The sequence below is a fragment of the Nyctereutes procyonoides genome, unplaced genomic scaffold, assembly GCF_905146905.1.
Source record: "Nyctereutes procyonoides isolate TBG_1078 unplaced genomic scaffold, NYPRO_anot_genome, whole genome shotgun sequence".
Classification (NCBI taxonomy): domain Eukaryota; kingdom Metazoa; phylum Chordata; class Mammalia; order Carnivora; family Canidae; genus Nyctereutes; species Nyctereutes procyonoides.
The window spans coordinates 21,769,437-22,057,794 of record NW_026575126.1 but is presented as its reverse complement, the minus strand read 5'-3'; the positions used below and the strand labels follow the sequence as shown (position 1 = coordinate 22,057,794).

The following is a 288,358-nucleotide window of genomic DNA, read 5'->3' as shown; positions in this document are numbered from 1 at the left end:
TTAAAAATCTATATTTTCTAATTATAAAAAATGGAAAATAAAACTATACCCATCTACTTTAACTGATGACGCAGTATAACCAATTCTAAAATGTACAAAATCAAAAGACCAATAATGCTTGAGAATCTCAAGGGTAAGGTCAAATTTTACATAATTCACTTACTAGATAATCCTCTCTAATATAAGAACAATTAATGCTATCTAATAAACGGATGTCTGAGATATTTTCTCTTGGGTGGTGTGTTTACAGACTAAGCAAACACTTGTCCTGAATGTTGCGGGAGATTCCTGAGCTAGCTAAGTGTTCAACCAGTTGAACTCTATAAAGTCTCTTTCAGTTCTAAGATTCCCAATCTCTGAGTAAAAGGTGAAAAATGACCGAAGAAACCATTTTGCCCTTCAATTAACCAATCTACCTTCAGTCGCACCCCAACTGCTCCCGTCGAGGGAAAAAAAGTTCTTTCTACCCTTTCGCTGCAGCGGTTTCACAAAACCCTCGTTAACAAAAGGCACGGAAAATGTGCACAGGTGGGCTAAAAAGGGGAGTGGTTGAAGCCAGGCAGCTCTCGGGACAGCGCCCCCACGCCCCGGGTCCCTCGCCTGCACCTGAGAAATCACTGCCCTCCACACCTCCACCCTGGCGAGGCTGCGTCGCGAGCGAATTCCCCGACCCCTTACAGTCCAACCGCACCTTGGCCACTTGGCCAGACGCTGGGCATTGTCTGAAGCCTTCAGCGCCCGAGCAAGGCAAGAAGGAAAGAAAGCAAAGCGGGGAGAACGGTGAGGATAAAGAACAGCGGAAGGGGAAGTAAAGCAATTGGGAAGCCCCACGCTCTTTTTCTTTATTTATTTTTTATTTTTTTAGCAAAACTGGCTTCCCATCGATCCATCAATTTAAGGCAGATTCCGAAAGGCAACCGCGTCCCCGGCGCCCCAGCCCAAGGCGGCAGCGGGGGCTGGCCCACCCGGAGTCCCCACAGCCGCGCGCGGGTTCCGAGCACACGCACTGGGAGAGGGAAGCGGGTTTGTGGGCTGGGCCTGGCTGGCCGGAGGCCGGGCTCCGAACAAAGCCGCCGGGCTCCCCCTACCTGGGGCGACGGCGGTGGGCGGCGCCTCGAGGCTCCCCGCGCCGTCCCGGCCCGGCGACGCCCTGGCCCCGGGGACCCCCGCCCGGGCCGCAGGCCGCGGCCGGCCCCCTCCCTGCCGGCGAACGGCGCCCCTTCGGGACAATGGACCCCCTCCCCCGCCTCCGGGCGGGGAGATACAAAGGAAGAGGAGCGCGGCCCGGCACGGAGCCAGGCGTCCGGAAAGTGAAGGCGGAGGAGAGAGCGCGAACAGGGGGGATGGCGGCGGACGCAGGGGCCGCGGGCCGCTCCTCGGGCCGCTCCTCGGGCCGTCCCGGGCGCTGCCCTCAGCCCTCCGCGGCGCAGAGGCCGGGCGCGCGCCCGCAGCCCCTCCATCCCGGCCGACAGGGGCGGGGGGCTGCACACAAAGGAGCGCGGAGCCCCCGCCCTCCGCCGGCGCCAGGGGCGGGGGTGGGGCCCGAGGCGCTCGGGCCGCCGACGGTCGGCGGGGCGCCCCGCACCCGGACTCACCCACAGCTCCGTGCCCCAGCTCATGGCGGAACTTGAGGCGACTCGGGCCGTCCGGCTGCTCCGCTGTCCGTCCGTCTGTCGAACCCGCCCTTAGTCCCGGCCGACCTCCAACCGGCTGGCCGACGGGCTCGCAGCTCCGCCGCGCTGCCTCCGAAGGCGCCGCCACCGCCGGGCTCCTCAGTGAGTGAGAAAGACGCGACTGGAGAAGCCGCCGCCGACGCCGCGTCCCCGCCTCCCGGAGCCGGCAGGGAGGGGGCCCGGGCCGAGGGGAGGCGGGACGCGGCGAGGGGAGGGGGCGGGGCGCGGTGCACCCTGGGATCGCGGCGGACCCGCGCTCCCCGGCCGCCGCGGGCAGCGTCCCCCCGGGGGAGGGTCTCCCACTCCGCGGGTTCGCGCGCCGGGTCGCTTCCCGCCAGACCCGCGGTGCTCGGACGGCCCCGCCGCCGCGCCGCCGCCACTCGCATCTCCGCCTCCGAGGTGGAAGGGGAGAGAAGGGAAGGGCGCCCCCCACCCTTCTCTTCCCTGAGACCCCTCAGATAAGGTAACTCCAGTCCTCCCCCCTTCCTGCCTCTGGCGTCCTGCACCTGGGAGAAATCCTGACAGAGCTGCCTCTTGCGAATCCTCGGGTTTACGTCGTCGGAGATTTGTGTGTGTGCTTGCGTGTTTTATTAAAAGTCTTGGTTGGTAAGGTGATCTTGGGAGTCCCCAAAATGTCAAATGTGAATGCAACGCGCCCCGATCCTATTTTTAATAGGATTTTGATTTTATAAGTTGTCAGGAAACCATTAAAAGAGGCAGATCCTTCAGCATTCCTTTTGAGGTGTTGCCGTAACAAGAGAGGAAGGAAACGGACCGGTGTGAGCCGAGCTGTCACCTGCAGGAAACCCGGACCGAGCTCGCCCCCGCCGAGGAAGGGGCATCTCCTCCGTGGGGGGGGGGGGGGGGGGGCGGGAACCGCATTCCTCCCCGGGAGCGCGAGGAGCCGACGGCAACTTCGGACACCGCTCGCCCGGAATGCGGGAATCCTGGAGGCAGGTCCACCATTTCCTTTCTTTGTGGAGTTGCTTCCCAGCCCTTCTGAGCAATCATTAACTGCGATCAGCCAGCTTGGCGGGTACTAATAGATTCCAGATACACTTAGCAACTCCTAACGTCTGCTTTAGCATTAATGGCTTGTCTTCTAGACACACACACACACACACACACACACACATTCAGTCCAGTCACGAGCAAGGTACTCCTCAGCGTTATGACAGCTGTCTTAAGAAGTTCTCCAAACCCGAGTGTCAGCTTTTGAAACTCCTCCCTTTATATGGCCTGCTCAGGTGCCCCAATCTCTTCCGCTTCAATCCTGCTGCTCCCTGCCTGGCTGTGACCCCTCTGGGGGTTAAGGCAAGTAACCCTTGCCTTCCTGACAGGCCACCATTCTTGCCGAATTCTTTGCTTCCTTTCTCTAAGTCCAGCTTTAAGTACACAGATACTCTTTTCCAATGGCCAGTTTTTAAATGCTTAAGTATGCCAGGCAGTGAAAAGCCTGTAACGCACTGACTGAACACTTTCTCTTTCCATTATTTTTCTATACTGCCTCTATTTCAAATAGAATTCCTTCAATATTACTTGTATCACCTACCCCAGCTACCCATTCCTCTTCTCCCTTCCTCTTACTCTCTAGACATCCTGAAAGCAGTTAGCAAGTACAAGTAAGATTTGTAATGGAAAATATATTTATTAAACGGATGTCTCATTATTCAAAACCATTCCAATACTAAGCCTTACTGTATCTAAGTATTGTCATAAAAGCTAAAACCTATGGAGTATAATTTAAGCCAAAATTGCATTTTCCCTTTAAAAAGTAAAATAACCTACCATTCACACTGAAGATTATCCTTAACCATACTGTTAACACAACTCTCCCAGTGAACATGAAATCTTATCTCCTAGATGAACATTTTTCTTCTCTCGAAGTTTCTGAACAGAACTCCACACTTATAACAATTCATTTCTCTTCAAAAAGTTAGATTTTTGGCCAACAAATTCAGAGAAAATTTAAGTTTCCAACATTACTATAAAATTTAAGTATAATTCTTATAACCAACTTGAATTGATAATCTCTTAAATAATTATTTGTAACTTGCAAAATTTTTGTATTAAAATTCACTATTGGGCGCCCGGGTGGCTCAGTGGTTTAGCGCCACCTTCAGCCCTGGGCGTGATCCTGGAGATCCAGGATCGAGTCCCACTTCAGGCTCCCTGCATGGAGCCTGCTTCTCCCTCTGCCTGTGTCTCTGCCCCTCTCTCTCTCTCTCTCTCTCTCTCTCGAATAAATAAATAAAATATTTTTAAAAATTCACTATTTCAACAAAGTCTTTAAGAAAAAATGACTATCACAAAAGAATAAATACGTTTTGTGTTATATTTTGTTATAAAGATTAATCAGCTTCCAAAGTATTCCTTTCTATAACCAATCTCTAAAATATTATAGGCACATTTTAGCTAACATCCAGAGGTGTTTTACACACTCACATATATAGTCACACACAAATATGTACTATTAGCATGGCAGTTTATAAGAATGTTGACTTTTTTTGAGAGAGAAGGTGCAGAGGGAAAGAAAGGGAAAGAATCTTAAGCAGGCTCCATGCTCAGCACAGAGCCCAACATCTGGATCTCAGGACCCTGAGATCGTGACCTGAGCCAAAATCAAGAGTTGGATACTTAACCACTGAACCACCTACACACCCCCAAGAATGTTGATTTTTGACAGAATCCACTGGGTTTTAAATTATTCGTATATATAAGATTTATTCTTTATGGACTCATGATGAGGCACTTTGTGAGCTGTTAAAACATCATTTTTATCTCTAAAAAATATAAAACATAATTTTGAATCTTGAAAGCACAATCTCTCTTTTATTAAGATTTTATTTATTTATTCATGAGAGACACAGAGAGAGGCAGAGACACAGGCAGAGAGAGAAGCAGGCTCCCCATGGGGAGCCTGATATGGAATTCAGTCCCAGGACCCCGGGACACAACCTGAGCCAAAGGCAGGTACTCAACCACTGAGCCACCTAGAAGCCCCCCCCCCCCAATCTCTTTTCAGGTGCTACCCCCAAATCATATTTTGCATCATTAAGGGATACCAAATTCTGTTAAACCATTATCTTATACCTTTTTGCTATTTGACCTATTTTGGTAATCCATTACCACAAAGTTTCCATTTCTTTTACATATTTTATAAGGAATCAAAACTGAGAAGGAATTTAGAAAATAATATTTTAGCTTTCTCCACATATTTTTACAATGCAGCGACTCTAGTGAGTAACCTTGAAACAGCTCAAATTATGTAGACTCATTAGCAATTATAAAAATTATTACACTGTATCTTTATTAATTATGGAAAATAATTTTTATTGAATCCATTTTCTCTTCAGGCATATTTTTGAAGTCTGCTCTATGATAAGCCACTGAAGTGTTACATTTTCTTTTGTATATTTTTATCTTGTATTAAATCAAATGTAAGTTCCTTTTACAGTTTCTTGGTTATAAGCATTTAGCAGATGCCCTTTCCAGTTTCAAATTTTCCCCTGCATGAATTCCCTTATTAAGTCAGATTGTAAAAGATAATTGCTCACTGCTGCATTCTGGAATATAGAATAATTTACTGGTCCGAATACATCAACCTCCAAATATAAATCAATCTCGTCTTAAAATTAGATTTTTGCAAAAGTTTATTCCATACGAAAGTAAAGTGGGTTTTTTTTTTAAGTTTCTTTCTTTTTTTTTTTTTTTGTAGATTTTATTTATGTATTCATGAGAGACACTGAGAAAGAGGCAGAGACACACAGGCAGAGGGAGAAGCAGGCTCCATGCAGGGAGCCCAAAGTGGGACTCGATCCCGGGTCTCCAGGAGCACACCCTGGACCGAAGGCAGCGTTAAACCGCTGAGCCACCCGGGCTGCCCAGTAAAGTGTTTTTAAAGAAAAATAAAATTAAAAAATAAAACTTATAGCAACACCTCACATATAGAAAGCTTTTCTTAACATACGTATGTATCAATGTTCTGCCATTATATGGTTACCAATCATGTAGAATTTCCACAAATGGAAGGAAATCTCTAGGGTGAACAATAGCAACTCCTTTCTTTCCACCTAAAGATCTTAAGACTGTGTCTTAAAATTATTGCGACAGTGTCCACAAATAGAATAATTATCAACATAGGTAGGCCAGAACAATCAAGCTAAAACTATTTTAGGAAGAATATCAAGACGATATACTTGGCACCTCCATTTTAATGCTTCAAATGGAGCAATGCAGCAGAAACAGGATCATGCCAGAACACAGATCCATGCCAGCCAGATGAAGAATGGCACTGATGAGTTAATAGTCATTGCTGCTTTCTGCACTGCCAGTTTTCCTAACCAAGAGTTGGAAGAAATTCAAAGCTTCAAGAGAATAGTTTAAAAGTGGCTCACTGAAGAAAAAGAAAGAAAACCACCTACTATTTTGTCTTTAGGGATTCTGCCCTCCATTACTGAATCTAATTGAAGCATTTTATATAATTGCTCTAATAAAATTTGGCAAAAAGAAAAAGGTAAAAAAAAAACACGAAAGAAAATTTTATGTAAATCAAATGGAATAGCTTTGCTTAAAGAGGTAACTCATCTCTACTTTTCTATGATGATTGATTCTTTCCCACTGGTTATTATGGAACCATGTGACTTTAAAACCATTTAGGTATTTATTTAGAGTAAATTCTCATTAAAGTCGGGAGACCTGGAGAACAAGTTACAGATTTCTTCAGGTGATTATTGCACCTTCCCAAACCTATTCAAAATTTCTAAAGTCTTAAAGCACTCATTTGTTTTGTTTTGTTTTGTTTTGTGGGGATTTTTGCCTCTATTGACAAATTTTAAAAATACATCAATTAACAAAAATACCTCATTCTCTATTTTCTTTTTTATGAAATCCAATCGGGTATATCATATGCACTTATAGAAATAAAACCAGCTTTTACAGGCTCACAAGAGCCGATTGTTAAGTTTTCAGGAGCTTAAGTTTTCAGGAGCTTTACAAACAGATTGTTAAAAATGTTAACTTGATATCAGTCATAGAGAAAGTATTTACACCATAGATTTGACAAATGCTACGAATCAGGGCTGTCTTTTCCCTTGAAGAAGAAATCGTTAAACATCAGCACACCACTGTGAAATCCTATGGAGGTTAGCATTGAAGGAAATGAAAATTTACCTTTAGCTACCAACTGAGAATAATTCTAAAATGGAATGATAAAATTTAATTTTATTGACTCCATTCAGATGTATTTGGGATACTAGATTCTAACATAATTTTTCTTCATTTCCTGTGTAACAGAATCATACCTATCATGGTAATCCTTGTTTCTATTATTTTCCTATTTGGATTTCAATGTTTGGAAGTCTGCCATTTGATATTTACTATAACATGTTAATAATTTACTTAATTAATTTACATAAATTATAATTTTGCATCCTCTGTGTCAGGATATTATGCTGCGTATGAGTCAACACTTAATATTATTTTTGTTGGTAATAAAGATGATTTAAATAATCAATAATGAAAACTTGCCTCTAGGCTGATTCTCTTCATCCTTGTCCAAACCCAATTAATGAAAATTTTAGTGTTCATTTTAAGGACTAAAATAGCCCAGATTTTAGATATCTTAAGTTCTTTGAGGGATCCCTGGGTGGCGCAGCGGTTTGGCGCCTGCCTTTGGCCCAGGGCGCGATCCTGGAGACCCGGGATCGAATCCCACGTCGGGCTCCCAGTGTATGGAGCCTGCTTCTCCCTCTGCCTGTGTCTCTGCCTCTCTCTCTCACTGTGTGCCTATCATATATAAATAAAAAAACAAAAAAAAAAAAGTTCTTTGAAAGTAAGATAAACTACTATATGTAAAGTCAATGTAGTTTTTATTTAAATGACCATTGCATTGTAACAATAGTTTTATCCCTTAAAAAAAAAACAGCAAGTTAAAGCCACTTATTTTGAAATAAGTCAACAGATAACCAATTTCTGGTTAAACTATTAGAATTTGAATTTATCTTGAAGAGCCTGATCATAGAATCATCATCTAGGTCACCTCTAATACAGGGCATTCTAAATAAAATTAGTTGGAATAGCTTCCTATAAGTCAATTTTCTGTAGGGTTGCCAGATTTAGCAAATAAAAATACAGAATTCCCAGTTAAATTTTAATTTCTAATATTGCCAATATTAAGTGGGACATACTTATACTAAAAAATGATTTGTGGTTTATCTGAAATTTGAAATTTGAACTTAACTGAACATCCTATATTTTATCTGGCAACACTAAGTATTCAGGATAATTAAACACCTGAAGTAAGGAACTCTTAGCCATGAATTTCAGTCATGGGTCTCAGGGAGTTGGCAAACACCTAAAATTGGCTATAAAAGATTTTTAATAGATGTGTAGTAGTATTTCCTGAGAACAGAGGATATCGCTTTTATCTGTGGCTCTTTACGAAGAATTTGTTTCTTAGAGAGTTTGGAAAAATTTGTGCCACCGGGTTCAGAACAGCAGGTAGAGGATGCTATCATTTTTGTTTGATAGAGAGAGGACCTTTTTGCAGTGTGTTTATACACACAGAATACCTCTAAAAGGACACACAAGAACTTGGAAGAAGGGGGTTGCCTCTGGAGGGCAAATCGGGAGACTAGAGTGAAAAGTCTCACTTTTCACTACTATTCTTTTGCACCATTTCCACCTAATTTTTTACATTGCCCATGTTTTACCTATTTAAAAAAAAGTTTAGGGGGCACCTGGGTGTCTCTCGGTTGATTGGGTGTCTGCCTTCAGCTCAGGTTATGATCTCAAGGTCCTGGGATAGAGCCCTGCATTGGGCTCTAAGCTCAGTAAGGAGTCAGCTTCTCCCTCCTGCTTGTGTGCATTCTCAATCTCTCTCTCTCTCTCTCTCAAATAAATAAATAAATAAATAAATAAATAAATAAATAAATAAATAAAATCTTTAAAAAACAATAATAAAAAGAGTTTAGAATTAAAAAATTACAATGGCTGGACCTTACCTGAGACCTATTAAGTCAGAATTTCAGAATTTCCAGTAGTTGGGCCATGATATTTATATATAGTTATGTTTGCTATTTTTAAACTCCACAATGTATTTTAATTATTCTTTTTTTAAAATATTTTATTTATTTATTTGATAAAGAGCATACTTGAGAGAGCACGAGCAGAGGGAGAGGAAGAAGCAGACTCCCCCCTGAGCAGGGAGCCCAGTGTGAGGCTCAATCCCAGGGCCCCGGGATCCTGACCTAAGCTGAAGGCAGATAATTAACCAACTGTGCCACCCAGGTCCCTTTGATTATTCATCAAAATCACACACATACTGTTCTATGGCATTTCACACACACAAAAAAACAACCAACAGAAATATACACACTCCACACTCCCACAAATGCCATCCTTTATATATCCCAGGAAAGACCCAGAAAATGAATGACTCACTTCAAGCGATGCTGGAAGGATTCTGTTTAGAATTGATAGTGAGGGATCCCTGGGTGGCGCAGCGGTTTGGCGCCTGCCTTTGGCCCAGGGCGCGATCCTGGAGACCCGGGATCGAATCCCACGTCGGGCTCCCGGTGTATGGAGCCTGCTTCTCCCTCTGCCTGTGTCTCTGCCTCTCTCTCTCTCTCTCTCTCTGTGTGACTATCACAAATAAATAAAAAAAAAAAAAAAAAAGAATTGATAGTGAACCAAACCAGTCCACACTCAGGGGTGGGGAGACAGGAAACTGCCCACTGTTCATGTTGAAGTTGAAAGCTCAGAAAAATGGACTCCTAATTAATGTCTTTGACCCCTAGAGTACACAATGGAGGTAATTGAGCAGTTGCTTATACCTCTATATTGTAACTTGCCTTTTCTGCGCTTCTAGTGGGTAAGGCCAGGAGTAGCAAGGACCTGCCATTCCTGGAAAATCTTCCTGGCATCAAAGGAATTCGTTCAGCCTGGTTCCAAGAGACAGTTCCACTTGTTTGCAATTTACCTCATGCTACCCACTACCCAGCAAATATCCTTCAGTGTTCATGGACTGACTGTAATTTCCTAAGGATTCAATGTATTGCCTCAGCTGAGTGTGCTAGAGCATTGCCTGAGCTGTTCACCTGAAGTCAACCTGAAGAAATGGTATCTCTTCTCCACTTCTCTCCATTTCAGCAAAATTAGCAGCAGAGAATTTTTTCATGGGCACATATATAATCTGAGGGGGAAAAATGTACTTCTTTTTTTTACCGTTCTATTTCTGGTTCATTGTGTTCAGAGGAAAGGAATGCCATAAATTATGTGACTGCACCACAATTTATGCAATGCACTTGGTTTCATTCACAAAAACAACTCTAGTTCATTATTATGAACCCGTATAGTAGAAAATAGTGTGTGGTGTTCTTTTGTTGATAGTAGTCCTGGGGCTTCTTGGAGATTCTTCTTCAGCCTCCAAATTGGGTAATTTGTGAGGTCATTATGGCTATTTCACTTATTCTTTGGGAAAGGGTGATACAAAATTTTCCTTGATGATACTACATATTTTGTTGGTTACAGGGATCCAGCTGATCATCCTAAAATCATTTTTAATAAAAAGAAACATTACAGAACTGTGAATTTTGTCAACATTCAAGAACCTTCACGATATGGCCTCAGACAATCTCACTTTGTGTTTCCTCTCACTCTGCCATCACTCCTAAACTCCAGCCATATCCAAATGTGCTTAGTTCCACTACTGCCTGGGTACCCTACTATGGCTCTGTACATGTGTTCCTCTCCATCTGGTTAACTCTTACACATTCTCAAAGACTTATCTCACATGTAATGGGTCTGAGAAGCCTTTTGTGAATCCTCCTTTCCCTCTTCTTTCCTCTCCTGACATTGTACTTGGTGATCCTCGGTATGTTCTTGTTCTTGATAACTACATCTACACAGATAATTCAAGTCTTTTTACTTGTCTGTCTCCTTTGAACTCAGGACTATTCCTGGCACAGAATAGATACTCATTTAGTATTTAATAAATGAAAATGAAAGGTTCTCAAATAATAAAACAAAATTCACTTTATACATAGCTTTAAAATTGACAGTAGATGTAAGTAAATCATATTTCTTAGAGTTGATTTTCAGATTGTTAAAAAGATTTTATTTATTTATTCATGAGAGACACAGAGAGAGAGAGGCAGAGACATAGGCAGAGGGAGGAGAAGCAGGCTTCATGCAGGGAACCAAATGTGGAACTCTCCAGGATTGTGCCCTGAACCACTGAGCCACCCATGTGGCCCGATTTTCAGATTCTTTTACATCAAATGCCTATATCCCATTCTTACTTGCTTCCAAACTAGAATTAAAATGTGATTCAAAAGAAATCTTACTATGAAAATTTTGTAAAATGACATTCTTATTTGTACTCTTTTTTGCACAGGAAAAAATTGGCAGGAGCTAATTATTTCAGATTTGTAAAATGCACAGAAATTTTTGTACATCTTTAAAATTGAATAAATTCCCTCAAACTTGAAAGTTGTTTTGAAATTGCACATAAAAATGGCATCAGTTAAAAAAAATAAAAAATAAAACAAATGGCATCAGTTACTTTTTTTTTTTTTAAGATTTTATGTATTCATTCACAAGAAACACAGAAAGAGGCAGAGACATAGGCAGAGGGAGAAGCAGGCTTCCCGCAAGTAGCCTGATGCTGGGCTCTATCCTGGACACCAGGATCACACCCTGAGCTGAAGGCAGACGCTCAACCACTGAGCCACCCAGGCGTCCCAGTTAGTTACCATTTTAAAACTTGTTCAGAAATACAGGTTAAAAGAAACTCTTTAAAAATTAATTAAAGGGCAGCCCAGATGGCTCAGCAGTTTGGCGCAGCCTTAACACAGGGTGTGATCCTGGGGGCCCAGGATCGAGTCCCACATCGGGCTCCCTGCATGGAGCCTGCTTCTCCCTCTGCCTGTTTCTCTGCCTCTCTCTCTCTCTCTCTCTGTCTCTCATGAATAAATAAAATCTTTTAAAAAAATTAATTAAAAGAATTCACAAAACCCAAGACAACCATGATAGACACTTTCCTGACAAAAGATCAGCAGAGGTACATTAAGGCCTTATTAAAGAGCAAATAGGGAAACCCTGGGTGGCGCAGCGGTTTAGCGCTTGCCTTTGGCCCCGGGCGTGATCCTGGAGACTCGGGATCGAATCCCACGTCGGGCTCCCGGTGCACGAAGTCTGCTTCTCTCTCTGCCTTTCCCTCTCTGTGTGACTATCATAAATAAATAAAAATTTAAAAAAAAAGAGTGAATAATCCACAAAAAGGAAATGAGCTTAAGACTGCAGAAATGAGCTTAAGACTGCAATTTCTGAAGTATGCAGAAAGTTAATTCAGTTATGACCCCCAAACTTCTAATCCAAACATTTTCTTTTTTTCTATCTGTTGTTTTCCAAAAGGATTATACCTACAGGTATATAATATAATCAAACAACACATTTTATTGTATTTAAGTACAAGAGATAATTTGGCAAGACTTAAATAGAAAGAGCCAGGTAGGGATCCCTGGGTGGTGCAGCGGTTTGGCGCCTGCCTTTGGCCCAGGGCGCGATCCTGGAGACCCGGGATCGAATCCCACGTCGGGCTCCTGGTGCATGGAGCCTGCTTCTCCCTCTGCTTCTCCCTCTGCTTCTCCCTCTGCCTGTGTCTCTGCCTCTCTCTCTCTCTCTCTCTCTCTCTCTGACTATCATAAATAAATAAAAATTAAAAAAAAAAAAAGAAAGAGCCAGGTAAGGCCATCTGTGAAAATATATAATCATAAATTTCAAGAAACAGTAAACAAATTAATCTATATTCAAGCATAAAAGTTATAAAGTACAGAATTAATTTTAGAATACAATACCTCTTGTTTAAAACCACACAATCAGATTTTTTAAATTACAAATCTTATATTTTAGATTTCTGGGAACAGGATTCATCTTTTGTTTGGGTTTTTTTTTTTTTTTTAATCTTTTACCAAGTTTACTATGAAGGGAGAAAAGAGGAAACACTTGATTTTATATTACTGTGTTTGTTTTCTAATGCTGAATGTGTTCATATTTCCCCAACTTGATGGTAAATAACATCTTCTCAGGTTTGCCATCAGATCAGTCACAGGCAGATTAATACTAGCTTTGAGATTGATTAATTGATTTTAAAGTGTCACCAGGATCATCTCTAAGCCTATATAATCTGCTTCACTTCAAGCAAATTGTTTATCTTTTATTTTAAATTCCCTCAAGAAAGGAGAGTTTTAAACTTCCAGAAAATGCAATATCTTTTGGATAATAATGAAATTATCCCCAATTAAAATCAAATGTGTTGGAAATCCCTGGGTGACTCAGTGGTTTAGCACCTGCCTTTGGCCCAGGGTGTGATCCTAGAGCCTGGGGATCGAATCCCACGTTGGGCTCCCTGCATGGAGCCTGCTTTTTCCTCTGCCTGTGTCTCTGCCTCTCTCTCTCCTCTGTGTCTTTCATGAATAAATAAATAAAATCTTTTAAATAAATAAATAAATAAGTTTAGGTTTTGTCAAAATCATGCAATTGTTTACATATTAAAGGATTTTACTGGGATTTTTTAATGACTTTTTTAAAAAGAGATTTTATTTATTCATGAGAGACACAGAGAAAGAGAGAGGCAAGACACAGGCAGACGGAGATGCAGGCTCCATGCAGGGAGCCTGACATGGGACTCGATCCTAGGTCTCCAGGATCAGGCCCTGGGCTGAAGGTGGTGCTAAACTGCTAAGCCACCTGGGCTGCCCTAATGACTTTCTTTCTTTCTTTCTTTCTTCTTCTTCTTCTTCTTCTTCTTCTTCTTCTTCTTCTTCTTCTTCTTCTTCTTCTTCTTCTTTTTTGTTGGTAGAAAAACTCTACCAAACGATGAGTTTTGCTACATATGGATATGTTCTACTTTAAACAAACCCAATGTTGCTTTTAAAAATCTGAACATAAGATACCTATGTTGGCACTGGAGAGTAGGAAAGCTATAGCTTCTTTATCAAATGGTGTAAAATCCAATGGATACCCACATGGAAAAAATAATCTTGACCTCTACCTCATGCAATACATAAAATTCAAACCCAGGTAGTTTTTTAAATTTTTGTTTATTTTTATTATTTTTTAAAGAATTTATTTATTTGTTCATGAGAGACACAGAGAGAGAGGCAGAGACATAGGCAGAGGGAGAAGCAGGCTCTCTGCAGGGATCCCGATATGGGGCTCGATCGCTAGACCCCAGGATCACACCCTGAGCTGAAGGCAAACACTCAACCACTGAGCCACCCAGGCATTCCAAATCCAGGTAGTTTGTGAAAATTAATATAGCGAAGCTTCTAAACATATCATAAGAGATTATCTTTAGGATGTAATATAGGCTGAAATATGTTAAACAGGATACAGAAAAGTACTAACCATAAAGGAAAAAATTGGCAAATCAGCATTCATTAAAATGTATCAAAAAGTGCTTTTGAGAGAATGGAAAAACAAACCCAGAATGGGAGAATATACTAGAAATGAATATATCCAACACAGGATTCATTGAGAACATGAAAAGAACTACAAAACAATAAGATAAACCACATGATAGAAGCTTCCAAAATATATGAAAGGAAATAATAAATAAAAGGAAATATTCAGAGGTGCCTGGCTGGCTCAGTTGGTAGAGCATCTGACTCTTGATCTTGGGGTCATGAGTTTGAGCCTCATGTTGGGTGTAGAGATTACTAAAAAAAAAAAAAAAAAGAAAAAGAAAAAGAAAAAGAAAATATTCAAATAGTCTACAAATGTATTAAAAACTGTTTAGTCTTATTAGATATCAGAAAAATGCACATTAAGATCCCCATGAAGTATTACTACATGTCTATCGGAATGGCTAAAATTTAAAAGATTGATAATACCAAGTGTTGGTGAAAACATGGAACAATGGAAATTCTCACATACTGGTGGAAATGTGAATCGCTACAACTTTGAGGAACTATAGCAATATGACATACTATATGACACAAAAATTCTACTCCTAGATGTATACTCAAAATGAATACATTCATATGTACACCAAAGGGCATGTTTAAAGATATTCATAGCAGCAATTATTCAGCTAAACATTGGAAACAGTCCAAATTTCCTTCAGTAGCAGAATGGATAAATAGAGTTATATTCGTATAATAAAATACATTACCAAAAAAAAAAGAATGAAATATACCTACAAGCAAAAGTAACAAAAATATTAAGTAAAAGAATCCAGACACAAAGAATCTATAATACATAATTATACTCATAAAATTTCTCAAAACAGGAAAATCTAAATTATAAGGTCAGAAGTCAGGATAATGTTTATCTCTGGGGAGAAGAAAGAGGATGATGATTAGGAGGAAGCACAAGAGGGTCTTCTAAAGTTGGTAATATTCTTTCACTTTAGATAGGGGTTGTTTATACACATGTTTTCACTTTGTGATGATCTTCAAACTGGAGATACCTAGATATGTTACATTTCAATTTTTAGAAAGTTAATTTTTAAAAGAAAAAAGCAGATCTCTTTAAGGGGATACTTATTTACTTTGTAAAATAATTCTGCTTTCCAAAAGGAATGTTGGGTCATTTACAATGTCTTGAAATTTTCAAGGAACTTTTCAGAAACTTGTCCACTGAATAATGTTAAGTTACACATATGCAAATCATTATGAAACACAAGGTTGGAGAGTTTATTACATTAGTTTTGACTGCCATCTAATGGTGAGAGTGCTGCATTGTATAGTAGCAAACAAACCGTCCCTGCAGTGAGCAAAAGATCATTGACTTTGGCTACAGTTTGCAGGCCTGCTTTTCTGTGTAACTTACTACCTGCAAATATTAGGCAAATATTTGGACATTATGTAAATATTAGGTAATATTAGTACTTGTGGATATTAGTACATGATGTTAATATTATGACATTCATTTAAAATTGTTAAATCTTGGGGAAAATTAACAAGGCAGGAAACAACAAATGTTGGAGAGGATGCGGAGAAAAGGGAACACTCTTACACTGTTGGTGGGAATGTGAACTGGTGCAGCCACTCTGGAAAACTGTGTGGAGGTTCCTCAAAGAATTAAAAATAGACCTGCCCTACGACCCAGCAATTGCACTGTTAGGGATTTACCCCAAAGATTCAGATGCAATGAAACGCCGGGACACCTGCACCCCGATGTTTCTAGCAGCCATGTCCACAATAGCCAAACTGTGGAAGGAGCCTCGGTGCCCATCGAAAGATGAATGGATAAAGAAGATGTGGTCTATGTATACAATGGAATATTACTCAGCCATTAGAAACGACAAATACCCACCATTTGCTTCAACGTGGATGGAACTGGAGGGTATTATGCTGAGTGAAGTAAGTCAATCGGAGAAGGACAAACAGTGTATGTTCTCATTCATTTGGGGAATATGAATAATAGTGAAAGGGAATATAAGGGAAGGGAGAAGAAATGGGTGGGAAATATCAGAAAGGGAGACAGAACATAAAGACTTCTAACTCTGGGAAATGAACTAGGGGTGGTGGAAGGGGAGGAGGGCGGGGGGTGGGGGTGAATGGGTGACGGGCATTAAGGGGGACACTTGACGGAATGAGCACTGGGTGTTATTCTGTATGTTGGTAAATTGAACACCAATAAAAATTAATTTATAAAAAAATTGTTAAATCTGCAATAAAACTGAATTTTCCATTTCTTTGTGTAAGAACTTCATGACCCTATTACAATTTTTTTCCTATTAAAATTTTTATTCTGTCTCTTGACTAGACCTTATAGTCCTTACAGCCTCCTTAGTATAGTGAGTATCAGGCAGTAACACAATATATATTTCTGTTACCATGAAGATCCAAAAGGAGAAATAGACTAAATGTTAGTAATTCCATTCTTTGTTTTTTTTTAATTTTTATTTATTTACTTATTTATGATAGTCACAGAGAGAGAGAGAGGCAGAGACACAGGCAGAGGGAGAAGCAGGCTCCATGCACCGGGAGCCCGACGTGGGATTCGATCCCGGGTCTCCAGGATCGCACCCTGGGCCAAAGGCAAGCGCCAAACCGCTGCGCCACCCAGGGATCCCTAATTCCATTCTTTGAATATAAGCAATGCTCAGTACAAAACATAGAATTAATATATAGCTTAAAGCATTCTACTTGGACTCTAACTTTTCGGTTGGATTTTGAAATCAGAGGCCTATGTAACATGTTGCTATAATCTGACCTATGTGGCATGTTGCTATTCATCTGACACGTACTGTGATAAAATCTATGACCAAAAGAAAAAGGTAGAGAATGCTTGGGTAAGAATTCTAGGTTAGAATAAGCACTTTTGAACCTCAAATATTAACTAGATATTTTTGAAAGCAAAAAAATTCCCTAGGTGAGTCTTCTGCAGGAAGCTTTCAGATAACTATTACCCTTTTGGTGGATTTCAACAACTTCCATGGAAAACTGAAAAAGAGAGAGAAATTGGAAAAAGAGGAAGTTTTGTTTATATTTCTTCTGCACCCTGATCAAATCCATTTTGATCACTAAGAAACCAAGATGAACACAGCTTCACCACCAACAAAATGCCCCAACCCCATATGCTATGTTTAATCCAAAAAGAAGTAATACATTGTTTTTTGTCTGCTTATATTAGCAGTTTTATTGAGGTACAATGGAAAATTATAAACTGCACATTTTTAAGGGGAGATATATAATCATCACAACATTCAAGATAATAAATATATTCATCACCCCCAAAAGTTCCCTCATGACTCTTTGTAATCCAAACCCTTCTCCCTCTATTCTACTGTCCTTAGGCATCCACTCATTTGCTTCTGATCATTTAAATACATTTGTGTTTTCTAGAATTTTTCATAAATGAAATCATGATGTATGTACTCTTTACTGTCATACTCCTTTTACTCTGCAATTACTTTGAATTCATCTATATTGTTGCTGTATCAATTGTTAATTCATTTTATTGTTGAGTAGTGTTCCATTGTGTGGGTTTACTACAATTTGTTTATCCATGTTGATTACGCTTAGACTTTTTGTTTTACAAATGAACTGCTTATAAATATTACTAATAAAGCTGTTACAAACATTTGTATAAAAGCATGTGTGTGAATATATGCTTTCATTTTTTTCTTTCCATTGATAACCTGGGAGGGTGTGGCAGGCTGAATAAAGACTTGCCAAAGACGTCCATGTCTTAATCCCTAGAACCTGTGAATATGTTACCTCATATGGCATAAATTACTTTGAAGGTGTGATTAAGTTAAGGAATTTAAAATAAGGAGATTATCCTCATTATCCAAGTAAGCCCAATGTAATCACAAACATCTTTACCAGAGGGAGGCAGTAGTTTGTCAGAAGATGAAGTGATGGTGATGTGTGTCAGTGGTTGAGCGGTTGAGGGCCTGCCTTTGGCCCAGGGGTCTCAGGATCGAGTTCCCCATTGGGCTCTCCACAGGGAGCCTGCTTCTCCCTCTGCCTGTGTCTCTGCCTCTCTCTCTCTGTGCCTCTCATAAATAAATAAATAAATAAATAAATAAATAAATAAATAAATAAATAAATCTTAAAAAAAAAAAAAAAGGATGAAGTGATGGTGGAGCCCAGGACAGAGAGAGAAATTGGAAGAGTCTATGATGTTGGCTTTGAGGATGGAGGATGGGGTCTTGAGCCAATGCAGGCAGCCTCAAGAAGCTAGAAGGCAAAGAAACGAATTCTCCCTTGAAACCTTCAGAAGGAACCAGCCCTGCCAACACCTTGAAAGTGACTTTGGACTTTTGATCTCCAAGATCGTAAGATAATAAATGTATATAGTTTTAGGTCACTGACTTGGAGATAAATTGTTACAGCAGCAATAGAAATAATGAATAGAATGTAACTGCTAGGTAATATAGTAGGTCTATGATATACTTTTTGAGAAATTCTCAATTGTTTTCAAAAGAGATTGTACCATTTTAAGTTCCCACTAGCAGTGTATGAGAGTTCCAGGTGCTTCAGGTGTTCATGAGAGGCACAGACAGAGAGAGAGGCAAAGACACAGGCAGAGGGAGAAGCAGGCTCCATGCAGGGAGCCCGATGCGGGACCCAATCCCGGAATTCTGGGATCATACCCTGAGCCAAAGGCAGATGCTCAACTGGTGAGCCACCCAGGTGCCCCTAATTTTAACATTCTAATGGGTATACGGTGGTATCACATTGCATTTTAAGTTTGCATTTCCCTGATGAACAATGATGTTGAGCTTTATGTCATGTACTTACTTGCCATCCATATACTTCTTTGGTGAAGTAACTATTTAAATCTCTCTTGCCTATTTTATTTTATTTATTTTATTTTATTTTTAAGATTTTATTTATTTATTCATGAGAGACACACACACACACAGAGAGGCAAGACACAGGCAGAGGGAGAAGCAGGCTCCATGCCGGGAGCCTGACATGGGACTCGATCCCGTGTCTCCAGGATCACGCCCTGGGCAGAAAGTGGTGCTAAACTGCTGAGCCACCAGGGCTGCCCTCTCTTGCCTATTTTAAAAGATTGGTTTATCTTCTTATTGAGTTGTATGAATTTTATATATTTTAGACACCAATCCTTTATTGGATATATATTTTGCAAATTTTTCCCAGTCTGTGTCGCTTGTAGTGCAAAAGTTCTTAATTTTTATGAAATCCAATTTGTTGTTTGTGGTAGTCAGTTTCTAAAATGGCTTGTGATGATCTCCAGGTTCTGGCATTTGTGCCTTTGTGTAATTCCCTCCCCTTGAGTGTGAGCTGGACCTAGCGATTTATCTCTAATGAAAAGCTTGTGGGGAAAGTGATGGAATGTCACTTCCAAAATTCTACTGCAAAAATCCATGACTTCCTTCTTGCATGTACCCTCTCTTTGGCTTTTCTTTCATTCTTCCTCTGATGAAACAGGCTGCTCTAATGTGAGGTGCCCTGTTGAGAAGTCCATGTGGCCTGAGGTTGACATCTGGCCAATAATCTGCAAGGAACTAAGACTTTTTCAACTACCCTTAAGAAACTGAATCCTGCCAACAACCATATGAGCTTGAAAGTGAATCCTTACCCAGATGAGCCTTCAGGTGAGACCACAGCCAGATGGACAGCTTGACTGTAGTTTTATGAGAGATTCTGAAGCAGAACACTCAGCTAAGACATACCTGGATTCCTGACCCACAGAAGTCATAATTTGTATTGTTTTAATTCCTTAAGATTGGAAGTAATTCTTATGTAATGGTAAATAATTAATATAATATGTTTTTTCTTTATGCTTTTTGTGCCTTATTTAAGAAATCTTTGCCAAACCCAAAGTCATGAAGATTTTCCTCTACTTTTAGAAATTTTAAAGTGTTATTTATTTATTTATTTATTTATTTGAGAGAGAGAGAGAGAGAGAGAGAGAGAGAGAGAGAGAATGCATGAACAGGGTAAAAGGGTAAAACAAAAGGGAGAGTCCCAAGCAGACTCAATGCTGAGCAGAGCCTGATGGGGGGCTTGATCTCATGACCCTGAGATCATGACCTGAGCTGAAACCAAGAGTCAATGCTTAACTGACTGCACCATCCAGGCACTCCTGAAGTGTTAGCTCTTATGTGTAAGTCTATGATTCATTTAATTTTTGTATATAGTATATATATAATGTGAAATAATGATGTATAACGTGTATAGTGTGAGCTCATTTTGTCACATAGGGCTATCTAATCGTTTCAGCATCATTTATTTGAAAGATTTCCCTTTCCCCAGTGGATTGCATTAATCCTTTGTGAAAATCAATTGACCATATTATGTTTGGCTCTAATTACAAACTCTACTCTGTTCTATTGTCTATTTTTACACCAATACCATAGCAACTTGATTACTGTAGCTTTATATGTTTGAAAATCAAATAGTGTAAATCCTCCCTAAGTTTGTTGTTTTTCAAAGTTGTTTTGACTATTTAAAATTCTTTTTATTATCAAATACATTTTAGAATCAGCATATCAATTTCTACAAAAAAAATCTGTTGGCCTTTTTTATTGGAATTGTATTGAAATTATTAGGGGAGAATTGACAACAATATTGAGTCTTCTGATCCATGAGTAGGCTATATCTTCCCAGAAATGTTTATCCTCATTAGCTTTCAACATCTTTCATCAAACTTATTCTAAATATATTTTTTTTAATTTTTTTTATGATAGTCACATAGAGAGAGAGAGAGAGAGAGAGGCAGAGACACAGGCAGAGGGAGAAGCAGGCTCCATGCACCGGGAGCCCGACGTGGGATTCGATCCCGGATCTCCAGGATCGCGCCCTGGGCCAAAGGCAGGCGCCAAACGGCTGTGCCACCCAGGGATCCCTATTTTTAAGGCTATTAAGACTGGCAGAGATTTTTAAATTTTGATTCTTTACTGTGGCTAGTATTTTTATATTTTTTTCTATACTGACCTTGTATGCTTCGATGATAACTTCCTTCCTAGGTATAGTAGCTTTTTAAAAATAGTTCCTTAGGATTTTTTTTTTAAATTGTTTTAAAAAATGTTAATGTAATCATTATGCACAATGTGGAGCTTGAATTTACAATCCGAAGATCAAGAGTCACATGCTCTACCAAATGAGCCAGCCAGGAACCATTGAACCAACTGAGCCATTCTAAGTTCCTTAGAATTTTCTCAAAGATGATTATGCTGTGTACAAACACAGTTTACTTTCTTCCACAATTTATATTTTTTTTGTTTCTTTTTTGTGGCCTTAATACAAAGTTGAATTTAAAAATTGAGCATGGACAATTTTTGCCATGTTTGGAATCTTAGAGGGAAAATACTTAGATGAGTCTAGCTGTCAGGGTTTTTTTTTTTTTATGAACTTTGTCAGGTTGAGGAAGTTCTCTTTTATTCCTACTTTGCTGGAAGTTTTCATGGGGAATGAATGTAAGGTTTGTCAAATGATTTCTAACTATTAAGATTAATCTGTGAGTGTGTGAGTGATTTTAAAATGTTACACCAGTCTTACTTTCTGGGATAAACTACTTTAATCATAATGTATTATCTTTTGTATCCATTATTGGATTTATTTTGCCAAAATTGTCTAAAGACATTTTGCCTTTATATTTATGAGGAATATTAAGAGAATGCATTTTTTTCTTCTATTGTTTTTGTCTGGTTTTGGTACCAAGTTAATGCTGGTCTCATACAATTAAGAAATATTCCCTCCTCTTCAATTATCTGGAAGAATTTTTATACAGTTTTCATTATTTCGCTTTTACATTTTGATAGACTTCAACTGTGAAGCGACCTGGGCCTTGAAATTTCTTTATAGGAAAGTTTTTAACTAAAAAGTTAATAGCTATGACATTTTTCATATTATCTTTTTGAGTAAGCTTTGGTAGTTTATATATTTCATCTAAGTTGTTGAAATTATTGGTATAATGCTATTATTAATACTTATGTTTTCAGTGTTTATAGACATTACTATAGTGATGTTCCTCTCCTTCTTAATATTGATGATTTTGTGTCTTCTTTACCTTTACTATGTAAATATTAAAGTATACATATAATAAATAGAAATGTAATGTATAAAGTAAATATGTAGTCAAGACATTCCCGCTCCTGAAGCTTTTGAAGTAGATATTTCTATAGGATTTTTATGGGATAACTGTAAAGGAAACAAGGAGAATAATTAAAACATTTATATTGTTCCCCAGTTGAGGTTTGTCTTCTGTACTCAAATTTTAAGCAATATGTGAAAATATTCTCTGGGCTTGGAGTTCCTTTATGGAAGATTTTTTCCCCAAATTATTTTTGTTGTGGTAAAATAAACATAACATAAAATTTAGCATCTTAACCATTTTAAGCGTACATTTCAGTTGTATTAAATATGTCTCTAATGTTGTGCAACCATTGCCACCATCCATTTATATAACTCTTCATCCTGTGAAACTCAAACTCTATATCTGTTCCCAGGGACTCACTAACAAGCTCCAAGCAAGCCCCTATTACCCAGTTTTCAACTGACTTGATCCAGTTTAGATGCTGTGCTAACCCTCCAAGATGACCTTAGGATCATCATCATCTAATTTAATAATAAAAAACATATCTACTAGCACCATAATAGATCTGACTGCACCAGTGTAAGGGAAGAAAAGAGATGACACTCTGATTCTGAGAAGCCTCTTCCATCTCCTCCAAAAAATCCTGATGTCGACTTGCTTACCAGCCCCTTAATTACCCTAACCCCTTAAAACACATGGTCAGTGTGACCTAATCTGGAAGAAAGTACCTTTAGAACACGAGTTCCAAATACAGTTAGGTTATTTGGCAAACTGTATTGAATAGGAAAAGAAATGGCCACTTTGGGAATATACCCACTGAACAAAAACTCCCAGGCTCCCAGGCTCCCCCTGGGAACCACCATTCTGCTTTCTGTTTTTATGATTTTGATTACTCCAAGTACCTCTTATAAATGGAATCTTATAGTGTTTGTCTTTTTTGTGACTAGTTTATTTCACTTAGCTTAATGTCATTGGGTCCACCCATGTTATAGCATGTGCCAGAATTTCCTTCCTTTTTAAGGCTAAATAATATTCCATTTTTTGTAGATAACATATTTCACTTTTCCATTTATCTGTAGATGGGGACCTGAGTTGTGTTCACATTTTAACTATTATGAATAAGGCTATGAACATGGGTATACACGTCTCTGCTTTCAATTCTTTTGGTTATAGGATAGAAGTGAAACTGCTGGATCATGTAGTAATTCTATGCTTAATTTTTTGAGGAATCACTCTACTGCTTTCGACAGCAGTTGTATCATTTTACATCCTATCAACAGTGCACAATGGTTCCAATTTCTCCTCATTCTCTCCAACACTTGTTATTTTCTGATTTTTTTGATGATAGACATCCTAAAAAGTATAAAGTGGTCTCTCATTATACTTTTGATTAGCATTTTCCTAATGATTAGTGATGTTGAACATCTTTTCATTTGTTTATTGGCCTTTTGTAGATCTTCTTTGGAGAAATGTCTATTCAAGTCCCTTGTGCATTTTTTAATAAAGTAGTTTTTTTTGTTGAGTTTTAGGAGTTCTCTATATATTCTGGATGTTAATCCCTTACCGTACATTTGTTTTGCAAATATTTTCTCCCATTCTGTGGGTTGCTTTTTTATTCTGTTGATAATGTTTTTCAATGTGCAAAATGTTGTAATTTTCATGAAATGTAATTTATTTTTTCTTTTGTTGCCTCTGACTTTGGTGTCATAGCCAATGACAAATCCGTACCAAATCCAATACTGTGAAGTTTTAACCCTATATTTTCTCCTTAAAGTTTTATGGTTTTAGGTCTTACATTTATATCTTTCCTCCATTTTAAAAAAAGATATACCTATTTAAGAGAGAGAGAGAGAGAGAGAGAATGCAAGAAGTGGGAAGAGAGGGTAGAGGTTCCCTCTAGAGACAGAATTCCAAGCAGACTCCATGTGAGGAGTCCGATAGACGGCTCAAATCCACAACCCTGAGATCATGATCTGAGCCAAAACCAAGAGTCGGATGCTTCAGTGACTGAGCCACCCAGGCACCCTTGTCTTTCCTCCATTTTGACTTAATTTTTGTATATGGTGTTAGGTAAGTGTCCACTTTCATTCTTTTACATTCTTTTACATATCCAGTATTCCCAGCACCGTTTTTGAAAAGACCGTCCTTCCCCCATTGAAGAGTTTTGGCACCCTTGTCAAAAATAATTTGTCCGAATATACTAGGGCTTATTACTTGGCTCTCTATTCTATTACACTGGTCTAGATGTCTGTTTTACACTATTACCACACTGTCTTGATTGCTGTTGCTTTGTACTAAGTTTTGAAATTAGGAAGTGTAAGTCATCCAGCTTTGTTCTTTTTCAGGATTGCTTTGGTTTTTTAGAGTCCATTGAGAATCCATATGAATTTTAAAATAGGTTTTTTCTATATTTTTTAAAGATTTTTAAAAAGATTTTATTTACTTGAGAGAAAGAATGCATGCACAAGTGTGGTGGAGAAGCAGAGGAGAGGGAGAAGTAGACTCCCCAGTGAATGGGGAGCCAGATGTGGGTTTGATTCCAGGACCCCAAGATCATGACCTGAGCTGAAGTCAGCTGCTTAACTGACTGAGCCACCCTAGCACCCCAGGTTTTTCTACTTCCAAAAAAAGTAATTGAAATTTTGCTAGGGATTGCATTGAATCTGTAAATAACTTTGGGTAGTATTGATGGCTTAACAATATTAAGTCTTCCAATCCATCAACATAGAGTATCTTTGGCTTATTTATGTTTTTCTTAAATTCTTTCAGCAATGATTTATAATTTTCATTATATAAATCTTTTACCTCCTTGGCTGATTCCTAAGTATTTTTTTATGTCATTGTAAAATGAATTGCTTTCTTAATTTCCATTTCAGATTGTTGTTAGGTATAGAAATGCAACTGATTTTTCTGTGTTGACTTTGTATCTTGCTACTTTGCTAAATTTGTTTAATAGTTCTGATAGGTTTTTAAAAATATTTATTTATCTGACAGAGAGTGAGCAAGAGAGCACAAGCAGGGGGAGTGGCAGAGAGGGAGGGAGAAGCAGGTTCTCCACTGAGCAGGGAGCCCAGCTCAGGGCTTGATCCCAGGGCCCTGGGATCATGATCTGAGCCTAAGGCAGACATTTAACCAACTGAGCGACTCAGGTGCCCCATAGTTCTGACAGTTTTTTGTGGAATCTTTAAGAGTTTCCACATGTAAGATCATACCATCTTTATAAGAGATAAATTTATTTCTTCCTTTTTAATTTGAATGCCTGTTATTTCTTTTTCTTGGATAGACTCTCCAGGACTATTTTGAGTAGAGGTGGTGGATGGGGCATGCTTACCTTGTTCTTGATCTTCAAGGAAAAACTTCCCGTCTTTCACTACTGAGTATATTTGGTGTGGGTTTTCATATATGGCTTTCATTATGTTGAGGTAATTTCCTTCTATTCTTAGTTTTATTGTGAAACGGTGATGATGAATATTTTTTTCTGCATCAGTTGAGATGATCACATGCTTTTTTTCCCCTTTGTTTTGTCAGTATGGTATATTACGATGATGGGTTTTCATATTTTGAAGGATCTTTACATTCTGGGAATATATCCCACTTTATAATGGCATATACTCCTGTTAATATGCTGCTGAATGAGAAGGTACTTACATTTGAAAATTTTATTTAACAAACACATTATTGGGTAATCACTATTCCAGACATTTTACAAATATTATTTTAATCTGCATAACAACTCTAAGAAGTAGGTGTTATTTTTGTCCCCATTTTATAAATGAGGAAAGTGAGTCACAGAGAAGTCAAATACGTTTCAAAAAGTCACTTGGCCAGCAAAGAACAGGCTAGGATTTTGATGTGGGTAGGCTCGGTTTCAGAATCCAAGTGCTTGACTACTGCTTTGTGCTGCCTTCCGGCAAGCCTTTTGGTCAAATGCTATTTTGACCTATAGTTTCTTCCTGAATCAAAGCTTTTAGGTTTACAATTTTTATTACCACTTAAGTGTCCATTTGCAGACTGCTGTTCTGTTAAATAATAGATACACCTCTAATAATCTTTCCTACACACACTGGAGTGAGAGCCAGGCTGTTATTTCTATCATACATGACACATTCCCCCCTTTTCTCTAGTTGGCTACAGATCTTTATCTTATTCTGGAGAACATTTGGTCAGATGATTTCAGCTTGCAAATTCACAAATTACATGTAATACCAAGACCATTATGATCAATGTCTGAGTTGCAGATAGAGTCTGAGATCATATGTGTGAGAGTAATTGGTAAGCTGGGTAGTACTATGTAAGTGTCAGCTATGATTAACTATAAGGCATTATATATTACTCAAGATTTTTCACTAAGCCCAGCTTTCTTTTTAGGGTAAAAATTTTCAAATTTCTAACATTTTATAAAATTTAAAACTTTCCCAGGTTTTAAGGAAGTTTATATTTATGTGCTTAGATATTTAAAAACACCATAGAGACTATCTTATGGAAGTTTATATTCATGTGCTTAGATATTTAAAGATACCATAGAGACTATCTTATCTAAATCTCTCCTTTTTTAATAAGGAAAGTAGGATCTAGAAAAGATAAGTGATTTCCTCTAGGTCATATTGCTAAATAGGGGCAGACCCAGTATTAGCAAACCTTGCACTTCTTACCCCTAGTCTGGCATTCTTTCCATTATTGTACCAGCTCAACAAACAGAGACTGGGTGTTTACTATATTCCAGACACATAATATCTAGTTTATTTTTAATGTAAAAACACATTTTTTTCATAATTTACACAAAAAAATAAACATGCCTCTAATGTATAACTTTGTAATGTTAAATTTGACAATTTAGGGCAGTCCTGGTGGCACAGCGGTTTGGTGCCGCCTGCAACCTTTGGGGTGTGATCCTGGGGACCCAGGATCGAGTCCCACATCAGGCTCCCTGCATGGAGGCTGCTTCTCCCTCTGCCTGTGTCTCTGCCTCTTTCTCTCTGTGTCTATGAATAAATAAATAAAATCATTAAAAAATGTTTTAAATTTGACAATGTAATGTATGAGAGGAAGGAAAAGAATCTCATTTGTTCAATATCATGGTAGAATTATAAATTTTACTTAATTTATTCATTTTAAGTACAAAATAATCTTAATATTGCCATTTTAAGTATTATTTAAAATTTTCTCGGGATGCCTGGGTGGCTCAGCAGTTGAGCGCCTGCCTTCAGCCCAGGGTGTGATCCGGGAGTCCCAGAATCGAGTCCCACGTCAGGCCCCCTGCATGGAGCCTGCTTCTCCCTCTGCCTGTGTTTCTGCCTCTCTCTCTCTCTCATGAATAAAAAAAATTAAAAAAAAATAGTTACACATTTTCTCATATGTTTCAATAATTATTTTGCTGTATTTTCTTTTTTCTCATTTTTCCATTTTTATTTTTTTAAAGATTTTATTTATTCATGAGAGACAGAGAGAGAGAGAGAAAGGCAGAGACACAGGTAGAGGGAGAAGCAGGCTCCATGCAGGGAGCCCGACGTGGGACTCAATCCTGGATCTCCAGGATCACACCCTGGGCTGAAGGCAGCGCTAAACCACTGAGCCACCCAGCTGCCCTCCTTTTTCCATTTTTAAAAAAAATTGAGCATAGTTGACATACAGTGTTTTTTTTTTTTTTTAAATTTTTTTTATTTATTTACGATAGTCACACAGAGACAGAGCTAGAGAGAGAGGCAGAGACACAGGCAGAGGGAGAAGCAGGCTCCATGCACCGGGAGCCCGACGTGGGATTCGATCCCGGGTCTCCAGGATCGCGCCCTGGGCCAAAGGCAGGCGCCAAACCGCTGCGCCACCCAGGGATCCCGACATACAGTGTTATATTAGTTCCAGGTGTATAACTTAGTGATTCAACAAGTTTATATATTATGCCATGTTTACCACAAGTGTAGCTACCATCTGTCCTGATACATCACTATTACAGTATCATTGAGTATATTCCTTATGCTGTTCCTCTTATTCCCATGACTTATTCATTTCATAACTAGAAGCCTATATCCCCCAGTCCCCTTTACCCATTTTCCCTATTCCGCTTCTCTCTCCCACCCTGGCAACCATCCGTTTGTTCTCTATATTTATGATATCTAGCTATTTCAATAGGTATAGTCGAACTACTTACCACTGAAATGGCATACAGTTGCAATTAGTGACACCTGCATACAACTATGGTGTTAACCTGCAGAAAACTATTACATAGGTCTATAATGCCTTCAATTTGAAGGTTATAACTATAGATATTTATGATTTTTATTAACACTTTATTAGGAAAAACTCCCTATATACAAAAAAATGAAAAAAAATTCAACCCATATACCTTCCATTTGCGTCTACCTGTAACTGATTTAATATGTGTCAACATTTTGTCATACTCTCTTTGCATGGGTGTAGTTTATTTTTTTCTGAACCATTTAAAAATAGGTTGCAGAAATCATGACACTTTACTCCTAAATAGTTCAGCAAGAATGTTCTAATAGTAAAAATGTTTTTTTTAGGTTTGTTTATTTATTTTTAAGTAATCTCTACACCCAATGTGGGGCTTGAACTCACAACCTCGAGACCAAGATTCACATGCTGAGCCAGCCAGCCACCTTTTTCATTGCTTGTCTTCCATATTTCTTTGCAACAAAAATAAGCTTGTAAACTTTCATTATAAAAAGCATTTGTTTCCTCTGATCATAAGGCTCTAAATGTTGAAGAAAAATTATGTATATATTTATCATTCCAATCATTATTAGTATAAAACTTATAAAAACAATGAAAGTATATTACACATTTTGATAAGTAATTATTAAACATATAAGTCCACATTTTTTGGAAATGCATTTCTTAATGAGTTGAATAGGCCATTTTAATTTTTTACATGGATGAATATAACTTACTATTATAGTGAAAGAGGATTCAGCATCAGTTCTATTCCCAGCTTTCTGTTTTAATAGTGGTAAGCACTGAGAAATCTGTTTACATAAGTAAGTAGTTGGGAATGGCAGGAGTTTTGTCAGAGTAATGCCACTCGATTTTTTGAACTTCTAAATTACAGGGGGAAAAAATCACATAATAATCCTTCGTCAAAAATAATTTTTAGAAAAAAAAAAAAGGGGATCCCTAGGTGGCGCAGTGGTTTGGTGCCTGCCTTTGGCCCAGGGTGCGATCCTGGAGACCGGGGATCAAATCCCACATCAGGCTCCCGGTGCATGGAGCCTGTTTCTCCCTCTGCCTATGTCTCTGCCTCTCTCTCTCCCTCTGTGTGACTATCATAGATAAATAAAATTAAAATTAAAATAATAATAATAATAATAATAATAATAATAATTTTTAGGGGTACCTGGATGGCTCAGTCAGTTAAGCTTTCGGCTCTTGATTTCACATCAGATCATGATTGGGCTCCGTGCTTGCAGAGTCTGCTTAAGATTCTCTCTCCCTCTGCTTCTGCCCCTCCTTCTGCTCACACTCTCTCAAAATAAATAAAATCTTCAATAATAATAATAATAATTCTTGCTGATTTCTCTACTGACAATTCAATTAAGTTCTTTAAATTTCTGGAAAGACACAATGTCCTTTGACAGATGAATGGGAAAAGAAGATATGGTATCTATATATACAATGGGATATTATTCAGCCATCAGAAAGGATGAATACTACCATTTACATCGACATGGATGGAACTGGAAGGTATTAGCTGAGTGAAATAAGTCATCCAGAGAAATACAATTATCATATGGTCTCATTTATTAGTGGAATATAAGAAATAGTGAAAGGGACCATAAGGGAAAGGGGGAAACTGAATGGAGAAAAATTAAAGAGGAAGACAAACCATAAGAGACTCCTAACTCTGGGAAAGAAACAAAGGGTTGCAGAAGGGGTAGAAGGTGGGAGGATAGGGTAATTAGGTGATGGGCACTAAGAGCAGATGATGAGATGAGCACTAGGTGTTATACTGTATGTGGGCAAATTGAATTCAAACAAAATTTTAAAAAATTAAAAATAAATGAAAATAAATAAATTTCTGGAAAGAAAAAAATTTGAAACTGCCTGACTTTTAAAGGATTTATGGGCAGCCCCAGTGGCTCAGCAGTTTAGCGCTGCCTTCAGCCCAGGGCCTGCCTGATCCTGGAGTCCCAGGATTGAGTCCCACATCAGGCTCCCTGCTTGGAGCCTGCTTCTCCCTCTGCCTGTGTCTCTGCCTGTCTCTCTGTGTGTGTGTGTCTCGAATAAATAAATAAAATTAAAAAAAAAAAAAGGATTTGCTACCCATTCACTCTCTCTACATTAACAACCGTATTCAAATTTTCCCTTCCTATGATGTGAAAGCTTTGCTTTTTTCTTTTTCTTTTTTTTTTTTTTTTTTTAGATTTTATTTATTTATTCATGAGAGGCACAGACAGAGAGAGAGGCAGAGACACAGACAGAGGGAGAAGCAGGCTCCATGCAGGGAGCCCCATGTGGGACTTGTTCCCACATCTCCAGGATCAGGCCCTGGGCTGAAGGCGGGCACTAAACTGCTGAGCCACCCAGGGATCCCCAAGTTTTGCTTTTTTTTTTTTTTTTTTTTTTTAAGATTTATTCCTTTAATTTAAAGAGAGACCATGAAGGGAAAGGCAGGAGAGGAACAGTCTTTTTTTTTTTTTTTTTTTTTTTTTAAGATTTTATTTATTTTGAGAGAGAGAACAAGCAGGGGGAAGGGCAGAGGGAGAGAGAGAAGCATCTTCCCTGCTAAGAGGGGAGCCAACCAGGGGCTTGACCCTGGGATCATGACCTGTGCCGAAGCCAACAGTCAGAGGCTTAACCGACTGTGCCACTCAGGCGCCTGTATGGCATGGAAAATTTTAATACCTAGGGAGATGCATCTAGAAGAATTTGGGATGTAAGGAAGGTTTATTTTTATAGATTGGGGAAAAAAATGAAAGGGGATGTGAGAAAGGAGAATCTACACTTCCATCACAAGCTCATACTCAGGCAGATCAATCTTTAAAGAGTGTATATTTAAAAAGATGTAGAATACATGTCCTTAACATTTATCCTTCCTGTGTACCTTGGGAAAGTCTTAGGTATCTCACAGGGTAAGCATCGTGTCTTTGGGACTACTGAGAGGTAGGCTATAGGTCTATTTACTGTGAAAACAGGTAGCATGAATGACAAATAAATCTTTATAATTCTGAACCAGGGAACTCAGAGTTGTTACTGCAGCAAAATCTACATCACAGATAGAAGGTAGAAATTGTTACCTAAAGTGAGGTGCTACCACAGGAAGAACCTAAAATATTTAAGAGACAGATGGCAGGTAGCAAGAAAAAAATTTTCAGAGAATGGAAAGATAGCAATCCATGTTATGCAGTGATAAAACAGTTCACAAAACTGTTCCTTACAGTTCATTTGGGAAACAGATCATGTAATAAATTTGTAGCTTAAACAGCAGCTTGAGAAATAAAGGAATATTTTGTGTTCATTCCTGTTGGCTCGCATTTGACAAGATAGAACAAAAAAGATATGAGGTGAAAAAAGACCAGTTTGCAAGAAAGAATGGGGAGAAGAGAATCACCAATTTGAGAACTCATGGGATTGAAATAGGCAACTATTTCTCAACCTCAAATAGTTAAAGATAAAACTGAGAAATGCTTGCAATGACAAAGGATAATTAAAACTCAGCCTGGAGGCACTGAATCAAATTAAGAGAATGGCTGTTTCGGCCATTTTTTAAAACTCTGAATGGATTAATAGTCCCAGATCAAGTCCAACCAACTAAGGTTATATAGACACAATGGCTCAGAGAAAAGAGACTAAGGGGAAGGGACTCTCACATCAAGCCTGATAAACCTCTGTAAGCACTAGGAGACAGAGGGAGAGAGGGGGAGAGATGGGGTGGGCGAGGGGGGGTGTAGATGAGGGGGGGAGGAAGAGAGAATATGTACAGGGGCTAGAAAACAAAGAATTATATCAAATGAGAGTTATGCCTTGAAAAGAAGTATGGAAGTGACTATTGACCTGTGAAGTGGGTGAAAATGACTAGTTTGAGTTTCTTTCCTTTTTCATTAAGTTTCTGAGAGAGCTGCAGTTTCAAAACAATTACTACAATGGACTAAATAAAAGAGATCGTGACTATTCACCCTTAGAAATCCTGTATCTCTGGGAAGACAGGAGGAGGGCATATTCCCCTGAACACCCATTCCAGATGTGGCCAAGGTTAATAATAGAAAAAGTCATCCCCAGAAAGAATCAGGAGCAATGGAGAAAAATGAACAAGAGAGTCACTGCCAGGGGGCAGAGTCAGGGCTTAATGAAGAAATATTCCTCATTCCCCAAAGTGATCCTCAACTAGCTGCCAAACAGGATTTCAGAACTGCCACAGATCTTTGTCTGCCTCTGCTACATGTTTCCTTCCTAAAGGGAATCTTTACAGTATTTATCTTTTCCATGGGAGAGATAATTTGATTTTTTAGGCATGGGTTTTATGTCAAAAGGAACCACATCTGTACCTAATGTAGAGGTAACTGTACATCACTCAGATATTTGTTTTTAAAATATTTTTATTTATTTATTTATTCATGAGAGACAGAGAGCGAGGCAGAGACACCCGCAGAGGGAGAAGCAGCTCCATGCAGGGAGCCTGACATGGGACTCGATCCCGGATCTCCAGGATCAGGCCCTACACTGAATGCGGTGCTAAACTACTGAACCACCCAGGCTGCCCTTCAGAGATTTTTTTTTTAAAGATTTCATTTATTCATTCATGACAGAGAGATAGAGAGAGGCAGAGATACAGGTAGAGGGAGAAGCAGGCTCCCGGCAAGGAGCCCGATGTGGGACTTGACCCCGGATCCTGGGATCACGTCCTGATCCAAAGGCAGACGCTCAACCACTGAGCCACCCAGGCATCCCGAGATTCTGAGTTTTGATCTGGATACCCTGACTAGATAGAACTTCTACAATGTCTACCTTGGGAAGAGGGTGAGTTTATTTTGCATGCATGAGAGAGAATTAAACGAATATTTGGTGACCAGAAGAATATATTGCTACTCCCCAATAGTTATGATTTTTTTCCTTCAAGGCACATAGTGGGACTATAATTCCCTGCCCCCTGGGAAGTCATGAGTGTCACTCCCAGGAGGAAAACTTTAAGACAGGTTATACAATTAGCCCTTCTCCTTCTCCTTGCCATGGTTCCTAGTGATGTTTCAGATAGTGAAGCCTCTGTGAACCTGCATCTTTTAGTGAGAACAACATGGAGCAGAGCTCCTACTGACCTAAGATGGACATATAGCATGAATAAGAAATACATTCTTGTCATTTTAAGCCACGAAGATTTCAAGGATGTCACAATCTAGCAAAATCTAGCCTAACACAGAAACAAACAAAAAATGATAAACAGAAAACAGCTTGCCTTAATTGGAAAAAAGAAAAAAAGAAAAAAAGAAAGAAAAGCATATTATCTTAAAATAACAAAATCTAAAAATGACAGTCCTTAAAATAAATTTCTTTTCAAAATTTGGCTGGAAACACAATCAATGCCTAGCAGAAAATTAGGAAACCTTCTGTTCATTTTAGCCCTTAGAGTTTGCAATGTATGTTTAAAGAAACTTCATAATCTTGGTACTTACTTACAGCCTGGCTAGAATTACACTGTACTGCAGAACACATTAAAAATAACTATGATCCCCAGTTAGCAAAGAGCCAAGGTGGAGTGGAATTTTTGAGAACAGATGAAGTGACTCCTTGGTAGCCAAGGTGATAACATTGAGGTTCCCACTGAGAACAGGGATTGCATCCTTTATATAATCTCACTACAGAACTTAACAATGCCTGACATGGAAGAGGCACATGGTAAGTATTTGAAGCATTGGCTACAGCTGAACCCAGTTGCTCACTTGAAAATCTAGTCTAGTTGGTTAAGCTGTCCAACTCTTGATTTTGGCTCAAGTCATGATCTCAGGGTTGTGGGGCCGGGCTCTGCACTCAGTGTAGTCTGCTTGAGATTCTCTCTCTCTCTGTCTCTCTCTCTCTCTCTCCTTCTGCCCTTCCCCCCTCACTCTTTCCCTTTCTCCCTAAAATAAATAGTAAATAATAAAATAAAAATAAATAAATAATAAATAGTAAAATAAAATCCTTTTTTTTTTTTTTTAAAGAAAATCTAGTCTCCAAAATCAGCCTATGGAGCTGGGCTGCACCTAATCAGGACTGCCAGTGGGGATCCCTGGGTGGCGCAGTGGTTTGGCTCCTGCCTTTGGCCCAGGGCACGATCCTGGAGACCCGGGATCGAATCCCACGTCGGGCTCCTGGCGCACGGAGCCTGCTTCTCCCTCTGCCCGTTTCTCTGCCTCTCTCTCTCTGTGTGTGACTAACATAAATAAAGAAAGAAAATATTTAAAAAAAAAAAAAAAAAAAAGGACTGCCAGTGAGGTTAGTGTAGAGGTACTAGGGGAAGTGATTCTGGTATCATGGTAAGAGGCAAGCTAGGCTGTTAATCCCCAGACCTTTGTTCCAAGAATAACACATAAAAAAATCCTGATCCTCCCTGTTCATTGCTAACTACTCCTCTGTCCTCATGATTTAGTTTCAGGAGACAAGAGATTCTTCATTTGGCCTAAGGTAGTTATGTCAGAGTTTTGTCACCTACAAAAAAATGCCATCTACCATAATCCTTTCTCAAGGAATTAACATAATAGATATGAACAAATAATTATAAAACAGGGCCAAGAGGTATTGTGGAGCATGTAAAAAGACCAAACCTAAAAGTCTAATGAAGTTATTGGGTACAGGGGATAGCCCTGATGTGGGCAAACAAACTTTGAGGCTCAGTGACTTGTTGACTCCGGGAAAAGTGCTTGAATATTCTATCGTTAGATCTATGCGCATGAGTGTCAGAAGTCCAGGAAGGCAAGAAGAGTCTAAATCCAAGAGTGTCAAAGAAGGCGGGGAGCACCAAAGGCTTCTGCTGTTGGGCTGGTATTAGGTTTCCTTTTGTGTGTAAGCAGGCAGATTTCTGTTTGCAGCCGAGAAAAGGGAATGCCTCACAATTACAGAGGGTGGGGGACTCCTAACATACCAGCCTGTTGAGGCCACAGCAGCTTGGGCTGCTGGACCATCTGTAAAATGTATCTGGTCTGGTTCACTGACTGATTGGCTCCATCCCAAAAAAGCAATTAAAAGGTAGCTCCCAGACCCCAGCCAGCTTGTACTACTGTGAAAACATTTTAGGCCAAACCTATGACTAGAAATAATAGTTTAAGGTAAACCATTTTAAAAATAATAACATTATTTTTGACAGATGTTCTCTAAATGAAAGGATTTATATCCAATTACTGCAAGCCGTCCGACATATTCTCATTACTTAAATTAAAAATTTAAGTACATTACATTACATTGTAATGTACTTTGTACATTGTAAAAGTACAATGTAATGTACTTTGTACATAAGTATTACATTAAAAATACTTTTATTGCAAAAAATTCTCCTATACACAGAAGTAGAGGTTAGCATAATTAACTTTCACATACTTATGACCAATTTAAATAATCATCAGGTTTTATCTTTTTTGTTTCATCAGTCTCTTTCATGGTTAAATGGTTAAAACTAATTTATTTTTAAAATATTTTATTTTTAAGTAATCTCTAAGCCCAATGTGGGGCTCGAACTCACAACCCTGAGATCAAGAGTCACATGCTCCACTAACTGAGCCAGCCAGGCATTCTTCACCTGTTCCTTTTATTTATTTATTTTTTTATTATTAAAGTATTTTAAGGGGGCATCTGGGTGGAGCAATCAATTCAGGGTCTGACTTCAGCTTGGGTCATGACCTCAGGGTCCTGGTATGGAGCCCTGCTGAGTGGGGAGTTGGCTTCTCCTTCTCCCTCTGCCCCTCCCCGCTCACGCCCGCTCTCTCAGATAAATAAGTGAAATCTTAAAAAATATATATTTGAAGTATTTTAAGGCAAATTTAGACATCATCCTCACATATTTCAGTATACATTTTTTTTTAAGAAAGGACATGTTTTTACACTACTGCCATGCTTTTGTCACACTGTAGCAAATAGTAGTGGTGCTTTTTCCCACGGCACTTTAGCTCTTACCTGTTCAGTGTATGTTCTTTGCCAGAGGGCTTTCTCTGGCTTGAAGAGCCCATTCTGCCTCCTTCTCTTGTGGGCGCAGCTGAACCAATGCCTGATGGGAGCTGGTATATCAGTAAACCAAGGCCCTTGGCCTGGGGGTGGGGATTAGCTCTGAAGTATATTCCACACTATTTCCCCAAGTACAGCAGTGAGATTAAGTTCCACTTGCCCAGAGGGGTTAAACTGCTTAATAGTGCAGCTTTTATTGGCTTCTATTGCTTCCTTAACTCACTTCCTCTCCCTCTTGCAGTGTTTCCTGGGATCCTTTCTCAAATAAATATACTTCTTGCATTTGAATCTTTATCTCTGGGTCTGGGACCCCAAACTGAGAAACTCACCTAACCAGACTTGCAATAATTCTTTGTTATCATCTAATACCCAGATCATTTGAGATTTTCCTAATTATATCAAAATTATCTTTTTATAATTGTTGAAATCAGATTTTTAAACTAACTGCATTTGGCTGTTTCTTAAGCCTCTTTTAATCTAGAGCAGTCTCTTCTTCCTCACCTCTTTTTGATGCCATTGACTTGGTTGCAGGGACCAGTTCAGTTATCTCGTTAAATTTACCACATTCTGGATGTCTATTTGCTTTCTTTTTGTTCCTTTATTTCCTCTATATCCTGCAATGGAAGTTAGCTTTTAAAAACTTGCAGATTCCCGCAGCCCGGGTGTCTCAGTGGTTTGGCGCTGCCTTTGGCCCAGGGCGTGATCCTGGAGACCCTGGATGGAGTCCTACATCGGGCTCCCTGCGTGGAGCCTGCTTCTCCCTCTGCCTAAGTCTCTCTCTCTCTCTATCTGTGTCTATCATGAATAAATAAATAAGCCTTTAAAAAAAAAAAAACTTGCAGATTCACGGGCACCTGGGTGGCTCCGTCAGTTGAGCACCTGACTCTTGTTTTCAGCTCAGGTCATAATCTCAGGATCCACATTCAGCAGGGAGTCTGCTTGAGATTCTTTCTCTCCCCTTGCTCCTCCCTCCCACACTCTCTTTCTTTCAAGTAAATAAATAAATCTTAAAAAAAAAAAAAAGAAACTTGCAGATTCAACTCTTTTGGGTAGTATTGTCAACCTCATACCATTTTAAAAAAAGATTTTATTTATTTATTTGAGAGAGAGAGAACACAAGCCGAGGGGGCAGAGGGAGAAGGAGGAGTAGGCTCCCTGCTGAGAAGGGAGCCCAACATGGGGCTCAATCCCAGGATTCCAGGATCATGACCTGAGCCAAAAGCAGACACTTAACCCACTGAGCCATCCAGGTGCCCTTAGCCTCATATCAATCCCTTTAGGAGACACATATTGCCTGGTTGTCCCAGTTTAAGAGATACTTAAATTGATAACTGGGTTCAGCTAATTCATCTCAGAGGGTTTAGCAGGAAGCTGTGATGCATAAAAGCCACATCCCATGTGGCATTACTAACACTGTTCTATAACTTCAGAGAGCAGCTACTAAGTTCATAGTGAATGTTTTGTAGAGTAAAATATTTTTTTGTTTGTTTTTGAGTAAAATATTTTTTTAATTTTTTATTTATTTATGATAGTCACACACACACACACACAGAGAGAGAGAGAGAGAGAGAGGCAGAGACACAGGCAGAGGGAGAAGCAGGCTCCATGCACTGGGAGCCTGACATGGGATTCGATCCCGGGTCTCCAGGATCGCGCCCTGGGCCAAAGGCAGGCGCCAAACTGCTGCGCCACCCAGGGATCCCCTGAGTAAAATAATTTTAAACAGGTTTTAAACTGTTAGCTGTTTCATGTCTTGGAACATACTCCAAGCTATTTTGTAAGGAAAACTAGTTCCACTCACAGCTTGAATCATAACTTAATGCATCGTTAAAATGGGAACCAGATCCATACCCCATGAAGTTTCATTAAACGTCGTACTCAACAAATAGTGATGACTGCAATGTGCAGACAATGGAATAGGTACCAAGGATACAAGGGTAAGCTAATCAGTCATCGTGCTCAAAGAACTTAGTCTTGTAGGGATCTTACTAGCGATACAATTGTACATACATTGGTAGTGGTACCTAATTTGCAGGGAGGATGTCATTAGGAAATTCTTCTTAAAGGAAGTGATATCTAAATTGAAACCTACATGGTTCTTTTTTTTTTTTAAGATTTTATTTATTTATTCATGAGAGGCACAAAGAGAGAAGCAGAGACACAGGCAGTTGGAGAAGTAGGTTTTCTGTGAGGAGCCTGGTGGGGGACTCAATCCCAGGACCCTGGGATCATGACCTGAGGCAAGGGCTCAACCACTGAGCCACCCAGGTGCCCCTACATGGTTGTTTCTTAAAGCAAAGCTTTCCTTTTCTTGAAACTATTATGTTTTTTTGTTAAAGAAAATATGAATCACGTAATTGTTGAATCTTTCTGATTTGACCCCTAATAATTTCAATTTTGCAACTTAACTCTAATTATGTAGGACCTGATAGTTTGCACATCTTTATTCCACATGTCTACTGGTCTTTTTATTCTTTTCCTGATTTTTAAGTGTCTATATGTTATTTTTCTGTTCCAAATTATACATGTTTTTGAAGCTACCTCAGATCACAGTCTCTTACATATATTTAAAAATAGGAACAGAAAAAAAATCTCATATTGAGTTGGACCAGAGATGACTCAAACTTCATCAGAAATGGTCTTAAAGAGCTTTTCCACACTACCCAATGCATTATTCTACATTCCCATAATTTATTTTTTAAATATTTTATTTATTTATTAATGAGAGACACACAGAGAGAGGCAGAGACATAGGCAAAGGGAGAAGCAGGCTCCCCATTGGGAAGCCTGATGTGGGACTCCATCCCAGGACCCAGGATCACACCCCGAGCCAAAGGCAGACACCACTGAGCCACTCAGGTGTCCCTCTCATCATACCTTAAAGGGAAACTTTCAAAATGTCCAGAGCTCTTGATGTCCTACAAACAAAGGAGGAGGATGGTCTCAAATTCCTTGCAGCAGGAACTCATTAGGTGGCACCAACCTTGACTTCCAAATGGGACAGTACATCTACAAAAGGAAAAGTGATAGCACTTACATCATAAATCTGAAGAGAACCTGGAAAGAAGCTTCTGCTGGCAGCAAACACCATTGTTGGCATTAAAAACCTGGCTCAAGTCATTGTCTTATTATAAGGAATCCTTATTATACAGGAATTGAGCTGTGCTGAAGTTTGTGCTGCTACTGCTGGCACTCCTACTGCTGGTCACTTCACTACTAGAACCTTCACTAAACAGATCCAAGCAGCCTTCCGGGAACCCAGATTTTTGGTGGTTACTGATCTCATGGCTGACCACCAGCCTCTCCCAGAGGCATCTTCATCAAACTGCCTGTCATAGCTCTGTGTGACAGACTCTCCTCTGCACTATGTGGACCTCGCTATCCCTTGCAACAACAAGGGAGCTCACTCAGTAGGTCTGATGTGGTGGATGCTGGCCCGGGAAGTCCTGTGCATGCGTGGCACCATTTCCCGCGAGACCCATGGGAAGTCATGCCTGATGTCTACTTCTACAGAGATCCTGAAGAGATTGAAAAGGAAGAGCAGGCCACTGCTGAAAACTCTGTGACCAAGGAGGACTTTTGGGGTGAATGGACAGTTCCAGTTCCTGAGTTCACTGCTATTCAGCCCCAAGTCGCAGATTGGTCTGAAGGTGTGCAGGTGCCCTCTTGGCCTACTCAGCGGTTCCCTATTGGAGACTGCAGTGCTCAGCCTACCAGGGAAGACTGGTCTGCAGCCCCCACCGCTCAGGCCACTGAATAGGTAGGAACAACCATGAGTGATCTTCTCTTTCACAAAATGGAAATAAGGTTGATGGAAAATATAGTTTAAAAAAAAATTGGTCTTAAGGAGGGTATAACTTACATCTCTGCTACCACCCATTAGTCCCTGAGGGGGACTAATGGTCCCCTGAGGGACAGTGATATAGGGGAGAGTGAAGCAGAGTCAGAGATATGCTTAAATCCCAGATCTGACAACATTAGTGTGAAATCCTATGGCATTTTCAGTGACTCCAAGATATTTTCCTGAATTATTAGCAATACCTTTTTATCATAGGCTTAGTTTGAACTTAAAAATAATTATATTGATTAAGAGATCTTTGGGTCCAAGATGACTTATAGTTTGTATTATTTCCTGAGACTGCCGTAACAAATTTTCACAAACTGAATGGCTTAAAACAACAAATACTAATTTTCTCATGGTTCTGGAGGTCAAAAGCCCAAAATCAAGGTGTCACAAGTGTCATTCTCCCTTTAAAGGCTCTAGAAGAGAATCCTTCCTTACCTCTTTGAGCTTCTGGTGGCTCCAGGTGTTCCTTGGGTTGTCACTGCATAATTCCAGCCTGTCTCCATGTTCACATTGCCTTCTCCAGGGTTCCATTTTCTCCTCTTCTCTGTGCATCGCTCGTGTGTGAGTGTGTGTGTGTGTGTGTGTGTGTGTGTGTTTTAAGATTTATTTATTTATTTATTGGGGCACCTGGGTTGCTCAGTTGGCCAAGCATCTGATTTTGGCTCAGGTCATGATCTTGGGGTTCTGTGATTAAGCCTCACATCAGACTCCCTGCTCAGTGGCAAGTCTGCTTCTCCCTCTCTTTGCCCTTCCCTCTACCAGTGTGCCTGCTCTCAAAGATATAAAATCTTAAAAAAAAAAAGATTTATTTATTTACTTTGGAGAGAGAGAGCATGTGAGCATGAGAGAAGCAGACCCACTTGAGCATGGAGCTGGATGCAGGGCTTGATTCCACAAACCTGAGATCACAATCCTTAATTTAATTATATCTACAAAAACCTTTTCTCCAAATAAGGTTACATTCATAGGTTCTAGAGGATAGGACATAGACAAACCTTTTCGGGGTCACCATTCAACCACCCAGTGGATTAAACAATAAGGCCATTTCAATTATCTTACGTAAAAGGAGATCTGTATGTGATAGGCAATTTAGGATTGGTGAGGCTCAATGATCTTATCAAAGACCCAGACTCCTTGTCTCTCCCCCTCCACAATTCTCAGCATGTTATTTTTTGTTCTCAAGCCTGCTGCCTCACGATTACAGGACAGTTACACCAATTGTACAGAACAGTACATATAGCAGGAAGGGAGATAAGAAGAGAAAGTAATGAGACCTCTCCCTGATGCCTCTGCAGCTTCCCTCTATGCCCTATTATACTCAGCTGAAATGTATTATAGGGGAATGGGGATGCCATGATTGTCTTGGATCTGTTAAGATACATCCCTTGGGGTACACTGCTACATTGAAACTTGAATTTTAATAATAATAAGAGGAGATCGCTATTAGAGTATGCAACATTTGCTACAATTTCTAAATATGTTCCCTGAAGATTCTAATAAAGAAAAAACCTCACCAGGCCTTTTATCTACTAATTTATATAAATTCCCTCAACCTTATAACATCTACTATATATTGGGTACACTGCGATAGAAGCAGGAGTCTCAAGATCATCAAGGAGCTCTTGGTTGAGTTGAATAAGAGGTAAAAACACCAGTAATTCCAGGATGCCATGACCAATGCTATATTAGAGATATGTACATGGTACAGTGGGGGAACAGAATAGATTGGAGCATCCAGAACCCTTGAGTTTTTGAGAAGCAATTAAACAGAAAAGATGGCGGTGGCTAATGAATGGCATTCTAGAGAGAGAAAAGAGCATGTAGAGAGAAAGATGATTGGAGCACACTGCTACACCTTTGTGGAACTACAGATTTTTTAATATAGCTGGAGTGGAGAACTGTGTAACAGGAAGGCAATTCAAGCTAGTAAGATGGGTGGGAGCTAGATGAAGATGATGTTAAAATAAGAAGATACACTTGACCCCAAAATCTATGGGGAGTTATTGAAGGATTTCAATCATAGGAATGATGAAATTAGACTTTTAGGATTACTCTGACAATAGATGGATGCATCTGATTACATTACAAGATAGATGGTGGTGGCCTTCCTAAAAAAGGCAAGTACAAGTGGAGGAATGACAATTGGGGAAAAGATAGTTGAGGTGTGTGTTTTGAAGTTTAAAATACCTGGCCCAGATGGATCCTTCTCTCTTTCTCTCACTCTAGATCTTGCTCTCTTTTTCTTGCCTTCTAATTTACATGCAATCTCTCATGCATTGTGGACTTATAGACCTCTATTTTTGGTTTTAATTTCTTTGTTTTAAAAAAGATGCTATTGGATTAAAAAGGAATACATCAACATGTTTCAGTGGCTGTCTTTGAGGTGAGATTGTGACTTTAAGAAAATATCAGTATTTCCCAAAGTGAGCATTTTACACACATTTAAAACCCAAAAAACTTTTAATCCTAACTGCCTGAGATGTTTTCATTCAGAGGCAGTATTTTTGCTCTGAGACATGGTATCTTCTTGAGTAATTTTAGGTAAATGACAAGTTTCTTATTGTCAACTAAGTTTTAAAATTTGCCATTCGAGCATTTTGGTCATACTTCCAATTTCTTATCAACACACTTAGCACAATCTTGCAATCATTTGCTTATCAGTCTTTTCCCATGGATTATGAATACCTCCTAGGAATAAAATCTGGCCTTGTTCATCTTGGTAGATCAAGACCTAAATATCCAGTGGATAGATATTTAATAAGTATTTGCTGAATTGGAACATAAAATATGCATCTTTGTGTTCCTAATGCCAAGGGCAGTGGCAAAGCCCAATAAATGTTAGGGTGGAGCTATATTTCAACTTTTGGGCAGTACTCTACCAAAGTCATACTGTCATTAGGTGGCAAAAATAAAATCCCATTTTCTCAAACAGTATCTTCTTGTTACATAATATTACTATGTGTGTATTAATACATTGCTATGTACATATTTATGTGTATACATACATCATTTTTTCCCTGTCTAAAAGGTTTAAAGATCCTTCTAACTCTGTACCTTTGAAAGACTACCAAATTAGGAGGCTTTCTAATTTGCCAGTAAGAAAATTAAGGCTGAAAGTTACCTGAGATCACTAGTACTCCAGTTTTAGATGCTGGTACAAAAAAAAGCTCTTATTTATTGTACCAATTATTTGAAAGTGTTAAGACAGAAACTCTTCTATCCTAAAATTCTAGTCTGGGCACAACTATAGCAAGAGCTATAATTACTATATTCTTTTTTGTAAGCTATGTTTATAATGCCACATTCCAGATATTGTGATGTGTTCAGCATCATCCCCACAATTTTATTGTATTGCAACTTAGAAATTTCCTTGGACTCCCTAGCCAGCAGGACTCTTATTCAACATTCAGTCAACAGTGGGCATGTGCAAGAGATTGGAAAGCTAAAGGAAGAGAGAAACAATCTTCTAGCTTAGACAGTGGTGACACTAGCCAAGTTGCATCCTCTTGCCATAGCAGTCGGCTCCTGCGGCCTCTGGGTAGCAGGTAAACATGGGCTCCTAGTAGTTTGTATCAGCAGCATGGGAGCAGAGGAGCACAATTGCTTTAATTCATAGGGTCTTGCATGAGTTGAATTCTGCAAACAACTGTAGGCTCCAGGGGAAGAAGCAGCTTCTTATAGTTCTTCATCACTGAGCAACAGGACCATCTTTAGCTTCTCCAGCCTTTCCAACAATTTTGCTATCTAATTTCCTGTATTAAATCCCTCCTCGCTTAAAATACCTCAAGTAGCTCCCATTTTCCTTTTTTTTTTCTAAAGTTTTTATTTAAATTCAATTTAGTTCACATATAGTGTATTATTAGTTTCAGAGGTAGAATTTAGTGGTTCATCGGTTGCATACAACACCTTGTGCTCATTACATCCAGTGCCCTCCTTGATGCCAATCACTCAATTGTCCCATCTCCACCCACCTCCCCTCCAGCAACCCTCAGTTTCTTTGCTAAAATTAAGAGTCTTTCATGGTTTGCGCCCCCTCTGTTTTTATCCTGTGTTTTTCCTTCCCTTCCCCTATGTTTATCTGTTTTAAGTTCCACAGATAAGTTAAATCATATGGTATTTATATTCTTATTTAGCTTAGCATAATGGCCTCTAGTTCCATCCATGTCATTACAAGTGGCAAAGTAGCCACTTTGATGGCTACGTAATATTCTATTGTATATAAATACCACATCTTCCTTAGCCATTCATCCATTGATGGACATCTGGGCTTTTTCCACAGTTTGGCTGTTGTGGATATTGCTGCTATAAACTTTGGAGTGCATGTGCCCCTTTGAATCACTATGTTTGTATCCTTTGGTTAAATACCTGGTAGTGTAATTGCTACATGGTAGGGTAGTTCTATTTTTAACTTTTTTTTTTAAAGATTTTATTTATTTATTCATGAGAGACACAAAAAGAGAGGGGCAGAGACATAGGCAGAGAGAGAAGCAGGCTCCGTGCAGGGAAGCCTGAGGTGGGACTTAATCCCGAGACTCCAGGATCACACCCTGAGCCAAAGGCAGACGCTCAACCACTAAGCCACCCAGGTGTCCCATTTTTAACTTTTTGAGGAACCTCCATACTGTTTTCCAGACTGGCTGCACCAGTTTGCATTGCTACCAACAGTGTGAGAGGGTTCCCCTTTCTTCATATCCTTGTCAACATCTGTTGTTTTGTGAGTTGTTCATTTTAGCCATTCTGACTAGTGTGAAGTGGTATTTCATTGTGGTTTTGATTTGTATTTCCCTGATACCAAGTGATGTTGAGCATTTTCTCATGTCTGTTGGCCATGTGTATGTCTTCTTTGGAGAAATGTCTGTTCATGTCTTCTGTCCATTTCTTGACTGGATTTTTTTTTTGGGGGGGTATTGAGTTTGATACATTCTTTATAATTTTGGATACTAGCCCTTAATCTGATATGTCATTTGCAAATATCTACTATTTTGTAGGTTGCCTTTTAGTTTTGTTGATTGTTACCTTTGCTGTGCAAAAGCTTTTTATCCAGATAAAGTCCCAATGGTTCATTTTCACTTTTGTTTCCCTTGCTTCTGGAGACATGTCTAGCAAGAAGTTGCTGTCGCTGAGGTCAAAGAGGTTGCTGCCTGTGTTCTCTTCTAGGATTTTGATGGATTTTCTCCTATTTTCTGATGAATTATGTGGTAATAATATTTAACCTGGTGTTCCTAGAACCAGAGAATGTGCTATTCTGGGGAAATTATTTTTCTATATAAGTTTTAAATTTTTAGGGTGAAAGTACCAATGCTCCTGAAAATTTTTATTAAATGATTCATACATGATCCTTTCTTCCTACACAGAATACCTTAAAGGCAATTTTTTTACTTTTCCATTACTACCATCATTGAATATTCATTATCTCCCTCATTTTAGGCCCCACACGGAAGCACCAAGAACAGATGGTATAGAACACCTGAATTAATACTGACCACAGACAGATACATATGTAAATTCAATTGCAAAAACCTTTACTGTGAGAGTTACTAGAGATATGGAGATGATACTGACATGATTACTGTCTCCTAGACACTCTCACAGAAAAATATGTAAGCAAACAAATTATAATAAGGAATGATAGATATAAAAACAGAAATATGAACCACAGGCACACACTATATGGAGGGAGGGGTTACTGACCGTGCATTGAGGGTATCAGGGAAGGCTCTAGATGTGGGCTTAAATGTAAGCTGGGTCTTGCAGTGTGAATGTTTCTCAGGAAAAGAAAAAAAGGCATTTCAGAGCAAAGAAGTATGTGCAAAGACAAGTATGGAAGCTAGTCTCTAAATATAGCTCCCAACAATTCATCCTCTTCATATATACTTACACAGGTCTCCCTGTTATCCAAGTGTAGAGCATTCCCAGGAAAACTTTTGTAAACTGAAATGGCATGAGACAAAGAAGCAATTACTATCAATGTATATGAAGAAAATTTTTGAGCATTTCCAGACTGAAAAAATAGGTTTTTCTGACACCTTGGGACACATCTTGCTAACAGATGCACAAAATAAATCATAATAAAGCAGAGATGCTCACAGACTCAGTTCAAAGCTATGGCAGCTTGATGCTGAGAGGCTAAGTGTATTTCCCTGGGAAGGAGTTAGTGATGCTACTCTGCTGCTCAGCATGCACACTGCCTCTATAGGGCTCTCTGCCACACAAACACTGAATGCTATTTTCCCTTTTCACATAAAAGCAAAAAAGCCTCTTCAGATTTCTCTTGGTTAGTAAAAATAGGTACTAATGTAGGTCTTTCTTAAAAGTGAGTGGTGTAACTTGAACTTTTGTAAAGTGACAGATACCTGTATCTTCTCCTTTTGAATCAAGGTTGGCCTTGAAGTTGCTCTGACCACTACAATGTGGTGGAAGTAATACTCTGGGATTCTGAGCCCAGGGCCTAAGAGGACTGGCAGTTTCCATATTTTTCTCTTGAGAACACTCTTGAGACATTCCTTTGAATCCCACCACGTTCTAAGTTCAAGCCACATGGAGAATCAGGAGTTGCAACTGACCACTCCAGCTGAGATCCTACCTGACAGTGCCAACTACCAGCATGTGAGTGAGTTATCTTGGACACTTCATTCCAGTTGAGCCCCAAACAGTACGTGAAGCAGCACTCAGCTGAGTCCAGCCAATTCACAGAACTGTGATAAATAATATGATTGTTGTTTTAAGCTGCTGAACTTTAAGGGCTCCTGCATGAGTGAAAGTCAGCAGATGAGTGGAGGCGCGGAGTTCTCATAGTTCGTCATCACTGGGCAATATGGTCTGCCTTTCCTTTTTGCTTTTCTAGTTCATCCAAGATTTTATTATCTAATTCCTTGTATTAATTACTCCTTGCTTGAAATACCTTGAGTGCCTTCCATTTTTCTGTTAATTATGTGGTATAACATTTTGTTATCTTGTATCCATAGGACCAGAGAATGTACTATACCTGGGGCGGGTGTTGGGAGTTTTTCGATACTTTCAACCTTTTTGGTACTGAAACAGCATTTCCTGACAGGTTTTTGGTTTTTTTTTTCTGCTTTGAGAGAGAGGGAGAGAGCAGGGAGACTGGGAGAGGGAGAGAATTTCAAGCAGACTCCCCAAGGAGCACGGAGCCTGATGTGGGGCTCCATTTCACAACCCTGAGATCATGAATGAGCCAAAATCAGGAGTCTGACACTTAACCAACTGAGCCACCTAGGTGCCCCTTCCTGACAGTTTTCTTAAATGAAATATTTACTGAGTACCTGGATATTGTATAACAGCTCTAGGAGCAAATGGTATGGAGTATCAGGTGAAACAAGGGCTGACTACAAGCAATATTTATAAATTTAACTGCAAAAAACTTTACTACATCAGTTGCTAAGGAAAGCAAAATAATGATGATATGGTCCCTGTTCTCTAGCAGCTCCCACTGTAATACAAATAATTTGTTTTATTGTTATTTTATTTTTTTAATACAAATCATTTATAAACAAATTATAGTATGGTATCATAGATTTGAAAATAGAAATATGTATCACAGGTGTAGAAGGGTAGAGAAAAAGTAACTATGCATTGAGGCATTAGGAAAAACTTTACATAGGAACTAAAATTTAAGCTGGATCTTGTTGTGTAGTTAGACATTTGCCAGGTAAGAAAAGGTCAGACTAGGGAAAAAGCATATGCAAAAGGTAGTAAAGTGTAAAAGAGATGGCATTATTCAGACCATATTTCAGTGCAATTGAGAAAAGTGTAGAAAAGTTGAATCATGTTATGAAACATACCTTATGTAATGCATAGGAGTTCGGACATAATACTATGATCGCTGAGGAGCAGAGGAATCTCATATTTGTATTTTAGAAAAATAACAATGTTAGCAATGTGAAGGAGGGATCCAAACAAGGAGGGACTGGCAGCAAGTCCAGTTAGGAGGCTACAGCAAGATTCAGGTGAGAACATCAATAGGCTGTGAAGTGAGAATTTATAGCTGCCCAACCTCCAAAACAGCATGACTGGAATACTGTGAAATAATTCCTATGTAAGGTAGAGGCAGCACTTTCTCCAAGGCTTATCCTCATATGGTAATAGCTGTTGATTTATCAGTGCCATTAAGAACACAATCCTAGGGATCCCTGGGTGGCGCAGCGGTTTAGCACCTGCCTTTGGCCTAGGGCGCGATCCTGGAGACCCGGGATCGAATCCCACATCAGGCTCCCGGTGCATGGAGCCTGCTTCTCCCTCTGCCTATGTCTCTGCCTCTCTCTCTCTCTCTCTCTGTGTGACTATCATAAAAAAAAAAAAAAAAAACAACCACAATCCTTAATTTCAAAATTCTAAATAATGGGCCACGGTTACCAGATCTCATTTCCTATTTGTATGATAGTAATAGCTTTTATTGGGATATAAACAAATAGGGGCCTTGCAATTAAATATTTTAGTTTGGCCTTGGTTGAGAGCTTACTTCAAAGAATTCCAGAATTCTACAACATTTGGATAAGATGAAATTCTAGAAATCTGATTCCAGGTATTTTCCTACAATCTTTGAAATACCTTGACCAGAAGAAAAGTCTTTTTTTTTTAATCAAGATTTTATTTATTTATTCATGAGAGACACACACAGAGAGAGGCAGAGACACAGGCAGAGAGGGAAGCAGGGTCCATGCAGGGAGCCCGATGTGGGACTCAATCCCAGGACTCCAGGATCATGCCCTGAGCCGAAGGGAGGCGCTCAAGTGCTGAGCCACACAGGCGTCCCCAGAAGAAAAGCCCTGCGTTTGGCTCATACTGGGCATGCAGCCTACCCAAAGGAAAAAAGCAAGCACCTGGATGGCTCAGTAGGTTAAACTTCTGACTCTTGATTTTGGCTCAGGTCAAGATCTCAGGGTCATGAGATTGAGCCCCCTGCCCTGGGTCAGGCCCCAGGCTGGATATGGAACCTACTTAAGATTTCTCTCTCTGCCCCTCTCCCTGCTCACACACACACACACACATGCACACTCTAAAAACAAAACAAACCCAAACCTATTCAATAAATCAACTTTCTGAAATAGCTTCTGTAACAATATTTCATACTCTGCATAACACAACAGTGGGCAGAAAAAGGGAGCCAAAAACATTACCAGACATTACCTCTGCTTCCTTACTGTGAGCTCTGTAATTATCTTGCAATAGCACACAATTTTGCTATCTTCAGGAAGGGTTATAATTTTTTAAATGACTTCAAATAAAGATATAAAGATTCATCCCAGTATTCCCAAAGTACTTTTGAAGGGAAAGCAGAATGATCTAGTGGAAGAAACATAGTCCTCAGAACTACGTAAATTGGGGTTCAAATTCTGATGCTTCCACTTGCTATGTATTATTGTATTAATTTCTTTTCAATTTAGTTCCCTTATTTATAAAATGTTTATAGTAAAGACAAACCAAAATTTTGCTACTTTTACATGTATGATTCAACTGCATATATAAACCTTAGGCTTATAAAACATACCCTTATCCAGTGTAATATACCAAATAAATGTTGCTGAAATAAATATCATTGTTGTCTCTTCTTAACTATATACTACCACGTCCTACTACATGGATCCTGGAAGTTTATCAATGACATAAATATGATGTTAATAGTGTCTTTTATAGGCATGATAAAGGAAACAAACTTATGAGAAGTACCTTGCATAACCAATTTTGAGCCTGCCACATTTTCCTTCAGTGCATAAGATGTTAAGCTGCCTTAACAGCAAGCATAGTTTCTTCTTCCATCCCCAGATACATCCTTTCTAATACTATCAACTTTCCCTCCACTCCCAATGCCCACTAAAAAATCTCTCAATCACACTAAAATTTTTTTCTGGAAAATCTCCTAGCTTCACTACTAATTTCATGGCAGTGACAAGTGTTATTCATAAGTATACAAAAGTAGGAAACATACTAGATAATATGAAACTGAAAGGAAATAGCTATGGACTATATTGTTTTCCACATCTACTACATTATGCGTAAGATATAAAGTTTCATAAATAAAGTAAAATTCTACATCTTATATATCTACTACTTTCGATGGTACATCTATGTTACCAGTCTGCCACCCTGGACTATCAATACCTACTTCACAGAGGTGCTAAGAAAATGAAGTAAACCAGGTAAAGTCTAGTACAAAAGTGTTCCTTTCATGTCATATATTTTTTAAGATTTTGTTTATTTATTCATGAGGGACAGAGAGAGGCAGAGACACAGGCAGAGGGAGAAGCAGGCTCCATGCAGGGAGCCTGATGTGGGACTTGATCTGGGGATCCCAGGACCATGCCCTGGGCTGAAATCAGGCACTAAACCACTGAGCCACCCAGGGATCCCCATTTATGTCATATTTATCATATATTATAAACTATATGTGTGTACTTGTACTATACTTCTTACTTCATTTCAACTTTCAACATATAGTAGATCTGTATGTTCAAAAAGACATGATTGTACACCTATGTCCCTAGCAGCATTAATTACAATAGCCAAAAGGTAGAAGCTACCCATTCATCAATAGATCAATAGACAAAATGTGGCATGACGTACAATGGAGTATTATTCAGCTGTAAAAAGGAATGAAGTTCTGATACATGTTACAACATGGATAAGCCTTGAAAGCATGATGCTAAGTGAAATAAGTCAGACACAAAAGGGCAAATATTGTATGATACCACTTATATGAGGTACCTAGAATCATTGAATTAAATAGAAATAGAAAGCAGAACAGCGGTTACCAATAGCTGCAGGGAGAGAAGAATGGGGAATTATTGTTTAATGGGTATAGTATTTCAGTGTGGAATAACGAAAATGTTCTGGAGATAGTGATGGTTGCACAACAATATCAATATACTTAATGTCACTGAACACTTAGAAATGGTAAATTTTGTATGTATATTTAACTACAATAAAAGCAATTTAAAAATACTTGTTAAAAAATAAACACTGTAAAAAGTACACACTATCTTAAGATAGATCAGATACACTGTCTGGGTATGGCTAGGACCTTGGGGTGAAAGGCAATGAGCAAGTAGATTTTTAAAGACTGGACCAGCTTTCTAGGGGTGAAGGGATCAGAAAGGGATCAGGAGATGTGAAGTCAAGACCCACCTTTAAGGGCACCTGGGTGGCTCAGTGGTTGAGTGTCTGCCTACAGCTCAGGCATGATCCTGGAGATCCGGAATCAAGTCCTGCATCGGGCTCCCTACAGGGAGCCTGCTTCTCCCTCTGCCTGTGTCTCTGCCCCTCTCTCGCTCTGTGTCTCATGAATAAATGAATAAAAATCTTAAAAAAAAAATTCTTTAAGAAAGCAAATAAACAACAAAAAAATTAAAAAAGAAAAGAAAGCAAATAAATACAATCCAAGTAAAGCCAGTGGAAGGCTATCTGGATTGGATAATTCTTCCTTGTGGTTATTTGGGTATGAAGAAGCATCTACATTTCCAAAAAAAGTTATAACAAAAACATTTTAGTTCAAATAAAAATGTAAGTCATGTATTTTCCATAACTATACATTCTATTTATAAACTCAACATAAATGGCATATTTATGATTACTGAAAGCTTGCCATTCTTCTGAGGAGCAATAATCTGAGTGCATAATACTACTCTGTCTATAATAAGAACAAATACTTTTGCTTTTATTTTCCTCCTGTAGGTTATTAAATAACAACAGACCTGCTGTAGCTAAGTATAACTCATTTGGTATAACTTAGGTATTTTGAGAAATTCATTAACATTATCAGACCTTTAGGGTACTTCATTATAATAGTACATATTAAAATTGTGCCCTTTTATAAGCCTTTGGAAAATTGACAATACATACTAAAACCAAGTATGTGCATTCCCCATGACCCAGCAATTCTACTCCTACGCATATATTCAACAGAAATGCATATTTACAGTCACCAAAACACATGTATAAGAATGTTCTCTGCAGCATTATTCATAATAGCCAAGAACTAGAAATTCCTCAAACACCCATCAATGGTAGAATGGATAAATTTTAGATATAGTAAAATTGGTTAAATTAATGAAATACTATTCAGCAGTAAGAATGAATGACTGCAAATACATACAATATGAGTCAATCTCACTCTGGCAGGCTGAATAATGGCCTCCAAAGATATGGAGGATCTAATCCCGGGAACCTGTGATCGTTAACTTATATGGCAAAAGAGGCTTTGCTGGTGTGATTACATTAAGGATCTTGAAAGAAGGAGATCATCCTGGGTTATCCAGGTGAGCTCTATATGCAGAGGCAGAAGATGATGTGACTATAGAAGAGAAGGCCATATGACTATGAAGCAGAGGCTTTAAATACCAAGTAAGGGGCCACAAAAAATACAGGCAGCCACTGGAAGCTGAAAAAAGGCAAGGAAACAGGTGCTTCACTCACAGCCTTCACATTCAGGAACCAACCCTGCTGTTAGACTAGGGCCTAATAAAAAATAGTTTTCAATTTCTAATCTCTAGGACTGTAAGAGAAGGAGTTTGTGTTATTTTAAATCACTAATTTTGGGGTAATTTGTTACAGTGGCATCAGAAAACCAATACACTCACAAATATAATGATGATTTTTTTTTTATAAATTAATTTTTATTGGTGTTCAATTTACCAACATACAGAATAACACCCAGTGCTCATCCCGTCAAGTGTCCCCCTCCATGCCCGTAAATATAATGATGATTGAATAAAAGAGTACACTTGAACGCTGAGTGAGGCGGCACTAGGGCAGCAGGCAGACTGGGCTGCAGTCCATAATGCTGGGCGCACTTCTGGGGCCCAGGAGTATGAGGCAGTGGGCCTTGGAGCCAAGTCTGTCTGCAGCACCTGTCACGTACTTCCTGGCCCAGGGTTCAGACTCCAAGTATGACAGTGAGGCACCTGGAATGCTGGCAGCCCTCTCTTAGCCTCTGTCCAACTTGATTCCTGAGCAGGCTGAGCAGCAGCAAGGTTTGTCACAGCCTCTAAGCAAACTGAGCTGGATCCAGTCTCAAACCCAGACCCAACAGTGCAGTGCTGAGGTGGGGGAGGGGCAGCAGGAGAGCTGTCTGGAATCTGATTTCCAGCAGAACTTCAGGTATTAAATGACCCTTTGCTTTTTGTAGTGCAAACCAGTTACTGCTTGCTTCTTTGCTGGAATACTTGAGCCACGTGCATGAATCCACTTCGTTCAAGAGTTGTTGAAATCTGACGACCTTTATCAAAATGGCACTGCTGTCTTCTTTCACTTGTAGTGAGTTTAGCTCATTGAGACTACATCACAACAGAACTATTGCTTTTTTTTTTTTTTTTATCTTGGGGGCACTTGGGTAGCTCAGTTGGTTGAGTATTAGACTCTTGATTTCTTTTTTATTTTTTTATTTTTTTTTAGACTCTTGATTTCTGCCCAGGTTGCGTTCTAGGGCTCACTGGATGGAGCCCCATGGTGCTGGGCTTTTGCACTCGGCAGGTAGTCTACTTCTTTCCTTCTCTCTGCCCCTCCTCGCATCTGTGTGCTCTTTCTCTCTAAAATAAATAAGTTTTTAAAAAAAATATTTTAAAGTAATCTCTATATCCAACATGGGGCTTAGAACACAAACCCCAAGATCGAGAGTTGCACACTCTACAGACTAAACCAGCCAGGCGCCCCAAGCTATAATTGTTCATCAGCTAACGAAGAGTTCCTCAGGATCCTTGTGAGGATAATTCTCATATCCAGAAGATCAGATCAAGGAAAGTAGCTTTGAAGAACAGACTTCACATTATTTAAATGAATTACAACATCTTGCCACCCTAGGAAAACGTGGATATAAGAGAGTACACAAAATAGGAAAAATTATGTGGTATTTTGCAATTAAAAAAATCCTGATTAAGGATGCAACTATACAGATTGTATGAAGGTACTCTGGTGAGTGAAGGTGTTGACAGGTCTTCAGCATCCTAATATTGTAAGGCCATCATACTTGGATAGAACATGCTCATGTAGCCCAAATGCAAGATTGAATTTCTATTTAGTTGCCATCTCTGGAAGTAAGTTCCAACCAGGAGAATGAAAGAGATCAATATGATGTTGAAAATGATTAAGGTAACAGCTCATCCATTATCCTCACCAAGTTCACCTTAGAAAAAGAAAAATCCTTAGGAGAATGTGGCATTGAAAACCAGACTAATAGACTGATGAACTGTTATCACCAATTTAGTCACAAAAGATGCCAGTGAATTTGAGTCCTTCATTTTACTCTAAGAAAATGGCTTGGCTGATTTGTCTTCCAGATTATTGAATATCAGCTACCACTTGGGCATGATTACACTTAAAATTTCACATCCACTGAGGAATCTTCTTAAGAAAGCTTAAAACTTGTTGGGGCAGACAGCACCTGATGTAGTGTCACTTGATGTTGCATATCCATATCCAGCTGTGGGAGCTCTCTCTGTGGGACTGGATAGCTGAGAGAAGCAAGCAGAAGTGTGGGGGCCAATCTGCACGTCATTAATGTTATGGCCAGCGTTGCAATAAAAATCTTTCAAAAATTGGAGGAAGGTGTATTTTATATTTATAAAATGGGAATAGTACACAGACATCTGAAGCCCAGAAATACTTTCCTCATGGCCCTGATCAGCAAGTCAAAATAGGAGACTTTGGCCTGGCCTGCGTAGACATCACACAGAACAGACTGGATCAGTACGACAAGGCAAGAGAACACCAACATATACTTCTAGAGTGGGTACTTGTCTATACCCTTAACCTAAAGAGTTAGAAGGATCCGAGTGTGACGCCAACTCAGATATGTATAGCTTGGGTGTGATCATACTAGAGCTCTTTCAGCTATTTGGAACAGAAATAGAGCAAGTACAAGTTTTAACAAGTTTAAGAACTGGTCAGATATTTGAATCCCTCAGTAAAAGGTCCCTCAGAAGCCAAGTGTATCTAGCACTTAACAAGAAAGAATGCAACTCAGAGACTGTTCTGTTCAGCTGCTATAAAAGTGACTCTTGCAAAATTCTGGAAATGTTAATCTCACCCTACAAGAAAAGGATAATGAAGAATTACAGAAACAGTTAAGCCTCCTTTCTTATGACACAAGGGTTAAAGATGACATGGAAGATGGGAATGTGCTTGTCTAGCCTTAATTAGGCTCTATAAATGTGAAAGTGGTCTTAAACTCTTTAAGCTAGTCAACTGGAATGTAAATTTTCAATCTTTATTAGGGTGTAAAGGGTATAATACTATTCTTTAGTAAGCCAGCATAAGACTTATTAAAGTGAAAAAAAAAAAGACTTATTAAAGTGAAGTTGTAAAAGTTAAAAAAGAGTACATTATCTATGATTGCATTTACATAAAATAAAAGGAAAAACTAATCTATGGTTTCAGAAAACAGAATAGTTATTACTTCTGGGGAGGAAGAAGATAGTGTTAGTTCATACTGCTGTGTCTTGGTTTAAGGGCCAGTGATAGGAGTATGTTTAATTCGTCAAAACCCTCACTTATATATTTTTCTATATGTATGGTATATGTTTTAAAAGTTGGTAATGTTTCAACATTTATCAGTGTGATAGTCTACTGAAAAACATAGATATATATCCAAGGAAATGGGGAAAATATTTACTAAACAAAAACTTTATTTAAGAATCCTAAAGATTTGTTTCTCTCCCCACAAGATTTAAAAAATCTCGACAGACAGTATAGTGACTTTTAAAGGCTAAAAAATAAGCTAAAAGTAAAACCCTGCTTAATTAGCTTTGTTATGCCTATGTCCTAGGACTGTAAATTACAAAAGTACAAGTAAAACCACATTTTTTGAAATAACAATAAACAAAGGAGAAAGTCAGGTACTATATACCAGATGATCAAAATGTGTTTTGGGCCAAAGATTCTTGAAACTAGTAAAAATGTTAATAGAAATCTCCTGCTGCTAATCTGTGTAGATTATTAAATGTAAATACAATTTATAAAACACATCAGAATTTTATTGCTTGAAGAATACAGCATATGAAATCACAAGAATGTCAAAATGAAAAGTCACTAGGCTTCAAACATATAATACATTATCAGATGCAGTAAAATATTAATTAACCTGAACTCTGCATCAGGAAAAAAAAACAGTGTGGAAAAATATCTAAGTTGTTTACTTAAGAAACAGATAAAATAGAAAGTATAAGGATGTTACAGTACAAATTAGAAAAGCCAACACTTATTATTTCTTAGACTAGACTACCTTTGGTACTTAAACTTTAAAAAAACAACCCCTTCTACCTTGTCCAAAGCACTTCATGGATATAGTATCAACTTCAACTTAAAATATCCAGCAAAATTAACCTTTTCATGGCATGGGGAAAGTGTATTTAATAAACGTATGCTAATATTTTACTTTTTCTAAAACTGCAAAATAAGATTAAGAAGTCTAATACTTATAAACTTTACTTTTTTAGTTCTTCAATTAAAATTGGAATCCTGGCAGCCACAATTTATTCTTGGGCTTGGTGAATATACAAATTTAAATGGTTTGGCAACTGACATAGGAATTTAGACTACTTTATACTATCTTTAGTGGCTTTTCCATTCTGTTTCCAAAATACAAACAATATGCCATTTCTTCAGCACATTGGATTCCTGTAAAAATCACTACCATACTTTTTTTATTGGAACCAAAGTAAAGCTTCTCCCTTTTAATGAGTAGGTTGAAACTATTTATGTTTCATATAGGGCTGATCAGTTATGACACACTTTCTTAAAATAAAACCAATCATTTTTAAAGCTATCACTCAATTATGAGGGAGACAATGATGCCGTTTCAAAAGGAAGCACTGGACACTCTAGGCCATCTAGTCAAGAAAATGTAAAAGTAATGCTAAAAACAAACAATAAGTAAACTATAACTACAAGTTAAATTACAAAAAAATCCCTCTTTTACAGTAAGCATGCTTATTAACTTTCATTTCTTTCCCCCAGCAAAGGTATGAATATTCATGAATCTCCTTTAAGCCAATGGAACCTAAGCAATTGTTTCACAAGGTCCAATAAACATGGATGGACTAAGCAAGTAATACTATTAACAATTATTGGAGTGAAATAGTAAGAATCATGACAGTCCTCAAAATTGGGTAGTCTTTGAAATGTAATAGTGTAGCTCAAGATGAATTATGCCATAATAAAACTGTAGTTTTCACCTCTACATAAAACAAAAACAAAATCAAAAACATAACCCACTGAATTTATACAACTATTGAACATACTCCTTGCTAGTTTTTGAATGTTTTGAGATTTTTTTAAACAAGTATATTTATCTGAGCATATATATTTATTGCCTATATATATATATATATATATATATACCCATTTTAAAAGACAAAAAATTCAGATACTACAAAACTGAACTCTTTGTTTTTTCACCAACCTGATCTAACATCTACTGCATCACACAACACCCTCCCCCCAATAATTTAAAATTCCCAATTTTTAGTTTAGTTAAAAGGGCAGAGGAAATGCAAATGCAGATTTAGAGTTTCTGTATAAATTTCACTGTATTTTATAAACTTGACGTTTTCTGTAACACTGTTTATTGATCAAATAAAGGACTCACTGCTATCTAAAATTTCATAAACACCATTAAAAATTCAAAATTGATATTATACTGAACCTTAAATTTTCAATAGTTCAAAGAGACAGTTTTTACATGAATAGCACACAATAGATGAAACTTAACAGCAGACAGCCCTAGAATACCAATGGCAAGTCCACCAAGATGCATACAAAATTACAGATAAGCATTTCTTTCACTGTTTTCTTGTGCAGGGAAAAACATTTATAGAGGAAATAGAAACTCAGCTGGTAAATTTCAGATATCATCATCATCTTCTTCATCCTGAGAAGATCCTGCCTGGTTAGATGCACTGGCTGTGGCAGCAGCAAGCTGTGCTTGTTGAGCAGCTTGCTGCATTTGAAGCCATTCCTGCTGGGCCAATTCTGCTTGCTGCTGTCTAGCCTAAACACCAAAAACATAAAAACAAATAGTTTGTTTTTTTTTTAATTCACAACATACACACTTTGGTTAAATATAGATTAAGCCAATTACAGACTTAGTTATCAAATTTGGATATTTTCCAACCACTATATAACTGTTACACATCTGGAGAATATGAACTCTTTAAGAAAATACAGTTAGACCATTGCCTCTCTGTCAGCTGAGGACAGTTTCCAAAACTTGGTTCTCTTACAGGCAGTACCCTTTATGACACATAATTTTATGACCTTTGGTTCAACTGAAGTTGAAAGAGCTGGCAGAAAGATTTTTGGTTCCTTTCCTGCTTCTCATTCCTTTTGTTTTGATTCTTTTGTCCTCTCAACTTAAAATTAACACGTAAACATTTTTCTTTTTATTTTCTTTTTATTTTTTTTAAGATTTTATTTATTCATGAGAGACAGAGAGAGAGAGAGGCAGAGACACAGGCAGAGGGAGAAGCAGGCTCCATGCACCGGGAGCCAGACGTGGGATTCGATCCCGGGTCTCCAGGATCACGCCCTGGGCCAAAGGCAGGCGCTAAACCGCTGCGCCACCCAGGGATCCCAACATTTTTCAATCTAAAAATTATTTCTGTGGTTTAAAAGTTGTCTAGTACAGTACCTCTAACTCTTAAGTACTAATAAACATGAATGCAATAGCTACCTTGATGTTTGAGTTTCTTTTTTTAAGATTTTACTTATTTGTTTAAGAGAGAAAGCACACACACACTCAAACAGGGGGGAAAAGCAGAGGAAGAGGGACAAGCAAATTCTGCCCCAGCACGGAGCCCAATGCAGGGCTCTAACCCACAATCCTGAAATCATGACCTGAGCCAAAATCAAGAGCTGAATGCTTAACTGACTGAGCCACCCAGGTGCTCCGATAGTTTGAGTTTCTCTTACAGTTCCCTACCCTAAATACACATTTCTCCTCTGAACCCCGCCCCATAAATACATACACGTGTGTACACACATATATACCCTTCCCATATACACACTAGAGAAAAGGCACTTATCCAGAACTGAATTTAAGTGAGATAGTTAAGATCCATTCCTCTGATATATCCTCTCCACAACCATCAGAGAATTTTAGAAACTGGGGCACCTGGCTGGGTCAGTCAGTAGAGCATGCAATTCTTGATCTCAGGGTCAAGAGTTCAAGCCTCACACTGGGCATAGAGCCTACTTTAAATAAACAAATAAATAAGGCTTTATATTTTAAAGCTTTATTCTTAATAAAATAAGGAATTTTAGAAACTAAGATACACATATAGGCATTACACACACTGTTGCAACAGCTAAAAGCTCTTTCCCAATTTAATTTTATCCATTAGCTTTAGAAAAATCACACCAACAGGAACGAATGAATCTGTTCCTGAATAGATCATATTGGATTCTACCAAAACAATGCTGTTTCTCTCTCTCTGCCTTTTTTCAGAATTGTTACTTAAGCCTGGCTCGTACCCGCCAATTCCGAGTTACCATTTAAAACAGAAATTAGTCTTTCTTGATCCTTCTAGGTCATATTGCACACTCTATTTCATATGCCATAATTCTCTATGCATTCTCATATCTACCTACTTTATTCTTTAATTATCTGAGCATGTATCTTTTTTCTCCACTAGCCTTGAGAATAGAGACTATTTTCATACTCTTTGTTGCATTCCCAACACATAGGGTCTGGTATTTTCTGAATGAATGTTTTGTGGGAAATGGTAGTACTCAGCATAATTCTAACATTAAGATTTTGCCCTGTATATTCCTGATTTTTCTTAATAATCTGTCTTGAATTTATTATCCAAACATTTCTAGAGGAGAATTCTAATCAGACCATCATTATACTCTAAAAAAATCATCTGTTACCAATTAAGTCCAATTTCTCAGCTTAGAGTTCAAGGTCCTCCAAATTACTGCCTGCCCAAATCTATCTCCCAAATCAATTTTTGTAATATGTACCTGGTACTCCAATAAAATCTAGAACATAAAATATTGCCCATATACACCATTCCCTCCCCATTTTCACTACCTTATGCTGATATTCATTCTATTTGAAATTTCCTATTTTTCACCTATCAAAATTCCACTCTTCCTTCAAATTAAACTGAAATACTACTTTTTCCATTAAGTTTTTTTTCTGATTCCTAACTGTATCATTCGGGATCTAATCAAGAGATAGAAGTCACACTCGTTAGGACAGAGAAAAGGAAATATAAAGGATTGTTAACCAAGTATAAACTTGGTAACTGCGTCACTGAAAGGCAAGAAAAGAACACTGCGACATCATGCAACTGGTAACTACCAAAAACAGTCACCATCCCTAAAACTAGGGCAACAAAGGAAGAGGGTGGAATTTTTAAAACTTAGAAGCTTAAAGGAACAATTTTTGGAACTGAAACTAAGACCTCTGAAGAAGGGGCACAGACTGTTAAAAAGCATCCCTGAGCTTGGTAGAGGCCCCCAAGGTTTGAGAACCACATCCCTGAGGTAGAGGGTGAATGTTTAGGCTGGTTCTGTAAGTATTAAAGAAACTGCAAACTGGATCCAGTTCCTGCTATAGGAAAAAAACTGATGCAGCCAGGGTGAAAAAGTACTGGTAGGTTGGTCAAAGGAGCTTGAAGCCAATAGGAAGTACAAGCGAGGAGTCCAAATGCTGCCCTCCTCCTCCAGCCTGGCAATCTTCCTCTAGGATCCCCTAATGACAGCAGAGTCTAATAAAGTCCTCATGAAAAGGAGAAATGTGGTTTGCAGAGTACTAGGCTTGGTCACAAACCAAATAATAGAAAAGTGGGTTTCAGGCTGAGAAAACTGTTTAGTAACTGGTACATGCTGTTTTTTTCTTTTTAAAACTTTTAATAAACATAACTATGCTTACAAAAATACACTCATATTGGGTAACAAAATGCAATAGAAGTTAACTTACCCTACTCAATTTGGACCAAAAACTTAGTATATAGTTTAAGCTTCAAAGAAAAAAAAAAGGTTTAAATTTTGGTTTATCTTTTACCTACTACAAGTATATATAAAAGATTCTCCATCAAATGCTACTAAAGCAAATGCAACAAGAACCTTAAGAAATTAACCTTTGGTATGTCTCAAAAAAACAACTGTGCTGTGTTTATAAAATTGGTGCCTCAAAACATTGTAATGTTTCAATGCCAGTTTACAAAGTTCAGTGTTTTATGTTGAAAAGGGTGGGGAGAGCCTATGTACACATGTGAAAATGTAAAAGCTATCCAATTTAGTTAATATTGTATGCAGATCACAAATCCACACAAACCAAGATTCAGACAATTTCTTGAGTTTGAATTAACACTATCAGCTTGGTTCATCTGCTGAGGTCAACAAGAAAACTGCACACTAAGCGGTTTTTCTGAGTTATGCAAAAAAGAAAATGAAGTTTCTTCCCCAGCTTTTCAGTCCAGACCTGATACTAAACTAGAGGCAAGGTATTCCTTCCATTGTCAACATTTATAAGGAGACATGTAATGAGGTCTGCTTGGGTTTAATTTTTTTTTTAAGACTTTATTTATTAGAAAGGGACAGAGAGAGCACAGGAGCAGGGGGAGGGAGAAGCAGGCTCCCTGCTGAGCAGGGTGCCAGATGTGGGGCTCAATCATAGGACCCTGAGATCATGACCTGAGCAGAAGAAAGAAGAACGACTCTTAACCAAATGACCCACCCAGATGCCCTTGCTTGGGTTTATATTTGTATTACCATTCACATGCAAAATAACTGGCACACTCTTACACTGCCAAAATCTAATGTGATGTCTCCGTACTTGCGATCTCTTTATATCTTCCTCATGAAAGTAATTAGCCTCATTATAGTTGTCAGTGTATCTATATCATACCTCTCCTACAAGCAAAAACTTTTTTTGTTTAGAACATCAGAAACCATGGGGATCCCTGGGTGGCTCAGCGGTTTACCGCCTGCCTTCAGCCCAGGGCGTGATCCTGGAGTCCAGGGATGGAGTTCCACATCGGGCTCCCCGCAGAGAGCCTGCTTCTCCCTCTGCCTGTGTCTCTGCCTCTCTCTCTGTGTCTTTCTTGAATAAATAAATAAATAAAATCTTTAAAAGAAAATAGAAACCAGATATTCTGATCACTACTTTCATCCATTTTTATTTAAAAAGTATGGAAAATAGGTATTCTAATATACAGGCAGATTTGCTTTTATGGCAGGAATACCCAGATTACAAAACAGACTAAGAGGGATGCCTGGTTGGCTCAGTAGCTGAGCGTCTACCTTTGGCTCAGGGCGTGATCCCAGAGTCCTGGGCCTATGTCCCTCTCCTCTGTCCCTCTGCCTATGTCCCTGACTCTCTGTGTGTGTCTCTCATAAGTAAATAAATAAAAGTTTGTTTTTTTTTAAGATTTTATTTATTCATGAGAGACACAGAGAGTGAGGCAGAGACACAGGCAGAGGGAGGAGCAGGCTCCATGCAAGGAGCCCGACGCGGGTCTCCAGGATCAGGCCCTGGGATGAAGGCGGCGCTAAACCGCTGAGCCACCCGGGCTGCCCCAAATAAAATCTTTAAAAAAAAAAAAAAAAACAGACTAAGAGTGATTCATGAAAAACATTTTAAGAGTTCATAAGAAATTACAGAGCAAACCAAATATTTTAATTTAATAAATCAAAAATATCTACTCAGGGCCTTAATCAGCTATAAATATGTACAATTTCATAACAAAAAAATTTCAAATAATTTCAAGTCTCTACACAGGTTTTATTGCAAAAGGTGCTTGATCTCGTACTTTATTCAGTGATCTGCAATGACACATACTGATTACAATTAAATTTAACTGACTTTTATACCATGGCCCCATATTAGCAACCATACTTTTCTGTCTGGACATAAAAACATTCCCGTGCCTTTACAATCTTTGTTGACTGATAAATGTTATTTATATTCATTTTCACAAATTAAAATTCTCAGTGGTATTTTTTCTAATTTCCTTATTTACTCTTGCTTCTCATCCAATGTACCCCAAGTATTTTTTTTCTAAAATGGGGAGTGTGAGAGAGAGTAGGCATATACTTCCTAATTCATTTCTTCTTTTGGAGATTTTCATTATGTTTTAAGGTTCTCACTCCCAAGTACTAAAATGACTCATTTATAATGTACAGTTAACCTTTCTTTCAACATATTAATGGTTTCCCCTTTCCAAATATTTGTTGCTAACAGCTGAAAGACAGCTTCAAATGAGGCTATTTTATTCATATTTAAAATAAAGTCTAAAAGATGAAATGAAACTGATGAAATAAATGCTATATTTACTTAACAGTTCCTTTCACATTTAGGACTAAGTACTTTGTACTCTAGGGAAGAAATACTAGATAGGTGCTATAATTTTACCCTTTTGCTGATTTTCCTCCCAAGAGCAAAGAAATACTAAGAGATTTTCACTCCATAGATGAGGGCAAGGAGAAAAGGAAATAAGGAAGAGGAAAAAACAAACAGATGACAAGGACAGAAAAATAAAGACAGATTTGGCAGACAGTCAATTATTTCTTTCATTCTTCTTTCTGCCTTCAAAAGGATAACAAGGCATGTTCCACTTAAAAGTTCCAAAATAAATTTAAGCAGACAAAATGGTGGCTAGAATATTAGCATGGTAATGTAGAAAGAGCAAGTTTTGGAGTCAGAGGATGTAAGTTTTAAACTTAAGACTCCAACACTTTCTAACTATATGAACTTACTTGATTTATTTAACTTAATCAATCCTTTCCAGTAAACTAAGCTCCAGAATAACAAGAACCATGTCTCTTCTGTATACTATTATAAGCCTACTAGCATTTAGCACTATGTCTGGTAAGTAGTGAGGACTTCAGTAAATATCTGTAGAAAAAATGCATAAATGATCTCATGCAAGTTTCTCCATCTCTTAGTCTGTTTCTTAATGTGTAAATAGGTATAATATTTATTTTATTCATATTTATAAAAGCTCTGCAAAGTATGTAAAGTATCTAGCAGAGCATCTTTTTTCCTTTCAACAAATATCTAATTTGGGGGGTACCTGGGGAGCTTAGTCAGTTAAGCATCTGACTCCTGATTTTGGCTCAGGTCATGATCTTAGGATTGTGAGATAGAGCTCCACACTCTCATGGAGCCTGTAGAAGATTTTCTCTCTCCTCTCCCTCTGTCCCTCCCCATCCTTTCTCCCTCTCTTAAAAAAAAAAAAAAAAAAATCTAATTTGAAACTCTCTAGGTGATCTGCAATAGCAGAGCATCAATAAATAATAGCATTAGTTTTTGATCTTTTTTTGTTACCTCATATTCATATGGATTATAAATTGTTTGCTTGTGTTCATGCCTGCTTCAAAAGCTTTTAGTAACTCTTTAGTACTTATAGGTTATTGGGAGGATTAAGAAAATACAGGTATACAGGTAAATTACTTGGCAACATGATTAACACATGGTTAGAACTCAATAAATGTTAGTAAACTTCTATTTTTCTTATTAGTTTAAATGGTTTCTTTTTTTTTTTTAATTTTTATTTATTTACGATAGTCACAGAGAGACAGAGAGAGAGGCAGAGACACAGGCAGATGGAGAAGCAGGCTCCATGCACCGGGAGCCCGACGTGGGATCCGATCCTGGGTCTCCAGGATCGCGCCTTGGGCCAAAGGCAGGCGCCAAACCGCTGCGCCACCCAGGGATCTAGTGTCTAGTGCCTGATAACACAAAATTTGAAAGCTTTTTGATTCAAACTCAACTGATTGTTATTATTAAAAGAGATCAGATATAGCACAAATCTGGAAGAAATTACCTAAAATGATACTTCCTCATTCTAATAGTAATTAGAGTAACTAACTGGTTGGAAATCTCACCTTTTCTATTTGACCAAAACTGTTACAATTTCAAATGAGAGGCCAAAACTTAGTGGGGAAAAAAGAACTTCATCCTCTTCCTTCCTTTTTTTTTTAAATAGAGGAATATTAAAAAATAAATAAAATAGATTATTATATTAACATATATAATATTAACAGTGCTAATCCTTCACAAACTGGTAATTAGAACTATTTTTTTTTTAAGATTTTATTTTTCATTTATGAGAGACACACAGAGAGGCAGAGACATAGGCGAAGGGAGAAGCAGGCTCCATGCAGGGAGCCCAATGTGGGACTCTATCCTGGAACTCCAGGATCCCACTCTGGGCCAAAGACAGATGCTCAACTGCCGAGCCACCCAGGTGTCCCGGTAATTAGAACTTTAATAAGCCCCTCCAAAAAAGTTTTCTCCCTTTCTCTACTCTATTGGCCCTTCAAAATTTTTTATTTTTATTTTTTTTTATTTTTTACATTTTTTAAAAATTTTTATTTATTTATGATAGTCACAGAGAGAGAGAGAGGCAGAGACACAGGCAGAGGGAGAAGCAGGCTCCATGCACCGGGAGCCCGACGTGGGATTCGATCCCGGGTCTCCAGGATTGCGCCCTGGGCCAAAGGCAGGTGCTAAACCGCTGCGCCACCCAGGGATCCCCCTTCAAAATTTTTTAGAATTAGAGTATTTGTTTTAAAGGTGTGTTAAAAACCTAACTTTTTAAGATTTTATTTATTCATGAGAGACACAGAGATAAAGAGAGAGAGGCAGAGACATAGGCAGAGAGAGAAGCAGGCTCCATGCAGGGAGCCTGATGTGGGACTTGATCCCAGGTCTGCAGGATCATGCCCAGGGCCGAAGGTGGTACTAAACTGCTGAGCCACCTGGGCTACCCTTAAAAACCTAACTTAACCATAAAATAGATGTTTATAAAATTTTCCTCATATGTCACTCATTATAAAATTTGCTATATTATTTTCTCACCAGTCTATCACTATAAATTTTAAGAATGTTTAGGTATACTCTTCAGGCTTTTAAATGGTCATTTTGACTGAAAAAAAAAATTCAAAGTAAAAATCTCAGTAGTTATTTGGAGTTATTCTCCTCAGCAAACAGGCTGCTGTATTTACTTTTACATGAAGTAAATAACTGGCCAAATGGAGTCAAACTGGTTAGATCTAAACATCAGACTCTATGATCAAATAATCAGCCACAGAAAGAAAATATATGTTGATTTAGGAAATGATTTCAGAAAAGAAAAAAGAAAAAATGATCTCAGGAAACCAGTATGATTTCTGTTAGCAAACAAGGTAGAATTCAGATGAAAATAATTTAGAATGCATTACTTACTTTTGCAAATAACTCTTGTTGCTGTCTTAATAACTCTTCTTCAGGGATGCCAAGGTTTTCCAAACGAGAACTGGCCTTTCTTCTTTTTAATGCTACAGTCTTGCATTCTTGTAAGACTTCCTTTACTTCACTGATATAAGAGCCAAAGCCCAAACTTTCTAGTGCTAGGGAAATGAAAATAGGAAAACATGAAAGAGTGATAAAACTCAGTCTTTCCCCCTTCCATGGAACATTAAGATTTTGTGGGGGTTTTTTTTTTTGGGGGGGGGGGTGGTGCTGTCTTCTAATAATTTTACCTATTTTATTATATTTGCAGAACAATTATCTGAAAGGCTAAATCAAAACATTTTATCAACTTTAATATAAAATTGCAAATTAGATAAAACTTGAAAACATCGAATAGCACAGGGCTTTACTTTTCCTTTTCTTTCTGACCAATTTTTTAAAAACCAACGCATTTCCTGTGGAAAAAGAAAAGTTCAAAGAACATGTCCGTTTAGTAAGAAAATATTTTTCCTGTATCACTCATAGTAAATCAAACATCATTAACTCAGTCAATTTTTCAAAGAATACAAAAAAGCTAATATTGGAATCTATTTGTTAATAACATATTTTGTGCCATTTGGCTTAGAAAAAGTAAGCTAGTGACACACGTTCTAAGTTTTAGTAGGATAGTATGAAAGGACAGATAAGTTCTTTTGTATAATATACCAACAGGAAACTATTTTTAGCAAAGACACTCAGACTGCCAAGTCTAAGAAATACTGGTGGAAATAACTTATAAAATTCAACATTTATATTCAGCCAGCAAGTTTCCCTTGAAAATAAAACTTAACAGGAAGCACCATAAAAACACTTCAAGTGATGTGCCAGAAAACTGGGATAAAGGTAGACTCTAAGGATAGAAGCATCAACAAAAAATTCTCTATTTTTTCATAATTAGAAAGAAAATTTTACAATGATGCACTTTCTAAATGCCTTCTGTAACCAAGACAAAGCATTAAGTTTCCTTTTGGCTCACAGTAATTGAAATTATATTTTATAGTTTTCTGTTAACTAATGCCGCAAAAGGCATTTTTGTTTTTTGACTCACTGATGAAATGCAGGTTGTAAAAAAACACCTATATTCCATAGTAAATTCATAGTAAATGAATTTAACTTAGTTCATCAGTTCTTATAGTTTTTCGACAATTATGATGAACCAGACTGCCCTCAGTAAAGATGCCCTGAATTCTAACTTCAGTGATTTGCTCTTCAGGGAGAATACCAAATATATCTTTAAAGGTACACATTCCCTCCTGTGTAAGCTGTGGTTTTTAAGACATTTTGAAATGGTTTATAACTTTAATTACTACAAATATTTAGCTGTTTGAATCGACCTTCTTTAGAAATAATCTGATGCCAAAAAGCAGAGTACTATTACTTGAATTTTAATTATATTAACTTACTGCCCCTCTTCACCCACCCAAAACACTTCAGTAATGCATTAATTACTCTGAGTACTAGATATCAAATTAACGATAATTCTTGGTGGTAGGTGGAAAATTAAGCGAAGATTAGGTAGCCTGCATTTTTTCTTTGAATTGACAGACTAATTACTGTCAGTGATAGAAGCCAAAGTTGTTCTTTTATTCTTTTTTTAAAGCATGAACATATAGTATATTTTAAGTAATACTGCAGGAGACAATACCAAAAGAAACCAAGAATGGCTTATTATTTCCTCCCACATCCCAAAAAAAGTCTTATTTCCTTAGTGTACACCAAGTTTCTCCAGGATCTAGCCCCACCTATCATGCCAACTTTATTTCTGCCATTAAATCCCTGCACACTTATGCTAAATCTGACAGCTCAATGTTTCCCAGCAACATCAGTTTCCCACATTCATGCTGATGATTAATGCATTCATGGTTCAAATCAAACTCCATCTTCAAATTAAGCTTGCCTGATTCTCCTAGATAGAAGAAATTTCCCCCTTGTAAAATCAGGTAGGTATCTTAGAATTTGAAATTTGGCTGTCAATATATTCATATAAATTGGATACACTACTTCATATCTCTAAGCTTCAGTATTCTTTCTCTGAGAATAACATCTATTTCATATCTTCTTAAAACATACGCAGTATAGCGGTATATACTTAGGCAGGGCCTAAGGCTTCCAGAGACTGATCCCAGTTCTGCCTCCTATCAGCTGTGTGACCCTAGATAAGTTCCTTCATCTCTGTGCCTCTAAAACAGGAATAAAAGTACCAATATCTCATCAGATCAGGTTACTGTGAATAAATGAATTAACATAAACAAAGAGCTTAGAACAGAAGACGGCCCATAGAATGAGCAAAATAAAGTACTATATTGATTGTTTTTAGGATTGTAGGAATCAACAAGTAATCTAAGGCATTTAACAGTGTCTGGCCCCTAAAATTCGCTTAAATACTTGGACTACGTATTATTCATCTTTATTTTTTTTTCTTACATTTAAAAGAGTGCCCTACCAAAAAAAATTTTAGAATTCATAAAATAAAAGTGCTTTGATAAGTGTACAGGACCGAAATAAATGTACAGATATGCATTATCACACTAAATTCAAGTTGAACAAATATATTTGTAATAGAAGATATTAAATTTATAAAATTAACAAATCAACACAATGGAGACAACTCTTCAAAACATCATGAATTACTAGACTAGCTAGACATAAAAAAAATCCAATCCAAACTACCTTTTGCCATGGACAGCTTGAGTTAAAAATTAAAAACAAAGAACTCACTTTTAAAAACATCTAAGCTTGAGAATACTGCTTTCAAAAATTTGCAAGTGAATCCAAAGTTAATATTATTTAAAGAGTTGTCATACACAAATCAGTACTCTCAGTAAAATGGCTCAACAGGAAGAGCCATAAACTTAATTTTAAAAACTACATTGACTTTAATCCAAATTTTAAATACACTTTGGCTAACAGCCATAAGTGGTTATAGTATCTTCTAAACAAGGAGGTATTTTATATCATTTGCTACCATGTAGTAATAATCATTCCCATTTTATACAAAGGAGAATCTTAAAGGATAAGGGAAATGATTCATAGGCAGGCCATTATTTGCAGTGGTGCAGGTTATTCAGTGCACAACACCACCATATCTAAGGTGGGCCATTCCTATTGTAAACAAAGATTTGTATATTATGGCACTTTACTGGCAGATGGTAGAAAAGGTTTTAAAGGAAAAAAATGCCTTTTTCTAGTTTGTGTAAAGAGACTTAATAGACTGTATGGCCTTGATTTTAAGGATCTCAGAGTAAAAGCCAAAAAAGAAAAATAATTTTTAGAAAATCTGTGGGTAAAACACATACATCACTTGCTCCTCAGAGGTCTATATGCTACCCTCTGCCATGTATTTTAAAACTATACACAGAAAAGTACATGGTATGTTAGGGGGAAAAAAATACTTGGTACATTTTTCAATTTGAAAGACAGATGTTAACAAAAGAACCACTTTAAAAAAAAATTAAAACATCCACACAGCAAAAATAATTTTAATATAGCCTGATCTTATTTTAAGAAAGTGATATTATCTTATAGTTTTGTTATAACAAGACTTTGTGTGACTTATTTTTGTACTTCAAATGTATAATGCAGGGTTTTCATTAAAAAATTAAAATACTAAAACAGCATTCTCAATTTTTTCTAGTTTCCTTCTGTTTATATGTTAAGGGAAGGGGGAGTGAGGTAGTTCACTTAAATACATTAATAGGATGATATAGGCCAATGTGACTTCTTGGCTCATTAGCCTGGCAAAGGTTTCTGAAGACCTTAACCATGTCCTCTCTGGATCACTATTACTGGGAATCTGGGACAAAAATGAGAGACTGATGGCAGAGCAGGAAGCATATATCATGTCTTTATATTCTTAGCTGTATCTAACACAATGCCAAGTACCTAGTAGTATTCAAAAGTAATTACTGGGTGGTAGAAGGAAAATAAAAAGATGTATCAGTTTTAAGGAAAATGATAAAATCCTAACTTGAAAAGAACTTGATTATGTGATAAATGGTACAATACTATATATACCTCTGTATCCCTCTGGAAAAAATATCAGTATGCATGATTATTTAGGTAATACAATCTCATTCTTATTCTGATTATTATTACAACTTCTCTGCAACCACTCAGATTCTATGATTTAAAAACTACTTCACATCCACTTTCTAAAATAGACTGTGGTTTAGGATTTTGAACAAAGCTACTCAAACTGTGGTTCATGGACTTGTGCCAGAATTGCTTATAATGGTCTGTGATGGCTTAAGTATGGAAATCCAAGTAAGCATTTTGGAACCTTCACAGCAAAACTGTAACTATGTGGGGTGATGGATGTGTTAGCTGACCTTTTTTGTGGTATCATTTCACAGTATATACATATATCAAATCACTATGCTGTACACCTTAACCTTACACCATGTTATGTCAATTATTTCTCAATAAAGCTAGGAAAAAAGGAAACTTCACAGCAACTTGACAGTTATTTTATATCTATTGAATCTAACAACAAAAATTGAACTTTTATTTATGTCTTTTTAATTTTGTTTTTCTAGTGATTCATTTTTATTTTATTTCACAAAGTACCAGTGTGAGAAGAACTGGAATTTTAAAAAACCCTTCAACATAGATAGCTTGGAGAACACAACTGCTGAAGAAGCAAACCTTCAGAGACTTTTTCAAGCTTTCATTACTTTCAGTTACTATTATTATAAATGTAGGGATGTAAGAGGAGGTTAAAAATGCAAAAAAATAATATCACTTAAAATATCCTTATTTATACTTTGGCTTTACAGATGGCATCATGCTTTAAGATTAAACCTAACAGACATGTTTTAATCAGTACCATTACACATTTAAAAAACTGTTATTTATTACAGCATATCATGGAAGATTCTCAACCTTGATTAATTCTCAATAATTGCAAGTGATACCTGAAACAATTAGGTATTATTTATACATAAAAGAGGAAACCTTTCATAAATGTGCATAAGGCCACTTTGCAGTGTAGAACTTGTCACTCTTAAACTCTCAATATTCTTTCCATAATACAACAGAATGTTAAAACTCATTTACGAATATGTGTTCACAGAGGTGTCTGGGAGGCTCAGTCCTTAAGCATCTGACTCTCCATTTTGCTCAGGTCATGATCTCAGGGTCCTGAGATCAAGCCCTGTATCAAGGGCTTGAGATTCTCTCTCTCCCCATCTCCCTCTGCTCACTGTCCCCCCCCCCCCAACCCTGTGCTCACTCTCTCTCTAAAATAAATAAATAAACCTTAAAAAAGAAAGAATATGTGTTCAGGGAAACCAGAAATGAAATAAAAGGAACACCTTTTACAGCTTAGAATCGCTTTGTGTATCTGTGATCCTCATTACCAAGTCCACTTTCTTAAACTCAAAATAAGCATAACATTTAGAAATTTTTAAAAATTTAATTACTTCAAAGATTTATTGGCAAGAAGATTATTTTGACTTTAGTAACTGCATTTTACAGAACTGCCCAAAATGCTTACTTTGCTCTGACAAGGTAAAGCAAAGTAGCAAGGGAAAAATGACGTCTTAAAGCAAAATCTAGTTCATTAAACTTACTACTCAAAAATCTGAACTTCAACATGTGAGATTCATACAACTTTAAATGTACTAATTATTCCAATTGGATATATCCTACATACCAAAATAATTAATGCTTACGAAAAGCGTAAAAAATGTTGTAACTTCCATGTTTTAGCAAGCTTTCCAGGGTTAATCTGTAAAATACATTTTTAACACTTTTTAAAAATATATGTACATTTCTAAAAAATGTAACCACTCAAGACAAAAATTCTTTAAAATGATTATGCAATGTGAGATTAACATAAGTATAAGTAAATGTATAAACTTTATTCCCCTAACTGGAGAAGAATTTGGGGCAAAAATGGTAGGTCCTTTTCTACTTAACAGCAATGTTACCAAAAAAAAAAAGGGGGGGGGTAAATTTATAAGACTAAAACAGGCCAATGGATGATTTTTTAAGAAAATTAATCAATCATCCCCAGTACACAAAGGAAAATGAAAATGCTTTCACTGGAACTTTCTGACTCACATCTTAAACTGAATTTAGCATATTCCAAAGTTGAGCTAGTTAGCATACTGCTCACTACAGCTGCACTTTTATTCCATCATGTCAATCAGAAATCTAAATATATCCCAGAAAAGAATAAACTACCCAAGAAGACAGACCGTAATGTGTTATTAGATTTTTGGAATAATCCCCACTTCTGTGTTGTAAACAAATGTTTAAGCACATCCTTTAGAAATCTTGTGCAATTTTCATTAGAAAGGCAATGTTGATAAAAGATTTTTTCTTTTTTACGAGTTGTAAGAGGAAATTACAGCTATCTGTGTTGGATAACCTTATGAAAGACTTATGACAATAGTACACACAATGTAAAAATAAAACACGAAACAAAAAATAGAGAACTTGACTTTCATTGTACTTGCCAGAGTGTTCAGCACACCAAACAAGTAGAAAACACTGGCTTTAAAATCAAACATGGTTTTTCCTAGAGATTTTTTTTTTCTCCTCATGTACAGGAATGGAAATGGCAGAGTATACTTAAATCTATCTTCCACACATCATTAAGGACCAAAAATGAATCATTTCTTTTGTCAATACTGATAGTAAAATATTGGAGATGGTAAATACGAGCAGATGTGTTCTCTACTTCAGAATAACAGGAAAGTCACCTTTAAAAAGTTAAATTATAAATTTAAGAATAAATTATAAATTTAAAAATCATAAAAAATAAATGCCCACTAAAATGATTAAAATTAATCATTTTTTCTGACTTCAAAAGCAATCAAAAAACTTTTTAGATTTTAATTGAATTATTATAAAAGGCAAATTACCGCCTCAAATTGAATGCAACTTTCCCATAAGAGCGTATGTGCTCTCAAAACATTATGACTAGTAAATATGTCTCCCTAGCCTGAAACAAACCATCAGAATGTGGTCCCCCACGTCCTTACTATTGGACTAAATCCTTTCCAAGATAAGGGTTGAAACTTCCAAAAATGCTGTTCAATAAAAGCTTAAGTGTATACAGCTAAATGGGAAAGGCAGCAAGAAAGGACAGAGAAATGTTCCATGAAAAATATCTTTTACAACCTTTCAATCCAAGCTTTAAAAATGTATCTCCATAGAGCAAAGCAAGCTACACAAAAGAAAAAAACAACGAAAGAAAGAGTGAAAAAAGAAGGAAAGAGGAAAGAAGACTTGTTAACATGGTAGGACCACTAAACCATTTTTAAAGCAGAAAATATACTGTCTTTATTCAACATCACCAAACTTTACAACGTTGAACACATTTATGTTAAGAATTCTTTTACTCGTGTGTTCAGAAAATTCATCTTTTCTTCTACATTGCAGAAAAGACCGCATGGGGAAGGGGTGCGGTCTCCACTCATCCTTGGAAGTTCCCGTGTGAATTTTCCTTTTCCAAGGGATAACTCTCTGTGTTCCTTTCTCAGTTGTTGTGATCGAAGGTTCCACTTTAGGCAGACAATTTCTCAGTCGTCACGTCTAGGTTCCACTTTAGGCAGGCATGCAGGCAAAATTCTTGTTGCTTCGGCTTACCTGGCCGTCAACCGAGACAATTAATACTTTATCCTTGGAGGATGTTGGCTGACCTAAACGCTTGCCATCCTTACGTGTATTCGCTGGATGAAAAGCACCACCACGAGAATACTACCCAGGAGTTTCTCAAGGCATCGGCTGCTTCCATGCCCGCGTGGCTTTTTCGTCTGCCAGTACTTATGTAGGGGAGAGGAATGAAGGCTTTGACGTGAATGGGTCACGCAACTCGCAGGCTGTCCCCGACCCTCGCTTAAACAAAACCCCCACACGTACCACTTACCTTGTATGACATGCTCAGGTGAGATGGTCTTCTTTTCCGACTTGTTGCAAATCTCATTAGCTTCAGAAGATATAAGGTGAATGAATTCAGTGCAGCAGTTCACCACCAGCTCCCTGGCATCGTTGGCCACCCGGACGTTGGGGAGAGTCTCTTTGATCATCTTATTGATAGCAGCTCTAGGTATAGTGAGATCATCATCGTTGCCGGACGAGGAAGCCATCGTAGCTCCCTCGCGCGCGCGCCCCGACTTTTAAAAACTCCCCAGCTCTAGTCCACTATTCCGCGAAGAATTTTCAAAAGGCTGCCCTCAAAAGTGTGATCCCAGGAGCGCGAAGAGAATGAAGGGGGGTGGGGGTGGGGGGTAGGGAGGAGCCGGTTCGTGAGGGTGGGGAACACCCGTGTGAGAGATTTTTTAGGGCGAGACCGGGAAGGAGGTCGGGGTGCTGAGGATTGTCGGGGCAGCGCTGTCCAGGTCGGAGAGAAAGCCAAGGTGGTCCGGAAATGTGAGCACTGGGGAACCACCTTCGTGTCTCCTCCGAGGAGCGGGCGCTGTCGCCTAACCGGTCCCCAACCGCGCCTGAGGAGAGGCAAGGTCCGGGGCACTGGCCTCACCGCGGTACCGGGCAGCCACCCAGCGGGCTGGGCGCTACAGAGCCGGAGCCCCAGCTGCCGCCGCCGCCAGCAGCCGCTGCCGCCGCCTCAGCCAAACCATCCTTCAGACACCCGCGCCGCCGCCTCACAACATGTCGGCCGCAGCCGCTGCGGGAGCCGTGGCGGCCGCCTGGGAACGAATACGGACAGAGCCGGGCACGAGGGGAGCGACAGTAGCGGCCGCCGTGGCCGTTTAGCCCGAACGCAGATCGTGGAAGCCGAAGCCGCGGCAACGGTGGTCCCTCCAGAGGCCAAGGAAGAAGGTTTGCTGGAAGCCTCTCCCGACACCCTTTGCGCTACCGGAAGCCTCACCCCCCCTCCGGCCCCCCCTCTCCCTCGCCGACCGACTTCCGGGTGTGGCTGCAGCCCTTCCCCCACCCGCCCGCGGCGGGAACGGCCCGCCTCCCCGCCTGCGGCTTCCGCCTGCCGTCGTCTCGGCACGCGCCCGGGGACCCTGCCCCTTCGCGGGGAGCGGAGCGGGGCGAGCGCGCGCTGGTACCTGGGAGCCCCTCGGCACGCGCCGGCCCGCCACGCGCCGGCGCTCGGGCTGCCGCGCCCGACTTGGGAGGGGGCGAGGGTGGGTCCCCTCTGCCGCCCCTTAACCAGCTGTGGCCTCGAAGCTCTCCCCCAGCCTTGTTTGAGGAGGGAGCGCCGGATTTCATCTCCTTTCAGGAGCCCAAATTGGGGCTGAGAGAAGGAGGCCCGGGCTCGGGAACGAGATGTCGGGAAAGCAGAACGTCGTGTGCCGGTCTACATCGCCAGGAGGAAACGCTTTTGTGATGACACCTAATAGACGTTGTTCGGATCAAAGCTCTTTATGGGCCTTTACCCATTTTCTTGTTTTATGGGAAATGAAACCTTCAGAGAAGTGACTTGCTAATAACCAAGCCAGAAACTAGAAGTAAGATCCGATGTAGTAGAGCGGACAGTGAGCCACGCTAAAGAGGTTCCCGCTTAGCCCCTTTTCATGGTGTGTTGAACGTTGGCTGCGGGAGAGGGAGAGAAGGAAAGCGTGTCCGACCATCAAGCACCTCTCATCTTTGCTTCTCTCCAGGGTGACCTGTAGTATACGTCAGAGTCTTCACAAAGTTTGTCATCCGTCATTTGGAAGAAGAGGTTATATTGTAAAACAGTGGGGGTGTTGCAATTTCTATTTTTGTGTGAGTTGCAATTTTTTTTAATTTATGTTTTTTTAAGATTTTATTTATTTATTCGTGAGATTTATTTATTTATTTTATGATAGACAGAGAGAGGCAGAGACACAGGCAGAAGGAAAGCAGGCTCCCTGTAGGGAGCCCGACGCGGAACTCGATCCCAAGACTCCAGGATCACACCCTGGGCTGAAGGCGGCGCTAAACCGCTGAGCCACCCGGGATCCCTGTGTTGGAGTTTCTAAACACTAAAAGATCCCATTTAATTCGCTTTGGGCACCTTCATCAGATACATTGCTCTTGATACATTGGATAGCAACTGGTTTGTTTTAAATGTTTTCTTAAAACGTTTTATTTCCTAGGATTGAAGATCCTACATGTTGCATCTGGAGGAGATCTTAGTTATCTACCCTTTTTTTTCATTTGGCAATTTCTTCAGTACACTTGTGGTTTCTTTAATTTATGAAATATAGATGCTTGTTTTTCAGTGCAACTAAGTTTAGTCAAAACAAAATTTCTTTGATAAAGCAGTATTTTTGAATTTTTTCAAAACAGGAATGTGAAACCCTTGCCTCATGTTGGCTCTTGATGAAGTGCTTTTGTAAGCCAGTTAGTTTACTGTCCATTTAAAGAGTTATATTGTCTAAATTTATCTTGGCCTTACCAAGTTTATTAGTCTGAAAAAGCTAGCTCGCAAAAAAAAAATGTCCCCAGAGTTAACACATTGTCACTGACCCAAAAAATGTCATGATGATAATTTTGCCTTTTTATATGACATTTGTGCTATAGACTTAAAGACTAATTATACACAGATCTGCAGAGCACATGTTAAGTTGTTATTCCGGTAATAGTTTATTACTATAGGTAATGAACTATAGTTTGGAAGCATGAAATATGCTTACATAGTAAAGTAAAGAGACCTAGGTTACAGTCCCAGTTTTTGTTACTTTAGACAGGTCACTCCCTGAGCCTGATTTTTTTCAACTAGAAATGGAAATATTATATAACACAGGATTCAACGTCAAATGAGACTGTATGTAAAAGCACTTTTTACATTATGATGAATTAATATGGATGTTAGTGTTCATTATTATCATCTTTATCATTTATCAGGTCTGGGCAGTCTTCAACCAATAATAAACCAGTACATAATACAACTGGAGAGAAAATTTAAATATAAATAGTGTGAGATGTTGGGGTGCCTGGGTGGCTCAGTCAGTTGAGCATCTGACTCTTGATTTCAGCTGGTCATGATCTTGTGGTTGTGGGATTGAGCCCCTCCTCAGGCTCCACGCTCAACACAGTCTGCTTATCCCTCTCCCTCTGCTCCTGTGCTCTCTCTCTCCCCCTACCTCTCTCTCTCAAACAAATTAACAAATAAAATATTTTAAAGAAATAGCGTTAGATGTCATGAAATATACTAACCTGGATTCCATATTTAAATTGTTATTTATAGTACAATATATCCCTCGTGTAAATAGGCCCTTGAAAACAAAGATAACATCTCCATAATAAACTTAAGAATTTTAGAGAGAGTGGATATAAATGAAACATTTCTTTCATGGTATTCCAAGATTTATGATATGAAAAAAAAAAACCATAAGAGAGCTATTTCTTATAATGAGGTAGGCTAACTCGATAGTAGTTCTCTTAAAATGTGTTAATCCATAGCTGCCCAGGTTTTCAGCTAAAATTACTGACAATCTATAACATTTGTAATTTGAAACTTAATATTTAAAAAAGTAAATAACACTCTCCATTATGTTCATTTGTCATTGCTAACACACCAATTGCTAATTGGTGATAATGCAAATTGAAAAAATAAGTAACATCTAATATATACATCTTCCTTAACACTGTGCTAAGTGTTTTTACCTATATTTAACCTAAGTACTTTTATCTGTGTTATTTAATCTTCAGAGCAACTTTGTTACTGTTTTTTTTTTTAAGATTTTATTTATTTATTCATGAGAGACACACAGAGAGAGAAGCAGAGACACAGGCAGAAGGAGAAGCAGGCTCCATGCAGGGAGCCCGATGTGGGACTCGATCCCAGATCCAGGGATCACGACGTGAACCAAAGGCAGACGCTCAACCGGTGAACCACCCAGGCGTCCTGATAGATACTGTTTTAATCTCTATTTTTCAAATAAGGAAAGTGAAGCTTGGAGAAGCTAAATAACTTTCCTGAAGTCCATGTAGCAGTCACAATAGGCTAGATTACGTTGCAAGAACTAATAATTCCCAAATCTCAAAAGATTGATTTCTTGGTCTCGTTACAGGTTCATCATGGGTCAGCAAAATGATTTAACACATAGTAATCACTCAAGAATCTACTGGAGCTGTTGGGAGGAAGTAATGAAAGAGTCTCAAAGAATAGGCTTTTGACAGGTGGAGAGAAAGGGAGGAAGTATGTGTATTCAGAGCAGCAACAAAGAGACAGAAATTGTTCTGGGAACGGTGAAGGGATTGCCTTAACTGGAGTAAAGCATTTGTATTATACATTAGTGAGAGAGAGGTGAGATAGCCAAACACATAAGGCAGCAGAAGTTAGGAAGTAGTAAGAGCTAAAGAAGCAAGGAGAGGGACACATGGGTGGCTCAGCGGTTGAGTGTATGCCTTTGGCTCAGGACTTGGGAGTCCTGGGATCGAGTCCCACATCAGGCTCCCCTTGGGGAGCCTGCTTCTCCCTCTGGCTGTGTCTCTCACGAATAAATAAAATCTTAAAAAAAAAAAAAAAGAAGCAAGGAGAAAAGCTTTAGGGCCTCAAACACTCATGTCAGAGAGCCCAACAAAATAACTGGATAACCTAGGGTGTTAGTGTATTCTGCTTTCAAAATAGACAGTAGGCCTCCGTGAAAGTTTCCTGTGCTTCTTTATATTCTGTATCTCTTCATAATACTCTTCTAAAAATCCTTATCTTTTGTTCTACTCAACTTAAAAAAGTCCAACTCTTTCAAAGGCTTTGGCTTCATATCTGGGTTTGGTCCCCACTCTGCCACTGAACTAACTGTAACTTGGGCAGGGTATGTAAACTGTGTCTTGATTTTTCTGATATATAAAATAAGGATAGGAATAGCTGCTTCACAGGGTGTTTTATTTATTTTTTTATTTTTAAAGATTTTATTTATTCATAAGAGACACAGAGAGAGAGGCAGAGACACAGGCAGAGGGAGAAGCAGGCTCCACGCAGGGAGCCCGACGTGGGACTCGATCCGGAGACCCTGGGATCAGGCCCTGAACCGAAGGCAGACGCTCAACTGCTGAGCCATCCAGGTGTCCCCACAGAGTGTTTTAAAGATCAAATGACAGAATGTATACAAAGTCTTCAGCCCAGAACTGCAACGCTCATAAATGGTAGCAGTCATTAAAAAATAAATCATTATGCTGAAGGAATGGCATAATGGGATTGAAAAGAAAAGTGATTCCAAGAACTATTTCACAGAAAGAGCTGGGAGAACTTGATAGTTTGGTTCCTCGATAGTAAATGAAACAGATTAATCAAATGCAATTATAAGATTTTTAACTTCAGAAACTGAGATTAGGAATTAGGGTAGGATTTTGGAGAGGTCTCAACATTTTAAATAAGCCTTGAAGAACTGAGAGTGTCTTCATGATGAAGCAGAAACTGGTTTACTCATTGATCCATTTATAGTGCAGTACACTGTCTGAATTGGGAAAATCAAATAGACTCTGTTTAATAGGTTTTGTAAAGAGGTAGATTGTGATATTATGTAAGAAAAGGAGGTTAGACCCAAAAGAAGCAAATCAATGCCTATTATGAATTATGCACTGCTAGAAGTTTTCACATTCCCTGTTGCATCTAATTTTCAGATATCCATACAAAAGGGTGTTTTGACAGATAGGAAAACATTTATAGAGAGGTTTACTAATTTGTTCAAAGTCTCACAGATAATAAGTAATGGAGCTGGAATGTGAAAACAGGTTATTTAACTGAAGCTTAGGCCATTTTCAATATGGTAACCATTTCTAAATTTAAAACAAACAAAAAAAGTGTATTCACTCTAGCACTTAAGAAAATATAAAGCACTTCTGTTTGTATTTGGTTTTCATCAGCAGTCATTAATCTCATCTTATAGATGGGAAAATCAAAACTCAGCAAGGTTATTCAAGGTCACAGAATGAGTAAATGGCAGATTGGGAATGCAACTCATTCTGAATCTAAAGCCTAAGGTCTTTCCAACATCTTTCCAACAGGAGTCTGGAGTTTCTTCTGTAGACAGTGGAAAGAGCCAGTGAGCATTTTTGAAAAGGAGGATGACATAAATGTTTAAAAAGATTAGTTTGGGATATCATGTGGGATGGACTGGAATGAAGATAGACAGGACACTAGTTACTAGGCTATTTCAAAAACAAGCTAATAATGATATAGACCTGCACAAGAGATTCAGTTGTAATAAGACAGAGGAAACAGATTGGAGGCATTTGGAAAGAGAATTTGTAGGATTCCATCTGCAGTGATACAGAAGTAAATAATGCAGGGTCAGTGAGTGGTTTGTTCATTTTTGCATCCCCAGGGCCAGCATAGTTCCCAGCACATGTTAGGCACTTAATAAATATTTGTTAACTCTAGAAGTAGATAAAGACTTTTAAGGATGGCAGAGTAAAAAATAAGTCCAAAAACAAAAAGCAGAAAGAAGACAATATATCAGGGAATTCTTGATAGAAATCAAAAAAACATAGTGCAAAAGAAACCATGAAGGGGACGCTTGGGTGGCTCAGTCAGTTAAGCATCTGACTCTTGATTTCAACTCCAGTCAGGATCTCAGTTTTGTTAGATAGAGCCTAGCCTTGAGGTCTGCACTGGGCACGGAGCCTGCTTAAGATTCTTTCTTCTCCATCTGCCATTCCCCTCACTCTCTCTCTCTAAAAGATAAACTAATTAATAAGTTTAAAAACATTTTTTTAAAGATTTTGTTTGTTCATGAGAGACACACACAGAGAAAGGCTGAGACATAGGCAGAGGAAGAAGCAGGCTCCATGCAGAGAGCCCAACGTGGGACTTGATCCTGGGTCTCCAGGATCACACCCTGGGCTAAAGGCAGTGCTAAACTGCTGAGCCACCTGGGCTGCCCTAAAATTTTTTTTTAAAAAAAGAAACCACAAGGGAAGAGTTGCAAGCATGTGTGATGCCACAGAAAGGCATTGTTGGAAGGGGAACAAATGTAGTGTCACTGAAATAAAAGGCCAATAGGAGAAAGCAGAAGGCAACATGTAAACAGTTAAAGAGAGGAATGAGGAAGGCAGAGACACAGGCAAGGAGCATAGAACACACCTAAGTTTGTTGGTAAGGGAAAGAGGGAAATGGGATGACAGCTTGAGGGAGAAACAAGGTCAAAGAAGAATCACAAAGGCTAGAAGACATGTGAGGTTCAAGGGAAGAGAGCCAGTGGATGGGGTAGAGAGAAAATACAAGCAAAATAAGGTCTTAGGAAATGGAGGCAGATGAGCTTCCAAAAGGTAGGGTGGTTGGAATTAGATATATAGCTCCGGGCATGCTTCACAGAGAAGAGAGGTTGAAGACAAGATTATAGGTGAGTGATTATAAACAGTGATTGCAAAAGGAGATGAGCAGAAGACTAAGGAAATCTTTAGACAATGATCACAGGCAAGGGCAAAGGAATGGTCAGAAACATTGCAAGAAAGTTGTATGAATTCATGGTCACCTACACCAATATACGACTGACAGAATTTGAGAAAACTAAGAAGTAGCCAAAAGCGTGTAGTGTTGTAGAGTGAGGAATGAGGGCTGGGAATAGATGGTTGTTCATCCAGTGATATTTGTACAAGCAGTTCATGAACAGAAACCTTAGAAGTCCTTCTTTGTTCTATTCAGTTAAAGCTGATACATTTCTGTGGGTCAACTTTGCAACTATCTCTAAACTTTTTAAGGTGGATAACAAACCCCTTTGTCTATAAGTGATAAATCTAAAACATGATGCAAGTAAATTTTTCTTTCAGATGATTTGTACTTTGAATCTAATTTAATCATGATAACCCAATTTAAAAAGCATTTGAAGCAAGTGAAACTAGGAAGCCTATTCCTATAAATCCCATGTGTTCATTTATACATTGCTTTCATCCAATAAATGTTACTAGGTGTCTACCATGTACTTTGCTAAGTACTGGGAACCTGGGCAATAAACAAGAAAGACATCATCCTGGCCTTCATACGGAAATAAAAATACCAAAGAAAGAAAAAAAGCTGTAGTTTGTCCCATTGTTGATAAAACCAAAAAAGTAATCTAAAATAATAGAGAAATGATTAATTATAGGATGTTTGAAGAGCTATTATGTATACATTAAAATAATTATGCATGAATATGTACTTCTAATATATTTTTTTAAGATTTTATTTATTTATTCATGAGAGACACAGGGCGAGAGAGAGGCAGAGACACAGAGGGAGAAGCAGGCTCCATGCAGGGAGCCTGAAGTGGGACTGGATCCTGGGTCTCCAGGATCACGGCCTGGGCTGAAGGCGGCGCTAAACCACTGAGCCACCCAGGGTGCCCCTCTAATATTAAAACAAAGTACAACATTGTCATTATTAGAACTATATGAAAATACATATGCATGGGGGTAAAGGCTGAATAGAAACATGCAAAAATTAATATAGATGTATTGGAATAGAGAGGTTATTGGTAATTTTACTTTTGATTTTCCTTTAAAGTATTTTAAAAATGTTAAATTAGTTTTTAAAATGTCTTATAGCATGCAGTGAGAAATTTCATTTCTACTGATTTATAATCTATTCTTTACATTCACAGTGGGACACATAAACAGTCCTTGGATTTTAAATCTCTTGGTTAGCTAGCAAAACTCTCAAGTTGATGATCTCCAGGTGAAATTTAACTCACAGATAATGTACCAGTTATTTATTGCCACAAAAATGCTGCCTAACAAGCCACCCTAAAGGTCAGTGGATTAAATAATAACCATTTATTATTTCTTAGGAGTCAGTGCATTGTTAGCTGGGTAGCTTTTCTGAAATTAGCTGGGTTTGCTCATTTTCTGAGTCAGCTGTGGGTTTGGTAGGTGGATCTACTCATTTTGGCTGAATATTCATGTTTGGGGACCAGCTGTCTGTTCTTGGGTCTAGAAAAGCCTTGGCTCTTTTCCATCGTCTCTCACATTCTTCCAGTAGGTGAGCCTGAACATGTTCTCATGATGAAGCAGAAACTATTTACTCATATATCCATTTACTTACTGGGTCTCCTATGTGCCAGGCACTGTAACAAGGAACTAAAGAAATAAAGTCAAATGAGAACTTGCCCCTTCTATGAAGGAGCTTGCCATCGAATGGGAGAGGCAAGCAAGTAAACCAGGAACCACAGTGCAGTATGGTAAGTGCTAGGACTATGGCGTGATAGGCCCCATGGACACAGTGGAGAACTTTTCAAGTCAAAACAGGTTTAAGTATGGAGTGACGATTGAAAGTATCACAGTGGGTTGGGGTGCTGGGGTGGCTCGGTTGAGTGTCTGCCTTCGGCTCAGGACATGATCTTGGGGTCCTGGGATTGAGCCCCACATCGGCTCCCTGATCAGTGGGGAGTCTGCTTCTCCCTCTCCTTCTCCCTCTGCCTCTTCCCTCTCTTGTGAGTTTTTTTTTCTCTCTCTCTTTCAAAGAAATAGATAGAATCTTTAAAAAAAAAAAAAAAAAAAAGGAAAGGGATACCTGGGTGGCTCAGCAGTTTAGCGCCTGCCTTCCGCCCATGGCATGATCCTGGAGTCCCAGGATAGAGTCCCACATTGGGCTCCCCGTGGGGAGCCTGCTTCTCCCTCTGCCTGTGTCTCTGCCCATCTCTCTGCGTCTCTCATGAATAAATAAGTAAAAGGAAAGAAGGTGTCAAAGAGGGGGTAATCCTTGAGCAGGTTTTCCAGGGAATAGGAAAATCTCAGTGAGATAGAACATCGTGGCATTCTTGGTGAACTTTGACATTTTGGTGGAGGGTGTAGGGAAAGGAACATATGAAAGAGTAGCAGGAGAGAATGCTATTCAGGAAAGTATAGTGGTAGTTAAGTTTTTAGTGATTGCAAATAACAAATCCAGCTAGCTGACTTTACTGGAATGCTACTGGTATATCTTACAGACTTTTGGAAATTGTATAACCTACTCATTTTGGAATAGAAATCCAAAACTCCTGGTGGGCTGTAAACAACTCCCTGTCTCTTTGCATCTCAGTTCAAAATTTCAGTTTTCCAGGAGAGCAAGTCTGTTAGACCAGTTTGGGTCAGATTTCTACTCCCATCACTCAGCTGTGACAAGCCTAGAAGTTCTGTGTGTGGATGTTTGCTGCTGCTCAACCACTATGCTGGGGAGGGAGGTGTCCCCTGTGAGCTGTTGTGGCTGGCCTAAGGGGAATCTGTTGTGTTTTATTATTTATCTGCTTTTCCCCACAGGTACCATCAAAAAAATGCCTCCAGCCTATATAATCTTGCCATTCTAGTACAAAAGCCCCTGAACTCGCCCAAAGGCAAGTTCCAAGACCAAAGCTATCTCCAACTGTGGAAGGAATGTGTTAGGGTTACTGCTTTCCTAGTTCTGATCTCTGGATGTAAAATGTCCATTCTTTCAGTTCTGGCACAGTCTCACCTTGGTGTGGTTCCTCATGGTCTTGCAATACAAGGACTAAATGGTCAGTATAATTATACCAGTACACTTTGTAAATAATGGTTGGGCACAGAGATGGTAACGGTTACTACAGAAAGGAAGGAGAAGAAAACAATGATAGTTCTTCATTTAAAAGGGAAAGAATAATTTTTTAGTCTCAGACATTCCATTCATATGTGCTCAGACTACTCATTCTTGCTGTTGTTAATGAGAGTATAACTGGCCCATTCCAAGTCCTTGTTTGCAGCTAATGTCTCAGTTGACTGAGGATTTTGCCTACTAGGCTGATTTAAGCCTTCACTTCTCGAGGTTTAAGCCCTTGGTGATCATCAGAATTGATTGTGTCAAACCAAACAAAGACAATGCAGTAGATTAGAGACAACTCTGAGGTAGAAGGACAGGCAACCAATGAATATTTGTTCCACAAATAGTCTCCGTTTTACAGATGATAAAACTGAAGCACAGAGAGTTTAGATTAACTCTTAAATGACAGAGTCAGGATGTAAACTCATGCTGTCTGACTCTAGAATAGCCCTTCTACATAGTTACGTTATATTGCCTCTACATTCGGTATGGAGATTGAGTCTGGGCACTGAGCCTTTTATATCCAGGATCAAGTCATGTCTTGGCTCTTCAACTTTAGCTAAGCCTTATGACCAAGAACAAGTTGCTTAATTTTTCTAGGTTTTAGTCTTTTCATCTACAAAATGAAGATAGCCTTGTACATGGCACAATACCTATCATTTGATAAGTAGATTTGTAAAAATGGCAGCCATTACTACTACTATTATTATTTTAGAGAGGGAGAGAAGGAGGAAGGGGCAGAGGGAAGAGAGAAAGAATCCTAAACTGGCTCCATGCCCAGAGCCAAGCCCAATGCTGGGCTTGATCTAATGACTCTGAGATGATAACTGGAGCCGAAATCAAGAGTCAGATGCTTAAGGGACTGAGCCACCCAGATTCCCCAGTGGCCATTATTATTAGTTCGATAAAAATGTATTGAGCATACCGTGGTAGTCACTGCACGTGCAGTGGTGCACAAGATGGGCATAATTCCTGTGTTCCTGGATCTTTCAACAAAAAGAATCTGAACCAAGCCATTAAATGAAAATAGCAATGTGTGCTCCACAGATCTGCCTCCCTCACTTTGGATTACCAACAACAGTAGAGACATAAGGGAACAACAAAGACTGTGAGCTGAAAAGCACAGGTCAGGAAAGATTGTTTCAAGACAGGAGCGAAATCAGGAAAATTCCCAAAGGAAAGCATCATTACCTACTTTTCTTAAGCCTGGGAAGTAAATCTGGATTTTATAAGAAAAGTGGAGGGAACTGATCAAGCAATTCTTGTCATGAAACAGAAAGAGTAGGTAAAATAGAAACAATCAATGGGAGACCTGTAGAGATGAGTGGTAGATATTCTCAATACTCCATAGAAAGCAAGATTAAAGGGAAGGGAATGATAAACATTAGTTAGGGATGCCTGGTTGGCTCAGGGGTTGGGCGTCTGCCATTGGCTTAGGGTGTGATCCTGGGGTGCTGGGATCGAATCCCACATCGGGCTTCCAGCATGGAGCCTGCTTCTTCCTCTGCCTGTGTCTCTGCCTCTCTCTGTGTGTCTCTCATGAATAAATGAATAAAATCTTTTTAAAAAAGAAAAATATTAATTAAAAAAATTATCCTCAAGTCCTGATTCGGTGAACAGCCACCATTTGTAATTTGAGCCAAGAGATAAAATCAAATTTGTCTCTGGGGGAATGCAAAATAAGCCTTTTTCAGGCTAAATTCCCCTGGCACCTGGCTTGTTTGCTTTGCTGTAAATGAGCACTGGGAAAAGGATAGGCTTTAGAGATCCTGCCCGAACAATTCACAGGCCATTTTCTTGGTAATCACTAGGTAGCTCTTTTTCAGTCAGGCTCACACACAAGATTTAATCTTGGTATTTGATAGCAAGTATTATTTTTAACATTTATCAAATGCACCAAAATATCTCTAAAAGTACCTTAAAATGTATGTAAGGGAAGAAAAGTGAGTTATATATATCAATCCTTGAAGTGACTTAATATAAAATTCTGCAGATTTATCCTTATGACTGTGGTTATGTAATATGACCTAAATCACTGTCATGGTTAAGGCCAACATTTACCACAATGAGATACTACATGGATTAAATGACCAATTACAGTATTTTCAGGAGGACCTAATTGTAACTGGCTCAACTGTGGCTATATTACAGGCAAAGCTGTTGAAAAAGTCATTGTTTCCAAGTGAAGCCCAGTTTGTAGAGTTTACCATCAAACCTGTCATCTTTACCAAAACTAAAGTAGGTTTATTGTATGTATTGTAATTTGTATGTGAGTGTGTTTGCATGTGTGTGTGTGGGTTTTTTGTTGTTGTTGTTGAGACCAAATAAACATTGAAAGCACAAAAATAGATCAAACTTTTATACAGATGCTCCTCTCTATATGTTTGCAGCTTCAGTTTAAAGGATAGCAAAGTTGATCTCAATTTCCATGGTATAATTATGTTGATTATATTGGGAAAACATGAACCAATACATTTAACTTTAAGATCTATGAACATCTTATAGAAAGTTACCCATATATATGAAATTTGTTGAACACTTGAAATTCATAGATAGTATTTAGCTTCTGAATAATAAATATATACATTTATGCACTTATCACACATAATACATTAAGAATATGCTATTGGGGGATCCCTGGGTGGCGCAGCGGTTTGGCGCTTGCCTTTGGCCCAGGGCGCGATCCTAGAGACCCGGGATCGAATCCCACGTCAGGCTCCCGGTGCATGGAACCTGCTTCTCCCTCTGCCTATGTCTCTGCCTCTCTCTCTCTCACTGTGTGACTATCATAAATAAATAAAAATTAAAAAAAAAGAATATGCTATTGGCTTATTGAGTAAAATATGATCATAAAATATTTGTCATTATAGCTCAGACACATAGCAATACAAAATTTATGGTATTTAGAAAAGTTTTTAGGTAAGACATTTAGATTTTTTAAAAAGACATTTAGATGAAAATATTCAACACTATAAGTCTATTTTAACAATGATATTGCTGTAAAATATTTATAACATTCTCTGATTTAAAAAAAAGAAGCCAGAGATTCATGTAGTATCTTTCTGGCATTTGAATTGATATCTCTTCATCTAACACACAAGTGCTGATTGAGAGGGAAAATGGTTAGATCTGTCAAGAAGCTCTATATTGTTACATTAAAATTCAGAGTTATTTAGATCCAAGTAGATAGATAATAAGTGGCATTCCTTTCTTTTTTTTAAAAAAGGATTTTATTCATTTACTTGAGAAAGAAAGATCAAGAGCACAAGATAGGGGTGGAGCTGAGGAAAAGGAGGAGCAGATTCCCTACTGAGTAGGTCTCAATTCCAGGACCCTGAGATCATGACCCAAGCCAACTGAGCCACCTAGGCACTGCAATAAGTGGCATTCCTAATCAGCAAGGAAAGTATATACAATAAGTTAAGGAGCCAGTGCCCAATTGTTTGGAGAAAAAAAATATATACCTTGTGCCAAATAAATTCCTGATGGATTAAAGATTTTAATATAAAAATAAAATCATAATATTGTTAAAAGAAAATATAGAAAAATATTTATATATAATTTTAGAAATGGGAATTATATTGCATAAAATGTAAAGCAAAAGATTGAATTTAAAATACATTAAAAAATGGAGCACTTGGCTGTCTTAGTCTTTAGAGCATGCAACTCTTGATCTCCAGATTGTAAATTCAAGCCCTATGTTGGATGTAGAGATTACTTGAAAATGAAATCTTATGAAAAAAATAAATAAAACATGTAAAAAAACTAAAAACTGTTTCAGAAATCACCAACAAATAAAAAGATAAATCCCCAATAGAAGGGAAAAAATATTACCCCCAAATTAAAGAAGAAATGCCAAACTAGAAAGGGAGAATGTGGGGTGCCTGTGTGGCTGACTCAGTTGGTAGAGAATGCAACTCTTGATTTTGGGATTGTGAGTCTGAGCCCCACATTGTGTCATTACATTAAAAAGGTCGAGGAAGGACAAAGGGCTAAGAAGTCTTATAAATCAACAAGAAAAAAGATCAATAGAAAAATGGGTAAAGGATTTCTGCAGGTGAGACAGAAAAGAAAGGATAAAAAGTCACTAAAGGGGTGCCTGGGTGGCTCAAGTCAATTCTCAGGTTTGACTCGGGTCATGATCTCAGGGTTCTGGGATTGGGCCCCTCATTGGGTTCTCTGCTCCACGGGGCATCTGTTTTTCCTTCTTCCTCTGTGTGCTGTCTCTCTCAAGTAAGTAAGTAAGTAAGTAAGTAAGTAAATAAATAAATAAATAAATAAATAAAATCTTAAAAAAAATAGGTCACTAAAGATGAATATTTTTCCTTTTCATCAGTAATAAAAAAAGCACATTATAATGCCATCTTTGCTTAAGTGATAAGTATTATTTTAAAAAATAATATCCAGGGTTAGAAAGGATGCAACATTTTTCCTCAATCGCTCTTTGACAAAATGTCTGAAAAGTGCATGTCTATTAACCAATTCTGCTTCAAAATAATGCTAAGGAAATATACTTGGAAAGTAATTAATGATATGTGCCACAAGATGTTTATTGCAGTTTCCTTCCTTCCTTGCTTCTCCTCTCCCTCCCTTTTCCTCTGTCTCTATCTCCTTTTTCTTTTTTGGGTTTATGTTTGATATTGGTGAAAAATTAAAAAAATTTAAATGTCCAACAAAAGAGGTATTGGTTAAATAAAATATGGTAAATTTATTCAACAAAACATCTACACTAGTCAACCAATAAAAATGACAGTGTAGAAAATAGTTAACTTTTGAACAATGAGGGAGTTAGGGGTGCCAACCCCCATGTAGTTAAAAATCCATGTATAACTTTTGACTCCCCTCAAACTTAATCACTAATAGCGTACTGTTGACCAAAAGTGGATAACGCTAACAGTCAATTAACATATATTTTGTATGTTATATGTATTATATACTATATCCTTACAATAAAGTAAGCTAGAGAAAAGGAAATGTTATTAAAATCACAAGGAAGAGAAAAAAAACCACATATAAGTAAACTCCAAGTTCAAATCTGTCTTGTTTAAAGACATATATTTGAAAAATGTTTACACTCTATTGGGTTTTTTTTTTTGCTTTTATGATTTATAATATTATTTTATTTTAATTTCAGCATAGTTAATATACAGTGTTATATTAGTTTTGGGTGTACCATGTAGTGATCCAACAATTCCATACCACAATATATAGTTTAAAAAATTTGGGATGCAGAGCAAAATGTATTGGCTGGATTGTGGAGAGTTCGGGGAGGGGATGGGAATGTGTCTTTCTCTCTCTCTGTCCTTCTCTCTCCACCACCACCACAGATACACTTAATGAAAAGGTATTGGAAAGATATAATAAGCTATGGGGAAAGGAGATCACATTATTGTATGTTCTTTTTGCTTATCATTATCTAATTTAACTACAAAGAACCAGAATTATCTTTAAAGATTTATTTATTTATTTTAGAGAGAGCAGGAGTGAAAGGAGGGGAGCAAAGGGAGAGGGACAAGCAGACTCCCTGCTGAGCACAGAGCCTGACACAGGGGCTGGACACAAGGCCCGACATGGGGCTCAATCCCACAACCCTGAGATCATGAGATCATGACCTGAGCTGAAATCAAGAGTCAGACACGCAACAACTGAGTCACCTAGGCAACCCCAAACATATTTCTAAATTAAACATATAGGGGATCCCTGGGTGGCTCAGTGGTTTAGTGCCTGCCTTCGGCCCAGGATGTGATCCTGGAGTCCCAGGATGGAGTCCCACATCGGGCTTCCAGCGTGGAGCCTGCTTCTCCCTCTGCCTGTGTCTCTCATGAATAAATAAATAAATAAAATCTTAAAAAACAAAACAAAACATATAATGCTAGTGGTTGTCTTTACAAAATATATAAGAGTCATCAGGTAGCCAGTTGGTTAAGTATAGTTTAATTCCAACATCTTGGTAATTGGGATGCAAAATTAAGAAAAAAAAAAAAGATTTTGAATCTTAAAATGCTATAGGACCAGCAGATCACTTTTCATTTCATAAGGTATTAGTTATAATCACTATTTTTATTGTTACTATGGGAATGTTTTATATACAACAATGCTGAGGTTAGGAATTTGTGTCCTGAAAAACATCAGAATATCAAATCTAAGGTAAATAATGATTTCCTCCTTTAAATAGAACAAAGATGTGGGAAGAAGTAGTAGGCAAGAAGGCTTGGTGTTACCATGGGGATGATTAAACTATCCGTGGTGCAAACCACCCCAACTATAGCTTCAGGGTCAATGACTCACTAGCTCACAGAAAAGTCAACAAATACATACAGGTATACCTGCTATCTACACAAAGGGATTTTCATAATGCACAGAACTGCTATGAAATATTATTCAGACAAATTGACGAAAACCAATCTAAATGAGTGTTTTAAAAATTCTAATTGAGGAGGGGCACGTGGGTGGCTCAGTGGTTGACTGTCTGCCTTCAGCTTAAGGATGTGATCCAGGGTGTTGGTATCAAGTCCTGCATCGGCTCCCCACAGGGAGACTAACTCTCCCTCTGCCTCTGCCTCTCTCTCTCTGTGTCTCTCATGTATAAATAAATAAAATCTTAAAAAAAAAGAAACTATAAAATTCTAATTGAGGAGAATTTAAGATGCATGAGAAGACAAATTCTTATCCCAGGTCACACCAAATCATAGTAAAAATAGATGTGGACACTAATTAAAAATCACTAAAGCAAAATCAAAAAACACTTCTATTAGTACTTCAAATATTTTTTTCAAAAACAGGATTTATGGGGATCCCTGGGTGGCTCAGCGGTTTGGTGCCTGCCTTTGGCCCAGGGCGTGATCCTGGGGACCCTGGATCGAGTCCCACATCAGGCTTCCTGCGTGGAGCCTACTTCTCCTCCGTCTGTGTCTCTGCCTCTCTCTCTCTTTATCTCTGTGTCTCCCATGAATAAATAAATAAAATCTTAAAAAAAAACAAGATTTATTAAAATAATCCCAGGGTAGACTTGTAATTTATTAACTTTAAGGATCTATGCTAACCTCTGGGACCAATCACGGGAGCCAACAGGCTGGCTGGGGAACCAATTAATTCATTCCTTCAGTAAAATTTATTGAGAACCTACTATGTGGAAAGCAATGTGCAGAGTATTAAGCATTAAAGAATACCTAAAACATGCCTCCTACCCTCAAAAGGTCACATTGAGAAGGAGAGAGATTTGTGAATAAATCACCACTATAAGCCAATTTCAGTGACTGCCATACTGACTACTCCTTCTAGCAGAACTCTTCCCATGGCTCCTGGTGAATAAATCCTGGGTGATCATGTCCTGCACAGAGTGACCAGTCCACTTCTCTTTTTTCAGCAGCTTCCTCTGCCATAGCTAGGAAAAAGGCCTTGCCCCCCCCCCACCAATTCCACCAGGGTGGGGCAGGATAGTGATCAGATTTCTTTTTTTTTTCTTTTTTCTTTTTTTTAGTGATCAGATTTCTTTAGGAGTTCCAGCATGAGATACAGAGGGCAAGTTAGTTGGTAGGAGGAGCTGAAGTTGGAATAGAAAAGATTCTTAGAGAGAGACCATTATAAGACTTTAAAGGACCAAAGTAATGAGAAGCAGAAGCTGTGCAATACAAGAGGAGATGAAAAGGGAGTTAGAGGCAGCAGCAGATGAGGAAGGAGAAAGGAAAAATGGAGGGAATCATGGTTACTTTCATGGTGAAGGATCGGTGAACCACAATTGAAGAATGGCCAATGATATAACCCAGTTCTTAGGACTATCTTGATTCCTGAATATTTACTTAATATAAGACAATCTTCATCATATGTCATTAAGGTAGAAAAACAGGATTCAAAATTTCATAGTGATATCTGGTTCAGTCATGACAGAAGAATGCACTTACCTCTCCACAGTATATAATCATAAAACTGGATAAACTAAAGCAAGCAATTGTTTTCAGACTTTGGGCAGTAGACAGCACAGAGCTGCGATCCTTAGAGAAAGGGAGCAAAGAAAATTTTAATAACAGAGCAATTTGATGTTCACCTGAGGAACAAAGAAAATATTAAACATCTATTTAGGAATAGTTTGCATGAAAAAAAAGGAATAGTTTGCATGAGTCTCCTTAATCTTCACTTTATTTCTAGAATCATTCATATATAATCTAGAAGCTCTTGTTTGTAATTCAACAAATGTATGATGATAGAGCATCAGTGTAATGTATTACATACTTCTACAACCTTCTATAGGAGTGCAGTAGGTGGGCAGCCCCGGTGGTGCGGTGGTTTAGCATCGCCTGCAGCCTGGGGTGTGATCCTGGAGACCAGGGATCGAGTCCCATGACGGGCTTCTCCCTCTGCCTGTTCCTCTGCTTCTCTCTGTGTCTCTATGAATAAATAAACAAAATCTTTTTTTAAAAAAAAAGGAGCGCAGTAGGTGACATTGGGCCCAGTGCAACCGTAAGGGAGTTACTTTTACAAAAATTAGATTCTGGTCACCAGAGTCCATAGTAGTTTATACAACTAATTTAATTCTCTAGAAATCTGACTTGAAATCCTACAAAATATTTATAGATGATCAACTGTGAGTTCATACTTAAAAATAAACAAGGAACTCCCCAGTACAGGCTTAAAATCTGCTTAGGTCAATTATATACTCGAAATATATACTTGAAATACTCCACAGGTTGTTTATGTTTACAAATAGTAGAAACCAACCACTGTAAAGAAAGGCACACTATGCATTAATACTGAAGAAATCTTGTGAAAACGCAGGGTAAAGTGACTGGCACTAAAATCTGTTGCACTTTTGTAATAAAGGAAATTTTTCTTAAAGCAGATATAAATAATCTTTATTAAAAAAATGAGAGTGCCTGGGTGGTTCAGTGGTTGAGAGTCTGCCTTTGGCTCAGGTCATGATCCTGGGATCCTGGGACTGAGTCTCCCTGCAGGAAGCCTGCTGCTCCCTCTGCATATGTCTTTGCCTCTCTCTGTGTGTGTCTCTCATGAGTAAATAAATAAAATCTTAAAAAAAAAAGAAATACATGTAAGTGGAGGATACTGCATTTGGGCTGTTATGAATAATACAGTCATATATAACTTGCTAATTATATAAAATTAATTAGTATTCCTATATGTCTATTACTAATAAAAATGTATTAACTCCAGGGTGCTATTAAGATACAGGCTAAAATTTTTATAGCAAGAGATATTCATGTAACAGGTTGAAAGTAAGCTCTCCAGGCTACTGAGGGGATGGGCTTCTGCTCCATGAAGTCATTCAGAGTCCCAAGGTCCTTTAGTCTTTTTGCTCAGCCATCCCCTAAAGTGTTGTTCTCATTTACATGTCTTTTTTTTTAAGATTTTATTTATTTATTCATGAGAGACACACAGAGAGAGGCAGAGACATAGGTAGAGAGAGAACTCCCACTTCTCCCCCCACAGGGAGCACGTAGTGGGATCACAACCTGAGCTGAAGGCAGATGCTCAACCACTGAGCCACCCAGACATCCCTCATTTACATGTCTGAGGTGGCGTTGACTTTCAGCCTGGAAGAGGGGAGAAAAAGAAGCACTGGGCAAGCAGTTTCCTTTTAGAGCAAATGACATGGATGTTGCAAATCTCATGATCCAATGGTAAGACTTTAGTTTCAGAGCCCCACTTGGTGGCAAGGGGAGCTTGGAAATGCAGTCAGCCTGGGGAGCCATGTACTCTGCTAAAACTCAATTATTATGGGAAAAACGGAGAATGATTGGGGGCAACTAGATGCCTATTGCACTGATATGTAGGCATGCACTGCTGGCGGAAGTGTCACTAGGCTCAGGTTTTTGGAAGGAATTCTGGCAATATGCATCAAGAACCAGGATAACATACCTGCACTTTCAGATAAGAGGAATTTATCAGGGATCCCTGGGTGGCTCAGCGGTTTAGCACCTGCCTTCTGCCCAGGGCATGATCCTGAAGACCTGGGATTGAGTCCCACGTCTGCATGGAGCCTGCTTCTCCCTCTGCCTGTGTCTCTGCCTCTCTCTTTCTCTGTGTGTCTCTCATGAATAAATGAATAAAATCTTTTTTTCTAAAGAGGAATTTATCATAAGAGAATAAAAAAATATGTGCCTGAAGATGTAGTTGTGAGCATGTGTACATGCTCACCACAATGTAATGTTAATATAAGAAAAATTGAAAACCATCTAAGTATCTCATTACTTACAGTGAAGGAGCACCTTATACATGTTCCTGGATACCAAGTGATAGAATCACCATAGCAAGTGGGCCAAGAACCATCATGTTTATAGGTCACCATTCCATGTTTTATCTGTAGCCATATGACACTAAGTGCCTACTGTGTGCTTACTCTATTTTAGAATTTTTGCATACACACATATTTTGTTTAATCAACCATGCAAGGCAGGTGTTAATATATAGATAAATGGAGGTTCAGATGGTGTAAGGAACTTATAAGGTCCAATAGTGAATAAATGATGTGGTTAGATCTGAATTCAGTTCTGTCCGGTTCTTCTCATTCTGCTTCATGCATATTTTCTCATTTAACTTGCCCAGCAGGATTGACAAGGAGCTAAGGAAAGATCAGTGTGCCCACCACAGAATGCCTGGAGGAACAACTGTCTCCCCATGGGATTTGTGGGAGCAGAACACCTAACCCTCAGAACTCCTCAGAATGATTTTTGTTTGTTGTTGTTTAAGATTTTATTTTTAACTAATTTCTTTACCCAATTTGGGACTCAAACTTACAACCCTGAGATCAAGAGTCACATGCGTCACCACCACCACCACCACCTTCTGGGCTAGTTAGGCACCACATGACTCCACAGGATGTTTATGTTTACAAATAGTAGAAAACAACCTGAACTACTCTAAGTAGAAAAACAGGAAATTAGAAGAAAGTAGGGTGTCACTGAGCTAAGGAGTATAAGCAGCCAAGTGTCAGGACTGGAATTGGAACAGGAAGTTCAGCAGAACTCAGGGAACTCACTGTTTCTCACTTCATTGTTTTCCTCGGCATCTGGCTTTCGCAGTTATCTGAACCATATGGCAGCTGGCAGATGGCAGCCACAGCTCCCAAATTTACTTTTACAGATCCAGCCACATGCAGAGACTCATTCTCTCTCTTCTATCTCTGCTTCCAAATTCCCTGGAAAGGGCTCTGCTCAGCTTGAGTCAGCAGCCTAGTCCCAGGCCAGTTTCTCTGGCCAGATGCTGGGTAATGTACACAATAACTCTGCTGTGGGTGAGGAACAAGTTAAAGGTTCATTGTGAGCCACCAAGATGTTCCAAAATGTGTCCACTACACAAGGGCAGTGCTATAGATCTTGTGGATCCTGGCAGGACTGATCTCCTCCCTTGGGGAAAGCAGATGAGCTGAAGGGCAGCCAGGGGTATGATGGTCTACAGTTACACAGATGGATCTTGATGCAGGTCTTGACCTTGAAGGAAGGTCAGACTGAAAGAGGATTGAGAGAGGTATTGGTAATTTTTTTTTTTTTTGGTCTATGACAACATTCCCTAAAAATATAAACAGTAATCTTTTTCTGCAGGTGACAATGATTGAGTGTATTCAAAAACATTGATTTCACCACAATGCCAAACTGATTTGGTGGTGAACAAGTTTGAATGCTTATCAATGAGCTGACTGAAATAATCTAGTCATCAAAAACATAGAAGTATATTCTAGTATTTTTAGTACCACTTATTGAGAAGTAGTAAGAGTTGGTTTGCTTCTTGTTTCCCCCAGGAACAGCTGGCATTCTTACACTGCACAGTAGTCAGAAATAGTCCTGAAGACAGAAAGAGAATGGCAGAAGAGATTCAGGCAGTAAAAAACTTGGAATAGCATTTCTAGCATAAATATATAAATATATACAATTATATATTCATTATTATTTATTATAAATATATTTATTATATTATTTATATACACACACATATTTATTTGTTTATTTATATATTGAGAGAAAAAGTGAGAGAGCAGTGGTGGGGAGGGGCAGAAGGAGAAAGAATCCTAAGCAGGCTCCATGCCCAGCTTGGAGCCCAATACAGGGCTCAGTCTCATGACCCTGAGATCATGACCTGAGCTAAAATCAAGAATCGAATGCTTAATGACTGAACCACCCAGACATCCCTATATATAGTTATGTTTTTTTAAGTCCTCTTTATTTAAATCCAAGAAGTACTCTATTTGAAAAATATATATAAATAATTCATTTTGAAAATTATACCACCAACCTAAATGGGTATGGGCCTAAGTGATAAAACCTGAAGCTCTTAAGCCACTGTAACCTGGAAGAGTACTTAATAGTATGAAACAGGAAGTTATATGGTAGCCATTTTTTTGTCAAGTGAGAACAAAGAATTTTCAACTTAGACTCTAATTTGAAAGTTGTTCTTTTTGCATGAAAGAGAAGAGTTTGAAAGACCTTCTCCTCCTTACACCATGGGAAAAATACTTTGGAGAGAAAGACTATGGCCACACCCCAAGAATTGGCAAGGCTCAAGCAGAACTGGATCCCATTTCACAATACAAGAACTTGGTACATAAAATACAATTTAGGTTTCAGTTTAAATGTCCCTTTCTTCAGGAAGCTTTTTCTAATCCCTTTAGACTTAGTTAAAAACTTCCGTTCTGAACTTCTACAGAATTGCAGATTACATGGGATATACTTACACTAATACATTCTTACCTATCTGAAACTCAAATTTTACTGAACATCTGTATTTTATCTGACAACTCTGTATTTTATCTTTTCTAAGCACCTAGCACAATCCACTGTAACTGCTTATTTAAGGGGGAAAGCTCTGTCAGGGCAGAGGCTATTTTACCTGGGTTACTTTGCATCTCCAGGGCCAGGCATGGTCTGCTCACATAACATGCTTTTGACAAAGATTTGTTGAATGAAAGACAAAAGTTACAGTAAATGAACACGAAGTAGAAAGTGAGCATTTTTTGTAGGTGGTTATAAAGACTCAGATTCAAAAGGTACACATCCTGGGCAGTCCAGGTGGCTCAGTGGTTTAGTGGGCCTTCCGCCCAGGGAGTGATCCTGGAGACCCAGGATCGAGTCCCGCGTCAGGTTTCCGGCATGGAGCCTGCTTCTCCCTCTGCTTATGTCTCTCTGCCTCTCTCTGTGGGTGTTTCTCATGAATAAATAAACAAAATCTAAAAAAAAAACAAAAGGTACACATCTTAAGGTGGGATGTCTTAACATAAAAATAGGGGGATTACAGGGATGCCTGAGTAGCCTGAGTGGCTCAGTGGTTGAGTGTCTGCCTTTGGTTCAGGGAGTGATCCTGGGATACTGGATTGGGTCCCACGTTGGGCTCCTTGTAGGGAGTCTGCTTCTCCTTCTGCCTGTGTCTCTGCCTCTCTCTCTGTGTTTCTCATGAATAAATAAATAAAATTTTTAAAAAGAAAAAAAACAAAAAAAAATAGGAGGATTACAAAGAAGAGGATTTGAATCTGGGTTTGATTAATGCAAGAAAAGAAGACACTATATTAGACTACACTAGAGATAAGTCCCTAGCCTTACTGGCTTCTTCACTGAGGAGAAATATAAATTCCCCACTGAATGTTAATTATGGTTTGTTTGTTGATGTGTTCTGGAATTTTGCTGAAATTAACCATCTAGTGAAATGTTTAGAGTTCTCAATTCATAGTGAGGACTCAGTCTCACTAAGAAAAAGACTGAGTCCTCAGTCTTTTCCAGCTATTTCTGGTCATTGTGGTTAAATAAGGCCCTCCTGATATTGTAAAACATGAAAACAGGTGGCTCAATCAGATACTAAATGGAGTGGAGATTCATAGCTAAGCCAGAAGACGTGGGGAGACCTCCAGGAAGTCTCTTGAATTCAGTGTGGTATGCCACACTTTTCCCTTGGAGGAAGAGTGCCAGGCTGTTTCTCAACTTTCTGGGTGGACACTGGAGCCAAATGAATTTCTACTGATTCCTAGAAGATTTTTTTAAAAATATATTTTTATATCATGTGGTTCTAGGCACTCAAAGTCTGTTTATGTTATTCAATCTCCCTAAACAAAACCTATCTTTCATCTGTTGTTAAATTCAACTCTCTGACCACCAAATGCCTCCATCCTCCAGCTGAACATGTACTGTGCTTACAAGACCCACTTTATTTTTTTTAAGATTTATTTATTTATTTATTTGACAGAGAGAGAGAGAGAGCAGCAGGGGGAGAGACAGAAAGGGAGAAGAAGAATCCAAGCTGACTCCCCACTAGTACAGAGCCTGACATGGGGCTCAATCTCATGACCCTGAGATCATGACCTGAGCGGAAACCAAGAGTCAGATGCCTAACTGGCTGAGCCACACAGGTTCCTATACACCCACTTTAAATACACATCCCTTAGTGCTGCCCATAATCATGTTATGTTTTCTTAATGCATTCACTCTCCCACTGCTTCATGCTTTCTCCTCTCCTCTAACCTCCATCCTCATTCTCAGTGGATGATCTTATTTCCTGCTTTTCTGTAAAAGGAGAAGCCACCAGAAGAAAATTGGTACGAAAAGCAGAACTCACAATGTTCTTTTGAGGTCTAACTCCTGAACCTCTTCATTCATTTCCCTTCCAACCCAACTCTTACCAAATTCCTGGGCATTTTGGCCATAATCTGCTAAGCCAAAATTATTCTGATATAGGAATACAGAAGAAAAGTACTGACGAACTAATAAGGAAAAAAATGTATTTGTAGTTTATTTCAAATAGCTAATGTGGTCCCCATTTTTCTATGACATTTTTCTGTTTTGAAGGTACAGGTAGTGCTTTTCATTTAGAAGTATGGTGGAATTATCACTCTCATCCACCTCCATCCTGAACAATCTCAACACTCTGGCTGAAGAGGGCACAGAAGGTCAACCCAAAATCAATCTTAGGACTGCCAGATAGCTTCCTTTCTACCATAAGACACTGAGTGTCCATTTCAGCAGTGCCCTTCAGACTTTGTTGTTGCTGCTGCTGTTGTTGTTGTTGTTTATTTCCTACAATAAATATATTTTACTTCAACATGTAGTACATACACACATATGATTGAAACAAAAGTTTCACTAGATAGTACTTATCTTTACAATATGCAATACACTCATATCTTCTAGTCTATTTTTCAAGTGCTGGTTGTTTTTTTTTTTTTTTAAAGATTTTATTTATTTATTCATAGAGATGCAGAGAGAGAGGCAGAGACACAGGCAGAGGGAGAAAGAAGCAGGCTCCATGCAGAGAGTCTGACCCAGGGTCTCCAGATCACGCCCTGGGCTGCAGGCGGCGCTAAACCGCTGCGCCACCGGGGCTGCCCTCAAGTGCTGGTTGTAATGTAATAAATAGATTTCATTACTCATGAATGAGTCTAAGCCCATAGTTTGGAAAAATACTTCATTAAGGGCTAATTAATGATATTAATAGGCAAAATCTTTAAGATTCTGTAAACAACTAGATGACAATTAGTCTAGAACCCATTCAACTATAACAAAACCCTCCTCCAGCAAAGGAGTGGCCACATGATTAGCTGTTTAGCTAAGAATAAATGACTCATGACTATTTGTCTATGTGGTAAAAAGCAAAGCTGATGTCAGAGGGTAAGGTAAAATCCATTTGGGAAAGGGAAATAGCTCCTCCCTGTTGTTGTTTTTGGTTCTCCACCAGCATAAACAGCAGTATTAAAGTAACCTCTACATTATAGAGGGCTGAAAATAAAAGCCCTGGATTAGGATAAGGGACTAGACAGATAAAATGACTTCTAAATTACTTTCTGATCCTAAAACTTTATTGCTTCAACACGTATTTACTAATTGCCTAGTATATATGCCAGTCACTATGCCAGGAGACAGGGACCTAGCAGTGAACAAGATAAACAATGCTGATCCTGTTGAGAAGCTAATATTCAGCTGAGGAAACATAACAAACAAATAGAAAGTCATGAAGCACAAGAAAGTCTTGAAGGAAATAACAAAGGTCAATGATAGAGAATAATAGGGGAGGATCTACTATTCATCTTATCTATTGTCAATCATGCTATTACCTCTATGACTGTATAGTGGTAGGAATATAATAATTGTCATTATCAGAATAGAATGGGCAGAAAGGGCCCATCTGGGAAGGTGATATTTATTCTGAAACCTAAAGAGTGAGAAGGAGCCGGCTATGAACTGAACTAGGAAAATAGCCTTTCCAGGCAGCGGAGAAGATAGTACAAGGTCTTAATTCAGGAAAGAGCTTGTTTGGGCATAGGATGGGGCAAAGGACTGGTAGAGGAGCAGCATGGGGGTGGGGGTGAGGGGATGGAATGGTGAGTGCAGGAGGTGAGTTTAGAGAGGTAGGCCCATTAGGTCCCTGGAGGCTAGAGTATGGAGTTTGGATTCTAGTCTCTATCAAATGGGCAGCCATCAAAGGGATTTAAGCAAGGAAGTGTCAGGATCTGATTTTTAAAAAAACACTGGATATTGTGTAGAGAATGTGTTGGGGGAACAGTAGAATTAGGAGAATTGTTTTAGGAATCCAAGCAAGAGGTGATGGTGGCTTGGATTATGGTGGTAGCAAACTCAAAAATCCTATTTTGTTTCCAATTAATAGACAATAGGAAAGTAGTTCTGAACATTGACTTGAAAGTGTTGCCTATTTTGTCTCCAAAGCAAACATGCAAACATTTTTCCATCTTTGGAATAATTTAAATCCAAGAGCTCAAAACTTGTTTGTGTGTGTGTTCAGTGAAATGGTGATGGCTCTTTTTAATATCCCAGGGCTTTGTAATCACGACATGTGGGAGTTGGTTGGAGGGTGGAAGGATTGGAGTATGTTGAGACTAGTGGAAAGGAGAAGCTGGTGCCAAGAATCACTGTGTAGAACAATGAAGAGGCATATACTGTAGCTCCCTGGGAATCCATTACACTTGGAAGGTGTTGGAGATACTGTATATACAAGGCCCACCTTGGTCAAATAGGGGAGAAAGAAAGGTGTATAATTTATAAGTTCATTTGGGAAAGTTTAAGATATCAGAATAGGAGAGTATTATTTGCATGAGGGTCTCAAAGCCTTGAAGCCTCCTGGAGGAAATGATACAAGAATTTGGGATTGATGGCCAATCCCCAAAATACCATGATTCTATTTCCTAAACCAAATAAGAAGAAAAAGACCTTTTCTAACAATTTTTTTTGGGAAAAGGATGGGGCTGCTTAGGAGGGCAGGAAATTCTTCTTAAGATTCATAAGAAAACCAAGAGATATAGCTGTCTGCCTGTGAATTGCTTCTCATGACACAGATTAATGCTTCTCTGGCCTAGTCTCTGAGAAAACTTGTTTTAAGTCCTTAACAAAAAGAACAGTGAAATTGAAAAGAAGGCTGCCTTTTAGGGGCTTGAACTGCATTAGCCTGAGGGCTAGTTTACTCTTAAAGGATCTGCATTCATCAACAGAAGAAAGGGGTAGACATCCCCCCCCCCCATCAGTTTTGAGCGGAGCCCCAGCAGTAGGGTGAGACTGGAGGAGTCCTGGCCGCAGCCTTGGCAGGAGGCTGATCCTGGAGCAGCAAGGAAAAAGCTTCCAGGGCCTGAGAGACCACTTGAGGCCCAGGAAAATGAGAGGAAGTTGAGTGTCCTTAAGAACAAGAGTGGGGACTTAGAACCAAATAAATAACACCTGTTTTGTCATCAATATACTCAAAAGCCCCCAAGTACAGCCTGGGAAAACGAAGGTTATGCTTGAGGGGTTGGAGTTAAGAATTGCTACAAGCCTTGGAATCTTCTTTGGAGATTTGCAAGAACTAGTTCAACTGTTATTTATTTAGTCTGGGAATAGTTTACATCCAGCTTTGCTTGGAGGTAAAGAAATAGATGGGGGAAAGTCCCAGCCCCTGCCTGCAGTTCAATAAGAGAACAATCACAGACACGTATTCAGGGTGATTTCATGTTCTTTCTTCCTTGCACATATGGTTGACCAAATGTGGACAACTCTTAAAATAAGCTCCCTAATCAAGATTCCACATCAGGCAGAGGCTGAAAGAGGTTTGAGCAATGTCTAACTTCTTAGAGCTCTTGGCCTGTAGACACACATATGAGTAGAGGCTTGTTCCGCGAAGTCTTTGTCTGGGCTAGGTGCGAGGACCAGACAAGTTGCCTGGCCCGGCCGCTGGCTGTCTGTGTCTGTTCTGGTGCTTTAGCCACACTTGTGAACAACAAAAAGGCAACTCACAAATCAGAATGAAATAATTGAAAAAAAAAAAAAGAAATAATTGACATGCGATATCGCATGGAACACATTTGGCTTTCTGAAAGGTCTCAGAAATGAATCACACGTGTTGCTTTCCACTTTGGGAAAAGACTAGAACTAGTTCAGCATGTCCAGCAGGTTGATCTGGTTTCCAAAAGCTGTAGTGCTGTGTATAGATGTGCATTTCTCTAAGGAAGATAATGAACAGTGCTTTCATCTGTCAGAAGTAGTTCTTTGTGTAATTACTGTTTTCGTCACCTTCATAAATTCAGCTCTAGTTCACCACAACATTCTAGAGGAGTGGTATATGGGAGCCAATAAAAACAAACTAATGAAAAAGTGTCATAAAAGCTATTTTAAGAAAAGAGCATTAAAAAGTTGAGTAAGAAAATAAATTTTGCAGCCCAGATATACCTCGAATAGGACTTTTTGTTCAAATATAGAAAATGACAAACACATTATTTTAAAAAGATTTTATTTGAGAGAGAGTGAGTGGTGAGGAGGAGCAGAGAGAGAGGGACAGACTCCGAGCTGAGCATGGAGCCCGACATACAACCCCAAGATCATGAGCTGGATACTCAATTGAGCCACCAATGTGCTCCTGATACACACATGTTTAATTCTTGCAAAAGATATAGACTGCTGATGGGAAGGAGAGATAGGAACATGTTAAACCATGAATTTAATTCTTGCAAAACACCGAGACTTTATTGGTGGGAAACAGAAGTGTTGAAAGTATGGGTGCATGAAATGAATCACTTAAGGCTATAATGAAAGGCTATAAGGAGAGAAAGCATTGACCCTGTGCTTTCCTGAGTTTAGTCTTCTGTTGTCAGGACCAGATGTAGCATATCCCATAAAGACAGGAAGGAAGACAAAAACCAAAAACCAAAATAAGCAAAACAAAAACAATGGATTAAGGGAAATCAGTTCTAGGCCAGAATTGTAAAAGATGTGGGATTGGTGTTTTTGAAAGCCAGTGCTGTCTAAAAGGATAAAATATCAAATTCTTTTCTCCATAAAATTACTTTTTAAGAAATGTTCATTAGGATTGAAACAATAAAAAAAATAGAATTGAAACAATAGAACTTTCAACTACTGATTAAAAAAAAAAAATCCACTATATTTGAGGGGTACCTGGCTGGCTCAGTCGGAAAACCCTGTGACTCTTGATCATAGGGTTATGGGTTTGAGCCCCACATTGTGTGTATAGATTACTTAAAAATAAAACCGTTAAAAAATAAAAATAAAAAACACTACATTTGAACCATGAGAGAAGAGTCTAAAATGATTCATTACTCTTTTGAAATTCTTGTTTCTGTTTCTAACAGCCAAATATTTTATGTCCCATATCACAGAAGAAAGGTTTTTCCTTTCTTCCTCCACTTCTCTCAACCTACTTGCAGAATAAAGAAATAGCCAATTTAAATGAACATCCATTGTATATCTATTTTGTGGTCTCCAGTGTTCTGAGTACTGGAAAATCACCTGTGAATAAAACGGACAGTAACAGCGCCCCCTATTTATGTTTCTAGTTTATATTCTAGTGAGGGAGGACAGGCAATATATAAATCTACAAAGCAGAAATGAATAAGAACTTCAGGCACTGATAAATGTTATGAAGACACTATACCAGGATACTGAGATGCAGGGGACTGGAGAGGTGTGGTCCTACTTTGGCTACAGTGGTCAGAGAAGGCCTCTCTGAGAAAGTGACATTTGAGTCATTTCTTACCACCTAAATGATAAAAAAGGGGAAGCCACTTGAAGACCTAGAGGAGCTCTCCAAGCAGAATGAGCAACAGGTGGATTGCCTGAGCCAGGAAAAAAGCCTGTGTGTTTATGAACAAAAAGAAGATCAATAGGAACAAGGGGAAGAGTAGACACCAGAGCAGAGGCAGATGGAACAAGATTTGGGAGGCCCCACGGATCCTGAGGATAATTTTGTAGGTTTTCCTGATTGTAATGGGAAGTCTTTAGATGGTTTTAAAGAGGGAAATTGTATTATAGTTGACCCTGATCAACACGGGTTTGAACTGCGTGGGTCCACTTATATGTGGATTTTTATAGTACTGTACATTTATTTTCTTATATTTTCTAACTAGTACTTTCTTCTCTCTAGCTTACTTATTGTAAGAATACAGCATATAAAACACAGTACATATAAAATATGTGTCAATTGTGTGTTATTGGTAAGGCATACGGCCAACAATAGGCTATTAGCTGTTAAATTTTGGAGGAGTCAAAAATTATGTGTAGATTTTCAACTGCACAAGGGGTGGGTGCTCCTAACCTCCATGCCATTCAAGAATAAACTGTATTTGGTTTACACTTTATAGAGATTACTCTGGCTGCTATGTGGATGGAGGGACAATGGGGGATCAAGAGTGTAGCTGAGAGACCAGTGAGAAGTGATGATGGTGTTGAATTAGACAAGAAGAGTGGAGAAGAAGAGAAGCAGTTGGGTTAGGAATATATTTTGAAAGTTGGAGCCAATAAGACCTCTTGATGAATTTGTAGTAGATACTTACTGATGGACTGAGTGTGCTGTGGAAGGAAAAGAGAAAAGCTGAGTAGGGCTCCTAGGTATGTATCCTGAGCAACTTAGTATATATTTGTATTATTCATTAGGATGAGGAAGGCTAGAGGAAGCACACTTGGATGGGTTAAAATGTTTTTTTTTTTTAAGATTTTATTTATTTATTCATGAGACACACACACACACACACACACAGAGAGAGAGAGAGAGAGGCAGAGATACAGGCAGAGGTAGAAGCAGGCTCCATGCCGGGAGCCCTAAATGGGACTCGATCCCAGGTCTCCAGGATCAGGCCCTGGGCCAAAGGCGGTGCTAAACTGCTGAGCCATTGGGGCTGCCCGGATGGGTTGAAATGAATCGCTTTATTTTGGCCATGTTAAACTCGAGGTACTTATTAGACCTCCTTGTGGATATGTTAAATAAGGAATTTGTTATACACATCTGGACTCAGGTGAAAGTTTTGGGTCTAGAGATATAAACCTGAAAGTTATCGGTATACAAAAGTCTTTGAAGCAACAAGACTAGATGAAATCACCTAGGGACCCAGTACGTAGAGAGCTGGAGGCAGAGCTCTGGATACTCCAATATTTAGGAGTCTAGTAGAGATGGTCTCTCTTCATATCCAAGGTAAGTCTTCTATATGTTCTCTGATTTTATCCAACTCACCCATTTTGTAGCAAATAAAAAATGGCTGTAAGTTCTTTGACACTCTTAACCACCAAGAGGTGCAGTCTAGTTCTCCTCCCTTGAATCATGGCTGAGTCTCTAAGGATAGTGACTTGTTTGACCAATATAATTTATCAGAAGTGACTCTGGTACTTAAAAGGCTAGGTCATGGGGGGCCTGGGTAGCTTAGTCGGTTGAACATCCAACTCTTGGTTTTGGCTCAGGTCATGATTTCAAGGCTATGAGATTGAGCCCTGTGTTGGGCTCCACATTCAGCGAGGAGTCTACTTGAGATTGTCTCTTTGTCTCTCCTTCAGCCCCTCTCTCTACTCTCTCTCTCTCAAATAAATAAATCTTAAAATAAAAAAGGACTAGGTCAGAGGAAGTCATGAAGCTTCTGTCTAGGACATTTGGAATATTCTTTTTGGAAGCCTGAGCCATCAAATAAGAAGACCAATCACACTAAGACTACTCTGGGAAAGGCCACCTGTAGGTGCCTTGTGGTTGACATTCTCAGTTGAGTCGAATCTTCTATGCATTCCTTTCAAGGCATCAGACATGTGAATGAAGCCATCTTGGACCTTTCAGACTAACCCATCAACCAGCAGATCTGGCAAATAGTCTGATATGACATTATGCAAGGCAAAAGGACTGCCCAGTTGAGCTCTACCTGATTCCTTGATCCCCAAATCATAAGATATAATAAAATAATTGGGGTAATTTGTTTTGTAGCAATAGAAAACTGTAACATACTCACTTTCTAAGGTGACAAGAAGACCAGTTGGGATTCAATGAGTTAATAAAGAATTCCAAACAGCACATACACAATAAGGTATCCTGTTAACATAATAAATCACAATTATTATTATTAATATTACAGTAGTCTGTGATAATGAAACTAAATAATACATCTAGGAATAAGATACTGAATAAGAGGCAGATTTGTCTTCTAATTTGATATGGAAAGAAGAGAGAAAGAATTATCATTGAGTTTATTAGATACAGAATAGCATTGGAACTATGTAGAAATCTGTCCTTATTTTTTAGGAATACTGAAGCCTTAGGGATTAGCCATCATAATAGCTACAATTTACTTGAAATGCTCTAGCAAAAAATGTAGAACAAATAAATACAGTAAAATAATTGTTAAATCCCAATGACTGATAGTTGTTGGTTTGTTATACTGTCTTTTCTGCTTGTCTGATGTTTGAGGTGCTTACTCATTAAAAAGTGAAGCAAATAAAATAAATCCAAAATTTATAAATTGTTTTCTACATTCTAGGCTATGTTTTATGGGCTTGCGAACATCAGCAAATATAACAGACCAAACTCACTGCCCTCAGGGAGCTTACACTATAGCAGAGGGAGACAAACACTACATAAAATAAACAAGAACAGCATGTACATAAGACATGCTAAGCGCTATAGCCAAATAGAGCAGGGTTAGGAAAATCGGAAGTGCAAAGACAGGAAGCATTGTGGCCAAGGTCAGCCTCGTTGAGGAGACAGTAAAACAAAGACTTGAGGGATATGAGGGAATTTTTCACTTTGTATAACTGCAAAGAGCACATGAGGCAAAGGAAATGCAAGTGCTAAGACATGGGTTTATCTGGTGTGGTCACATTCTGTGAAAGGCGAGGAGGCCAATGCAATTGAAGCAGAGTAAGCCAGCATGGAAGCAGTGAAGATGCTTGGGAAAATAAAGGGTCATGTAGGATTGTGGGGGGCGCCTGTGAGGGGTTTGGGTTTTACTATGAATGAAATAGGGAGTCACCAGCTTTTTTTTTTAAATTTCTTTTTATTTACTTATTCATGAGAGACACACACACACACAGAGAGAGACAGAGAGAGAGAGAGGCAGAGACACAGGCCGAGGGAGAAGCAGGCTCCATGCAGGGAGCTGCCGTGGGACTCGATCCCGGGTCTCCAGGATCACACCCTGGGCTGCAGGCGGCGCCAAGCCGCTGCGCCACCAGGGCTGCCCGTCACCAGCTTTTGATCAGAGATATGAATGATGTTTTTAAAGGGTCGACTATGCTGCATTGGGAAGGGGCGGCAGGAAGGGCAAGGATGGTAGCCAGGAGAAGAGGTAAGACAACTGTGGTCATCCGAGTGACTGGCGGTGGCCTTTTGCATCAATATTGTAAAACTGAATATGAAAACTAAAACCGTAAATGTTCAAAGAAAGAAAATGTGGAGGAGAAACTTCACTGCCTTAGCATAGGCAAAGTTTTCTCAGACAGGACATAAAAGTAATTAACAATAAATGAAAAGTCTGAAAACTTATACTTTATCAAAATTAAAGTTTCAGTACATCAAAATATTTCACTGAGAAAACAAAACCCCAGGCTACAAACTGGAAGAAAACATTCACAGCACATATATCTGATGAAGGATTCATAGAGTCCTACAATTCAACAATAATAAGTCAAACAGAACTATAATTAGAAGCAAAAAAAGTAAACCATTATTTCATAAAGAAGATATTCAAATGGCCTTATAAACTGATGAAAGTGTGTTTGCTCAACATCATTTGTCATCAGAAAAATTAAAATTAAAACCACAATGAGATACCACTACACCCACCAGAATGAGTCATGTTTAGAAGACTGACTCCAGCATTCCTTTTTAAAGTTGTCCAGCCCTTCAGTTCAGGAGTTCACAGGGGGATCTAAGGACACTGAGGGGACACGGTTTTAAAGCAGAAGGGAGGCCTGGCCTTGCTCCATTAATATGTATTGGCAAGAATGTGGAGCAACAGAACTGCCACACAATGTTGGTGGTTTAACTGCTTTGGAAAATTGGCAGATTTTTATAAAGTTAGACATACACCTATCTCACTACCCAGCAATTAAATTCCAGATATATACTCTAAGAGAAATACATATTTCAGCAAAAAGGCAAATGTTATTAGTAGCTTTATTATCACAGCTTTATTCACAGTAGCCCTTATCAGGAGATGACCTGCTTGTCCATCAACAGAATGAGCAAACAACTGTGGTATTTTCACATAGTGGACTACTACTTGGCAATAAAAAAGAACAACATGCGGGTGAAAGAAGCACATGACAATAACACTACACACTGTATTATTCCCTTTATATGAAATTCAAGAATAGGCAAAACTAATCTTTGATTGATGATAGAAAGTAGAAAATTGTTTGCATTTGGGTGGAGTGAGTGGAAAGGGGCACCAGGGAACTTTCTGGGGTAATATATCTTGATCCGAATATTAGTTACACTGGCACATATGCTTGTCAAAATCAGATTTATGTATTTTTCTGTTTATAAATTATACCTCAATAAAGTACTCTAAGCATAAAAAGAAATGATTCCATAATTCCCTTCTAAACTTGTTCAGCATGTCAGTTAGGTGGTTTGCATGTAGCTGTTTGACCTGGCACAATGGACTTATGGGAGTTGGGGGACAGCTCTGTTCCATCTAGGGAAGAAAACTCTAGATGTATAATAGGGTGTAATATCTCTAATGCTAAGTAAAGAGAACATTTTAATGAGAAGAAAGTAAGCAACTATGAAATGCTGCTGGTATGTGAGGTTGAGGAGAATAAGGATTGACTCTTGGATTTGACAATGGAAAGGTCAGTAACTGGTGACCTGGACAAAAATGGTATCTGACGAGTAGTGGAGGTGAAAGGCCTTCCTAGAGCAGGTTTAAAAGAGAATGGGAGGAGAGGAATTAGACATGGTGAACACGGACAAGCCTGCTCAATTGGCTGGCTATTTGGTGCTATGTTTTCAGTGCCTAGCATAATTCCTGGCGTATATTTAAGAGATGTTAAAAAATAATTGATGTTGAATGGTTTGCTTGCCCTGAATGACACTGAATCTACTCTAATTAATTTAAAATCTCACTCTGACACATGTAATTTAGTCATTGATAGTAATAAGTTCCTCATGGCACACCTCCTAAGCAAGCATTTTTAATATTCACTAAAATATTTGTGTAGTCACAACTTCCAGAGCTAGTAACACCATTATCCTAGCCATTATTGTTGGACCTCAAATATTTCTCTTATTAGAACATTGCTAAGAAGATTAAGGATTGAGTGAGATAATTAATAATATAAGGAAGAGAATTCTGTAGATAAGATTACATAGGTCAATCTAGTGATCTCCTACAGGAAAAAAAAAATTGATAGCTGCTCTTAAGAATGCTTTTGGTTTCTTGATAAGTAGGAAAGATATGCCTTTCTCCAGGACAGACACAGAGTAACTTTCTTTCATCCTTGACCCAGTCTTCACAGAATGAAGAACTAAGGACTAAATCTGTAAAAGTTTCAGCAAGAGGTAAAGTCTTGTAAATGAGGATTGAGAAAGAGAACAAAACCAGTAGGACATAAGTAATAGCCCTTGTCACAAGTGAAGAGAGGTGAAGAGAGTAAGCTTTTTTTTTTTTTAAAGATTTTATTGATTCATGAGAGACACACAGAGATAGAGAGAGGCAGAGACACAGGCAGAGGGAGAAGCAGGCTCCATGCAGGGAGCCCAATGTAGGACTTGATCCTGGGTCTCCAGGATCCCACCCTGGGCTGGAGGTGGTGCTAAACCGCTGAGCTACCAGGGCTGCCCAAGAGTAAGCTTTATCAGGAGAGAAGCTATGTCTGTTTCATCCTCTAAAGTATGCTTAGTAACTATCTCAATGCCTGGCACTCAAATAAAAACACGGCAGGCACTCAAAACAAACGAATCATACGAGACTAAATGGTTAAAGAGTTTGGTCAGGTGGGAATGCTAAGGCTGAGACATCTTTTTAAAAAGATTTAAGACATTATCATTAGGAAGTTGAGATGAACCTTGGTTTATGTGATTTAATGGGCAAAGGTCAAGGCCCAGGTAAGGTAGCCTCTGTCTTTAGGCCTCAGAGCTCCAGAGTTAGCTCACAGTGTGTCTTGCTGCTCAGACTTTAGTCCTTTTATTTAAAGATGCACAGACCTGCCCCTGTGGAACTAGATGGGACTGAAATAGTTTGTATTAGCCTCAATAATTCATGTTATTCATAGAGTCGAATAGTAGAGGTAGAGAGATAAGCAGTCACTACACTGAGCATGGAGCCCAGTGTGGGACTTGATCTCAGGACCCCGAGATCATGACCCAAGCTGAAATTAAGAGCCGGATGCTTAACTGACTGAACCACCTGGGTACCCTGCTTCAATTCTTTAGATGTCACAACTGTGAAATCTAGTAAATGCCATTATTTGTGATTTAGTTGAGCTATAGAAAAAAGAATGAAAACATGATCTTCCTATGGGATAAAACAGGACATTCTAAAGAGAAATACTCTTTAAGACAACCATTCTCAGGGGGATCCCTGGGTGGCTCAGCAGTTTAGCACCTGCCTTCGGCCCCAAGCATGATCCTGGAGTCCCGCGTTGGGCTCCCTGCATGGAGCCTGCTTCTCCCCCTGCCTGTGCCTCTGCCCCCTCTCTCTCTGTGTCTCTCATGAATAAATAAATAAAATCTTAAAAAAAAAAAAAAGACAGCCATTCTCAAACCTTTTTTTGACCATTACTCACAGTAAGAAATATATTTTATACTATAACACATACACACAAAATTAAAACAAATGTTTCACAAAATTAATATTAGTCCTTAATGTGTATAATACACCCTGATATTTTCAATTCCACTTTCTGTTTTAAAAACACTGTAACAACCAACTAAACTGATTTCATAACTCACTAGTGAGTTGTGTCCTAGAGTTTAAATGACATTGCTCTAGGTGTATATCTTAGTCCATTTGGGCAGCTATAACAAAATATCATAAATGGAGTAGTTTATAAACAGTTGAAATTTATTGCTTACAGTTCTGGGGGCTGGGAAGCCCAAGATCAAGATGCTGGCACATCCAGTCAGTGAGGGCCCATTTCCCATAGATGGTCATCTTTTCACTGTAACTTTACAGAAAAGGGTCTTTCTTAGGGGAGCACTAATCCCATTCATGAGTTCTAATCACCTCCCAAAGTCCTCACATTCTAATGCCATCACCTTGAGGGTTAAGATTTCAACATATGAATTTGGGAGACATAAGCATTCAGTCCATTGTAATGTAATAGGCAAAATAAAATAGTTTAGCAGATCTGTTCCAACAAACTTAAGCTTTATACAAAAGAGAAGCATCCAAAAGACTAAACAAAATGAAAAAAAAAATTAACCCAGTTTCACTGAAAAAAAAATGCAGCTCTAAAAAGAAGTAACAAAGCAGTAAGTACCTGGAGAAACATCCACAATAGGGGAAACTAAGAAACCCCCAAATCACAGACAGGTAAGATTAGAGAGGTCATGTCTATTTTGAAAGAGATGAATGTCATATTGAAGCCCTCAAATGCTATGTATGATAACAAGGTTAAGGCACTCTGATAAATGTTGAAGGAACTAAAAATAGTAGTGAAAACTACCTTGTGTGATGCCATTAAAACTAAAGTATAGTGGAGGTGAAACAAGACATTGAATACTACTCCACCCACCCATAGCACAGGCTACCAAAGCCCTACTGGGCAAGTCCTGCGTTAGGAGTGAGGTTTTGGCTTCTGAGAGCCACATTTTGTGACTATGAGCAAGGACTTTCTTCAAAGTCCCACCACCTACTAGCCCTGTGACTTTTATAAACATCTCTAAACATCTGTTTCCTCATGTGAAAAATAGGAATAATAACAGTCACTGCATCATGACTCATTGAGGTTGTCACAATTATTATTTTTTTAATCCAAAAAAAGTAGTTTTATTGTTTATTCACTCTCCGGACTATTACACAGGAGCAAGTCGGGGGTGCTGTGTGGACAGCCAACACTGCCAGCAGGGGCTTCTGGGGTTGTCACAGGCTATGTGCCAAGCTCACGCTGGCCACAAGGCTATCTACTAGATTAGAGACATGAGGGAGTGCGAAGAAATTTGTTATTTTATCTGGAACAATCTGTAGTGAGGTCCTGCTGCCACATCTTGGACTAAGCCTTGTTTTTACCTCCAATTTGTCTAAGATGCTGTAGGTACCCACTTGGGCGGCCCCAATGGCTCTGTGCCGAAAAGAGAGCTAATAGCTCCTAGATGTCACTAACAGTGAAAGAGCTAAGGGGCAGGCTTCATTGTCTGTAGAAGCCAGTAACATGTCACCAAGGTCCAGATGAACTCCTGCGGAGGGTCAGATGCCAGAGTCCTCATCCTCAGAGGGAGGGCAGAAAGCAGTTGGATCCGCAGCTAAAAGATGCTCTTGGCACAGAACTGTCTAGGCCCAGCTCGGGACAGGGCAGTCTGTTACCTAACTTCCAGTATGTCAGCTCTCAGATTTCTTAGCAACTCTATTTGGAATCCCTTTTTCAGAACTGAAGAATCAAACATTCCCAGTGAAAGTACTTCATTCATGAGAGCCTTTCCGAACCTTTTCAGCTTCCTTCCAGACTCTGAAGATGCTGGCAGGAAATGCCTAGCCTCAACTTCCTCAGTGGGTCTTGCCCACCCCTGTTCTCATTTTACCTTTGGTAGAGGCAGGAGTGTGGCCTGCCACAGTCTGGGTTCAAGCTAGAAAGCTTCAGGCCCGTCGCTGGTATGTCCTCCATTCAGTTGGCAAAGTGGGACAAGCCCATAGGACACCACATGGTCAGTCTCAGTCTGAAAGACTCTGCTGGTAGGGGGTAAGGGGACTGATTTCTAAGTAGGGAGGCAGCAGGTACAGGGAAGGTGGGATAAGCAAGCAGGGGGCCCTCTAAGAGTTCCCATCACTGAACTGCTCTTTTAACCATTTCATATGCTGAGGAGTCACCGAAGTTTGAAAAACTCTGCCAGGGAAGAAATGTGTAGAATTTTAGGGAGAACAGCAACTTGCACCTGGCGCAATGCTCTTTAGTGACAGAGAGAAAAAGGCGGTGCTGTCTCTAGACCCTCTAGATTCACAGTAGAAAATCATGAGCAGGTTTGGAAAAAGAAATTCTCTTCTTCGGACTGAGGTTCAATAAAAGAACACATCTCTTTCTCTGGAGACTGGCTTTTTTCACTTGCAAGGTTGACACTGGCAGGTCCACCATCTGGGGAGAAATATATTTTCTTATAGTGGGCTGAACTGGGAGGCAAGTTGCAGAACAATCTCATGCTTCCGGCTATCTGGGCAGAGTTGCAATCCTCCCACACTGCAGACTCCTGAGGATGGGCTAGGTGTCGATTTTGCTGGAGGAGACTTAGGAAGGGCTCATAGTTCCCATCAGGCTGGGGCTCTGGGACCATGTGCCCACTGGAGTAGGCCTGAGAGTAACCAGGCTCTGAGGAGCTGGGGCTGGCTAGGGAGGGGTAATGCCACTACTCGTCAGACTCAACAGGGGTCTCCCCACCAGAGACGCTGGGTACTGATCCATAGTCATGAGACTGGGCCCATTCAAGCTGTAGTTGGTGACACCATATGCAAAAGTTGCTTCTGGCTCTAGCTCTGGCTCTGGCTCTGGCTCTGTCCACTGAGACAAGAAACACCACTGGTTTGGAGGCATGTCATTCCTCAGGATCACGCCTGCGCCCTGGCTCAAGGGGCTCAATCCCTTGGGGCTCCTGACACTGCTCAGAGCTCTGGAGAAGAGTTTGTCCACTAAGCTGCCGATGTCTCCTTGGAAATAGGTGAACAGGACACACTGGGGGTTCCACTCAGTCTTTAGAGGTCTCTGCAGCTGGATATTGGTCTTCTCATTTTTTCCATTGTGAGCGACATAGGTAGGTGATAGCTTAATTCATGACCATCAACTGAGACAGCCAAGATACCACAGCTGAGCAAAGGCGAATAGTACTGGTCAGAGTTGCCTGGCCCCCTTTGGAGGAGCTCAGCGCTTGCTGAAGCAAGTGCTGGGGATTTTGTATCCTTCCCTCACTGGTTGTTACAATTAAATGAGGTAACTCATTAAAAAGATCAGCAAAGTTCCGAGCATTAGGAAAAAAACAAAATAAAAAACTAGCTCTGTTATTTTTGAATCAGTCACAAAACAGACAGTGAGGGATCTGGTGTTCAGATAAAAATGTGATGGGAAAAGAAGGGCCAACATAGGAAACCAAGAGGATTCAACACTCAAGGAGTCATTGCCTAAGGGATGGCGGCTTCCATGAGAATCACAGTTTGAGGGGGCATTTTCTAGAATAGAGGTTGCTGTTCTGGAAAGACAAAACAACAAATGTCTACAAGGATGAAGAAGCAACAAACACAGTAATTGAGTCCATGTTACTGTGGGTCTAAAGCATGTGTTCTCAATTACTGTATTCTCCTATTTTAAGATTTTAAAGGACATTACAATCAATAAAATCAAACACACAATAAAGTGTATGAAGATAATTAACAAATAGATTTGTTGAAATAATTCCATAATTAAATACTGTATGTACTTATGTTTCAAAGAGTTTTCATAGTCTAACAAAACTTGCCCTTTAGTTTATAAAAACAATAAAAAGCTCATGCCCTGTTCTTTCACCTTCTCTGTTATTTTCCCTTCTAAAGAAAACTGCATCATATTCACCTTAGAACCCATAGACATACAGACACTCAATAAGTGTGTATTTAGTAAACCCAAAATGTCTTCCAGAAAACCCTATTTCTGGATATAATACCTCAAAACGCAGCCAGCACAGAAAGATGTAAAGAGATAAGCAAATAGTATAATAGAATCTAATACTACTTAGCAATTAAAAGTAAATACTACTCATGCATGTGACATAAATGAATTTCAAAAACATTACCAAAAAATCATTATGATTCTATTCTTGAAAAGACAAAATTGTAGGGTCAGAATCAGTGTTACACAGGGGATGGAAGAAAGTGATTAATTACAAAGAGACATGAAGAAACTTAGGGATGATGGAAATGTTCTATATATTTTTTTAATTTTTAAAGTTTAATTCCAGTATATTTAACATACAGTGTTATATTAGTTTCAGGTGTACAATATAGTGGTTCATCACTTCTATATATTACACAGTGCTCATCATGGTAAATGTACTCTTTAATCCCCTTCCCTTATTTCATCCACCTTCCTTCCACCTCCACTCTGATAACCATCAGCTTGTTCTCTACAGTTAAGTCTGTTTATTGATCTCCCTCCACCCTCCTCTGGAAATGGTCTATATCTTGACTGTGGTGGTGGTTATGTGACTATATACTTTTGTCAAAATTCGTAGAACTATACATGTAAAGGGGTGAATTTTTTACCTTACCTAAATTTTGCCTCAATAAATCTGACTAAAAAAGAAAAAAGAAAAAAACCCCAACCAAACAAGATTCATCTACATGCTGCATACAAGAGACTCACTTCAGATATAATGACACACAGAGACTGGAAATGAAGAGATAGAAAAAGATATTTCATATATATGGAAGCCAAAAGAAAGCTGGGGTATCTGTACTTATATCAGACAAAATAGACTTTAAAAAAAAAAACTGAATAAGAGGGAGAAAATGCATTACAGAAAGATAAAAGGATCAATCCAACAAGAGAATATAACATTTGTACATATCTATGCACCCAATATAGGAGCTCTAAATATATAGAGCAAATATTAACACACCTAAAGGGAGAAATAGATAGCAATACAATAATAGTAAGGTACTTTAATACCCTACCATTATCAATGAATAGATCACCCAGACAGAAAAATCAATAAGGAAAATATTGGCTTTAAAGGACACATCAGACCAGACGGACTTAATAGATATATACAGAACATTCCAACCAAAAGCACTAGAATACACAGTCTTCTTAAGTGCACATGGAATGTTCTCTAGGATAAATCACAAGTTAGGCCACAAAACAAGTTTTAAGAAATTTAACAACATTGAAATAATATCAAGTATATTTTCTGACCATGGTGGTATGAAACTAGAAGTCAATTACAAAGAGAAAACTGGAAAGTTCACAATTATGTGGAAATTAAACAACATGATACTGAACAATAAATGGGTCAATGAAGATAACAAAAAAGAAAGGGCACCTAGGTGGCTCACTGGCTGAGCATCTGCCTTTGGCTCAGGTCGTGGTCCTGGGGTCTTGGGATCCAGTTCTGCCTCAGGCTCCTCACAGGGAGCCTGCTTCTCCATCAGTGTCTCTGCCACTCTTTCTGTATCTCTCATGAATAAATAAGTAAAATCTTTTTTTTTTAAAAGACAAAAGAGAAATTTTATTTTTTTTAACATTCTATTTATTTATTCATGAGAGACAAGAAAGAGAGAGGCAGAGACATAGGCAGAGGGAGAAGCAGGCTCCAAGCAGGGAGTTCATTGTGGTACTCGATCCCAGTACTCCAGGATTACGCCTGAGCCAAACAAGGATGTGCTTTTTTTTTTTTTAATTTTTATTTATTTATGATAGTCACACACACACACAGAGAGAGAGAGAGAGAGAGAGAGGCAGAGACATAGGCAGAGGGAGAAGCAGGCTCCATGCACCGGGAGCCCAACGTGGGATTCGATCCCAGGTCTCCAGGATCACGTCCTGGGCCAAAGGCAGGCGCCAAACCGCTGCGCCACCCAGGGATCTCCCCAAACACAGATGGGCTTAACTACTGAACTACCCAGAGATCCCCAAAAGAGAAATTTTATTTATTTATTTATTTTTAAAATATTTTATTTATTTATTTATTCATGAGAGAGAGATAGAGAGAGAGAGAGAGACAGAGATAGGCAGAGGGAGAAGCAGGCTCCACACAGGGAGCCTGATGTGAGACTTGATCCAGGAACTCCAGGATCATGCCCTGGGCCAAAGGCAGGCGCTAAACCGCTGAGCCACCCAGACTTCCTCCAAAGAGAAATTTTAAAGATACATTGAGACAAATGAAAATGGAAATACAACATACCAAAACATATGGGATGTAACAAAAGCAGCTCTAAGAGGGAAGTTCATAGCAATAAATGCCTACCTCAAGAAATAAGAAAAATCTCAAAAAAAAAAAAAAAAAAGAAAAGAAAAAGCCTAATTTGCTCCTCAAGAAACTAGAAAAAGAACAAATGATGCCCAAGGAAGGAAGGAAAGAATAACAGAATAACAAAGATAAGAGCAGAAATAAATGAAATACTAAAAAAAAAAGAAAGAAAAAAAAAAGAAAACAAAAAACCAAAACAAAACACAATAGAACAGATCAATGAAACCAGGAGCTGGTTCCTTGGAAAGATAAACAAAACCAACAAACTTTTGGCTAAACTCACAAAAAAGGAAAGAAAAAAGAGGACTCAAAGTGAAATCATTTATGAAAGAGGAGATGTTACAATAGAAACCACATAAGTACAAAGGATCATAAGAGGACCAAAAGATCATAATAATGAACAATTTTATACCAATTAGACTACCTAAAATAAATGGATAAATTCATAGAAACATACAACTTTCCAACACTGAATCATGAAGAAATAGAAAATCTAAACAGACTGACTACTAATAGAAGATTATTATTATTTTTAAAGATTTTACCTATTTATTCATGACAAACACAGAGAGAGAGGCAGAGACACAGGCAGAGGGAGAAGCAGGCTTCATGCAGGGAGCCTGACGTGGGACTCAATCCCGGGTCTCCAGGATTACATCCTGGGCTGAAGGCAGTGCTAAACTGCTGGACCACTGGGGCTGCCCTAGACCACTGGGGCTGCCCCTAATAGAAGATTATATCAATAATCAAAAACCGCTCAAAAAATGAAAGTCAGGGTCAGACAGCTTCACAGGTGAATTCTACCAATGAAAAAGAAGAACTAATATTAATTTTTCTCAAACTCTTCCAAAAAACAGAAGATGAAGGAACACTTCCAAACTCATTTTAGGAAGTCAGCATTACCCTGATACTAAAACCAGATGAGGGCACCATAAGACAAGAAAATTACAGGCCATCAGTGAAAGACAAATACTTTATGATTTCACTCATATGTGGGATTTAAGAAACAAACAAACAAAAAAATGAGCAAAAGGAAAAGAGAGAGAGAGAGAGATAAGCCAAGAAACAGATTCATAATTACAGAGAGAAAACTGATGGTTACCAGGAAGAAGGGGGGTGGGGGAAGGGTTAAATAGGTGGTGGGGATTAAGGAGTGCACTTGTCATGAGCATCAGATGATGAATGGAACTGTTAAATCACTATATTGTACACCTGAAACTAATATAACACTGTACGTTAACTAACTGGAATTAAATTAAAAACTTTATGAAAAAGAAAATTATTGGCCAATAGTCCTGGTGAGCATAGATGTGAAATCCTCAACAAGATATTAGTAAACCAAATTCAAGAACACATTAAAGGGACCATTCGTAGGCAGCCCAGGTGGCTCAGCGGTTTAGCACTGCTTTCAGGCCAGGGCGTGATCCTGGAGACCCGGGATTGAGTCCCACGTCCAGCTCCCTGCATGGAGCCTGCTTCTCCTTCTGCCCGTGTCTCTGCCTCTCTCCTCTCTCTGTATTCTCATGAATAAATAAATAAAATCTTTAAAAGGAAAAAAGTACCATTCATCAAAAATAGATAAATAAATATATAAAAAGGATCATTCATCATAATCAAATGGGATTTATTCCAGGGTTGCAGGGTAGTTCAAATCAACAAACCAATCAAAGTGATATACCACATTAACAAAGGGAAGGATTAAAAATCATGTGATCATCTTAATAGATGCAGAAACAGCATTTGACAAAATTCAACATCCATTATGGTCTCAACAAAGTGGAAATAGAGGGACTGTACCTCAACATAATAAAGACCATATACAACAAGCCCACAGCTAACATCATACCTAATGATAAAAAGCTGAAAGTTTTTCCTCTAAGATCAGGAACAAGACAAGAATGTCCATTCTTGCCACTTGTATTCATATGGTATTGAAGTCCTAGCTAGAGCAATTAGGCAAGAAAAAGAAATGAAAAGTATTTAAATTGGAAAGGAAGAAGTACAATTGTCACTATTTGAAGATGACATGTTACTATACATAGAAAACCATAAAGAATCTACCAAAAAACTGCTAAAACTAATAAACGAATTCAGTAAATTTGCAGGATGCAAAATCAGCATACAGAAAACTGTTGCATTTTTATACATGGGTAATGAATTTCAGAAAGGGAAATTATGAAAACAATCTCATTTATAATTGATTCAAAAACATTAAAATACCTACAAATAAATTTAACCAAGGAGGTTAGACCTATACATTGAAAACTAAAAGACATTGATGATAGAAATTGAAGAAGACACAAATAAATTGAAAGATATTCTGTGCTCAAGGATGAGAATATTGTTAAAATGTCCATACTACCTAAATTAATCTACACATTCAACTCAGTCCCTATGGTTCCCAACTCAATACCCCATTCTTCAATGGTATTTTTTACGTTAATGGAACAATCCTAAAATTTTTGTGGGAAAACTGAATAGCCACATGGAACTGGACCCTATCTTACATCATGCACAAAAATAAATTCAAAATGGATTAAAGGCTTGAATGTAAGAACTGAAACAATAGAAATGCTAGAAGAAAACAAGCAGTAAGCTCCTTGACATCAGTCTTACAGATGATTTTTTGGATTTGACACCATGGCAAAGCAACAAAAACAAAAAAACAAAACCAACCAACCAAACAAACAAAAAACAGGTGAACTGACTCCACAAATTAAAAAGCTTCTGCACAGTAAAGGAAACCATCAAGAAAAAGACAACTTACAAAATGGGAGAAAATATTTTCAAACCACATATCTGATAAGGAGGTGATATTCAAAACATATAAAGAACTCCTACAACTCAATAACAGAAAAACAATCTGATTTAAAAACAGGAAGAGTGAGGATCCCTGGGTGGCTCAGCGGTTTAGCACCTGCCTTGGGCCCCAAGCATGATCCTGGAGTCCCGGGATTGAGTCCCGCATCGGGCTCCCTGCATGGAGCCTGCTTCTCCCTCTGCCTGTGTCTCTGCCTCTCTCTCCCTCTCTCTGTGTCTCTCATGAATGAATAAATAAAATCTTAAAAAAACAAACAAACAGGAAGAGGATCAAAAAAATGAGCAGAGGATCTGAATAGACATTTTTCTAGAACACATACAGGTGGATAACAGGTACATAAAAAGGTGCTCAACATCACCAATCATCAGTGAGATGTAAATCAAAACCGCCTGTTTGAATGGCTAGTATCAAAAAGAGAAGAAATAGCAAATGTTGGCAAGGATGTGGAGAAGGGAATCCATGTACACTGTCGGTAGGAATATAAATTGGTGCAGCCACTATTGAAAAGACAGTATGGAGTTTCCTCAAAAATTAAAAATAGAACTACCATATAACCCAGGAATCCACCTCTGGGTATTTATTGGAAGAAAATGAAAACATTAACTCAAAAAGATATAGGCACTCCGCATGAAATATAATAGTCAAGATACGGAAACAATTTAAGTTTCCATTGATGGATGAGTGGATAAAGAAATTGTGGTATATATATATATATAATATATATATAATATATATATATATATACATATATATAATGGAATATTATTCAGACATAAAAAAGAATAAAATTTTGCCATTTGCAATATGAATGAACTTTGAGAGCATTGTGCTAGGTGAAGTGAGTCAGAGAGAGAAAGACAAATACTATACTTATATGTGGCATCTAAAAATGACAAAACATAACAAAAAAACATGAACCCACAGATACAAAAAACAGATAGATGGTTGCCAGAAGCAGGGGACAGGGGTGAGCAAAATGAGTGAAGAGTGTCAAAACTTCCTTTTATAAAATAAGTTATGGAGTACAGCATGGTGACTATAGTTAATAATGTGTTGCATAATTGAAAGCAGCTGAGAGTACACCTTAAAAGTTCTCATTCCAGGGATACCTGAGTGGCTCAGTGGTTGAACATCTGCCTTCGGTGCAGGGTGTGATCCCGGGGTCCTGGGATGGAGTCTCACATCAGGCTCTCCCTCAGGGAAACTGCTTCTCCCTCAGCCTATGTCTCTGCCTCTCTTTCTGTGTCTTTCATGAATGAATAAATAAAATCTTTAAAAATGTATATTGCAAGTCAGTTATACCTCAATAAAAAAGTCCAAAAAAGAGACCGTAAGATCACAATATAAGACACTCTTTGATCATTTATTTCAAATACACCTATTAATTTTGACTATCAGAGTATTTCACATAAGTCTTGAATGCAATTGTCCTGTTCTTAGTGAAGTTTAAAATTATCATTTAACTATAGCATCTCAAAAATATGATAACTATTCTATTAATTTGCTATTGTTTTTACAAAGCACATGTTGTGTAAGCCTGAAAAGGAAGTGAGAAATGAGATATGAGCCTTAATTTAGAAGAACCACCTGGAGCTGAAAAGTGAAAAGGGATAAAAAGTGAGATTTCCTATATGAAATGTGTTTTAGTTTAACTATTTTTAAATGTTCAAGATCTGAGAAAAATGTAATCTTATATTTTCAAAGTATACAGAAATATCCAGCAACTGGATAGGTGCTTATCTTCATGGACCATTTCCTTGGCTGGTTTTCTCTGTCACAGTTCATATCACTGAGGGTTGTTATTATGCTGTCTTTCATGTCTTTCATGCTATTCATTCATTCATTCATCATTTATTTAATAAATGTTTATTGAATACCTCTCTACACCAGACACTGGGGGTGCAGAGCTGAGTAAAATGCATCAGAGCCATGCCCTTTGCCTTAACATTCATTGTTTTTAGTGAAATGTGAGTAAGTTTAAATACCTTCAGGTGATGATAAGTCTTCTGAAAAAATAAAACAGGGTGATGGGGTATAGAATGACTTTGGGGGTGGGTGGTGGGTAGGAGAATACTTTGGACAGGGTGGTGAGGGGATCTGAGGAGCCAACATTTGCACTGGCAGTTCTGGGAAGTGAATGATGAGACAGAGTCTGCCTGGGGGAGAGATCCGTGGAAGGAGTATTTCTAGCATAGGCAACAGTAAGAGCAAATCCTAAGGCAGAAATGTGTTTGGCATATTAAATGAGGACTGTAAAGCCAACCCATGTGCTCAGCATAGAGTGAACAGGAAGAGAGTGGTCATAGATGAGGCCAGAGAACTATGAAGGTCTCAGAGGCTTGGACAGGAGCTGTTTTACTCCAACCACAAAAGGAAATCATCAGGGGGTTCGGTAGGGCAGTCTGTGATTTTCTTTTAAAAAGTCTCTCTGGCTTCTTTGGCAGTGGGTGAGAAGATAAACATAGAGAATGTTCAGATGGCCATTGCTACCATCTAGGCAAGAGGGGAGAGTGGTTTGGACAAAGGTGGTAGCAGTTACAGTGGTGAATGGAGGCTTGATTGGGTTCTAGTTTGCCATAGGGTTGACAGGACTCTGATGGATTGGATGGGATGCCAGAAGGAAGCACTGGGTGAGGAGGGATGCTTTACCCAACCTGGAGAAGCCTGGGATAGGAAAACACTGTGTTTTTGTTTTGTTACCTTTGAGATGCACTAAAGGGATACATGTAGGGAAGGCAGTTAAATATTCAAGTGTGTCGATCTGGGGAGAGGTGGGAGCTGGACACATAATTTTGTAATTCATCAGCATATAGATTGTATTTAAAGCAACAAGATTGGGTATAACCACGTATGAAGTGACTTAATCTGTAGAAGAAAAGTGGTCCTAAGGCTAGAGACCTAGAATGCCTAAGATTTGGAGGCAGAGTAAAGGAAGAGGTGACCCAGAGAAATTCCAGTGATGTAGGAGGCAACTTGAGAGCACATGGTAATGGAAGCCAACAATGGATTGTGTTCTTAGTCGGAGGAAATGGCCATCTCTGCCAAATCCTGCAGTGTTGTCCAATTAGAGAGAATTGAAAATTGAGATTGTATTTGGCAAGGTGAAGTCGCTGTTGACAGATTTGATTTGAAGGTCATTTCAGCAAATTTCATGAACATATCACTGGAGTGGATTGAACAGAGAGAAGTGAGAAAGTAGATAGAAAGTACCGGCAATTGTTGGTAAGTTCTCCTGTGAAAGGGTGCTGAGAGTCAGGGCAGAAGCCAGGGAGGGTGTGGACTCTAGAGACTTTATTTACAGACAACACTTAAGGCATGATGCAGAAAAGTGCAAATAATGGTCAGAGTAAAACTTGACAGGCATGCAATCCAGAGCCCTAGAGAGGAGAGGGTATAGTTCTTCCTTGTGACAAGAGAGTGTACATATATTCAGAGTTAGGTGGGTTGTAGATTGGATGGTGGGAAGGTGAGGTAATTCTCGCCTGTTGACTTCTCTTCCTTCAATGAAGTGTAAAGTGAGGTCACCAGTTGAGAGGGAGGGAAGATGAAGTATTGGAGGCTTAAGGATAAAGAAGATGTGACATAAACAACATGGGGAGTCAGGAGCAATGTCATATTCATAGTTGTATCCTAGCACAGTGCCTGGGACATTGTAGGCACTTTAAAAAAATGTTTGAACTGTGAATGAACGTAAGATCCAGAAAAGAAAGAATCGTGATATGCATCAATGACTTACATCTTAATAACAAGAGTGATATATTTGGTTTACAAATGGTGTAGGATCTACTTGAATTTATTCAATAAGTTCTAGAATACTACAGGAAGGGGGCATCCTTGCAAGAGGTAATTGAGACAAGATTACTACCTGACACTTTATTTACAAGGCCGCTTTTCCCACTGTGCTAACCTTTTCAAGGATAAGTGGATTCCGTTTTTTTATCTCTGTATTCTCAGGACATACATCAAATGGTACCTGGCACAATGTAAGTGCACAACGATGCCTTTTTAAAAATAAATAGATGGGGGCAGCCCGGGTGGTTGAGCGGTTTAGCATCGCCTTCAGTCCAGGGCCTGATCCTAGAGACCTGGGATTGAGTCCCACGTAAGGCTCCCTGTATGGAGCCTGCTTCTCCCTCTGCCTGTGTCTCTGCCTCTCTCTCTCTCTCTCTCTCTCTCTGTGTGTGTGTGTGTTTCTCATGAATAAATAAATAAAATATTAAAAAAATAAATAAATAGATGGCTATAAACACCAGGAGCTTCTAATCTCAAGAGGACTTAGAGGCTGAAATAGAAAAGTCATCAAAAGAATTTAAATATTACATAGAGGAAAAGCTGTAGTGGATTGATTATAAAGACAAACAGATGTTTTATGGACATTTTGAGGAGGTCACAATATGCAACACTACATCCCCACAAAACTTCCTTTGTGGCATTATTTCAAGGACGAAAAATGATCTAAATGGATTTTGGCTCTCATTAATATGCCAACTCATTCTCAATGGAGTTTACAGACTCTTTGATCTTTTCTGCATAATAGTAACAGATTTTGTCCTGTTCAGCTAACACTGTGTTATCGTAAACTACATTCCCAGATGCTTCTGTCTGGCATCTGTCACCCGTCTGGCTGACTCTCTTCCTCTAGAAAGACTTGGAGAGATGTCTTTACCATCCAGCTGATAAAGCACCACATTCACCCATACCTCTGGGGAAGGCCAGCCCAGGGAAGTTTGGACCAAGCAGGCAGATCCTGGCTCCGTTTGGCTCCTATGTTAGGCTTTTCTTACCTAGAGTTTTGTGTAACATGGCCTCCCCATTTCTTGTAACGTCACTTTCAGAAGTCAAATATTTGGAAAAAAAAAAAAAAAGAAATAGAGGAAAAAATGCTTGGAAGTATATGAGGGAAGATAGCAAAACAGAAACAGAAAGGGAGGAAAAGAAAAATCCAACCACTTTAAAGTCAGTTAATATTAATTACAGCCATTCAATAAAAATACAGCAGAAAATACAATAAAAGATTAAGGGATATAATAAACTGGGGTGCCTGGGTGGCTTGGTCAGTTAAGTGTCTGGCTTCTGCTCAGGCCATGATCCCAGGGTCCTGGGATGGAGCTCTCGGTGGGGAGCCTGCTTCTCCCTCTCTCTCTCTCTGCCTGCCTCTCCCCCTGCTTGTGCTCTTTCTCTCTCCTTTTGCCAAATCAATCAATATTTTTTTTTAATTTTTATTCATTTATGATAGTCACAGAGAGAGAGAGAGAGAGAGAGAGAGAGAGAGGCAGAGACATAGGCAGAGGGAGAAGCAGGCTCCATGCACCGGGAGCCTGATGTGGGATTTGATCCCGGGTCTCCAGGATCGCGCCCTGGGCCAAAGTCAGGTGCCAAACCGCTGCGCCACCCAGGGATCCCCAATCAATCAATATTTTTTTTCAAAATTAGAATATTATAAACTTCATGGCCAATTTTAAAACATAGCAAGGGGGGATCCCTGGGTGGCTCAGCGGTTTAGGGCCTGCCTTCAGCCCAGGGCATGATCCTCCACACCCAGGGTGGAGTCCCACATTGGGCTTCCTGCATGGAGCCTGCTTCTCCCTCTGCCTGTGTCTTCCTCTCTCTCTCTATGTGTGTCTTTCATGAATAAATAAAATCTTAAAAAAAAAAAAAAAACATAGCAAGGGGGTAAGGAAAGAAAAGTTGAGAAAGAAATGCAACTCCAAACTGATCTTTGTGTCCTGTAAGGAAGATCACAGAAGCTATTTTTATGATAGGCAGACATATGTGTGGCCATAGTTATCTCTGGTTTTATGTGTATATATCACAACAAAGCACGAGAGAGAGAGAGAGAGAGAGAGAGAGAATATAAACTACTTACTAAGGCTTTTACTAGGCACACTTGGCTTTTCTGATGTAGAAATAGTTCAGAAGGGGGAAGGTGGTGAACCCTTACTCAGTCATTCTGTAAGTGGCTCGCGCCCTCTAGTGGATACTTAGATTCCCTGCATGTGGCTTTTAAATCGCACTTCTGAGATAAAGGTCTTTGGGGAAAAAATGATGAAATTTTTTAGAGGGGGAAAAACTACTCAAGTTTTAATGTCCTGATGTAGAGGGTTTTTTCCCCAGTGTTTTCTGGCAGCGAAGCTAATTTTTTTTTTAAGATTTTATCCATTTATTTATGAGAGACACACAGAGGCAGAGACACAGGCAGAGGGAGAAGCAGGCTCCTTGCAGGGAGCCCGACGCGGGACTCGATCCCGGGGCTCCAGGATCTCGCCCTGGGCCCAAGGCAGATGCCAAACCGCTGGGCCACCCAGGGATCCCCGAAGCTAAAATTTTTTAATTGGGGAAAATACAATATTTGTCTGTAACATAATTAATTAAAAATAAGCTGTCTTAAAAAAAAAAAAAAAGCTGACTTTGGGGCGCCTCGCTGGCTCAGTCCCTAGAGCCAAGGTTGAGTTCAAGCCACATGTTGGATGTAGAAATCATTTAAAAATAAAATCTCGCTTTTTCGCAACGGGTCTGCCGCCAGAACACAGGCGTTGTGAAAACCACCGCTAAACCTAAACCAGAATGGGAAAGGAAGGGACTCACATCAACATCGTGGTCATCAGGTTCTTCCCTTTGCGCTGGGTTCAGAAGAGGCTTGTCCCCTCTTCTGTCCCTGTGGCAGAAGGAAGGTCACGTTGGACCCCAATGAAGTCGCCAATGCAAACTCCCATCAGCAGATAGGAAAACTGATCCAGGATGAGCTGATTATCTGGAAGCCTGTGACTGCATTTCGGAGCTCGGTGCTAGTAAAACACTCTGGCCCTCCGAAGGGCAGGCCTATGGGCATTGGTAAGAGGAAAGGTGCTGCCAATGCTCCAGTGCCTGAGAAGGTAACGTGGATGAGAAGGATGAGAATTCTACACAGGCTGCTCGGAAGCTACCCTGAATCTAAGAAGATTGACGGCCAGCCACATGTATCATAGCCTGTACCTGAAAGTGAAGGGTCACGTGTTCAAGAACAAGTGGATTCTCATGGAACACATCCATGAGCTGAAGGCAGGCAAGGCTCGCAAGAAGCTTCTGGCTGGGGCAGCCTGAGTGGCTCAGCGATTTAGAGCTGCCTTAGGCCCAGGGCCTAATCCTGGAGACCCCTGCATGGAGCCTGCTTCTCCCTCTGCCTGTGTTTCTGCCTCTCTCTCTCTCTCTCTCTCTCTGTCTCATGAATAAATTTAAAAAAAAAAAAAAAGGAAGCTTCTGGATGACCAGGCTGAGGCCCGCAGATCTAAGACCACAGAGGCCTGCAAGTGCCATGAAGAGCGGCTCCAGGCCAAGAAGGAGGAAATCATCAAGACTGTCCAAGGAGGAAGAGACCAAGAAATAAAACTCCCTCTCTTGTCTGTACATAGTGGCTTCAGCATTAATCAGATCAAGTTATTCAATAAAACAAACCTTTGTCTGCCAAAAAAAAAATTGTTGTCATTGGACACATGGATTTGGGCAAGTCTACCACTACTGGCCATCTGGTCTACAAATGTGGTGGGATTGACAAAAGAACTATCGAAAAATTTGAAAAGGAGGCTGCTGAGATGGGAAAAGGCTCCTTCAAGTATGCCTGGGTCTTGGATAAACTGAAAGCTGAACGTCAACATGGTATCACCATTGATATCTCCCTGTGGAAATTCAAGACCAGCAAGTATTATGTGACCATCATTGATGCCCCAGGACACAGAGACTATCAAAAACATGATTACAGGCACATCTCAGGCTGTGCTGTCCTGATTGTTGCTGCTGGTGTTGGTGAATTTGAAGCAGGTATCTCTGAGAATAGGCAGACCTGGGAGCATGCCCTTCTGGCTTAGAGTGTAAAACAACTAGTTGTTGGTGTTAACAAAATGGAATCCACTGAACCACCCCACAGCCAGAAGAGATACGAGGAAATCATTAAGGAAGTCAGCACCTACATTAAGAAAACTGGCTATAACCCCGACACAGTCGCATTTGTGCCAATTTCAGGTTGGAATGGTGACAACATGCTGGAGCCAAGTGCTAACATGTTCTCGTTCCAGGGATGGAAAGTCACCCGTAAAGATGGGAATGCTGGTGGAACCACACTGCTTGAAGCTCTGGATTGCATTCAGCCACCAACTCATTCAACTGATAAGCCCTTGCGTCTGCCTCTCTAGGATGTCTACAAAATTGGTGGTATTGGTACTGTCCCAGTGGGTGGAGTGGAGACTGGTGTTCTTAAGCCTGGCATGGTGGTCACCTTTGCTCCAGTCAATGTTACAACTGAAGTAAAGTCTGTTGAAATGCACCATGAAGCTTTGAGCAAGGCTCTTCCTGGGGACAATGTGGGCTTCAGTGTCAAGAACGTATCTGTTAAAGATATTCATTGTGGCAATGTGTTGGTGACAGCAAAAATGACCCACCAATGGAAGTAGCTGGCTTCACCGCTCAGGTGATTATCCTGAACCATCCAGGCCAAATCAGTGCTGGATATGCACCTGTGCTGGATTGTCACACAGCTCACATTCCTTGCAAGTTTGCTGAGCTGAAGGAGAAGATAGGTCGTCGTTCCAGAAAAAAGCTGGAAGATGGTCCCAAGTTCTTGAAATCTGGGGATGCTGCCATTGTTGATATGGTTCCTGGCAAACCTATGTGTGTTGAGAGCTTCTCTGACTATCCTCCTCTGGGCCGTTTTACTGTTCGTGACATGAAACAGACAGTTGCTGTGGGTGTCATCAAAGCAGTGGACAAGAAGGCAGCTGGAGCTGGCAAAGTCACCAAGTCTGCCCAGAAAGCTCAGAAGGCTAAATGAATATTATCCCCAATACCTGCCACCCCAGTCTTTTTTAAAAAAATTTTTTTATTGCAGTTCAATTTGCCAACATATAGCATACCCAGGGGAATATTTAAAAAAACCAGAGCTGGGGGCTCTCACAATGCCAGATTTCAGGTTGTTCTACGAAGCTGTGATCATCAAGACAGTGTGGTACTGGCACAAAAACAGACACATAGATCGATGGAACAGAATAGAGAACCTAGATATGGCCCCTCAACTATATATTCAACTCTATATGTCAACTAATATTTGACAAAGCAGGAAAGACTATCTACTGGAAAAAAGACAGTCTCTTCAATAAATGGTGCTGGGAAAATTGGACAGCCACGTGCAGAGGAATGAAACTAGACCATTCTCTTACACCACAAAGATAAACTCAAATTGAATGAAAGATCTAAATGTGAGACAAGAATCCATCAAAATAAAAAAAAAAATCCATCAAAATCCTAGAGGAGAACACAGGCAACACCCTTTTTGAACTTGGCCACCCCAGTCTTAGTCAGTGGTGGAAGAACCGTCTCAGAACTGTTTGTGTCAATTGGCCATTTAAGTTTAATAGTAAAGGACTGGTTAATGATAACAATGCATCGTCAAACCTTCAGAGGGAAAGGAGAATGTTTTGTGGACCATTTGGTTTTTTTGTGCATGTGTGGCAATTTTAAGTTATTAGTTTTTAAAATCAGTAATTTTTAATGGAAACAACTTGACCAAAAATCTGTCACAGAGTTTTGAGACCTATTAAAACAAAAGTTTAGGGCAGCCCGGGTAGCTCAGCAGTTTAGTGCCGACTTCAGCCCAGGGTGTGATCCTGGAGACCCAGGATCGAGTCCCGCATCAGGCTCCCTGCATGGAGCCTGCTTCTCCCTCTGCCTGTGTCTGTGCTGCACCCCCCTCTGTGTCTCTCATGAATAAATAAATAAAATCTTAAAAAAAAAAGTTTAATGAGAAAAATAAATAAAAATAAAATCTAAAAAAAAAAATAAGGTGTCTTTGACAAAATGAAATGGCAGTGAAAGAGACAATAGGAAAGCTTCCTCTTATCCATTTGCCAATGTCTTCATCCAACTCTAAAGATTTTGCACAAGGGAATTTAACTCTGCAAATGGGTCAATATTATGCTATTAGTTGCTATTTACATATTAGTGAATGTACTTGTAAAAACTTAGTTAACTAGAATTCTTTTCCTAATAGTCTATATGTAAGATCATCCTTTCACTTATGCTAATGTAGTTCTTTACAGAGCTTGCTATAACTTTTTTTGTGTGAATTTGTAGCTTAATCCAGTGCTAAACATGATAGAAAAAAAGTCTTCACTTTGATTCGTTACTGTGTTTTCAGTGAACAGCAAAGACTGTATGATTAATACAGCTCTAACAAAAATGAGGTAACTATGTCATGTGTTGGTCCATTATTTGATAGGCAAAAGCAAGCTGTGGTATTGACAAAATTCTTTCACAGACAGATTACACTGTTGGCACCAAAGAAGATGGACCAGATCAGGGAGAGTAAGAAAGGAGTTGTTTTCTTTTCAAGTTTTTATTTAAATTCCAGTTAGTTAACATACAGTATAAATTTAGTTTCAGGTGTAGAATTTAGCAGATTCAACACTTACATATTACACCTGGTGCTCTCATCACAAGTGCCCTCCGAAATCCCTATCACCCATTTAGCCCATCACCCTGCCCTCTCTTCTGGTCACCATCAGTTTGTTCTCTATGGTTAAGAATCTGTTTCTTTGTTTTCTTCCCCCAATGTTCATTTATTTTGTTTCTTAAATTCCACATAAGAGTGAAACCATGTGGTATTTACCTTTCTCTGATTTATTTTGTTTAGCATAATACTTTCAATCCATCCACATCATTGCAAATAATAAGATTTCATTCCTTTTTATGGCTGAGGAACATTCCATTGTGTATATATTTAGATAAATATAGATAGATAGATCCCACATATTTTTTAAAAAGATTTTATTTATTCATGAGAGACACACACACAGAGACAGAGAGACAGGCAGGGACATAGGCAAAGAGAGAAGCGGTATAGGCAGAGAGAGAAGCAGCCACATCTTCTTTATTCATTCATTAATCAATGGACATTTGGGCTTTTTACATAATTTGGCCATTGTTGATAATGCTGTTATAAACATCGGGGTACATGTATCCCTTCAAATTGGTATTTTTGTATCCTTTGGGTAAATGGTATTAACGGATCATATGGTAGTTCTATTTTTAACTTTTTGAGGAACCTCCATACTGTTTTCCAGAATGGCTGCACCTGTTTGCATTCCCATCAACAATTTAAGAGGGTTTCCCTTTTCTCAACATCCTTGCCAACACCTGTTGTTTCTTGTGTTTGGGTGTTGAGTTTGATTAAGTTCTTTATAGATTTTGGATACCAACTCTTTATCAGATATGTCATTTGCAAACATCTACTATTCCATAGGTTGCCTTTTAGTTTTGTTGATTGTTTCCTCCATGGTGCAGAAGCTTTTTATTTTGATGAAGTCCCTATAGTTTTTGTTTTTGTTTCCCTTGCCTCAGGAGACATATCTAGTAAGAAGTTGCGACAGCCAATGTCAAAGAGGTTACTGTCAAAATCCTCTGGGATTTTGATGGTTTCCTCTCTTACCTTTAGGTCTTTCATCCATTTTGAGTTTGTGTATGGTGTAAGAAAGTAGTCCAGTTTCATTCTTCTGCATGTGGCTGTCCAGTTTTCCCAACAGCATTTGAAGAGACTTTTTTCCATTGAATATTCTTTCCTGCTGTGTCGAAGATTAGTTGACCATAGAGTTGTGGGTCCATTTCTGGGTTTTCTATTCTGTTCCACTGATCTATGTGCCTATATTTTTGTAAAAGATTTTATTTATTTATTCATGAGAGAGGCAGAGACACAGGCAGGGAGAGAAGCAGGCTTCCCATGCGGAGCCTGATGTGGGACTAGATCCCAGGACTCAGGGATCACGACCTGAGCCAAAGGCAGATGCTCAACCACTGAGCCACCCAGGTGCCCCAAAGATATCCAAACTTAATGAGGTAAATGAATTTGTGGCCAGACAACACAAATATTATTTAGAAATACATTTAAATCACCAAACGTTTAGCTTATTTGGTTATTAAGTTAAAATGGTAGAAGCCTGGGCCGCATAATGCAGCCAGTAAAAACGGGTACTGGCTGTGGCCAATTAAAAGTTGCTTCTTGTCAGGACTGCGTATGTGGTTGGGGATAGGCTCCACCTGCCCAAGACCAGCTGATTCACTTGTACTGAGCATGTGCTACACAGGTCAGGTTAGCTAGGGACCTGTTACAGGAAGTATCAGGAGAAGCCTGATGGTGGTGAGGCCAGGAAGCTACTGGGGATACCTGTATTAGCTTAATTCCAAGGCCTAATCTCCACAATGCACATATTCCCCCTAAAGGCAGAGCCGGAGGAAACCGCACTGCCTTGCCAAGGAGGGGCCAGGCCTAACAGTGTGGGTATTCCGCAACTGGATATGTCGGTATAATGATAAAAAGAGATTGTGCTAAGGAGAAAAGAAAAAATCTCTGAATCCCTAAAGAATCATTAGAAAACGCGTTTTAAAGCACAGTGAAATTGCACACACAGAAGAAATTGAGGCTTACATAGCAGAAATAACCTCTCAATAAATAATAAGCAGGAGTGGGGGGAACATCCGAGTTCCCTGATCTCTAGGCTCCGCCGCGGCGAGGTCCCCGCCCCAGGTGGGACGCGGCGGTGCGTGCTGCGCGTGCGCAGGCGAGAACCTGGACCCGGGGCAGCTGTGTGGAGAGGCCAGAAAACGGGAAGTGAGCAGGTGGGGTACGACGCATCTACGTAGCCTGCGCAAATGCAGCTGTCGCCCCTGGACTCCGAGCTGAGGAGACAGGGCTGCCTGGTCAGGGCGGAGTTAGCTGGGGAGACCCGAGGGAGCTCTGCCGACCGGTGAGCCTGAGGCCCCGGCAGCGACCCGGCAGAGGGGGACTCACTGGCGCCACCGGAAAGCTGCTGCCTCGGCAAGATTTTTGGGGTGGGCTCCCTCCGCCCTGGAGGCTGTGCAGGTGGTTTGGGGCGGGCCCGGGCTGCGCTGGGAGCGAGGGCTGTGCCCAGGCCGGGGCCGGCGTCCGGAGGCGCCACGCGTGGAAACGGAGATCAAGGCCCGATCTCCGCCGAGGTGCACAGTCCCCCTGAAGGCGGAGCTGAGGGAAGCCGGGGCACTGCCTCGCCGGAGTTGGGCCAGAGAAAGCCGAGTACCTTCCATAAGAGACACCCGGGAGCGGAGCCTGGGCGGCCCCGCCTGTTAAGCAGCAGACGCTGGGATTCAGCTCCGCTCTCAGCGCGGGAGGTGGAGGGGGCTCCTGTGGGTCTCTGCTCCCAGCACGGCGGGGGGGGGGGGGGGGGCTTGGCACTCCCTCGCCTCCTACACACACACACCGAGCCCTCTCTCTCTCTCAAAATAAATAAGTCTTTAAAAAAAAGAGAGACAGGGGATCCCTGGGTGGCTCAGTGGTTTGGCGCCTGCCTTTGGCCCAGGGCGCGATCCTGGAGTCACGGGATCGAGTCCCACGTCGGGCTCCCGGTGCATGGAGCCTGCTTCTCCCTCTGACTGTGTCTCTGCTTCTCTCTCTCTCTATCATAAAAAAAAAAAAAATACAAAAAATAAATAAAAAAAAAATAAAAATAAAAAAAGAGACATACCTGAGAGCTTTGACTGCTCGAGGGGACCCCATCAAGGCAGCCAGTCCAAATAAGGGCAGTCACCAGTTTGAAGCTGCCACCTCAGAAGTGTTCTCGGGGGTGGCCCGCTCTGCCTGGAGGCTGGCCTTGCAGGGGGTTGGGGGCGGGCCTGGGCTCGCGGCTCCCGAGGCCCGGGCTGCCCGCGGAGGCTGCTGGGCTGCGCACTGCGCACGCGCAAGATGAGTAGCCGGGGCTCTGGGGCAGGGCAAATGTTTGTGGAGAGGATCCGTCCTGGGATCGAGCTGTAGGGGGGACACGGCCTCTGCATAATTCCAAGGCCTAAGCAACATGAACGTGCATCTCCTCCCTGAAGGCCAAGCTTCGGGAGCACGGACTTCCTAGTGAAGATGAGCTGTGGCCATCTGCTGGGGAATGCCTTACTGAGAGACGTTTGGGAGACGTGATTACCGCTAAGCGCAGGACCCCATCGGGGAGCCGGTCAAATGGGGACTATTGCAGTTTAAAGGTGCCTCCTTAGAAGGGTTTTCAGAGGTGGGCTCTGTCCACCAAAAGGCTGTGCAGGGGGTGGAGGCCTGACCCCAGGACAAAAGGCCTGGAGAGCCCCAGCTGTCCTCGGCAGGCTGATGGGGTATATTCTGGGCATTCACAAGCCGAGTATGTCAGGGCAGCCAGCGCCCTGGAACAATGCAGTTTCTGGAAAGGCCAGCTTCAAGGGAGCAAGTTGAGGGGTGGGGTGCAGGTAGCTGGCATCTGCCTGACTCTAGGTGCTAGCATATGCCAATGCACATATACCTCCTGAGGGCAGAGCTAGAAGAATCTGGACTGCCTTGTCAGGGAGGGTCTGCTCAGGATCATCCTTGTGCTCTCCAATAAGAGACACCTGGTAGCCTTGATTTGTCCTGGAGAAGTCCAGGACACCATCAGGCAGCCAGTTAAAAATAGTTCCCAGTTTAGAATGGAGCCTCAGAAATACTTTCAGGGTGTGAGCTCTCTGCACCCTGAGGCCCCTTGAAGTGGTTGGGGTCTTTCAAGAGTTCCATGGCCCTGGAGTGCCCCCTGCAGCCTAGGCCAACTGACGATGTGGGTACTGCTCATGCACTGGCAGAGCAGGTCAGGGTAGCCAGGGTCCTGACACTGGACATAGAGGAAGTTGGCTGACAGGAGGAGGCCATTGAGGGTAGCTGGCATCTGCCTAATTCCAAGTCTTAACCTATACAAATGCACATATTCCCCCTGAAGACAGAACTGGGGAAATCTGGACTGCCTCACCAGGGTGGGTAGTGTGGGACACCTGGGATCTTGACTGCTAGAGAAGCTAGGGGTGGCATCAGGCAGCCAGTCCAAGCAGGGACTGTCTGTCACCAGTTTAAAGCTGTTAAAGAAGACTTTTGGCAAGAGTGGGCACTTTCCACCCCAGAAGCTACACAAGGCTTGGAGACTGGCCTGAGCCTAGCAGACCTGCAGGGCCCCAGCAGCCAAAGACTGGCTGACAGCTGGCATCTGCTTAATTCCAAGCCCTAACCTACACAAATGTACATATTCCCTCTAATTCTGCTTTATTTTGGGAGGTAAATAATCCTCAGACTGATTCTGTCTTTGTCTGCAATGTATTTAACACTAGTTCACTGTGCAGATTTCACAAGCAATTAGCATACAGGATAATGTCTTTTAATTTACCGATACAGAAAAAGCATACTCCAAACCAATGTTAGGTTAATCATACTACTGTTCTAGGCAAGAGGAGATGAAAGGAATGAAGCTCAAATTTAGTTGCCATTCTTCCTCTTTATAGGAGCTGGTACTTGGGTGAGACAGCTTAACTACTTGCCAGCACAAAAGTCAAAGTTCCTGTGTTGCTGGAGCATGTTGCTAGGGCAGGAGGGTGCTGGTGTTGATGGGCAAGAAGAACCCTTTCCTCAAGGGCGCACTGCCAGTAAAAGAGTTGCCTTTATTCTGGCAGGGGCTAATCGCCCCAAGGTCTTTGGAAAGCTATTTTATTTTATTTTTTTAAATATTTCTGGTATTTTAATTAATTTTTAAAGATTTTATTTATTCATTAATGATAGAGAGAGAGAGAGAGAGAGAGAGAGAGAGAGAGAGGCAGAGACACAGGCAGAGAGAGAAGCAGGCTTCATGCAGGGAGCCCGATGCGGAACTCGATCCCGGGACCCCAGAATCTGAAGGCTGGGCTGAAGGCAGGCACTGAACCGCTCAGCCCCCTAGGGATCCCCTGGAAAGCTATTTTAGATCAATGAAGAGTACGCTTGTCCAGAACGAACACCTTTGGGTAGTAATCACAAAAATCTCCATCTTTGTAGACAAAATGTCCCCTTGGATAGTTGCTTCTTCATATGTATTTCTTGATACGTCCCCAGCCAGGCCTCTCAGCTGCTGAGCTACTGAGTTCTTATGGGCGAGAACAGATGAGGTGGTGACACCCAGATATAATTTAATTTATTCTTATAACAAAACAACATTACTACCAAAAACAAAACAAACAAAAAACCCTTTTTTTTTTTTGGTCTTTGCTATAAGCAAGTGGATTTGAAAGCATATCAAACCAATACATAATAATCCGTCCTGTGATTTCAAATCACTGACACAGTAATTAATACTAAGGACCTTAATGGGGCGCCTGGGTGGTACCGTTGGTTGAGCCTCCAATTCTTGGTTTCTGCCTGGGTAGTGAGCTCAGGGTCCTGGAATGGAGCCCTGCATGGACCTTATGTCAAGCTCCTCGCTCAGCATGTAGTCTGCTTGATGTGTTCTCTCTTCCTCTCTCTCTCTCTCTGCTCCTCCTGCTTGTGCTCTATCTCTCCCTTTCTTTCTCAAATAAATATTAAAAAAATACTATGGGCCTAATGCTCTGTACAAACCTAAGTTCACAAAAATATCAATCCACATTGTGATTCTACATCACTTACAATCTTAATCACAACACTCAGTCATATTTTGCAAGTATTTTTCCTTTGATGCACATTCTTTTACACCATAGTTTAATGACCAGTTTAAGCAACCATATTTCTAATATTACCAAGATAAGCACAACAAAGAACTCTCTAACGTGGTACCACATCCAATCACTAAGTGGCCAAAAGTTAAGCTTCTATAACCACTCAGTTTAACTTCTTTGACAGTTTTGTTTCCAAGTCAAAATCTGTTTGTTTTTTTTTTTAATATTTTTTTAAAAGTGATCCCTACGCCCAATATGGGGTTTGAACTCACAACCCTGAGATCAAGAGTTGCATGCTCTCCTGACTGAGCCAGCTGTGTGGGCCTTCCAAGTAAAGATCTTTTTTATAAAGCTCCGTGGAGTATGGCTTGCATAGCGCTGTCAAGCACATGTTCATTGCCATAACATCAGAATTCACAGCTGTCATTATTTTAGGAAATTCATGTTTTTGTTCTCTTTTCAATTCCTGCAAATTACTTTATTACTCACATCTTCCAAATCTTCCTTTTCTTGTCTTAAGTTTTCAAATGCATGATTTACATTTGCTAGATTAATTTTAGGTGGTTCAATGTGAAACATTTCTCTGGTTATTTTAATAGTTCCTTCATCTTCTGTTGAGCTCAAATGCCTTTTTCCTTCTGTTGTCACATTCATTACCTGTTTTAGTTTTACACATGCCATCATGTTGCATTTCTTATTTTTCCCTTGACTCCAATAAGTTAGGGTGAGGGTGGCTTAGAGCGTGCTATCATGGTCCAATTTCCTATATTAATTGGCTAAGCAGGCATTAAGGCCATAGTCATAGGCACTTATACTATAGACACAGCCAAAATTCTAGCAGTAATAAAGGTATTTTGGTTCAATTCCATCAACATATCCTTAGGAACATGTTTTCCTCCTATCATAAGGAGGGTTCCTGTTGCCTGTAGGCTTCACTCTGAGTTGGCAACTCAATGTCGTGCTTCCTCCTGGAAATGCCAATATTCTCCCATCCAAGTACTAACCAGGCCTGACCCTGCTTAGCTTCCGGGATCAGACGAGATCGGGCGCGTTCAGGGTGGTATGGCTGTAGACGGAAATGCCAATATTCTAATTTCACAGTTGCCCACGGAATCACAGCCATTAGGATATATGGTACCTACATGGCTTCTCTGGTTGGGTTGTCTGTTATCTCAGACAACCAGTACCGTCTCGAGAGTATCGCTATTCTAAGAGTATTCCACATATCAACCAATCTTAACAGCAACAATTGACAATCTATAGGCAGAGAAACCTCTTTAATGTGTTTTTTTAGTATTTTGTTATTCTTAGCATTTCCTCCAACTTAATGTCAAATTTTCATTGCTCTATTTACATTCTTATGAAATTAATTGATGTTCTGTAATGTATTGCTAATTTTATCCATCTGTGTACCCGACCATGACAAAGCTGCCATGGTATGTATGTTACATTGTGATCGTTTGGTTTAAAATTCTTTTTTTTTTTTTAATTTTTTTTATTTATTTATGATAGTCACAGAGAGAGAGAGAGAGAGAGAGGCAGAGACACAGGCAGAGAGAGAAGCAGGCTCCATGCACCGGGAGCCCGACGTGGGATTCGATTCCGGGTCTCCAGGATCGCGCCCTGGGCCAAAGGCAGGCGCCAAACCGCTGCGCCACCCAGGGATCCCTAAAATTCTTTTTAATTTAATCAATTTGGAATGAGACAAAGCAACTGCCATTTATCCTCCAATTAAGTCTCCCAGCAGTCCAACAAGGCATTGTAAGCGTCTTCTTTCTTTAGCAAATCTGTTTTTGGCATAAGTTGTAAACGTGGCACAAATGAAGATGGATAAAACTGAGTCCAGTTTGGGTATCTATATCCGGCTTGAAAATGCTGTATTTTAAATATCAAAGTTTAGGCTACTATTTTCGGTTCTAATATAAGCATGAGAGGTTTTGTTATCAGAATCCCGTGTTCTTGGGTAGAAATCTGTGGTGAGAGGTGGAAGCCTGATGTATATCACCAAGGATAATGGTATGTGCAATATGCTAAGTTTTCCTAGTGTCCATTCTACACCTTACCAGGTGTCCCTCTTCTTTTAATGACTGGACATAGTGTCCATAGATCTATTGTTAATTTTCTAATAGGTGAATATGGATTAAACAGTATAAGCTGGAAGTGTAGTAAATAATCTTTTTTTTTTGTTATTTAAGTGGTTATTTAAGTATGCCCATTGTGCATACTTAGTGACTGCTCTTATACAATGAAATGCTAACACAGAAAGTATATCAGGAATTAAAGCATGGCTGCTTTTATAGAGTCTCAGGCTTGCCTACAATGCTGCACTCAATTCAGTAAGATGAGAGAAAAGTACAAAAGTCAGTACCCAGTCACCATATACTCTGGGTTGTGATACCAAGAGCCAGTTGGTAGTTCAGGCCAATTTTCATCCTTCAAGTCCTTCAAGTCTAATAGGGAGTGTTCTTCAGGCTCCTCATTGATTCTTATGGAGACTGAAGTGGAGGGTTTCCATTGCGTCATCACTTTCCCTAAGTATTCAGTTTCTTTTTTTTTTTTTCAAGATTCTATTCATTTGAGAGAAAGAGAGAGGGAGGGAGAGAGAGAGAGAGAGAGAGAGAGAGAGAAAGAGAGAGAGAGAGAACAAGCTGGTGGGGACAGGCAGAAGGAGAGGAAAAAACCAGCTCCCCAGCTCCTTGCTAAGCAGGGAGCCACTACATGGGGCTTGATCCCTGGATTCTGGGATCATGACCTGAGCCAAAGCCAGATGCTTAACTGGCTGAGCCACCCAAATGCTCCCCTAAGTATTCAGTTTCTCCATTGATTGAAGGTTTCCCAGTGAATATATGATGCCGATAGCAACAGATGGAGTCAGGAGGTTTAGCTTGTTGATGCTGGGAGCCCTAGGTTGTCATAAGGTGACCACAATGGTGATCCATGGAGGAATTAAAGGATACCACAGACAGTGGAGTTGTAGCTGGACCAGAAGTTGTCATTCCAATTCAGAATGGTGGCACAGCCATTGCTGGAGCTGTCTGAAGATCATCCACAGTTGCAGCAAAAGTGTAATTCAATAGTAAGCAATAGGCAAAATAGTATGGCTAGCTGGTGACACACTGCACTGACCCATTTAGTAACAGTGATAGGGTTAAAGATGCATACCACATTCATTCCTGCAAAATAAATATAGTGGCCTATAAATTTTTAATTTTTTGTTGTTCTTGCTATTCAAAGAAATCTATAGTTATTATGGCCATTATTACCAAAATTCCCTGCATCATGCTAGGATAAACATTAGGCATCTAGTGTTGACAAAATATGTTCTTCATGCCTGAAATTTTTATAGAGGCATTATGTTATTTTTAAAATTTTGATATAATGTCTTTTCCTTCAGTTACCCAATAGGTTTCATTAGTAGCAAGTGCTATAATTTTCCCAGTACTATATATATCATCATGTTTTTAAATTAACACTTTCCCTTTTAATTTAGATTCTGGGGTGTTGCTAGTGCTAATTTGATCTCTTTTGGTGCCTGAAATATTAATTCAATAGGAGTTTTTCCCTCCTTTCTATATCTATGGTTTAAAGATCTTGCCACCTCTCAGTTTGTTTTAGTCCAAGCTTTCATATATAGTTTGTTACTAAGCAACCTAATTTTTGCTTGAGCAAGCCATTATATCTTTCAGTTGAACCAGAGCTGATTGAGGTGTAGGATAGATGGAAGTTCGATATTATGCCTTGCTCCTTAGCCCCTTCTTGTATTAGCTTTCCTGTGAAGTGGGCTCCCTAATCTAACTGCATGATGATTGTGATGCCATAGGGAACAATCCAGATTTCTAATGCTCTGATGGTGGGTTTTTGATAATTTTTCCTGTAAGGATAGAGTGATCCTATTCCTGACCATATGTCTACAATGGTATGCATATAGATTATGCTCCGGTATAGGCAAGGATCCTATATCATTAATTTGTGTAATCTGGAAGGATCTATCAGGTTTGATCTTATCTGAAGTATTCATTAATGGCCTCCAAGCTTTAAACTTCCAGCAATTCTCCTACATCTTAATTTGAAATTGAAGGTATTTGGTAGGTATACATGTTTCTTTTTTCTAACCATGTTCTAGTGCTGTGTGCCAGCATGACCTGTTTGGTGATGTGCCTGTGCAATAACTTATCAATGAGCATATCTGTATTCAGATTTTATGTTCCACTGTCTTTCTTGTTTATTTATGGTTATGATTTGAACTGATTTCCTCATTAGTTGTGAATCATTTTATTTTAAAATAAATTTTAGGAATCTTTGCCTCATTAGTTTTCTTGGTAAGTTTGTCTACCTGGTTATCAAATTTGATTACTTCAGAGTGTCCTTCTGATGGGCAGAGACCCATGTGATGAATATGGATATATCAGCCAGTGATATTTTCTGCCACATGCCCTTCCTTACCCTATATGTTCTTATTTCCTGTTTTCCAGTCATTTTACTGCCATGTTCCCGATGAAACAGCTACTCCATTAGCTGCCTCCCATGAGTCTGAAAAAAGATATAACTCATTCTGATTTTTCTTAACTGATTGTTCATGGTCAATTTTATGGCCATTAGTTCAGCTCATTATGCTGCTTCTCCTGAGCCTGACTCTGTCAGGATTAGACCATCATTAGTCCTCAAGACTACAGTTGGCCAGCATGATCCATATGGTAAGAAGATCGATTAATCTGTAACCCATTTATTGTTGAGTGCTATAAACCAGGATGGTCCCTATGGCCTGACTGCTCAAGTTTGGGTAGGCTCATTCTTTGGAAAATCTGTAAAGTTCACTATTGGCATTGCTGAGATTTCTTTAGTTAATGCAGAGGGTTGACTCTCCATCTGTATGTCCTGCTTGGAAATATGCCATTTCTGGGATGCCTGGGTGGCTCAGCAGTTGAGTGCCTGCCTTTGGCCCAGAGTGTGATCCTGGAGTCCTGGAATCGAGTCCCACATTGGGCTCCCTGCATGGATCCTGCTTCTCTCTCTCTGCCTGTGTCTCTGCCTCTCTCTGTGTGTCTCTCATGAATAAATAGATAAAATATTTTAAAAAAGAAAAAAGGAAATATACTATTCCCATGTTAGGACTTTGGGGGCAGGAATAGTTCTTCTCTGCTTGTCAGAGGTCTGCTTTACATACTCCAGAATAGGCTATTGGATTTTAAGTATAATTAGTTTATTTTCTATTCATGGCTCTGTATTTTGTAGGGCCTCAGAGAGTGTACGGGTGAGCTTTTCAGTTGGTTGGTATCTGTTCTCGATCATAAGAAATTCTTCGTCCAAAATCCAACTGGGTAAAATTTGGTGTCCGGCAGTGGTTTAGTCCACAGTGACCATGCTGCAAACCCTTATGAATATAGGTACTCTAAATATAAAGTATATTTAGAGTCCTCATTAGCTGGTGCCAAGGTGCTAGAAGTTCTGACAACATTTTTCAAATAAGTAAAGGCTGCCTTTTGAGTCTCTGTCCATTTAAAGTCCCTGCTCTTCCTAGTTATTTTATAAATGTGTTTTAATATATTCCCAAATGTGATATGTCTGTTTCCAATATCCACGCAGTCAAACATTTTCTGAGCTTCTTCTTTTTTGGTAGGAGTTGGCATGAAATCTATTTGGTTTATGACTTGGTCTGGTATTTTTCAGCCATCAGAAGACCAAATTATGCCTAGAAATTCTATAGTAGTGTGGGGTCTTTGGACCTTACTTGGGTTGATTGTCCACCCTCTGAGTGTAAAGAATTTAATTAACTCTATTTTTGAAGCTAGTTTGTTCTTCCAGAAATAGGGGTATCATCAACATAGGAAATACTGGGTTTGTATGCTGAATTTTCGTGAACAACCTGGTTGTTTTGTGTTAGAATGTTGTGGGCTATCACTAGCTAGGGTATCCTTGTGGTAACCTAGTAAACTTATATTGTCTGCTTTCCCACATAAATGCAATCATGGTTTGACTCCCTTCAGCAACTGGAATAGCAAAGAACATGTCAGATAAGTCTGTCACTATGTAATAAGTTCTGGATCCAGTGGTGATATTGTTTATGATAATACCTATGTCTGGGAGTTCTCAATTTGTGGGGAGTATTTGTTTAAGTTCTATAATCTGTCTTTGTAAGGGCACATTGGGTTATTATATGGTGAAATAGTAGGCACAATTATCAGTTCTTTTAGGAGTTCCTGAATCTTTTCTTAATTTGAGAATGTCCTATGACATCCTTTCCAAGCATGTTTTCTAAATTGGGACCTATGAAATATTTAGCCTTATTTTTATAGATATTTTTGTAAAGTAGACTCCATGCCCAGAATGGAGCCAAACATGGGGCTTGAACTCAGCCTGTGATTAAGACCTGAGCTGAAATCAAGAGCTGGATGATTAACTGACTGAGCCACCCAGGCACTAGAAAAGTGATTGATTGATTGATTGATTGATTGATTTATAGAAACATTAATCCTTAATAACTGGTCCTTCATCAATCTATGTACTCCTATCCTTGGGTTGATTTTTCTCCAAGTCCTTCAATTAGTCCCTTTTTATTGTTCAGGTTTTCTAAATTACTAGGATATCCTTGTATCATTGTTATTTGGGACCCTATATCTAACAGCATAGTGGTATATGCATTTTTTAAAAAGTATTTATTTATTTATTTATTTATTTATTTATTTATTTATTTATTTATTTATTTATTCATTCATTCATTCATGAGAGACACACACAGAGAGAGGCAGAGACACAGGCAGAGGGAGAAGCAGGCTCCATGCAGGGAGCCGGATGTGGGACTCAATACCCGGTCTCCAAGATCAGGCCCTGGGCTGAAGGTGGCGCTAAACTGCTGAGCCACCCGGGTGTCCGGTATATGCATTTTTATATACAAAAGGGTCCCTATTGATATGGTTAGTGTAACATATAGAAAGTTTTTCTTTTTTAAAGATTTTATTTATTTATTTATTTGAGAGGGGGGAGAGAGAGAAAGAAAGGGAGAGAGAGAGAGAGAGAGAGAGAGAGAGAGAGAGAGGAAGGGGAGACGCTGGGGAAGAGGCACAGAAAAAATTGTTATTGGAATTATGCAAATAAATATATTGCCATGAAAATATAAGAATACTCACTGAAAGTTTCCAAATTCTGGAGGGATTGGGTAGGAAAAGATAAATTATTCATTTCTGCTTATAAAGGTGTAATTTACCAAATTGCTGTAGGTCATAGCTTAAGAGAAAATATTTTCTTATATTTGGAAAACAAAAGATTAAAACCTAGCAATTATTCAAACAAAAAGTCATACAAATTATAACCATACTCCTCAGTTTATTCAGTCTTACATAATTAATTTTTGTTGATCTTGATCTTTTTTTAGTTTTATGAAGCCATCATAAAGCCATCATCAGTTTCTCCATTGGAGTTCTATAAATTCTTACAGTTTAATGGTATGATCTTAAAGTTATCAGAGACCTGTATTCTAGAGTACTTGTCAGAGTTTTTTCCCTAACTTTCCTTGAAGATGAAGAAGTCTTGCAAAAATATCAGAGTAAAACGATAACTATTTTTTAATCAATTTATTTTCATCTTAGCCAGCTTGACCATACATTAAAATTCCTTTTTCTTTTTTTTTAAGATTTTATTTATTTATATATAGAGACACAGAGAAAGAATGAGAGGCAGAGACACAGGGAGAGGGAAAAGCAGGCTCCATGCAGAGAGCCCGACGCGGGACTCTATCCAAGGTCTCCAGGATCACGCCCCGGGCTGCAGGCGGCGCCAAACGGCTGCGCCACCGGGGCTGCCCCATACATTAAAATTCCTTTTTAAAAAATCCTTTTTCATAAACCTTTTACAACTTTCTTTCTTCTTTCCCTCCTTTTTTTTTTTCTTTTCTTTCTTCTTTCCAGAGTTTGTCCTAAGTCTTTCCTCTTTAAGTTAACAGCCTCATTTTAGGAGAAAATTACTGACTTTGTTTCCTCAACAAAAATGCATTTCAGGGATGCCTGGGTGGCTCAGCGATTTAGCACCTGCCTTCAGCCCAGGGCGTGATTCTGGAGTCCTGGGATCGAGTCTCGCTTCCGGCTTCTTGCATGGACCCGGCTTCTCCCTCTGCCTGTGTCTCTGCCTCTCTGTGTCTCTCGTGAATAAATAAAATCTTTAAAAACAAATAAAAAATACATTTCAATCCTCATATCTTCTTCTTTTTTTTAAAGATTTATTTATTTATTCATTCAGAGAGAGCGAGAGAGAGGCAGAGACACAGGCAGAGAGAGAAGCAGGCTCCACGCAGGAAGCCCGATGTGGGACTCGATCCAGGGTCTCCAGGATCACACCTCGGGCTGCAGGTGGCGCTAAACCGCTGTGCCACCGGGGTTGCCCTCCTCATATCTTTTACCAAAAGCACTCCCCTTTTCTTGCATATGGAATTTACTTTTTGAAGCCTATTTTTTGTTCATCTCTTTTTTTCTCTTGGGAGCTTTATGGTTTCAGGTCTTACAGTTAAGTCTTTAATCCATTTTGAGTTTTTGTTTTATTTTAATTCTGGAATAGATAACATATAGTGTTATATTAGTTTCAGGCATACAATAGTGATTTAACTATTCTATACATCACTCAGTGCTCCTCAAGATAAGTGTACTCTTAATCCTCTTCACCTGTTTTACACCCCACCCCCCCATAACCATAAGCCTGTTTTCTGTAATTAAGAGTTGGTTTTTTCTTTCTTTCTTTTTTTTTTTTTAAGAGTTGGTTTTTTCGAAGAAGGGGTGGTGGAAAGGGAGGTGGGCGGGGGGTGGGGGTGACTGGGTGACGGGCACTGAGGGGGGCACTTGATGGGATGAGCACTGGGTGTTATGCTATATGTTGGCAAATTGAACTCCAATTAAAAAAAAGAGTTGGTTTTTTGATCTTTTTTCTTCTTTGTTCATTTATTTTGTTTCTTCAAATCCACATATGAATGAAGTCATATGGTAGTTGTCTTTCTCTGATTGACTTATTTCACTTAGCATTATACCGTTAGATCCACCCACGTTGTTGCAAAAGGCAAGATCTCATTATTTTTATGGCTGAATAATATTCCATTGTGTGTGTGTGTATGTCACATCTTCTTTATGCATTCATCTAACAATGGACACTGGGGTTGCTTCCGAATCTTGGCTATTGTAAATAATGCTGCTAAAAACATAGGGGTGCATGTAAACCTTTTGGATTAATGTTTTTGTATTCTTTGGTTAAGTACCTAGTAGTGCCATTACTAAATCATAGGGTAGTTCTATTTTTACCTTTTACCGTCCTGTTTCCACAGTGGCTGCACTACTTTGGATTCCCATTGACAGTGCTAAAGTATGCCTTTTTCTCCACATCCTTGCCAACATCTGTATTTTAGCCATTCTGACAGGTACGAGCTGATACCTCATTATAGTTTTGATTTGCGTTTCCCTGATGATGAGTGTTAATGAGCATCTTTCTTTTCATGTATCTGCTGGCCATCTATATGTCTTTGGAGAAATGTCTGTTCACTTCTGACCATTTTTTATTTAACTATTTGGTTTCTTGATGTTGAGTTTGATAAATTCTTTATATATTTTGGATAGTAACCCTTTATAGATATGTCTTTTGCAAATATCTTCTACCATTCTGTAGGCTTTCAGTTTTGTTGATTGTTTCCTTTGCTGAAGAAGGTTTTTATTTTGATGTAGTCCCAATAGTTTATTTTTGCTTTAGTTCCCCTGCCCTAGAAGACATAGCTAGAAAAATGTTGATATAGATGATGTCAGATAAATTACTGCCTGTACATTCTTCTAGAATTTTTATGGTTTCAGGTCTCATATTTAGGTCTTTAATCCATTTTGAATTATTTTTGTGCATAGTATTAGAAAGTGGCCCAGTTTAATTATTTTGCTTGTAGCTGTCCAGTTTTCCAATTACCCATTTGTGGAAGAGATTTTTTTTACTGTTGCATATTCTTGCTTCCTCCATTCTGTTTTGATTATTACAGCTTTGTAATATAACTTGAAATTTGGAATAGTAATATCTCCAGGTTTGTTTTTAATTTTTTTAATTAATTAATTAATTAATTAATTAATTAATTAATTACGATAGTCATACAGAGAGAGAGAGAGGCAGAGACACACGCAGAGGGAGAAGCAGACTCCATGCACTGGGAGCCTGACGTGGGATTCGATCCCGAGTCTCCAGGATCGCGCCCTGGGCCAAAGGCAGGCGCCAAACCGCTGCGCCACCCAGGGATCCCCAGGTTTGTTCTTTTTTTAAAGATTTATTTATTCATTTATTTATGATAGACATAGAGAGAGAGAGAGGCAGAGACACAGGAAGAGGGAGAAGCAGGCTCCATGCCGGGAGCCTGACATGGGACTCGATCCCGCGGCTCCAGGATCGCGCCCTGGGCCAAAGACAGGCGCTAAACCGCTGAGCCACCCAGGGATCCCTGTTTTTCTTTTTAAAGATTGTTTTGGCTATTCAAGGCCTTTTGTGGTTCCATACAAATTTTAGGATTGTTCAACAGCGCAGGCCCCGGAACACAGGGCGCCGGGACACAGCCCAGGATCCGGCCTCCCCCGGGACAGGCAGAGGCCGGGAGGGCCCAGGACAGCAAGGACGCTCCTGACCCGAGCTGAACAGATCAGCGGCCCCGCCCCGGAGCCTCCAGGCCCTGCGGACGGAGAGCCCCGTAGTTCCTGCGGGGGCTGAATCCAGGCTTCCAGAGCTGCCATAGCCAGTGTGGCTGTTCCTCCTGGGGCCTCACGGGGTAAACAACCCCCACTGAGCCCTGCACCAGGCAGGGGCAGAGCAGCTCCCCCAAGTGCTAACACCTGAAAATCAGCACAGCAGGCCCCTCCCCCAGAAGACCAGCTAGACGGACAAGTTCCAGGGAAAGTCAAGGGACTTAAAGTATACAGAATCATTAGATACTCCCCCGTGTTTTTTGTTTTTTTTCTTTTTTCTTTTCTTTTTGATTTCTGATTGCTTCCCCCACCCCCCTTTTTTTCACCTTTCTTTCTTTTTCTTTCTCTTTTTCTTCTCTTTTTTTCCTTTTTTTCCTTCTTTTTCTTTTTCTCTTTTCTTTCCTTCTCTCTCTTTCTCTCCTTTTCCCAATACAACTTGTTTTTGGCCACTCTGCATTGAGCAAAATGACTAGAAGGAAAACCTCACCTCAAAAGAAAGAATCAGAAACAGTCCTCTCTCCCACAGAGTTACAAAATCTGGATTACAATTCAATGTCAGCCAATTCAGAAGCACTATTATACAGCTACTGGTGGCTCTAGAAAAAAGCATTAAGGACTCACGAGACTTCATGACTGCAGAATTAGATCCAATCAGGCAGAAATTAAAAATCAATTGAATGAGATGCAATCCAAACTAGAAGTCCTAACGACGAGGGTTAACGAGGTGGAAGAATGAGTGAGTGACATAGAAGACAGGTTAATGGCAAAGAGGGAAACTAAGGAAAAAAGAGACAGACAATTAAAAGACCATGAAGACAGATTAAGGGAAATAAATGACAGCCTAAGGAAGAAAAACCTACGTTTAATTGGGGTTCCCAAGGGCGCCGAAAGGGCCAGAGGGCCAGAATATGTATTTGAACAAATCCTAGCTGAAAACTTTCCCAATCTGGGAAGGGAAACAGGCATTCAGATCCAGGAAATAGAGAGATTTCCCCCTAAAATCAATAAAAACCGTTCAACACCTCGACATTTAATAGTGAAGCTTGCAAATTCCAAAGATAAAGAGAAGATCCTTAAAGCAGCAAGAGACAAGAAGTCCCTGACTTTCATGGGGAGGAATATTAGGGTAACAGCAGACCTCTCCACAGAGACCTGGCAGGCCAGAAAGGGCTGGCAGGATATATTCAGGGTCCTAAATGAGAAGAACATGCAACCAAGAATACTTTATCCAGCAAGGCTCTCATTCAAAATGGAAGGAGAGATAAAGAGCTTCCAAGACAGGCAGGAACTGAAAGAATATGTGACCTCCAAACCAGCTCTGCAAGAAATTTTAAGGGGGACTCTTAAAATTCCCCTTTAAGAAGAAGTTCAGTGGAACAATCCACAAAAACAAGGACTAAATAGATATCATGATGACACTAAACTCATATCTGTCAATAGTAACTCTGAACGTGAATGGGCTTAATGACCCCATCAAAAGGCGCAGGGTTTCAGACTGGATAAAAAAGCAGGACCCATCTATTTGCTGTCTACAAGAGACTCATTTTAGACAGAAGGACACCTACAACCTGAAAATAAAAGGTTGGAGAACCATTTACCATTCAAATGGTTCTCAAAAGAAAGCAGGGGTAGCCATCCTTATATCAGATAAACTAAAATTTACCCCGAAGACTGTAGTGAGAGATGAAGAGGGGCACTATATCATACTTAAAGGATCTATCCAGCAAGAGGACTTAACAATCCTCAATATATATGCCCCGAATGTGGGAGCTGCCAAATACTTAAACGAATTATTAACCAAAGTGAAGAAATACTTAGATAATAATACACTTATACTTGGTGACTTCAATCTAGCTCTTTCTACCCTCGATAGGTCTTCTAAGCACAACATCTCCAAAGAAATGAGAGCTTTAAATGATACACTGGACCAGATAGATTTCACAGATATCTACAGAACTTTACATCCAAACTCAACTGAATACACATTCTTCTCAAGTGCACATGGAACTTTCTCCAGAAGAGAACACATACTGGGTCACAAATCGGGTCTGAACCGATACCAAAAGATTGGGATCGTCCCCTGCATATTCTCAGACCATAACGCCTTGAAATTAGAACTAAATCACAAGAAGAAGTTTGGAAGGACATCAAACACGTGGAGGTTAAGGACCATCCTGCTAAAAGATAAAAGGGTCAACCAGGAAATTAAGGAAGAATTAAAAAGATTCATGGAAACTAATGAGAATGAAGATACAACCGTTCAAAATCTTTGGGATGCAGCAAAAGCAGTCCTGAGGGGGAAATACATCGCAATACAAGCATCCATTCAAAAACTGGAAAGAACTCAAATACAAAAGCTAACCTTACACATAAAGGAGCTAGAGAAAAAACAGGAAATGGACCCGATGCCCAGCAGAAGAAGAGAGTTAATTAAAATTCGAGCAGAACTCAACGAAATTGAGACCAGAAGAACTGTGGAACAGATCAATAGAACCAGGAGTTGGTTCTTTGAAAGAATTAATAAGATAGATAAACCATTAGCCAACCTTATTAAAAAGAAGAGAGAAGACTCAAATTAATAAAATCATGAATGAGAAAGGAGAGATCACTACCAACACCAAGGAAATACAAACGATTTTAAAAACATATTATGAATAGCTCTATGCCAATAAATTAGGCAATATAGAAGAAATGGACGCATTCCTGGAAAGCCACAAACTACCAAAACTGGAACAGGAAGAAATAGAAAACCTGAACAGGCCAATAACCAGGGAGGAAATTGAAGAAGTCATCAAAAGCCTCCCAAGACACAAGAGTCCAGGGCCAGATGGCTTCCCAGGGGAATTCTATCAAACGTTTAAAGAAGAAATCATACCTATTCTACTAAAGCTGTTTGGAAAGATAGAAAGAGATGGAGTACTTCCAAATTCATTCTATGAGGCCAGCATCACCTTAATTTCAAAACCAGACAAAGACCCCACCAAAAAGGAGAATTACAGACCAATATCCCTGATGAACATGGATGCAAAAATTCTCAACAAGATACTAGCCAATAGGATCCAACAACACATTAAGAAAATTATTCACCATGACCAAGTAGGACTTATCCCCGGGACACAAGGCTGGTTCAACACTCGTAAAACAATCAATGTGATTCATCATATCAGCAAGAGAAAAACCAAGAACCATATGATCCTCTCATTAGATGCAGAGAAAGCATTTGACAAAATACAGCATCCATTCCTGAACAAAACTCTTCAGAGTGTAGGGATAGAGGGAACTTTCCTCGACATCTTAAAAGCCATCTACGAAAAGCCCACAGCAAATATCATTCTCAGTGGGGAAGCACTGGGAGCCTTTCCCCTAAGATCAGGAACAAGACAGGGATGTCCACTCTCACCACTGCTATTCAACATAGTATTGGAAGTCCTAGCCTCAGCAATCAGACAACAAAAAGACATTAAAGGCATTCAAATTGGCAAAGAAGAAGTCAAACTCTCCCTCTTCGCCGATGACATGATACTCTACATAGAAAACCCAAAAGCCTCCACCCCAAGATTGCTAGAACTCATACAGCAATTTGGTAGCGTGGCAGGATACAAAATCAATGCCCAGAAATCAATGGCATTCCTATACACTAACAATGAGACTGAAGAAAGAGAAATTAAGGAATCAATCCCATTTACAATTGCACCCAAAAGCATAAGATACCTAGGAATAAACCTAACCAAAGAGGTAAAGGATCTATACCCTAAAAACTATAGAACACTTCTGAAAGAAACTGAGGAAGACACAAAGAGATGGAAAAATATTCCATGCTCATGGATTGGCAGAATTAATATCGTGAAAATGTCAATGTTACCCAGGGCAATTTACACGTTTAATGCAATCCCTATCAAAACACCATGGACTTTCTTCAGAGAGTTAGAACAAATTATTTTAAGATTTGTGTGGAATCAGAAAAGACCCCGAATAGCCAGGGGAATTTTAAAAAAGAAAACCATATCTGGGGGCATCACAATGCCAGATTTCAGGTTGTACTACAAAGCTGTGGTCATCAAGACAGTGTGGTACTGGCACAAAAACAGACACATAGATCAATGGAACAGAATAGAGAACCCAGAAGTGGACCCTGAACTTTATGGTCAACTAATATTCGATAAAGGAGGAAAGACTATCCACTGGAAGAAAGACAGTCTCTTCAATAAATGGTGCTGGGAAAATTGGACATCCACATGCAGAAGAATGAAACTAGACCACTCTCTTACACCATACACAAAGATAAACTCAAAATGGATGAAAGATCTAAATGTGAGACAAGATTCCATCAAAATCCTAGAGGAGAACACAGGCAACACCCCTTTTGAACTTGGCCACAGTAACTTCTTGCAAGATACATCCACGAAAGCAAAAGAAACAAAAGCAAAAATGAACTATTGGGACTTCATCAAGATAAGAAGCTTTTGCACAGCAAAGGATACAGTCAACAAAACTAAAAGACAACCTACAGAATGGGAGAAGATATTTGCAAATAACATATCAGATAAAGGGCTAGTTTCCAAGATCTATAAAGAACTTATTAAACTCCACAGCAAAGAAACAAACAATCCAATCATGAAATGGGCAAAAGACATGAAGAGAAATCTCACAGAGGAAGACATAGACATGGCCAACATGCACATGAGAAAATGCTCTGCATCACTTGCCATCAGGGAAATACAAATCAAAACCACCAGGAGATACCACCTCACACCAGTGAGAATGGGGGAAATTAACAAGGCAGGAAACAACATGTTGGAGAGGATGCGGAGAAAAGGGAACCCTCTTACACTGTTGGTGGGAATGTGAACTGGTACAGCCACTCTGGAAAACTGTGTGGAGGTTCCTCAAAGAGTTAAAAATAGACCTGCCCTACGACCCAGCAATTGCACTGTTAGGGATTTACCCCAAAGATTCAGATGCAATGAAACGCCGGGACACCTGCACCCCGATGTTTCTAGCAGCCATGTCCACAATAGCCAAACTGTGGAAGGAGCCTTGGTGTCCATCGAAAGATGAATGGATAAAGAAGATGTGGTTTATGTATACAATGGAATATTACTCAGCCATTAGAAACGACAAATACCCACCATTTGCTTCAACGTGGATGGAACTGGAGGGTATTATGCTGAATGAAGTAAGTCAATCGGAGAAGGACAAACAGTGTATGTTCTAATTCATTTGGGGAATATAAATAATAGTGAAAGGGAATATAAGGGAAGGGAGAAGAAATGTGTGGGAAATATCAGAAAGGGACACAGAACATAAAGACTCCTAACTCTGGGAAACGAACTAGGGGTGGTGGAAGGGGAGGAGGGCGGGGGGTGGGGGTGAATGGGTGACGGGCACTGAGGGGGACACTTGACGGGATGAGCACTGGGTATTATTCTGTATGTTGGTAAATTGAACACCAATAAAAATTAATTTATTAAAAAAAACAAATTTTAGGATTGTTTTAATTCTCTGAAAAATGCTGTTGGTATTTTGATAGGGATTGTATTAAATGTATAGATTTTTGTGGGGGAGGAGCATAGACATTTTAGTAATATTTTTCTTCCAGTCCATGAGCACGGAATGTTTTTCCATTTCTTAGTGTCTTCCTCAATTTCTTTCTTAAGTGTTCTTTAGTTTTCAGAGTATAAATCCTTTCCCTCTTTGGTTAGCTTTATTCCTTGGTATTTTATAGTTTTGGTGCAATTGTAAGTGGGATCAGTTCCTTGATTTCTTTCTTCTGCCTCATTATTATTGCATAGAAATGCAACTGATTTCTGTGCATTGGTTTTATCCTGTGACTTGCTGAATTCTGTATCAGTTCTAGCAATTTTTGAGTGGAGTCTTTTGGGTTTTCTACATAGAATATCATGTTGTCTGCAAAGAGAGTTTGACTTCTTTGCTGATTTGGATGCCTTTTATTTCTTTTTGTTGTCTGATTGCTGGGGCTAAGACTTCCAGTACTATATTGAACAACAGTGGTGACAGTGACATTACTGTCATGTTCCTGATCTTGGTGAGAAAACTCTCAATTTTTCCCTATTGAGAATGATATTCACTGTGGGTTTTTTTGTATATGGCTTTTATGATACTGAGGTATGTTCCTTCTATCCCTACACTACAGAGCTTTTATCAAGAAACGATGCTGTATTTTGTCAAATGTGTTTTCTGCATCTATTGAAAGGATCTTTTGGTTCTTGTCCTTTTATTAATGTAGTGTATCACATTGATTGATTTGTGGATGTTGAACCACCCTTACAGCCCTTAAATCTCACTTGGTCGTGGTGAATAATCCTTTTAATGTAGTGTTGAATCCTATTGGCTAGTATCTTGATGAGAATTTCTGCATCTATTTTCATCAGGGATATTGGTCTGTAATTTTCATTTTTGTCTATTTCACTGACTCACCCTTCTACTTCATTTATCCTAGCTGTTAGGGCCTCTGTTTTTTGATTGCATCTCAGTAATAGCATTTTAAATTTTAATTTCTAATTTTCAATTAGATTTTAGTTCTTTTATTTCTATAGTAAAGGATTCTCTAGTGTTTTCTATGCTTTTTTTTTTAAGCCCAGCTAGTATCTTTATAACCATTGTTTTGAATTCTAATTCCAACATCTTACTTATATCCATACTGATTAAATCCCTGGCAGTGAATACTTCCTCCTGTTCTTTCTTTTGGGTGAGTTTCTCCATCTTGTCATTATGTCCAGAAAAGAATAGAAGAAAGAGAGAGAGGGATAAAAATAGTTACAACAAAAATGGAAAAATTCAAACAAAACAAACCAGAAGAAAACAGAAACAAAATAAAATGAGAAAAATTCAAACAAGAAATTAAACAGAACAAAACAATAAACTGGATCCTGGGTATATTTTGGTTTGTTTGTTAAAAGAAACTAGATCCCAAAATAGAAGGGAAAGAAAAACATGTATATGCAAAAATACAATAAAATACAATGAAAGGAACATTATATATATATATAATGTCTATATAAAAACAAAATTGAAAAAATTGAAAAAAACAAAACTGAAAGATTAAAGAAGAATAAAACCCCATGAGTGCTATACCATGTATTCTCTCCCCCCCACCCCCATCAGAAACTTCATCTGACATGGAACTTACTTAAAAAAATTTCTTTTATGGCAGCCCGGGTGGCTCAGCGGTTTAGCGCTGCCTTCAGCCCGGGGCATGATCCTGGAGACCCGGGATCCAGTCCCATATCGGGCTCCCTGCATGGAGCCTGCTTCTCCCTCTGCCTGTGTCTCTGCCTCTCACTTTCTCTGTCATAAATAAATAAAATCTTAAAAAAAAGAGTAATATTTAGTGTCATTTTATTACTTGCTCAGTCATTGTTTCTGGAGATTTTTCTCTGTCCCTTTGTTGTCTTTGTCACTTTTGGTCTTTCTTTTCCACTCAAGAGTCCCTTTTAATATTTCAGGGCTGGTTTAGTGGGCATGAACTCCTTTAGTTTTTGTTTGGGAAACTCTTATCTCTCCTTCTATTCTGAATGGTAGACTTGCTGGATAGAGTATTCTTGGCTGCACATTTTTTCCACTCAGGACTTTGAATATATCATGGAATTCCTTTCTGGCTTGCCAAAAGTTTCCATGGAGAGACCTGCTGCTAACCTTACTGGTCTGCCCTTCTAAGTTAGGGACTTCTTTGGTCTTGCTGCTTTTAGGATTTTTTTATTACTATATTTTGCAAATTTAACTGCAATATATCTTGATGTTGGCCTGCTTTTGTGGATTTTGATGGGAGTTCCCTGTGCCTCCTGGATTTGGATATCCATTTCCTTGCCCAGATTAGGGAAGTTTTCAGCTACAATTTGCTCAAATAAACCTTCTGCCCCCTTTTCCCTCTCTTCTTTTGGGGCTCCCATGCTACTAATGTTACTATGTTTGATGGTGTCACTGACTTCCCTAAGTCTACTTTTGTGATCCAAATTGCTTTTTCTCTCTTTTGTTCAGCTTCATTATTTTCCATAATTCTGTCTTCCCTATTGCTTACACATTCCTTTCCTTCTCCCATCCTTGTAGTCATTACATCCAGTCAGTTTTGAACCGTAGTTACTGCATTTTTCATTTCGGCCTGATTGTTTTTTATCTTTTTTTTTTTTTTTAAATCTCTGTGGTAAGGGTCTCCCTGGTGTCTTCCATGCTTTTCTGCAGCCCAGCAAGTATCCTATGGTTATTATTTTAAATTCTGGATCAAACATGTTACTTATATCTGTTTGAATTAGATCCCTGGCTGTGACTTTTTCTTGTTCTGTCTTTTGGGATGAATTCCTCAGTCTTGGCATTTTGTCTAGGTCTCTGTCTTCTTCTGTGTTAGTTTTCCTGCCCCTGAGAGTAATGGTTTTATGAAGAAGAGGTCATATAATGTCCAGGGCCTCTCGCTCCGGGAAGTGTCTCTGGTGTGTGCTGTGTGCACTCTGCTGCTCTACCCCTTAGATCAGTGGTCTGTAGAGTTTCTACCAGCCGGCAGCGGGGAGTTTGGGCCTTGGCCAGAGTGTGGCAAGTTTCAACTAGGTGCGTTCTGGTCTCCTTGCTAAAGGAGACCTGATGCTACTTCCACGAAAACTGAAGTTTTGTAGAACCCTATGGTCAGTAGATGTGATTGTGCACGGGTTTGTGCTGGCCTTCTGAGGGGGGGCCCATTGCGCTGGTCCTCACACACATTTGCTCAAGAAAAGTAGCACCAGTAGAGCACAGGGGGGGCCTGGGGAGGAATGTGGTGTAAGCAGGTTAGACAGCTAGGACTGGCTTCTGCTGCTTATTGAAGTTGGCTTGTGTTAAGAGGAAGGGGAGGGAAATGGTGCTAGCCTACTCTGTGGAGGAGAGTCCATGCTTGCTGCTCTCAGGGAAGCACTTTCTGAGGAGCAAATAATTTCCCCTTCTGCGTCACAGGGATTTTTCACATCACTGATTTCACTCTGTCTCTGGGTTGGTTGCCTATCTGGTGCAACAATGCACCTGGGCTCTACCTCAGCCAGGCCTGCTGACTTTTAAAATGCCAAACTTCAGAGACCTAGTGTGGTGGGGACTTTCACCAGTCCTCTGGGAAAGGGTTTCGCCCTGCTGGAACTGATGCTGGTTTGAACCAGAATGGCTGTCCCTTCAGAGCACAGGGGCATGGGACTTGGAGAAAGCAAGCTAAACAGCTAGTGTCCCAGTTACTGCCTTTAACAGGTGTCTCTATACCTATCATAAGGGGCAGGGAAGAGAAATGGTGCCCACTGTTTTTTTTTTTGTCCCCAGAGTCAATGCCACTTCTCATAGATGTGCTCCAAAAAGTACAGTTTCTTCCCATGCCCTTTAGGTGATCCTCAGATTGTCAGTCTGCCCTGGGGTTGTATGACTGCCTCCACTCCAGGAGTAGGGCAGCAACCTCCAGGCTCTATCCCAGCCACACCCACAGACCTCGAAAACTCATCTTTGAGCCCTGCTGGTTGCAAAACTCAAAAAATTCAGTCCCTCTTATTTTCCCAGCCATCGGCTTTGGGGAAGTGTTCTCCTTGTGCAGATCGCTGTGAGCTCCACTGTCTCTCTTGCTTTTCTCCATGACTGGGGCTGCCTCCCCTCTACAGACTTGTAATGTTTCTCTCCCAAACATTTCCTAACTTCCTTGAAGTGGACCCTTCTCTCCCTGTAGTTGTGCAGTTTGTTCTATCAATCCTCAGGTTGATTTTTAAAAAAGATTTATTTATTTATTCATGAGAGACACAGGCAGAGGGAGAAGCAGGCTCTCTGTGGGGAGCCGGATGTGGGTCTTGATCCCAGGACCATGGGATCACACTCTGAGCCAAAGGCAGACGCTCAACCGCTGAGCCACCCAGGCATCCCATCCCCTTTAGAATTTTTAGTTTTTAGGCAACCCACACTTAATGGCATAAGAGTCATTTGGTAATTATATAACCTTCTTTTTATATCTCTGGATTTTTCTTGCTAATATTTCTTTGAGAATTTCTGTGTCTATGTCAGAGGTCGAAAACTTTTTTGTTGAAAGGTCGAATAGTAAATATTTTAGACTTTGTGGCCATGTAGTCTTTGTCACAATTATTCAGTCTGCTGCTATAATGCAAAAGCAGTTATAGACAACATATAATCAAAAAATTTTTTTAAGATTTATTTTAGAGAAAAAACATGTGCACAAATACAAATGGGGTGAAGGGCAAAGGGAGAAGGAGAGAGAGACTCAAGCAGACTCCATACCAAGTGTGGAGCCCAATTTGGGGTTCAATCTCATGACCACGAGATCATGACCTGAACTGAAATCAAGAGTCTGTGGCTTAACCCAACTGAACCACCCAAGCACCTCTCAAAGTTTATTTTCAAAAACAGGAAAAGGAGAGCCACATTTGGCTTGAGGGTCATAGTTTTCTGATCTACACTGTATGCTCACAAGGGATATCTTCTTTTCATGTACTGTTGTTAAATTTTTGTATCATTGTTACAGTTGCCTCATAAGTAATTAGTGAACTTTCCCCTCCTCCATTTTCAGTTTCAAGTGTTAATATTCCCTTGTCATATTTAAAAATGTCTGTAGCATCTATTGTCATAGCTAGCCCCCTTTTCATTCTAAATATTGGTTATTTGTATTCTCTCTCTTGATCAGCCTTCCTAGATCAAATAGTTTAATATTTTCAATGAATCAACTTTTAGCTGTATAGATTCTCTATTGTTTTCTGTATCACTGATTATTGTTCACTTTTTCCTTTTCTATTCACTTTAGGATTAATTTGTTCTTTGTTTTTTAATTTGTTTTCCCCCTCTAGCTTCTTAAGGTGGAAATTTAGACTACTGATTTTAAACCTTTCTTCTTTATAGAAAGGTTTCCCTCTAATTACTGCCTTAGCTGTCTCTAATACATTTTTATTTTTGTCTTCATTACCAATTAAAGATAAAATCTAAATTCCCTTTTTACACATTCTTTGACTCAAAAATTGCATGCATGATTAATTTCCAAATATTTCTAGATTTTCTAGATATGTTGCTATTGAAGTTTAAGGATATTGTGGTCAGAGATATAGTCTTTTGAAATTTATTGAGACCTAAATTATGGCCCAACATATGATCTGTCAACATTCCACGTACACTTGAAAGGAATGTGTATTTCACAGTTGTTAGGAGTGGTAGTCTTTATTTCTATTTTTAAAAAAGATTTGTTTTAGAGAGACAGAGAGAGAGCCGGAGGGAGAGGCAGAGGGAGAGAACCAGACTCCCCACTGATCATGGAGCCTGGCCCAGGGCTTGATCCCATGACCATGAGATCATGACCAGAGCCAGAATCAAGAGTTGGATGCTCAACAAACTGGACCATCCAGGCACCCAGGAATGGTATTCTTTAAATGTCAATTAAGTCCAGTTAGTTGATAGTTACGTTCAAATCTATATCATTTTTTTGTCTCTTATTCTTTAAATTACTGGAAAATAGAGGTTAAACTCCCACTATGATTGTGGATTTTTCTATTTCTCTCTTTAGTTTTGTTAGTTTTTACTTTATGTGTTCTGAAATCTGTTAATTGGTGTATACACATTTAGGAGTATGTCTTTCTACTGAAAAGGCTCTTTTGCCATTATGAAAAACATTCTTTATCTTCACTAATACTTCTTTCCTGAAGTCTGCTTTGTCAGGAATTGCCTCTTGTTTGCCTGGCACATTTTTCTATACCTTTTACTTGTAACCAGTATTGTCTTTATATGTAGGTGTGTCTCACTGTTTCTGGTCAGTAATCAGCCTTTTGATTCATTGCTCCCTATGTGAGACTTTTTTCTCTGTTTGTTGTTAAGATTTTCTTTCTATCTTCAGTTTTCAGGAGTTGTCACTACTATAAACCTAAGTATGATGCTTTTTTGTTAAACTTGTGGGATCTGTAGATTGTCTTTTTTCCCCCCACACCAACTTTGGTATATATTTTTAGTCATAATTTTTAAAAAAAATTTTCCTGCCTCATTTTCTTTTTATTTTCTTTTTAACAATGGCTCACATTGTCTTGGTTGCTCTGTTCATCTTTATCCAACCATTTTTCTCTGTTCTTCAGAGTTGACATTTTCTATTAATTTGTCTTTAAGTTAACTCTCATTTCCAATATGCAGGTAAGGCCACACTGGGAATTTTAAATTTCAGATACAGTAATTTTTGGTTCTAGAATTTCCATTTGGTTCATTTATATTTTCTTTTTGTCTGCTGAGATTCCTCCCCCTCTGTTCATTCATTGTGTACATCTTTTCCTTTAAACCTTCAAAAGTATTTACAATAGTTGTAGACCTTGTATGCTCATTCCAGTATCTGGGTTAACTTGAGTTGGTTTTTATTGACTGACTTTTCTCTAGGTTATAGATCATGATTTTTCTATTTATGTCTGATAATTTTTATTGTATGCTGAACAGTGTGATGGATACATAAAAGTGATTCTGCCTTTCTGAATTATTTTGCTTTCCTTTAAAGAGTATTGAGTTAAATTATTGGTGGATGTTCTTGATCCTCTCAGACTTGGATTTACCCTTTGGTAGGGTTTGTCTATTTTGGTTTTTATTTAGTTCTGTGGGATACCTTTATTCTAGGGCTTGATTCTTATACCCAGTGGGTGACCTTATGTGCCCAAGTTGTTCAGCAAGTATCCTCCTCTGTGGACAGGCTGGAACTCCAACATTTCCTAGGAGTGTGCAAGTTCTGGTATCTCCTGTCCACTCAGCCTAATAGCAGCCATTCTCTATTATGTCTTGACAATTTTCATCCTGTACATGTAAAGTCTGCCTTTACAGGGACTTGAGGGAAACTCTCAGTCTTCTGTGCCTACCCTTTGTATAAAGCTTCCTCATCTCTGGTATTCTTCTCCACAAGTTCTAGCCATCATAGCAACTCCAAACTCTGATATCTGCCTCAGCTCAGCATGAATACCACTCCACTCAGGCTTTCTCTCCCTGTACCAGAGTTGTAACTGGGGAAGTCTGCATCCAGTCTTCCCTGGGCGAACAATAGAGTTAATATGAAATGTTTTCCTTCTTTTAAGGATTATAGTCTTGAGCTACCCATTCCTCAATGCCTAAAAAGAACTGCCTTGCATGTTTTGTCCAGTTTTATAATTGTTTAGGATATGAGGGCAAGACAAATACCAATAACTCTCTCATGGATTTAAGGATCCTACTCAAAGTCCATATTCTTAACCACATTATATTACCTCTATCATGGGATTCCACATTATAGGAAAAACCGTTAAATGGAAAGTATACACACACACACACATTTATTTAAGATTTATCCATTTGTTTTAGAGAGAAAGAGACAGAGAATGAGTGGGGGGAGGGACAGAGGGAGAGTGAGAAAATCTTAGACTCCCTGCTGAGCATGGAGCTTTGAAGTGAGGTTCAATCCTATGACCCTGAGATCACAATCTGAACCAAAATCAAGAGTTGGATGCCAAATAAACCGAGCCACCCAGGTGCCCCAGATATACGTTCTTTTTTTTTTTTAATTTTGTTTATTTATTCATGAGAGACAGAGAGAGGGAGAGACACAGGCAGAGGGAGAAGCAGGCTCCATGCAGGGAGCCTGATGTGGGACTCGATCCTCGGTCTCCAGGATCACACCCTGAGCCAAAGGCAGGAGCTTACCTGCTAACCACCCAGGCATCCCTATACTTTCTTAATAATATGGAAAAATATCAACAGGGATTAGAGAGAGAGATGAAAAGATAAGATTGTTGTCAGTGGGAATGCTGGAATGTAAGATTTCATAGATGAAACACAATTAACAAGAACCTATAGGCATGGAGGGCTTAAGCAGAATAGTCTAATCGCTATGTTTTGCATAGAGAGAACAGTGACCTGACAGCCACCAGATTATGGTCTTTGACTGCAAGAACTGGGTGAATGAAGGGATCCCTGGGTGGTTCAGCGGTTTGGCGCCTGCCTTTGGCCCAGGGCGCGATCCTGGAGTCCCAGGATCGAGTCCCATGTGGGGCTCCCGGTATGGAGCCCGCTTTTCCCTCCTCCTGTGTCTCTGCCACCCCCCCATCATAAATAACAAATAAAATAAAATAAATCTTAAAAAAAAAAGAACTGGGTAAATGATGATGCAAAATAAGCAAACATCTAAACAAAAGGAAAATACGAAAGCAGGACAGGCAAATTTTGAGAAGATATCATGACTTTAGTTTTGGATAAATTTAAAGTCTTCTTTAAAAAATATCTATAGGATATGCAGGGAACTTTCTGGATAGGCCAATGAAAATACAGATCTGTTGCAAGAAAAAAAATGAAGATACAGATCTGAAAGTTATTACCATAAGGATTATTACTGAAGCAACAGGTCTGGATGAGATGATGTAAGAACATGTATCTTCAGAAGAGGAAGGTAGAAGCCTAGGAAATCCCAGTGTTTTAAAGTAGGCAGATAAGTATACGAAGAATGGATATTTAAAGAAGTAAAAGGCAATACAAAGAGGCAATGTGGCTTTAGTAGTTAAGAGCATGGACTTTGGAGTCAGTTCAAATCTCAGCTGTTATAAAGTTACCATGACCATGAGAAAAATTATTTAACCTTTCTGTGCCTGTTTTCTCTTCTGTAAAACACAGTGAAAAATACTAGCACTTGCCTAATGAGAGACAATCACGATAGCTCTGGAGGCTCAGCCCCCAATCTCCTGTCCTCTCAAACTTTTAGTAGCAAAGACAGGTGTATCAACAAATTTCAGTTAGCTCAACAGAGGAACAGAAAGGTTCCCTCTCTCTAAAATGGCCACTTCATCTACAAAGACTTTTCTATTAGTGCATAGCTACACAGATATTCCCTATCCCATTCCAATAATAAATATGTAGAATACACTGGGTGATGTTATATGTTGGCAAATTGAATTTAATAAAAAATTAAATATGTAGAATATTTTTTGAATTATTTTTTTAAAGATTATTTATTTATTAATGAGAGACACAGAAAGCGAGAGATAGACATAGGCAGAGGGAGAAGCAGCCTCCATGCAGGGAACTCGATGTGGGACTCGATCCCAGAACTCCAGGATCACTCCCCAGGCTGAAGGCAGACATACTTAACTGCTGAACCACCCAGGCATCCCAAATATGTAGAATATTACTGAGGCAGGGTTTCTTTCCACTGGAACTCTGAAGACAGTGCATGCAGACTATGCCTAAGCTATAGGATAAGAGTTTGAGGGCTTGTGTGTATTCTATTACTACCCTCTTTGTAAACTTTTCCTCAATAAACTATTTTAGATCTATATCATATGGTACTATAGTGCTGTGTTGCATGACCTCCTGGAAAGATATTACCTCACAGTTGTTCCTCATTACAAATATAGTAGTATTTGTAAAGAGTTTACAACATTGCCTGGCACGTAGTGTGCATTACATAAAGATTAGCTATTTGTTTTTAAAAGGAGAATTAGGAAAGACCAGCAATGCTCTAGAGCAAGATCAAGAGATAACACAGGAGAGCTGGTAAACAATCTCAAATGCTACCAAAAATCAAATAATGAAAACAGGATGCTAGATGTGGCAACAGTGGTAGATAGAAGTCAGATTGTATTAGGTTAAGGATTGCTTTGGAAGTAAAGAGTAAAACACGGAATACAGAATGGTTTTTCTAAGATATTTGGTGGCAAAAAATAAAAGACAAAGTGTATTGATTAGTGCTTTTTTGCTTGCAAGTGACAGAAATCCAATTTGAATGAGCTTTATAAAAGGGCTTACTATAAGAATATTGTGGTATCTCAAAATGCAAGGTCACTAATGTGGCTGAGTCTCAAAAGCATGTGGAACCAAGATCTTGAGTTATTCTTTTTCTTGTTCTTCTCTGTAGGTTTGTTTCATTTTCTCTCCTTCTTTGTCCAGACTAGTTGCATTGCTGCTTTGGCCCACATGGTAGGAAAGATGGCTATCAAGAACTCTGGAGTCTTGGATTTTATAGTGAAGGCATGCAAAAAGATAGTGGAGTTTGTTTGCAGTCTCAGTTTCAAAATTCCTTAAGAAAAGACTCTGGCTCCACCTAAACAAAGTATCTAACCCTGGATGAATCAACAGTAGCCAGGGATTATGGAGGTGAATGGATTAGAGCATAACACGGCTATTCCAATTGCAACTATATGTGAAATCCAATGTGATGTGGAAAAGTTCAAATAAGATAAGTATATACTATAAGGACACAGTATTTTCTTGAGGAGTAGGTATTATAAGGGTGGTGTTTTAGTTTTCGTTGTTTAGGCCACGGAAGCAATTTGAACATATTTATATGAATGAAAGAAACCAAAGGGATAGAATTAAAGATAAAGGACAAGACATGGGATATTTAATACAGTAAAATCATATAATCAAAGGGAAAGAATGGAATTTAGCATACAAGTACAAGGACTGGCCATTTAGAGAAATAGGCTTTTCTGAGATAGGAGGGAAGAAAAAATGAATGCATGCTGACATAGGCAGGTCTATAAAGATGAAGGAAATTGAGGGAGATTGGACCTGAAGATCTCCTCTGAAGTATGTGGCTAAGTTGTCTCTTGAAAGTATGGAAGATGCAGTAAAGCAGGTAGTTGAAAAGACTAACAAATATTAACATTCCTGTCAACAGGAAGAGAAAGGAAGCTAAGAGGAAGAGGTTAGAGTTTGTCAAAATTAACAGTCCATCTCAGATTGGAAACTAAATTAATGAAGGTGTCAGATGTATAATGTGACTAAATAATGTTCACTAGGCCATTAACAAGAGCTCATAAGGCACATGGTAGAAAGTTAGGGGAAAGGGAAATAGGGTACTAAGAAGACTAACAATAATTTAACTCTTAGGGTCACTAGCAAGTAGCAGTAAAAAGATAAACTTTATTCTATTCCTGACAAGTAATTACAAATTCTGAAATAGTGTTATTCAAATAGTACTATCAACATTAATGGCTTTACTATTTACATATTAGAAAAAAATTAACTCCATATTATTTTTTAAGGACATATTTATATACACTTTAAATATTTGGTCTAAAGACAACAAATTTGAACTTTTGGGAGGTTTTTTAATTTGAAGGTTTGAATATGTCATCTTCATTTTGCTGCATTTTTTTATTCTACCATAAGGCTAGCTATGTCTAAATGGGGCCATTAACCCAAAGTCCATCTCATGATACTTAACAACAAATCCCTTTCTTTGAAACACATACTTGTGTCATTATGTTAATTCTACACACACACACACACACACACACACACACACACACCATGTATAATAATATCTATACCTCACAAAATAGATTATGTGAGGGGTGCCTGGGTGGCTCAGGGAGTTAAGCATCTACCTTCAGCTCAGGTCATGATCTTAGATCCTAGGACAGAGCCCCAGCATCAGGCTTCCTGCTTGGTGGGGAGTTGGCTTCTCCTTCTCTTTGCTCCTTCCCCATCTCATGCTTTTTTTCCTCTCATATAAATAAAATAAAATAGATTATGTAAATTTAATGAGTTAACAAATAGTGATTGAAAAATGAATGGTAAACACTCAACAAATGCTAGCCATTATTAGTACAATTATGAACCTGTGGCAGAATGACTTCTAAATTCATATTACTTATTTTAAAAATAAAGTATTACTAGGAAAGTAAGCAAAAAATGTTAGTCTAATTGAAAATACAAGTTAGTAAATGTACTTATTATGCATTTTAACATAAAAAACAAAGACAAGGTAGGTGGCAAGTTTTAAACCAAAAACGAACTTTCACAAAAAAATCTTTAGAAAACTTTTTAAAAATATACTGAAAAATTTATTCAAAAGCAATAAAATAACAGCTTCTATGAAATATGAGCTACATGTAATAAACACAGTACCAAAAATCTCATTTTTCATCACATCAATATCTTCATTTAATTACAAATTTTCTCCCTGGAATAATGCAAAAAAAAAAAAAAAGATTAGCTTTTGAAATATCCTTGTATTAACTTAGCATTAATGTCTACTATAATAATCAGGAGCATAAATAAAGCAAGAATGGGAAATATTTACTCAATTAAGAAATATGAATCAGGGAAAGTCAATAATGGACCACATGGATTATAAAAAGTAATTCTGGTTGAGGGGCAGTGGGAGGGAGTGCAAAGTTAAACTAAATTTATTTATAAAACAAAAACAGGGGGCAGCCTGGGTGGCTCATTGGTTTAACGCCACCTTTGGCCCAGGGTGTGATCCTGGGGACCTGGGATCAAGTCCTGCATTGGGCTCCCTGCATGGAGTCTGCTTCTCCCTCTGCCTCTCTCTGCCTCTGTCTCTGCCTCTCTCTCTCTCTTTCTATCTCTATCTCTATCTCTCATGAATAAATAAATAAAATCTTTTTTTAAAAAAAGCAAAACAAAAACAGAAGACCTAAGTAAGATATTTAGACACTGGTGTCACATTATGGTTTTGACTGAGGGCACATTAAGGAAGGGAGATGAAGGGCTACATGAAAAAAAGTGAAAAAGAAAAGGAAAAAAAGCAGGAAAGGGAAATAATGATAGAAATGTTTGCACAAAGAAACAGCACAACATAGAGAAGTAGAAAAATACAGGGAAAAGGCCCAGGAGTTGTTGTTGTTGTTGTTTTGTTTTGTTTTGTTTTAAAGAGAGAGAGAAAAGGAGAGCAAGGGGAGGGGCAGAGGGAGAAAGAGAATCTTAAGCCTTCTTTCCATCTCTGTTTTCCCTACAGCTGACATTCTCAATTCTTATTTTTCATCTTATTGCATGGCATATGGACCACATTTGTAAAATGGTCCTACTACTTTTCCTTTTTGGAAATAAGATAGATATAAACAATACTTCTTATAACTTCCTATTAAACTGTGAATTAGCTAATTAATCAGTATTCACAGCACAGTATTCCACCATTCAAATCTCAAACAAGAGTTTTTAACTTGATGTCTGTGAACTCCTTGATAATGTGTCCAAAATTTTGTGCATATGCAATTTTTTGTGATTTCTGAAGCTTTTGTCAGTAGCTTTATTGTGAATGGAACTGGCAATATAGTTAACTTTTAGAAAAATCATTATTTGGGTTACAACAGTAAAAGAGCTAACACTTATTAAATACTTCTCACACAGTAATTTCTAGGTTTTTTTTCTGCTGTATCAGTGGACTTTAAAATTGCACACTTTGGAGCAGGGCTGGATTAAGACCAACTAATGCCCTCAACACAGCCCAACAATGATGCCCCCTAACCCATCCATTGCTTAAGATAAAGAGCTTCAGGGTTCTTTACACAAATCAGTGCATGACATAAATGCCAATTGGTTAAGTGGAACTCACACCATAGTCAGAAAAAAATGTAATACCTTCATATCAAACTTAGCCCTGAGTCAGTCACTCACTATACCAAAGAAAAAAAGATACATTAACAGTGCACATTAAATTGCAACATAGCAGATAAAGACAATTACAAAACAATTTCCTACACTTAAGTGTGGCAGTGAAAGAGTAAAGGGCATGATAGCCAGGGCCAAAAACTGTGGTGTTCCCCTTCTCTTGGTGCCCTGAACTCAAGCTTATTTTCCTCAAAGGTTAATCCAGGGCTGCTTTGGAGTCTTTGCATAAGCAGACATGTAAAGAAGTGAACAAGTAAGTAACTGGTTAAAGGTCAGACACAATCCACCTTTAATCAGATAAATTATCTTTATACCTGACTGACATATTTGGGTTTCTTTATAACATTATATTTAAATAATAGGTTCCTTGGCTTAAAAAAAAAAAAGTTTAAAATTTCCACTTTTAAAACACCAAGGAACACCTGGGTGGCTCAGCAGTTGAACATCTGCCTTTGGCCCAGGGCGTGATCCTGGAGTCCCAGAACTGGGTCCCACGTCGGGCTCCCTGCATGGAGCCTGCTTCTCCCTCTGCCTGTGTCTCCACCTCTCTCTCTCTCTCTGTCTCTCATATAATAAATTAAAAAAATCTTAAAAAACAAAACAAAACAATGGAATGTCATACTTCAGTGTGGGTGACATGAGCTAAGGGCTGGAAATGGCCAATAGATCAAGGTTCTACAACCCAATTTAAAATATGTCAAGTTTTATATTTATTAATGCAATATACATGTAAATGACCATGAAGTTAGTCTGTCAAATCATAGCAAGTCAGAATTTCTTTCAATGATAGTAGTCTTGCTCTGAATTTTCTCACCTTATGTTAAAACAAACACTCCCAAAAAAACACTGGGGGGAAACAAAGGAGTCCCTACAGAGAAAGTATTGAGATGTTTTCAGTTATCTCTCTCTCAAGAGTAAAGTTAAAATGCAAGTAATGATCATCCAAAAATTGAATAAAACCCACAGATGAGCATTTGTCAAGCATCAGTCCAGTATGGGTTCCAAAGGTACAGAACGGAGTTCTGAGCAACCCAAAGAACCAGCCGCTTTTGTTAAAGACAAAATTAAACCAAGACAGGTAATGCAATTGAGGCTCATGAGCTATGAGGCCCACGTGAGATTAACATTGAGTACTGACTGTGGTTAGTACATTTAAAACTCAGCAGAGCATTAAAACTAGATGTGAACGGAATTTAGCTTTGGCTTGATTTTCTAAAAAAACTGGATTTAGAATTTTGCATATTTTAATTTCGCTCTGAGCTTCCATTACAACATAATAAGTATAATGACTTGAATTATTTAAATGCATCTGTTTATTCCAATGACCTACAGAGAGAAATCATCCCACCAATCAGTTATGTAGTAACTTTTAAGTCCTAAACTCTTAATCTCTAATTGATTAAGCAGTACAAGACCAAACTATGTAAACAGTACTGAAGAAACTATAGACACAACTATGTAATCAGTATAACAAAAGTAGTTCAGAACATTCCAATCAACAAGAGTCCAGGGCTGGAAGTCTTCCCAGATAATTCTACCCACACATTTAAGAAGAACTAATACCCATTCTTCTGAAGCAGTTTCAAAAATAGAAGTGGAAGGAAAACTTCCAAACTCTTTCTATGAGGCCAGCATTACCGTGATCCCAAAACCAGACTAAGATTCTACCAAAAAGGAAAATTACAGAGCAATATCCTCGATGAACATGGATACCAAAGTATTCACCAAGATACTAGCCAACAGGATCCAACAGTACATTATTAGAAGGATTATTCACCACTACCAGGTGGAATTTATTCCTGGGCTGCAGGGGTGGTTCAACACCTGCAAATCAATGTGAAACATCACATTAATAAAAGAAAGGACAAGAACCATATGATCCTCTCAATAGATGCAGAAAATGCATTTGACAAAATAAGCCTCCTTTCTTGATTAAAACTCTGAAGAGTATATGGAAAGAAGGAACACCTCAATATCATAAAAAGCCATTATCAAAAACCCACAGCAAATATACTTCTCAATGGGGAAAAACTGAGAGCTTTTCCCCTAAGGTCAGGAACATGATAGGGATGCTCACTCTTACCACTGTTGTTCAACATAGTGCTAGAAGTCTTAGCCTCAGCAATCAGACAACAAAAAGAAAAAAAAAGGCATCTGAACTGGCAAAGAAGTCAAACTCACTCTTTGCAGATGACATGACACTCTTAGGTGGAAAATCTAAAGACTCCACCCAAAATTGCTAGAACGCATACAAGATTTCAGTAATGTGGCAGGATATAAAATCAATGCACAGAAATAAGTTGCATTTCTATATACTAACAATAAGATAGAAGAAGAGGAATTAAGGGAGCAATCCCATTTACAATAGCACCAAAAACCGTAAGATACCTGGGAATAAACCTAACCAAAGAGCCAAAGGGTTTATACTCTGAAAACAATAGAACATTCATGAAAGAAATTGATAAAGACACAAAGAAATGGAAAAATGTTCCATGCTCATGGATTGGAAGAACAGATATATATATTTTTAATTTTATTTATTTATTCATAGAGACACAGAGAGAGAGAGAGAGACAGAGACACAGGCAGAGGGAGAAGCAGATTCTATGCGGGGAACCCGACATGGGACTCGATCCTGCGTCTCCAGGATCACACCCTGGGCTGCAGGCGGCACTAAACCACTGCGCCACCGGGGCTGCCCAGAAGAACAGATATTGTTAAAATGTCTATGCTATCCAAAGCAATCTATACATTCAATGTAATCCATATCAAAATACCATCAACTTTTATCACAGAGCTGGAACAAATAATCCTAAATATTGTATGGAACCAGAATAGACCCCAAATAGCCAAAGGAATGTTGAAAAAGAAAACGAAAGCTGGGGGCAACACAATTCTGGACTTCAAACTATATTACAAAGCTGTAATCATCAAGACAGTATGGTACTGGCACAAAAACACATAGATCAATGGAACAGAATAGAGAACCGAGAACTCTACAGTCAACTAATTTTCAACAAAGCAAGAAAGAATATCCAATGGAAAAAGTCTCTTCAACAAATGGTTTTGGGATAGTTGGACAGCCACATGCAGAAGAATCAAACTGGACCATTTTCTTACACCATACCCAAAAAGAGACTCAAAATGGATTAAAGACCTAAATGTGATAAAGGAATCCATCAAAATCCTAGAGGAGAACACAGGCAGCAACCTCTGTGACCTCAGCCACAGCAACTTCTTACTAGACACATCTCCAAAGGCAAAGGAGACAAAGGCAAAAGTGAACTACTGGGACTTCATCAAGATAAAAAGCTTTTGTGCAGCAAAAGAAACAGCTGACAAAATCAAAAGACGGCTAAAAGACTGGGAGAAGACATTTGTAAACTTCTTATCAGATAGAGGGCTAGTATCCAAAATCTATAAAGAATTTATCAAACTCCACACCGAAAGAACAAATAATCCAATCAAGAAATGGGCAGAAGACATGAACAGACCTTTCTCCAAAGAAGACATACAAATGACCAACAGACACATGAAAAAATGCTCAACATCACTTGGCATCAGGGAAATACAAATCAAAACCACAATAAGATTCTACCTCACACCAGTCAGAATGGCTAAAATTAACAGGTCAGGAAACAAAAGATGTTGGCGAGGATGCAGAGAAAGGGGAAGCCTCATACACTATTGGTGGGAAGGCAAGCTGGTGCAGCCACTCTGAAAAACATATGGAGGTTCCTCAAAAAGTTGAAAATAGAGCTACCCTATGACCCAGCAATTGCACTACTAGGTATCTACCACAAAGATAGAAATATAGCGATCAGGACATCTGCACCCCTATGTTTATAGCAGCAATGTACATCAACAGATGATGGATAAGGAAGATGGGGTACACACACACAAACACACACTGGAATACTACTCAGCCATCAACAAAATGAAATCTTGTCATTTGCAAAGACATGGATGGAACTAGAGGGTATCATGCTAAGCATAAGAAGATAGAGAAAGATAATTATCATATGATCTCACTCATGTGGAATTGAAGAAAGAACACAGAGGATCATAGGGAAAGGGAGGGAAAATTAAAACAAGACAAACCATAAGAGACTCTTAATCATAGGAAACACACTGATGGTCGCTGGAGGGAAGGGAGGTTGGGGGATGGGGTAACTAGGTGGTAGGCATTAAGGAGGGCACATGATGTAATAAGCAGGTGTTATAGAAGACTGATGAATCACTGACCTCTACCTCTGAAACTAATAATACACTATATGTTAATTGAACTTAAATTTTTAAAAAGTAGTTAAGAACAAAGACTCATCTACATAATGAGGAGAATAATAGTACCCACTACAATAGAACTATTTGGTACTATTAGAGTAATAATACCAATCAATAAAAATTAAATGAGTCAATTAATGTAAAGCATTTATTTTTATTTTTTAAAGATTTTACTCACTTGAGAGAGCACACAAGTGGGGAGAGGGGCAGAAGGAGAGGGAGAAGCAGACCCCCTGCAGAATGGGAAGCCCAATGCAGGCCTTGATCCCAGGACTCCAAGATCATGACCTGAGCTGAAGTCTGACACCAAACTGACTGAGCCACCTAGGCAGGTGTCCCTTATGCAAGCATTTAAAATAGTGCCTGGCATATAGTAAATGCAATATATTACCATGATTACAATCTGTTACTGTACTAATCAAGTTTATCCTATATAAAAATAAGTTCTATTTATCAGAAATACTGTTGCACATCTAGGATACTAGGGCCATTAGAATATTCTCAAAGAAAGCAGTACTTCCCCTGAGGAACATTCTGAAAACTTGTGATAGTTCTTTTTGGTTGTCACTGTGATGGGGAGATCCTTTTGCTGGCATATAACCAAAAGGACAAAACATGCCAGATATATCTTTAGGGCCATTTTACAAAACAAAACATCCTACTAGACTTCCCTAGTCCATTTATATTTTCTCATTTTCCAAGATAACTATTTAATATACCTTTCCAGTCCTTAATCCTCTAGCACCTTACCCTGCCATAGCTCAGTCTTACTAAGAAAACCTTCACTAAGAAAATAAAGGCAATCAATAAAAAATTGCTCCTTTCTCACCAAATCTACACCATGTGTTTCTGCACCCATATATTGTACTTTCTTTATCACTACAGTGGATGAACTCTTCTTTTATCCAAGGCAAAATCTACTCCTCTGCTGGATTTTATCTCCTTCAGCCTACCTTAAGAATTTTACTCTTACTCTGTGATTATCAGTTTTCCTTTCTATCAGATCATTCCCACCAATCAAATGTTGTTTTATCTCTTATGCTAAAAAAAAAAAAAAGAAGTAAACAGAACCAAAAAACTCTCTTGACATTACATCTCCCTCATTTCTTTACATCAAAAGAGTTGCCTGTTTTTGGTGTTTTCATTTCTTCTCCTCCTATTCTCTGCTGATTACACTCTAACCAGGCTTTATTCTATTACCCTGAAGCCATTCTCGTAAATGTCATCAACAGCTTGCATATTACCAAATACAAAAATTATTAATCCTCACTTTATTTAGCAACATTTGATCTCTTTTCTGAAACATGTGATATGTTTCCTTATTTCTTCCTCCTGTTTAAATCTCAGCTTTATTGGATCCTCAACTTCTTGAATGCTAAAATTAATTTTTAAAAAAGATTTTATTTATTCATGAGAGACACACACACAGCAAGACAGAGAGAGAAGCAGGCTCCCTGCAGGGAGACCAATGTGAGACTTGATCCTGGGACTCCAGGATGACGACCTGAGCCAAAGGTAGATGCTCCACTGCTGAGCCACCCAGGCATCCTGCTAAAAGTAATTTAGCCTTACTAAATTAAGCTTAATTTGGGGGCAGCTTTTTTCTACTTCCACTAATTCCCTTGACTTAATCCAGCATTATGGTTTTAGCAATCATCTATATGCTGATACCTAAATTTGTAACTTCAGCCTCTTTAACTCAATCATTTGTTTGGCATCTTCATTTGGAAATCTAATAGAAATCTCTAATATATCAAATGTTAATTTTTTGAACTTTCCATGCTTTCAAATCTGCTCATCTTGTAGTATTCCCCAACTGAATAAAAGCTCAGTTACTCTTGCCAAAATCTTTGGAGTCTTCCTTGACTACTATTTCACTCAAGACCTACATAAAACCTCCAGCTTCAAAATATATCCAGAAATGGAACTATTCTCAACACTTCCACATCTATCCTTTTGCCTACTGCAAATCATCTCTTGCCTAGGTTATTATACATAGCCTCCTAAATGGGTCTGCTCTTATTCCTTTATCATCCATTCTTTCTAAAACAGCCAGAGTGATCCTTTAAACACAAAGATCAGATAAGTGTCACTTCCCTAAGGAGAACCCTTCAATGGCTTCCCATCACACTTCAAATAAAATTGAAAGTTCTTGTAGGAGGTACAAGACTGCTAGAGTACCCCCACCCACCACCATCATCTCTTATCTCCTACTATTTTCCCTCTTGTTTATACCAAACCAGCAAGACACCTGCTAGCTGGTTTTTGTACATGCCAGGCAGGCTACTACCACAGAACTTTAGTACTTGTTGTTCCCTTTCTTCCAATGCTCTTCCTTCAGATACTGAGATAGCTTACTTCCTTACTTCCTACAGGTCTCTGATCAAATGTCACCTTCTTGAGACACCTTCCCTGACTACCCTATTTAAACAGTACCCCCATCACACTGCATTCTCTTATTTCCACCTAGCATTAGAGCATATGTCTATTTACTTGTTTACTGATGGTCTCCCCACTGAAATGTAAGCTCTATTTGGACAGGGTCTTAGTCATTTTTGTTTATTTCTATAACCCTAGTGCCTGGTATATAGTAGATACTCAATTAATAATGAAATGGCTAAATAAATGATAAAAAATAAACACAATTGTAGTTTTAAAGGCTAGATGAAAACTAATTTTATCAGGCATTATACATGATTGCCTTATCATACCATCTAACTTGCTTACTATACACTTGAGATTTTGCGTGTAGATTTTATTTTACCAATACAAATATTATTTTTTTTAGTTTTCTGTGTATAAACAGTAAATTAAGCTCTTTTCAATGTGGAGAAATAAAAAGGTCTAACAGTCTTTGTCTTGGATCCATTCTAAAAACGCTTGTTAAATTTTTTAGGCCACCAATGCTAGTTTGATGTGTTTGAAAATGAAACAAATAAGCATTTGAGAAAAGCTGGATTTCCCTGCTGAAGAGATTATTTCTATATGCAAATTATAGACTAAATGTTTATAAAAATGTTGAGGGGCACGTGGGTGGTCAGTGGGGCACTTGGTGGCTCAGCTGGTTAAGGGTCTGCCCTTTGGCTCAGGTCATGATCTTGGAGTCCTAGGATCAAGTTCTAAATAGGGCTCAGCAGGGAGTCTGCTGGTCCCTCTCCCTGTGCCCCTCCCCCCCGTTCGTGTGCGCGCACACACACTGTCTCTCTCCTCTCAAATAAATAAATCTTTTTAAAAATGTTGAGTGTCTGTAAGGTATGTGTAATAGGGACAGAACTGCCAATTCAGTATGATACGCTCAAGGAATAATGGGAGTAGATAAATCATGTAAATGAGATACTCTGCTACTGTGGAAGTCTATGAGCAAAGCAAAGGTCACCTTACTAGTTTTTTACTAGAACGGTTTCCAGGAAGTCTAGAAACAACTAATTTTGGAGATCCAAAAACATTTTCCAATACAGCTAGCTCTTGAATAACATGGGTTGACTTTAGACTAACAGGTTTGAACTGCACAGGTCCCTTTTTTTTTTCTTTTTTTTAGATTTATTCATGAGAGACACAGAGAGAGACAGAGAGGCAGAGACACAGGCAGAGGGAGAAGCAGGCTCCATGCAGGGAGCCTGATGTGGGACTTGATCCCGAGGCCTCCAGGATCCGGCCCTGGGCTGAAGGCGGCACTAAACCGCTGAGCCACCAGGGCTACCCCCAGGTCCACTTTTATGCTAATTTTTTCAATATGTTTGTTTTCTTGGAGAATTGCAACAATTAAAAAAAGTCACAGAAGAACCTCACAGCCTAGAAATATCAAAAAGTTAAGAAAAAGGTATGTCATACATACATAAAATACACATAAGTCTATTATAAAAAAGTTAAGATTCATCAAAATTTACACACATACAGACTGCATATGGCATCATCTGCAGTTGAAATATAAACAAATGTAAATATACAGTATTAAATAACTGCATAAAATTAAATGTAGTACTACTGTAATAATCTTGCAGCCACCACCTGTTGCTATTGTGGTAAGCTCAAGTGTTGTGTTGCTTAGAACACTATATGATGTTAATCACCTCCATCTCTCCAGCAAATTACATACTGCAATAAAAAAGTGACTTCTTGCAGTTCTCACATGTTTTTTCTGGTGTTTAGTACAATACCATAAACTTTTTTTAAAAAGATTTTATTTATTCATGAGACCTACAGAAAGAGAGAGAGGCAGAGACACAGGCAGAGGGAGAAGCAGGCTCCCCCCTGGGAGCCTGATGTTGGACTCAATCCCAGGACCCCAGGATCACAACCTGAGCCAAAGGTAGACGCTCGACCACCGAGCCACCCAGGTGTTCCCATAAACTTTTAAAAAATATCAAGGGACCCATACAAAGTGCTGCTAGTGATGTTGGAAGTACTCTCAAGAAGCAGAAAAGAGTCATGACATTACAAGAAAAAATTGAATTGCTTGGTATGTATTGTAGACTGAGGCTTGCAGCTGTGGTTACCCACCATTTCAAGATAAGTGAATCCAGTATAAGGACCATCGTAAAAAAAAGAAAAAGAAATTGGTGAAGCCATCACTGCAATTACGCTAGCAGATATGAAAACCTTGCACCTTTTATCTTGTGTTAAAAATGCAACTTTATGTGATTATAAGACCTGTTGTAAGAAAGGCATGCCTGGAGGCTTTAATACAATTCAAGAAAAAGCAAAGTCATTATATGACAACTTAGAGCAAAGGAAAGGTGAAGGATCTAAAGCTGTAGAATTTAATGCCAACAAAGTATGGTTTGATAATTTTAGAAATAGGTTTGGCCAAAAAATGTCAAGGTAAAGCAAGCCAGCTTCTGCTGACCAAGAAGCAGCAGACAGTTCCCGGATATCATCAAGAAAATGACTGAGGAGAAAGGATATCTGTCTGAGTAGGTTTTTAATACAGTCAAAAATGTCCTGTTCTGGACAAAAATGCCTCAAAGGACATTTATTTTTATGACATGGACCCTTCTATGATATGGGCACGGAACCATGGGCAAATGGTAGAAGAAGGATTGGTAATGTATAAAAACATTTTTAAAGAAATGTAAAAGCAAAAAAAAAAATCACACAGAAACTGTAATGTATTTTCATAAAGTTACACCAAATGTGTCTGCTTCTCCTGCCTCTTCTTCCACCTCCTCTACCCCTTTGGCCTCTGCCACCCTCTAAGACAGCAAGACCAACCCCTCCTTTTTCTCAGCCTACTCAATGTGAAGACAAGGATGAAGATCTTTATAATTCTCTCCACTTAACAAATAATAACCATGCCATACAATTAATAAACTTATCTGTTGTGTGTTTTCATGTGAAAATCTAATAATGTAGAACAAGAACTGTATGAGACATTTCTGTGTCATCATCATCATCATATGCAAGACCTGTATGGAAGTGGACAGACTATCCTTACATAGATGTAAGGTGAATAATATTTAATATAAACTTAATAATGTGTTAGCTTTCAGAGGAGGGGCAAGATGGCGGAAGAGTAGGGTCCCCAAATCACCTGTCCCCACCAAATTACCTAGATAACCTTCAAATCATCCTGAAAATCTACGAATTCGGCCTGAGATTTAAAGAGAGAACAGCTGAAACGCTACAGTGAGAAGAGTTCGTGCTTCTATCAAGGTAGGAAGACGGGGGGGGGGGGGGGGGGGGGGGAACAAAAGGCATCCAAGGGGGAGGGGCCCCGCGAGGAGCCGGCCTAAGGCCGGGGCGAGTGCCCCCAGGACAGGAGAGCCCCGTCCCGGAGAAGCAGGAGCTTCTTCTTCTTTCACCAATTTTCCCAGGCGGAAAGGCGCCAGCAGGGAGTTAGAGCAGGACCCCAGGAGGGCGGGGATGCCCTCAGGCTCCCTGGGACATTAACAGACACCTGTGTGCCCAGGAGAGTGCGCCGAGCTCCCTAAGGGCTGCAGCCGCGCACACATTGCCCCGGGAGCAGCTCGGAGCGGCTCCGGCAGAGGAAGAGGCTCCGTGCGGAGGGGGCTGCGTGGCCCCGGAGCAGCTCAGAGGGGCTCGGGAGGCGGCTCCGCGGAGAGGTGGCTGCGCTGCCGGGAGCGCAAATCCAACAGCGTAGGCCCGGGAGCACAGGGCGCCGGGACACAGCCCAAGATCCGGCCTCCCCCCAGGACAGGCAGAGGCCGGGAGGGCACAGGACAGCAAGGACACTCCTGCCCAGAGCTGAGCAGATCAGCAGCCCCGCCCCGGAGCCTCCAGGCCCTGCAGAAGGAGAGCTCCGGATTTACTGCCGGGGGCTGAATCCAGGTTTCCAGAGCTGCCACAGCCACTGGCGTGGTTCCTCCAGGGGCCTCACGGGGTAAATAACCCCCACTGAGCCCTGCACCAGGCAGGGGGCAGAGCAGCTCCCCCAAGTGCTAACACCTGAAAATCAGCACAACAGGCCCCTCCCCCCGAAGACCAGCTAGACGGACAAGTTCCAGGGGAAGTCAAGGGACTTAAAGTATACAGAATCAGAAGATACTCCCCCGTGTTTTTTGATTTCTGATTGCTTCCCCCACCCTTTCCCCCCTTTCTCTCTTTTTCTTCTCTTTTTTCCTTTTTTTCCTTTTTTTCCCTTTTTTCTTTCCTTCTTTCTCTCTCTTTTTCTCCTTTTCCCAATACAACTTGTTTTTGGCCACTCTGCATTGAGCAAAATGACTAGAAGGAAAACCTCACCTCAAAAGAAAGAATCACAAACAGTCCTCTCTCCCACGGAGTTACAAAATCTGGATTACAATTCAATGTCAGAAAGCCAATTCAGAAGCACTATTATACAGCTACTGGTGGCTCTAGAAAAAAGCATAAAGGACTCAAGAGACTTCATGACTGCAGAATTTAGATCCATCCAATCAGGCAGAAATTAAAAATCAATTGAATGAGATGCAACCCAAACTAGAAGTCCTAACAACGAGGGTTAACGAGGTGGAAGAACGAGTGAATGACATAGAAGACAAGTTGATGGCAAAGAGGGAAACTGAGGAAAAAAGAGACAATTAAAAGACCATGAAGACAGATTAAGGGAAATAAACGACAGCCTGAGGAAGAAAAACCTACGTTTAATTGGGGTTCCCGAGGGCGCCGAAAGGGCCAGAGGGCCAGAATATGTATTTGAACAAATCATAGCTGAAAACTTTCCTAATCTGGGAAGAGAAACAGGCATTCAGATCCAGGAAATAGAGAGATCCCCCCCCAAATCAATAATGTGTTAGCTTTCTTACTGTTTTTATAACTTTGCTTTCAAAGAGTAACATTACCATAGAGTGTGCCCTTCTCTCTAGTAAATGAGGAAGGTGCATAGCAGCCTATCATTACAGATAAGTGGTTTTTAAAAAAAGTAACACTTTTTTCAATACTATGTTATGAATATGATTAGAATATTGTTTGCCATAAAAATTTTATGACTCATTCATTTGTGTATAGGTTAGACTACCATAAAGCATTCATATTGCTACTGCTTCCTTATCAATATATATTATATCTGTAAATACAAATTTTTCATATTATCTTTTCATTTTTGATATCTAATGTTAGTTACACATATAACATCTACAGTGTTTTGTATAAGACAATATTGATGTAGGTACTGACAATCTTATAAACAGATGATACAAACTTATGATATCAATAAATAAAATACAGTACTGTAAATGTATTTTTTTATGATTTTTTTTCTAACTTTATGAATACAGTGTATAATATATATAACATACAAAATGAATTAAATTGACTGTTCAGGTTATTAGTAAGCTTCTAGTCAACAGGCTATTGCCAGTTAAGTTTTGGGAAAGTCAAAAGTTACACATGAATTTTCAGCTGCGCTGCAGGACGGGATGGAAGAGTCAGTGGCCCTAAACCCTGCACTATTCAAGGAACAATGTTATTCTAGAGTTCAAAATACTTTTCTAATATGAAGCAGACTTAGTTCTTTAATCAAATATAAAAATTATATATTTAATCAAATGTATAGACTATTTTAATCAAAGCTAAATTTTCAACCCTACTTACAATGGATTTTTTTTGAACTTCCAATATTTGCATATCACTCAATGGCATGCTTTATTTTTTTTTTTAAAGATTTTATTTATTTATTAGAGACACACAGAGAGAGAGAGAGAGAGAGAGAGAGAGAGAGAGAGAGAGAGAGAGAGAGACAGGCAGAGGGAGAAGCAGGCTCCATGCAGGGAGCCCGACATGGGACTAGACCCCGGGTCTCTAGGATCATGCCCTGGGCTGAAGGCGGGTGCTAAACCGCTAAGCCATTGGGGCTGCCCGGCATGCTTCATTTAAATATATTTTTCTACAAATAACAAAATTATATTCATTGGAGACAAATTATTATAACTTTGAATATATGACATACATACCTGAGGTATACCAGCACCTGTTTGCATAGAAGACTTTTTCAATAGTCTCACTTCTTTGTTTATGTATCTTAGCATTCCACTGAGAGTACTGAAGTCATTATTCTCAGAACTATCATCTAGGTCATATGTGAGAGGTTTAAATGAGTCTGACTGGGTATAAGTCAGATCCTTCTGGCTTTCTTCTAATGTTGAAGGCTGTTCTAACTGCATTTTTTTTAAGTCCTGTAGTAATTCTTCGGAAAGATCTTCATCACTATGAGTCTTGAAATTAAGGTCACTGGCACTAATAGAGCGACGCAGTTTTCTACACTTGAAAAAGGCTGTGTGAGAATGTTTAGCAAATTTTGGATCTTGAATGTCAGGCATAATTTCTGTTGCAGATGCAAGCAGGGCTGGTAGAAACTTAATGTCTTCTGCCCTTTCACGTCCAGAAATTTTGGCTTGTAATCTGGTTAATTCTGATTCCTGTAGAAAAATACATAGGTGTTCAATACTTTTTTGTTAAATGAATAAGTTACTTAAATGTCTTCTAAGAGTCCATCCATGATTTCTTAAGTCAACCTTCTGCCCAGAACACATATTTCTTTTATAGCAACCCAAGAGATATTTCAAAGCTCTGTTTAAACCCTTCATTTTGGGACAATTAAATATGTTCACTTGAAATATGTTAAAACTATATTAAGGAATTCCCTGATAACTAGATTTTCCTTATACCAGTTTTTCTTTAACTGCTAATGACAGTATCAGTTTCTATTTAAGGCTGAAATGTTACATCTAAAAATTTATTTTCCTAAGTATAATGATACACTATATTTTGCTCACCTAAAATATATATACATATGAAAAACTTCTCCCTTCAGAATTCCTTATAGGAAATAAATCTATATTAACTACTCTGCTTCACATGTTCTCATTATACAAAAGCTTCATTACACCAGAAATTTTTCAAAGAAAAGCCTTTTTTGAAAGTGATTTAGTAAGGACTGATTAAATATTAAGCTTTTCAATCTTATTATTTTTCCATGTCCTTCATTTGGGTCCTCTGACCCAACTTTGGAATCCTAAGAATGAGACTACATGTACTGAAAAATCATAAAGCCTAAAAAAATGAAGAGAAGACATAAATTAAATAATGTGTAGTAGTCTTCTGTTCAAATACATTTTCCTTTTCTTATAGGTATTAGTGACTTTTAATCTGATAGTTTCTATTCTTTCTAAAAATACTATACTTACTAAAACTCATAACCACAGAATACATTACAAAATGAAAGTTTAACATGATTATTTCAGTTCTTTGATATCTGTTACAAGTTAGTTACAAGTGGCCAAACAAAACAAAACAAAAAACTCCAAAAAACCCCAAGTGGCCAGAGTGCCAATTTTTGTAGTAAATCTTGTATTTACATTCTTATAATCACAATTAATAAAGTAGCTATAGAATTGACACCCACAGCTTGCGTGCAGTTGATATTTTTTAACTCTAGCTACAGAGTTATTTAGCCATAATTGAGGATTGTGGTATCTCAGATAAGTAGGAATCCATGTAGCTTTCAGTTTAATATTTAGTTCTTATAATGAAATGTAGTATACCTTTAAACCTAATTCAACTTTTTCTTAAGACTCAAAGAAGATCACTGTTGTGGTCACTGTTACAGCATGCCATAATATAGTAAGGCTGTTAGCACTCTCAGAAAATGGTCTAAGCTTTGCCCTTGTTCCAGTTAACCTCATAATAGGGTATTTATGAGGGTACTAAGTGAGTTGGAAAGATCAGTTGCCTCCAACATTCTTCCTTCTCCCTCACTTCTGTTTCTGTTCTTTGTCATTTACTGCTGCTGTCAGTGGAACTGCTATTATTTATAGCTACTTCTAATTGTTATACCAGCTTCTGCTTGTCTATTAGCTTTTTTTTTTATTCTGTCCTCCTTTTTTAAAAAAAATATTTATTTATTCATGACAGAGAGAGAAGAGAGAGAGAGAGAAAAGCAGGCTCCATGCAGGGAGCCCAATGCAGGACTCGATCTCAGGACTCCAGAATCACACCCTGGGCCAAAGGCAGGCACTAAACTGCTGAGCCACCCAGGGATCCCCTATTCTGTCCTCGTTAACTCTTCTTCAGTCTAGACTTTAGAGCCAGTTAACAGTGACTTTGAGAGTTACAAAGTTTATTTAAAGAGTAATGGACAAAAGCTTCTTTAACTTGAAAAAAGAAATAGACCTCCAGATCCAAGAAGCACAGAGAATTCCAGATATGATGAATCCAGAGACCCAAACTGAAACACATTATAATTAAATTGTCAAAAATCAAAGACAATGAGAGAATCTGAAAAGCAGTAAGAGAAAAACTACTTCTTATATAGAAGGAAACTCCTGTGAGACAGTCAAAAGAAAAATCACAGGCAAGAAGAGAGTGGCATGATATATTAAAAGTGGTGAAAGAAAAAAAAAAACTGCCAACCAATAATACTCTTCCTGGCAAAGCTGTCCTTCAGAATTAAAAGTTAAGCATTTTCCAAACAAGGAAAAGCTAAAGGAATTCATATCTACTAGACTGGACTCACACTAAATTTTAAAGGGAATTCTTCAAGCTGGAAAAAAAAAAAAGCTAAATAGTAACAGGAAATCACACGAAAGTTTCAGTCTCATTGGTAAAAGTAAATATACAGTTAAATTCAGAACACTCTAATGTTCTGATGGTAGGTGAATCACTGTAACTCTAATATAAACAATTAAAAGACATAGAGAGGGGGGATCCCTGGGTGGTTCAGCGGTTTAGCACCTGCCTTCACCCCAGGGCATGGTCCTGGAGTCCCGGGATCCAGTCCCACGTCAGGCTCCCTGCGGGGAGCCTGCTTCTCCTTCTGCCTGTGTCTCTGCCTTTCTCTTTGTCTCTCTCTCTGTCTCTCTCACAAATAAATAAATAAAATCTTAAAAAAAAAAAAAAAGACATAGGGAGGAGTTCCTGGAAAGACCGAGTAGGAGGATCCTAAACTCACTTCATCCCACGGATGCAACTAGATAACACACACATCAGGGTAACTAATCCAGAAAATGACCCAAAGACTAGTAGAACAGATTCTCTACTGCTAACTGTAGAGAAGAGGCCACAAAGAAGAGGGTAAGAAGGAAGGAGACTTAGTTAGGAGCCAAACTGACCAGTGGGACTGTCTGCAGGAGGGAATGATACTGGTGGGCATGGAGAGGAACATACTATGCCAGAACCCCAGGGGACCTGCCCTGGTATACCAGATGAATCCCTGTAACATTTGGCTTTGAAAACTGTAGGGGCTCAACTCTGTGAGTTCTTACCATCAGTGGAACTTTAAAAATCAGCAGGCTGGACTCTGGGAGAGGAGCTGGAAGGGTAGAGTCCCCACCCTTAGAGAGACAGAGCAGCAAACAGTCCCATAAAGATATAGCATAGAATCAGCAGTTTGAAAAACTGCCTGGGGTAAATGAGAGGAAGATCAGTTTACTAATCTCAGGGCGTGTGTATTGGAGGGGGCAGGAATTTTTGGAAGGCTCTAAGAACACAGAGCTGCTGGAAGCCACTTCCCTCCCTTGCCCCCCAGCCTAGATAAATAAGACACTTGTGGGAACCAGTGCAGCTCAAACACTTTCCACCTAGTTTTTTAACAGTGTGCCCTATCCCTATGTCCTGCGGATTTGCCCTATGCAACCTAGCCTGGGCAAGAGTTTTCAAAAGTGGCTCCAAGTCCCCCCCTATAGACTAGCAAATACTGTGCATCCCACCCCTGTATTCTCCTGCAGACCTGCCCTTGACAGGAATCTATCTAAAGTGGTGGTACAAGTTAGCAGTGTGAAAGCAGCCCTGACAGGGGCCACCACCACTCCAAAGTGCCTCTTGCTCCAGGAAGAGGGGAAGATAACCACACATATCAGTACAACTGTGGCCCCAGTGGTGGGCTGGGGGCAGACATCTGGTCTGACTGCAGGCCTTGCCCACCAACAAAAGCTTCTTGGGGACAACACACGGAGGGTATCCTGCAGATCAGTGCTACTGTAGCTCTAGCAAATGCCTGGTCTGACCCAACCCAAGCCCGAGGCAGCCTCAGACTGGCCAACTAATAACACAGGGACCAAACCCTGTCCACAACAGGCAAAGACAGTCATTGCAGATGAATGGACTGAAGGCAAATGCAGCTCAGCAACAACCATAGAACACACATAAAAGACACTTCTGGAGCATGAAATTCTGGTGAATAGGGAATAGTGCAGTGTGGGGTCAGATACAGGACCTCTTCTTCATAAGGCTGTGACTTTCAAGATCAGAAGACATAGCTGATTTTCCAAACACAGAAACAGACACAGAAGGACAAAATGAGGAGGCAGAGGAATCCATCTCAAATGAAAGAGGACAAATCACAGCAAGAGAGCTAATGAAACAAAGATAATATGCCTGATGGAGAATTTAAACTAATAGTCATAAAGACCCTCACTGGACTTGAGAAAAGAGTGGAGGACCTCAGTGACACCCTCAATAGAGACAGAATACATTTAAAAAAATCTATCAGAGATGCAGAAATCCTCAACAAAATATTAGCAAACTTAATCCAACAATACATTAAAAAAGTTCATTCACCATCAAGTGAGATTTATTCTGGGGTTGCAAGGGTGGTTTGCTATTCATAAATCAATGTAATACATCATATCAACACTAGAAATGATAAGAACCACAGGATCATTTCAATAGGTGAAGAAAAAGCATTGACAAAGTACAACACCCATTCATCCACTCATGATAAAATCACTTAACAAAGTAGGTTTATTTTTTTCCCAAAGTAGTGTTTTTTTAATTTTTTAAATTTAAATTCAATTAGTCAACATATAGTTGTTTCAGATGCAGTGCTCTGAAACAACTAATATATCAGCTCATCATTAGTTTCAGATGTAGTGTTCAATAATACATCAGTTGTCAACAAAGGTTTAGAGGGAACATACCTCAACATAATAAAGGCCGTATGTCAAAAACTCATAGCTAACATCATACTCAATGGAGAAAAACTGAGATCTTTTCCCCTACGACCAGGAATATGACAAGGATGTCTACTCTCACCACTTTAATTCAACACAGTATTGGAAATCCTAGCCATAGTTATCAGACAAGGAAAAAAGGCAGCCAAATTAGTAAGAAGTAAAATTTTCACTATTTGCAGATGACATGATACTATGTATAGAAAACCCGAAAGACTCTACCAAAAAAACTACTGGAAAATAAATGAATTCAATAAGGTTGCAGAATATAAAAATCAATATTCAGAAACCCATCACATTTCTATATACTACTAATGAAGTAATAGAGAAATTAAGAAAACAGATGAGTAAAATAGGTGATGGGGATTAAGGAGTGCACTTGTCTTTATGAGCACAAGGTAATGTATGGAAATGTTGAATAATTCTATTGTACAACTGAAACTAATATAACATTGTATGCTAACTGTACTGAAATTCAAAATAAAATAAAATTGGGATGCCTAGGTGGCTCAGCAGTTGAGCATCTGCCTTTGGCTTAGGGCATGATCCCACGGTCCCAGGATCGAGTCCCACATTGGGCTCCCTGCATGGAGCCTGCTTCTCCCTCTGCCTCTGTTTCTGCCTCTCTTTCTCTGTTTCTCATGAATAAATAAGTAAAATCTTTTTAAAAATTAAATAAAAAATTTTAAAATTTTAAAAATAAAAGAGATAAATATAGATTTCATGTGAATGGAAATCAAAAGGATACTGGAGTAGCTATACTTACATCAGAAAAAATTATCTTTTTTTTTTAATTTTTTTTTTATTTACTTATGATAGTCACAGAGAGAGAGAGAGAGAGAGAGGAGAGAGAGGCAGAGAGACACAGGCAGAGGGAGAAGCAGGCTCCATGCACCGGGAGCCCGACGTGGGATTCGATCCCGGGTCTCCAGGATCACGCCCTGGGCCAAAGGCAGGCGCCAAACCGCTGCGCCACCCAGGGATCCCAGAAAAAATTATCTTTAAGCCAAAACAGTAAGAAGAGACAAACAATATCATTATGTAATGATAAAAGGATCAATCTAATAAGTATATTATGTAAATATAATTTTATGGACATGCATTTTTATGGACCAAAAAAACATAGAAGCACCTAAATATATAAAGCAAATATTAACAGACCTGAAGGGAGAAAAATACAGAAATATAATAATGGGAGAGGACTTGAATATCCCATTTTCATCAAAGGATAAATCAAGGCAGAAAACTCAATAAGGAAAAACTAGACTTGAACTGAACATAAGATCAAATGGACTTAATAAGCATTTGTAGAACATTCCATACAGCACAAAGCCTGTATACATTCTTCTCAAGCATACAAGGAACATTCTGCAAAGTAAACCATGTGTTAGGCCACAAAACAAGTCTTAGTAAATTTTAGAAGACTGAAATATTAATATATTCCAAACACAATAGTATAAAATCAGAAATAAATTACAAGAAAATTGACAATTCACAATTATGTGGGGATTAAAAAATATGCTACCAAACAACCAGTAGGCTAAATAAATTTTTAAAAAATTATCTTGAAACAAATGAGAATTGGAAATACAACATACCAAAAATTATGAGATACAGCAAAAACATTTTTAAAAGAGAAGTTCATAGTGCTAAACACCTACATTAGAAAATAAGATCGCAAACAAGCTAACTTCACACTTTTAGGAACTAGAAAAAAAAATAAACTAAGTCCAAAGTTAGGTGAAGGGAAAATAACAGATCAGAGCAGAGAGACTAAAAAGACAACAGGAAAGATCAATGAAACTGATAAAAAAGCTTTTAAAAAGATAAACAAAATACAAATATTTAGCTAGATTTTCCAAGAAAAGAAAAGGGCTTTAATAATTAAAATCAGAAATGAGAGACATTTTAACTGCTACCAAACAAATACAAAGAATCATTAGAGACTGATATGAAGACTTATATGCCAACAAATGGACAACCTAGAAGAAACTTCTAGGTTCTAAGAAACATAAAATTTACCAAGACAGTCATGAAGAAATAGAGTATGTGAAAACTTCTAGGTTCTAAGAAACATAAAATTTACCAAGACAGTCATGAAGAAATAGAGTATGTGAAAAAAACTGATTAATAGTAAGGAAATTGGATAAGTAATTAATTTCCAAACTTCCAAAGAAACAAAAGTCCAGGATCAGATGACATCCGCTGTAAATTCTACCAAACATTTAAGGAAGAATATCAACCCTTCTCAAACTCTTCCAAAAAACAAACAAACAAAAAAACAGAAAAGAAGGGAATCCTTCCAAACTCATTTTATAAGGCCAGTGTCATCCTGAGATCAAACTAGACAGGGAAGCTATAAGAAAAGCAGAGACCAATATCCTTGATGAATATAGATACAAAATTCCTCATCAAAATAGCAGAAAATTTGAATTTAACAATGCAAGGATGGTTAGATTATCTGCAAAAAAAATCAGTGTGATGCACTGCATTAACAAAATGAAGGATAAAAATCTTAAGATCTCAACAGATGCAGAAAAAACATTTGAAAAAATTCAACATCTGGTAAGACCAAGGACACTCTTGCCACTTTTATTCAACATAATCCTGGAAATCCTACCCAGAGCAATTAGGAAAAAGAAAGATAAGGGGTACTTGGGTGGCTCCGTCAGTTAAGCATCTGACTCTTAATTTTGGCTCAGGTCATGATCTCAGGGTTGTGAGATCAAGCCTCATGTCAGGCTCTGTGCTGGGCAAGGAGCCTGCTTAGGATTCTTTCTCTCCCTTTCTGCCCTTCCCACTCCCTCTTAAAAAAAAAAAAGTATTCAAATTGGAAAGAAGCTGTCTCTGTTTGCAAATGACATGATATTATATATAGAAAACACTAAAAACTCCATAAAAATGGTTAGAATAAATGAATTCAATAAAATTGTAGGATACAAATTAATATACTATCCAAAGCAATCTACAGATTCACTTTAATCCCCATTGGAATCCAAACTCCAATGGCATTTTTCAAAGAAATAGAACAATCCTAAAATCTGTATGGAACCAGAAAAGACCCCATCTATCTATAGTAATTTTAAGAAAAAAGAAGAAAGCTGGAGGCATCACATTTCTTCATTTCATTCTATATTACAAAGCTATAGTAATAAAAAAAGAGTATGGTACTGACATAGAAATGGAAACACAGATCAACAGAACAGTCCAGGAAAGAGCTCATGCATATATAGCAAGTTAATTTGTGACAAAGGAGCCAAGAATACACAATGGGAAAAGGATAGTATCAGTATAAATAGTGCTGGGAAAACTAATAGATGCAGAAAGGATGAGACTGTATCACTGTCTTATACTGAACACAAAAATCAACTCCTAATGGACGAAAGATTTAAATTTAAGTTCTGAAAGCATAAATCTCCTAGAAGAAAAAATAGGGGTTACACTACTTGACATCAAGTCTGGCAATAGTTTTTTGGATTTGACACAAAAGCAAAGGTAATGAAAGCAAATATAAACAAATGGGACTTTATCCAATTAAAAAGCTTCTGCACAGCAGTGTAAACTATCAATAAAATGAAAAGGCAAAAAAATAAAATAAAATAAATAAAATGAAAAGGCAACCTACAGAATAGGAGAAAATCTCTGCAAATCATATATTTGATAAGGGGTGAATATCTGAAATCTATAAAAAATTCATACAACTCAAAAGCCAAACAATCCAATTAAAAATCGGCAGAGGAACTGAACAGATACTTTTCCAAGACATACAGATGGGCAACAAGTACGTGAAAAGGTGCTCAACATCACTCATTATCAGGGAAATGCAAATCAAAACCACAATAAGATATTACCTCACCTCTGTCAGAATGGCTAGTATTAAAACAACAGAAAACAAAAAACCCATCAAAACCCAGAGATAACAAGCGTTGATGTGGGTGTGGAGACAAGGGAATCCCTCCGCACTGTTTGTTGGAATGTAAATTAGGATAGCCACTGTGGAAAACAGTATGGAGGTTCCACAAAAAATTAAAGTTAGAACTACAAATATGATCCTACTACACCAATTTTGTGTATATACACAAAGGGAAATAATACAGGATATCAAAAAGATAGATACACTCCCAAGTTCATTCACAGAACCCTTTAGTCAAGATAGGCAAACAACCAGTGTTCATCAAAAGATGAATGGATAAAGATATAGTGTGTACATAAACACAATGAAATATTATTCAGCCATGAGAAAGAAGGACATTTTGCCATTTGTAACAACATGGATGGACCTTGAGGGCATTATGCTAAATAAAACAAAATAGAGAAAGACAAATAGTTCATGGTTATCACTGATACGTGGAATCTTAAAAAAAAGAATCAAACTCAGGAACAGCAGGTAGGAAAGGGGTTGCTGGGTGGTGGGGGAAATAGTAAGAGGTTAGTATAAAACAGTACAACCTTTTAGCTAAAAGACGAATAAGGTCTGAGGATCTAAAGTACAACATGGTGACTATAGTTGGTAATACTGTATTGTATTTGTGAAATTTGTTAAGAAAATAGGACTTAGGGATCCCTGGGTGGCGCAGCGGTTTGGCGCCTGCCTTTGGCCCAGGGCGCGATCCTGGAGACCCGGGATCGAATCCCACATCGGGCTCCCGGTGCATGGAGCCTGCTTCTCCCTCTGCCTGTGTCTCTGCCTCTCTCTCTCTCTCTGTGACTATCATAAATAAATAAAAATTAAAAAAAAAGAAATCTTATTAAAAAAAAAAAAGAAAATAGGACTTAAATATTCTTACAAAAAAAAAAGAAATCTAAAAAATTAGAAGTTTGTGTTTGAACATTTATAAATTATTTCTCCTGTGGTAATATGATATACATCATATTCATAATTCCCACATCCAATGTCTTCTTAATAAAATGTTTTTTTATTAAAACTGGTCAACATTTGGTCATATTTTCCTCTATAAACTACAAGGACAGGGAAAATAAGTCATAAATGTACTTTTTCACTGATGTGTTTTATGTACTTTTATATGTTAACTTACTTTAATAAGTAATGCTTCATTTGTAGCTTCAATTACTTCATTCCTGTCTTGGACTTGCTGATGCAAATTGCTTACGGTGTCCTGAGCTTCTTCTAATTCCAGTTTTGCCTTCTCTAACTGTTCATTTAGTTGCTGAACAGAAGTCTTTTGAGAATCAGCAGAAATCTTCCACTTTGCATGGTTCTCTTGATGTGAAATCATCTATACAGCCCCAAAATTGACAAAGAAAAAAAACTGAGTGGAGTTGGTTTCAAAAACATTCTAATACTTTTCACTTCTATTTATACTAAAGTAAGTTTTTTTTTTTAAGATTTATTTATTCATGAGAGACACAGAAAGAGAGGCAGAGACACAGGCAGAGAGAGAAGCAGGCTCCCTGTGGGGAGCTGGATGCGGGACTCGATCCCAGGACTCTGGGATCACAATGTGAGCCAAAGGCAGACGCTCAACTACTGAGCCACCCAGGTGCCTCTATACTAAAGTAAATTCTGTTTATAGGTATAGACATCTGACGTCTCAACAAATAACCAATTAGAGGATAAAAAGGGAAGAAGAAACCAATAGTCTTAAATTTACCGAATAACAGTTAACCAAATATAATGGGCTGTTTTTTGATCCTGATTTGAACCACTTAATTGTACAGATATTTTTGTGACATTTGGGAATATGCGAACAAATAATGGGTATTTGATAATATTAAGGAATTACTGTCAAATTTTAAGTGTAATAATAATGTGGTTATGTTTTTTAAAAATAGCCCTTATCTTTTAGAGATACTTATTGAACTGTTTACTGATAAAATAATAATGTCTGGGATTTGCTTCAAAATAGAATGAGGGCACCTGGGTGGCTCAGTTGGTTAAGTGTCTGCCTTTGGCTCAGGTCATGATCTCTGGGTCCTGGGATCAACTCCCACATCAAGCTCCCTGCTCAGCGGAGAGTCTGTTTCTCCCTCTGCCCCTCCCCCTGCTGTGTTCTCTCTTTATCTCTCTCAAATAAATAAAATCTTTAAAGAAACCCCACACAAAATAGAATGAGGTATGTGGGGGAAGGGAAGTGAGTGAGGTTAAAGATAAGGTGATCATACTTCCCAGTTTGCTTAAGATGGATCAGGTTTTATGCCTTTATGCCTGGTGTTCTGGTGTAGTTACAAACAGCCCTCCTTTTTCATTCTCAAAAGTATTCTCTTTTAAAAAGAAACAGTCAACATACTTATAGTGAAATCACATTAGTTGATAATTACTAAAGTTGAATAATATAGGAGGATTTATACCATTCTTTCAAAATTTTCCATAATGAAAACTTAAAAAAATCTAATTCTTATTAAAAATATCAATGGTTTTGCAATTACTATTAAGTTATTTTTCTGACAATTCTGAAACCTGTAATTTTTAAAATGCTGTTAAAAATTATTGAACATTTTTTACTAACTCTGTTGCTTTAATGCTATATTCCTTCATTTTTATATTCAAACATATATGCTTTAAAAATAAATTTTTGTCAAGCACCAAAGAGGATAAAAGCATTACAAATTTTTATATCATACGTATATAAGACATTTGTAACAAATATTAAACAGCAGTAGTAAAACCTATTTTTACAATTCATTTCATGTACTACCTGCTTATGAATCATTTCAGAGGGCTTATAAAACTTAAAGTAAAAAATTGAGTCAGAACAGAGTCTACATAATAAAACTCCAAAGAATACTTGCTGGTAAACACTTGAGCTGGACTAGTTATTACTGATGGTCACTTGATTGAGTAGCTAATATTTATTAAATAATTATGTTGAATCCAATAGCATTCCACTTGTCTCTAAAGACCAAGGATTGAAATCGCTTAGCCTACTATTTGAATTCAGCTTGCAAATGTGTTTTATTTGGCAGACACAACATTTTCAAAGATATCTGAATCTAAATGCATTTAAGCAAGACAAGGTGGACTACAAGCCCTACCAATCCCTCACAAAGATAGTCCCAAACTCCTTTGAAAGGAGTTCAATATAAATGTATTTGTATTCCTTGAAACAGAGAAAAATGCTTTATTAGAACTCCGTAAGTAATTGATTTAGGTTTAATACATACATTTTGGATATCTTTAAATGTAGTTTTTAAAAAAAGACAAGAAATGCTATTCTAATTGCTAACACTGCTCATTTCTATAAAGGCTCAGGACATATTAGTAGATAAAAAGCACCAAGTTCTAATATTGCCTATCTAATTCACTATCAGAACAAATGTTGGAAATTGCAAAGCATTATAGATTCATGTCACATGAAACTGCTTATGCTGTTTACTGAGTATCTCCAGTTTTGTCAGGTGCTATTTTATAACTGATGATGGTGATGGATGATGATGATGAGCCAGCCTCTTGTCTAAGAACTTTAACTCTATTCATTTAATCCTCAACACAGTTCTATGAGGTACATATGATTATTACACCCATTTTAGAGATGTTAATTGTTCAAGGTCACATAAGTGCTAAATGATAAGGTGAAATTTAGACTGCCTGCCTCAAGAATTTAAGCTCTTAACCCTACAGTATATTATCTCACTGGGTATGAAGTGAAAGTTATATTAAGCTACCAGAAATGAGGACCACAATGAGTTATTCTATAATGAACATTTAGAAGCTAGATTTATACTTTTGTCCAGATAGGTCAATCCTCTTTAGCAGGGAATACTAGAACAAATTACATCTTTCTTTACCTCCAGATGATAAGCTTCTTTGAGAGATTCTACTTCTGCTGACAATTTCTTGATTTCTGCTTGCATTCTTGCTTCTAAATGAGCTTCACGTACTTGAGAAGCCCCCAACTCTTCAGCTAAATGGTGTCCATGAGCTTCCTTAAAAATAACATATTAAGGAAAGGTTATTTATTTGGTTACTATAGCTAAACCAATCATGTGCATTTATGGAAGTACTTTAATCTTTTATAATACTATATAAGCACTCATACACAAAGTTAACTTATTAAATGATGTACTTTAAAATCTAGACATTGAAAAAACTATGAATGGGATTGTATTGTAATAGTATATTGTTTATAAAATAATGGAAGCTCACTAACCAATGCATTCTGTAAAACACATGAATAACCAAAGCACGTTGAACTTTGGCAGGTAAATCTACTCTAAGGTTTCGCTGGGCATTTTGTTCACCAGATGCACTGTTTGCTTATCAAGGGTCAGTTGTGGGGCATCTGGGTGGCTCAGTTAAGCATCTGCCTTTCACTTGGGTTGTGATCAGTGAGGAGTCAGCTTCTCCCCACTGGTGTGCTCTCTCCCAAATAAAAAAAGTATTTTTAAAAAGTCAGTTGTGTATTTACCCAAACCTATTTATACTAGTTGTGCTTGTGATTGTAAGTATGCAATTCTAATATACATTATGTATGAACATTGAGGAAATACACATGTAAAAAAGAAAGTTTTTATATGAAAAGAAAGTTATATGCTTTGAAGCAGCTCAATGAATGAGTCATAAACATTTTTTACCCAATTAAAGCAGTGAAAATAGTTGTAAAATACTGTGAGAAAACCCATGTAAAACAAAAGACGTTATATTCTGATTGATTTACAAATGTCTTTTTAATCCTCCTTTTACTTTATTTATTTATTTTTTAAATTTTCTCTTTTTTTTAAATTTTATTATTTATGACAGTCACAGCGAGAGAGAGAGAGGTAGACACAGGCAGAGGGAGAAGCAGGCTCCATGCATCGGGAGCCCGACGTGGGACTCGATCCCGGGTCGCCAGGATCGCGCCCTGGGCCAAAGGCAGGCGCCAAACCGCTACGCCACCCAGGGATCCCCCTCCTTTTACTTTAAAATGAAAATTGGAAACAACAGACGATGGAATAGGAGTATGGAATGCAAAAAGTGGGTGGAATTCTAATCAAAGGCCCTACCCATACACACAAAAAATAAGGTTTAGTCCTAAATTAAAAGATTTACATATGAACATATACTCTGAGTTTTGAGTTGAAATATTTTATCTTAAACTGTCCTTTTAACAGATCAAAACTACAATGAAATATCACCTCAAAATGGACAAAAACAACAACACAAAAAACAGGTGTTGGCAAGGATGCAAAGAAAGGGGAACCTTCTTACACTGTCAGTTGGAATGCAAACTGATGCAGCTACTCTGGAAAACAGTATGGAGGTTCCTCAAAAAGGTCAAAATAGAACTACCATAGTATCTAGCAATGCATTACTAGGCATTTATCTATCCAAAGGATACAAAAACACTGATTTGAAGGGATACGTGCACCCTGATATTTATAGGATCAACAATAGCTAAATTATGGAAAAAGCCCAAATATCCATCAATTGATGAATGGATAAAGAAGAGGTGGTATAGGGTCACCTGGGTGGCTCAGTGGTTGAGCGTCTGCCTTTGGCTCAGGTTGTGATCCCGGAGTCCTGGGATCAAGTCCTGCATCAGGGTCCCAAGAGGGAGACTGCTTCTCCCTCTGCCTATGTCTCTGTCTGTGTTTCTCACGAATAAATAAATAAGATCGTTAAAAAAAAAAAAAAGAAGAAGAAGAGGTGGTATACACACACACACACACACACACACACACACACACAATGGAATGTTACTCAGCCATACAAAAAAGAATGAAATCTTGCCATTTGTAATGACATGGATAGAGCTAGAGAGAATTATGCTAAGTGAAGTAAATCAGAGAAAGACAAAATACCATATGATTTCACACATATGTGGAATTTAAGAAACAAAATAAACATTCAGGGATGAGGGAGAAGAGAGGCAAATCAAGAAACAGACTCTTAACTATAGAGAGCTGATGGTCACAAGAGGGGAGGTAGATAGGAGGAAGGGTTAAACAGGTGATGGAGATTAAGGAGGGCACTTGTGATGAGCACCGGATGTTGTATGTAAGTGCTGAGCACCAGATGTTGTATGTAAGTGCTGAATCACTAAATTCTACACCTGAAACTAGTTTGAATTTAAATAAAACTTGAAAAAAAATAAACTCACTTTAAATAAGTCCCTACTTTCACTCACTTTTTGATTAATTAAGCTTACCTTATCCACATAAAATCAATTGTACTATACTTAGATACTACTGATAAGGACAGAGACGAAAGTAGATAGCTTCTCAGGAGCTTTTCCTAGGAGACTTCCAAATGCCTAATATATTCTAATAAAAATTCCTTATATATTCCTTATTAGTCTAACTAATCAGAAATGTGAATAAAAAGCATTAAGTTTACCAAATTTAATGTAAAGTTACTTTAACACATTCTTATACTATATCAGTAACCATAATAAAAAGCAGAAATCCACAGGCACTTTCCTGAAACACCAATAAATACATTTTTCTCAAAGTCTAGGTAATTAACTTAACCATATCAATCCAAGCATTTTTTAAGCAGAGTTGTTAATCTTCTAACAAATACTGAGGGAAAATAATTTATATTATTGTTCTTGCAAAAGAGAAATAAAAGCAATTTCTCTTCCTAAGGGTTCTGGACTACAGGCTTCATAACAGCTATAACTTTATTTTTTATTTTTTTTATTTTTTTTTAATTTTTATTTATTTATGATAGTCACAGAGAGAGAAAGAGAGAGAGAGGCAGAGACACAGGCAGAGGGAGAAGCAGGCTCCATGCACCCGGGAGCCCGATGTGGGATTCGATCCCGGGTCTCCAGGATCGCGCCCTGGGCCAAAGGCAGGCGCCAAACCGCTGCGCCACCCAGGGATCCCAACAGCTATAACTTTAGATTGTCAGTTTCACTTATAACAGTAGCTACAAATGTAAAAATTTTACTCAAAAAAGATTAACTTTTGGGGATCCATGGGTGGCTCAACTGTTTGGCACCTGCCTTTGGCCCAGGGTGCGATCCTGGAGACCTGGGATCGAATCCCACATTGGGCTCTCGGGTGCATGGAGCCTGCTTCTCCCTCTGCCTGTGTCTCTGCCTCTCTCTCTCTCTCTCTCTCTCTCTCTCTCTCTGTGACTATCATAAAAAAAAAAGATTAACTTTTTTTCCCTCAAATGATAGGTTAAATTCATTTCAAAGTCTAAAAGTACTTTATAATGCAATTTACTGAAGACTAATTAGTTTGGCTAAAGCTCATTTCTGCAGGATTTCCTAGTTGTAATATTAAGCTATGCTAAATATAACATTTTTCTTCTTAAAATTTCAATAAAATATCTGTAACATAAAGTTTACCACTTTAACCAGTTTTAAGTGTAAATTCAGTAGCATTAAATAAATTTAGTGTAACACAGTTAATACAATCTACAATTTAAAACGTAAATGCTAAAATTTTAAAGATTTTTAGTAAGGTAAAATTATTTAGAAGAGGGATTACTTTTTCTTTAGAGAGTTGCTTTATTTCCTCCAGTTCACTAGAGAGCCTTTCTATTTCTCTCTGTGCTTGAACTTGTTGACAACGAGCTTCCATCAGTTCTGTATGAGAGTTCTGCATCTGCTCCCGAGTCAGCCTCAATTCTTGATCCATATCTATGGCTTCCTTGTACTGAGTTGCAATGTACTGTTCCTGTTCTTTCATAACCTGAGATACACAAAATATTTGTAGGTTTCAAAATTAAATAATATAGATAGCTTGTTTCTTATTCTGATTTCTCTTTTAATAAGTGATTTCCCCCATCCCAACTCGATCTCTATAAAATTGAACATACAATGCATATCATCCACACTGTGAAACTGATACTTAGAAAATGCTTTTTTCCTTTTTAATGATAAGAAAATGTACTATAATAAATCTGGGACTGATATATTTTGCATGACTAATATGCAAGTTGTATAATCCTTTATCATTGTGAATATAATATGGCAGAAAGCATAATAATATAAAGAGAAAAAAGAAGCTAATATCTGATTATCCATTTTACAAATAGAGAATGTATGGCATGAATACCTGAAACTAACCATTAATCCACATATTTGTGTTAAGGTCATGACCTTATTCTCTGTAAAAGTAAAATTTGTCACTGGGACTGCTACTCCTTCCTAAACACTTCCACATTTCTAAGCTAAATCCCTAGTATTATCTTCTTAGAGGAAAAAAAAATCAGTGAAAAGTTAATTCTAAATCAGCTTAGTGAGGGAGATTAGAAGGTAGGTAATGACACTTGACTTTAGGGCTCATAAGAAGGAAAGAAATGAGTACAAATCATTAGGATCCTGATGTATGGAATGGAACCTTGGGTCTAACTGTATTACATATCAATATAAATTTCATGTAACTATTTTTAGCCAGCCTTTGTTAAGGAACATGAAATGATTGGGCCAATAATCATTTTGTGTTCCCTGGGGTCCAAACTTGTTCTCACAGATCCTGCTTAATTTGTGTATATAATTCAACAAATATTGGGACGCCTGGGTGGCTCAGTGGTTGAGAGTCTGCCTTTGGCTCAGGGTATGATCCCAGGTCCGGGGATCGAGTGCCACATTGGGCTCCCTGCGAGGAGCCTGCTTCTCCCTCTGCCTATATCTCTGCCTCTCTTTCTGTGTCTCTTGTGAATAAATAAAATCTTTTAAAAAAAGAATTTAACAAATATTTATTCATGCTTACTATGTGATATGTGCTGTTTTAGGTACTGAGGACTTATAAGTGAAAAGAGACAAAATGGCTAACCTTATGGATTCTACATTCTACTGGAGCAATCAGATAATCAAACACAATAAAGAGCTTACATGAAGTTTTAAAGTTGAGTACAGTATTTAAAAACAAAAAGAAATTACATCTATGAGAGCTCTTAGAAGCAAATTCACTTTTTAAAAAGGCAAGTGGGGGCAGCCCGGGTGGCTCAGTGGTTTAGTGCTGCTTTCAGCCTGGGTTGTGATCCTGGAGACCCAGGATCGAGTCCCACATCAGGCTCCCTATGGGGAGCCTGCTTCTCCCTCTGCCTGTGTCTCTGCCTCTCTCTCTCATGCTCTGTGTCTCTCATGAATAAATAAATAAATAAATAAATAATATTAAAAAAAATAAAAATAAAAAGGCAAGTCGGTAGAATGGGTTCACCAGTCAACACACAGACAAACTGATGATACGAAGTCATCAAACTTCGTATGTACAATTGTCATCTGTTCATTCATTCTCTGGATGGAGTTCCTCAAGGACAAATGAGTATATCTTATCAATATCTGTATCTCCAGCTCTATCACACAGTAGGTTCTCAATAAATATTTGTTGACCAAGTGAGCACATATTGTGCATTTACTATGTGAGAGATATTATGCCGATGCCTGCAGGCAATATAAAGAGAAGTACGATGATGCCCTTGCCTATGACTGGAACATCAGAGTAAAATACTTAAAAAGATCAAAGAAACTAATAATTATCTGACACAAATAATTAGCCTAAAAATATTTATGGCACAGTTTCTATATATTGAAACCAACTGGTTTAAAACATAAAGATTTATATCCCTTTTTATATAATTTTACTTTGTTCCTTAGGCAGAAAATAATTTGCTTACACTTTCCATTTCTTTCATCTTTTGTTGTGTTCGTTCATTTTCCTTTCTCAGTTGGCTTATCTCCTGTTCATTTTGTAGTGTTACAAATTCTTTTTCTCGAAGCTGTTCTTTGGAATTTTGCAATTTTTCATTCAAACTTTCTATCTGAAATTTAAACAGAGCAATATTAATGTAGCTAAGGAAAAATTCTCTTTTTTTTAAAAGATTTTATTTATTTATTCATGAGAGACACAGACAGAGGGAGAAGCAGGCCCATGCAGGGAGCCCAACATGGGACTCGATCTTGGGTCTCCAGGATCACACCCTGGGCCAAAGGTGGTGCTAAACCGCTGAGCCACCAGGGCTGCCCGGAAAAACTCTTTAGTCATAACTGCAGTCCAAGTAAGTCAAGTGTCAAATACATATATATCAAGTAGTAAAATATAAAAATGTGTTTTTAAGACCACCATAACTTAGACATTAACATCAGAATTCTTGTATACCTACAATATACCAAAAGAAATGAAAGTCTCAATCACATTTGTATAATTTCCCCAAAGGAAAATTGGGGTCAAGAAAACAAATGTTACATGGCCTTACAAGTTGTTTTATAGGTAATATGTGCAAGAGGAGACAAATACAGTTAGTGAAAACAAAGTTCCCTTTCCATTGTGTTCTTTCCTTAGTGGCAACCGCATTAGTTAAGAGAATTAGAAATCCTTCCAGAGATATTTTATACATATTCAAACATGTACATATGATGGTAAATAGGTAGACACACTGAGACAAGAAAAACTACATTTAAAATAACATTAAGAGGGTAATCACCAGGGGCTGAGGAGTGAGGAAAATGAGGAAATGTTGGTCAAGGTATGTAAGGTTTCAGTTGAAAAAGGTAAGTAAATTCTGGAAATTTAATGTATGGCACATGACTATAGTTAGTAATAAATATATGATTGAAATTTGCTAAGAAAATAGATCTTAAGCATCCTCAGCAAAAATAAATAATTAAAACAATTGAGGTGGATATGTTAATTAGCTTGATTGTGATAATTATTTCAGTGTATATCAAAATATTGTACACCTCAAATATACGCAATTTCTGTCATTATAGGTCAATAAAACTGGGGAAAAAGTTAAGAGAAAAATGAATTTAAAGTAGCATGCACAAGATGATTAAAATTATGTAGTATTTTTATTGTATGTATTTTATAAAAAAGCCACATTATGTGAATGTCATTTTAAAAATAACAAATTTTTAAATGTTGTTTTTAAAAACAATATAAAACATGTAATTTAAAATAATTTACCTGTTTGCTGCATTCTTTAAGTTCCAATTCTGATTTCTCCAGAGTACCTTCTAATTTAATTATTTTCTGTTCCATTTCTCCCCTGTGCTCACGAATAGTCATATCCAAATGTGTAACCTCAATACAAAAGTAACATTAAACTATTACTCAACTTTATTGTAACATAAAAAATTGCATGCTTGGGTGTTTTAAAATTGTTTACAGTAGATAATACTGAAACATAAACTCACCTCAAATTATTTTAAAAAGTCAGAAAAATATTAATTGCTTATTAATACTAAATCTTAAGCCTTGTATTATAGAATCTTAAAGCTACAACTATGTTCATAAATGACAAATAAATGATTTCTCATTTTATGCTAGATAAAAGCTGCTAAATACAATGTAGCATAGCAAAAATTGTGGAATGTAGCAAAAGCAGTGTTTGGAGGAAAATGTACAGCATTAAATGCATATATTAGAAAAGAAGAAAAGATCTGAAATCAATCATTTAAGCTTCCACTTTCGGAAGCTAGAAAAAGAAGATGAAATTAAATCTAAAGTAAACAAAAAAGAAAAAAATAAAACAGCACAAATCAGTTAAACTAAAATTAGGAAATAAAGAGAGAAAATCAACAAAACCCAAAAGCTGATTCTTGAAAAGATCAATAAAATCAATATGCCCCTAACTAGGCTAAGAAAAACGGAGTGGACATGAATTAGTAATCAGAAATGAAAGAGAAGATATTAATAAAACTCTCAAAGACATTAAAAGGATAAGGAATACTGTAACAACTTTCTGATTACAAATTTAATAAAATTAGATGAAATACACGAATTACTTGAAAGACAGAATCTGCCAAAACTCATCCAAGAAAAGACAACCTAAATAAGCTTATATTTATTAAAGAAATTAAATTAATGATTTTAATTAATTAAATTCCCAAATAGATTTTAATTAATTCCCAAATAGAAAGCAGCAGGTCCAAATGGCTTCACTGAGAGAAATTATACCAATTCTCTACAATCCAATTCAGAAGACAAAAGCAGAGGAAATACTTTCTAATTCATTCTATGAGGCCAGTACTATCCTAATACCCAAACCAAAGACATTTCAACACCCATTCACGATAAAAACTCTCAGTAGACGAGGAATAGAGTGGAACTTCTTCAACTCTATAAAGAATATCTACAGAAAAACAACAGGTAGTTTCATACTTAATGGTGAGAAACTCAAAGCATTCCCACTAAGATCAGATACAAGGCAAGGATATTCTTTCTCACTATTGTTTTTCAACACTGTCCTAGCAGTCCTAGCTACTGCAGTAGGACAAGTAAAAGAAATAAAAGATATACGTATTAGGAAGGAATACAAAACTATGTTTACAGATGACATAATCATCTAGGGAGAAAATCCAAAAAATTTGCCAAAATAATTCCTAGAGTTAGTAAGTGATTATAGCAGGGTTGTAAGATACAAGGAATACACATAAGTCACTTTCCTGTGTACCAGCAATGAACAAGAATTTGAAATTAAAAACATAATATGACTTACATTAGCACCTCCCCCAAAAAAATACTTAGTTATAACTCTAACCAAATATATATAAGATCTATAAAGAGAAACTATAAAACTCCAGTGAAAGAAATCAAAGAAAACAAATAGAGAGTCCATGTTCATGGAAGACTCAGGAAGACTCAGGATCATCAAGATTCAAGATGTCAGTTCTTCCTAACTAAATCTATACATTCAAGGCAATTCCAATCAAAATTCCAGCAAGTTAATTTGTGGATATTGACAAACTGATTCTGAAGCTTACATGGAGAGTAAAACATCCAGAATATCCAACATGATACTAAAGAATTACAAAGTTGGAAACGTGACATTATCTGACTTCAAGACACTAAACAGCTACAGTAAACAGACTGTGGTACTGGCAAAAACAAAAAAAAAAAAACAAAAAAAAACAAAAACAAAAAAAAAAAACAAAGCCCAAACCAAAACAGGTGAATAAATAATTGTACAGAATAGAATCTAGAGACTATGTTAACTAACCTTTGACAGAGGAGCAAAGGCAATACAATGGAGAAAAAAGTCTTTTCAACAAATGGTTGAAAAATTAACTCAAAGTGGATCCTAGACCTAGATATAGCTTGCAAAACTATAAAACTTCTAGAAGATAACAGAGGAATATCTTGGATGACCATGGGTGGACTCTTTAGATAGAAAGCCAAAGGTACAATTCACGAAAGGAATTGCTGGACATCATTAAAATTAAAAACTTCTGCTCTGTAAAAGCTAGTGTCAAAAGACTATGAATAAAAGCCACAAACTGGAAGAAAATATTTGTAAAAAACACCTCTGAAAAAGCACTTGTATCCAAAATATACAAAGAACTCTTAAAATCCAACAATAAGAAAACAACTCAATTAAAAAATGAGCCAAACACTGTAACACACCTCACCAAAGATATGCAGATAGAAAAATAAGCACAGGAAAATACCCCCTATGTCATATGTTATCTGAGAAGTGCAAATTAACAAGGAGATACCACTATACCCCTATTAGAACGGCCAAAATCCAAAACATTCACAACATCAAATACTACCCAGAACGTGGAGCAACAGGAATTCAAATTCATTGCCGGTAAGAATGCAAAAATGGTACAAGCCACTTGGGAACACAATTTGGAAGTGTTTTTAAAAACTAAACATAATCTTACCATATGATCCAGCAACCTTGGCCCTTGGTAATTAAAAGGAGTTGAACACTTATATCTACACAAAAACCTGTACACAGATGTTGACAGCAGCTTTATTTATAATTGTCAAACTTAGAAGCAACCAAGATGTCCTTCAGTAGGTCAGTAAACTGTAGTACACCTAGACAATGGAATATTATTCAGTGCTAAAAGAAATAAGGTATCAAGCAATGAAAAGATGTAGAGAAAACTTAAATGAATATTACTGAGATAACTCAATATGAAAAGACTATGTACTATATGATTTCAACTATATGACATTCTGGAAAAGGGAAAATGAGACAATAAAAAAATCAGTGGTTATTAGGATTGGGGAAGAGGAAGAAGGATGACTAGGTGGAGCATTGTGGATTTTTAGGGCAGTGAAAATACCCTGGATGATACCATAATGATGGATACATGTCATTAAACATTTGTCCAAACTCAGAGAATGTACACACCAAGAGTGAACTGTAATGTAAATTATGGGGTTTGGGTGATTATGTGTGTGCTCATCAACTATTAACATATGTACCACTCAGGTGGGGAATGTTGATAATTGGGAAGGCTGGGTGTTTATGGCAACAAGGAGTATATGGGAAATCTCTGTACCTTCTGCTCTATGTCACTGTGAACCTAAAATTGGTCTAAGAAATAAAGACTTTAAAAAAGATGCTGCTAAATAATGCCTTTTGAATATTTTTGTTCCTCCAACAAACACACTATTTAAAGGAGTTAGAGTAACTCTTCTAATCCCATTGTCTCCTGATATGCAGTAATGTAAGAGATCAAAAGGTTCAAACACTAATAAGCTAACTTTCATTCTCAAAAATCCACTTGCTATAAAAATAGCAAGATGAAGATATATTTCTAATTTTTAAAATATTAATGTGCGGGATCCCTGGGTGGCTCAGTGGTTAGTGCCTGCCTTTGGCCCAGGGCGTGATCCTGGAGTCCCGGGATCAAGTTCCATGTCGGGCTCCTGGCATGGAGCCTGCTTCTCCCTTCTCCTGTGTCTCTGCCTCTCTCTCTCTGTGTCTATCATAAATAAATAAATAAATAAATAAATAAATAAATAAATAAATAAATAAATAAATAATAAATCTTTAAAAAATATATTAATGTGCACAGAAAAACATATATGCTTTAAAAATGTCCATTTTGCCAAAAAGTGGTGACCTCTGAAACCCTGTGTGACTGCACTGTAACAGAAAATTTCATTAAATTATAAGTAAGAAAACTAACTTGAGCTGCTCTTTGCTTTAGTTCCCAATTTCTCTCCTTAAGTGCCTGATCCATTTCAAGGAGTTCTTGCTTCTTATCTTCATTCTCCATTTTGCATTCTCTGTAATTCACCAAAAGAAAAAGAACAAAGGAAATAGTAGGAATATTACGTTTTTTAAAAATTAAGTCAATTGGGTTACCTTCCTTTAAGTAATAAGACATATGCAATTATTTCTGGTTGAAAGGGCTCAAATTAAAGAAATAATGTATAAAGAAAATGATTGATATTAATACAGTTACTTTAATAGAGAATTCTCAAAAGGCAAAAGTTAACTCTAACACTACTACTATAGACAATTTAAGCTAAATGTTAAAGCATTCCCAAGGTATAAGGCTGAATTAGTGTAAGAGTTTTTAAAATATGTCCAAATTTTTCATTTACAGGTCAAGGAAGCATTTGAAAGTCTTTTCTGTATCATCGTTGTAAGTTTATTGCAAATGAATGAGGCATTTATCTCATGGTTGGTATCTCTGATATCCATAGCTCAGTAAATGACCACTCTGTTTCTCAGGGGAATTTCACTCAAATGACACCTTACATATAGTGAAGTATTGGAGTCTAATACAGAAATTTTTTAAATAAATTCTAGCTCTCCTAAATCCTTTATTTATAATTTTATACTATAAAAATGCTTAATACTGACACAACTTTATGACTACTACCACGCAGATCAGAAAATGCAATAAAAGAATTTTAATTTGGAACTCTATGTTCTGATACGACAAAGGCTAAAAATGTTGTTGGGACACCTGGGTGGCTCAGCAGTTGAGCATCTGCCTTCAGCTCAGGGAATGATCCTAGAGTCCTGGGACTGAGTCCCATATCGGGCTCCTTGCACGGAGCCAGCTTCTCCTGTCTCTGCCTCTCTCTCTGCCTCTCTCTGTGTCTCTCATGAATAAGTAAATAAAATATTTAAAAAGATAAAAAATAAATAAAAATGTTGACCTTTAAAATCTTCATGTGGTTTTCCAGTCTTAAATATGAACAATACTGAACAAAGGTACTGGTTTTAAAAAGCAGATTCTGAAATTCTTTTATAAACTATTTACTATTCTCTTAGGAGTCTTAACAATTAGGGGCGCTTGGGTGGCTAAGTCAGTTGAGTGACCAACTCTTGATTTCAGCTCAGGTCATGATCTCTGGGTCATGGGATCAAGCCCCACATCAGGCTCTATAATCAGCGCAGAGTCTGTCCCTTTCCCTCTGCTCCTTCCCTCACTCACATGCTGCTCTTCTCTCTCTCTCTCTCTCTCTCTCTCTCTCAAATCAATCAGTCAAATCTTTTTAAAAAGATGATTCTTTTTTTAAAAATCTTTTTTTAAAGATTCCTTTCTAAAAAATCTTTTTTAAAAAGATTCTTTTTTAAAAAATCTTTTTAAAAGGCTTTTTTAAAAATCTTTTTTTTAAAAAGGTTCTTTTTCAAAAAATCTTTTAAAAAAATATTTTCAGCACTTATAAAAAGATCTCAGCAGTTGGGACGCCTGGGTGGTTTAGTGGCTAAGTGTCTGTCTTCGGCTCAGGTCACAATCTTGGGGTCCTGGGATGGAGTCCCACATTGGTCTCTCCTCAGGGAGCTTGCTTCTCCCACTGCCTATGTCTCTGCCTCTCTGTGTCTCTCATGAATAAACAAAATCTTAAAAAAAGATCTCAGCAGTTATAAAATACAAGGCTACACTAATAAGTTATTATTAAATGAATTCTAAAGATAATCGTTGTATAAGTGAATAGCTGAGCTTCCAAAAATTCAGCCATTAGCTAGAATTTAAGATTTCATTTTTACTTCTTTCATCCATTCATTCACTTAACCATTTAGCAAATATTTACTGGATGCTTCCTATATATCAGGATTCTATGTACTTTGAATTTAATAGTCAACAAAACAGATGTCCTTCATCACATGGAGCATACATATGAATAGGTCCAGTAAAGAAGACAGACTATAAATAATAAACAAGAAAAATATAAAGTGCTATGTTAGAGCATTAAATACAGTGATGAGATAGTGCCTGGGTAGCTACTTGAGAGTAGGTGGTCAGAAAAGGGCCCTCTGAAGTAACATGAAGGGCAAGAAGTTGGCCATTGAACCATTAATTCAGGCCAAAGAAACAGCTACTGCAAAGTCAAAAGGTAGGAAAAATTTATCAAGTTTTAAGTACCAACAAAAAGGTCAGGAGAAAGGGGAACAGTATGAAATAAGGCCAGAGAAACAGGCAGGAACCCTATCATGTAGGGCTTTATATTCTATGCTAAGGAGCTTGGCTTTTTTTTTTTTTTAATTGTGGTAACATACATACAAGGTTTACCATTTTAACCATTTACCATTTTGATCATTTTAAAAGTGTATATACAATTCAGTTACATTAAGTAAATTCACAATGTTGTGTAACCATCACCACTATTTCCAGTACTTGTTCATCACTCCAAATGAAAATTTCATATCCATCTGCAATTATTTTCCATTGTCCCAGCCTGGTTCCCAGCAACCATTAAGATGCTTTCTATCTTTATGCATTTGCTAATTCTGAATATTTCGCATAAATGGAATTATACACACATATCTGGTTATTTATTTAGCTTAATGTTTTCAAGGTTCATCTATGTTACAGCAGATATTAGTACTTTATTCCTTTTCATGACTGAATAATATTCCCTGTATGTATATATCACATTGTATTTATCAACTACTGATAGATATTTGGGTTGTTTCTGCTTAGTGACTATTGTTAATAGAGCTGCTATGAACATTTGTGCACAATTTTTTTTGAACATCTGTTTTTAACTCTTTTGGGTAAATAACTTATGAGTTACATGGTAATTCTATGTTTAACTTATTGAGGAACTGCCACTTTTCCATAGTCAACTGTATCATTTTAGTTTCTCAACGTCAATGTATGAGGGTTACAATTTCTCTACACACTTGCTAACACTTGTCATTTTCAGTTTTTGGTTTTTTTATTTTTATCATGGTCATCCGAGTGGGTGTGAAGCAGTATCTTATTATAGTTTTGATTTACATTTCCCAAGGAGGTTGGATTTTATTCTGAATATTTTGGGAAGCAATTGGAAGGCTTAAGCAGGGATGAAAATATAATCTAATTTGTTTTAAATAATAAACTTAAATCCATTTCTGTTTTAAATCATAAACTGAAATGGACTGTGGAAAGGGTCAGGAATTTAACTGGAGAGACCATTAGGGAAACCACAGCAACAGGCCAGGTAAGAGATGATGATGGCTTATGCTAAAGTGGTAAGAGAAAAGAGGTCAAGAAATCAACAGATTTCAGAATATGTTTGGAAATAGAGTTCACATGAATTCCTTAAAGACTGGATAAAAAAAAAAAAAAGAGGAAAAGAGATACAACAGATTTCTGGTTTGAGCAATTGCCTGATTCTGAGATGGATGAAGGGTAGAGTTACAAAGAAAAAAAAAGAGTTCTGTTTTGGCCAAGCTTAAGATGCCTCTTAAAAATACGTGAGGAAAAAAAAAAAAAAAAAACTTGAGTGAGGGATGCCTGGGTGGCTCAGCAGTTGAGCATCTGCCTTTGGCTCAGGATGTGATCCTGGGGTTCTAGGATCAAGTCCCACATAGGGCTCCCTGCAGGCACCCTGCTTCTCCTTCTGCCTAGGTCTCTGCCTCTCTCTCTCATGAATAAATAAATAAAATCTTAAAAAGAATACCTGAGCAAAGGTAACAAGTAAATCATTAGATATTTGAGTCTGCAGTTTGGGGAAGAGATCATTACTAGAGATGTGAGTCTGGAAGTCTGACACACAGTATGTATGTATGTATGTATGCATGCATTTTAAAAGATTTTATTTATTTATTTATTCATGAGAGACAAACAGAGAGAGAGAGAGAGGCAGAGACACAGGCAGAGAGAGAAGCAGGCTCCATGCGGTTAGCCCGACGTGGGACTCAATCCCAGGACACCAGGATCATGTCCTGGACTGAAGGCGGCGCTAAACCGCTGAGCCACCTGGGCTGCCCCTGACACACGGTATTTAAAGCTATATGAAATTTACTATGAATGAGTTTGTGGGTAGAAAAGAGATGGGGGTCCTTCACTGAGTCATGGGATGATATCTAAGTTCCTGGGTCTTCTTGCTGCTCTCTCTCCTGTCATCCCACATTTCACATTCTGGTTTGTAATTCTGCTTTCCTTCTCAGAATCTATTTCCTACATCTTAGTTCTGGTCTGGCTCTCTACCCGCACTGACCAAAGATGTGTGCTGGAACAGCATTTTATGTTATCACTGGTAATCTAAGAACCCAGATTTTAGAGTTGGTCAGACTTGTGTTTAACTCCCTTCTCTGGACCTTATTATCTAAGTTTGAGTATTTTACTTAATTTTCTCAAGCCCCAGTTTTCTTTTTTTTTTAAATTTTTATTTATTTATGATAGAGAGAGAGAGAGAGAGAGAGAGAGAGAGAGAGAGAGACACGCAGAGACATAGGCAGAAGCAGGCTCCATGCACCGGGAGCCCGATGTGGGATTCGATCCTGCGTCTCCAGGATCGCGCCCTGGGCCAAAGGCAGGCGCCAAACCGCTGCGCCACCCAGGGATCCCAAGCCCCAGTTTTCTTAAGTGTAAAAAGGTGCTAATATGTATACGATAGGTTTATTGTAAAGAAATGAGTAAGATCATATAGGGAGCCCTGGCATAATCCTGGCACAAAATAAAGGCTTAATATAAAGAAAACATGTTATTATTAATATCATTTTGCTATTAACCACTGCTGTATACTGCCCTAATTATTCTTTACCACTACATAATATAGGAGAGGGTCAGAATAAAATGGTCTAAAGACCAAGGATAGAAATATTAGTCACAAGGAATGGCTGAACTAGTTAGATGGAGTATAAAGACAGGCTGACTGGGATGAACAGTGAGCCAAAGGCAGTTGAGAAATTTAGACATCCAGAATTAAGCAAAAAACTTTACTATATGACCCAAGGAGTCAGAGTAATAAAGTGAAATATCTCTAAAAGTGATATCATTTCTTATTATTTAACGCACCTAAGTTCAGCCGTAAGATCCTTTATAGTAGTGTATTTTTCCTCTAATGATAATTGAGCCTTCTGTAGTACATCTCTCAATTCCTGAAGTTGTCTTAAAGTACTTTTTAATTCTCCATGAGCATTCTGGAGTTCAGATTCTAATGCTTCCCGTTTCTGCAAAGCTTCTGTTAGTTCAGTTTCAGTGTGGTGCTGTAATTTTTCTAATTCCTTCACTGTTGAAAGCAAAGAATAATTTTAGTTTTAAAAACATTTTATTTAAACTCAATGTGCCAGAGAGAATAATTTTAGAACTATATAAAAACCATTTATTAAAAATTTGTAAATAATTATAATTAAGAATATCGAATTCTATTCACCTACAAGAGGCTATAAAATACATATTGTCCTTTCCAGTCCTACTAACTCAAATTCTCACTTTATTCTACTTTTTAAATATAAATAAACAGGCAGCTCAGCTCAGCTAACCTGTTAGCTTACCAGAATTTGTCTTCTTATCTAGTTCTGTCTTTGTCTGTTCTAAGATCATGTCTAACTGAGAGAGATGCATTACTTTATTTTCTCCATCTCGTTTTAGGTACATTATTTCTTTTTCCATTTTAGATAGGTCTTCTTTGTACTGATCCATCTCAAGTTTCACTTGCCTAATTAAAAACAAAAAATAAAACCATAAATGATAATTTGGAAACCTAAAGCCAATTGACTTTTAGTCTCTGACTAAAAAAATCTGCAAATTATATAAGGGCAAATACCAGCAAAACATCATCAGAATCTTGGGTCACCCTTAGGTCCTATTATTAAAAATGCTAAAAGATTCTAATTCTGCGCCAATTATGTACCACTAAATAGTACTGTACTACCTGGTAATATTTAACAAGGTTAGCCTTCTTTTCAATCTAACTACAGTTAGCTTGTATAAAGCTTTGTACACTGAGAACATCCATGGATAGTTGTCTGATTCATCTGGAATTTTTGTTATCTGCCACACAGAAAATAAGTAAGCCAAGCAATCAAAATATTCACCATAATGACCATACTACTTATAGGAGAACCAAGTCAGTTCTTTGTATTCAGACCTTTATTATTTATGTTTTCTTTTTTAGCTTTACAAGGAACTAGAGATTCCCAGACTAGTGCAACTTTCTTGCTTTGCAGATGAGGAAAGTGGAAGGTTCGTTAATTGTCTGGCATAAGACAAAGAAGTTAACAGTGAGAGAATGAGGTTTACTAACTTTCAGTCAGCCCTGAACTTATTCCAACATGGAAGATCCTTTATCTATAGATAAACTAACAGTGAAAGTTTTAAGTTCATTTATTGGTAATTCCAAAGTGATATTCACTAAGTAAATAAGTGTTAATGTCATCCTCAATGGTCGGTAGAATTGATGCTTCCTGAATCAACATTTTTTGTCACTGCTGTTCTTTATGTATTTGATATTTTCTAAATTGAGTTTGCAAGCAGGAACACTGCTTTTATAAATGCAACTTAGACAAATGTGAATTTGTTCAAGAGGTTTTTAATCTGATGTCCATGAGAGAACTTGAGGAAAACTATAAAACTCCTGAAACAATATGCAAAATTATGTATACATATGTTCCATGTATTGAAAATAATCCATAACTCTTTATCATGCCCTCAAATATGTTCACAGTCTAAAAAGGTAAGAAGCTTATTTGATAAATGATAATTACCCTTTTACAGTTCTAAAATTCCAGATAAGTGATTTTTAGCTTGACTAATTCATTTCTTACATTACAGCAGATATAAAACATAATTAGAAAATAATACATGAAAGAGGTTGGCTTACAGTACCAAGAGACGAAAGCTTGTCAGCAAGGAAGTTGGGGGAAAATTATATTAAAAATATACAATATTTGGAAACGGACAGTAATCTACAAACAGTAAAAAACAGTAAAAAACTCCAATGTTTTGTTGAGGTGCTATTATATATCTCAGCATGGTATAATAACTGATGTATTTGTAATGAAAACCCTGAGATGACCAGAAAAATTAAAAATGACAAGAAAATATATATTTTAGAAAATTTCTACCAAAAAGGATATTTTTTTGTTACAATACAGTTTCAGTACTCGATAAATTCCACACTTATCAGCAATTACTCATTCTTTCTTGATACTAGGTGAATGAGGCATTAGTATAATAAATATTTAAGGGTTTAAAAATTTTTAATTATTATATAAATAATCCAATACCAAAGATTTCCCCTTAACTTTCAAAATTTTACAAGAGGCTTTAAACTCGTCAGTTTTACCAGAAATATTTCACCTTCTTATTGCAGGGTTACTGAGAGCAATAAAGTCTGAGATTGGAAATAAAGCCAAAGGAAGGATCATGCAAACATACTAAACTTTTAGATGTGACAGCTGAGACTCTGGCCTCTTCCAATGTAAAAAAAAAAAAAAAAAAAAAAAAAATTACTATGGTAATGGAGGCAGTCTGAGAAATCTAAAAAGTGCTATAGGAGCCTCAGTACTGAGAAGCCAGGATCAGGATCGTTTACATGAAGTGACATTTACATGTAGTACCAGAAGCACCTTGTAGTTGGTTGTTTTAAAGCATATCTAAACTATGCATTTCATAACCTAACTTCTTTGAATTTCACTCTCTTACTTTAAAAATAGGGAAAATAGGGATCCCTGGGTGGCACAGCCGTTTGGCGCCTGCCTTTGGCTCAGGGCGCGATCCTGGAGACCTGGGATCGAATCCCATATCGGGCTCCCGGTGCATGGAGCCTGCTTCTCCCTCTGCCTGTGTCTCTGCCTCTCTCTCTCTCTCTCTCTGCGTGACTATCATAAATAAATAAATTAAAAAAAAATTAAAAAAAAATAGGGAAAATAAATAAATAAATAAATAAATAAATAAATAAATAATAAAACCCATATTGTAGGGCTGTTTTGAAGAATGAGTTAATGTGTCTACCTAGCACATTACCTGGCACACAAAAAGGCATTCAATAAATTAGTCTCCTTTCTTTCTATCTGAAGATATTTTAATTCTAAAACAGATCCAAGGAGATATTTTAACTGTATTACCTTTTGAGAGAGGAAAAAAAAGAGTTTTATAAATTGTAGTTCCAGAAGTGAAAGAAGCAATAATGGGACCAGAGAAACTGAAGAGCAGAGAAAACCCTGCTTCCTGAAGAGAAGATATCATGGAACTAGAGTATTCCTTTCTTATGAAGTTTAACTGTTTTGCTGATAGGCTTCTTATTAGCATTTGGGCCACTTTTCCTATTATATGTGCCTATTAGCTATAATCAAGAAGAGGTTTTGTCTAGAAGTCAAAGGGTAAAGGTAAGAAGAGGAATAAGCAATTGCTTCAACTTTCTCATTGAAACAGAAAGCAAGGGATGCCTGGGTGGCTCAGTGGTTAAGCACCTGCCTTCGGCTCAGGGCATGATCCTGGAGTCCCAGGATCAAGTCCTGCATTGGGCTCCCTGCATGGAGCCTGCTTCTCCCTCTGCTTGTGTCTCTGCCTCTCTCTCTGTGTCTCTCATGAATAAATAAATTAAATATTTCAAAAAAAAACAAAAAACAAAAAACAGAAAGCAAGATCATCAGTGAGAGCAAAGATTGGGAAGGAGCTATTGGGAGTTTTGAAAGAAAAGGGCTAAGTATAAGAGTCTTCTACAAGTCAGTAAGGTTATGATTGCCAGGCAGCAGTTCCCTTAAAGGGGGTCCCTTAAGGTTGAAATTATGAATTTTTATATTTTTAAAAAGACTTTATTTGAGAGACAGATAACAAGAGAGTGAGCAGGGGCGAAAGGGAGAAGGAGCCTCCCTGCCCCAGGTCCTGGGATCATGACCAGAGCTGAAGGCAGATGTCTAACTGGCTGAGCCACCCAGGCACCCCTGAAATTACAAATTTAAAGCAAGACTGGTCAGCATGCTCATATTTTCCTCCAGCTTCTCTAGAGATACTAGCATGGAGTAGTGTGAGTTGGATTTTTAGTACTGTATAGAAAAAGTGAGAGAGAGGTAACAGAGTTGCAACTAGATGTAAATAATTGATTTTAATATTTGACTAGAATTTAAGCTCAGTAAAGAAATGAGAGGAGGACATCAAGGAATAAGACAGTGGTGGAACTGGGGATCCCTGGGTGGCGCAGCGGTTTGGCGCCTGCCTTTGGCCCAGGGCGCGATCCTGTAGACCCGGTATCGAATCCCACGTCGGGCTCCCAGTGCATGGAGCCTGCTTCTCCCTCTGCCTGTGTCTCTGCCTCTCTTTCTCTCTCATTCTATGTGACTATCATAAATAAATAAAAATTAAAAAAAAAGACAGTGGTGGAACTGATGAATTAGAGGTCTTGGTGAGATCAATGAATTGTTGAATTTGGGGAATTAAAGGGTATCAGGTGATAACAGAGATATAGATGCCTAATATTCAGATTACAGAAAAACTGAAGATGTTTTGAAATGACAAGGTCTAGAGCAAATCATGATATATGATAGAATCCAAGAGGAGAGGAATTTTTAAAATAAGAAGCTAACATCTCAGAACAATCAGCTAACAGATATTGAAATTTTCAATAATAATGACAGGAGTGGTGTTGCAGGGAATAACAATACATCACGTGGCCTGTAGGTGTCACAACAGTGAAGGATGATATGGTCTGAAGACCAGAAGTTCAGAGTATGGTGTACTACTCCATATCTCAACCCTGTGGTACAAGAACCGTGGGAAAGGGACGCCTGGGTGGCTCAGTGGTTGAGCGTCTGCCTTTGCCTCAGGGCATGATCCTGGGGTCTGGGATCGAGTGCCGCATAGGGCTCCTTGCAAGGAGCCTGCTTCTCCCTCTGCCTATGTTTCTGCCTCTCTCTTTCTGTATGAGAGAGAATGAATGAATGGATAAATGAGTGAATGAACAAATAAAATCTTAAAAAAAAAGAACTGTGGGAAAAATTTTTTACTTTAGAGGGCTACAGGACAAGAAGCAAGGTTCTCAGGGAAGAGTAAGATTTCTGTTAAAGCAAGAAAAAAGAAGTAAAGAATATAGATAATGTCTCTCAGGATAGACTGTGAATTCCAGAGGACAAGTGGAAGTCGCTTAGAAGTTGGGATAAGCTGAGAGAAGGAAACAGTATATGTGGTGAGGTTTTGGGGAATTAGTATGAGAGATGACTGTTGACCTGGAAGTACACAGCTTCTTGTGGTGTCTGGCATAAGCAAGGATAACATTATTAAGTAACTATTCAATTAGACACTGATGGTGAGGCTGCTGTGTGGATAGACATCAGACAATGGAAGGAAGGAGGTCTGAAGAACTGTGCGTGATCTTAGTCTTAAACACAGGGCAATCCTCTTGACCCAGATGATAGTTGACATCTAGAAAAGCAAGTTGCTACTCAATGCACAAAGCCCTGATCTTTACTCTTGTCAGTGGGAGAGAGGGAACCTGAGGACATGGGGTTTTAGTTCAATGCCTAAGTTAATTCTTGACTCCTGTTGGTAGCATTATAGTTAATTATGAGTGTATAATTTCCTTTAGAGGTTTTATGTATTTATTTGAGAAAGAGGGACAGAGATAGCGACAGAGCACAAGCAGGGAGGAGAGGGAAAAGCAGGATCCCCACTGAGCAGAGAGCCCGATGCAGGGCTCAATCCCAAGACAGTGGGATCATGACCTGAGCCAAAGGAAGATGCTCAGCCAACTGAGCCACACACGTGGCCCCCCCTTTGAGTGTATTAATTATGTTAGCTCTTGCTGACAAAGCATAAGAGGTCTGGGGAAGCTGGGGAATGCTTTCACCTTATGGGCCCTTTCTTAACCAATTAACTAATGATTCCTGGTCTGGGCTCAACCAAATTAAGTCAGAATCCTTGGAGGTGAGACCTAGGCATCAGTACTTTTTAAAGCTCCTCAGGTAATTTTAATGTTCAGCCAAGGTTCAAAATCACTGTTGTATTCTGTTAAGCTACTCTCCTCCATAAACAATTAGACATCATGAAAGTTTTCAATGAATACATCTTTGCCTACAACTTTTAATAGTATTCACAATTTAATATAATAGTTGCTGGGTGCCTATGAAGTGTAGGGAACTATGCTAATTGTTGTGGGAGGATCCTAAAGTAAACTAGAAATTATTTTGGCCTTAAGGAACTTTTAATACAATACGAGGATAAAGGATGTTAACTATAATACAAAAAAAGCATAAAGAAGGATATAAAGGTATAAACAAAATGCTGTAAAAACACAGGCTGTGAAAAAATTAAATCTTTAAACAAATGCTTCACTTAACATTATATGATATTGAAATTCAGGTAACTACTGATGTTGAAATAGGAAGAAAAAGAAAAACTAACATATTCATTTTACCTGGCAGTACCAGTAAGTTCAATAACTTTTTGCCTTTTCAAATCAGCTTCACGTGTGGCTGCTTCACATTTCTCCTCCATTTTTCTCAACTTTTCAGCTGAACTTTCCCTTTGTTTTTGAAGCTCTTGTTCCAGTTTTGATACCTTATAAAACAATTTTCATTAAGTATTTTAAGTTCAGTCACAGTATAACATTCTTTGGAATAAAAATATTTATATAAATTTTAGCCTATCATTCAGTTTCCAGATTCCAGTTTCCAGTATTATAAAACTCAAAGTACAGAGTAGGAAGTAAATGTTTTGGAAATAAAAAGGCAAAACTTAACTTTGTATAAGATATTTCATTCATATACATATTTAGAAGTAGCCACATCATAACACTAAGATTTACAAGAATTGAACAAAATAATGATTAATGTTCCCCTTTTCATTATCCAAATCCATTTGAAATGTTTTCTTCTCTGGTCAAACTATGTTGCTTTCCTTCTTCACAAATTCATTCATTCATGAAGACTTCTAAATTCCCAACTGCTAAAAAAAAAAAATAAAAAAAAATTCCCAACTGCTCTCAAACATTACCACTTGTATTTGCTCCTATTATTTCGTCTGTTCTCCTACAGTGAAAGACGTATTTTTTTCCTACCATATAAGTCAAATTGCTCCTGACTATCACTGCTCTCTCTTCTTGGCTTCTTTATATTAGCATTTAAAATGTTCAAGACATTCCCATTATGAAAAACTATCCTCCATACCTCTACCTCTCTCCAACTACCACCACCCTTTCTTTCCTCCTCTTCAAAGCCCAATTTCCCAGTTTCCTATTCTTGTATCATCTTCTCACTTCTCATTCACTCCCCAAACCAAAGCAATTTAGCCATTCTACAAAACTGAGCAATGTCACTAACGACCTCCATGTTGCTAATTCCAGTGGACATTTCTCAGCCCTCATTTTACTTGATCCTGATTTCAGCAGCCCATGGCACCAATTATCATTCCTTAATTCATGAAATACTTACTTTGGCTTCTATGGCTTCTATGTACCATATCTCATAGATTTCTGTCCAAGTTAATCTTCTCACCTCTTATTCTGTATTTTCTCCCTAGTTAAACTCAGACACTCCATGTTTTCAATGAACATCTACATGACTGTGCTCTTCAAGTTAATTCTGGCTAATGGCTTTAATATCCTCTCTGCTCTTCTAAAACCTCTCACTAAAGAACTGAATACAGATTATAAGTTATTAATACCCACACTTCTAATTCAAGTTCTAAGAATAAAATTAAAATAGAACCCAGGTAAAAACTAAAGAGAACCATCTGTGTTTTATTAAATAGCATACTCATAAAGCAGAAAGAATCTAAAAATGAGTAATAATCTGAAAGGATCTAACATGGAATCTATGCATACTGGGAAATAAATGAAAGGCAGAAAGAGAATTCTGTATACACTGGAATATTTACTCCAAATACTAGAGAAATTTTGAGATAGAAACTTCTTGGGCAGCCCAGGTGGCTTGGCAGTTTAGAGCTGCCTTCAGCCCAGGACCTGATCCTGGAGACCCGGGATCAAGTCCCACATCAGGCTCCTGCATGGAGCCTGCTTCTCCTTTTGCCTGTGTCTCTGCCTCTCTCTCTCTCTCTCTGTCTCTTGTGAATAAATAAAATTTAAAAAATAAACAAAAACTTCTTTAGACCCTCGAAGAAATTAAAGAACATACAAAAATCTCTTAAAGATCACAAAGAAAAAAAATTACCAAATGAGTATACAAATGAATTGGTAGATTTATGGGGGAAAAAAAGAGACGAAAACCGTAATATCATTACTGAAATGAAAACAACTTCAGAAGGAACAAGAATTTTAATCAATTCTCAAAACCAGAGTCAACAACAAGGGACTTAGGAAGTGGGAATCAAGCGCAGAAGAGATGAAGAAATGCTTTTGGATGAAGCTGAACAGTAGGCATAGCAAACAATAGGTCTAGACTTTAACAAAGGGATGGAAAGCCACAGAACAGCTATCTCTTAAAAAAAGAAAACAGGGACTACCTGCTTCATATTTCTGAATGTATTGAGAGATTCTTTAGTTCCACTGGAGAGGCTGAAGATGAATTTAGAATATATTAAAAAAAAGTCATCCAAATTACAAAAAGGTAAGGTGTTGTGAGATTATAGGGAACGTTTTTTAATTTATACATTTTTATAAAGTTTGAACAAGAAAAAACAAAACAAAAAATATGAAATAGCTGTCCAAAGAATTCAGATGAACTGGTAATGAATGAAAGAGAAAAGATTCAACTCTAGTATAAAATTCCTAAGATTCTTTCATTGTAGTTATAATTTAGTTTTAGAAAAATAGTTTCCTCAGCAGCCCTGGTGGCTCAGCGGTTTAGTGCCTGCCTTCAGCCTAAGGTCTGATCCTGGAGACCGGGGATCGAGTCCCATGTCCGGCTCCCTGCATGGAGCCTGCTTCTCCTTCTGCCTGTGTCTCTGCCTCTCTCTCTCTCTCTCTCTTTCTGTGTCTCTCATGAATAAATAAATATTAAAAAAAAAAAAAAGAAATAGTTTCCTTTGGAATTTTTCTTGTAGTACACTGCTTTAGCATTTCTTTGGGGTTATCACACATCCTGATCCAAAAACATGATTGAATGAAGAAGTCTAAATTATAACTAAGTTCCATAGATGATAAAAATGTGCCCATAGCATTAGAGATGTAGGTTAGAATACACAAAAATAGAATTTCACCTATTTTTCAATGTTAAAATAGAATATTTCTTAGACTAGGAAATCTTTTCAGGTAAACAGCAATTAATAACAAAATATTTATTACTGATTTTTAAAATTTCTATTTCATACAAGTGAAACTATTTTGACCAATAATATATACCTGTTTTTCAAGTTTAGTTTGAATGTCTTCTAGCTCTCCATTTCTAATTGTTTCTTGTTGTAACATTTGCTGCTGTTGCTGAAGAGTATGCTGTAGAATAACATTCTGCTCAGCAGTCTCTTGAAGACTGTGATTTTTTATCTTTAGCTCTTTCTGTAAGCAGTATACCTAACAAATATATAAATTTCTCATTAAAATGACATTTCAAATAAAAAGCCGTAAAATGTCAAAGCAGTCTTCCTTCTTACCTTCACGTGTCATGTGGGATAATTGTATTTATGGCTATAGTTTGTTACATGGAAGGGCAGGTTCATTTTTCTGATGGGAGGATACGTTAGAAGGGTCTGTTTATAGAACTGACTCTTGGATGGTGTCTGGGAATGTGGCTTCTGAAACATTCCCTAAGTGATGAGATTGTTTTGGCTTATGGCACTGAATCACACTTTCCTTCTGGGAGTTTCTCATTTTGATACTTGTCCTAGGTGACTAGCCCCCAGTAAAAATCCTGAACTTTGAGTCATAAACAAACTTCTCTGGGCAGAAACAATGCACACACATTGCCACATTTCACTGCTAGAGAAAGAAGCATGTTTTATGTGACTCCTCTCAGAGAAGGGAGAGAACCCAGGAAGCCATGGATTTCTCCACGCTACATATAATGAAACTTTCTCCTTACTGATAATAAACTATAGGCATATAAGCACTGCATAAATGTTAGGTGCTATTTATTATATTATTGTTGTAACTATTGCTGTTGTTTATAAAATGGTATCTCAGTAAATCATGCAAATATTCACGATCCAAAAAACACATAAAGGAGGGGCACCTGGCTGGCTCAGTGGTTGAATGTCTGCCTTTGGTTCAGGTCATGACCCCAGGGTCTTGGGATCAAGTCCCACATTGGGCTCCCTGCAGGGAACCTGCTTCTCCCTCTGCCTATGTCTCTGCCTTTCTTTCTGTATCACTCATGAATAAATAAAATCTTAAAAACAAAAACAAAACACATAAAGGAATGACAATATCAACTAAGAAACTGTATTCATTCACTCCACATATTTAAGGCTTGAATATGCTGGTCCTCAAAATTGCTTTAAAAGATACCTTTAAAATTATCTGGAAGTATCTACTAAGAAGGAAAAAAATTCCCTTTGTCCTAATAATCCAAATCCAATAAATCTGCCAAAAGAAATTATGTTAAAATCAAATTAATAATGCAGCATAATTTAATATTTATTTTGTAATATTCTTTACCTGCTCCCAAAAAAGGAAAAGTTTAATAAATGATGATATATCAATCTGATTTAAAATGATGCAACCACTTAAAATCATAATTTAAAAGACAGGAGCAAATACAATATTTACAAAATGAAATTAAGGGGGAAAACCCCCCAGAATTACATTTCACTAACATAATTATGAAAAACAGGCAGGCACATAGACTACTGAAAACTTAAGTATTAGAAAGTGGATTGTAGGTAAATCTTTAAAAAATTTCTTATTGTTGCTTACATAACAATTTTTAAAATGAAGGAAAATAAAAGCCTTTCTTTTAAAGAAAAAAAATCTTTCCAATAAGTATTCCAGAAGAAAGAATTTTTAAACTGCTAGAAAATAGTAGAAGAGAACTCTGACTTGGTCCTTTCTTCTTATCCAGTATCTCAATAATTCATCTCAATAGAGAAAGTTGAATTTCTAAATCTAATTCTCAATCCTTTAGACAACCAGAAGGAGCAAAAACAAAATGAAAAAACTTGAGGCATTTTATATTTCTAAATCTGAAACAATATTCTAAGTGTTAATCATTTCATATTAGAATTACTCTCTATATTAATCATTTTATATTAGAATTACTCTCTAAATAATTTCATCTTCTGATTCCCTAGAAATAGATAAAAGAATCAGAATTTAAGGTGTCATATTTTGTGTTGCACTGAATTAATGTTTGTTATAAACAAAGAATATAGGACACCTAGGTGGCTCAGCGGTTGAGCGTCTGCCTTTGGCTCAGGGCATGATCCCACAGTTCTAGGATTGAGTCCCACATTGTGCTCTGTGCATGGAGCCTGCTTCTCCCTCTGCCTGTGTCTGCCTCTCTCTGTTTCTTTCATGAATAAATAAATAAAACCTTAAAAAAAACAAAGAATATAAAATTAGAATTTATATTTTAATGTAAAGATTTTATATATTTACCCGAGAGACAGATTACAAGTGGGAGGGAGGGGCAGAGGGAGAAGCAGACTCTCCTCTGAGCAGGGAGCCACTATGGGGTTCCATCCCAGGACCCGGGGATCATGACCTGAGCCAAAGGCAGACATTAACTGAGTCACCCACATGCCCCTTAATGGAAAGTTTTTTTTTTATTATTAGCTACATTAAGATGTACTTTTAAAGAATATTTTTTAAAAAATCTCAAAAAGAAATCATGTGAAAAATATGCTATTTACAAAAGTGCTAATTTACCTCTTCAGATTTCTTCTTTAGCTGCTTTTCAAACTTTTCCTTATTTCCTTCTAATTGATTCAAATGCAAGGCAAGTTCTTCCTTACAAATTTCCAGTGCTGAATCTAGTTGTCTGACCTAAGCAGGAAAAAAGTAAAAAAAGAAAAATCAATTCATAGTAATGAGTGATTATATATTCAATATTTTACAGGTTTATGTTACCTAAATGCTTCAAACAGTGAATACTCAGCCCAACTTAGGGTACAAAATGGTATTATAGAAAAGATTTATTTAGAAAACAAATTTTTCATTGCAAATTAGGAGATCGGAGATTGAGGTCCTGGAGAATAAACAGAACATGAACAAGTGAAGAAGGGCATTCTGGGGAGAGGGAGTAAGTCCAGAGACAAGACAATGTGAAAAGGAATGGTGTGAAGTTGGTAATTTAGGGTATGAAGAGTATCAGTTTATAGGAGATGGGTATTTGGGAGATTAGATTGGAAAGACATACTGGGGCCAACTGTCAAGAACCTGTAGACCAAATGCCCATTTACCTGGAATAGGCAATATATAAGCCTATTCCTTAAGTTCCCTTGATCAAGGAAAAAAGCACTGGTGTACTATGCTAATAATTCTATGGAGTGAATATTCTAAATATGATGAAGTCACTAAGAAAATGAAAATGTTTCTGTAAGCTAGAAAAAAAACTTAGGAGGCTGCATTTGTTTTAAATCAATGAAAACATTTTCAGAAAGGCAGCACTGTAACTTGGTTCAATAGCTGCAAATGCTTTACACTGTAACCTTAATATTAAAGAACAAATGAGCAAAGAGCAACCCAAATTCAGTAACTTTTTTTTCCACAAAAATTAGTTCAAGGGCCAAAATTTGCACATGTGATCCATATCCCACCTGTCAATAAGATGCCTGTCTTGCTCCTTTCTTACTATAATTTTGAGCTTTTCGGGAGTGTTTTTTCCCCCCTTAAAGCAAGCATTCTTATAAGTCATCTTGAAGGTGTAAAAGAAATCTCAAGATGAGAAAAAGAGAAAAATGCTCCCTCTTGCAGATACTATTTATTCTATATCATAAAATTATTCTTGCAACTCATTTCTAAATAGACAATCTTGAAAGACAATTTTTGAAGACAGTCCCTCTAGCCTGTGAGTATAACCATTAACAGCTAAAGAGTTGGTAATTTTGAATGATTATCCTTGCTAATAAATTATTGCCCTAGTATAATAATTTTTAAATTAATGTTTGTTTTATGAAAGGTATAAATACTTAAGAGTATTCTTTCTTTTTTCTGAGGTTTTTGTTGTTTTGAGTTTTCTTTCTGAAGCGTGAGAATGAGCACTGGCACTTGTATCATCCCCGCACACAGAGAAGAAATAAAATCTGGGGACTGTCAGAATACCACACCTGATAATTAATAATATAAAGACTAATTCAGGCAATATTTATCACAAGTTATTAAAATTACTGGTTATAGGTTGTTGAGGAGTGGGGCATTCACATGGCCTGAAAGAATCACTGCACATTTTATTAATTATAAAGGAAAAAAATGTGCCCTTCACATGGTGAGATCTGGCAGCAATCAGCTTAAATAAAGTGCCAATATTGGCAATGCCAGTAATGGGGTGGTTTGACATGTGCTTCCTGATGGGAAGCAGAAGAACACAGTATAACTCATGGGATGTTCTAGTTGACCCAGACTTTTCAGAAGATTCAAGAAGAATAGGAGAATAGAGAGTGAGCTTAGGGAAACCTAAAGTGCCAAAATCAACAAGTAAGTATAATTGAATCCTAGGCTGGAAAAAGAACAAGAAAAATCTAAAGTAGTGTTTTTAAAGGTTTTAATGAGCATACAAGTCAGTTGGGCACCCTACTGAAATAGAGATTGTGAATCAGTTAGAAGGATAAGGAATAGGATGATACAAGACAGGAGACATGGGCTCAAAATATAAGGAGACACTCACTCTCAGGGTCATGCCAAGTGCCAACATTACACTTATATGACCCTGAGAGTAAGCATCTCCCTAAATTTTGCATCAGAAGTAATTCACTTTCTTCACCTTAGTCTCAATTCTGGTAGGCCTGGGTTACAACCGAAGGCCCAGGTAGGCCTGGGTTACAACCGAAATTCCACAAGTCAAACACGTTCCTAAGTGATGTTGATGTTGCTAGTCCACAGATCATGCTTTGAGTAACAAGGCTACAGAACGACTTTAAATAATTGGAAAAATTTCAATACTGACTGTGTGTTGAATGATGTCACTGAATTAATTTTTACTTTCTCAGGTATGTAGAGTGGTATAGTCACATAGGAGAAAGTTTCTGTCCCCAGGAGATGCAAGTTTAAATATTGAAGGTATAGGGCAGCCCCGGTGGCTCAGCGGTTTAGCGCTGCCTTCAGCCCAGGGCCTGATCCTGGAGTCCTGGGATCGAGTCCCATGTCAGGCTCCCTGCATGGAGCCTGCTTCTGCCTCTGCCTGTGTCTCTGCCTCTCTCTCTCTATCCCTCTCTCTCTCTCTGTGTCTCAAATAAATAAATAATTAATCTTTAAAAACAAAAAATAAAAGTCCCTTTAAAAGAATATTGAAGGTGTAAAGGGTTATGACATCTGCAACCCTCTCTCAGGTGGTCTCGCAAAAAGGAAATGTGTCTGTATGAGACTGGGTAGAGAAGCCTGCAAGGTGGGTATGTGCATACATGTGTATAGGGAGATATGAAATGAATGTAGCTACAGTTTAACAGTAAATCTAATAAAGGGTACACAAATGTTCTCTATACTTTCTATTTTTTGTAGGTTTGGAATTTTTCAAAATAAAATTTAAGTAAAATTAATAAATCAATTTAAAAAATAGTAAAAACCATTTACTACTCTGTTGAATTTATTATTTGAACAAGGGGTTTGAGAGTCTATATCTCATATGGATAAGCATCATTCACCTCATACCATTATAAATATACATGTATACATATGGACATGAATGAATAGAAATGAAAACAAAGACATTGCTTTGTTGAACCAAAGAATTTCCTCAGAAGTATAGTATGGGGGTAATCAGGTGTGGGCTCTAACCTACCTACCTTCAACAAAAGCAGCTAGGTTCTTTTTAAATTTTTTTCCACTTACAACTTTCTTTGGGAAAAGAAAAAAAATCCAGAGTGGAACATAAAAACAAAACAAAAGAAAATAAGTAAACAAAACTCTAAATCTAATAAGCAACTTTCTCAATATTCTATTTAACAACATGTAACATAACTGCTTTAATTTATTAGTTTCTTGTTCTTATTCAGAATTTTCCCATCAATCTTCTACTTCTCATTAATCATACTTTCATAAGCGATACAACTTTATTTTTTTATTTTTTATTTTTTAAAGATTTTATTTATTTATTCATGAAGGACATAGAGAGAGAGAGAGAGAGAGAGGCAGAGATACAGGCAGAGGGAAAAGCAGGCTCCAAGCCCGACGCGGGACTCGATCCCGGGACTCCAGGATTGCGCCCTGGGCCAAAGGCAGGCGCCAAACCGCTGAGCCACCCAGGGATCCCCAGTGATACAACTTTAAATTGATTCTTAGAAATCTCTTGCAGATAGAAAATTAATAATTTTTGTGACTTCATTAGTTTTATTTGTACTTCCTTTGTTAATGGTTGGATTGACTGCATTTTTCAAGAATTTGTCGATTGTGGGACGCCTGGGTGGCTCAGCGGTTGAGCATCTGCCGGTAGCTCGGGGCGTGATCCTGGAGTCCCGGGATGGAATCCTACTTCAGGCTTCCTGCATGGAGCCTGCTTCTCCCCCTGCCTATGTCTCTGCCTCTCTCATGAATAAATAAATAAAATCTTAAAAAAAAAAAATTTGTCGATTGTAAGAATATACTGATTTTTTTAAAGACTTTATTCATGAGAGACACAGGGGGTTGGGGAGGGCGGGCAGAGACACAGGGAGAGGGAGAAGCAGGCTCCATGCAGAGAGCCCAATGTGGGACTCGATCCCAAGTCTCCAGGATCATGCCCTGGGCTGAAGGCAGCGCTAAATCACTGAGCCACCAGGCTGCCCTTTGGTTATTTTTAAAGAATTCATTACTTTTAATGCAAAGAACAAACAGAGGTACGTAGAGGGACATAGCCAAAAGTCAACAAGGGAAAGTGGTAATCACATAATCAAGAAGAAACTAGATTTGAAACTTCAATTTTGTTGCTATAAATATCCAGTATGTTAAGTTTAATATAGCTTGAGTCATAGGAATGTTGCTTCTATATTTCTTCCTCATTTTGGTATTTGCCCCAGTATTAGAGCTATTAAGGGAATAAAATCCAATAACATAATTTATTCTTACTGATATTAATATCTGGTTATTAATATATAAACTACTAGATGGGTTATATAATTTAATAAAAAACAGGAGTTAAATAGCAACATTGATTTTATTTAATGAAATTATTTTATGCCTATAACTTTTATGATTTGTTCATGTTGATCTTAGAGACTATTTTTACATGAGGAAATGAATTGACATGGCGTTAAATGTTAAGTTTTGGAGAGTACTATACAAAGTTATGGATAAAGATATAATTGTGTTTACACAGGCATATTTGGTAACAAAATGGATTAAATACAGAGTACTAGGCAAAAATAACACTGAATTTTTAAAATATTCTTTATATTCAATCCATATATCACAGAATAAAGATAATAGCAACTTTGGACCTGTTTTTAACACTAAAAATACAAGGAAGAAATATCAAATATAAATACTTATTAAACTCGGTAACTGAGTATGTGCTGAGCATTACATGTATCTCATTTCATCTATTATTCCTACTGACCCTTCTCCAGAGTATTATAATCTGTATTTTTTAGATGAAAAGTTGAAATTCAGAGAGCTTAAATAACCTAGCCATTGTTAAAGTCAACTAATAAGCACCGTGAAGTCAGAACAGAAACCCAAGGCAACTTAGCTCCAAAACCCATTTTTTAAACCACGAAGACAGAGTAATTACAAAACTGTATTTTATCTGGAAATTTTGATTTCATCCCCTAATTAATCTTATAGCAGAACTGGTAAAAAGAAGCAAAACTCGACTGCTTATATATTCCTCTCCCTTCACTTCCTCTGTTTATTCTTTACTGGTAAGTAGCTATGCTTAAAAACACATTTTTTTGTTAAAAAAGAAACCTTGCTTAAGGCAAAAAACAAAAAAACAAAAAATAGGGTAAACAATCAACAAACCAGATTACCAAAAATCAAATAATTAAGATCATAATTCACATTGAAGAAAATATATTTACAGAAACTAAATTCACTCACTCAGGTAAAATCTTTACCTGAAAATTGTTATCTAAATAATTTTTACAATTTATAGAGAAAAGTATAAAAGCTACAGAATGTTCCTATTAAGAAAAAGGTTTTTAAAAATTAGCGTACTAGCCTTGATTGTTTCTTCAGATACTTGGTTCTGTAATGTTCTCAAAGCTTCATCTTTTTTCATGTTTTCCTTTTCCATCTCCTAAAAACACATAGATTGGTAGCAAAAATATGAGTATATGTATAAATATTCTGATTTTAGCATTACTAATGGGCTGCTAAACAATTGATTTAATTAGAATTGAAGGTAGGTTACAGAAACATAAATGATTAGTCAGCTTTAAACAGCACTTTTACAAAGGTGATTTTACCCCTTTGCTTTCTGTCAAGAGTCGGTCTAGTGATTCAAGATGATGCTGTTTACATATTATATCTTGCTGCAAAATGGACATAGTCTTTTCTTGTTCTTTAAACTGTTGGTCTTTCTTCTCTAGTTGAGATTCAAGCTAAACATATAAACACAATTTATTAACTTTCATATAATTTTTTTAAAATCATGAGACATTTTAAATAGAAGATAAAAACACACGATCCAACTACAGTTGACTCTTGAACAATGCAGAGTTTGGGGGGGGGCTGACCCTTTTGCAGTTGAAAATCTGTGTACAACTTTTGACTACACAAAAATTTAACTCCTGAGAGCCTACTCTTGACCAAAGCCTTACCAATAACAGAAACACATACTGATTGTGTGTGTTGATTAACACATATTTTGTATGTTACATGTATCATATTCTTATAATAAGCTAGATGAAAAGATGTTATTAATAAAATCATAAGGAAAATACATTTATAGTACTGCTGCAAAAAATCTACAAATAAGTGGATCCATGCAGTTCAAACTCAAGTTGTTCAAGAGGCAACTGTATATGCTGTCTACAAGAGACTCACCTGAGATCCAAAGACACAAACATGTTGAAAGTGAAAGAAGAGAAAAAGATATTCCATGCAAATAGCAACCAAAAGAGAGCAGGGAAACCTACACAAATATCAGATAAAACACTTTAAATCAAAAAAGGTGGTAAAGACAAGGAGGACATTATTTACTAAAAAATTCTAAGTAATAGTGAGATATAATAATTATAAAATTTATTCATGTAATGACAATCAAAATATACAAGGCAAAAACTGACAGAATTAAAGGGAAAAATAGTTTTACAAAAATAGTTGGAAACATCAGTACCCCACTTATAATAATGGACAGAAGACCAGACAGAAAATAAGGAAGCAGATGACTTAACATAATAAACCAACTAGATCTAATAGACATATACAGAACACTCTACTCAACAGAATACACATTCTTCTCAAGTGTAAAGGGGACATTTTGCAGGATAGACCATGTTAGGCCACAAATGGAAGACTCAAGACATTTAAAAGGACAGATACCATTCAAAGTACCTTCTCTAACTACAACCAGATGAAATTAGAAATGATGAATGAAAGGAAAATTTTAATTTTTTTTAAGATTTTATTTATTTTTTTTGACTGAGAGAGAGTGAGTGAGCATACAAGTAGGCAGAGCAGCAGGCAGAGGGAAAGGGAGCAGCAGGCTCCCCGCTGATCAGAGAGCCTGGTTCAGGGCTTGATCTCAGGCCCTGAGATCATGACCTGAGCCGAAGGCAGATACTTAACTGACTGAGGCATCCAGGTGACCCATGAAAGGAAAATTAAAAAATTCACAAGATTGTGGCATTAATTAAACAACAGATTTTTAAACAACCAATGAATCAAAGAAGAATTCACAAGGGAAATCAGAAGATAATTAGGAGACAAATGAAAACAAAAACACAACTTACAAAAACTTAAAAAGGACACAACCAAAGTGGTGCTAAAGGGTAAATTTACAGCTATAAATGCTTACATTAAAAAACAAAGATCTCGTCAATAATTTAACTTCAAAATATAAGGAACTAGAAAAAGAACAAGCCAAACCCAAAGCTAGTTGAGGGAACAAAATAATAAAGATTAAAGATCAACAAAATGGACAACAGAAAATAAAGAATATCAATGAAACAAAAAATTGGCTCTTAGAAAAAAATAAGTAAAATTGACAAATATTTAGCTGAGATTAAAAAACACAGAACTCAAATTACCAAAATCAGAAATGAAAGTGGGGATTATACAAAAGAGAGTACTATGAATAATTGTATGCCCAGAAATTGAATAACCTAGATGAAATGAACAAATTCCTAGAAATATAAAACCTATAAAGACTGTATGATGAAGAAATAGATCATCTGAATGACCTATGGCTGGTAAGATTTTAAATCAGGAATCAAAAATCTCCCAACAAAGAAAAGCCCTGAACCTGACAGCTTTGCTAGTGAATTCTACAAAACATTTAAAGAATACCAATCGTTAGGGATGCCTGGGTGGCTCAGTCAATTGAGCGTCTGACTTGTGATTTCTGCTCAGGTCATGATCTCATAAGTCATAGAATCAAGTCTGGCATTGGGCTCTGTGCTCAGGAAGGAGTCTGCTTGAGAGTCTCTACTTCTGCCACTCCCCCCATCCCTGTCCTCTCTCTCAAATAGTAAAATATAAAAAACAACAACAAAAATCTTTCTCACGCTTTTCCAAAATAAGAGAGATCACTTTTTTTTTTAAGATTTTGCTTATTTATTCATAGAGACACAGAGAGAGAGAGAGAGAGAGAGAGAGAGAGAGAGAGGCAGAGACACAGGCAGAGGGAGAAGCACGCCCCCTACGGGAAGCCCGACGTGGGACTCGATCCCAGGTCCCCAGGATCACACCCCAGACTGCAGGCGGCGCTAAACTGCCGCGCCACTGGGGCTGCCCGAGAGATCACTTCTTAACGAATTCTGAGACCAGTTTTAACCTGATACCAAAACCAGACAAAGACACTAATGGAAAATTATAGATCAATATCCCTTATGAACATTAATGCCAAATGAATATAATATTGATAATTCAAACTTAGCAGCGTGGTAAAAGGATTGTACACTATGATCAAGTAGGATTTATTCCTGGAATGCAAGGGTGGTTCAATATGTAAAAATCAATCAATGTAATATGCCATATCAACAGAATGAAAGAAAAAAAAAAACCACATGATCATCTCAATTGAAGAAAACCTGACAAAATTCAACACCTTTTCATGATAAAAACACTCAACAAACTAGGAATAAAAGAAAATTACCTTAACATAATAAAAGCCATATATGGAAAACCCACAGCTAACATCCTACTCAAAATGGTGGAAGACTGAAAGCTTTTCCTCTAAGATCAAGCACAAAACAAGGATGCCTCCTCTCACTTCTATTCAGTACTAGAAGTTCTAGCCAGAGCAATCAGTGTCCATCAACAGATAAATGGATAAGCAAAACGTGGAATATACAGACAACAGAATATCGCTCATTCTTATAAAGGAAGTAAATACTGCAATATTTCATAATCTGGATGAACTTTGAGGACATTATGCTAACTGAATTAAGCCAGTCACAAAAAGACAAATACTATATGATTCCACTTACATTAGGTACTTAAGGTAGTCAAAATCATAGAGACAGAAATAAGTAGAATGATGGTACCTAAGGGATGGGGGGAGGGGATAATAGGAGGTATTGTTTAACAGGTACAGAGTTTCAGTTCTGATATATATTCCACAGGTCCCTAGGCTCTGTTCTTTTTGCCAAATCTTTTTTCTCTCTGTTGCTCAGATTGAGTAATGTTATTGCTCTATATTTCAAGCTCATATTTTTTTTCTCTTATTAGTTCCATTCTATATTAAATCCACCCAAATAATCTGTTTTTTACTTAGTCTTATGTTTTTGGTCTCACACGTTCTTCATTACCTTGTTTTTACTCTTTTAAACAAAAAACACTTCTACTCTCAATCCTCAAGCAGTTAATATCTCTAGTGGAAAAGAGTCTACAAAATCACTCTTACTTTAATAATGTCAAAAATAATTATTAAACTGAAAGGGCAAGACTAAAAAAAAAAACAAAAGAAGAAGAAATGGCAAGAGTATTATTTAAGAAAGCATTGTAAAATGATCCAGAAGTAATGGGATGCTAATTATAGTACTGGCTACTTTTCTATGTCTTTGTTTCCTTCTTATCTATTAAAAAAAGAAAGTGAGCTAGTAATGTTTAAGGTTCTTTTCAGCATTCATATTCTAAATATACATTGTATCTACTTGGAGAAACACAGTATCTTTTTTGCCATATACTTAACTATTTTGTTTCAAGTTTTTATTTAAATTCTAGTTAGTTATAGTGTAATATTGGTTTCAGGAATAGAATTTAGTGACTCCTCACTTACATATAACATCCAGTGCTTATCACAACAAGTGTTCTCCTTAATAGCCATCACCTATTTAGCCTAGCCCCACCTACTACCCTCCATTAACCCTCACTTTGTTCTCTATAGTTAATAGTCCCTTATGATTTGCCTCCCTCTTCCTCTCCTTCCTTATGTTCATCTATTTTGTTTCTTACATTCCACATATGAGTGAAATCATATGGTATTTGTTTTTCTCTGACTTATTTCTCTTAGCATAATATACTCTACCAGCTATTTACAACAGCCACTCTGGGAAATAGTATAGAGGTTTCTCAAAAAGTTAAAAATAGTAGTACCCTATGACCTAGGAATTGCACTAATAATTTATTTACCCAAAGGATACAAAAATACTGATTTAAATGGGCAAATATACCTCAATATTTATAGCAGTACTTAACAAAAGTCAAATTATGTAAAGGGCCCAAATGTCCATCAACTGGTGGATACACACACACACATACACACACACACAATGGAGTATTATTCAGCCACAGAAAAGAAAAACATAATATCTTACTCTTTCAATCTGCTTTTCCATTTCTTTATGCTGTTCAAGATGTATTTTCTTGGCCTTTTCAAAAGCTAAACAAATTTTCTCATGTTCTGTATTGATATTAGTTTCTAGACTTCTTATCTTTTCATTCTTTTCCTAGAAATACAAAAACACTTTAATGTCTCTGCCTCTCCCTCTTTGTGTCTCTCATGAATAAATAAAATAAATAAAACAAAACAAAACAAAACAAAACAAAATAAAATAAAATAAAATAAAATAAAATAAAATAAAATAAAATAAAATAAAATAAAAGGGACATCTGGGTGGCTCAGCACTTGAGTGCCTGCCTTCAGCTCAGGGCATGATCCTGGAGTCCCTGGATCGAGTCCCTGCATGGAGCCTGCTTCTCCCTCTGCTTGTGTCTCTGCCTCTCCCTCTCTGTGTCTCTCATGAATAAATAAACAAAAACTTAAAAAAAAACACTTTAAAAGAATATAATTAAGAACTAGTTTTACATAAAAGAATATAAGTAAAGCATTAAATTTGTCATATTCTATTTTTTGAAGACTCACAGTAGTGTATAAAACTTCAAAAATAAACATTTATTGAAAAGATAAAATGATTATTTTTAAAAACTGTATCAAATTGAAAAAAAATTTAACTATTTTAATAAGTGGCTGGGGTGCCTGAGTGGCTCAGTGAGTTAAGTGTCTGCCTTAGGCTCAGGTCATGATCTCAAGATCCTGGGATTGAGCCCCATACTGGGCTCCCTGCTCAGCAGAGAGTCCATTCTCCCTCTCCTTCTGCCCCTCACCTTGCCAGTATTCTTTCTCTCTCTGAAATAAATAAATAAAACCTTAAAAAAAAAGATTTACTATTTTAAAATACTGACAAGCATATCAAAGAAATATACTATTTCCTTCAATTCTACTAGAATAAAAACAAGAAATTACAGGTAACAACTTGCCATATAAGCCTATAAACTTAAATATGAAGAAACAAGAAAATGAATCCTCAGAAAAGTTTAGTAAAATTTATATTTTTCTATTTGGTATAGTGTATGACAATGATTATAAAACATGCTGTCACAAATCAAGTGCCTTAAAGTCACAGTGAATTTGTAGCCAAACAGTAATTTTTACCATAAGCTCCTGTTCTAGTTCTGCATTTTTTGCAGCAATAGAGGAATAAGCAACAATTTTTTCTTCCAGCTGTTTTTCGAGAGTTAAAAGTTGAGAACATTTCTTTGTCATCTGAAAAGACATTGTAATAATCAGTTTTTAAAAATAAATGACAATTTAGAAGAAAAATAGTGAGTGAAGACTGGGTATATGACAGATTGTTCTAGCTATGTAATACAAAAATAGTTTAATTCTGACCCCATGTCCAAATAGGACTTCATCCTAACTCATTTCTTAACAGTAGCTGTTAAAGACTGACATTAGTATAATAAAATGTTAACAATAGCTATTTCTGGTAGTGGAATTATTAATAATTGATTTTGTTCTTTGTCCTTTCTGTATTTTCAACAAAACTGTGCTAATTTTGTATTTAAAAAGTTATTAATCTCAGTACTAGATTATTTTTAAGTAAGCTATTGCCTATAATTTAGATTTAGACTAAATCTCTTTTTCTAGTACTTACATAATGTAAGTAATCCCAGAGATCTTTTCCTCAGTCTAGGCTACAGATTTTACAATGAGAAATCAGACATTTTAAAAGTACTTCCATAGATGGCATCAGCCTCAGTTTAAAGTGTGAGTATAACATATACACAAGTGATCCTGGTCTATTATTACCTGAAAAGGTGTCCTTGTTCTGTTCTCAATAGAAATGAGAATCAGATATTCACAAAACACACATTATGCAATTTTCAAAATGTAATCCAAGCATATCAAATTTATATGCAGTTGTTCACAAATTCAGATTCCTGAACATGACTCCATACCTACTGAATCAGAATCACTAGAACAGTACCCAGATCCACATTATTTAATAGGCTTCCCAGCTGGTTCTGCTGTTAGCTAATATTCAAAATCCTCTATTATCACTCCTTTTTTTTCCCAATGACATAATCCAAATTCTTTACTTGTAAATGTTTTTTTTTGTAAATGTGTTTTAGCCATATTAACTTATACTTAGAAGAAATAATAGACCACAATACATTACAAGTTCTATCATATATGAGACCTGTTAGCCACTAGAGAGTAATTTCTTACTTTTAACATAGATTACAACCCAAAGGTTTCCAAATATAATTTTAAGAGAATTTATAAATGATGTGGTACCATTACTTTTTTTTAATGTATAAATCTGGACTTAACACATACAACTTTTACAAAACTCTATAATATCTTTTTTGTCTCCAAAGTTAGTACATATGAACAGCTCATTCAAAGCTTACTTCACTTTCCAGTTTGCTAGAGCTTGAAGCTTTCTCTAGCAGCTCCTCTTGTATCAGCTGAAACTGACTAGTTCTGTGAGCCATATTAACCTTCAAATCAGAATTCTCAGCTTCTATTTGCATCAACTTAGTACGTAGTTCTTCTATTCCAGAAGCAAGTCTTTGCCTTTCTTTTTCATATTGCTTGCTCACAGTATGTTGACGGTCTTTTATTCTTTCTGCTAACAAACATAAAAGGAAAATTATTCTGTATAAAAACTTAAAGAATAAAAACCTAGTCAATGTTGAAGGATTTAATCATAAAAAAATAATTCCTCATCTGAAGAATTCTAAAAGAAATGGAGAATGAGACATACATTAAGGAAAATATAATGAAGGAACATGGTAAAGAAGGTATTTCTATTACTAAGTACATCACAAAGTAGGAATAAATTCCTCAAAATCACTCACTTTTCTGGACTATTCCTTCATACCAGAAAAAGCCTTTCTCTACCTATAAAAGTTCCCATTTATTGGATAGAAAACGTAAAACAAAGCATTATTTAAAAGAAAGTTGTCCTGTTTCCTTAAACTGAAGTTAACCATAAAATTTCTCTAGATAACCTGGCATCATTAGGAATATTTTGATGAAGTGTATATAGCTGCAAGTTCACAAGCCAAAGGCAAGGGAATCCTTTCTAAACAAAGGTAGTTGTTCAAATACATCCTTTTTTCACTACAAACATATAAATCTACTCCCACCTAAAAGTGATTGAGCTTTCAGGAGTGCTTTAAAGAGGCATAATGTATACATAGGTACAGAAATTAGTAGAGATGCACCATGCCTTCAAGGGTTGCATAAGTGCTATTTCCTATCAATTTTCCATATCCCTAATATTTCACTTACTAGACTATCATTAGCTCTATACTCTTTGATGTAAGATAATTTATGACATATTCATCAACACCTCTACTAACTAGCATTCATTTTGCTAATCTCATTACTCATCCCTATTCTATTTACTTAGATATCTAATTCTCTCTGCTGTCATTTTTCCTGCCACCAGCCAATCATATTTGAAGACAGACCATGATAAGTTGAAGATACATATGTTAACCTCTAGGGCAACCATTAAGAAAATAAAGAGGTATAGTTAACTAATCAACAGTAGAGACAAAAAAATGGAATATTAAAATATAATTGATCCAATAGAAAGCAGGAAAGATGAATAAAGGCCATTAGAATAAACAGCAAATGGGATGCCTGGGTGGCTCAGTGGTTGAGTGCCTGTCTTCGGCCTAGGGTGTAATCCTGGAGTCCCAGGATCGAGTCCCACATCGGGCTCCCTACATGGAGCTTGCTTCTCCCTCTGCCTATGTCTCTGCCTTTCTTTCTCTCTCTCTCTCTCTCTCTATCTCTCAAATAAATAAAATCTTTAAGAAAAAATAAATAGCAAACAAATATCAAGATGATAGTTTCTCTCTCCCTCTGCCCCTCTCCCTCCATGCTCTCTCTCTCTCAAAAAATCTTTTTAAAAAATAATAAATAGGGATGCCTGGGTGGCTCAGCGGTTGAGCATCTGCCTTTCGCTCAGGGTATGATCCCAGGGTCCGGGATCGAGACCCACATTGGGCTCCCTGCAGGGAGCCTGCTTCTCCCTCTGCCTGTGTCTCAGTCTCTCTGTGTCTCTCATGAATAAATAAATCTTTAAAAAATAATAATAATAATAAATAAAAATGTACTTTACTGAAGTAATATTTACTTATAGTAAGACACACCCATTTAAAATATAAAATTTGGGGATCCCTGGGTGGCGCAGTGGTTTGGCGCCTGCCTTTGGCCCAGGGCGCGATCCTGGAGACCCCGGATCGAATCCCACGTCGGGCTCCCGGTGCATGGAGCCTGCTTCTCCCTCTGCCTATGTCTCTGTCTCTGCCTCTTTCTCTCTCTCTCTCTCTCTCTCTCTGTGTGACTATCATAAAATAAATAAAAATAAAATAAAAATTAAAAAAAAAAAGTACTGAGAGTCCATTACAGACAAAAACACTTGGGTTGTTGCCCTAGATCTGCCACTTACTGTTTCCTAATTGGATTGTAGGAGGCGATTAACTTTAAAAAAAAATAATAATAAAATAAAATAAAATATAAAATTTGATATTTTGTCAAATGTTTCCCTTGTAATCATCACCACAACCAAGACATCTAATATTTCCATCAAAAGACATACAAATGGGGGGGATCCCTGAATGGCTCAGCAGCTTGGAGCCTGCCTTCGGCCCAGGGCGTGACCCTGGAGACCCGGGATCGAGTCCCACGTTGGTCTCCCTGCATGGAGCCTGCTTCTCCCTCTGCCTGTGTCTCTGCCTCTCTCTCTGTGTGTCTCTCATGAATAAATAAAATCTTAAAAAAAAAAAAAGACATACAAATGGCAATAGACACATGAGAAAATGTTCAGCATCATTAATCATAGGGAAATGCAAAGCAAAACCTCAGTAAGATATCACTTCACACCTGTCATAATAGCTAAAATCAAAAACACAATGAACAACAAACAAGTGTTGTTGAGGATGTAGAGAAAAAGCAATACTCACACACTGTTTGTGGGAATGCAAACTGGTGCAGGCCCTTAGAAAACAGGATAGAAGTTCCAAAAAAAATTAAAAGCAGAATTACCATATGATCCAGTAATTCCATTACTGAGTATATATCCAAAGAAAATAAAAACACTAATTCAAAAAGATATACACACCCCTATAGTTACTGCACAATTATTTATAACAGCCAAGATATAGAAGCAACCCAAATGTCCATCAATAAATGAATGGATAAAGATGATGGGGTGTGTGTTTGTGTGTATATGTGAAAAATGGAATATTAGCCATATAAAAGAATGAGATCTTGCCATTTACAATATGAATGGCTCACAAGAATACCATGCTAAGTGAAATAAGTCAGAGAAAGACAAATACTGCATGATTTCACTCATCTGTGGAATTTAGGAAACAAATGAACAAAGAAAACAAAGACAAAAAAACTATTCTTAAATATGAAGAACAAATTGGTGGTTGCCAAAGGGTGGGGGAAAGAGTTAAATAGGTAAAAGGGATTAAGAGTACACTTCTCATGATGAACACTGAGTAATGTATAGAAACGTTCAATTACTATATTGTACACCTGAAGCCAATGTAACACATTACGTTAATTATACTTCAATTAAAAAAAAAAAAAACAACAATGTTTCCTTCAGGATTCCTCATACTTCTCAGTTTTCTTTGGGTTTAATTCTGTCTTTAATTATTCTTATGGTGAAATGTTAGATTATAGATTTTAAACACTTTTTTCTTTTCTAAAATGTAAGTATTTAAAGGTATAAACTCATCTTTAGGCAATGTTGTAGTTGCATCCCACCAATTTTTATATGTTATTTTTTCATTTTATTCATTTCAAAATATCATGATATCTCCTGTGTTTATTTCCAAGTATTTAGAATTTTCCAGGTACCTTTTTGTTACCAGTAGTGGATATCAATTCATGAAGGAACCGGAGTTCAGTTTTTAAAAATGTTTTGAGACTTAGTTTATTGGCCAGCATATGGACTATCTTGATGAATATTTTAAATGCACTTGAGAAAATTGTGTATTCTGGTGATTATTGGGTTGAGTGACTGTCAATCATATTAAACTTGTTTATAGTACTTAAGTCTTCTTTCCCCCTAATGATTTTCTGTGTACTTGTTCTTTTTTTAAGATTTTATTCATTTTTTTATGAGAGACAGAGAGAGAGAGAGAGAGAGAGAAGAAAGAAAGAAAGAGAAAGAAAGAAAGAAAGAAAGAAAGAAAGAAAGAAAGAAAGAAAGAAAGAAAGAAAGGAAGGAAGGAAGGAGAAAGAGAGAGGCAGAGACACAGGCAGAGGGAGAAGCAGACTCCATGCCAGGAGCCTGATGTGGGTCTCGATCCCAGGACTCCAGGATCACGCCCGGGCTGAAGGCAGGCGCCAAACCGCTGAGCCACCCAGGGATCCCCCTGTGTACTTGTTCTAAGAGCAACTGAGAAAGTAGTTTTGAAATCTTCAATATATATGTGGGTTTGTTAATTTATCCTTCTAGTTCTGTCAGTCTCAACTCTGCTTTGTTTGAAATTAGTATAGTTATTCCAGCTGATTTTTTTTTACATATAATTGACATATATATAATGTTGTATTAGATTCAGGTATACCACATGATGATATACGTATATATTTTGAAATGATTACCACAATAAGTCTACTTAACATCCATCATCACATATAGTTACAAAGTTTGGGGAGACAGGAGAGCTTTTAAAATTTACTCTCTCAACAATTTTCAAATATACAATATGGTATTATTAAGTATAGTCACCATTCTATACATTATATGTCCAGGTCTTGTTTATCTTATAACTTAAAGTTTGTACCTTTTGACGACATTTACCCATTTTCCCCACCCCACCCCATTGGCTTCCCTCCGGCAAACACCAATTTGTTCTGAGTTTGTGTTGTTGTTTTGTTATTTTGCTTTGACATTTTATACATAAGTGAGATCATCCAGTATTTGTCTCTCTGCCTAACTTCTCATTTAACCTAATGTCCTCAAGGTTCATCCATGTTGTCACAAGTGGTAGGGTATCTTTTTTATGGCTGAATAATATTTCATTGTATATATACCACATTTTCTCTATCCATTCATCTGTTGATGGATGTTTAGGTTGTATCCATATCTTGGCTATTGTAAACAATGCCGCAATGAACAGAGAGTGCAGATATCTTTTCAAGACAGTGATTTCAGATGTCAAGTAAATACTCATCTCAGTTAAGTACATTTTTTAAAAATAATGCAAAGTTCAACAATTTTGAAATTTTTGTTGTCTTACCAACCCACAAGTAGTACTACCAGATTATCAATAATAGAAACTAAACTGGTAATCCATTTCTCTAAAAAACTATCATAAAAGACTTAGAATTAAAGAATTCAATTTATTTTATTTATTTTTTTTAAGAATTCAATTCAATACACTCACCTAGTTGATTACCTCCTAGTTTTACTGGTTCTGTCTCTAAACTATTTAATTTGCCACTTTCTTGTTTGTCATTACAACCAGTAAGACTCTGAGATAATTGATTTGCAGCCAAGTTTGCCTGAAGCTTTTGAATTTCTGCCTCCTTTATTGCCAGCTTAATCCTGGAACAAAATAAAATACACCAAAATTAGAAATATCCTATATAAATATACCATTTTTACCTTTCAAGTTAGCAAAAATTTTAGAACTCTGATATTTATTAACTACTGGGCAAGATGTGGAAATTCTTATATACCATTGAGTGGAATGTAAACTAGTTCACCTACTTTAAAAACTTGATAGTACATAGTAAAACTAAAAATGTACACGTACCATTACCCAGCAATTTCACTTTTAGGAATATATACTGGAGAAACTCTGGCATATTATAAAAGGAAACATGTAAAGGTATATATTTTGCAGCACTGTTTCTTTCTTTCTTTTTTTTTTTTTATTTATGATAGTCACAGCGAGAGAGAGAGAGGCAGAGACACAGGCAGAGGGAGAAGCAGGCTCCATGCATCGGGAGCCCGACGTGGGACTCGATCCCGGGTCGCCAGGATCGCGCCCTGGGCCAAACTGCTGCGCCACCCAGGGATCCCCTGCAGCACTGTTTCTAATAGAAGAAAACCAGAAACAAGGTAACTATCAATAAATAGTGATACCGTTATAGGATAGACTAACCATACTAATCCACCCATTGATCAGTCACTCTTAACTACCTACCTCAAATGTATGAACTTAAAAAATAATGCTGATTGAAAAAGCAAAATTACAAACGATATAAGCACATAGTGTATTTTACATATGTGGATATAAACATATACAAAATGGACTGAAGAATATATACCCAATTCAGGATGGTGTATACTTAGAAGAAGAATTCTCGAGATAGTGGGAAGGGAAACCTCATAATGTCTTTAGTTCTTACTTAAACACATTTGAAAAAACTATCACAGAATGTTAAGAATCAATTCTTAGTTGTGGAAACACAGATATTTGTTATATTTGTAGAACTTTTTGTATATTTTTCATCTTCTCAAAGATTTTAATTACCAATTAAAAAAAAACAACATTGTATTTGCTACAACTTAAGCATCTGAAAACCATACCTCAATTCTGAAATCACCATTTTATTTGCCTCACAGCAGCCAATGTCTTCCTTGTTTGACAAACTACTCATCTGGTGTTTAGAAAGAGATGATTTATAACCAAACATTTCTCTTTTTAACTGAAAATTTAAAAACAAACATATATAAACTTACAACATCTATGATGCAATTGTTTTATTATTCAGAACACCAATTGAAAACTTTTGTGAATTAATAGAAACAACATAATGTCCATCAATAGGAGCTATGTATAAATACATTATAAAATGTTAACAGGAAAACCACAAGAGTTCAAATAAACCTGCATTATATAAATCATTTGGAGACATCATATAACATACCATTAAGTGAAAATAACAGAGGCACATGTAGTATTTTCCAAAATAGATTAGCTATATATGTTTTTCTAGAGCATTCATATGTGGCAATATTTAAAATATGGATAAGAAGGATATACATGAGTTTTGGAATAATGCCTACCTCGGAGAAGAGGTGGGAAGGATTGGGATCCAACACAGTACATAAAGAGGCTTTATTTATCTGTAAAATTGTATTCTAAAAAATCTGAAGTGAATATCCTAATATGTTACTCAGATTTAGCAAATGGTATGCTGCATTGGTCTCTGCTTTTCTGTATGTTTGAACAATAGAGAATTTTTAAAATTAGTTGTGAAAAGGGGCAAGATAAGCACTTAATGACTACAACCAAACCAGGCTTTCTAGAAATGAAAAAAATTCACATTTCCAAACCATGTTATTATTATCACTGCATAAAACATCAAATCAGGGCAGCCTGGGTGGCTCAGCGGTTTACTGCCTGCCTTCGGCCTGGGGCATGATCCTGGAGACCCGGGATCGAGTCCCAGGACAGGCTCCCTGCATGGAGCCTGCTTCTCCCTCTGCTTCTCCCTCTGCCTCTCTCTCTCTCTCTCTCTGTGTCTTTCTTGAATGGATGAATAAAGCTTAAAAAAAAAATCGAAACAAGCATATATTACCACACCAATTTCAGAATCACATACAAAGTAATTCTTGATGTTGAGTCAAATGAGAATATCAATTTTAAATGAATGTTATCTGCATCTAATTACTATCAAATTTCAAAAGCAGTACATTAAAAACCTAAACAAATAATTAGAATCCTTGAACAGTAGATATAGCAGAGGGCTGGGAACCAAGAATCATACATTCTAGTTTTAATTCTATTAGCTAATTTAAAAGCTACTTACTTCCTTGGTGCTATGTTTCTTCATAAATAAAATGACAGCATTGAATAAGATGAGTTCTCAGGTCCCCGTAGCTTGTTAATTCCATTACAGTTTAAAATTCATAAGAGTCTACCACCCATCCAAATGTATTTGAAACCAGCCATGACACATTTATATATGTTTATTTATATATATATATATATATATATATATATATATATATATATAGTCTCTTGATCTCACTTTTATTTTATACCTATCAATAATGGATTTCTTTTAATAAATGCTTCTTTTATTTAATAAATAATGATTTCTGACCCAGTTATATTTACCTTTTTCCTAATCTCATTTATACATATGGTCATATATATAACTGAAAGAAAAATGGTAGTCAGCACTATCATAAAGACATTTTAATGTTCTGTGCATTCTAATAAGTACATAAAAAGCTGCTCAACATTATTAGTCATTAGAAAAATGCAAATTAAAACCACAATGTGATACTACTTCATACCCATTAAGGTTGCTATAATCTAAGAGATAGATAATAAAAAATGTTGGCTAGGGTGAGGAAAAACAGGACCCCTCACACATTCCTGGTGAGAACATAAAATGATACAACCAGGGATGCTTGGGTGGCTCAGCAGTTGAGTGTCTGCCTTTGGCTCAGGTAGTAATCCTGGGGTCCTGGGATGGAGTCCCACATTGGGCTCCCTGCACAGAGCCTGTTTCTCCCTCTGCCTATGTCTCTGCCTCTCTCTGTGTCTCTCATGAATAAATAAATAAAATCTTTTTAAAAAATGGTACAGCCACTTTGGAAAACAATTTAGCATAACTTTATCATATGATCCAGAAATTCCACTACTAGGTATCTAACTCAAGAGAAATGAAAGTACATCCACACAAAAAGCTGTACACAAATGTTCATAGCAGCATTGTTCTTAATAGTCCAAAAGTGGAAGCAATCCAAATGTCCATCTATTGGTGAATAGATAAATAAAATGTGGTATATCCATACAATGGAATATTCAATAGTAAAAGGAAATGAGTACTGATATATATCACAACGAATGATCTCCCAAAATATTTAGAATGCAAAAGACTTTATACTGTATAGTTTTATTTATATAAAATGCTCAGAAAAGACAAATCTCTAGAGGCAGAAAAGTAGATTGATGGTTCCCTAGGGGTGGGTGTGCATACAGGGACTAATTATAAATAGGTACAAGGGATCTTTTGGGGATGATAAAAATGTTTGAAAGCTAGATTGTGGGATTATTCCAAAACCTGTAAGTTTACTAAATATAACTGAAGAGTACAATTAAAATGAGTGAATTCTGTATTATGTCAATGTTACTCAAAGCTATTTTTAAAAAATCCTGAGTCGTTCTTACACAAGGCACCACAAGTCTAAGAAAGAGTGGAAGAGTAGAAAAGTTAAATGCAGAAAAAGAAAAGAGAGTACAAAAGAAATTCATGATTGAAAGTAGAGATATGTAAAAATCAATCAATCAATAAAAGCTAATAAAGCAACCATAAGATGATGACTTCTTATAAAGCATTTCAGTAAAATTTTCTTTTTCACCCATACTTACTGGCAACTGGGACATAACTTTTTCCAAACTTCTCAGTTCCACCCTTGAACTTTCTATTTCTTGCTGACACAAATCCAGTCGCTCATTCTGTGCTGCAACACGGAGTTTTAATTCTCGGTTTTCATTCATTAGAGAAAATTTTTCTCTAAGTACTTCTTTTTTGTCTTCTAACTCATTCTCTAACTTCAGAATACTTTGTCTAGATTCAGTTAGTTGTGCCATAACTTCTGAATTTTTCACTGCCATGATCCTTAATTTTTCCTTACCACTGTTATTTTCTTCTTTTAACTGCCTACGAAGAAAAAAAAAGCACAATAATGAAAATAAAATATACATTCATTTTCAGTAGTCACATTTAGTTAATATCACTTTTAAAATATTTTAAAGCCTTATTCTGGAATAATAATACCTGCTCACATGTACTGAGTGCCTACTTTCTGCACACCAGGTGCTCTCACAACTTTATGTAGGTAGCAGCACTATTATCACTCTCTGTTTATAGATAAGAAAATCAAGGTATAGAAAGGTTATAGAAACTTTGCCAGTGTCTCACAGTAAGTAGGAAGGCAGGATAACTCCATTATCTTCAAAGTACTTCTGCTCCCTTTTCAAAAGTATAAGACAGGAGATATAACTCAAAATCCTAATTCAACATATCACAACATCAAGAAAGTTTTAGATTACATAAGGAAAAGTCATGAACTATTTAGCCATAACTCCAAAAAACAGTAACCATTAACAGATTACTAGGCAGCATTATTTTCAAATACACACACACACACACACACACACACACACACACATACACATACACACACGCCTATAAAAAAAAATGTCAAGGGAAGCCCGGGTGGCTCAGCGGTTTAGCGCCACCTTCAGCCCAGGACGTGATCCTGGGGACATAGGATAGAGTCCCACGTCAGGCTCCCTGCATGGAGCCTGCTTCTTCCTCTGCCTGTGTCTCTGCTTCTCTCTCTCTCTCTCTCTCTCTCTGTGTGTGTGTGTGTGTGTGTGTGTGTATGTGTGTGTGTCTCTCATGAATAAATAAAATATTCTTAAAAAAACATGTCAAACATTAGAACAATCCAATCTTTAGAACTGTTGGTGAATGGATAAATAAAATGTGGTACATCCATACAGCAGAATAATATTTAACAAAAATGAAGTTCTGATATACATCGCAGTTTCCTTTATCAGACTGTTAATATCTCTGAAATGAGAAGGCTGGACTAGGTGATTCTTCATGATTTGAAGAACACATACTTTACTTACCAGTTAATGTTGTCACACTATAGGGATATGATGTGTGTGTATTTAGAAGTATATTAATATTAACATGTTTTATTCATTAAAAATCTTAATGTTGTACCTAGAAAAGAATTTCAGTCATGAAACCTATCTTTCTATGTAATTTAAGGCCATAATTACAATAAATACAATATACAAAATAATCTGTTTTAAAATGTTTCAGGTTTTTTTTCCATTTCCAGACAAAAATCCTTTTTCCACAACAGGATACTGTACCTTAATTTCTCTTTCAGAATTTCAAGGTCACTTTTATATAGACCACACTTTTCCTGTAGCCTTTTATTTTCTTTTTCACAGCTAATTAGATTTTTCTCTAATATTTCTTCTTCAACTTGAACCTAAAACAATAATTTGTTTTAAGTGGACATACTACTGTGGTCATAAATTTTAGGTGTTTCAAACTAAAAAGTAGTGATTTCAGAAATAAGCAGGAAAGTAGAGTAAGTACTTCACAAGTTTAAGTCCCTAGCCTTGTAGTGAAAGAAGCTAAGTAAACTTCCTGGGCAGTAACAAAGGACAGGGAGGGGAACTCAACCACCTGTTCAGAGATGGTTAAGAGCCTGTAACAGAAGGGCAATGGTACTATCATCTGAAAGCGAATGTTCTGGCCTCACAGGAGCAAGGCACGCAACTCATGTAGGGATGCTGCATCATGTTACTAAAGGCTAACTATACTGCAATATTTTTGAAGTAATTTTTGAAATTTTAGCCACTGAATACCCCCACTGAAATAACAGTCCAAGTCTAAGACAGGTAAAAGTCAAGCACGCAGGTTGGAGTGGTGGGAGTGAAGGGCTCAGAAGATCTGCCCCACTTCCTCTGTTACATCTGTGTAACTATGGGGCTCTGCTGAGCATGGTTTGAAACTGATAATCTTAAGTGAAAAAAAAATCATCTTACCTTTTCTTCTCTTTCCTGTATAAAATCCTCACTCTCCTGAGGACATCTCCACCCCCACACTGAGCATTCTACTTCCCGCTATGGATTACCTTATTAAAAATCCCTTTTGTGGTATTTCATTCCCACAGGAACCTTCTCCAAGGCTTTCAAAACAGTGATTTAATTTACACTTAAGACCAGTACCAAATGGGATCCCGATTTAAAAATTTTTTTATTGAAATATAGTTAACATACAATGTTAAATTAGTTTCAGTTGTATAACCCAGTAACCCAACAACTCTATGCATTAAGCTACACTCACCACAAGTGTAGCTACCATCTGACCCATATAACACTATTACAATACCATTGACTATATTTCCCATGCTGCATCTTTCATTCCTGTGACTTATTCATTCCATAACTGGAAGTCTGTATCCCCTACTCCCTTTTACCTACTTTGCCCTCCCCCTCACTCGCTTACTCTATGAACCATCAGTTTGTTTTCTTGATTTACAAGTCTGATTCTGCTTTTTGTTTGTCTGGGTTTTAGATTTCACGTATAAGTAAAATCATATGGTATTTGTATTATTATATTTTTAATAATATTTCTTTTACCCTTCTACCTTTCTTTGAACAGAATCATTAACTTCCTCTCTTTCAATTATTATCTCAAGACAAAAAGAAGTCTCTTGTGTCAGTATCCATTGACCAGACCTTCTGAGCTCAACGTCTGAATATTCAGCATTGTGGCCTTCCTCCAAACAGGTTTTATTATCCATCTGGTATTACTTGAAAATATTAAATGAATGTAAAAAAGCTACTATACTACTATGCAGAATCTGTTCAAGGAATCTTCCCTCTGAGAGGCAAAAGACAGACCCTCTCAGGGTGGTAGGTCCAGGGAGACCACCTGAAGGCTATACAGTCTACCCTGCCTTCATTTTCACTGAGGTGATGGGAATAAATTTTCTGCATCTATGTCTACAGCTCCAACCTCTGCTCAATCACCTCATCCTTCTCTGCGTTATTTTTTCCTTTCTCTATATGTTGTTCTTCTCCTTGTCTCCTTTCTTTTTCCACTTTGGATAAAAAAGTTTCTGCTTATTGTAAGAAGATTATAAACACCAGCCTTCACCAATATTTATAAATGTTTTTATTCCAACTATTTTATTATGAGGTCATAAAAATTATTCTGTTTTACTTATAAACAAATATATTCTATTTATGTCTATTTTTAGATTTAGAATATAGACAGTAACATAAAACACTGAATTGGCAAAAAAACAAAACAAAACAAAACACTGAATTGGCATATCTCCTTCTTACCTTTTCCAGTTTTTCAGCCACTTTTTCTTTATAATGTTGGAAAGCTTTACTCAGCTCTTCGGCATTATATAGTGCTTCATTCCTTTGTCGTTCAGCTCTAAAATTTAAAGAGGGATAATTAATAAAAGTAAAGAATGCTCTGCATTTGACTAGTCAAATTCCAAAGTAATCTATATTTTAAGGAAAAATGGATATACGAAGTACTAAAAAAGAGCAGTACTAAAAAGACTTAAACTACAAAATGAAGCCCAGAGACTACAAAAATTTCTTCACTATTATCAGTATGAAAAATGAAATATAAAACACTTAATAAGCTTTGAAACATATATACATTTTTATGTGTTGGCAATTTTGTTCTCTATCTGGAAAAGACAGATTAAGAGAAGTGGCCTAAGCTGTATAAATTTTCAAAGATCAGTTATTACAGAATCAGTCCACTGTCTAATATATTAAAAATACACAGTAAATCCTGTAACCGTTGCAAAGGGCAAGTAAATTCTCAAAAACATATTTCAGAAGATATATCTAAAAGATACAAAAATCTGAACAACAAAATCCAACCACTACTAAGCACTTAGTTGTTTTTTATTTTTAAAAAGATTTTTTATTTATTTACTCCTGAGAGACACAGAGAGAAAGAGGCAGAGACACAGGCAGAGGGAGGAGAAGCAGGCTCCATGCAAGGAGCCTGATGCAGAACTCATCCCAGGAATCCAGGGATCACACCCTGACCCAAAGGCAAATGCTCAACCGCTGAGCCACCCAGGCATCCCAGCGCTGTTTTAGTTGACCCTGACCTTTCCTCATACTTTTCACGTTGAATTGATACTGGGCTGAAATGTGGTTAATATCATACCCACACTGAAAAGTTTTTCTATTATTTAAACCTCTTCTCATCATATTCTTTCTAGTGTAAGGAAAGTTAGTGAACCTCCTCTTGTCAAGGTTGAATTCCTCTCTACTCTAGATCTCCAGTCTTCCCTTTCAGGGACATAACCTACCTTCCATACTTCCAGCCTTCTCTCTACTGACTTTCAGATTCTGTGGAAGTATCTCTTACTTTCTAAATCTATGTGGTTAAGTTTGGATAGCAACTGATGACAGCAGAAGTGAAGTATCTATTTGATTCCTAAGTTTCAGATAAATGGGAACAATAAGGCATCTATCTGAAAATCTAAGAGAATATATTCCATTACTTAGTCTGAGTAGCTAGAATTAAGAAAGCATAGGATACCTGTATTTCGCACTGAAATGAACAAAACCCTCCATTTGCTTTCTTCTCTCATCCTTCCTTTCAAGCCAAACTTATCTACCTTTACTTTTATCTTTTCTTCACCACCAACTTAAAAAAAAGTTAAGACATATTTCAACCACAGAGAAAAGTATAAATACATCTATGTACTCCCAAACCAGCTTCAAAGAATCTTCTCTATTTTTGCCTTACGTGGCATTTTTCTATTTTAAGCAAAGAAAATGTTATAGACATTACAGAGTTGACATCTCTGTGTGTCCCTTCCAAATCCCATTCCCTTGATTAGTATTACAGAGTTAACCTTAGTTTTTTGGTTCTTTTTTTTTTACAATACATTTTGTATATTCCCATGTTAACCTAAACCCACAAATAATACATCACAGTTCATTTATTCCAAGAGGCACATTGTTTTCAAATTTTTAACATCTCTATAATTGGTATGTATTTTATAATTAATGGTACATAATAGTTTCACGGTGATATTTTTTCTTGGTGACTACCTAAATAATGGTGCACCTTAAAATCTGTGTAATCTTACATTAAATAGAACATCATAGTTTCTTCCATGTTTTTATACTTTATGTGATCACACTATATATGTTTATAGCATTGTACTATATATATCCTTCTGCAGATTGCTTTTACTCAGTATTGTTCAAGAACTATGATCATCTTTATGACTATAAATCATTTTTTAAAACCTAGGGTATGCTATTCTATTAAATGAAAATACTGTAATTTATTCCTTTTTCATTTGATAGACATTGGGGTTGTTTCCACTTATACCAACTCAATGCAATGAGCATCCCAGTGTACAGCTTCTCAGCAATATGTGGAAGAGTATAAGATAATTAGGAGCTGAACTGCTTGATATTTTCCAAAGTATTTCAAAGTTGAAAGTAATATGTAGGAGCACTTCAACTTTATTAAATCTTTTTTAAAAATTAGCACAGCATTTGTATCAATTTATACTCCCAACCAAAAATGTGTATGAGTTTCTCTTGTACTACACTTTTACCCATGCTTAGAGAAGCAGTATATAATAATAAAATACCTACATAAGCCTCTCAACAATCTATAATGAAGGTAAGTGCCAAAAGCAAGACACTCACAGCTTATGTAACTTGTCCAAGACCTCACAGGTTACAGTGAATATAACCTATTTCCAAAATCCTTTACTTAACCATTTTGCACTACTACCTCTGATATGCTATTCAATCCAGTGGGCCCTAGAGCTATTGGGTTTATTTTTATTTATTTATTTTTTGAGCTATTGGGTTTAAATTCTAACTCTACCACTGTTTGTTCTCAATCTCTCTCTAATTGAGTTTCCTCACTTGTAAAATGAGGATGTTATCAATCTCATGTGGATATTTAAGAAGCAAATGAGTCAAACACTAAAAGCACTTAGAAAAGTGTTTACACATAATGAATGCTGAGTAGGTTATTACAATCGTCACCAAATTAAAAACTTTTGCCAATATAATAGTGTTGTGACTATACTCTTACAACCTCATTGTAGTTTTAATCTGCATTTTTGATCAAGTGTAGTTGAGCAATCTTCCAAGCTCCATTTGCCATTTGGATTTCTTGTCCTTTACCTGTTCAGATTCTTTGTCTTTATTACTAGATTTTCCCCCTCCCTTTTCTTCCTCATTTTTCAGAGGTCTTATAAATTCTGGATACGAATCTTTGTGAATTAAATTATTTGCAAATACTTCCCCGAGTATCTGTCTTGTCTTTTTCATTTTTTAAATGATGTGTTTTATAGAACAGGAAGTTGTTATTTTAATGCATTTTAAATTTAGCCATCTTTTCCTATAGTACTTAAGCTTTCTGGATCTCATTTATTTAAATTCAATTGATTAACATATATCTGGATCTCATTTTAAAACATTCTGCCTCCTTCCATGAGACATCATGGAAACCATTCCTCTGTATTTTCTCTAAAAGTTTTACGTTTCACAATTGGGTCTTAAACCCATCTGGAATAGTTTTTTGTATACAGGTAGGAGATAGGGGAGGGACAGTAAAGTATCCCCCAAACTGAGAAAGTACTTTGAGACCAGAAAACAAAGCACACCACTCCGTATAGGTCACACACAGTTTTATTCAAGGTAACTTAATGGAGGGTGGGGGAGTATGGAGATATCGGTTAGCAAAAATCCATGTAGAACCATGGCTACTCTCCATAAAGTCCAGACATTAATCTATAGATTTTATAAAGCAAGAGGACACATGGGGGGGGGGGCAGGGAGAAGACACTGTGGTGAGATCGAAGGGTTTGCATGCATCTAACTGACAGCGAACCTTTAATTAGATCTTGTGGCACTTAACCTGTGCATCCAAAAGGGGAAAGACAATGTTATTTCTAACAGATTCCTGAGAGGCCAAAGCAAGCCTCCCCCTATCCCTACACCTTAATAAGCATTTCTAAGGTATGTATGTATATTTTTCTCCAAGGGTCCTGGAACACGTAGCCGGAGAGGTAATCCAGTGAACATGAAAAAGACAGAGGGCCAAAAATAGAGTCAGTTTTGTCAGCACTCCTAAAGCAGGGATCTAATTTAATTTTTTTATATTAATAATCAATTCTCCCAGGAACATTGACTTTTTTGTTTTTTAAATTTCAAATTGGTACCCTTTAATGCAGATTCACTGATTTTTGATATCTTACAATTGGTTTTTCTCTCGAGATTTTTTTGTACTGAACTACATTCTATTGAAATTAGAATTCACTCTTAAATAGCATGTATCCTAAGAAAACAGACACTGCCTCATATAACCACAACTATCAAATTCAAGAAATCTAAAATTGTTACAATACTATTATCTAACATATAATTCATATGTAAGTTTTATCAGTTATTCCAATAATGTTCTTTATAGATCTTTTTTTTTTTCCTTCTGATCCAGGATCACACACTGCTTTTAGTTATATCTTTAGTTCATTTAATCTGGAATATCTCAGCTTTCTGTAAGTCAGAACAACTTTCTTTCTTTCTTTTTTTTTTTTACAACAATAGCTTGAATTTATTGAACATTTATAATGTCCCACAGAAAGTTTTACCTGCTTTATATACCTAATCAAATGGTTACAACTCAGTAAATCAAGGATTATCCTTATTTTGTAACTAGCACCCAGAAAGATTAAACAGTATGCCTAAGGTATGTCCTCACAAATACTAAGTAGTAAGCATGATGTATAATCTAAGAAGAAGGTGGGGTCTTGCTCTGAACCATCTGGGTACACAGACTACTGATACAAAATTAATGTCAAATAAGGCGCACAAAAAAACGTGCTTTTAGAATCATGCCATGCAAAATAATTTTCTCTTATATAGGGGAGTATGAGCATTCTCTGTTTAGTATGTAGAAAAAAACATTTCATATATATATGTATTTGTTACACACACAAAGGTTACTCAAAGGTCTATTCTGACATTGGTACTGAAAAGTCACGCAGATGAGATCTTCAAATGCCAGAATGCCAGAAGCTGATGGTCAATTCTGTGTTTACTGTGATTCAATGATTCTTCCTTCTTTTACTTCCTAATGTGATGATATATAAAGTTAAACGACCTATGACCAATGCTAACATAATGTGCAGCAGCTACTTAAGCTATTTGGAAGTAAATTATCACTACAACATGTTTTTCTCATCCTGCTTCCCTCTTTTTCTCAACTATCTACTATTTCTTAAGCCTTTGTGCTTCACCATGAGAGAAACACGTCAAACTAGGGTTTTCTTCTGTTCTCTAGATTGTTAATGTGTACCAAGTGAGAAATTCAGTAAATCAGTGAATGCATGCTGCTAAATATCTGCTTAACCTTGCCGGTTTCCTCATGAGGAGATTTAGGGTACTCATTCTTGGGAGCACACTACATAAATGACATTGTACCCTTCTCACTATACCACAGATGAAACAAACAATGTCAGTCTGTCCAACATCTTAACTTTTTGATTCTTCTATTCTTTGCAATGTCACCTGTTAACATATCAAGTTTCCATTGTCTGTGTGTTTGGTAAAAAGGGTCTGTTCTATACAACTGATTTTTGTTTGTTTATTTGTTTATTCCTATACCAACATCACATTAACTTAATTTCATATAACTTCAGAAGTCCTGGTATCTTCAGGCGTGTTCTCCACTTTGATCTACAACTTCAAAACTGCCTCACTTATTCTTGGACCTTGGTTCTTCCATATGATTTTTGGGTCAGTTTAATACATTTTACCAAAAATCTGTTGGGATATTGATTGGAATTGTATTGACTATATCAATTATTTTGGGAAAAACTGATACTTTATTAGGTTTCCTTTTGGAAAAATAGTATATATTTCATTTTATTATATGTGCTGTTGAAGCAAGCACTGGTATATACTTTGTAAGTTAGATCTTATTTTAAGATTTTCAATAAAATTTTATAATTTTCTCCATTAAATTAAGCATTTCCTTTTATTCTGATGTTTTGACATCTGGGGCCTTACAGATCCTAGGAAGACTGACCCTCCCAGGGTTAGCCAATTCTTAGAGACAGTAAACTACTCACCTGGAAGTGTACCTTTCATAAGCAATCTAATCAAGAGCCTGCTCCTCACTCCTCTCTTTGGCTCTTACACTCAGGGCCAATAATGCCCTGTCCTAATTACCTCAGGACCAGGTACTAGACAACTCAGGACAGCCTTACATTCCAGCCCACTGAGATTATTCATACTACCCAATCCTAAACCTGTTTCTTCCTTAACTGTTCCTTCCTGCAGAAACCACAATAACATCTCTTGCTCACCTTTTTTTTTTTTTTTCCCAACTCTCTGTCTCCTGACCGACCCTGATGTTTCCCTGCATGGCCCCCTGCATGGCCTGTCATGTCTCCTGTTTATCTAGAGATTTGTGAGTATAACTTCCTTCTTCATGACAGTCATTTCCATGTCTGTGTGTCTAACTATACCCGATTAATACAAATCCTGAGCACATTTTAAAACATTAAGATTGTGGGCAGGGATCCCTGGGTGGCGCAGGGGTTTGGCGCCTGCCTTTGGCCCAGGGCGCGATCCTGGAGACCCGGGATCGAATCCCACATCGGGCTCCCGGTGCATGGAGCCTGCTTCTCCCTCTGCCTGTGTCTCTGCCTCTCTCTCTCTGTGACTATCATAAATAAATAAAAATTAAAAAAAAAAAAAGATTGTGGGCAGCCCGGGTGGCTCAGCGGTCTAGCGCTGCCTTCAGCTCAGGGCCTGATCCTGGAGACCCAGGATGGGAGTCCCACGTCAGGCCCCCTGCATGGAGCCTGCTTCTCCCTCTGCCTGTGTCTCTGCCATTCTGTCTCTCTCTCTGTGTCTCTCATGAATGAATAAAGAAATAAAATCTCTTTTAAAATAATAAATAAAACATTAAGATTGTACTTATTTTCTGTAGATATTTTATTTAACTTAGTTTTTAATTTTTTACTGAGTAAAATGTAGAAGTGAATGAACTTCTGTATATGTATACATCCACATAACTACTATCCAGATCAAATACAGAATATTTCAAGAACTGAAAAGGCTCCCTGGTGTACCCACTCAGTCAATATTCTTTACCCAAAAAGGTAAGCACTTTTTTGGACTTTTAACATCATCAATTTTGCCTATTATTGATTTCTTATGGAAATGTACTATATTCTTTTACATCTGGCTTTTCTGCTTAACATTATATCTGTGATATCCATTCATGTTAAATAGCTATAGTTGCTCTTTTTCACTGATGCATATATTCCTTAATTTATAACACAACTGATGGATTTTATTTTTGATTAACATTTAGCAATTATGAATGAAGCCACTTTGAATATTCTTGCAACTATCTTTTGATAGACACATGCACTCATTTTTGTTGCCATGAATGCTGGATCTCAGGGTGACTTACGTTACTGAGCACATAATGGCAAAATTTTCCAAAGTGTTTCTACCAATTTACTCTCCTACTAGAAATATATGAGAATTCCAGGGGCTCCACAACTTTGCCAAAACTTGATATTGTGAATCATTTTCATTTTAGCCACTGTAGGCCATAATGGGCCTATTTCCTTTTGTCATCCCCATTGTTCTGTTTGGTTTCTTTCTTGTAGGCAGAACTTTAACTATTGATTCAATATCTCTAATGGCTATATATCTATTCAGGTTTTCAATTTATTCTTAAGTTCTGTTAAATTATTTTTGTTGAAAAATCATTTATTCAGTCTAAGTTTTCATATTTACCATCCTAAAATGGTTCATAGTATTTGGCCTTATTTCTTAAATCATAGCTAAATCTGTAATTTGAAGTCCCTTTTCAATCCCAATATTCCTTTTGTGCCTTGTCTCCTTGATTAATCTAATATGATACCCATTAGTTTGGTCATTATGAAAAGAATCAGATTTAGGTTTTAGTGATTCTGTTTTCTTGTTTTCTATTCAACCATTTCATCCTTTATTATTTCAATATTCCTAATTTCTATTTTTCTTTTGATGCTCTTTCTTCTACTGTCCTTCTCTTGACTACATAAATTAGATGTTTTAGCTCATTTTTTCCACTCATACATTAATTTTAACATATGCATAGGAGACTAAAAATTTTCCTTAGAATATCTTTGGCTGCAGCCCATGAGCTGTGATATTTTTAATATCACTCTGTTCTAAAAGTTTTCTAATCTTTATCCTAATTTCTTCAATGGTTAAGTAGCAAGACGGCTGGCTTTAAATTGCTGAATATACATGATTTGGGGGGATTACATTCTAACCTAATTGTACTAGAGTCTGAGAAGGTAATATGTACAACATCAATCGTTTGGTGTTTATTGAAACTCATACTTTCTGCACAGTGATGTAAAAGATTACAAATTTTCTAGAAGTGCTTGAAAGAATATGAATTTTTAAATTGTTGGATACAGGATTCCATATATACATACATTAGACCAAGATTATAAATTATCATTCAACTCTTCAACTTCTTGCTTTCTTGTTACTAGTCTAACAATTCCTAGTAAATGTGTAAAAATGTTCCTATATTACAGACTTGTTCATTTCCATTTGAAATTTTACTATTAAATTCATACAACTTTAGAATCTTTAGGGCTCTTGCCTAAGTATTACTTAAACAATATACAAAGGTTTTGTTTTTGTTTTTAAAGAGGGAAAGAGAGACATGGGGAGGGGGAAGGAGGAGAGAGAGAAGGAGAATATTAAGCACGCTCCACGCCCAGCACAGGGCTCAATCTCACAACCATGAACGAGATCATGACCTGAGCTGAAATCAAGAGTCAGATGCTTAACCAACTGAGCCACCTAGGCACCCCTATAAGAGTCCTTTTTAACTCTAGTAATGCTTGTTGCACTTAAATCTATTCTGTGTGATATTAAGATAGCTATATCTACTTTATTTTAGTGACTATTTGCCTGAAATATTTCTTTCAATTCCTTTGCTTTCAATTTTTGTGTCCTTATATTTTTGGTATGTCTCATAACCAGCATAAAGATAAACAATCTCTTCCTTTACACTAGCTTTCTAATCTATTATGATTATGATTAATCTGCACCCCCAAAAAATGTCCTTGCAAAGGTTTCAATTTCAGAATGCCAATAGCCATTCTACTTCCTTAAAAAGCTCCAAATACTTAAATGTCACATCTCTACCTAAAAACCTCAATTGCCTATTTATGCTCTCCAGATTAAAATATAAGTCCTTTGGCATTACAAAAAAGGCATTTATAGTCTAGATCAAACCTGTATTTCTTGCCTCACTTCCTACTACATCTATCCATTTATAAGTACACAAAATTACATATTCTTCAGCAGTGATGCTCTTTTATACTTCTATGCCTTTGCACATGTCCAGAATGTGTCCACCCACATTTATTCACTTTGTGAAAACAAAGTCAATACCCTACCATAAAAATTATCCTAAGTTTTACAGAGACAACTAGTTACTCTTCCGCACTTTTTCTTAGCTATATTATGAAGCTAATCTTTATGTATTACCATCTCACTATTTCAAATAACCATGTACAACACATTTATCTAAATAAATAGGGCAGCCCAGGTGGCTCAGTGGTTTAGTGCTGTCTTCAGTCCAGGGCCTGATCCTGGAGACCTGGGATCGAGTCCCACATCAGGCTCCCCACATGGAGCCTGCTTCTTCCTCTGTGTCTCTCCCTCTCTCTCTCTGTGTGTCTCTCATGAATAAATAAATAAAATCTTTTTAAAAATTTAAATAAATAAAAATTTATCTGAATAAGTCTTAATTTCAGAATATTTAATCCCACGATTTAAACTTAAAATAGCCACATTAAGAAGCATCTCACATTTCTTTTTTCATTAAATCCTTATATAGAAATATCATCTCGATTTAACAGATGAACTGAGGCTCAAGAAGGTTAAATAATCTGCCTAATAATTACATTATTTATAATTATTTTTAATTATATATTACTTATAATTATATTATAAATAAAACAGAGCCACTGAGAAATAAATCTAGTTGATTCCAAAGCCTAAATATTTCCATAAAGTAATAGTATCTTCCAAACATATACTGAAATTTGAACTAGACTAACCAAATGTTGCTGAGAAAATATTCTTCCAAATTCATTTTAATAAAAAATGACTTATGGATTTTGAGCAGTTTTTAAAACTTAAATGTGCATGCAAACAAATATTTAACCTATATATGACAACTTTCCAAAAAATATTTTCTTAAAAAAAACTTTCTTCATAACCTTATTTCATCATAGTATGGTTCTTGAAGATAAAAAACTTTTTTGCATTCCCACCAACAGTGTTAAGAGGGTTCCCCTTTCTCTCCACCCTTGTCAACTGATGCAGCCACTCTGGAAAACAGGATGGTGCTACCACAAAAAGTTAAAAATAGAGTTTACTTTAAAAAAAATTAAAAATGGAACTATCTTATGACCCAGCAATTGCACTACAAGGTATTTATCCAAAGGATACAAAATATTGATTTGAAGGTATCCATGCACCCCAATGGTTAGTAGCATTATCAACAATAGTCAAATTATGAAAAAAAACCCCAACTATCCATCAGTTAGTAAATGGTTAAAGAACATGTGGTATGTATATACAATGGAATATTATTCATTCATCAAAAAGAATAAAATCTTGCCAGTTGAAATGATGCAGATGGAGCTAAAGTATATTATTCTAAATGAAATAAGTCAGAGAAAGACAAACACTGTATGATTTCACTCATACGTGGAATTTAAGAAACAGATGAACACGGGGGAGGAAAAAAAGAGGCAAACCATAGACTCTTAACTATTGATAACAAACAGGGTTGGTGGAGGGGAGGTGAGTGAGGGTGGGTTAAATACGTGATGGGTATTAAAGAGGACACTTAATTGTGATGAGCACTAGGGGTTTGTGTAAGTGATAAAGCACTAAATTCATCACACTTGAAGCTAGTATTCCCAAACTGTCTGTTAACTAACTGGAATTTTTTAAAAATCTTGAAAAAAAGTTTTTTTTTTTAAGATAAAAATGCAGATTATTATTTAACCCTGTGTAAAAGCTGCTATATTTATATTATGGTACTAGAAAATATTACTACACAAAAAATTTTAAATATTAGTTTTATATTCAATTGACATTCAGAGTTAATGGTTCTTTAGTCAAGGCTACCTACAAAACTTTATCTTAAAACATGCTTTTGCATTACTTATGTATTTCTAAAGGAAGACCCAAGTATACTTCCTCATGAATTTTATGTAGGTATACAACTTAATTTCAGAAATAAGCAAATATTACATTGATAATCATTATCAGGCTTCTAATCCCAATCCAGAATGCCAATAACATGAAATTTTTAATGACAAATAAAAAAATTAATAGACAAAAAGAACATTAAAATTATTCTACTGCTAGATTTCTGAAAATTTTTCATTTTAAAAATCAGCTCTAATTTTTTTAAAGATTTTATCTAAAAAAAATTTATTTATTTATTCATGAGAGACACAGAAAGAGAGGCAGAGACACAGGCAGAGGGAGGAGAAGCAGGCTTCATGCAAGGAGCCTGATGTGGGACTCAATCCTAGGACTCCAGGATCACGCCCTGAGCCAAAGGCAGATGCTTGACCGCTGAGCTACCCAGGCATCCCTTTTGGTTTTTTTTTTTTAAGATTTATTTGTTCATGAGAGACATAAAGAGAGGCAGAGACACAGGCAGAAGAAAGAGAAAAATCAGCTATAATTTAAATAGGTAATATATTCTTTTTCCCTCTACAAAAACAATTTGCTTTAAAAAGACATACCTCTTTCCTTGTTTACTTTGTTCAAGTAAGTCCACCTTTAACTTTATACATTCATCTTGAGACTTTTGCAATCTTTGTTCCTTTTCAATTACCATTTTCTGGCTCTGCTCTAATTTATCTTCTGCCTCTCTATAAAATAAAGGATATATATATATTTTAAGATTTATTCATTTGAGAGAGTGTGTGTGCACATATGTGCGTGCCAGTGGAGGGAGAGAACCATCACACAGAATCCCTGCAGAGCCTGATGAGGTGGGGAATGCGGAGGGTGTTCATCTCACAACCCATGAGATCATGACCTGAGCAGAAACCAAGAGTCAGACACTCAACCAACTGAGCCACCCAGACACCCCAATAAACGATATTTTTTAAAGGCTATTCAAGAGATTATTCCAGGTATACAGGAATAGCTCGACATTAGAAATTGTATCACTTTAAATCACTGAGATAAGAGAAACCAATATTTAATAGAGATAGACAAAATTCATCGCTTGTCTACTAAGAGTCTTTAGAAGGAATGAAATGCTGTATATATCTGAAATAACAGCTTATATTCTGTTTCATAGTCACGTATTGGCAGCATAACCATATAGTTCAGAAACTAGGTAAGAATGACTGTTATCAGCACTATAACTAATGATTTCTCTGACAGCTACATAAAGAAAAATTTAAAAATAGTAAGTATAAATTTTGAAAAGGAAAGACGGTATTTTCTTTTTGCTGATAATATCATTAGCTGCCTGGAAAATCAAAGAGAACCAAAATGAAAAATTATTAGAATAAAAGAGTATGACAAATAGTCTAATTACAAAGTAATTATATATTACATAAAAAGCAACAGCTTTCTTAAATACCATCAAGGAACAAATTCACAACAACCAAAAATATAAAATACCTAGGAATAAAATTATAAAGCACCTGCTTCCTTTTTATCTTATTTCTTGAACTCCCAACTTAAGCACCTGTATATACTACTATGTAGGAAAACAAATGAAAAAATTCATATTCAATAAAAGCATGTAAATAAGCATCTCAGCTGAGCTTTAGTTTTTTTAGTCCCCTTAAACTGCATGCATCCTGGAGCCAAGAGGAGGTATAATGGATTGTGGAACAGGTTCCATTAGTTCTAAGACAGTCTATAGGATGCTAAAAATTGGGGTGGGGAACAAGATTTCACAAGATATATCAAAAAGCAAAAGTAGGAAATAAAAATTTTAAAGCCATAAAAAGTATACTCACCTCAAAACTTTATCTTGCGCTGAAACTTCTGCTTCCAAATTTATAATCTGTTCTTCTAAGATTGGTACACTGGCTGCCTGTTGTTGAACAGATTCAAGCATAGAAACCTAAAACAAAATCGATAACTCTAAGAGTAATTCTTTTCAGAAGACATTCATCTACTTGGTCCTTTGTTTTTTTCCCTGTTCTGATGAGGGTGTCAATATAACTTCCCAATCACTGGTCAAATGTGAAGCTCACCCTATCTATTCCTTTGATCAACATTTACATGGGTGTGTCATCATCACAAACCAGTGTCAGCATGTAAGTTCCTGCCATTATCCTCAACTTAATATTCAAGACAATCGATTAGCTATTTTGGGGGGATAAAAGAATCCCTACTGACATCATCCAGGAAGATAAATTTCACATAAATCAGAAAATTAAATATACAAAGGATTAAATCATTTTTAAAAGTGAATAAAATATACCAATTGAATCTTTCTACAATTTAAAACCTAATTTTAGAATACATGCTTACTAGAGAAAACCTAGAAAATACAGAAAAGCATAGCGCCAGGAAAGAAAACCTGGAATATAGCTCAAAATCTCTGTTGGAGGGACGTTTGGGTGGCTCAGCAGTTGGGTGTCTGCCTTTGGCCCAGGGAGAAGTCCTAGAGACCCGGGATTGAGTCCCACATCAGGCTCCCTGCATGGAGCCTGCTTCTCCCTCCGCCTGTGTCTCTGCCTCTCTCTCTTTCTCTCTCTCTCTGTCTCTGATGAATGAATAAATAAAAAAAATCTTTAAATTAAAAAAAAAATCTCTGTTAGTAAGTCAACCCTTTTTCTCATTCCCCAAATACCAACAGTCAAATTATGGCCTACTATGAAGAAAGAAAATTTATTATCTAGAAAAACTGAACAGGAAAGGTTTAGGACTCTGGGACACTACGTAGAATCATGAGCAGGGATGGGGTAGTTATAAACAAATTAAATATAAAACAGTCAGTTTCCAACTACTTACTTCATCTCATTTAGAGTTATCCCACAGGTGGGAAATCAAAGGATTCTTTGCTGGAAAAATTCAACAGCTTCAAAGAAAAAGACCTCACAAATGATACTGGATTAAAAAGGCAGAGTATCTCCCTACAAAAGAGCCATCTCTCCAGGCATCACCAACATATGAAACTCACTGGACAACGAACTTTACCTTCATACACAGAGCTCCCAAACAGCATGTAACTGCCTTTCTCTTAAATATAAATAGCTAAAACACTAACATCTGAAAAAAAGCTTCTAACATAAAAATCAGAGGCAAAAACAAAGAGGCAACTGGCAGCAAGCAAAGCAAATGTGCACAAACATATCATTAAATCTTCAGAAAGTTATGTGAGGATAACATATCAGGATATTATTCAATACAAAACAAAGAACCAGAGAATGTGAAAAAGCTCTGGAAGATGAAAAAATATGACAGCTAAAATAAGATTCAACAGAGGTGTGGATGACAGTGTTGAGGAAATCTAAAAAGTATCGTGGGAAGACAAGAAGATGGAAAACATGAGAGAAAAAAAAAACCTTAAAAGATTAAAAGAGTTAGAAGGACCAATTAAGGTGATCCAATATTCACCTAATAGGAAAAACAGAAGAAAACAGAGGGAAATTTTATAAAACAACAACAACAAAAAAAAAAAAAAAAAAAACAGAGGGAAGAAAACTATCCAAGAAATTGCATAAGAAAAATTTCCAGGACCAAAGAACACAAGATTAAAGCCTGAAAGGGTCTTCATTTATCTACTACATTGAATAAAAGTCTATTCAAAGCCATATCATTCTGAAATTTTAAAACACCAAGAAAAGAGGAAAGATCCTTAAAACTATCATGAAAGGAAAAACAAATGGAAAAAACAAATTCTACTAAGACAACTGATTCACAATGGCAACAGACACTTTTTTTCAGAGAAGCAGCAGAAGACAAAGTAATGTCTTAAAAATTCTGAGGTAAAGTAATTTTCAACCTAGAATCAAATGTGAGGGAGAAATTAGGACATTTCAGACATGCAATGGGGTTACTAGAAAATATGTTCCAATTAAAGAAAGACTAAAGTAAGAAAGAATAAGACACAGGATCCAGAAAACAGTAGATCCAACCTAAAATATCAAGGCAAGTCCCAGAAGAGCAGATGGACAACAGGCCTTGGCGGGCAGTAAGTTCGGAAAGAGCAGGATCCTGCTTTGTAAGTGTAACTGCTGACATTGAAAAAGATAAATTATTATTATATTGGTTGGTACAATGAGGAATTTCAGCACAAAATTTTCAGTAGTAGTAAATACACAACATTAAAAGCTGAGACCTGCCCTAAAAAAGGGAGTCTCCCTAAAAAATATTCTGTTAGGCAATGTAGAAAATGCTGAAGTGGGAAGCAAAATATAAACAACTATCCTACTACTTGGAATAAATAACCACTGGTGTATCTATATATTAAAGGAAAGGAAGAAAATGCTATTATCAGTTCTGTGATTATTAGTAAAATTCTCTTAATATCTTTTTGTTTTTAAATAAACTTATGACTTAAGGAAAAACTCTATAATTATGGTAGAAAAATTAAAACAATTGCTAAACAGAAAAGGTGAACAAATTATAAAGAAATATACATGGCAAACAAATATACCAAAAAGGTAAACCTTATGAGAAATCAAGAAAACCAATATATTTTTCCCTCAAAAAATTAAATATAGAAATTAAAAAAAAAACCTCAGTAGACTACTACGCAGAGTACAGTAAATCCTGGGAAAAAAAGTTTTCCCTGTGATTTGGTCATTGTAAAATTCCATCCTATTTAAAAAATACAAAAGAGGGATCCCTGGGTGGCGCAGCGGTTTGGCGCCTGCCTTTGGCCCAGGGCGCGATCCTGGAGACCCGGGATCGAATCCCACGTCGGGCTCCCGGTGCATGGAGCCTGCTTCTCCCTCTGCCTATGTCTCTGCGCCTCTCTCTCTCTCTCTCTCTCTGTGACTATCATAAATAAATAAAAAAAAAATTTAAAAAAAATACAAAAGAAAAATAAAGATCTCCCATAATCCTACTACTTAAAACAACACATCTATAAAAGTAAATAGTGAAAGCTTCATTGCACAACATTCCAATCCCTCAGAGTTATCAACAGTAATGTGGAGCACAGTCTTTATGTTCTTATATACATCATAAATATCTATACATATACACACGAACATATAAACACATTTACTCTTTTAATAAAAAGCATAACTGGGATCACTGCCTGCGGGTGTGGTTCTATAATGATTCTCTACCATTAAATATGTTAGTAACATTTTTTTAAGATTTTATTTATTTATTCATGAGAGACACAGAGAAAGAGAGAGAGAGGCAGAGGGAGAAGCAGGCTTTCCACTAGGAGCCTGATGTAGGACTTGATCCCGGATCCCATGATCACGCCCTGAGCCAAAGGCAGACACTCAACTGCTGAGCCACCCAGGCGTCCCATTAGTAATAGTTTTTTGAGTGCTATATGCAGACACTGGTGCCTTTTCATATATTATTATCATTTAATCTTCATAATGTTTCATAAAAGTCAAGTAACTTTGTATCATAGAACTCATATATTTACCTCAAAAAAAAGTTTTGTACAATTCATTATATGGATATATCATAATTTTCCATCCCTCTATTGCTGGACATTTTTGTTTCTAATTTTTGTATAATATCAATCATACAGCAAAAAACTGGAAACCACTAGGGATGGCTGACTGGCTTAGTATGAAGAGCATGCAACTCTTCATCTTGGAGTTATGAGTTCGAGCTCCATACTAGGTGTAGAGATTACTTTAAAAGAATAAAATAAAAATAGAAAGCCATGTAAAGAGGGGAGTTATTAATTAAATCATGGTATAAGTACATAAGGAAACAATGGTACCATAAAAAAATGATCATTGGAAAAGCCAAGTAATGGGCAGCCCGGGTGGCTCAGCAGTTTAGCACCACCTTCAGCCCGGGGTGTGGTCCTGGAGACCCGGGATCAAGTCCCACATCAGGATCCCTGCATGGAGCCTGCTTCTCCCTCTGCCTGTGTCTCTGCCTCTCTGTCTCTCATGAATAAATAAATATTAAAAAAAGAAAAGAAAAACCAAGTAAACATATCAGAAAATGCTTAGACAAAGTAAAAAATACAGGAAAAAAGAAAACTATTCCAATAGTCTGGATTCAATATGTAATAAACCAATAAATTAGTTTCTCATTCGTGGAAACTGGGTGATCTTTCTCCCTTTCCTTTTTTCTATGTTTAAAGTTTTCAACAATGAAAATGTACTACTTTAAAAAGGAAGATAAATAAGGTACATTTTTGGGGCACCTGGGTGGCTTAGTCAGTTGAGCATTTGCCTTCTACTCAGGTTATGATCAGGGTCCTGGGATTGAGCCCCGAGTCAGGCTCCCTGCTCTGTGGTGGGTCTGCTTCTCCCTCACCTCACTGCTTGTGCTCATTCTCTTTCAAATAAATAAAATCTTTAAAAAAAAAAAGAAAAGAATAAAAAAATAAGCTGTATTTTCTTTGTATAAGAAATAAAACCACATAAATCGGTAATCTTAAGATTTTAAGAAACTAGGACTTCTGTAAATGCACACACTAAACAAGTTCTCCTAAATCATTTTCAGATACTAAACTCATGTAAAATTGATTCCATAACATGTTGATCCCATATCATAATAAATATTATAAACAACACATTAAGGCAATATACATGGAATATTTTTCCAATTATAAATGTAAAAATGATTCCAATTACTTTCTATTAGCATAGTCACCACTTGAAGAAACATACTTTTGCTCTTGACTGTGTTAATTCAAAATGGACAGATTCCATTTTAGTCATTAAAGAATGATTCTGTGAGACCAAACAAGCATTCTGTTGTCTGAGTTTGTTAAGTTTCTCTCGAAGACTTCTGATCTCCTGATCCATGGGGGTAGATGAAAAAGACATCTGAAAAATGAAAAAAAGAGTAAGCTATTTTGGAATATTTCATTAAGCATTATATGTAATTAATGAAAAATGATGAACAATTATTAGTAAAATGACTAAGTAGCTGAGAAAATGAGTTAAGATATTTAGTGGGTATTGGTGAGGAATGTATGGGACAATCAACACTCTCCTCCACTGCTGGCGGATGAGTACATAAATAGTACAGCTTCAGAAACAATGCACTCTGGGAAAGTTCTGGTATTATCCAGTAAAGTTGAACATGCTAAGACTCAACAATATTACTCTTGGGTATAAATCTAAAACTTTTGCACCTGAAAATATAAAAATATTCACAACTATTTTGTCCATAAAAGACAATAAATGGAAAGAATCCAAATGACCATCAACAACAAAATGAATCATGGATAAATTTATTATACTTTTGAATATATATTTTATAATAAATCACTTTAGTTATCTTGAGGGTTGAGGTTTTAAGACATGATTTTTTTTAAAAAATATGCAATTCAAAAGTCAAAACTACATAAAAGAAAAAGTACACATAGAAGCCTCATTCTCAAAAAAAAAAAAAAAAGAAGCCTCATTCTCATTTTTAGTAGGTAAGTAACCAAAATAATTTTTTTTTTAAAGATTTTGAGAGAGAGAGAGAGAGACAGTAAGCACAAGTTGGGGGAGGGGCAGAGGAAGAGGGAGAAGGAGAAGCAGACTCCCTGTGGAGTATGGAACCCAACTGGAGTTTTGACCCCAGGATCTAGAGATCATGACCTGCACTGAAGTCAGACACTTAACTGAGCCACCCAGGCACCTTTTTAAGTTTCTTATTTATAAATTTTTATAGATACCAATCATACAGCAAAAAAATAGGGAACTGCCTATACAAGAGTTAAATTATGGTCTTATTTAAACCTAGTCTTTCATGTTTCCACCTTCATTTGCAAGCAATACAAATTAACCACCCCCACACTGACTTATGCAAAAACTAGGGTACTATATATGTCATTTTTGTACCTTGCATTTTTCCTTAAATATATCTTGTCAATCTCTCTATAATCAATATAGTTAGAAACTCCTATTCTTTCATCCCCCCACCTCAGCTGCAATTTCCATTGCATGTTTATTCAACCAATCTCTTATACTAGGCACTTGAAGTATTTCTAATCTATTATGGCAACAAAAGCCTCATTTTGTACTTATGCAGGCATACTTGTCACGTATTTTTCTAGAAATGCGATTTCCATGTCAAGGGTAAACGCATTTGTGATTTGGGGAAACATTATCAAATGCACCTCCATAGAGGTTCTATCATTTTGCATTGCTACCAGCAATGTTAATGAGAATGCCTATCTCCTCTTAATTTCACCAGCAAAACACAGTATCAAATGTCTGACAGATATAAACTGGTACCTAAGAATACTTTGTGAATTTCTCTTTTTTTTAATTTCTCTTATTATGAATGAGAGTGAACACCTTTTTATTTGTTTGAAGATCATTTTAATTTCCTTTTTCACACGTGTTTTGTCCATTTTTCTATTAGGTTGTTGATCTTTTCTTTCTAGAAGCTCGACCCATATTAAAGAGATTAGCTCTTTATCTTTAATAGGCATTACCAATATTTTCCCCTCCAATTTGTCATTAGTCTTTTGACTTTGCTTACGGTAAAACACAATGATTTCAGTTAAAGCATATATGTAACAAAAATGATCAGCAATTTGAGTTAGGGTAGAGGTCAAAATACCCAAATTACACAATCCTTGTAGACATGGAATTTGAATTCATTTTCTATATTGCAGGTTCACATAGCTTCATTAAGGAGCTTCCTCACAAAAAGAAAACCTCCCAATTGTTAGTTTTCTGAAGTGTGAAGAGCACATTTTTATGAAAAATGTAATGATGTGCATATGCAACCATATGCATGTATACCTGGCAGTGAGCTGATAGAGAATAGGAAGAAAAAAGTGGAAAGGGAAATTGAAGGGTTGAGTAAGGAAAAGAAGTAATCACAAGGACATAGATAATAGGACTGAATAGGAAAGACAGAGGGAGAGAGTTCCAGACCAGTAAAGATGTCTCAGATAATCTACAAAATTTAGGGATAATGAAAAGAGAACAGAGCCATGCTATCATATGACACCCGATCCAGGCTAAATATATATATTTATAGTGTGTGTGTGTGTATTTACTATATATTTTAACCACTTAATAAAATATATTTATTTTTACTATAGACTTTAGCCACTTAGTAAATAATTGATTATCTACTATGTAGAGTGCCAAAAATCAGAGGTTACAATTTACTTAAGAAAACAAAATTTAATTGCAAAAAGGCAATAAATATAGAAGTTTAAAAATAATATACATTAAAGCAACTTCTTTCTTGTTAGGACACAAGAACCATAATATTTAAATTCAAGAGTCTTGAGCATAATGGTAAAAGACTATGGAAAACATAAATAAGGCATTTAGAGAAAAAAACTCAAAGAAAAAGTATTTTAAGTAGACAGATCTACAACTAAAGCTACTTTTAAGTAGACAGGTCTAAAAACAATAACCTTATCTCTTGGCTTTTTTTGAAAATCAGTACTGCCAGTGGACATTTTACAAACTCTTTTATAAGGTGAGTGATTCAAAAGTCCAAGCGGGTTAGGCTGAGAAAGATCTTCCAGAATGAATTTTTCAGACCTTGAGAGATTAGAGGCATAATCAGAATTTTCACTTGGACTAACACTAGAGAAAAAAGGAAAATACATTTTAGTTCCTAATTTAGGTATTCACTTCAAATTTCTATACATTAAATAAGAAAACAGAAAGAAAAGCACCTGAAGTTCTGCTAGAAATCACATTCAGTTATGAACTTAAGGCAATGTTTCAAGTAAATTTCTTAATAAATTTTAATGAGGTTTTTTTTTTTTGCTAATGAGTTTTTTTTTAAGAATTTATTTATTTATTCATGATAGACATGGGGGGGGAGGGGGCGGTGGCAGAGACTGTGGCAGAGACTGTGGCAGAGGGAGAAGCAGGCTCCATGCCAGGAGTCTGATGCGGGACCCGATCCCAGGACTCCAGGATCACGCCCTGGGCCAAAGGCAGGCGCTAAACCGCTGAGCCACCCAGGAATCCCCGGTAATGAGTTTTAAGCTAACAATCTGCATAGTCCAGAGACTGTAGGCTAGGATTACTTAAGATTCAAAAAAAATCATAATAATAAATGATTAATTAAGCCCAGGACAGATATTTTATTCTCTGAGTCCTAATATAGTAAAGGTGTTTACTTCACGTATAAATACTTCTCTAATATTTCTATTTTTTCCTAAACCAAGAATTACATTAAGAATCACAGAACAAAAAAATAAAAATAAAAATAAAAAAAAGAATCACAGAACAATATTTCCTATTCTAAATACGTATTAGAAATACAATATATAATAATTTCATACATTTTACATTCATAAATTAAAGTCATATTCTGAAGTTCATATGTGATTTTACTTTCTTACCTGGATAACTCTTCCCCTAAACTCTGCAAACTCCATTCTGTTATCTTCAGTTCATGTCTTAAGGAAGCAACATTTGCAAGCAAACTTTCTTCTTCATTGTCTTTATTACAGTAGTCTGATGAACTAGATTCCATTTCTTTAAAAAAAGAAGTGAATTTCTTGCACCTTGCCAGAAAGAATCTGTGGTATCAGTCAAAACATTCTCACACCAGTAGAATTTAACTCATTAATTTTCTATTTATCACAAATGTTGTGCAATCTTTCACAGTAATTTTAAACAAAACAAAACCCCAGAAACAATGAATTTCTCTGCAGTATAAAGCCATGGAAATGGAAAGTTTCCCTTTTCTAAGCACATTTAATCTTTCTATCAATACTGTGCATTAAGTATTTTTATTCTATGTTAAAGATGAAGAAACTAAGAATAAGGCAAATTAAATAATTTGCTCAAGGTCACATAAACTCTAAATGTTGGAAACAAGATTTGAACCTAAGTCATCAGGATCCAAAGACCTTTTAATTATGTCACACTGCAATTTCTAACTTATTATAGATTAATTTCAAGATGAGCTGCTTGAACTTACATAATCAAGTTACAAGCTCTAGAAATCTGATAAAATTGGTATCATTATAGTCTCTTGTATTTTCTTAACGGCAATTTACTACCAAATAAAGGTTATCTCCTTCTCCCATTCACAAGTCATAAAATTTTAAAAACACATTCACATCACAACCATAGAGATCAAAATGGCATATGACAAGTTAATGCATAGAAATACATGAAGTTTTTCTTTCTTCAAGCATCTCTAGATTGTGAAATTCTCTACTAACCTTTGCACAGAGAAGTCATGATAAAGGGCCACATTATTAATAAAAACATATAATCATTATGTATTAAAATACATATTAATATGTGATATAATAAAAATTAAGGCTTTAAAATCTCTACTGCTCCTGCATAGATCTTTCTGCATCTTAAAATTATCCTCTTTCAGGGATCCCTGGGTGGCGCAGCGGTTTAGCACCTGCCGTTGGCCCAGGGCGCGATCCTGGAGACCCGGGATCGAGTCCCACGTCGGGCTCCCGGTGCATTGAGCCTGCTTCTCCCTCTGCCTGTGTCTCTGCCTCTCTCTCTCTCTCTCTCTCTCTGTGACTATCATAAATAAATAAAAAGTAAAAAAAAAAAATTATCCTCTTTCAGATCGTATTTACCTTCGTCATTGTAGCATCTCTCTTTCATCACCCTTCTAGAATTCTGACCACATCTCAAGCTCCAAAAGGTTTGGAGTCTCAATGTACTATGTTCTGGGCTGGAAAGCACTTCCAGAAGCTCAATATGTTCAGTGAATAAATGATTGCTTAATTGCCCTTTCTTCCCCTCATCCAGCTAAAATAGCATGGTAAATTTATTCTCCACTCAAAATCCCTCAGGTGTAAGGAGGAAGATTAAAAGCCCTCACTTTATTGTAAGAAACTGTAGCAGGAAATTAAATGAGACGCTATGTAATCGCAGAGAAAATGTTTTTGTTTTTTTCCCCTTTCGTTTGCACAAATTTGCTTCTGCTTTAGTGAGAAGACCGTCCCGTACAAAACTCAGTGGATCAGGTCCCCCTTCTGCTTTATCTTTTCAACATCTCTAGCTTCCTACGGAATGGTGAAGGAAAAAAGGGTACAATTTGGATAAATTCTAAAACGTCACTCGATACTACGTTTCAAATAAATCACGTTTCACGTACAGCATCTTGTGTATTTTTTATGTAACAGTTCCCTACCACTTCTTAAGTAGCAATGAATACATGCGCTTTTAGATTTTTTTTCCCCCTACTGGAAAACAATTTATTGTCAAATGAAGATTTTTCTTCCCTTCAACTTAGAGTAGTTATAAAAGTCTATCTCCAGTGCCTGTACATATGTGGAAAAGTACATCACGCTACCACAGGCCCTGACGAGATCATCCTCCGGCCTTACTGACGCGCTGGTAGCTTGACGCGCACGTACACCCGTCGACACCGAGAAACAGGTGTCGTTTATAAACCTTGTATGTAATAGGACGGGCTGCGGTGGGAAAAGATGCCTCATCTTGGAAGGAGGCCGAAGACTTACTGTTGTATTGTCCTGTTACCAACAAATCTCAATTTGACAGGACTGATCCTACGTTCACCTGGAAGGACAGGAAAATATGACATCCACCTCTCGGATTTCTCCAGAGAAACACAACCCTGGAGAGCAGCGCGCGCAGCCAAGGGTGAAGCCCGTACGAAGGGCGTCCGAACGTGCCGGGAGGGAAAAGGAAAACTCCCCCAGGTAGGCCCGTTTGCACCTTCCCAGGAGCAGTCACCGCCCGCGTCCGTGGCCGGGAAGCCGACCCACCTGACACAAGCGCACACCGCGCTGTCGTCCGCGTTCGGAAGCCTCGGACCCTCTCCTGAGCTCCGGGCGTGGAAGCATCGGACGCTCCGAGGACGCGGGGAACCAGCGAACCCCGGCCGCACGGCGTTCGAACCGCCGCGGGAGCCGTTGGAGACGCGCCTCCCTGGCCGCGGCCCCGCCCCGCCGCGCGCAGGTTCTGCGTGAGGCGACGCCAGAGGCGTGGGGCCTGTCGGGGATCGTGGTCTGCGAGCGCGTCCAGGCCCGCTCGCCCGGAACTACATTTCCCACAATTACCTCTCAGACGTGCGTTGGTGTGAGGGAAGCCCTGGGAACCGGCCTCCCGGGGGTGAGGCGGGGCGCGCGCACGCGGGGCCTGAGGGGGCCGAGACCGAGGAGGGTGCGGAAAAGGACTGCTGGCCCCGCCCCTCGGTCCCTACCCTGCGGAGGCAGGCGTTTCCCGCTCGGAGGGATTCCGTGCCGCCGTCGCGGCCGCCGCGCGGGGTTTCTTCGGGCTCCAGGTTTCCCTGCCAACCACGAGGAGTCGAGCGCGGGGGAGAAAAAGCGGCGCCTGGGTGAACCCCCCCACACCTCCCGCGTCGCTTCCAGCCCGAGCTCGCCCCGGAAGGGATGGGCGACATCTGGCTGCCCTGCCCGGTGCTCCTCCTGGCCGGTCTGCTCCCAGCGCTGCTGCCGGGGACGGCCAGCTTCACGCCCTCCTTGGACAGCGACTTCACGTTCACCCTTCCGGCCGGCCAGAAGGAGTGCTTCTACCAGCCCATGCCCCTGAAGGCCTCGCTGGAGATCGAGTACCAAGTAAGTGCGGACGGCGAGCCGGCCTCCTTCTTTATCCCAGCTACCCTGGGTCTCCGCCTCTCACCCGCTTGGAAACTTCTTGCGGACCGCCCGGGGGGTGAAGAGGCGACGGCCGCCCGGGTAGCCGGCGGCTCCGCGCAGGCGCGCGAGGCTCGGCCCGCCTGGGCCCGGGGACCGACAAGTTAGGCGGGACCTGGAACGGACTACCCGCCCTCTCCCCTCTCCTCCGGTCGGAAAGAGGCCAGCGCTGGCGATCTCGGTGCTTTTTTCCCCTTTGTTCCACAATTCGCGCATCGCCTTGCTGACCAGCACATGTCCCAGTACTGGGAATTTCGCAATACAGGACTGGTAAACACGTTCTCCTTCATCATTGGAGGAGATGATGACACTTGTTTTGTTACCCCTATCACGCTCGCCCAATTCCGGTGTTATAAATCTTCACGGTCATTGCTTCGCTTAAGGATTTCTGAATTGTGAACTTGTGACCAAATTCCATTTTGGAATATTTTTAAAGGAGCTCTTGATGGTATTTGATGTATACCAATACATTGCCTTCTCAGTTATCGATTTGTTTTTCAATCAAAGCAATATTTAACTGTATATTAAAACTTTATAACCTTTCATTCATCCTTGTAAGCATTTCTCCCATATCATTGTTTGAGTATCTTCACAATATTATGTAAGGATGTGCCCTAATTTTATGTAGTCATTGTGGTAGAGGGTAGTAATTTCTAAGAAGAAATCTTGTTAGTTCCACACAGCTAATTCTGAGGTTTCTGGGTAGTACTGGAAAAAAAAGAAGAAGAAAAAAAAAAGATTCGTTGGTGTGGTTCACCTTTTAATTTTTTCACAAATTAATTTATAATCAGATGGTAACTTTTTTAAGTTGATGTAAAGGATTTTTTCAACATTTACTGTCGCGTATAGAGCAAAGTAAAAAAGTGTAGAATTTTCATCGGAAGGAACTTTAGAATTATAGATATTTAAGGTAAGCAATAGAGAGGGCAGTATCTAAAGTGACAGTGAGCAAAACTGAGGCTAGAACGCAACATTTCTTGATCTCCAATGTAGTTCAAAAGTTGTTACCATGCGCCAGTAATGGGGTGGGGGGGGGTACGGATAAGATGACCAGCTACGACAGGGACAAAAAAAGTCCCTGTTTTCAAGGGTCTTATTATTTAAGGGATACTGGCTAATAGCTAATTTCAATAAAGTATGGTTAAGTGCTGTTAGAGGAGAGCCACTTCTCTGGTGTTTCAGAACAGGATTCCTGGAGAAAATAAATTTGAATCTGGAAAGATGCTTAAGTGAGACAAGAATGCAAGGAAGGAGGGGCATTTCAGGAAAAGGAAAAAAAAATAGTTCTAAAAATCCAAGTGTGTTTTGTTGGTGGGCAGTATGTGGACACAAGTGCTGAATTTTTATTAGACCTGAAAACGGATGAAGCCTAGGGTGAGAGTAGAAGTAAAAGAGATTGGAAAGGTCAGGAGGCTGGATCGGGGATCATGAATCTTAAGCCTTTGTGTGCCATACTGAGTGGCTGCTTTGCCCTTGTTCTGTACAAGGGCCACTGAAGATATAAGCAGCATGGAACAGTCAGAAATGTCTTTCAGGTAGATCACTGAATACAGTGTGGAAAATGGATTTAAGGAGGGCAAAATTAGAGGCAAGGAAACCCAACTGGGGGTTAGTGAAATAATCCAGGTAAGAAAACTATTTTATTTGAAAATTCCTTAGTACTTACCCAGGTATTAAGGAGGAAATGTATATTAACTACTGATCTCTTAATGATTATGATATGAGACCTCTAGAGATAAAATGCTTAGGTTGAAATCCTGTTACTTACTACCTATGTGATTTGAACAAGTTACTTAATCTCTCACTTGTAAAATAGAGATAATAGTAATTACCTCATAGAGTTGATTTGAAAAAAAATGACACTAGTAAATATGTAGTGAATGTTAGTTTTTCTACATTTACACTTCTAGAATTAATATAGCTTGCCTGGTTTGGCTTTATATTCTGCATCTTTAGTCAATCTTTTTTTTTTTTTAAGATTTTATTTATTTATTCATGAGAGGGAGAGAGACAGAGACAGAGACACAGGCAGAGGGAGAAGCAGGCTCCATGCAGGGAGCCTGACATGGGACCCAGATCTCCAGGATCACATCACACCCTGGGCCAAAGGCAGCGCTAAACCGCTGAGCCACCCAGGCCGCCCATCTTTAGTCCATCTTAAAGGGAGTGTTCCCCCCCAAAGCATTCCTTCTAAACGACTTAATTGTTTTGATTGAGGAGAGAAGTAAAATGATTTAATGTCTGGTCCTAGATAATATTGAGGGGTTCGTAAGGTAAGAGATAATCCTCAATTTTTCGTTTGCATTTTTCAACTCCATGATTAATTTTCCAGTAACAACAAGCTTACTGCTTTTTGTCACTTTTTAAATGTCAGGGAACAGACACTCCAGACACTGCCCTTGGATTACTGTGACATATTGAAATTTTTTAACCGTTTCTTACTTTTCAGGTTTAAGAGGACACTTTTATTAAAATAATTGACCTGCCTCACATTAAGTTCTTGAAAACTTTAAGTGTCAATCAGCATATCTTATGAGTAAACTAGATCATTCAATTAACTTTTTAAAATCATTGTCGAGTGCTTAATTTGTGGGAGCACTATGCTAAGTGTTACGGATACAATGGGAGTAAAAATACAGTCCTTGTTCTCATACAGTCTAGTATGGTGGAAGACAGTGATCAAATTGTTACACAAATAAATGTAACATTGTAACTCTAATAAGTGCTATGAAGGTAGGCATATACAACTATGAGAAGATTTAACAGGAGGACTTAATTTTCATCTTCTTGAGAGAAGACATTCCAGAAGTAGAGTTCAGATCTATATAAAAATCAGTCTTATTAAGCATAAGGGGGTGATTAGAACAAGGTGATTGGTAAAAAGAATACCATGTGCCAAGGCACTGAGGAAGAAGACAGAAGAAACCCTTTGAGGAACTGAAAGACTGTTACAACAATAGTACAGAACCTGAGAGTGGCTGGCACTTGTCATCTTCCAGGGAAGTTTAGTTTCAGATTATGGTGTTTTTTTAAATAAATATTTTCTATTTTAAAATTGTGTTTTATATATTCTTAAGTTATCTTCTGTGTTCATCCCAGAACACAGATAAATGATAAAAATAACATTTTTAACAACTTCTTTATACATGACAGCCACTACCAATTATATCTTTTAATTTCTGTTTTCCTGAAACATTTGTTTGGTTTTGTTAGATCTCTTATTTTCTGATTTAATGGGTATCTTTTTTCGGGTTTTTAGAGGATAATTTTGAGTAATTCTATTAAAATGCTTTGAGTCCTTGGACATCTGAAAATGGCTTTACTTTTTGCTTTTACTTTGGTAAATACAATTTTTTTATTTTACTTGAGATCATTGAAGACATGACTCCATTATGGTTTTTTGCATCTAGTGTGGTAAGAATTCTGACTCCAATCCCAATTATTTATTTTCTTTTTTTTTAAGATTTATTCATGAGAGACAAGAGAGAGAGAGAGAGCAAAGACAGGGTGAGGGAGAAGCAGGCTCCATGCAGGAAGCCTGATGTGGGACTCGATCCCAGGACCCCAGGATCACAACCTGAGCCAAAAGGCAGATGCTCAACCACTGAGCCACCCAGGCATCCCATACAATCCCAATTCTTATTTTATAGTTCTCTATTATCATTGGAAGTTTCTAGGTTGTTCTTTTTAAATCCTTTGGGAAAGTCAGTAGGATTTTTATCTTTATTCATTTATCCTGCTTCACGTCTATTAGCCCATTCCAGTCTAAAGACTTTTTTCCTCTTTTGAAACAAGAATTTTTGTCCCTTATTTGATGATTTCCTTCGTTTCTCTTGGTTCTCTTTGAAGTGCTTGTTAGATATTTGAAATGTTTAGCTTTGTCCTTCACAAAGGGTCTTACCGCTGTTCTCATACTTTTCATGTACTTTTTCAACTTGTTCTGAGAATTCCCTGGTTCCTTCTAGTTCGCTGATTTTTAGTCTCTACCCATATTCATTTTGCTGTCATTACATTTATTAAGGCTTTATCTTGGCAACACATTTATGTTTTTAACTTATTTTTCATACCAGCAACCTCATTTTTTATGAATTATACATTTTTGAATTTCTCTGAGGATGTACAAGGAAACATTTTTCAGTCTGTTTATATTAACTATTTTTTCAGAATTTGATCCTCTCAATAAAACCAATAAAATGAAAAAAAGGATATTGATTTCAACAAATGTACTTCTCTAGTCTGTTTCAGTGAGGATTTTGAGATTGATAGCTATTGGTAGCCAGATACATCCTTTGCTCAGCCATTTGTGCCTAGAATATCTTCCAGAAATTCCTCACTCTTCATGCCTATTAACAGTCTTCCTAGATTTCCAGTGTTGTTATGGATTATTTGTATCATTATGTATTTTCTTCTTTTTATTGGGATTTGAAGAGACTTATGTATATTTACCTAGCTTTTTGAAACTACTTCTGTTGATAAGTAGAGCACAGCAATAAGTAATTTTTTATATCATTCCATTAAAACCACCAAGAAAAATAAAATGGAGTGTTAAATAAGAAAAAGAGTAGTTATCAGAGGAAAATTGCTGAGTTCAAATTTTGAATGCCATTCATTGACTGTATTACCTTGAGAAAAGTATTTCTCTGTCTTCATTTTTTTGTTTTTTTCTATTCTGTTGATTTTTCTGTTTATTTTACTGAGAACAGTAATAAGACCTATCTCTTAGAGTTGTTGTGAGGAAATTAACCCACACAAAGCACTTTAAACAATGTGTGGGACATAATGTAATTGTTAGCTATCATCATTATTTTGGGATTGTAAAGGAACAGATTGTGTTCACTGGCCAGTAAGCAAATAGCCTACTTGGAATATTCAGTTGATATAGCTGAATAATAGGTGAATGCACTGAAGAAGTCAACTGGAGTCAAATCATGGAAGTTTTGAGTTCCAGGTTAAGAACTAGCTAATTATTTTACTGAAGAGGAAACAAACTCAGAAAAGTTACATAGCATGCTCTAAATTGCCTAAGTAAAAAGGTCTACTATTTGAACTCCCATCTGTGTTTCTTCCACCCTACAGGACTTCTAAGTGAAGGCACCATTTTAGGAAGATTATTTCAAAAATAGAAGGCCTAAATTTAGGTGATAGCAACAAGAATTGATAAGAAAGTTTGAAAATGAATGGAATTGAATTGGATGGTCTTTTTGCTCCTTTCTAGCTCTTACATGCATCTTTACCTCTCTAGGTTTGGAAAAAAAAATCTTTTCATCATATGATCTACTTTATATATTTTTTATTTTCAGAATTTGTAATGTGTTCTCTTTTGTGCTTTTCTATAGGTTTTAGATGGAGCAGGATTAGATATTGACTTCCATCTTGCCTCTCCAGAGGGAAGAACCTTAGTTTTTGAACAAAGAAAATCAGATGGAGTTCACACGTAAGTGATCTTTAAGTTGAGTTCCGGGGGGGGGGGGGGGGGGGGGGCGGGTCATACCAAGGGGTTATCTGCAAGGTAGGGAAATTTAGCACACTTGATGCAAACATCAGTATTAAATGATTACATATGAACATTTTAAATAGTCCTCAATAGTAGTCTATCATAATATAAAGTGTTTTCCATTAATTTTTTTCTCTTTTTTTTAGGCATTTTGTATTGATACTAAATTTTTTCTTTGCTTTGGTTAAATGAGTATGCCTTAGATGTTGCATTCAGTCTATTGTGACATTTAAACCTGTCTAGCACAACCTTTCCATTTTAAGGTATACATACCTGTTCCAGGTATCAGTCCTATAGTTTCTTGAGCTGCTGGCTATCTCATCTTTGCTCACTATTTCCTTTCTTAAAAAAACAAGTACAGTACATCTTTGTGCATATGTGTGGTGTGTGCATGTAAAAGTTTTTTTTTTTTTTCAAATCAGACCTCATTTTTTTTAGATTATTAGAAGATGTGATAGTAAAAGATCTGACCATAGGAAACCAGAAAGAAAATAACTTGTTATAAGTTTAGAGTTTGACAACGGCTATATATGCTCTCTTAATCTCATTTCTCTTTTTTCATATCTCAGCGGTGTGTTTCCCTGTTCATTCTATTATTTTACTATAGCACTTTGTTTACTCATGTTATTGCATTAAAACTCAACTGTGAGTTTACAGGAAGAAGACAAACAAATACGGTCTAATATTTGCCATAAACTAGGCTTTGCATTTTATATGCTTCTAAATTAATCATTCCAGCCCACTATGAGAGATTCTTTGATTCACTAATTCCCATTTTACAGACAAAGAGGCTCAGAGAAGTTAAATAAGTCTGCAGGGATACACATTTATTAAGAGGAGGAAGCAGGATGGATCAGAATTCTTGCTTTTTACCATACGATGCTTAGAACATCTCTGGCACATAGCACTATGTAAGTACTAGTTATTATAGTTATTGGTTTTTGTTAACCAGCATAGTTGGCATGTAATTGATAGTAAATGCTAAATAAATGTATGAATGAATGAGAGGAAAAATAATACTCTTTTCAAAGTGTTTTATTTTTATTTTTTATTTAACTTAAAACTTTTTGTTTTTTAATTTTTAAACGCTCTTTTAAGTTTTTATTTAAAAATTTTTAAATTTCTTATTCATTTTTTTATTAAAGTGCTTTTTAAAATGGCATTTTACCTGTGCAGAACTCAGAAAAAATATTTGTATAAACTATTAATAAAATAGAGAAACAGTAATTTAAAAAGTTAGTTTATATACTTGGAGCTATATTTCTTCTTTGATAGTTACATGAACAGAAACTAAAAATGTAGCTTTTCTTCAAATTTCAGAATATTGAAAATCTGTAGAATTTCTGTCATTTTTTTCCTCCAATTTTCTCCTTTCCTTTAGAGATAATTTAAGATTAACTGTTAAGGAGAAAAAAGTATCTTATTTCTTGCATGGAATTACTTCTCATTAAACCAGTGGGAGAAAAAAATGAGTTTATAAGAGTTCACATTTATTGAGTTCTTTTGATGTGCCAGGCTACTGTTCTAAGCACTTTGTATTTATTAAATTTTTTTATTATTCACCACAGCCCTATAAGGTACATGGTATTATCATTTTATCAATAAAGAAATTGAGACATAGAGCACTAAAATAAGTTAACAAAAGTTACACAGCTAGCAAACAGCAAAGCCAGGATTTAAAATCAGGCTGTCCAGTTCACTCTTAATCACTGCACCAAATTTACAAGTCTACTTTCTAAAAAATCAGATTTAAACAAAATTTTATCTTGAACTATATTAACTTTTTTTTTTGAACTATATTAACTTTTTAAAGGCAACTAAAATATCTGTTATTTCGGTGTTATGGCACCGAAGTTGTTTTTATTTCTTACATCCTTAAAACAAATAGTGTCCTTCCAGAAGGCAGGGTTAGTAAAAATGTCTCCAAACAACTGTAAACAGCTTAAGTGATACCTTTGGCTGGCACTTCCAGAAATGAGAAGTCTGTTTGTGTGTGTGTGTTTCTATACAACTGAATTAGTATCAACATAATTCACACCATAACTTACCCTTTCTGGACTATTTCTTTTCTTTTTGGTTAAGATTTTATTTATTCATTTGAGAGAGAGAGAGTGTGTGTGCACTAGTAGAGGGGAGAGGCCGAGGGAGAGGGAGAAGCAGACTCCCCATAGAGCAGAGAGCTCTACTCTGGGCTCAGTCTCAGGACTTGGAGATCATGACCTGAGCTGAAGGCAGAAGTTTAACCGTCTGAGCCACCCAGATGCCCCCTCTCTGGACTACTTATGCTCTTTATTCTACTTGAAAGGAAAATTAACTCTGTGCCATTTTTATTTGGATAGTATTTTATATCATTTGTACTAATAAAGTTCCTTTCTACTAAAAGCAGTCAACATATATTTAGAAAGAGATTAGTATAGAAATGACTATGTTAATAAAACATCTTTTCTTTTTCATACACATGCTGAAGCTCATACACGAGTCAGTGCTTTTCAAACTTTTCATTTTTTACTTTTGTCCTCATGCAACCTTTCCAGACTTTTCTGCCTTAGCATCACCCCATGAAATTTTATTTTTATTTTTTTATTTATTTTTTTCCCATGAAATTTTAAAACCAGTTTTTGTACCGTATGTATATCTGTACTCTACGTATAAAAAAAGTAGGTACAAAGCTTCCCCTTTTAATCCAATGCAGGGTTAAGAATGGCTAAATAAAGTTGAGTTAAATAAAATTAAGACTAAACAAAATTAAGGGGCACCTGGGTGGCTCAAAGCATCTGCTTTTGGCTCAAGTTATGATCCTGGGGTCCTGGGATGGAGCCCCATGTCTGCCACTGGCTCAGCGAGGAGTCTGCTTCTCCCTCTCCCTCAGCCTCTACCCCTGCTCATGTTCTCTCTCTCTGTATCTCTGTCTCAAATGAATCAATAAAATCTTTAAAAAAAAAAAAAGAAAATTAAGAGTTAAATTTGAAAGTGATTAACATTGAACTTTATATAATAGTTATAACATTTTTTTTCCTTTTAAAATTGTTCCACACTGTATTCGCCAGTATATTCTTCATGCTTCTTCCAAAGGTTAAATACATCTGCAAGACAAAGGTTGGTCATGACTGAGGAGATTGCAAGGAATGCAGACAGGCTCTGAGCAGTATTATAGAAAAGAAAGATCAATTAACATGAGAGTCAGAAAACCAAGCTTCATCTATGCCTATGATAGACTGTGTGATCATAGGCAAGTATTTTAATTTATGTGAACCTTATACTTACCTTGAAAAGGTCAATTATACCTACTTCCAAATATGATGGTAAGGATTAAAGGAACTAGAATATATGAAAGCAGTGTGTAAATTATGAAGGGGTATTAAGTCTTGGCTATTTTTTATTTATAGGATATATGTTAAGATCCAATTAAATTGCTGAGCATTTCTTTCTTATTCTTTAAGTTGGAAATAAGGGTAAAAAAGAAGCAAAGATTGGCTTAAAAAGATTACATGTTGTAGTCACAAGACTATAGAAAATAATATAAGCCACCTCGGTTTAAGCAGTCCAGTGTATTGGGAGATAAAACTTCAAAATCATTTAGAGCAACCTTTTATGAACAGTCACAACAAAAACTAAAACCTGATTAGAACCTTTTTTTGTAGTCAGCAGTAAATGCCATTAGCCTATGCAGTACTTTGCTTGTTAAAGTTGCCACAAATAAATTAGGAAACCACTTTGCCAAATTAACTGTGCCCAGGCCAATTATCTTGAATGTGAAACTAATGAGACCAAGATATAAGTTTAACTTAGATGTGAGTGGCATTTATTCAGTAAAAGTAATGCCAGTGAGAGTAAAGCTCTATTTGTTTTAGCAACTGATCCCTAACCTTTGTAAACTATGTTATGAAGATGTTCTTAATCAGTAGGCCTGGAAGAAAGCATTTAGAACAATCTATCACTGCTTTTTAAAAAAAAAGTCACTTTAGAGAGTAAACTCAAAGGGATGTTTGTGGTCATATTTGCCTATGAATTGAACTCATGATAAATTAGTGTTAATATTAAAGGTCATTGTGAGGTATCATGTATCTATGTTTTTTTAATGTTTATTTATTTATTTATTTATTTATTTTAATTTCTGATAGTCACACACAGAGAGAGAGAGAGAGCCAGAGACACAGGCAGAGGGAGAAGCAGGCTCCATGCACCAGGAGCCCGACGTGGGACTCGATCCCGGGTCTCCAAGATCACGCCCTGGGCCAAAGGCAGGCGCTAAACCGCTGTGCTACCCAGGGATCCCTACTTATCTATTTATATATATATTTCCAGGTTGCCTCTTTCCCAAGAAATAATCTTTCAATACTAAGGAAGTCTTTATATCAGCAAAATGTTCAGTCACTAAAAACCATGTTATTTCTTCTCTTACAGTTTTTCCTTTGATCCCAAAGAGAAGTACAGATAAAGACATACACTTTTTTTAATGCAGGGTAGAAACTGAAGATGGTGACTACATGTTCTGCTTTGATAATACATTCAGCACCATTTCTGAGAAGGTGATTTTCTTTGAATTAATCCTGGATAATATGGGAGAACAGGAGCAAGAGCAAGAGGACTGGAAGAAATATATTACTGGCACAGACATGTTGGACATGAAACTGGAAGACATTCTGGTCAGTATGGTCTTTTAATAAATAAAAATTATCCAGAGATATGACTGTGTGACAGGCACTGAAATAAGCATTTTCTCTGCATTATCTCATGTAATCTTTACTTAACTCTGTGAGGATTATTTATTTCCATTTTTCCAATGACAAAATTTTGGCTTGGGGAGATTAATGTAATAATCTATAGCATGCTTGCACATAGAAAAAAAGTGAGGGATCCCTGGGTGGCACAGCGGTTTGGTGCCTGCCTTTGGCCCGGGACGCGATCCTGGAGACCCGGGATCGAATCCCATATCAGGCTCCCGGTGCATGGAGCCTGCTTCTCCCTCTGCCTGTGTCTCTGCCTCTCTCTCTCTCTCTCTCTCTCTCTCTCTCTCTCTCTCTGTGACTATCATAAATAAATAAAAATTTTTTAAAAAAAAGAAAAAAAGTGAGCAGTTAACACTTAAGATGATGTATAGGCATTTTTCCCACAGCATAGTTTTTATAACATGAAATTGGATATTACATGACTAATTTGGGAACACTATTTACTCAGACCAGACCTCGCAGTTATCAGAAACTATGACTACATTCAGGAGTAAAAACTTTTAGAATATGGCTTGTTTGAATTGCTTTATACTTTATCATTAACGTGCATAATGAAATGTGCATGTGTAAGAACTTATTTGCTTATAATAATACTGGTGAGTGGGGAAAAGGTCATTACCCTCAGCCACAGGTAGATGTAATCAAATGATAGAATTTACTGAGTGGTATTTGTAAATAGCATTTATAGCTGTATTATGGAAATTCCTGCAGAAGAAATAATATGGTCATTGCAAATTAAAATTGTAATCTCTAATACTCTTATAACCTGAACTTTTCTGAAATAACGTTATTTTGATCACTTGAGGTTTATTCAGTGTCTAGGGATGCTCAGCGGTTGAGTGTCTGCCTTTAGCTCAGAGCATGATCCCGTGGTCCCGGAATGGAGTCCCACATCGGGCTCCCTCCATGGAGCCTGCTTCTCCCTCTGCTTCTCTCTCTCTGTCTCTCGCATGAATAAATAAATAAAATCTTAAAAAATAAAAAATAAAAAAATTAAATAAACAGTGTGTAGCACAATAAATGTTAGTTTTCTTACCTTTTCCACTGGTATTACTATACAAAACTGAAAGGATTAAGTTTGATTAGTATGAATTTTTACATGACAGTTTTTAATCTCACCATAATTTCCAATGTATATATCTTTTAAATTTCAGTCATATTAACTTATTCTTCCATTTTAAATTTATTTTGCCAGCAAGAGTAAAACACTAGTACTTATAAATTCTCAAGAGATATAATTCATTTACATGGTTAAAAAAATGAGCCAGATTTAAATATGGCTTAAATATTTGGAGTCCTTTTTAAAGAAAATGTTTTTCAAGAGCTTTATTTCCTTCTTTTACTTATTTATTCATGAAACACATAGGCAAAGGGAGAAGCAGGTCCCTGTCGGGAGCCCAATGCGGGACTTGATCCCAGGACTCCGGGATCACAACCTAAGCCAAAGGCAGCTCAAATGCTAAGCCACTCAGGTATCCCTGAAGAGCTTCATTTCCCCAAAATTTTGCATTGTAACAGCAAACTTTTATAAATAATTTTGTATTTGACTGTCATTGCTGTAATATTGAAAAGAACTATGCATGATCTTTTTATTTGGGAATCTGAATTCCTTATTTTTCTAGAAAATATTTGCATTTACTAGGTTACTGTTGCTTTACAAAGAAGTCCAAATAACAAATATTACACTTTGTAGTTTTGTAGGTTTAGCAGAACAGTCTGAAATTTTGAGTATAGTTTTTGCTTAAATAAGGATTTTAAGTAAGAAAATCCAGGAAAATCTGTTTCTAATATTTTCTTGTTTTTGCCATAAATACAGTTGACCCCAGAACAATGTGTGATTGAACTATGCAGGTCTACTTATACGCAGATTTTTTTCAGTAAATGTAGTACAGTACTGTAGATGTATTTTCTCTTCCTTATGATTTTCTTAGTAACATTCTCATTTCTCTAGCTTACTTTATTGTAGGAATACAATATACAATAAATATAACACAAAATGTGTGTAAGTTGTTTATGAAAGGCTTCTGATCAACAGTAAACTATTAGTAAAGTTTTTCCGGAATCAACGGTTTTACGTGGATTTTTAACCATGCAGGGCATTAGCACCTCTAACCCCCACGTTGTTCAAGGGTCAGCTGTACTTTGACATTATTTTAAATCTCAACTTAATTTTAACTTATATTCTTATAGCCCTTTTATAGGCTATATCACTTCTCTTTCCAGGACCTTACTATAAAAATAGATTTTTTAGAAGATGTACAAGTTAGAGTGTTTTATAAATATAATCTTTGAATATTTTCATATTAAAAATAGATTATACTTTTGGATATATAATATGCATATCAGAAATTGGAATATTTTCTAATTTCACTATTATTTTCTGACATAAAAAAGTTAGCTGAAAAAAAAAAGTTAGCTGTTTTGTTATACACTAAATTGGACAAGAGTGATAATATTCAAAGAAAATGAACACAATGCATTATATATAAAGATAAATACCTAGAAGCTGTTATCAGGGTTTATCTGGTTTTTTAAAACTTTTTATTTTTATTTTATTTTTAAGATTTTATTTATTTATTCATGAGAGACACAGAGAGAGAGGCAGAGACACAGGCAGAGGGAGAAGCAGGCTCCATGCAGGGAGCTCGATGCGGGACTCAATCCCGGAGCTCCAGGATCACACCCTGGGCCAGAGACAGGCGCTAAACCGCTGAGCCACCCAGGGATCCCCTTTTTAAAACTTTTTAAAGTCTTTTTCTTATGGTTGTGAGGGCTAAGAAAGATAATATATATATAAAATTCCTGACACTATGCCACTGAAATATATTTTCACATTATTTTCAATTTACATTAGCTTTGCTCCTGTTAAAGTTAACTATTTGCAACTGTCAAGTAACTATTTGTAAACAATTTAAATATATCAGGAGAACTATTACATAAACCTACAGAAGATTTTTAGGTAATCCAAGTAGTTCTTGTCCCTTAATTAAAATTGTGTTTGAATATAAAACTAATATGAATGTCTGGGTACTGTGAGTCACATGTTTAAATTAACTTAAAATTACTGAGCATTCTTTTATAGTAAAATTATTTTATTTATCTCCAGGAATCCATCAACAGTATCAAGGCCAGACTAAGCAAAAGTGGCCATATCCAGACTCTGCTTAGAGCATTTGAAGCCCGTGATCGAAACATACAAGAAAGCAACTTTGATAGAGTCAACTTCTGGTCTATGGTTAACTTAGTGGTAATGGTGGTGGTGTCAGCCATTCAAGTTTATATGCTAAAGAGTCTATTTGAAGATAAGAGGAAAAGTAGAACTTAAAACTTTAAAGTACTTAACATTGAAAAAAAAAAGAGAGAGACAGAAAAATGCAATACACTGTTACAATCAAGACCAATAGTCTTTTCTAAAAATGTTTTCAGGCATTACCACAGTGTGAAACAAGTATAATTTTAAGGTGAAAGGAATCTTTGCTTTCGTCTGTGCAAGTAATCTTATTGCTTCAGTTGTACTTAAGTGTATAACAGAAATATTTTGTAGAACATAGATATAATTGAATGAAACCATATTAATCAGCATTTTCCTAAGTTTGAAAAAATTTTCCAGCTGTCATAGGTGATTTAAATAAATGAACTTTGGCCCTAAATGCAACACCAATAATGTTTTTAAAAGATTCTCTTACCTAGAAGTTTCTTTGTAAAGGTGGCAATTATAAATTTATTGTATAATTTTTCAATATATTAAGTTCCAAATCCTCTGGGAATTACCTAATCATGGATTGGATATATCTTCAGAAGACAAAAACTCAACTTTTCTTTTCTTTTTACATATGTATCTCTCCTGTTATGTAAATAGAAGCATAGCTGTGAAAAACAGATTTGTGAGATTTCTATAACCAAATATATTTCAATTTAAAATATTAGCAAAATATTGTATACTTAGCTTAGATTCCCCAAAGGCCAACATTTTGATAATTCTTAAAAATGCTTAATTGTTACTATAATTCAACAGATTTTCTCTTTGAAATTAAATAGCTAAAGGTTGTTCAGGTTCCATAAGGACACATTTTGTCTAGTCCTTAAGTAAGATGTAGAATTTTGAAATTAAATGTGAGGGAAAATAATTTTATTTTTATATTACCTATCAGCAGTGTTATGTTAGTTTTAACATCATGACTGACTTGGATAATACATTACCAGCAGTTGTGAAGAAAATATTGCTTAAAAATCTGGGCTTTACATAAATATCTCCTTTTCTGAGTTCTCAAAATCAACAAGAACAAAAAACTAACAAAAGCAATAAGGAAGAATTAAGGTAAACCTGAGGATATCTGATCAAAATTAAGTTCACTTAATAAACTCTAAGTATCTGGAATCTGATTGATTCATAATAATGACCCGATCCTAATATCATGAGACTAAATTCTAGATAACTGAAGAAACTGTACTTGGCTAGGATTTTATTTTTTATAGTTTTATTCTGTTTTGAATTGTCTTTTATTAAGTATTCAGGTACCTTTTATAAAACAAACTCAAACTCTACTGTAAGGTTTAGCACTGGGTACATACTTTACAATTGTTATTATAACTTTCATTAAATGACCTTTCTAATCACTTTATTTATTGACATTCAAGTTAAGTATTGAAAACCCACAGAATCCCAAATATAAAGTCAATATGTGAATAACCCTGTGTAAAGTCTGTGCCATCCTTGCTTATTGCAGTCTGTGGAGTATTATTCAAATACTAGTAATTTAGCTACATCATGAATTAAATAAAATTTTTAGGTTATACACATTTGTAATATTGTTTAAGACAAATATGAGTTAGAAACAACTTAAAAATTTGAGCATAGAACCCCTCTGTACATTAGTACTGCTGGAATTCTTAATAAGCAATGATATTGAGAGAATGGTTTCATTTATTAATTTACAGTCAGAGTGGCACAAAAAGAGATTTCCCTCCTCCTTATGCCCTTGGGAAAACAAAGGTTAGATATCCCTACTCTGAAGCTCTTTAAAACTGACATGAATGCCATATATAACTGATTACCTTAACTGGCCAAGAAAATGTTTAATTAAGTGTCCAGGAGTGCCTATAATATATGCATTCATTATAAGGACCAATAATCGCCTATGAAGAGACCTTCCCCCGCCTCCTCCTGTTAAACTAATCATGAGAAGCTAACTTACCATACTAGAATAAAACAGTACAAATATAAACTACTGCATCTTTTCTAAAAAACTGTGATTAAGAATTCTACCTCTGGCTGGTTACTGTACTGTACTGATTCCTTACCAATGAATTCATTACTTTATCTACAGATGATTTATGCCACTGATTTTAAACATGTGATTCAGTAATGTCTTACCTTATAATGGCCTTATATGGAAAACAAAGAATTTAGGAATATTGAGGACAATTTTATTTTTCTAGGCACAAAATGAAGAGTGGGAATGCGAAGAATGTTACTTGTATTAAGCAAAAAAAGCATAATTAGTGAGCAAAGAACTAAATTCTTTAATATTTCTAAAGATATTAATCTGCTTCATGGCTTTTTAAATGCCAGTATTCAATTTTGAAAGTAAAATTATGCTAAAATTAATCTACTTACCACTTAATGGCTGATTTTGTCTTTGGTTTTTAGTTACATAAACTCTTAAAAGCCTAGGATTTTACTAATTTGCATTTGGGTTGTTAATGATGTCTATTCTTTGATGTGAATGTTAAGGTAAAGAAGGTAAATAATGGTTGAAAACAGCATGGAAATAAATTACAAACTGAAATGTAATTTTATGTTAAGTATGTTTATCCTTCGTAAGCATTGCTATTATGTCTTAAAATTAACAAAAATCAAATACATAGAATTGTAAGCATCCCCAAATAATTCTTTATCTTAAATTTCTTTAAAAAATGACTCAGCATGTAATAACTTTTCATTTTAAATATCACATCAGTGTTGCTCAAATTGCTTTAGAGTTCTGAATGGCCATATTAAATGAGCAATGAATACTGTTCTGAATATATATAATAAAAATCACAAAGAAAGTCTTGTTAATCTACCAGTCATTGTAAATGCTGTCTAATCTTTAAAACCTTCATTGATCTTATCTTAGTTAGCCATGTGTGCTTTTGCTTCCGTTTGAAAACCCATAGTTCTCTGCGCTTATTGTCTATCATTTTACCTTGCATTGGAGTTCTCTTTACATGTGTTCTTATTCATCTGTTGCCCAAATATGCATTTTAACTATACGGTGTTCAAAATGTAGAGGGGGAAAAATGAGGCAAAGATTACTTCTGAAAATTGGAATGCTCAATAAGCCCCTAAAGAGCTTGTTCCACTCCTCTAACCCCACCCCAGAAATTGTTTAGTCTGTAACATGGCTCTAGAATCTTAATTTTTAACCAATGCAACTTGGGATTCTGGTGTTATCTTGGGTGATACTGGAAAATCAAAATTCCTTTGAGCCCATTTATCGGTAGAAATATTTTAGATAGTATCTTAAAACTTGGTTAAAATCACATATGAGAGTCCTGTGCTTGGTGGAGGTTATTACTGGTCAGTTCCTTCATACCATCCAGACAAGACACTCTCCTCCCACAAGCTGTTAGAATTCCTTATGCACCTTTCTGCTTCTGCATTCCCATCACTTTCAGGTGTCTGGGTTTCTGGAATGTTTGTGTCATCAGAAGCTAGAGCTATGTTACATGTAATGTCTGTCTGGGAAAAAGGTACAGAATAAAGAATCCAGACCTAACATGATATTACATGAAAGAGAGCACGTTGAGGTGGGACTCTGGATCCCTGTATCTGAAAGAAAAAGGCGAGAAAATGCCAAGCAGGGAAAAATTTGGAGGTCTTCAATGTCCATGAGTCAACAGCAAAATGATCAAAAAGAATCTGTTATCCAACATGAACTCCCTTCTATATAAAGAAACTACTCCTGAATCCTGGAAGTTGTCAAGTGCAATAATTATCAGATATCAAAGAGTTTATTTCTGTATTGGATATCAAGTGGGAGGAGGGACTAATAAACCTAACCTTTCTACCCTTGCTTCAATTCTAAAAACAACCAGTAATACTATTTGTAGGAGAAAGCTTTAAGGCCACAGTTAAAAAGACACAGTTAAGAGTTCCATTTTACTGAATTCTTGCTTGTTATTCAAAACCAAATTGGAAAGAAAAACCCACAATACCATTGACAATCACTCCAAAGAAAATGACATACTTAGGTATAACTCTAACACAACATGTCCAAGATCTGTATGCTGAAAATTAGAAAAAGTTGGTAAGATTAAAGACCCAAATAAGTGGAGAAATGTACCATGTGCCATGGATTGGAAGGTCAGTTCTTTCTAAATCTATAAACTTAGCATAATTACAATCAAAATCCAGCAAGGTTTCTTTTTAAGATTTATTTTAAAGAGAGAAAGTGCTAGGGCAGAGAGAGAGAGGAAGAGAATCTCAAGCAGATTCTCCACTGAGCACAGAGGCCTCTGTAGTGCTCCATCTCACAACCCTGAGATTTTGCCCCGAGTCAAAATCAAGAGTCAGATGCTTAACTGACTCATCTACCAGGCAACCCAGCAATATTTTTTTGCAGACAGAGACAAGCTTACTCTAAAATGTATATGGAAAGGCAAAAAACTAAGAACAGGACAAAAGGATGGACAATTTTTAAAAAGAATAAAGTCTATAGTAATCAACACTATGTGATACTGGTAGAGGGACAGATATATAATGGAACAGGGATTCCAGAAATACACCAAACAAGACAGTATGGTTTTTGACAAAGGTGCAAAAGCAATACAGAAAAGACAGCATTTTAAATAGTCTATAGCAATTGGAATAAACAGGTAAAAACATGAACTTAAGAAAACTGCAAAGGTTTTCAAAAAAATTTAAAGATCTTTAGCACCATTAGATAGGGCTAGACAAAATTTTCACA

At 37.6% G+C, this 288,358-nt stretch overlaps 4 protein-coding genes and 2 pseudogenes across 13 annotated transcripts in view; 3 read left to right on the top strand and 3 right to left on the bottom strand.

The window, feature by feature from the left end:
* FNBP1L (formin binding protein 1 like) overlaps window positions 1–1,785 on the bottom strand; it is a 112,361-nt gene extending 110,576 nt beyond the window's left edge. The window contains exon 1 of one of the 3 annotated variants that reach the window (XM_055340024.1): window positions 1,596–1,785. In XM_055340024.1, the coding sequence (XP_055195999.1) occupies window positions 1,596–1,619 (24 nt within the window). In that variant the 5' untranslated portion in view covers window positions 1,620–1,785. The remainder of the gene's footprint in view (window positions 1–1,595) is intronic. The other 2 variants (XM_055340023.1, XM_055340021.1) reach the window with 2 other exon arrangements.
* A 38,043-nt stretch (window positions 1,786–39,828) lies between these two features.
* Window positions 39,829–55,687, top strand: LOC129519793 (eukaryotic translation initiation factor 2-alpha kinase 1-like; annotated as a pseudogene).
* A 115-nt stretch (window positions 55,688–55,802) lies between these two features.
* DR1 (down-regulator of transcription 1) lies at window positions 55,803–74,631 on the bottom strand. The gene is made up of 3 exons (XM_055340062.1): window positions 74,295–74,631; window positions 66,374–66,537; window positions 55,803–58,183 (listed from the first exon to the last, which is right to left on the bottom strand). Exons 1-3 carry the CDS (start codon window positions 74,512–74,514, stop codon window positions 58,037–58,039), a joined length of 531 nt encoding a protein of 176 aa, XP_055196037.1. The 5' UTR covers window positions 74,515–74,631; the 3' UTR covers window positions 55,803–58,036.
* A 48,629-nt stretch (window positions 74,632–123,260) lies between these two features.
* LOC129519792 (60S ribosomal protein L19-like) lies at window positions 123,261–128,317 on the top strand (annotated as a pseudogene).
* Window positions 128,318–165,859: 37,542 nt separating this feature from the next.
* On the bottom strand, window positions 165,860–269,402 carry CCDC18 (coiled-coil domain containing 18). Of its 7 annotated transcripts, none has more exons than XR_008666397.1 (29): window positions 266,922–267,060; window positions 265,977–266,151; window positions 263,269–263,427; window positions 258,451–258,557; window positions 257,212–257,340; window positions 245,678–245,774; window positions 243,686–243,807; window positions 242,162–242,453; window positions 239,362–239,480; window positions 238,211–238,371; window positions 233,195–233,415; window positions 231,933–232,043; window positions 230,815–230,946; window positions 226,300–226,434; window positions 226,053–226,130; window positions 220,631–220,747; window positions 218,171–218,338; window positions 215,288–215,430; window positions 209,430–209,593; window positions 208,951–209,164; window positions 203,893–203,992; window positions 199,928–200,044; window positions 198,639–198,782; window positions 196,505–196,708; window positions 192,869–193,006; window positions 190,159–190,359; window positions 180,128–180,592; window positions 178,440–178,552; window positions 165,860–166,005 (listed from the first exon to the last, which is right to left on the bottom strand). XR_008666397.1 is itself a non-coding variant. In XM_055339735.1 (29 exons), exons 2-29 carry the CDS (start codon window positions 267,053–267,055, stop codon window positions 165,991–165,993), a joined length of 4,362 nt encoding a protein of 1,453 aa, XP_055195710.1. In that variant the 5' UTR covers window positions 267,056–267,086; window positions 269,292–269,402; the 3' UTR covers window positions 165,860–165,990. The 7 variants fall into 7 exon arrangements, 6 of the variants coding, with proteins under 6 accessions (XP_055195710.1, XP_055195709.1, XP_055195711.1 ...); XM_055339735.1 differs by lacking the exon at window positions 178,440–178,552 and adding an exon at window positions 269,292–269,402 and having other exon boundaries at window positions 266,922–267,086; XM_055339734.1 differs by lacking the exon at window positions 178,440–178,552 and adding an exon at window positions 269,292–269,399 and having other exon boundaries at window positions 266,922–267,057.
* A 296-nt stretch (window positions 269,403–269,698) lies between these two features.
* TMED5 (transmembrane p24 trafficking protein 5) lies at window positions 269,699–287,358 on the top strand. Of its 2 annotated transcripts, XM_055339741.1 has the most exons (6): window positions 269,699–270,104; window positions 275,519–275,616; window positions 280,139–280,322; window positions 282,630–282,676; window positions 283,358–283,365; window positions 283,513–283,725. In XM_055339741.1, the coding sequence occupies exons 1-6, from the start codon at window positions 269,919–269,921 to the stop codon at window positions 283,572–283,574; spliced, it is 585 nt and encodes a 194-aa protein (XP_055195716.1). In that variant the 5' UTR covers window positions 269,699–269,918; the 3' UTR covers window positions 283,575–283,725. The 2 variants fall into 2 exon arrangements, with proteins under 2 accessions (XP_055195716.1, XP_055195715.1); XM_055339740.1 differs by lacking the exons at window positions 282,630–282,676; window positions 283,358–283,365 and having other exon boundaries at window positions 269,716–270,104; window positions 283,513–287,358.
* Window positions 287,359–288,358: the final 1,000 nt, after the last annotated feature.

What these genes read in the sequence shown, in the direction of transcription:
- CCDC18 (XM_055339735.1), bottom strand. Translation starts at nt 267,055, where the DNA reads ATGGAATCTAGTTCATCAGACTACTGTAATAAAGACAATGAAGAAGAA. An exon ending in AAGTTATGTCCCAGTTGCCA is followed by an intron (nt 239,481 to 242,161) that starts GTAAGTATGGGT and finishes TTAAATTTTCAG; the next exon opens with TTAAAAAGAGAAATGTTTGG. An exon ending in AACTAGAACAGGAGCTTATG is followed by an intron (nt 230,947 to 231,932) that starts GTAAAAATTACT and finishes TTGTATTTCTAG; the next exon opens with GAAAAGAATGAAAAGATAAG.
- TMED5 (XM_055339740.1), top strand. Translation starts at nt 269,919, where the DNA reads ATGGGCGACATCTGGCTGCCCTGCCCGGTGCTCCTCCTGGCCGGTCTG. An exon ending in CGCTGGAGATCGAGTACCAA is followed by an intron (nt 270,105 to 275,518) that starts GTAAGTGCGGAC and finishes GCTTTTCTATAG; the next exon opens with GTTTTAGATGGAGCAGGATT. An exon ending in AAATCAGATGGAGTTCACAC is followed by an intron (nt 275,617 to 280,138) that starts GTAAGTGATCTT and finishes TTTTTAATGCAG; the next exon opens with GGTAGAAACTGAAGATGGTG.
- DR1 (XM_055340062.1), bottom strand. Translation starts at nt 74,514, where the DNA reads ATGGCTTCCTCGTCCGGCAACGATGATGATCTCACTATACCTAGAGCT. An exon ending in ACCTGAGCATGTCATACAAG is followed by an intron (nt 66,538 to 74,294) that starts GTAAGTGGTACG and finishes TCATTTCCCTAG; the next exon opens with CACTAGAAAGTTTGGGCTTT. An exon ending in AACAAGAGTTATTTGCAAAA is followed by an intron (nt 58,184 to 66,373) that starts GTAAGTAATGCA and finishes TTTGGTGTTTAG; the next exon opens with GCTAGACAGCAGCAAGCAGA.